Raw genomic sequence first — 259,428 nt, forward strand, 5'->3', positions numbered from 1 at the left:
AGCAAGCCCTCATAACTATTCATAAAAATCAATACTTAAAATCTGCTGAGAGGAAATTTTATGGGTTCCTATCACACACAAAAATAATAACTATGTGACATGATGTTGTAACAAACATGTCACAATAAATACTTACAAAAACATCATGTTGTGTATCTTCAGTGTACACAATTTTTGTTAATTATACCCCATCAAAGCTGAAAACAAGAAATATCAGAAAATGACCATATAGATAATAAAAAAACTTTAAAGTCAAGGGTCAACAAAGTAAATTTGATTACCAGTCAGCTCCATTTAATAAAATTCTAAATTTACACAAAACATTACAATGCAGCAATGGCTGTAATGTGTAATGAATTCAACCACATTCATTGAGCACAGCTTACACAAGAGGTACTACTGGGTCTTAGAGATAACAAAGGAGTGTGACACCAGTCCTGCCTAATGTCACCTAAATGGGTTAGGTTAGTTGCTATAAGAAATGCACAAATAATGTGCTTTGGAACATAAAGAGAAGTAGAATATGGAGTGACAGAGATTGGCAAAGTCTTGTAAAAGAAGAGGCCATGGAGATGGGCCTTAGAAGAATGTTGGGCCTTCTAATATGTAAGAGAAGATCAATCATAATTTTAGAAGAATTTTAGAAGAATTAGAAGAATTTTAATGTTAGAAATGGGAGGTGGGGAAAAATCCAGTCTAAAGCAACAGTGTAAGATAGATCTAAGAAACAGATCTATTAGACTGAAGGAGTATGTAGAGAAGGGGATACAAAGTAGGAAAGTTTAATTGGAGCTAATCTTTTGAACAACTTGACAAGTAAGCTGAGAAATCTGATATTAACTTTGTAACCAATGGAGAGCCACTTAAGATTTTTTAAAGCAGTGTGACCTGACCAGAACTGCTTTTCTGGAAAGATTAACTTGGAATCCATTCATCAGATGAAGCCACATAGAAATCTTATAGATGCCACTGTTTTCTTTGATAGACTCTACCTTAAAGCAAACCTAAGAATCACACTTTTGTGCAATATTCTACCTCCATTTCCATGTATACTTCGTTTGACTCATTTCTAGATGCTGACTTCTGTATTTGACATTTAACACACAGGTTACAATATCCAAAGAAGTTTTCAAAAATGAGCCAGTGCTACCTTGGGGAAGACCAGAGTCATGTTCAATAACCTTCATGCTAAAAACAGCCTAGCCATCACTTTAAGAGCCAGAAGTCTATATTTAGATTCAAGTGCTTTGGTCAAATGATAAGCTTACAGAAGCAAGACTTCTGAAGGAGACAAAATAATTACCATATTGGGTACTGGCCTCTCTGGGGTTATAATTTCCACTTTATAATAATGCAATTGATGATCAAAGATGTTAGAGTTTAACTTGCTTAAAACCTCAAGGCTGGCATAATGCTTGGCAAAATTTGAACCCAGGAGGGGAAAACAGAAGAAAGAAAATAATGAAACATATAATGTTCTCTTAGCTGAATAAAAAATAATGTATGTTTGGGATTAAATGAGCCTACCAAGTACAAAGCAGGAATAGTTTTTATAAGACGATTTTGAACATATTGTAATAAACTATCATAATACCAACAAGAGAAAAACTGGAGACCTTCCAAAGAGAATATTAAAAACTAATAAACAAAACAAACAGAAATCAGATTACAAATTTTTAACCTGCAAAACTGAACACTGGATGACAATAAACTCATATCTTCAAAGTTCAGTGAATAAAATTATTTTGAGCCTAGAATTCTATATCAAGCCAAATAATTAAACGAAAGTGAAGGGCAAGTGACATTCTTTTGAAAAAAAAAGACCCATTCACTAATGAACACCCTACTTCAGACCCTGTGCCAGGCACTAACTATCTCAGGTAGATTACTCTGTCCAAGATAGTTTCTCTGCATAAGAGAGGTGTCCTTGAACTAATATACATTTTTTAAATCCTGTGATTGAAAAGCTGCATTCCCCAAACATGTTTAACTGCAGTGTCTCTATAGTAATTGTCTTTAATAAAGGGAATTATTTTTAACATAGATATTGACATAATGTTATATTGCTTATGTCTGTAAAATCTCATACTGCAGACTAACAACATTATTGCCAATAAAGGAAAAGAGGGAAGGAGGAGTTCAGTTAATCAATGAGTTTAAATCCAATAAGAAGTTCAAGATAAAGGTCTTCACTCATTTTTATTTTTCCCAGAGTCTATTAACCTTACCAATTAGAAACTGACATTTAAGATGACCTTCCTAAGCAATGCTCATCTAGATATAGGGACAAATTGGAAAGAAAAATTGCTGAGACATACAACTTTACTTACAGAAGTAAAAATATTACATGGGGGATAGTAGGAGCCCGTGCAGTCCACATACTAGTGGAGCACAGAAGGACATTTCCAAAGGTGGTGTTTATAATAGCAATTTCTGAAGTAAAACGCCAATTCAGAAGAGAATCCCTGCACTCCTTTAGGCCTTCCAACCCACTCATTCCTGTCCTTCCACATCAGAACCATGAAGATCATCAAAATACTTAAGCCAAATGGAAAAGTCAGCCTCTGATCTATTGTTAACAGGTAAATCTGTGTTCCCACTTTCGTTAAACTTTTTATAGGTCACAGGATTTAAACCTGTGGCCACCTCTTTAAAACATTATTTTCCCACATGGGAAAATATTTGATTACTTCAGTGGTTCATTTAACTGTTTCATAAAGAAAAGAAAACTAACAGCAATGCCCAGCCAAGGGTGGACAAGAAATGCATAAATGTTGCCAATGTACCTCATCTTAACAGCAGCATCCTTATGTTCTCTCATTAGACTCTCCTGAGCAGATTGACTAGAACTACTGAATTAAACAAGGGCCAAAGAATTTCTTACTCAAATCAACAAACCATATGGTCTGCTATGCTGTTTCTGCCAGTGGTCAAAGCAGAAACTTTGAAAACACAAATTTGGACATCATTATAGAGTTGTATGTAGGTGGAGAGAAAACGTATTCTTAACTGTAGTTGTGGGAGATTATGTATTTTTTTTACCTCAAGTTCAACTATTGATGAGGAGTGACTATGTGATAATGATAGTGATTCAATAAATATACTAGAACAGATGAGTGCAGCAGATGCATAAAATCCTTCAGAAGTGACTGTCACAGAACTTATTTGGGTAGATTTCATCATGTGCTGCTTCATTCCAATTTGTTTAAAATAAACCTATAGTTTTTAAAATTTCAGGCATCTTTATCCATTTGATAGTTTATTAACAAAAGAAAGACCATTACCTTCTGGCATAAGTGGGGAGAAACTGCAAGCTATTTTTAGTTAAATGGTTCTAAAAGTCAATGCAATAAATTTTGAATACTCAACTGGCTGCATGGAAGGTTTATTTTAAGAAAAGATGGCTTTTGTTTAAACTTACAAGAAAACTTTATTAGAATTCCTAATTCAGAAAAACCATTCCAGAAATTTCTTTTGGATAACATTCATTTACAGTAGTAGTTATTACTATAAATCTGGCATATTAGTTGCAAGTCAAAATTGATGAGGTAGAATTATAGTTTTTGTATGTTGACTGTACACACCACAGTACATGGAGGTCTCCTGTGGTCAATGTGTACATTTACAGACATTTTATAAGTGTTAAAAATATAAGATCAGTAATGAACTGCTGTTTATAGAAGTTTTTAGTTATTATATTTTTTGATTATAGGAAAACATTTTACTCTGATGTATTTAGTTAAAATCACAACTATAATATGTTATGCTTTGGAAAAATACTATCCATGTGGTTCTACAGAAAAAGTTTTAGACATCTTAAATTATTATTCTAAAAATGTTCCTGTCCTAATCAGTTTGGACTGCTATTACCTACATCTGGGTAGTTTAGAAACAATGAAAAGTCATTTCTCACCATTCTGTAGACTGAGAGACCAAACTCAGGAGGACAGCATGGTCAGGTTCTGACAAGGGCCTAATATGGGTTCCACACAGCTAATCATTGTGTCCTCAGAAGGCAGAAAGCTTGCTAACTAGCTCTCTGAGTCCCTTTTATGAGGGCACACATCAGTCATAAGGATTCCTTGCTTATGACCTAATTACTTCCCAAAGGCTTTATCTCCTGATACCACCACATTGGGACTTAGAATTTCAACATTAATTTAGGAGACACCAAACATTAAGCTCATAATTTTGCCCCCACACAAGCAACTTTTATACTCTTACTTGAGAAAACCAAGGTATACAGGTTGGTCATTCAAGAAACTCAGGTCTCATTATCTTTGTCATTTATTCCCCAATTAAATGCTCATTCCATAGAATTGGCTTTAAACTGTTTTTTTACTTTTTCTCAAAAGCGAAAATTTCAAGGAATTAAGATCAGTCACCAGTGGGAATGCTTAAAGTATTATTATTAATCTCTAAAAACAAAAATAGTTATTCTAAAACTCTGAGCAGTAACATAATCATTAGAATCATTTCCCAGTGACTACCTTGAATGAGACCATGTTCATTTGGATGTTTCAATTCTGATATGAAACAAGTAAATTAATAAAATGACCTTAAGCCTCACTCAGATGAAGAAAACCCAAAAGTTTGGAGATAAAAATCATTATTTAGATTTTAAACTAGCACAAACTGACACTCAATTATGCTCTATATACAGCACATATCAAGTGCCCTGACATCAAATGAATCCTATAACACAAAACCTGTGTCCTCTACAGAATTATTTCCACTAACCTATGGCTGAAACTAATTCAATGTGCTTTGTAAAAAGTGACTTCACATTTTTTAAAGTTTCACAAACAAGACTTAATCATGTTCTTCACTGAATAAGCAGAAAATATTAACTCTATTATTTTGATTCAAGTGCTCTGAACATACAACTTCACTGGTCCCAATATTTGAACTCATATTTGCAAAGCAAGACTTGCTTTATTTTGAAAACAGTTAAATCACATGTGTATATAATATGCCAATATTTGCTGTAATCCATTATCAATTGTGTTGTTTATAATACAGTAAAATTATTCAATATGATGAATTTCTATGAACCTCAAGAAACTGCTTTCAGTTCTAATATTAAGCTTGTAGGAGATAATAATGCACAGAAATTTTTGTCTGTGTATTTATCTGAGAGTTTTTTCCAAGCCCAGTTAAAAATGCTTAGCCCACACAAACTTCTATGTAGAATATAAAGTCTTTGTAAGAGTAGGGATGGAGAAAAGAACACATGGGAAGATGACATAGCATTTATATCCATTGTCATATTCTCATCAAGATACCTTCCATCCCAGCCTGTTAAGTAAAGGGTTTTGACTGAACATTGAAATTACTCACTCAGTGATAAAAGTCTAAAAGCTTCAAAACAAAAAAAAAAAAAAAATTCACCATTTCACTCACATTCCCATAATGAATAATCATTTAAACTATAAGGAAAATTTGCTTGTTGTCAGTCATCTAGAATTCCCCTCCTCTCCCTAATTTTTTATTACTCTGAAAAAGGCATGTTAAAGAGAACTTTTAGTTTTTAAATTGTTAGGATTTATGTAAATACCTATAACTCTTTTAAACCTGAAAATTTTCTTGACCAAAGAAGAAATACATTAAAAGTAGAGAAGTCTGATTAAGGTTCATTACTGCATTAATTTAGAAAGTATGTGAAAGACAGGGGAAAATGTTGGTATTAAATTATTAAAACACTGAATATGGCTTTTCTTTTCTGGAGAGGGGCACAGTCTTATGCCATCTTCTTCTCACTGCTGATTCCTTGGCTGGGTTTTGGGAAGGGCCTGTGCATCTTTCCAGCCAGCAGGAGGCTGCGAAGGGACTTTGGATAGCAGGACTCAGGTCCTCCAGTGCCCGAGCCAGGTGAGTCTCCCAGGACCCTGCCCACTGCTGGTTTCCAGGTGGAAAAGGAACGGGGTCAGGGGCGGCCACTCTCCAAATCCTCTACCCTCCCCGTGCGCTGCCACTCCCTGTGCAGCGTGCCGGTCAGGAGCTGGAAGGCAGGGCCAAGTGAGAGGATGGGGTGGAAGGGGCGGAAGGGGCGGAAGGGGCGGAAGGGGCGGAAGGGGCGGAAGGGGCGGGGTGAGCAGGAGTCCAGGGCGGGGCCGGGGGAGGGGCGGTGTCTCTGGGCGGGCAGGAGCCGGGCTGCAGCACCCACCCACCAGCAGATACGTGGAGGGAGACCTTAGGATCTGCCAGGCTCTGGCCGGTGGCAGGGGGCCCTGTGAAAGGGGAGCAAGGAAGCCTCTGGAGCCAGACCCAGGGAGGTGGGGAGGCTAGCGCGGGCTCGAGGTGGACCCAGGCTGAGCCACTTCTCCTGGCTGGAGAGCCCCACTTTCCATGAGTGCCTGGTATAAGGTAAACACTGTGTGACTGTGGGTTTGGCTGCAGCTGAGGCTTGATGAAGTCAGTTGCATCTTGTTATGGAGGCTGGTCTTCTGCGTACCCATGGACATTTAAATTTCTTTTTCTTTTAATTAGCTATACATGACCATAGAGTGCATTTATGCACTTTGATATATCCCGTGGACATTTTGTCAACTCAACTCCACGAGACTGGCATTTAATTGGGGGTAGATCACATTCAGCCAAAAAAGGTCCTGGATTGCTGTTTATAATTCCCTGTGGAAATCGTCTAGGAGGTTTAGTGGTTTTTAGTGTGGCTCCATGTCTTCCGTGGACACATTCTTTTCTGGCTCTTGTACACCCATAGTATTGTGAAATTAACCTCCATTTGCAATTTATTTATTATTTAGATGACTGAAAGCCTTGCTAAGAGAATTATATTGTAATTAACAGAGAGACCCGACCAATCACAGCAGGGAGGTTTGTCCTGGCCAAATGAGACAAACACCATTTGCAGCCTGCAAACTTGTAACAAGATGAGCTCTTCCGGCACTTTGCATCTCTTTTGTGTCTGGAAGTGCTGACTAGTTCTATGCCCCTTCTACTCTTGTGTTCTTTTTTAAAAAAGACTTGTTGAATAAACTTTTTTTTTTAACTCGTGCAAGATGTATCATTTACCAGTGAAATTAGTATCTAATCTAAAAATTTATTAATTTAGATATAAGTGTATCTTTGATGTTTGAAATGAATTTGCATGCTTAAGAAATCTATTAATATTAGAAATAAAGCAAGAAGGGAAAAGTAGATCTGAAATAGGTAAGCTACAGAAATTTATGTTGAAACCAGTCTTTAGTTTTAAAGACTCTATTACTGACTTTGCTAAGTTTTATAACAGATGTCATGCTGGTCGCATTCACGTTGCATGATTTATTATTTTACTTATGTTTGTGCTTGGGTTGGACCCAGGGCTGTATGCATGCTAGGTAAAGTAACAATGAGCTATACTTCAGCTCCTAATATTAATTTTTAAAAGATTCTGTTCATTTCTGCTAACATTGTTTTATACATCAGTGGTAGTTTCCAGTATCTTGTCCACAGTCCTTAGCCAGATGATAATATCACTGGGATCTGAGCCATTGTTGCTGTTGTAAACAAATTGAAAAACAAAAATGAGAATTCATTCTAATTCAAAGCCTACAGGGCTGTAGGGTGGAGCCAAAGTCTTAATTAACAACCTTGTGACTCCCTGTAGGGAGGGGGTCAATTCCTGGGACAGGAAACCCTGGAGGCAGGGAAGGTTCTTGGTAAGATGGAGGGTTCTCTGGAGGGCTGCAGAGTACCTCCAACATGCCTTGGTCTGCTGCCTGGGTTCAGTAGGGCCTCGGTACCTCATCTGCCCCCATTCCCAGCTGCCTCCACCACTTCCCGTGGCCCTTGTCTATGCCCACGTGCTTTTGTTCTGCCTGGACGCCAGACACTCCAGAGGAAGGTGCTCTCACTTCTTGGGGCTCACCAGGGCAGAAGGGGAACAGCCTCTCTGGGGTGAGAGAGCAGACCACATTCTGGCATCTCTTTCAAGGGTTTCATTTCCACCTGGTTCCCTGCCTTCTGCCAGAGCCCAGTTCCACATGGGCTCAGCCTCTTCCCCACAGACCAGTGGGCCCCATTCATGCCATCTGGATGAGTGAGTATCTGGGCTCCACTTTGTGCTTTGAGAGTTGACTCTTTAGTTCTTTGAAGGCCTTCAAAGTCCTTCTGAAGGATCAGGGGTGGAAAAAATGTCTTGTGAGCTCTAAGACTGGCTAGTGCCAGGGAGGCTGGATAAATGCTAGCTGGGAATATTTAAGCTCCAGCCTCACACAGATGCCTCTTACTGACACATTGTGTTAAAGGGTTTACCAGTAGAATTGCTTGCACTTCCCATCTCTAGAAGATTGGCAAGACCAAGCAGACATTTGTACTAGAGCAACGGAGTCTTCTCTGAACCACCTATCTGGCAGCTCTAAGGCCAAGGAGAGGATAGTTTGCCCCAAGAAGAGTCCTTACAGTGTCAGGTGACAATTGTGGTTCTTTGTGTTTCTTCTTTGCAGAAACAAATCCTTCCTCAGCCTTTCACGGTTTTGGACATCTGTAAGCACTGGGAACAGTAAGTCTGGTTGGGCTGAAGGGTTTTACTAGGGATACCTCAGAGCAATCTTCATGGAATAAACTAGATTACTAGTCTGGTGTGAAGCAGCTCACTGGAGACTCTTGTTTCCTCCAGGAAGCCATGTCACATCACATGTGTGGGTGTCTGCAGTGGGGGGACATTAAGGGGTTCAATCATTGAAGAATAAAAATGTCTCACAAGCTTGTTAAAGACCAACTGAGAACCGTAAAAGCACTTTACAAAAGCAGTGAGAATGCTGAATACAGAATTCCATCTACACTGCGTTCTCATCACTGATTTGACTCTCATCTTCCAGGAATGTCATGCCATCCAGTTGGTATAGGCACTTCTTCTTGTCCTACAGAACCACAGAGCTCAGCCAGAAGCTGAAGTCAGAGAAGGCTCCAGCCCTGAAAGCCAAGACAAGCTAAGAGTTTTACATCACCATTGGTTCAGAGAGCTTGGAGGAGGAGGAGGAGGAGGAGACGACTGTCAAAGCCAGTAAGAGCCCTGCATGTGGGTTGTTGCTAGGGGACTTAGGCCACCCAGTTTGGCCCCCATCCTTGGTGCTAGTGGGGATCCAGCTGGTTCTAAGAAGTGCTTGTGTGAACCAGCACCTGTCAGAGACAGTTCACTGCTGCTGTTCCTTAATGTTACTGATCACTCACGGTTATGTTCAAGACCAAATAAGAACTATAAAATACTTTAATAAAGGTTTGAAAATGCAGAATACAAAATTATATTCTGCACCATTGGGAAGGCCAGTGGGATAGTGGATTTTTGGGGTGGGAAACCCTCGTAGGTTCTCCCCTAGTGGGAGTCCTGGGAAGACCAAACCTTTTAATGGGAGAGATTTAAAAGCCATAACAGATCTGATGAGCCTTTTAGCTGTGGCAAATAACTAGGGATGCAGGGGTAAACCCCCCAATCCAGGTGGGTCCATGTAGCATATCAGCTGCCCTTCAGAAGTACCCAGAAACTGCATTTTTTTACAAATCTTGATGGGGTGGAAAGAAGACCACATTTCAGAAGTGCTGTGGAAACACTATAGAAGGCTTCTCTCAGACCTGCCTTCTGTGTGGACCTGGGGGATTTCTCAGGAGTACTGATCTCCACCCTCATTATGTGCACACTGGTTTGGAGGGCTGTGCGAGGCACTGATTCCTGAGCATCAGCACAGTGATTCTGTACATGCCACTGTTTTCCCTTCTTCTGATCGCAAGTCTCCCTGAGCTTTCACAGCAGCAGCCATGACTCTCCAGAGCAATGGCCATGTCTCCTGGGCATGGTGTTAGCATTTTTTTTTGCTTACATAAAAGACAGTTTCCTAATTTTTTCATCTTCTTGAATTCTTTAATACAATTTTTTATTTCAAAAGAAAGGCAGGATTCATTATAAATTATACATTATACGATTCAGAAGTATATGAAGCAGCAGGATCAGAAGTTCGAGGCTGGCTTACTAACATAGGGGGATCATGTTTCAAAATTTTAAAAAAGGCTGTTGTTCAGTTGTAGAGCACTTCTGTGGCAACCCTCACAACAAAGGAGGAGGAGTTTAATTGAATTTAGAATGTTGGAAAATTGCTTTGAAAAAGAAAAAGAAAAAAATCACCCATACTCTCTCCATCTATAATTAAGTAAATTATTCTTTGAAATGTGTTTGAGATCACACTGAATATAACTTATTAATTTAAAAATGCAAAACAAGTACACTTTGAACTAGAAAAAGCATATACAAGGAAACTGGAAGATTTATTTTTCTCCTCTTCTGCTTCCTTTTGTTCATTGCATGTGTCTATTGGTGGGTGCCCTGTAAAACTTCCTGTCTTCTGTATAGGCTCAAATGAGTGTTCACTATTGAAAGCATGAGTACAAACTTATGCATTAAACAGAAATGGTCAAATTTCTTAATGACTGCCTAAGCAAATTTTTACTTTACTTTGTCATGCTGGGGATTGAACCCAGAGGTGGTGAGCCACTGATCACATCCCCAGCCAATCTTTATATTTTCTTTTGAGAAAGGGTCTCACTCAATCTGCATAAACATGGAAGGCCTGAGTCTGAGCGCTCTGGGCTGGTTTCCTCCAAAGGCCATACCTCTGAGCTGGGTGGATGGTCTTGCAGCCTCTTTCACACTTGGCATTTTCAGTTTCTCCTCCAAGGTCATGTGAACCAGGAGCTTCTCCGAGCCAATTCCAACGCCTCAGAGTTCACTATAAAGGCACACAGACTCTTTGCTTCCCATATTCTGGAGAACAAAGATGACCCAGATGTCAGACTGGAATCTCAGCATGAAGGAGCCATTGTTCCCCTTAAAACAGGTAAGTCAGGGACGGTAAGCCATGGAAGGAAAAGGCAGTGAGCCTCTTTTGTCCTCCTGTAGAAATAATGCCACCAATATGGTCCAGTCTACTACCATGATCTCTCCAAATGAGGGGTTTTGGTCTCCAGTGAGACAGAGCAACACTCGTCAAAGTAAAGGTAGGGCCTCTCCTGACGTGTCATCTCCCATGCTCTCGCAGCCCAGGAGCCATGTGTATCCAGGAGCGGAAGCTGGTTGTAGCTAGAGGAGAACCTCTGCCTAAAGGAAGCAGCACCCTGACTCGTGAAGTACACATTTCTCTCTCCATCCAGCCCTTCTCACTTTTCTTCCCAACACACACAATCCTGCTGTGGATTATAGGCACTAAAGGTGACTCAGACAAAGGCTGAGCTGGCAATGGACCAGCCCAAAGCAACTCTGACACACTGTAAAGCATTGACCATCCCCTGGCCACCCTGGGCTTCTAAGTATGTCTCAAGCAAGCCCTGCAGAGGCCCTCCAGGACCTGGCAAGGTATGGCACACAGAAAATGATCACATGGCCTTTGGAGAGAAGATTCAAGGGACTGTGGGCACAGTCAGGCTCACTGCCCTCAGCCAGGTGTGACGTGGATGCTTACCTGTATCACTCCTCATGTGAGTACCTCCAGAGCCAGTCCACTGAGCTTTTTTTGAAGAGCCCAGCAGATAAGACTTGATTCATGTTCATCCCAGAATGGTGTAGATCTCTAGGTCAGAGGCTGTGGTCTGAGGCAGTGTGGAGACCCAGGCTTTGATCTTCAGATACAGCTTCACCGGCTGGGACAGCAGCAGATTGTTTGCTGACTTTGCTCCCCAGTGTTCTTTGTGTTAGATGTGGGTGTGACAAAGAGACAGTTGAGAAGTGGTGTAGAAGGATTTCTTTGCCTGTGTAGTCACCACACAATTATAAACTGCTAAGCAGAGGTGTGGAAAACAAAGGCGGCACCAGAAGTCACTCTGCCAGGCAGTAAATCTGCTTAGTCAGTCACCACTTGTGTATCCAATGCCCCCCACCCCAAGGAGCCTAGAGCCCAGGACTGGAAAGGGCAATGGGCTTCTGTGTCGATGGATTGGGAGTCGAGTGTCTACAAGCCCTTCACTTTTATTTTAAATATGCAATTTGTTATGGAGGGACCTTGTTATTCATCCATTTACTCATTTTACAAGCAGGGAAACTGAGTTTTTGAGAGGAGCTAGGTCCTGGATGGAATTACGTACGTTGGTCGTAAAGTCAGACTCACAGACTAGACCTTCTGACCCTGCTCTGGTCAGCCTGCTAAAAGATTCCTTCTCCCTTTCATCTCATAGGTAGAGAGGGCCTCACTTAAACATTCTGGCTTCATAGCCTGTTCCCCACCCTTATTTGAGTGGAGGATTTGAGTAAGAAGGCAAAAGAGCTCTAAGTTGAATGTAAGGTCCGTGTGTGAGGAAGGCATGAACTTTGGAGCATGTTTGGGGCAGAGTGACCCTGGACCTTGCCCTCCTGTCTACAGCATGGTAAAAGGATGAGCATTTTCCCTTGCATCCTCTCAGCTCTCACCATATGATATTTGTCCCAGCTCCCCATGGTCTGAGACCCCAAGTCCTCTCTCAGTAGATGCCACCAAGGAAAGCAGCAAGAAAGGCTTGAAACGGAAGTTGTCAGAAGACCAGTCAACCCCCAAGACCAAGAAGAAGCAGCCAGAGATCAGGGAAGGCTTAGAGGGAGCTATTTTATCAGAAAAGCCCTCCATGCCTTCCAAAGGGACATCAAGGGGAGACAAAGCAAGTGGCATCCAAAAGGAAAACAAGGGGAAGGAATCTTGTGACCCCCCAAGGGGCCCAAAACAAGCCAGAGGGGAGCTGGGGATGGTGAAGGTCAAGGTTGGAGATCCAAATGTCCCAAGAAGCAAAAGCAAGAAGAAGAAATCTGATAAAGGTAAGTAAGCCCATGTCCTTGGGCCCATGCTGAGTGTGTCCGGGACCCTCAGCCAACTGTTGGTTTTCCACCCACACAGAGGAAGATCCCTGGGAAGAGATTTGTTCAGGGTCTTGGGGGCAGCTAGTGGCAAAGCCAGGAAAGAATCCGAAGTACCTGGTTCAGGGGGGAATGTCGGCTCCCCAAAGCCCAGCAATCTCTCTTCATATCTGGTAGTCACATTTCCAGCTCCAGGCTTCTGGTAGGCCCAGGCTCAGGCTGCATCCTGACCATTGCAGAGAATGGCATCCTCTACCCTGTGCCCCATGTCAAATTTTGGAAGAGCCTGTTTCTACGTCCAGCTGTGGGTGCTTATTGGACCAGCACGCCTGAGTCCTTTTCATCTCTCTAGACTTCATTTTCTCATGTATTGATACCTCTGCTGGAGTCTGCACTCAGTGGGTCCTTGTAGGTCTTCACGCCAGCACAAGCACCTAGAGAACCGAGGCCCAGAGTAGCAGTCTTCTCATGGTCACAGGTTTTCACTGGTTCCAATTGGCCACCCTTAGCCCACTGTGGGCCTTGGAGTTTAACCAGTTTGACACAGATTCATTGTGAATCTTTTCTTCCTTCCTCTGGATTATTTGTGGGTGTCTTCCATCGAATGGCATCTGTTAGCCTGGGAGGGTTCATCTTTCTGGGTGCCGACGACCAGACCTGCTGCCGGCTGTCAGACATGGGCAGAGAGAGTTCCTGAGCGGATGCCACTCGTGCACTTCCATGAAGAAAGGGGGCCCCCCGTGAGAGCCCTGCCTTCTGGGAAGCAGCAGAACCTGTGCCGAAGCCCAAAGCTGCTGTGACTGTGACCCTGGTACCCAGGGTCAGACTGGCTGGAGTTGTCACCAGGGTGCCACAAAGAAGAAAGTGTGTCATGGTGGGACTCTGAACAGCCCCCCAGAACCCCTTAATAAATGTGCCTGGCAGTGCCACAGCCCGCCTGGCAAAACTTGCACTTGATCTGTATATGATCTGTCATTTCCTACCACCCCATGGTAGATGCTGTAGAGAGACTGTCACAATTTGAAAAGAATGACAAGGGGAAGGGGGAAGTGGGGCGAGGGCACAAAAGCTGTGCTTGTGGGCATTTCTCCCTGGGGTCAGTTCCTGTGGGGTAAGGTTAGAGCTCTGTTTAAGAAGGTGCAGACAGGCTTTCTTCCTGTTAACCAGGTGCTATGTTCAATGACCCTCAGGTGGCACCTACCAACACATGATCCAGTGCCCCATGGGGTGTGAGAGGAAGTGGGCATCTGCAGTTCCAGTGGCTAAATAGGGGCGTGTAGTCCCTCGGGAAGGCTGACCCCTACTCTACTGCTCTGCTTCCAGGCTCAGACGCGGCCGGGACCAGAGCTGGAAACAGCAGTGCTTCCTCTTCCTTAGTGGAGCCATCCCTGGAAGGAGAGAAGATGAGATGGAAAAGTCACTGCACTTTGGATTTTATGGCTTTACTAATGAAGTGCACGTGTAGAAAAATTCAGAGAGAAATCATAGGACTCTAACAGGGTCATGTCTACCCTGGAGCCATAGTACATGATCCTGCCTTGCCTAAATTTCCCCCTATTGGGGAAAATATCAAAAGCAGAATGACTGCATTGATAAGGTGATCTCTGGAAAAGAAGGAACGAGCCCAGCCATATGCTCAACACTTATAAATCAACCTTTCTTAAAGACACTTCAATGCCATTTGTTAGACACTCCAATATTTTACATGATTTTCAATATACATTGTACCAAAATTTCTATAAATAAATAACTCTGTACATAAAAGTAATACTTCCTGTTTCACATTGCCTCTCAGAAGAAGCAGATTCACGTATTTTGTGAAAGTAACATTAATAAGTTAACTGTTGAGGACAAAACTCTAAATGTGCTTACCTTCTGGAAAAATTTTAACCTCTGATAGAACATCTTACACAGGTAGCCATTTGGCTAATATCTCCCCTTCAGCCCTTTGGCTAAAGAAATGTACTTTGAGATTTTTTAAGGACCTTATTTGTTTCAATGTAATTTTCAGTGAATTGGCACTCATAAGATGGTTAGCTATAGGGCTCAAAAGTGAAATCTCTCCCAGGTCTAGGGCTAAATCTTATGTAGTCTACGCCCAGTTCTGTCGGTGTGTGGGAAGGGTGTGGCCAGGCCCGCTCTGGCTCCTCAGTAGAAATAGCCCTGAAGGGTGAGAACTTGATCTTTTTTATCCCCCAGTGTAATATTATACTGGCAGAATTAAAACATCACTATTGAAAAATGCACAGCTACCAACACCAGCCGCCTTTGCCTTAATAAAAAGCCTCAGCTGACAATCCAGCAACATGGACAAGACCACATTTGCTTTTAACAAAAAATGAGGTTCAGAGCAGGAAGAAAGCCTAACTGTTCTTACCCCTGGTGTGTGGTGGATCAGCAACATTCACTCCACTGTCCCCAGGACCCACTGCCAGGGTGATGTGGAGAGTCTCCTCAGTCACCCTGGCTGGGCTCCTGGCCATGCAGTGCACTTGGCTGTGTGCTGACTCTGGATGTGGGCTGAGGGTGGAGGGCCTGCTCCTTGGAGAAACTCTCCATGTCAGCACCCAAGAGAGCTGCTGGGCTCTGAAGGAGAGAGCGAGCCAGATCAGAACCATTGCCAGCTCATCTCCATCCCGCACACAGAACAGGCAGCTCACTCACATCCAAGTGAGGTCCTGCTCCCCCACCAAAACCTTCACAGAAAAGTCTGGGGTAATGCCACACTGTTAGTGGAGACGGGTCTTCCATGCTCACATGCCCAAGATCAAGCTAATCTCATACTTAGAGAATGTAGTCGCACTACTTTGATCACAGCCAAAAAATGAAGAAGAAAGCAAAAGCAAACCCCAACAGTTGAATTAGGTACCACTCAGGGTTAAGAGTTTTCTGAACAACTAGAAGTTTAACCTCAAAACAGCCCTGGTGAACAGATACTAAACCTCCCTATGTTGCTTATTATTCTGGAAAATTTTTGCTCAGATTACTGTATCATAAATAGTATCTAAGAGACACTTCTAGAATTGAAAGGGCACCAGGCTAGACCTTCCTGTTTATATACTAAATTCAGAGAGAGTACTAGATGGAAATGGAGGCATCTCCCCTCTTCATTTAGTGAGTAGTCAACCCAGGTTTTGATTTTAAAAAGGCACTCTGATGAAAGCATCACCTACCCATCTCAGGTGGATCAGGTGCCCGGTAGCTTTCTCTGTCCATGTTCCAGGGCTCTTTACTGTACCTAACACAGAGCTTGGGCTGCCTGCGCGTGATGCTGTGAACATCAACCTCTGGGAAGAGGCCTCAATCTCTGAGACACACAATCTCAACAGACTCCCAGGTTTAGAAACTGCTTAGGATGTCTCAATGAGCCTTAGGAACAGAATGGGCAGAGCTGCTGCTGCAATCTTTCTATCAATGGTGGGTGGAGCTGGCAATGGGCCTGTTTCCTAGTAACATTTTCCCAGCAAGCAGTCCTTCAGCATCCACAACCATGTTAGAGGAGCAGCTCTCACGGGCTCGGGCTTCAGCCCAGCAGGTGCTCATGATCTTCCACCCACTGAAATAGCGCCCCTGTGGAGTGCTCTCCCTCTGACACAGAATACAGAGCATGTCTGGGCACTGCCCATGACTCTCATCCCTTGGTATCCATGGGGGGGCTGGTGCCAGAGCCCCACGCAGATACCAAAATCCAGGGATGCTCAAGTCCCTTGTCTACAATGACACCCCATTTGCACATGACCTACCTATGTCATCCCATGTGAGTCACCTCTAGATTAATCATCATGACTAGTAAAATGTAACATATGTTGGACTCTATTTTTAGGGAATAATGATGAGGAAAAGAAGGCTGCATGTTCATGAAGCTTCTCTGCCCTGAATATTTCTAGTGTGTAGGTACTGGAACCCACAGACACCAACAGCCAACTGTGCAAGCAGGGCTGGGATTCGGGGCCTGGCTTGTTCCTTGCAGCTGTTCTTACAGCAGTCCTACCTGATCCCGACGGGGACACTAACTACTGGTCCCAGGGAGTGACTTTCCTGAGACACAGGGTGTTCAAACCTCTGCAGGATTTGACAGACCAGGACTGAGCCAAAGAGCAGAGGCCTTGGCAGGGCAGCCACCTCTGTCACCTAATGCTGCCCATCTAATGCCAGGTGCCTGTCTTGGGGGGAGCTAGAGGCCATCTCTACCTATGGGGGACAATCACCTAGAGCTCCACCTCACTGTATCAGAGGCCTTACCATCCCTCTCAATGGCCACCATCAGTCCTGATCAGTTAGTCCCCTGAGAAGAGAGGTAGGTTGGAATACCTGGTGGCACAAAGGTTTCATCTGAAAGGAGATAAGACAATGAGATATCAGGGTTGCAGTGACAACAGATGCAGATGCATATTTAATGTGAGGCCTCAAACAGGATCCCCTGGAAACAGCCATCGAAGCTGCTCAGAGACCAGGTGGAGCTGGTACAGGAAAAAGGCCCTCCCAGACCTGAGACTTATCCGAGCCCAGGTCGAAAGCAGGGAAACCAATGTGAAGACCACAAAATATGGAGAAGAGTGACAGGAAGGGGACAGAACTAACAAACCAGAGCACTGTGAGTTTCAGGGACAATCCACCATGTGGCAAGCAGCACAGGATGCCTCCACTTATGAGGAGGATATCAGCAGGCAGTTTGTTAATATTTTTTTAAGAGAGAGAGAGAGAGAGAGAGAGAGAGAGAGAGAGAGAGAGAGAGAGAATTTTTTTAATATTTATTTTTTAGTTTTCGGTGGACACAACATCTTTGTATGTGGTGCTGAGGATTGAACCCGGGTCGCACGCATGCCAGGCGAGCGCACTACTGCTTGAGCCACATCCCCAGCCCTGTTAATATTTTTTAGTGTCAACTGTCATGGCTTCTTCTGACCTGAAAATAAATGCCACAATGCTCACCTGTGTTGGTGACACTGTGCTGCTCGCTCTTCTTCCTGATTTGGTAGATGATGCACACCCACACCAGAGATGTCAGAAGGATGCTGCACACCAGGGCGATGGTGAAGACGCTCATGGTGCTCTCGTCCTTCCTGCAGCCAGGTGTGGGCAAGATGCTCAGCTGGCTGTGAGTGCGCTCTGTGCCCAGGATGTTAGATATCTCTCAGGCGTACGGGCCTGCATCCTCCACCACCATGTTCTAGACCACCAGCAGCCGGTTGCCGGGGTGAAGTGGCATCTGTGGGTGAGGCTCAGTGGGCGGTTACCCTTGAGCCAGGTGATGTGGGTGAGGGGCTGCTGGCCACTTTTCACTGGAGGGCTACCATCTCCTCAACAGACACCACGCAGTCTTCCAAGGGTACCACCAAGGGCAGGGTCTCTGCAAGAGGTCAAGTGAGCTCACACTCACTCTGGGGCCTCAGTGCTGTGGTCTGCTTGGTTCTCTGGACATGGCACAATCCCACCAGCGAGCTTCTGTCAGAGCAGCAAATGTTCAGATGGCTGATCTCAGGTCAAAAGATGCTCCTGTTCCCAAACTGGCCTGTGTCCCTGTTCTTGACTAAGACCACACCCCTCCTGCATGCTGTCTGTTTCCAGTTGCTCAAGGCTCTGGCATTGCACTGGCCTTTAGTATTTTTGAAGAGATAGGGCTAGATGTGGTGGCACACGCCAGTAATCCCTACAGGTTGGTAGGCCAAGGCCAGGAGGGTCAGGTGTTCAAAGCCAGCCTCAGCAAAACCGAGGCACTAAGCAATTCAGTGAGACTTGGTTTCTAAATAAAATACAAAATATGGCTGGGGGTGTGGTTCAGTGGCTGAGTGCCTCTTGGTTCTATCCCCAGTACCAAAAATATTTTTCTTTAAAAAGAGGAAAAATCCTAAAATCAGCCCCAAATTTCAAACAGTAGAAACACCTTCCAATAACTCCTAGGCTCCAAAGATCAACTCCACAGCGTTTGCCCTAGGTGCTGTTTAAGACCCCTACACACACACACACACACACACACACACACACACACACACGGAATACATCAGGGGTGGAACCTAAGACAGTCAGGGTGACATTCGACGACACAGAGCCTGCTGAGTTCTGGGCAGTGCAGCTGTAAATGCCCATTTCCACATCAGTGATGAAAACACAAGTTGTCTTCTGGCATGACATACATGCGATGTTCCCGAGCCACAGGGAAGTCTCAGCCTCTGTCCTTCTGCCAGGCAATCTGGGGTTTGGGATGGCCAGTGGCAGCACACTCAAGGGAAACCAAGGTGCCTCTCTGGATGGTGATGTCTTGGGGCCTTTTGGTAAATGATGGCAGCACTGGAAAACAGACACAAAGGGGATTAGGGAATAGCTAGCTGCAAATACAGGGAATGTCTCTGGGGAAGAGACCCCCAGTGTGTGAGGGCCACAGCTTGCTCTCTCCCTGCCCTGTGCCTTCACCAGCCCAGGACTCTGCTACAGCCAAAAAAGAGCCATGAGCATCCCAGAGAAACAGCCAGCCTCTCCCCACTGTGGCATGGCACTTCCTCTCTGCTCCAGCTAGCGATAGAGTCTCAGGCTGTGGCTGACATTCTGCCTCCTGAACCTCATAGGGTAAGGGGTCATGCAGGTGGAGTTGTGGCCTAAGGCTTTTCTGCATTCACAAGCCACCAGGAGAGAGGCCAGCAACAGAATACCTGCTCACAAAGCTGGAGTCACAGGGAGAAGGTCCATGCCTCCCTGGGGCAGCTTAAGGGCCACACAGTCTGCGGGCTCACTGGCTAAGCCTCAGCCAGCACTGGATGCCAGAGTCAGGGTCCAGCTGCACAGGAGGTGACACCACCATTCCTGACCAAGCTGCTCTGGTCAGCCAGGCGCGTGGAACATGCCTCTTATCCCAGTGGCTCAAGAGGCTGAAGCAGGAGGATCCGGTTCAAAGCCAGCCCCAACAACTCAGCAAGGCCCTAAGCAACTCAGTGAGACCCTGTCTCTAAAGTATAGAAAAGGGTGGGGATGTGGCTCTGTGGGTAAGCACTTTGGGACCTCTTTTACCTGGCAGAGAGCCACTTAGTGGTCTGAGTCTTGAGGTGGCAGTGGGGCCTCTCGGAATACACCAAGGCCACCCTGCGAGAGAGAGGTCAAGTCTGCTCTGTGTCTGTGGGGCTGACTGAGCACAGCACACCACCATGTCTGATGACCCATGAGTCAACTTTGTCACTGGCACTTTAATGATCGGAAAATCTCCCTAGGTTCCATGGTGAGGGCACGTGCCCACTCATACTCCTCCTGTCCCCCTCCACAAACAGCAGCCCTGAAGAGAGCCGCTCCGACACGCTGGTTCCTGAGTACAGGACCTCGTGCCACCCTCCAAGACTCCTGTCCTGCTCTCTGCTGCCTTGAGAGGTGGGGACCTGCCCCTGCCCAGGATGGCCTGTGCTTCCACAGCTCTGCCACCCCCCCAAGGGCACAGCTTCCCCAGGATCCGGGTATGTGCAGAACCTGGAAACCGGACCACATGGTTCCCGGAGCACAACAGACAGAAGTGCCAGGCTCAGCTCTGCCGCTCACCTCATGTCCCCAAAGTCACCCGAAGCAAAGGAAGAAGGGTGCTTAAATCTGCAGAACTTTCTCCCGGCCAAACCCAGGGAACAGTGTGATCTAATTCCACTCTGTCCTCTGTCCTCTCCGAGGTGGACAGCAGTCGGAATGAGGTGCCTGGGAGAGACCAACAGGGGCACTTCCATACCGTCCACCGTGAGCAGGGCCTTGTGAGAGTAGGCGGGGCCAAGGTGGTAGGTGATAAGACACTGGTAGTGGCCCTGATGCCACCACGTGACAGGCGGGAGGTGCAGGATGCTGGTGTACTCTATCACTTCCCCATCCTGCATGCACACGCATACGTGGGAGAAGTGCTCCGTGTCTGCGTTGACCAGAGCTCATTGTCTTTCTTCCAGGCAGACATCTGGGGGGGTTGCTGCTGCTGACTGCTGAGCTCGTGAACTGGAGGTCCTTGCCCACTGTGGGTGATGATCTGTGGCTTTGGGAAGTCATTTTGGGAGAAAAGGGCCACCGTGAGGAGACAGGAGCCAGCTGCTCTCATGCTGGCACAAAACTGGGCCAGACGCTGTGAGAGCCAGGGACACCAGACCCCGCTCGGGTGAGGCCGTGAGCACACCCCTGACTAGACATGGGCCCCAAGTGCTCAGTCATCTAGCCTCCAGAAGTCTCCGGGAGGCCCGTCCCACGGCACTGCTGGCTCTCACACTCAGCACAGGCACACAAGGTGACACTTGCTGTGGCTGCACAAAGGACTCTGGCAGGATGCCTTCCGGAATGTCAGGACTAGCAGAAATCTGAACTCCCTTAAAATGATGAGAGAACTGACAAAATGGAAAGAATCAACTGTGCTGATTTCTGGGGAACCAGACACAAGGATCCATTGGGCGTGGACTCAGGAAAATGGAGTCCTCTTAAAAAGAGAGAGGAGCTCTCTGGTGTTGTGAGTTACCCCAAGTCCCACCTGCCCCCACCCCTCTCTGTGACAGCCTTGAGACTCAGCGGTTAGCAACCATGGAGGCGGCAGGTGGAGATCCCCCCAAAGCCTATTAGAGCAGTGTCACTGTGTGACCTGTCGGGCCACGACCTGGAAAGCCCCACTCTTGAAGAAGGCCACCACAGGAAGCCCTGTCCCCAGGCTTCTGATGAAGATAGTGACCACTGTGTAACAGAGCCACTGTCCAAGGTGACTGTACCAGTCGGGGCAGACAGGACAGTGGTCAAGAAACTGAAGGAGAGTCAGGCGCATGAGATGCCAGCAGCAGGCCCTGTGAGTCCCCCAGAATCCTGGGAATCAGAAAGGCCACATCCACATACAGGGCAATAAGCGCACCCTGGAAAGACCCAGGAAAGACCCGGGGGGTGTCCTCACTTCTTGCCTGGGCTGGGCTGGCAGACATGCATAGGAGGAAGTGAGGGTGCTGCTCAGCGTGCACACACACGGCCTGGGTGAAGGACTCAGGATTGCTGATGGGGATGATTTAAGGACTTCTGTGTCCAATTATCGGCTACTCACTAGCAAACCAAGCAGGAACTCAAGGAGTGTACAGAGCAGGCTCCACAACAGTCGCCTAAGAGAGGCCCTAAAGGAACGGTGACGGGACAGCAAGCGCTGGGGGAGGACGGGGAGATCTGACTCTGGACTTGCCACATCATTTCATCTTTTTTTTTTGAGTTAGGTATTGAACCCAGTGGTGCTAAACCACTGAGCCACATCTCCAGCCCTATTTTGTACTTTATTTGTAGACAGAGTCTCACTGGGTGGCTTAGGGACTCACAAACTTGCTGAGGCTGACTTTGAACTCAAGATCCTCCTGCATCAGCCTCCTGAGACACTGGGATGGGGCCTGTGCTACTGGTCCCAGAATCAGTGGTGTGTGGCAGGAGGCGAGGTCATCACTCTGCCTGGTCCATGGCTGAGCGGAGCTCCTCTAACCCCAGTTACATGGCACCCCACCTCTGAGCATCCATCAGGGCCTCTGCTCGCTCAAACCCACCCCAGCTTATTCAAGAATCCCTTCTCCATGTAGACTTTTCACTTTAGGCAAACGCATGTGAGAATGTGTCCCTGAAGTAATTAAAGGGGTTATCACCCACTTTTTAGAAAAGAATGCATTTGACATTACATAGAACAGCAGTTAGCCCACCACAGCCTGCAGGCTGCTGCTCTTGTGCCAGGACACATTCCATGGCACACAGCCTCACCTGTTCCTTTATGTATTATTCATGGCTGCTTTCTGCTTTAACAAGCTTGCCAAGGATTTGCTTGTGGCACAGAGTCCAGAATATTCACGTCATCACCCTTTAAGAAAAAGATTGTCACTGAGTGTGTTGGTGCACACATGTGACACCAGCAGCTTTGGAGGTTGAGTCAAGAGGATCTCAAGTTTGAGGCCAGAACTTGTTTTGTTTGTTTGGGGCAGGGGATTGCCCTAGTGATACCCTGTCTCAAAAAGGGCTTGTGATGTGGCTCAATGGTTAAGCACCCCTGAGTTCCATCCTCAATACCGCCCCATCAAAAAAACCCAAAGATATTGCCTACCTTTTGATCCCAAGCAAGCACCACTTCTTTTGCGGGGGCAGAGAGTAACTGGGGATTGAAATTGAACCCAGGGGCACATAGTTATTGAGTCCCATTCCCAGCCCTTTTGACATTTTTATTTAGAGACAGAGTCTTGCTGAGTTGTTTAGAGCCTCAATAAGTTGTTGAGTCTGGCTTTGAACTTGTGATCCTCCTTCCTCAACCTCTTGAGCTGCTGGGATGACAGGCGTGCACCACCAAGCCAATTTCCCCATGTATTTTTTTTAAAGAGCGATTTAACTTACATTCACCCATCAATGATCATAGCTATTAGAAAAAGTGAGCATTAAGCAATTGCAAGGGTCTGTTACTGTGGAAGTTCTTCCTCAAGCTCACAAAGGCCCCAGGAAGCCCAGGTACTTACAGCTTCTTAAGATTCCCCATCTTGATAAAGGTGTCCAGCTGCACAGGGCTGATGGCACGCTCTTCCAGGTCCCTGAAACACAACACAAGGACTTGTGCAAGAAGCCCCGGGTGCTGGGCTGGGGTTGTGGCTCAGTGGTAGAGCCCTCACCTAGCATGTGCAAGTCCCTGGGTTTGATCCTCAGCACCACATAAAAATAAAACAAAGATATTGTGTCTATGTACAACTAAAAAACCCATAATAATAAAATATTAAAAAAAGAAACCTCAAGTGCCCTTACAGCCAGCCACGTGTCTCAGCCCGGAGACTCAGAGGTTTCCAGGACAGCCATGGCTTGAGGTGACCCACAGGTAATGACTTCTCAGGAGGTGGCTCTCACACATGTTGACACAGCATGTGCAGTGACACAGGGACCCAGCCAGGATGAGGGGCAGCACAGAGGCTGGTGCAGCCTGCTCAGCAAGTCAAGGCCCTCCTAGCAGAACATGGGTTCAAACTGGTTCAAAGACAAACCAAAAGCACACACACTCAAGGCAGCTACCCCAGAAGCACTGTAAGGTCTCAAGGCTGGCTGGCCCCTTCCTCCCAGGGCTGGGGAGGCAACCACAACCATGGAGAAGTTCCCAGTGGGGTGGTGTGTGTGTCACTCTGCTGGCTGGCCTGGGGGGTGGTGAGGAGGCCAGGGCCTGGGAAGGAGGGGTGCAGTGGCGACACAGGCAGCGGCAGGGAGGAAGGTAGTGTCTCACACCAGTTGCATTAGTTGGGAGCACACCAACTGGCCATATGTCCTGTGACTGCTCTGGCAGGGGCAAGATCAGGGCCAGAGTTGAAGCAGCTGTCACTTCTAAGTAACCTGTTTCTTAGTTTACAAAGATGCCATTAAATCACCGGCAGACTTGGCTGCGGCCACCTTTGGCAGGCCTGCGGGACAGGCAAGGTCTGGCAAGATACTCACAGGTGCTCCAGGCCTTCCAGCCCCATGACGCTCTCTTTGCCATGGACTTGGTCTTGTTCCCAGTGAGAGTCCTGCAGTTACCAAACCTCCAGGAAGAGAGAGGGTGGGGGAAAGTGGGGAGAAAGAACACAGGATCAGCGCCATGCTCCCTGGTCAGTGTCTGGTGAGAGGCAGGGGAAGCTGACCTGTGCTGAGATCCCAGGGAACATACACAGCCCTACCCCTTCCAAGAAGCACTTTTCTCTATTACAATTCAGTAGCAAGGACAGGCTGAAGGTGCACGCACTTTAGGGCCTACAAAGACCCCCTGCAGATTCCATTTCACTCCAATCAGAATGGCACTCATCAAGAATACAAGCAATAATAAATGTTGGTGCGGATATGGGGAAAAGGCACACGCAGGCATTGCTGGTGGGACAACCATTTGTGCAACTACCCTGGAAAGCAGTCTGGAGATTCCTCAGAAAACTTGGAAGGGAGCCACCATTTGACCCAGTTATCCCATTCCATGGTTTATACCCAAAGGACTAAAAATAAGCATACCACAGTGACATAGCCACATCAGCGCTTATAGCAGCTCAATTCACAATAGCTAAGCTATAGAGTCAACCTAGGTGCCCTTCAATAGATGAATGGATAAAGAAAATATGGTACATATACAATGGTATTAATATTATTCAGCCTTAAAGAATGAAATTATGGCATTTGTAGGTAAAAGGATGGAACCAGTGACTATCATGTTAAGTGAAATGAGCCAATCCCCCAAAACAAAGGCCGAATATTCACTCTGATCTGTGAATGCTAGCCCAAAACAAGGGTGGTTGGGGGAATAAAATAAATCCATTGGATTAGACAAAGGGAAATGAAAGGAAGGGCGGGAGATGGGAACAGGAAAGGCAGTGGATTGAATGGGACATAACTTTCCTATATTCATATGTGAATACACGACCAGTGAAACTCCATAGCAGGTACAACCACAGGAACGGGAAGTTAGACTCCATGTACGTGTAATTGTCAAAATACACTCTACTGTCCTGTATAACTAAAAAGAACAAATACAAGCCATTGGAAAAACAAGCCTCTTGCAGCAACAAGCGGAAGCCACTTGTCCAGCCTGGCCCTCTGTCTCCGAGGGCCTCCTGAAGGGGTGGGGGTGAGGCAGGAAATATCATTACAGGGGACAGGCTGGGCACTGTCTCAGTGAGAAGGAGCAGAGGGGGTAACGAAAGCTGTGGATCTGAAAACTGCTGCCCACTTCTGAGACCTATGTTCCAGGGATAATGGTTCCCAAAAGAGGTAAGAAGGGGTCAGGAAAACGGGTGCCTTTCAGGGTGGCTCCCCAGCTCTTTGCACCTGAGATGCACCCTGGCAGCCAGCGTGTGGCTGTGGTGAGCTGGGTCCTTGCCCTCAGCCTGCAGGAGATGCTTTGTGCTGTGGTTTTTGAGCAAAACCCCAGATTTTATATGATGTCAACCCATCAGACACAGGTCCCACCAAGAACCAGGTAAGAAATCTGCCATACAAAGGCCAGTTCTACCTCCCACTAGAGAAGGCAGTGAGCAGCAAGTCCCCTGGCAGGGGTGCCAAGAAAGGGGAGGTGAGCCCGCAATCAAAGATGGCAGGGCCAGGCCATGGCCAACTGTCTGAGCTTCAACTAACTGCAACAAGGCAGAAGCAGCAGGTGACCTCAGGAGCTTGGCCAGGGAGACTGCCACCCCGCTCTGCATACACCGCCAGCCCACAGGACTCCCTGTCCCCCATCTCATCAGAAATAAACTCCTCCCCTGGGGGCCTCCATTCCAAGGCCCCCACAGTCACTCCACGTTCAGCCTCAGACAAAGCCAGCTCTGTTTCCCATCTCCTTTGGAGGGCAAAGAGCAAACAGGGCAGAGACTGCTGTGAATGCCCTTCTCTCTGAGGTGGTATGCATGGACCTGACAGCAATCTCACCCCAAAAAGCATTTGTACAGCCTCACAATCAAAATTTCTTTTTTTAAAACAAATAAACCAAACACAGAAATCCTGGTGGCTTAGCTTCGGCTCTGTCACCACAGAACCAGCAGCAAATAAGAGCTCGGGGGGCACCTAACCCCAAGCCAGGCTGAGGGCACTGCCAACTTCTCCATTTGCTCAGATCCCCTCAGGCTGAGGAATGTGCACTCCAGGTCCTAGTAAAAAGGAATGGAGCTAATTAGCTAAATCTGCAAACTAGATCGGGAAAAAGCCAGGCTTTATTTCAACTAAATATCAGTCACATTGTCCCCTTTTACAGCGAGGCCAGGCTATTATTTCTAATGGTGACAATAGCAATGAAATGGATTCTTGATTTTGCAGGGCCCATTGTGCTGTGGGTGGATTAAAACAGGCCTTTATCTTCTCCCTGCTGGCGTGTGGGGGATGGGTGGTGCTCCAGCTAGACCTGGCAGTGGTTCTAACAAACAGCTGCTGGGTGGCAAAGGGAGCTGAGTCTCTCTGCTGGGTGGATGTTCTGTCCCACAGCCAGGGAAGGAAGGATGGCTAGCCTCTCATGAGTCTCCTGCCTAGTCAGTCGTGGGCTCCCAGAGGCTGAATCAGTGCTTGCCCAAGCCACAGTGGCAAGGCACAGGGGGACAGTGCAGTGGTGCTCATGTCCCTGGGACAATAATGACAGGCACAACCTCCTTTCCCTTGAATCCATTTTGAAGGCCCTGCCCACCAGCTACAGGACTTCCTACCTAGTGGGAACCCAGAGGCTCTGCATCTTCCCAGACTCCCCTTTACATGGACCTCTGCTCCCAGCCTCCCAAAGAATGCCCCAGACACGGGCGTTGCCACAGGCAGACCCCTGCATGGCCTGTCCTCCCCATGCCACTACAGTCCAGTGACCTGCCTCTCCTGGGTCCAGACGTTCTCCCCTCTCTCCTCACATGCTCTGCAGGTCCCCAGCAGGTGACTCCAGAGCCATTTTGGAACAGGATCTCTGGAGAGTATGACAATCCCAGGCAAACTCGGGAGAAAGAAACACTCCAGCGGCACCAGGAAGCTCCAGTTTGAAGAACAATCTGAGCTCAAAACTCGGAACAAGGATGGGAAAGGCAACGTCCTCCCAGTTGTCACAGAGGGCTCTGCTGCTCCTATGGCTCTTCATAGGGAAATATCTTCATTAGGCCTGGCCTGTGGTGAGGTAGCAAGGACTCCAGGAGAAATAATGCTTTCGGGAACATCAGGTGTTTCTCTAAGTACTGCTACTTAATTATGGGTCACTGTGGTTAATCCAGAAATGCTTCTTCAAGCTGGTTGGCTGTCAACAGTAGTTACATGTTCTTAATAAAGGAATACTTTTCCTTTAATTTTGGAAGAATTTCAGGGATGCATTTAAAATGTACAAGTTAAGGTGAAAGGTTAGTATGCCTTTGTAGACACATTCCTTCATTTGAGATTAGAAGACATATAAATGAGATATAATTACCAAAATGTATCAGTTAATATCATAAAGGAACAATTTCATTTTTTAGTTAAAATAGGTAAAACTTTTGAGTTCCTCTTGAATACTCAAATCTCAGTTATGTACTTTATATGCATAGCATCTTACCAACACACAGATCAGTTAGGTCCTAATTTTATTTCCACTTCACAGAAAAGGAAACTGAGGTTCAGAGATGGTAAATGTATTATCCAGTTTTGTAACTTGTAGAACTGAAGCAAGGTTTCCAATTAAGGCATTTTTAATTCCAAAGCCTGTGTTGTCTGTGCATTCCCTTTATAAGGAAAACAGGTGCCAAGAAAGTAACAGATACTCACAGGACAAATTTGCATTGCTAAAGCAGAGGAGCTTTTGAAAACATGGGTCACATTCCAAGTTCACTGTCTTGCTTTCCCCCTTCATACTGCATCTATTAATTTGGAAATAGGTGAGATAACTAGGTAAGAAGCTAGGAAATTTCCAACTCTGGAACTGTATTTTTTTTTTTTTTTTTGCAGAAGGACAACTACTCTTAGATTTTTAGCTTCTTATTTGCTCACATTGTTGCTTTGTCTCTCCATTTCAGGCAGGTAAAGGGGTTTCTTTAGGTATTTTCATCACCATCGATATGTGTGACTAATCACGAATAGCTGAACCACTTCTAAAAAGAGCCAGTTATAGGAGAGCAGGTAGGCAGGGCCCTGAGCATTCTGTGATCTGGAAAGAATAGGATCTGTCACTTCTGAAAACAAAGCAAAACACAACAGCAGTGTCCTCAACTGTAGGTCCTGGTGTTTTGAGTAAGTGATTTTCTTGTTAATAAAAGATTTATTTGGTGTAGCTTAGAGAATTTTCCCTGTATTGTTACTCATATCTTGGGAAGCAGAGATACAATATACAGAAAGAAACACAAGGTTATCCAGTTGGAATGCCATCTAAGGTAGCCTTTCATCATCTGAGTTTATGCTCCAGATCCATCTTACTTTGGCTTTCAGCTAAGGACTACAGCATCCAACAAGAAAGGGATGCTTTTGGCATGAAGACGGAAGGAGCAAAAGATACAATCTGGCAAAACTGACTGCACTAGGACATGAATGCAGGGAGGTAATTGTAGGGTCACAGGATGACAGTTTTAATGAGGATGTGAATGATAACCACCTACTGAGGGAGAACCTAGGTCCTCAACTACCCTCATTATTTTCTAAGACCTTTTTGCTGAATCCTTGTATGGAAGGTATTGAATAACCCCAGTTTTCTTGTGGAGACAGCAGAGGGTCAGCATTCCTCCCAGACTCTTAACGTAGGGCTCTTCCCTGTCTTGCCTCCTTTCTCCTCTTCATGATAAGAATATACTGAATGCAGAATAAATTGAGTTAGTTTCTCAGTAAAATAATTAAAAGATAAACACTAGAAAAATAGATAAGCAGTTAACTTTTTTATCTTAATGGTGTCAAATGGCATATATTTTGGAATACAGCTTTTTCAAAACTAATTAGCCACATCTGCTAAGAGAATGAACCAGATATATTTGGTGTTGGTAAGTTACATACACTGCCTTTTGTGTGTGTGTGTTCAGAGGCCATGATAAATATTGTACATTCTAAAAGCACAGAGACTTTCATCGGTGACTTGAATTTTATTGACATTAAAATTCAGTTTAGGAGCTGGGGATGTATAGTTTAGTGTTAGAGTGCTTGCCTAGCATGCAAGAGGCCCTGTGTTAACTCCCAGGATCAAAACCCAACCAACTAAGCAAACGAAAACCAAAAAATGGCAAGGGCTGAGGAAACACTGTTGGATCTGTTATAGAAAAGAATTCACAACCTTTCAGAGACAAGTTCAGTAGCATAGTGTGGAAGAAAGTCACTTTATGGTGCATTACACAGTAATTGGATTGTGAAAAATGGACAGCAAGTGAGATTTTTTTTTTAAACTATAGTTTACAAGTGAAAGATCCTATGGTAGGTGGGAAGAGAGAGAGAGAAAGAAAATCACCACCATATGCTTAATAAGCTTTTACCTTAAAAGAAAGTTTCCAAATTGCTTCATTTTTGTAGGACTCAAAGAAGTGCTATAGCATGAAGCCTAGAGGTATTACCCTGGGAGGGCTTACCATATAAAAGTGATATGAAGCACTATGCCCAGAGAGATAAGAAAATGGAGTTATCAATTCAGGGTCTTTCACAGCAATGTCAGCCCAAAAATGATAAGTAAAACATGTTAAGCACAATAACAAACATTTTGAGTACCCACTAAAGTGTTGGGAACTGATCTAAGCACTGTAGATGGTTGTCTTTCATATGTATATTAACCACATATTATCATGTTTCATATGAGGAAAGTTGAGCTTAGATAGGCTTGGAAAGTTCTAACTGCCTCATGGCTAATGAGTGGTTTAAGCTTGATCTTTGATCACAAGCTAGAATTCCATGACCAGTAACTGTCAAGAAAGATGACATTGAGCCTCAAGTGGGAGTTCAACAGTGGCTTTTTTATATAAGGTAATATCTGTACCTTACTTTAAAATGCTTTGGTGCATGAACAGATGTTTGTATGAATGTTTGCCTGTGTGAATTTGAGCTACCCTGTCTGTTTTCTTAACACTTTTGTCATCAATACCAAGTCTAAAGGAAGAAAGGCCGGGGTTAGCATGTAATCCAAAAAGCCACATTTCAGAAATGGCACTTTGGCCTTCCACAATTTTTAATTCCAATTTCTGCTAGATTTTAAAACATCAGCATAATGAAAGTTAAGGATAAAGGCTATTCATTAGTGAAATCATCAGCTTGTTACTTAGATAATGAATGATGGAAATGGACATTCATTAGAGAGATTAGTGACAATTAATATTTGTGAATTGGTTACAATATTCTAGAAGCACTCCCTGTTCTGGCATGAGTCTAGTGTGTCAGTGCTCACCCGTAGAATGAAGTTGGAAGCGTGGTATTGAACAATTCTCTTTCCAGTTATCTCTTTGGAGAGTTTGGCAGACTAAATGATGGACATAAGGCTAACTGCATCCTGTCTCCAGGATGTTCTCATGTTTGTTTCAGAAATAGCCTTTAACTCAAAGTATGGTGAAGAGATTTCCTTGTAGATTGATTCTCCATGATCTGTTCTCCATTAGGAATTTCCAAGTCCTACTAAGAAAGAAGACTCATCAGGGTGCCTCTCTGGCTCATGATTGTCCTGAGGGTTATTTATTTTTAACCTTTCCTCCTATTGTTTGATGAATCCTGGGAGAGAGTGCTAATAGCTTTACTACTGAAGTCATTAATAGTAAACTTAAAGCACTTCATTAAGGTTTATTGTCCTGAGTCTACTCTAAACCTCCTCTGCTCTAACCTAGGGCACATGTAGCTTTAAGAGAATGGTTTCTACTTTGATGGCACCCAAAAGGATGTGGCAGGCTGCTATAAATTGAGCATTGACCATGTGGTGGACACCGTTTGGTGTGTTTTCTCTGTCATTCAGTCTAGTGGTATCCCATGGGGATGTTTTTCACTCTTTGGGGGCATTGTGGACATTTGCAAAGGTGTTTTTGTTGTCACAATGATTTGGAAGTTTCAATACCAAGACTTCCTGCAAGGTAAGGGACACAATCCTTGTGAAGAATTGGCTATATATGCGTATCTAAAGCCCTGTGGCAGTTCCTAAGGGTAAAATTCTGTTTTTCATAAGTTGTTAAGCCTATAATCTTACTTTTCATGTAAACAGAAATTAATTGTTGAATGATTTTGAGATAGTAGTATTTCCAAGAGTGCATCTATTATGCAGATTGAGGGAAGAGTATATTCATTTTATTTGGGACCTTATCAACAACTTTTCTGTGTCCCTGCCTGTACCTCATGATTTGTGATGGCTATAGCTGCTGCATTAATGGTAACTTATGTGTGTCTGGATCCACCAATTTATTGAATCTTCTAGAATAATCATGCCTTTTTATTGCCCATGAATACACTTATTAATTTATTATCAACTGACTTTCTTTTAATCATTTTTTTTTTCTTTTCAGAACCGGGGATTGAACCCAAGGCCTTACACGTTATTAGGCAAGTACTCTATATTGAGCTACACCTCCAGCTCAAAGTAAAGGTGTGTTTTATTTTTTTATGGTGTTGAGGGTTGAACGCTGAAGTGCTTTACCACTGAGCTATATCCCTAGCCTTTTTTATTTTCTACTTTGACCCATGTTCTTTTTAAGTCATCCAGGATGGCTTCAGACATGCAATCCTCCTGTGTCAGACTCCTGAGTTGCTGGAATTACAGGCATTGTGCCCTTCTTTGATTTCTTCCTTATAACACAGTTGAGATATTACATTGATTTTTTTAAAGTATTTTGGTAGACAGCATTATATATCAATTTCATTTCAGGATATTTAAGAGGAAGCACATATGTTTTACAACTCATCTATTTCTTGGGGCCTCAACTCAGGTAGTATGTTCATGAATAACCACAGGATACTTTAATAGTGATATTCCAGGTGAAGCTACTGTATTTGATGCTTATTTCAGATAAGCTCAGGGAATTAACCAGGGGAGACATCAGACTGCCCTAGCTCAGCTCAGATACACAAGTACTTACTACATAGGTCCACTTTGTTCCATAGAATAACACGTACTTCCTCTGTCTGTGGAGTAGCTTACTTTGTCTGTAGTCATCAATGATCTCCATAAGAACAAATCTTGGACTCAAACCCCTTACCCTGGCCCACCAGGCCCTGCTTCATCTTACTGGTTTCTCCAGTTCAGCAAGTGCAGATTTCCCCATTGCTCACAGCTCTCCAGCCTCAAAGGCTTCTTTTGATCACCTCAAAGCCTCTGAATATGAAAATACTTCCACCAGAACAATAAAAGGCTGAGTCTATCATTTTAATAAAACAATTTGTTCTCCATTTAATTATCAACTTCTTAGAAAGGAATCTCTTCCCGAGGTTATCTAATGACCACACCTCATCATCGGTGCTTTCTATTTATCTTCCTCACAGCTCTTGTTATAAGTAATCATGTCACTCAGTTTTCTAAAGGTTTGGTATGTGCTCCCAGCTCTAGAATGTAATGATGGGGGCCACATCTACCTTGTTTGCTGCTGGTCATTGGTGCTTACAACACTAAGCGGCACAGTGGGCTCTGATAATTTTAGTGGGCTGAATTGAATGTATTATGATGAGTACGACAAGGTCAATAAATAGAAGCTACTGCTTCCAGGAAATTTAAATTGCTCATCAGTAACTGCTTTCTTTGAATTGATATTTAAAGATTTATTTTCTTTATACCTTAAGAAGACATAGAAGGGAAAAGGAGACAAGAACAACAGCACCAGAGTTTGCATAGAAGAGACCACGAACTAAATTGTGCTGCTTATACTGACATCTTGCTTGGTTAAGGTTTGATTTCATTTTCATGGCATAAGTGTAGCATGAACTGTTCTCAAGGAACAAATTATTTTGAGAGGGCAAGTGGTATAGTAACAATTCCTTAATTATTTTATCCTGTCTTACTGCTAGTGCTCCTGGTGCTTTATAATCTTGCTTGCAAACAACCTCACTTCTCATATTTTCTTAAAAAAAGATTCCCTCTCAAAATTAGTAACTTAGATCAAATCCTTTATCCTGAATGTGACAAGTATAAACCTGACATAAATATATAGCCAAGATCAGAAAGATATTTGTATAGTTTCATATAATAATTATATAAAATGCATACAATAAAACACAAAAGTTGAAGAACTACCACTAACTGATATCAAGACTTATTATAAAGCTATAGTAATCAATACCATGTGGATTTTGTCATCAATAAATCAATAAAACAAAATAGTCATAAATAGACCCAATATATGCACAACTTATTTTCTACAAAGGTGTGATAGCAATTCATAAAGAATAGTGTTTTGTGTTCTTATGAAATGGTGCTGGGACAATTGGATAGCCATGTACGGGAAAAAATAAGGGGATTTGACTTGTATCTAAACACTATATAAAATTTATTAAATCCTAAAAGCATAAAATTTCTGGAACAAAACAGGTGAAATTTTTCTGGCCTTGATTTAGGCAGTTTTTTATAGATACACTAGAAGTATGATCTATAAAACTACAAATTAGAATTCATAGAAAATAAAGACTCTGCCCTTCAGACAGCATTGTTAACAGAATAAACTTCAGTATGGGAGAGAGTATTTTGAAACCTTATTCTGATAAAGGACTTGTTTAATGTGAGGACAAGCGCATGGAGTACTGCATATGTGGCATATGTTAAGGTGCCTGAGTGGCAAACCACTCCCCTTGTGCTAGGCGTGTGAGTGACAAACCACTTACCCCCTAGGCACAGCACAGGACCATGTGGCCACATGTTTGTGGTCCCAGTGTTTGCTCCACAGTCTGCTCCTTGATTGGTTGCCTCAAGGACAGTTGGCCAGAAATTGTATTGGTGGCTGTCTGTAATCTGCTTAGCTACTACCTGGGTACATATACATGGTAACTATGCAGTAAAATGAGACCTGCTTCCTGCTTGGTCTCCAGAGGACTTGATTCACGACTCTACAACCACACTTTCCTGTACCTTGTTCCATGTACATCCTCACTGGATGAGAGAGAGCCCATGCCATTTAAGACTGTTCAAAACTCAATGATAAGAAAAAATACTAGGAAAAATATTTGAGAAGATACTTCCTCAAAGAAGATACATGGTTGGAAAATAAGAACACAAAAAGATACTCAACACAAATGATTCATTAGTTAGAAATGCAAATTAAATCTACAATGAGATATGACCTATTTGAATGAATACAATGGAAACAACTGTAATGAGTGTCATTGAGACTATGAAGGGACTAAAATTCTTTTTTTTAGAGAGAGAGAGAGAGAGAGAGAGAGAGAGAGAGAGAGAGAGAGAAAGAGAGAGAAGTTTTTAATGTTTGTTTATTTTTTTTTAGTTTTCAGCGGACATAACATCTTTGTTTGTATGTGGTGCTGAGGATCGAACCCGGGCTGCATGCAAGCCAGGTGAGCGCGCTACTGCGTAAGCCACATCCCCAGCTCAGGAACAAAATTTCTTATTTACTGCTAGTGGTAAAGTAAAATGGTGCAACTACTTTGAAAAACAGATAAGAAAACCTTAAGAAAATTAAAATATATACACCTCATGTTATCTTTAGATTCCATTCCTAGAAATTTAACTAAGAGATATTAAAACACACATTTATACAGATGTTGCACCAACTTTATTTATAATAGCCCCAAACTGGAAGAAACTCAAATGTTCATCAAGAAGTTAATTAATCAACAAATTAAACTGTATGTCTACAATGGTTACTACTACAGAGCAATAAAAAAGAACAGGCTTTGTAACACCATGATCCATAGAAAAAACAGAAAATAATCATGTAGAGTTGAAGAAGCCAGGAAAGAGAAGACCTATGGTATGGTTCTATTTTTATTATAATTTTAGGAAATAAAAAGTAATTTATAACACAAGAAGCAGATTAATGGTTCCTGGAGATTGATGTGGGGACAGCACAAAAGTCATCTTGCAGGGATGAACTACCAATGTGAGGAGGGAACATTTGGGAATGAAGGATATAGTCACTAATTTCAGTGCGATAGATTCAGAGATATACACATATGGTACAATTCAAATATATTCAGTTTATTGTACTGTAATTACATCTCAATAAGGCTGTTAAGTAAAATAATAAAATAAGTTAATTTGAAATAAAATGCACAAGGTGAAAGAGAATCTAATAGCAGTGTTTTAAAACATCAGTATGCAGGGGGAGGTTTATCATATGATAAACTAATTGTTGAGAAGACTTGAGTGTATTTCTATGGAAGTTTAAATATATTGGAGATTGAGCAAGTTGTTATGTTCATGTACAAATATATTAAAATAAATCCCACAATTATGAATAATTTGTAATGAACAACAACATCAAAAAGACTTATTGACTAATGAAACCAACTGAGAGGCCACAAACTAACATTCATGGTCAATTGATTTTAAATTTTAAAAGGCACCAAGGTAATTCAATGAGAAATGATTATTTTTCTCAACAAATGACACTGGAGAAACTGAATACCCACATGAATAAAGATAAATGTAAGCCCTTATTGCATACTATACACAAAAATTAATTCAAAATTGTTCTTAGACCTAAATGTAAAAACTATAATCACAAAATTTCTGGAAGATAAAAGAAAAAAATTTAAAATTTTGGTTAGATGGAACTCTTACATGTAGCACCCAAAGAATAATGCATAAATTTTAAATTAACAAATTGAACTGCATAAAAATTTAAAATGTTTCCCCTGATTTCAAGACTTTCTGGCTACAGAAATCAAGTCAATGCTGTTTGTTCAAGACAAATAAACAATGGATAGATCTGATCAGTCCATTTTCAATGATAATAAATATTTAAATATGAAAAAAACTAAATGTAATGGTAAAAATGGCACATGCCCAGTTGTGGTGGCCCTGGCTAGAGAATCTGAAGAGTTAACTTAACATAGTCAGAAGAATTAAGTTGGTTGTGAAAATCAAATTGTTTGACAGGCAATGCCTCGGCAGTATTTACTGCTCATAGTGAGTGCTCATAAAATTATTTGTTAAACAAGTCTTCTTTCAAGAAGCTGAATGACAAGATGAACATGCTTTGTATTTAAAAGGAGGCCTGTACCTCTTCATACTGAAAGAAATGGAATGTGGAATGAGGGAAAGATTCATTGAGGCCCATGTCTGAGATCCCAGGCCATAATTAAAATCCATTTATTGTTAAATAAAATGAATTAATAAAGTTAATATCTGGTTAGATATTTAAATAAAATAAAAACCCCTCCTAAGTAATCTTGTTCCATTATTTTTTAACTCTGACTATAATTCAGATTCATCTTTATGAGTGAAATAAGGGTCCAATGGCCAGTGAGAAAGCCAAAGGGAAGATTTGTTTTGGAGGAGTTATATAATTTTAGCTGCTCTATGATTCACACATCATAAACATTAGCATCTGGAGGACACATTAAGTCATTTGCATGTGCTGTTTGGAATGGCAGATCTAAAAGGGTAACAGAGAGCTTGCTTTAGCATAGTCTGTGACTTTGAATAAGCTACTATACAGTATTGGGAAACTTAACTTCCATAGGTGAAAAAATAGGATGAGTTAGCATTATACCTCATTTACAAATTGAAGGAAGGAATCAACTATATTTCTTAAAGTGCTTGGGCTTCCCTGCCACCCTCCTGGATATTTTTGGCTCATATGCATAATTTATAGAACAAGGCTGTCTAAAACTGAAAACTTTGATTGATGTTAAAAGTAAAGTAGAATAAGAATAAAGTAAATCTTTTTTAGGCAATTTAAAAATATTGAGTTTAATTATGTTTTATTAATAATTTAAATGTGGGTTTAAAAAAAAACCTAATGCCTTTGACCAGAAGCCTAAGTGTCCCATGACATAAGTGGGTTTTGTGTGATAGATGAATACTCAGAATTAAAAACAAACATGCACTAGAATGCAGCACACTTTTCCGTGACTTCCATTTTTCTTTCTTAAATTGCTGAGATAGAATCTTAGTGTAATTTTTAAAAATCACAATTATAGGATTGAGTTTTTATTGTGTAAATTCAAAACAGGAATAAATGTAATCCTTCCCAGCAGGCATTTTGACTTGCCTTTTGCTAAATTACAGCCAGAAAATAAACTCTTAGAAAAAATTTCAGGAAAAGTGACAGAAGATTATATACCAACTGTTAAAAATAATCTCTACACTGAAGGTAAATTATGATGCAAAGTAAGAACTTTGTATGTTTTCTTCACATTTTCCATGATGGGAATGGAAGTTACTGCATGAGCACTGATTACAGGATTGCAGGAAGCTTGTTGGCAACAAAGAGTTACATTTGCAAAATTAGACTAAATTTAGTCAGTTCCATTACCTGAAAAGAGTTTTTGTCCTAGTATCTTAAAAATAAGAACTTTTTCTGTGCCGCAGTCTGGCTGGGCACAAAATAACCAAGCCACCACAAAATCTTGTAGACTCCAACAGCAACTCTTTATTCCCGAACTCTCACGGACACTCTACACTCCCTCCACCGGGCTCTGCATACCAATTCTCTCAGAATCCCATAAGAACTCAATGGGAACTCAAGGAGCGGGCGCCTGAGGCAGCAGGATATGCCCTAATCCCAGCAGGATCAGCCCTAAACCTGGAGCCGCCCTATTCCAGCAGGATCCACCCTAAACCTGGAGCCACCCTATTCCAGCAGGATCCACCCTAAACCCAGAGCCACCCTAATCCCTGAGCAGGGTCACCTTTCAATCCAAAAATGCCATGAGTCATTCCTACTTGGCTATGGCTCTCAGCATTTCTGGAATAAATCAAAGATGTTTCCTTATGCAGGAAAAAAGTTATGCCTTGGAAAATATTGCAATATATATTCACATATACGTTCAGAATATATATATATATATATATATATATATATATATATATATATATGAAATTAAAATAACTATAGAACAATGTTGTATGGGTATCCAGTAGAATCCAGTGCACCTCTTTCTATTCCATAGCTGAGACTGTGGGTACAGCTACACCTGACTGCCCATCAGCATACTTCAACTTTCTTTCTTCTAGAACAATACTATACTGGGTCTCCAGCATATCTTCCCACGGACCTCTTACATTTCTCTTCAGTATAAATATTTTGCTTCACTCAAATGACTGCTCCTCTCTCCTGCAGACAGCCTCTTCTGTTGCCGCAAATTTCTCTCTCCCCAGATTCCCTTTTCTCTTCCTTTAGTTCAAAATCAAACCTCTACTGAAAAGCTGGCCCAGTGATATTTTTGTTTGTACTGAACTCTTTATAAAGTACATTATTGTATCATAAATGTGGAATGAATATGCTTTAGTTAGTATACCATAGTGTGCAATCCACAAGGCATCAAGATACAATATTGTATATATATAGTAGAATTCAAACCATGTATATATTGGGGCATAAAAAAGAAACTTGAGGAAAGGATTATGACTTATTTAATTTTTTTAAGTATATGAGTGTGTGCATATTTGTGTATACATATGTATATACATGTATATATGTAAGTATTCATATTTAGCTATATAGATAGATTTCATTTTCTACAATGAACACATATATTCAGAGGAAAAAAGAGACCCACTGAACAAAGTCTAAATACGAAGTCATGCTATTTTATAAAGCAAGAGTAAGCACTATGCTTTAAAAAAAACTTAATGTAATACAAAAATGAAAAGTATTTTTATGCACTTTTAAGAGAGTATGTTGATATTTTCATTAATATTGTTTCATGTTGGTGAAAGTAGGAAAGATAATGTGTATACACATTATTTTAGTTACTTAAAAGAGACAATTTTGTGACTAGTTGTGTAAAAGGTAGGTTATTTAGTTTCACATTGACTTTTTACAGAAACTTTAGGTGTAGGGAAGCCTGAAATCCTATTCTCGACCATCTCCTCCCTCTGTGGAAGGTGAGGCATCAAGGTTCTTGGTCAGAGCATATTAATGAATCTTTGGGTATTCAAGGGCAGCTCTGAAGAAGAGGAGGTTCAAACTTATTTCATAAGGAATTGAAAAAATGGAGTTTTTTCCGAAACAGAGGCAATCGGAAATGAAGGTTTATTGTTTTAGTGGACAAACATTTTTGAGTTCCTAAAATAGGTATGACCCTGTCCTAGGTACTAGATAGGAATTCACTGATACACCAAAACAGATAAAAATTATCTGCCTTAGTGGAATTGATATTCTAGTAGGCAGAAGGACGAAGCCTATGAGATTTTGAGGGGATGCTAGAAGACTTTTAACAAATTTGCTCTTCAATGTTGTTATATTTGGTGCCATTATGAAAATTCATGTGGCCCCCAAATTTCCAGCAAAGGTACAATGTTTATAAATTCTGTAAGTGATTTGCTGTTATATTTAGGGTTGAGACAGACTAGGGGACAAGGGTGAGCAAGGGGGTTGGCAGCTCAGACAAACACCTTTGCTTACTCTGTCTGCTCAATAGCATGAGTACCTCCACCCTGCCCCACATTCTCCTGACACAGTGATTTGCTGGGTCCTCCAGGAAATAAAGCTGTATGGACTACGTATCACCAAGCCGGGGAAAGACAGTCCCATTTTCCTTTTATGTTCTAATTTGTTGGAGAGTTGCCCAAACCATCTTTTCAGAGTTCACCAAAAGCAGCTGTTTCAGTTTTGATTTATGGCCTCTACCCTTGCATCTCTTCTACTTAAAACTTTTTGATGCCTTTCCATTGACTTAGGAGACAAGTCTAAATCCTTAAAATGAGATATTAGAACTACATAATTCAGTGCCCACCAACTCTCACTTTGGCCTTATTGGAATCAAGTCCATTAAATGGATCCTCTGGGGCTTTACAGAATTCAATCTATCCATCCCTCATCCTTAATGCCTGCTTGTTTAAATGTCAGTCTGTCTTGTTCCCGGGGAAGCTTCCTCTATTGTCCCTAGTTAGGCCTCTGTCTTGGCCCATTGGGTCAGTGTTAACAAAATTGACTTGGTAATTTATAGCAGCAAAAGTTTATTGCAACACAAGATCAAATGGCTGACAGACTCGGGGTCTGTTTGGCCTTACTCTCTGCTTCCAAGACCTTAGTTTGTTGCTGTATCTTGAGATAGGAGGAGTATCCAGGGATCTCCTTTGAGCCTCCTTCATAGGTCTCTGCTCCCACTCTTGAGGGTTGAGTTCCAATGGTTTAATCACTACCCAGGGTCTTGGATCTTAATATGATCATGCTGGCTATGTGGTTCCAGCATATGAATTTTGGGAAAACATCAACATTCAGACTGCAGCAGGATCCTGTTGAATGTTCTCACTGCATACCTTATTTTTTCATTTGTAGACTGCAGTGCTCTACCTAGTTTCTGTGTCAGATTTTATATTTTTTAGTTCATCTTTCTTTCTTTTGCATGTCATTTATTCACCCAAACTACAATATATCCTAGAAGTCCCACAAACATATTTTTTTCAATTATTGCAAAAGTTACAACAAAAGGAGAAATCAATAGAGAGTAACTTATATGAGACTTGTTCTCCCACTGAAAGCAACCAGAAAGTTGGAATATATATATTGGTACCAGGGATTGAACTCAGGAGCACTTGATCACTGAGCCACATCCCCAGTCTCAGCCCCATTTTGTATTTTATTTAGAGACAGGGTCTCACTGAGTTACTTAGCACCTCACTTTTGGCTTTGAACTTGTGATCCTCCTGTCTCAGCCTCCCGAGCCACTAGGATTAAGGCATGTGCCATCATGCCCAGTCAAAAAAGATTTTTAAAGAGCTATTTTTCAGATAGAAAGCCACAAGGAACATGCAACTGTCACCCCTAAGAGCAGGAGAACGAATAGGTGAGCATTCTACCTGGAGGCACCCTCTAGACCTCAGTTTGAAAAGGGGAACACAAATGGGGCACAGCAGTCTCACTGAGGAGAGAGAGACCAGAGTTCCAGGAGATTAAGCAGCCAAAAATATGTAGAGAAAACTACCAGAAAGATGGGAGCCACAAAGAAAAAGAGTTCCAGAAATCTGCATGGAGGCGGTCTTCAGTTTGGGGCTACATTCTAAGCAGTACCTGTGAGGGACAAGAACAACTATAAGCTAACCAATCCCACAGTTGGCACTGAGCTGGGAGAAGTCTGGATTCCAGCTAGCCAGAGAGAGTTGACATACAAAAACAGTACGGTCAACAAGGTCATGAAGAAGTATTTGATCCTGGCATCATGGCACATATCTGTAATCCCAGCAATCAATCCCAGGTTGAGGCAGGAAGATCCCAAGTTTGAGGCTGGCAACTTATCAAGGGCCTAAGGAAGTTAGTGAGACCCTATCTCAAAAGAAAAAAAAAGTTCACTCAATATCATTAATTATCAGGAAATAAACTCACAAAGACATACCCACTAGAATGGCCCAAGTGCTAGTGAAGATGAAGTCAAGTGGAAGTCTCCTAAATTGCTGGTGGAAGTATAAAATGATTGTGGTCATTTTTTAGCATGGCTTGACAGTATCACATAAGATAAAAACATACATTAAACGTAGGAGGCAATTGCACTCCTAGACATGAGTCCACTTATAGTGGCATATATATGAAACAGTACTGTAGGAAAAATGAATCTATAGTTTAAAAAAAAGTTATCAATGGTTGCCTGGAACAGGTGGTGAAGGCACTCACTGGGAAGGATCCCAAGGAAACCCCTTTTCTAGTGAAAAAAAAACTGTTCTATATCTTGATTATGGTAGTTTTTACATGGGTATCTACATTTGTTAAAACTCAGAGTGTGCTTGCTTTGGCAGCACATATACTAAAATTGGAACAATACAGAAAAAATTAGCATAGTCCCCAAGCAAGGATGACACCCACATTTGTGAAGCATTCCATAGTTTTGTGGAACCAACCCTTCAGCAGATGAATGGATAAAGAAACTGTGGTACATATATGAAATGGAATATTACTTATAGCATTAAAAGAGAAAAAAATTATGGCATCTGCGGGTGAATGGGAATATCAGGTTAAGGGAAGTAAGCCAATCCCCAAAACCAAAAGCTGTATGTTCTCTCTGAAAGTGGATGCTGACCCATAATGGGGGTGAGGTGGGTGGTAAGGGGCATGGAAAGAATGGAGGAACTTTGGGCAAAGGGGAGGTAGGACAGGTGAGGGGGCAGAGGGATAGGAAAGATGGTGGAATGAGATGAACCTCATTACCCGAGGTACATATAGGACTACACGTGTTGTGTACAACTAGGAAAAGTTTTGTTCCATTTATATACAATGAATTGAAATGCATTCTGCTATCATGTATAACCAATTAGAACAAATTTAAAAAACTCACTGATATTGGCTATCAAGGAATTACTGTTAAGTTGTGTGATGGCCCGTGGGTTCATTATACTATTCTCTATGCTTTTCTTTAAAGCTTTTCTAATTAAATTTATTTTTTAACTAGTACATAGAAACAAACATTATAATTATTGAATTAGGTAACATGACATTTTGATGCATGTATACACTATGTAACGTTTAAATCAGTTAAATATATCTACCTCCTCAAACATCATTTCTTTAGGGTAAAACTTTCACAATCTTTTCTTCTAGTATTCTAAAATATACAGTATGTTATGGTTACCTATAGTCCCCTACTATTCTCTCTGCTCTTATTTGAAAGTTTCCATGATAAAAATACTAAAAATAATTTTTAAATTAAGATATAACTTCAAATATTTAAAGGATTTCTATGTAGAAAAGAATTCAATTTTATAGAGGAAATCATGTGGAGGAAAATTTGGAGTCAATACAAGGATGAACTAGACAACAGAAGAACATATAGCCTTGTAAGAGAGTGACTCATGCTAGGAAATACTGGTGTACAGGCCTCATAACTATTCGTCAGGGCCACAGTAAAGAAAATAACAGCAATGAGTGAGAAACTAGACTAACAGCCTTCCAAGGTTTCTTCTAACACTAAGATTCTGCTAAGATTCCATTGATCAATGAATCTGATTGGGGCACATCTCCCAAACACATCAGAGCCTATTACTCTCCAGTCCTATCAGATATCATACTACTTGTTTAAGATTTTATATTGACTTGTTCATAATTTTTGCATATATTTGTTAAGTCCTTTTCTTAAGGCTTTCAAAAATCACAATCATGCCTTACACCTGTTAGACTCTTTTAGTCCTCGCACAATGTCCTGTACATACTGGGCCATCAAAATGCCTTTTTGAAATCTCCTTTCAAATCAGTCTCCTAACATTGTGCCTCTTCTTTGCCACTCACGTCTATGTCTTACCTATCACTGTACAATCACTGACCATACCTGCACCACATTCATGTCCCCTGACCTAGACCTAGAGGAGGGCTCTGTGCATACCTAAAAATATGAATAAAGAAATCCTTCCCATATCGTGAGGCTGTTAACTTTCCAAGTGATGCTGATTCATTCTGCTAATCAAATTATGACTGTGGAAGACTGCTTTAATCACTGGAAATATCATTATTCTAACTGCCTGGCTCGTATATACCCCTTACCCAGGTGGCTGCCACCATCATGAACAAACATGGAGCCAACTGAAAAATGATTTGTTTCTCCCCACCACATCTTTTCCACCCTGGTGGTCTTTCCTCCCCAGGTATTCATTGTCTTTATACCACCTTCTGACTGTCTACATGAGAATTAGGGCATGTGTAGGGGTAAAACCCTTCAAAATGCCAGACACCTCACCAGACATTTTACCTTGTAAAATCATTTAATTCTTATGATTGGAGTAAGCATTATCTACATTTTACAGATGAGGAAAACTTTTTTCAAAAGTTTAGTTATTTGCCCAAACGTCTAAATGATAACCTTGGGATTTGAAACCAGATCTACCTGGCTTCAAAATCTATACATTTTACAAGGAAAACAACAACATCATCTTTCTTACACAAGCCTTGAAATAATACAACCTACAGGAAGCAACTTCAGTTGAGGAGGATTACTGTCACAATGTCCCTAGGACCATCTTATCCTCCAACCTCTAAAAGCTTTCTCATTCCTATAATTAAACTCTAAAAGTCCAATATCAACAAATACCAATAGGGGGGAGGTAAGTCCTAAAATGCTTAGATAAGCTTCTAGACAGATTAAATGTCTTGTTTGGATCATGATTTTCTTTAGAAAGATCAGCCTTAAGTGACTCTTTCTAAGAAACAGATCTAACCTAATTCCTTTCATTCTTAAAACTTCCTAAGGATCCCCACTATTAATGGTCTAATGCTACTTTGGCTCATGACTTCCTTTAAGATTTGCTGGCCTCTCCAACAGGCCCATCCCCCTCCAACTTCACACTTTACAACACCAACTATTCACATTCTCCTGCCCTCCCCAAATATCCTTTCTTCATGTTTCCATTTCTCTGAACACATTTCTTCTGACTGCCAGCTTCCCCCACCACCCCAGCCTGTCTAATCAACAACAAACCACATGTCAGACTCCTGTTTGCCCTTTGCCTGTGCTTCAAACACATCTCAACCACTTTCTGACCTTACTGATCACCCTTCCAACCATAATAAATGCACTTATGTACAATAATGTTCTACCATCGAATAAATACCTCTCTTTCTGCCATTATCTTACTGTGTTTCAAGTGAATGCTGTTATCTCCCTGCCAGAATGAAGGGTTCTGAGGGGAAGAACCAAGTTTTTACAGGTGTGCAAATGTCTAGCCTTGGTAGACAGCAAATCTTCATGTGCTAAACCAAGTAGCCATTAAAGCCACACCCCTATGGCTTTTGTTTCAGGAGCTATCTACTCAAAGGGTCAAGAGTCATTTTCATAAAGACATTTTAAGTTTTTCACTTCATGACCAGAAGCCACTTAAAAACTAATAAATAATCAACATTCTAATTGAAGAAACTATGTCAAACTTACCATCTTAGACAAATAAAGCAAGAATGAATATAACAAGAAAAGTATGTTGTCCAAAAGGGTGGCATCTGCTGGCTCTTCGACCTTTATCTCTAGTTGGTTTTCTGTATCAGCAGCATCAACAGGAGTACCTTCTGTTATAAGTAGCTCTAAAATTGAAAGGGGAAATGGCTATTTTATTTTATGCTATAGAATAAGAATTGTCTCTCTTCAGTTTCAATATTCATCGAGTGTTTCACTAAATATATGAGTCACAGTGCCTAGCGCAGGTGAGGCACTGGTAGAACACTTGCTTAGTGTAGGTGAGGCACTGGGTTCGATCCTCAGCATCACATAAAAAGAGATTAAATACTAAAAAAAAAAAAAAAACGTTATGCTAGTCACTCCACACCCACATGATCTAGTACAGGTATTTTATGATTAAGAAATTATGTTTAATAAAGCCCTTTTATAATTTTAACATAAAATGTGTACTGTTAACAGGTCTACTTTTGTGCATTAGTTTCTCATTTATATCTTTCTCTTTTGCTTTTTATAAAATTTCTTATTGAACATGCTAACCAATCCCAACTGTCCTAAAGGAAAAAAAGAATAAGCAATATCCTTTCATGCTGTAGCCCAAAAGAATGAATAAAGTAACATATGGGGCTCCTGAGTCAGCCTTCTTTCTCCTTTAGGCACATGGAAACTGAACAGAACTTTACAATAATACACAAAAACATTTGGAAGAACAACTCCTTTTCTCCAGCCCAAGCCGCAGGCAGGTATTTACCTTCAGCTTTAGCCCAGATTTCCTCTAGAGGAGGCGCTGTTATCAATGGAGCAGTCTCCTCCACTGTGGAGTGCTTGTACCTCACAAAATAGATCAAGTCTTGGATATCATCAAGCACTGCAGCCTCTTCAAATATGTTACTTTCCTTTATTCCTGTGTCTGTATTATCATTCACACGATTATCAAGCATTTGCTCTGCTACGCTCAAAATGTGTGACTCAGAGGCACGGAAGACCTTATCTAGAACTTTTTCTAGATAATAGGGCATTAGGTTATAGGGTAGGCTCTCCTGCTGTGCTAAGTTCAGCTTTAAAGACATTTCTTGCAACATGGCTTCCAGTTCTTGGACATCAATGTACTTCAGGAAGCGTTGCAAGGACTTTTGTTCTATAAAGAAGCTGCGGATTATGGGCAAGTCTTCCTCCTGATCGCTAAGCTCTGGCTTTAGGGCTATATGTGGACTCTGTGGGAATATATCATCTTCAAGGTCTGCAGAAGCAGGACCCTGGCTTTTTGCGTCTGTGATATGCCCTATGTCCTCAAGGTCCTCTTTTGAGGTTTCTTTTCCAGTAGCCTTTTCTGTAGACTCTAAAGTGTTCAGATGTTCCTTAGGGTTGTCTTTTTCAAGATCGTCAGAATCTTTATCCTGAAATACTTCACTTATCCCTGAAGTCTGAGTGTTTTCCTCGTCACTTCTGTCAAAGAGTCCCTGGGCTTCCTCATCTGCCAGAGGACTTTCCTCCTTTCCCATTTCCATATCACCTCGTTCCTTGTCCATCATGTCTACCCTTTTGGCTGTGGTTTCAGTTTTCTTTAAAATCTTCCAAATTATACTCATTTCTTGTTTGTTTTCTTTGGTTTCTAGATAAGGATTGATTTCTTTTTTCAAAAGTTTATAAGCATCAGTCTTCTGTTTGTTTGAGACCTGAGAAATGTCTACCCTTTTGGCTGTGGTTTCAGTTTTCTTTAAAATCTTCCAAATTATACTCATTTCTTGTTTGTTTTCTTTGGTTTCTAGATAAGGATTGATTTCTTTTTTCAAAAGTTTATAAGCATCAGTCTTCTCCTGTTCATTTGAGACCTGAGAAATGTTACTGGTTTTGTTTTTTTCACTTTCTGGCACTTTCAATTTATCTGGTAGTATTTCTTCAAAAAGTTCAAATGATCTTTGTTCACCCTGAGCATTATCTGTTTGACTATCTGCATGAGGATGGTACTTCTGAGCCAAAAATTGTTCCTCAAGATCCACAGTGTTTTCTGAGAATGCACTTTCAATTTGTTGTGAGTTTGCTACTACTGGTTTAGGTTCAGGTTCAACATCCTGGGAGACTTCAGGAAATTGTCCCACTTTTTCTATAGCTTTCTCAGAATCTTCATTTGCAGAATCATACAATTCCAAAAATCCTAGAAGTTCTTCTATGTTATAATTATCAAAATCATCTCCTCCAACATCAAAACAAACAAAATCTGTCTCCTGTAAGGAAAAGAAAACCATTAATGTGTCAATAACAAAGTATCACAAAAGCAAACTCATCCACGCTCCCAAATTCAGGATTGGTTCTAAAGAATCTTTGAGGTCAACCAGATTACCCTCCTCCAACCCCCACTGCCTAACTCCATCTATGGCTGAGTAAATCTGTCTTTTTCTAGACTACAGTGTTAGAAAGTCTATTCTTTCTTTCTTTCTTTTTTTAACATGGGTCATATTCTTTAAAAAGCATAATGAGTAAAAATGGTGACAATTTGGTTTCCAACTGCCTGACTCTTGGGTCTCTCTCAATTTGCTCTGAACATAAGTAGGGAAAGGCAAGGTATCACTTATAGGATCCTCCAGCTCTTAATATCTACACCTATGTTTCAGAAATTTAATTCTTAATCATTTGCTCAGGAGAAGCTGGAAGATCCTGCAGCCTTGAGAAAAATGAATCAGTTTTAAAGTATCTTACTGAGATACAAGTACATTGGATGGAATAAAGAATGATATTAAGGAGGCTCCTCACATTATTATTACCACAAGAACAAACTGAAAACAAGATTCAACAAGGTATACACCTTTCTCTTCATCAGGGTTTCACAGTCACTAAGATCTCTCTCAGGATTATGTGTATATTATCTAGTTTTCCTTCTTGCTACTAGTAAGTAAATTGATATAAAAGGAGCCATAGTATGAATGGACATGTTTTTAGAAAATTTCCATTCCTAATTAAATCTTCATAATATTCTGCGGGGGTTCCGGGGGTGGGGAGGCAGTTCAATGTAGTACGGATGAGTGATTTCCTCTCCTCATCACATGCATTTCTAAGCCATGAGGGATGCATGTAATGGGAAATACAATGAGAAGGCAGAGTTCAAAACAAATGAGTTCTCTGTAATCAGTGAACTGCTGTCACAGCTTAAATCCCAAGAACTCTCTTTACCAACAATGAAGTCCAACAAGCAACAGAAGTGATTTTATGGCCCCTGAGATTATAAAGAATTTTTAGGAACAGCAACAACAAACAGGATGACTTTATCCATTCAGTTCATCTAATCTAAGAACTGTCCTAGCCTAGCAGTTTGCATATTCTACAGCCACTACAAAGAGCTGCCCAAAGATGTTTCAGTGTTGGTGGGCATCAATTACTATACAATTTAAAACTCTAGAAAATAATCAGCTGAAGTGAGAATTCTAGAACACGAAATCCTTTCAGTCACAAAATCAATTTAAGTCAGAGCACCATACAGGAATGTTGTATAAAGGAAGCAGTTGGGGCCTTAAAAGATCTGAGACTGAACATCACCTGAAACGCTCAGGTCCCCTTTTCCAAATCTATAACATGACTATGATCCCATATATGACTAAGAATAAGAAAACCTTTGTAAGTACATATTTCTAGCCTAGTATAAAAGTTAGAGTTTATTAATTTAACCTAAATATACTTAAAATGTCTAATAACTATCCAATGAGTTTTGCCTGTAAAATGAAATTATTTGCCTCTTAGAATATCTGTTTCAATATATTAGACAACTCTCAGATTATAATATAATCACCCTTGAATGCCTTTCAAACTTTTTTTTTTACAGGTAGTCTGATTTCAAATGAAAATCTGACACACAAATGTTAGATTGCCCCCCAAACACATTATAAAACATTCAGAAGCAGTTAACTGAATATAACTGATGGATTTATAAGCCAGTTTACAATTGAGAACAAAAAAGAAATCCATAACTTACATCTGTTGGAATTTGTAGCTCTTCTTTAGTATATTCACGAACTACCTTGATGAAATCTTTTGGAAAGTATCCAAACATACGGCCAACCTATAGTGCAAAAGAGACAAATATCAAATAAATTCTGTACAAGGAATATAAATAAGAGATTTCTCAGAAGTGGCAGGAAATATACACATAATAGATAAGTATATGGTATAACCAAGAAAGAAAGTTGCTATAACAATTACACTGAGATTATTATTCCAAATAAAAATTAAGTACAGAACTATTAAAGCAACATTTCCAACCACTGAAGTTTTCTTTTTTACATTTAGCTTAATTCTCAACACAGAGCATATAAAGTTAAGACTTCTGAAGTAAATAAAAGATCTGCATAGAAGATTATTGGATACTATATGGTTAAAACTATGTAAATCAAAGCTGGTTATAAATGCAATTCCAAATAACCTCTAGCAAGAATTTACCTGTACATTTTGTAGCATTGCTCATAAACCAATATTTATGTCTTTCTTAACCAATACACAACAGTCATAAAAATTAATAAGTAAAAACAATACAAAAATCTCTAAAATGTATTACCACGATAGCAGATGTATTGATAGTATATGCTTTCCTAGCTTTGTCCAAATCTACTTTTACAAGTACTTGGGGAGTGCTGAGGGCCATTGTCAAGTAGGAATGAAGCTTCAAAATTTCCTTGCCAGTGTACCCCATGTTAAATGGATTTCGCTGTTGACATTTCATGTAAGGTGACCTTGCTCAAGGACCAAGGCAGATCCGGGTTTAGAGCTGATCAGGTTTGAGGAAGTATCCCACTCCTTAGGGTGTTCCCGGTTTAAGACAAAAGGAGTTTTAGGGAAGTTGGAGGTTGAAGATTATTGCTGCTGGGAGTAGGGCGTGCCTGCAGCCTGAGTTCCCGCTGAGTTCTCCTCGAGAAAAAGTTTTTAGGAGGTGAATTGTTCGGGAGATTGGATTACCCCTGAACCTGTGTGGAGGCGGTGTGAGTCGGGAATAAAGAATTGCTGTTTGAATCTACAAGGCTGTGAGTGCCTCCTGATTCTGTGCCCAGCCAAGACTGCGGCATTATGGTGGCCCGTACGTGGGATGTCTGAAGCTTGGGGGTAAGTGAATTTGCTCGCTCCTGAAGGAGAGCAAAAAAATGGGTGACCATTTCAAAAAACAATGTGTTCTTGTTTTGATTTATTTTGTTTTCATTTCAAGTGGCCTGTTCCTAGAACTTTCTCAGGCAAACTAAGGAAAATGGTTGACTCAAGATTTGAAGTTGTTCACCTCCGAGGAAGAAAAATTGTTAGAGGAAGGAGGTACCCCAGTAAGACAAGAAAAACTATGGCATATGTTGCTACAATACAAAAATGTAGCCCATGGCTTTATAAAGATGAGTTATTAAGTATATCAATGGGACCATTATGGTATCCTGTAGAAGGATTTTTCTTCAACAAGAAAGAGATGACTAGTTCTGTTCACTATACTTGTCTTGGTTTTTACAGACAGCTGATTCATTTACAAAGCTAAAATGTTAAAATATCAACCACTAAATATGAAATCAAGTACTCTTTACTTATTAAGTTCCATAAGGTAATATATTTAAACATTATGTGTGTTTTCATAAATTGGCAAATGGAAAAATGTTTAATATTGCTTTGGTCTGTGTCTTTGCTGAAACAAGGTTACTAAGTGTTAAGATTCTATCATGTGTAATTTATATACAGAGAATATAAGAAGTTTCAGCTGGGTTTCAATTACAGTATAACAGTACCTTAAAAAACATGAAAGTATTTCATCTTATTAAAGTGGAGTAATTTTATAAGGGTTGTTTTAGAATGTGAATTTATAAAAAGGGTTAATGGTTAAAAAAGAGATATAAAAAGATTCAAGATGTGGAAATATATTTTAATATAAAAGGTTAAAGGAAAAAGAAATGTTTCTAGTTGAGATAATCTCTGTGTGGTAAAGTGAAAAGTTGTAAAATGCCCTTTAAAAAGATTTTGAGGAAACTAGATTTAATTTAAAAGCTTGAGAAAGGTAGAAAGAAAAAAAAAGGTATTTGTACATGGCAGATTGAGACAAAGCTTCTTAATGGAGTAAAAAAGAGCCTTTGGTTGAAGGGCAGCCATGTAAACTAATATTAAGCGATTTAAACAAAATCTAAGCCTCGTTTAAAAGAGTGAAGCTGTAGGTGGTGAAAAAGTACATTTAAAAGTACAGTATAGATGATAAATGAAATGCTTTAAAAGGTTAAATTGAGGGTTGTTGAGATACCTTCATGGCAGGAAAAAAGATTGCTTTACTCATCAAACTATTAAAATGTACTTATTAAACTAAAAAGAGGGAGATGAGATAATCTTTGTTTGGTAAAGTAAAAAGTTGTAAAATGTCTAAGTACATTGCAAATAGCTTTAAAAGGTTAAATTGAAGGTGGTTAAGATGCCTTCATGATGGAGGAAAAAAAATATAACCCATGAAGAAGATAATAAGATAAAAGATTTAGATAAAGAAGATTAAAAATTTGAAGTGGAAAACTTCAAAAATAGAAGTACAAAAAGGTAAAAAAAAGAGAGAAGATGTAGAAAGATAAAGATATAGGAAGATAAAAAGATGTAGAAAGACAAGAATTTTATACCCACAAAATAGGAAATGAAAGAAAACTAGGAGAGAAGAAAGCAACTAAGGGTAAATATAAAAACCTTAGAAGAAAACTAGAAGATAGAAATAAGATGGAAAATGGTTAAAAATGTCAAGTAAAGGTATTTCAGATAGAAAATACAAAGGGCTAAGACAACTATGGTTTCAAACCACATCTAAAAATTAAAAGGACTAAAGTAATTCTAAAAACTAAGGCAAAATGCTTTTGAAAGACTTAAATTTAAAAGGATCTTAAAGGGGTATATATCCCCCAAAGATAAACTTAAAATAACCCTTTTTTACTCTAAACTTTTTAAATTTGAATTCATCAGGACTTAATGCTGCGGAAAGACATATGTATCCAAAAAATGTACATAAGCCTAAGGTACTTTGGAAAGATATTCTAACAGGACATTGGAAAGCTCCTGACCCAGTGTTTGTCTGGAGTCGGGGTTCTGTTTTTGTGTTTCCACAGGGAGAACAGCAGCCGATTTAGATTCCAGAGACACTAACTAAAACAATTTCTACAGACCAAAAAGAAGATAATTTGACTCAAATCCATAACAGCTGATATCCAGAGCTCCAGCTTGGCTATTCTTACATCTGCGACAGTGATTAACCACGGTGCCTTTTTTCAATATTTATTTTATTATTGCATTTTTCCCACATCATAAAGTTCTATTTTATTTTTTGAGCTCATACAAACCTAGGTTAATGTTTTTCTGATCAGCTTTGTTTTTTGACTGTGTTTTATTTTTTGACTGTGGAGTTTTTAAACATTGCAATGGAGATTTTACCTAGGTAAAGCTACAAGGCTGTTATTATTGTCTTATGTGTTGTATGTTATGAGTGCACTGTTTTGTGTTGCATGTCAGTATGTGTGTATGTCCATATTTTTATATGAGGAGCGCTCATGAAAAAATGGATCCGAATTTTCTTTTTTTTTTTATTCACGTGATTTAAGTGGTTTAATCTAAATTAGGTAAACAGCTGTTAATGATTGTTTTCAAAGGTGGTTAACAGATCTGTTTGCTTACTATTGTTTTTAAAGGTGATTAACACATCTGTTTGTTTACTTTCACTTTTCCTTTTCATTATATTTAATAATTCTGTTCAGGATAATGTCTCTTTAACATCATTGCCAGAATTCCCATCTCCATCCCAGTGCCAGTGAAGACTAAGAAAACCAAACTACAGCTTCTATGATAGCTATCACAGTAAACTGTATAAACTGATGCATCAATGAATATAACTCAACAAGTAATGCTCAATCAAGGACTTGATTTACTTTGGGAGGAAATGAACATATTGATAGACTCCTCCGATTTGAACTGCTTGCAGAACTTGCTTGGACTATATATGAGTTGCATGCATTGTGAACTATCGTCTGGTGCAGCGAATTGTGGTACTGCTGGCATATCCTTGCTGATGGTGTCACTAGTGATGCAATTTCCTTGCCAGCACATCCCATGTTAATTGTGGTAATGCTGGCATCTTTGCTGATGGTGTCATCAGTGACACAATTTTTCCAAAGGAGCCGTCAATTGGCTTGGTGTCGTGGCATTTCTGTATCCTCCTCCCTTCTACTAGTGATGGTCTAAAATTTGGGGGCCAACAGAGGTGAGGCAAGAACCTCACCCCCCCACTGGCACCAAGGTTAAATTTGGGGGCCAACAGAGGTGAGGCAAGAACCTCACCCACCCACACTGGTGCTTAGGCCTATCCACAAGCATGGCTGAATGCTGGACTGGTAGTCAGTGACGGGTTGATCTGGTTGCAGTGGATTCAACCCAAGACAGGAAACTGACATCTAAAGGTCAGTTCTCCCATGACGGGTAAGAACCATATGTTGAATTGGACAACCTACCAGGCACGGTCCTTTAGCCACATTGCTTGTTGTTTAATTAATCAGAAGGGGGGAGAAAATTAATGCTGCAGTCTTGGCTGGGCACAGAATCAGGAGGCACTCACAGCCTTGTAGATTCAAACAGCAATTCTTTATTCCCGACTCACACCATTTAACATGGGGTACGCTGGCAAGGAAATTTTGAAGCTTCATTCCTACTTGACAATGGCCCTCAGCAGGGGAGAAAATAAAATTACAACATAATGCATATGAAACCACATATCAAGCTTCAGTTTCACCCAAAATAAATCCTCTGCAGAAAAGAACCCCATTTATTTTCAGCACCAACAGTTAAATTATATGAAGTTACATAAAGTGTACAAAAGGTATATAAAGTTCCTCTTGAGAAAGACACTCCTATTACTAACTACTGACTAAAAGGAACAGAAGATTCTTGCCAATAATTAAAGGAAACTGATAGGCAAATCAAATGCACAAAAAAGAAAATTAAAAAAGGCATCTTATCACTACCTCTAAAATATCCCCATTCATGAATGTTCTTGTTATATCTAGAAACCATCTGAGAGCCAGTATTAGTGGTAGAATACTGCCATGAAGATTAGATAAGACGGAGCAATTAAAAGTTTCATCACTGCAGATAAAGTCTGAGACTCTAGAAAACCAACAACATTGCAGAATGAAAACTGAAAACTCAAAAGGAGAATCATTTTGAAAACTAAAGAATTTTTAATTTCTTAAGTATAACACTTATGACATGAGAGGCGAGTCTGAGGGGAAATACACTTTTCCCTTCTGATGAAAATTCTATTAAGGTTAAATTTGGAAAAGGGAAAGAAACCAGAGATGTATGGAGAAAGGGAACACATTTATCTCTTCTTAATCTGTGTCAAATGAGACCATAGATTATATAAAGCTCCATAATTACACACTGGGTAGTATCCCATTTCTTGTGATACGAAAAAAAATGATGCAGAATCATGGAGGCTCATGACTGGAAATAATTTTTATATATAATTTTGCTTCCATACATCATCCCTGCCAAGGTGCTGTTGATTTGATTTGTGGGTGGGGAGCCAAGAACTGCCACAAGAGAACAAATTCTGCATAAGCTACTATCAGAACAAATGTACTTAAGTGCCACTGCCCTGAAAGGAAATATTCAAAAGGAAGATGGATTAGACAGGGGTCCTTTCCTAACTGAGTTTTTCATTTTATAGGGAGCTAAGATAAAACACAACCTGACTGAAGGCAAAGAAGACAAATGAATGCCAGAGGAGCAATGCAAACAACAAACACTCATCAGTCGGCAAAGATCCTTTCTGGTCAGGTGCTGAAAGCAGGGCTCCTCAGGAAGACAGGATGAGTGCTGCCACCCAGAATGGCAAGAGTCCTAGGGATGAACAGAGTTAACAGGCTACAATGTGAGAGGAGAAAATGCAAATCAAGCCCATTTATCCAAAAGCTCAAAGAAGGAAGGAAAGACGACTACTACATGAAAAATGCCACTTAGGTACATGGAAAAACAGTTCCAAGTTTAAAGGTTACCAATCCTATTTGGTATACTTGAAAGAAACAATAGATGGTTCTTTATATGGAGTACTGCAACTGGGACTCTGTCTAAATATAAAGTTTGTACCTAGAGGCACCATGTTTCAAGATCATTCCCTAAGAGTCAGAAATGGCAACAAAATGAAACTAGCTTTCCATAGGGATTACTCTTATTTTCTGTCTTATTTTCTGCTGTGTGGTGTTTTATTTAGGGTGAGAACTTTCAAGGATGCAACCCGGAATGTCTCTAAACTGGAACATTCCTACAGTCATCAAAGACCCTTGCTACTATTTTACGTAAACAATCCACATATCACATTTTTTTAAATGAAAAGGACAATACTCATAAGCCACTAGGAGGACACTCCTAGTGAATCTCCCCATTTAAAATATCAAAGCATGATATAAACAATGTCATGTCTTTCATCAGAAGATCCATACAACTGGCTGGAAGTAGAACCCCTGGGGGAACCTTCAGGCATAGAATATAGGAAAATCAGGAAATGGATGACCCAGAAGTTGCAAAAAAGAAAAAAAGGGGGGAAAAAAAGCACACAATGGACATAATATTCTGCTTTTTTAGAGTAAAAACAGCACAAATGATTAGGTAAAATACACAAAAAATCAACTTTAAATATGCATGCCTGAGTTACTATCTCAGACTTAATTTACAGGATTAACTCTAATGTCCATGAATCCTTCCCTTTTGAAGCAGCAAAGCTAAGAATTGTCAGGTTTTCATCATGATGACCTTTATGATGTGTAGAGCCTTCTGGAACTTGATGTGAGGGGTAGCAACCACAACCAGTTCAGTTCTGTTTCAGAAAGTCTCCTGACTTTCTATGCTGTGCCAGGCCTAAGGTGTGTTTGGAGCACAGGGCCTGGCAAAGAGGTCAGGTTAACTCTACAAAGACCCCAAGAAATCAGTCATTTAAATCTACACTCTACACTGCTACCCATCAAAAGTAAGAATATAACACCTGTCAAACTTTTACTTACACTTCCGGCCCAAAGTTCTGGTGATACCTCTGCAAGTTTATAGTAGACATATACAGGGTCACCTTTTTTAAAATTCACAAAACGACAATCTGGTCCTGTGAAATCTTCAACAGCTTCACCTCGATACATTAACACTGTATATGAACATTGAAAAAGAAAAAACAAACATTAGGATTTGATTTTTCACAGTCCATATTGACTCATCAGGAAATATGAATCCCACTATGAACAAAAATCAGTACTCTCTGGAATCACTTTTAATTCACCTGCTCAAAGTATCTAAAATCCTTAGAGATTTTATTGCTATAAAATACAATATTCCCTGCAATTAGACGAGGGAAAAGGAAGCTTCTCTATTTTTCTCTGTGCTGAGAAATAAAAAGCAAAATGGCTACCACCAACCATAGCTGGTTTCAGTGAAACTCTTGGTTCTTGCAGGCCTCCTCAATTTTTTTCTGTTTCATAATCATAGAAAGCTTCATTTTGCAAATATGTAAATCCAAGTGTAGACATGGACAGGCTTAAGTATGGCTTCATGCAGAGGTAATAGGGAAGAGGTTAGAATATCCAGGAACCCCCAAGGGGTTAATTAACTTGAACTAACTGCTAAAAGACATTACCTTTAAGTGGCTGCAAGTGCTACCATGCAGCCGTAAACACTGTCAATTTCATTTGCAGCAGAGTTGCTGTCTCTGGGTTTAGGATCTGGGTAAATAACCAGGAAATATATTTTCTCTGAGCAAATATTGTTGACTATATCCAACATTAAGATTGTTTCAAAACATCCTCATTCGTATTTTTTTTAATAAACAAAATCAAAAGTGGGTATCCTATCTGACAAGGAACAAGTTTAACCACGAGAAAAGGTCAGGCAATACCTTCATGCTTAAAATGCAGGACTAGGATCACAATTGATCTAGAAACTGGTAGAAGCAACATTTTTCTTTTGGTTGACCAAATAGACAGTTTCTGATTTAAGATGAAATGGACAATAGATGTATGTAAAAAGCACAAAGAAATGGAAATAACACTTTTTCTAAAAGCCAATTAGCAGTAAAATACACGAGAATGTTTGTTTTATAAAAATATATGTCTGAGGAACAAACACAGATTTGGAGAGGGTAACTTGTTTTTTTGAAGCTAAAATAGGACTATTTTCAGAACTGTCAGCATCCTAATTCATATGTAATTAAGAGGCCAAGTTGAAGGTGAGAGACACTTTAAGGTGGGGAATTCTCATCACAAGTGGAAATGGCAATGTTTCTCTTGTTCCCCCTTAGGTCATAGAGGATTTATAAATCAGTAATATATTAGGTGACAACATAATGCATACTATGGAGCACCTATTTAGTTCTTTTTTTTTTTGGAGCACTTATTTGGAAGGCACACAAGGACACCTTACATACACACCTCACTACTTCCTACAACACAACACAGACCCACCTGTTGTTTTTGGTCACATCTGTTTGGACACAGGCCATTTCTCAAGTTATGTTACCCCACTGAACCTAACCAACACCATGTCTTAGTACTGACGAAGCATCAGTGATGAGATTGTCCAGGTATCCCACGTAGGATAGCGCTGAATAGCAAAGAATAGCAAAAATGAAAGAAAATATCATGGCAGCTGCTTTTCTTCTCTGAGTGTTTTATTCCAAACTTAGGGTTACCTCTAGGAACTTCTTAACATATATTGGAGACATCTTTTTTCTTTATTGGAGTGGAACAAACAATTCAAATTACAAAATTTGGTTTTGGTAACACCAATTTAGACATAAAGAGCTCAATGGTAAACTTCTTGGCCTTTTTAGCATGAATATTTTAAAATATGTACTGCTTACAATTTATGGACAACACGGTCATCAAGTTGCAAGGTTACTAGAAACCAAGCGGGAGTCCATAAGAAGTATTCTGGGCCAGTAAATATATAGAGGAAAGAGGTTCCAACAACACTAGTGACTTAGTCTAAAACTGAATTGGCTTATAAAAATCTTGGAGTATTTATTATTGTTATTGCAACAAACCTCTTCATCTGAATCTGAATGGCTACATCCTCCCCACTGCCCACCTCCAATCCAGGACTGGGAAGCAATTCTGTCCGCTTCCTGTGCACAGAAGAGACTGCAGTTCCCAGGTGGCTGGTGCAGATCCTTGGCCTCTTTCAAAAGCAAAAGATTATTGGCCCACCTGCTACCCTACCTCAAATATGAAGGGAGGCTTCTATGCACAGAAATGACAGGATTGAAGCAGAGTTGGGGCCGAGACCTCGGAACACATTGCGTGCCTGGACTCGGTGCTCTTCCCAAGCCTAAACTCTAGTCCCTGTTAAAAGGCAAAACCAGCCCAATCCCCAGTGCAGCAAAAGGACAAAGGGGCCAGTGAGCCTTTCCCAAGGAGCCCCACCATCAACCTGCCACGGGAATTAGGGCCACCGAGCCCTGGAGAGCATCTGCCCTGATACTGCAGGGGCCCAGGTCCCTGTAGAGGGAGCAGAAAAGCGCTCTGCTACAGCGTGGGCACAACCCCATCACCCACTGAGATCCTAGGCGAATCCTGGAAGGGAATAAACTAAGAGCTGTCCCTGGGGAATCGTGTTTCCCAACCCCCGCCTCAGTCAGTAGAGAAAAATAAAATGCTGGCAACAAGTGGGAGTTGAAGCCCCCCACAACCCGAGCAGGCTGGCTGGGGCGCCAGCAGAGCCAGAGGGGACACACGCAGGGTCCCGAGGCTCTGTCATTCCTGCTCCCCACCCGTCATCCTGCGACCCCCCTCACCCAGCCCTCGGGGCTGGGGACCGGGAGATCGGAGCCCCATGCGGCCCCAAAGAGCCACAGTGGAGACCCTGGTCTGCCCGCCCGCCTGCGCATTCACTGCTGCATTCGTTGTCTGCACAGAGTTTGTGTTTCGACCAGCGCTGGCCGGTGCTCGGGTCCGGTTGGCCCGGCACTCGCCAGTTCGGCCGCAGCACGAACAGCCAGAAGAGCACCATGAACAGCCAGAAGACCAGCACCTGCACCACAGCCATGTTGTGGTCACCTGGGTGAGCCGGTGAAGTAGGCTGCGGCGGGCGTCTGTGGGCGCATAGGAGGTAGGGCTCAGGGGGCGTGTGGGTAGCCAAGCGCAGAGGGGTGGCACCAGGGAAGGCTTAAGCCTTTCCCGGGTGACACTTCAGCAGGGATATCTGGGGGTCGGTCCACAGACTCGACTGGATAACGCACGGAGCTGCTCCGTCCTTCTCTAGTCCAGACCTTCTCAACTGAAGACCTTCTCCTCTAGTCGCTGCCTTGGCAACTAGGACTCTCCTTCTCGTCCAATCACCTGCCTTTGCTTCTGTGCCCTCACAAGCGACCCTCCACATGATTCTAGTAGTCACCCACCCATCCCCCCCCCCACCAACTGGTCCTTTCTGGCTTTCCTCAACGTCTCATTTCTGGTTCATCCTGAACTAGCCCACTCCACCATCACTCCCATCCCCCATTCCTGGTCTGGTACCTCCTTTTCTGAACTACCAAATCCCACCCCTGACTTGTCACAGCTAGTCTATGGTTCCAGGCTCCCTCCCCTTCAAACTCCTAGAGGTTCCTTGAAGCCCCACCCCAAGATCCCTCTGATTAGGAAAGGGGAAGGTGAATGGTACTGTGAGTGAGGGTTATTCTGAAGGTTTTATACATATCAATTCATTTAATCTTCATAACAATAGTACCTTACAGTAGTAGTAGGTCCTATTCCAATCCTTATTTTAGAGTAAATTGAGGCAGTCACACATCCAGTGAGTAATGGAGCTAAGTATCAAGCCCAAGGAGTAGACTCCTTTTCATCACAACCTATCAACTAACAAGCAATTGTACTTTCTGAGAAGAGGAGCAAAATCTGATTTAAACCATAATATAGCTGAATTACTGATATGTACAGTTAAGGGGGGAAAGGCACAAGCTAGCCAGCCCAAGGAAGAGTGTCTGCAATGCTCCCATCCTGGGTGGAGCCATTCTCGTTTGTCTGTGACCAAGGGCTTGTTACTATAGTCTCTGCTAAGGTTATTCATCAACCTCCAACAATGAACCCATCAGTTGTTTCTCCAAATTAACTGAATCTTTAAAACTTAGAGAAAAGAATGTAGTCCACCATGTTCATAATGTTAAATAAAGAAAACGATGGGAAAAAAAGGTGTGCACAAACATTTGTCTACAGGGGCCATGAGAGGTCCCCGTTGGTCCAGTGTACTTCTGCGCTTTCTGGAGAACCAGTGGATCATACAGAGAAACTGTCTATCTGAGTCATTCTTCATTTCTTTTCTACCATGTATTTATTATGTTATAAAATGTATCTAGTAGGCATCTCTAACAACATGTTGAAAACTGAACTCATTTTTCTCTCAAAATCTGCTTTCAGTCTTCCCTATCTCAGAAATAAGAATGACAATTTAATTCCCATTATCCAGATGCTCAAAGCCCAAAACTTACAAACCACCTTTGATCTCTTTTCTCTCACATTCCAACTCCAGTCCATTAGACAATATTATGTCTTTATTTTTATAATTTTATTGAGATATAGTTGACCTACAATAAATTGCACATTTAAGGTGTAGGATTTGATAAGTTTTGACATGAATATACCCATGAGACTATCGCCAAAGTCAAAAAAGTATTTCATCCTTCTTTGTAATCCCTCCCCTCTCCTTTTCTGGGCTGTCTCCAAACATCTCCTGTCATCATAGATTGTTTTGCATTTTCTAGAATTTGATATAAATTATAAAGCATTTTATTTATTTATTTTTCTGACTTCCTTCTTTCCAAATAAGCATTTGAAACATGCCTAGAATCTGACCACTCCTCTGCATCTGCTAAGCCAATATAAAGGCCAAACCCACATCATAAGTCACCTGAATGATTCCCATAGCCTTCTTCTGTCCTTGCTTCTGCCCTCATTTTCCCCAATATCTATTGTCCTGATGGCAACTAGAGTGATATTCTTAAATATAAATTTGATTGTGTCTCTCTGCTCAAAATCTTCCAATAGCTTCCCATTTCCAAATGAAAGGCAATGACTTTAGCCAGGCCTGGTCGTACTCATCTGTAATCCCAGCAGCTCAGGAGGCTGTCAGGAGGATCCTGAGTTCAAAGCCAGCCTCAGAAATGTAGTGAGTCCCTAAGCAACTCAGTGAGACCCTATCTCTAAATAAAATATTTTAAAAAGGACTGTGGGTGTTGCTCAGTGTTTAAGTGCCCCTGGGGGTTCAATCTCTGGTATCAGGAAAAAAAAAGGAAAAAAAGCCATGAATTTATTATGGATTGGCCTGCCTTATTATGGACTGTTCTTATTCAATGTGACTCCCCTCATCCTTTTCTCCCCATTTCCTAACATTCTTCTCTTGTCTGTTAGTTCCATTTAAATACACCAATCCCACCCCTGCTTCAGAGCATTTACACTTGCAACTTTGCCTCAACCTTAACTTCCCAAATCATCTAACTAGCTAACTACCCCCTTACTTTATCATGTCTCTGTAACAGTGGAATTTCATGTGATAAAGGCTTTTCCTGGCCATCCTACACAAAATAGAGCCTCTTTCCATGACTATCAAGCCCATTACCCTGCCTTTCTTTCTCTTCAGACTTGCCTTACCACTTTAGACTTCTCTTACCACTTGCCTTACGTTGACTGCTCTGACCCAACCTCAAACACAATTTCCAACAAGAGCAGGAAATTAGTTGTTTTGTTCACTACTGTTACATCAGTGACTAGGGAAATGCCTAGAATGTATGAGAGAGTTAACAAATGATTTGTTGGATAAACTCATGGTTCCAATATTATTATAAATATACTACACTATTATGAAAACTATACTCAGTGGGGGACACTGAACAAACATATATGGGAAAGTAAGTTCTCTGTGATTCGTATGAAATCTCAGTCTTACCCAAATCCACATGAAATTTGAAATGGTTTGGAATACATAAGAAGATCAGTGAATGACATCAAACCCAAATGATGAAATAGGGAATCTGAACATGATCTTTCTCTTATTTCTCACTGATCCCTTAGAACCACCAATAGAAATATAATATTAACTCTACATGTAAATTAAATTTTCTAGAAGTCATATTTTTAAAAATAAGACAGATGAGCTTCATTTAATAACACATTTTACATAGTTCAATATATTCAAAATGTCATCCTTTTAATTTGTAATCAAAATAAAAATATAACTGTTATTTTACATTCTTCATAATAAGTCTTTGATATCTGACTTATGGCACATCTCAGTTCAAACTGGGCACATTTAAAGACAGTCGCAGCATAAGAAAGTAGGGATTGTAAATTAACACTAGGCCATATCATATACTTGCACTTATTTTAAAGAAAAGCCAAGTTTAATAGTATGTTTTAGGTTTTAAAATATTTTTGGCCAACCTCTCTTGGTACTTACGCAGAAGTGAGAAAAGATGATTGAAGGTATCTCAACATCCCTCTTTTTTTTTCACTCAGAGGTTAAGATTTCTGTTGCAATAGCTAGGGATTGCATTGTCATTTTTGATGAATCTCAAGTCTATAATCAAAAAGTGTAAGTCATCATTAGGTTTCTACACTTGTCATTCTTTTATTATTTTTCATTGTTATCTTAAATATACTTACTTCTTGACAAACATAAAGAAATAAAGAATTATATTTAAATGGATAATAAAAAAATTTGACTGCATAAAATCCCTTTTCGTTTTAGGTAGACCTACTGGTACAAACAAGTCACCTGGGTGGTCTATTTTTCTTTGGTAACAGGGATTGAACTCAAGGGCTCTAGACCACTGAGTCACATCTCCAGCCCTATTTTGTATTTTATTTAGAGATAAGGTCTCACTGAATTGTTTAGGGCCTTACTTTTGCTGAAGCTGGCTTTGAACTCATGATCCTCCTGCCTCAGCCTCCAGAGCCACTGGGATTACAGGCATGCAGCACTGCACCCGGCACCTGCTCTGTTCTCTTACTTAACTGCAACTGTGTTTTCCTTGGTAGATTACTTCTTTGCACCAGGGTTTCTTGATAGAACTCTATTGGTACTTTGGTTTGGACTATTCCTACTAGCTGAAGGTTATATACTATCTATGGGCCTGGCCAAAAAATGTTAGTAGTTTCCTCAGTGATGGTGAAACAACAACAAAATGCCCCCAGGCATTTCTAAACTTCTCTTGATAAGACTAGTATTACTCTCCCAGTTTGAGAGTCACTGCTTGAGAGTCACTTGCAGAGTTAGTTAAACTCTGATCATTTAACAAAGCACCTTTAGTTGTAAGTATCCTATATTTTGTAGTTTGCAAGTATTCTGTATTTTGTAATTTCTCTTATCAGCTAAAAAGAAAGGATTATAAAATCAACATTTAAGGCCTGGCTTCATGATGCACACTGTAATCCCAGTGGCTCTGGAGGCTGAGGCAGGAGGATATTGAGTTCAAAGTCACCCTCAGCAATTTAGCAAGGCCTTAAGTAATTTATGGATTTCCTATGTCAAAATTAAAAAAAATGTAAAAAAAGGGCTGGTGATGTGGATCAATGGTTAAGCACCTAGATTCAATCCCCTGTGCCCATCCCCCACAAATCAACATTTTAAAAACCAGAATCACTAAAACATCAAAGAAACTCAAAGGTCCTTGTAAACACAACTGACTTTGCTTCAAAGGTTTTTTGCTTTTTGTTTTCCACTTCAAGTTAACACTACCTTTAAAAAAAATCACATTTTTTAATTTATTTTTTCTGACCTCTAAGAGGGATCTTACATTTTTCTACTTCCCTTTCCAAGACTATTCCCTCTTTTGCACTGTGTAATCTTGAATTTAAATCTGAATTAGTTGCATTGATTTTCCCTTGTGTTAATAGTCAAATTATGATACAATTTGAATTATTGAAATGCATAGAGGGGTTTCTTTTCTTATTTTTAATGAAAACTCATATCTTTAAAATTAGCACCTAGGGGACTATAGGTGGAGACTTAATATGTAGAGTCATCAGCATGATAATTGTAATTAAATAAACACAAATCAGTTCATGATAGCTGATTTCATTTACTATTATAATCAGCTTTCTCCTCTATAACACAGCACAATTAGTCCTAAATTGACATTCACTAATTGTATATTAGAGTTTCAAGGAAAACAATGAAGAGTTAGTGACTATCATAATGATTGAGATGTGTTTTGATATCAGTAATTATTATTATTTTTAAGACGGGGGTCTTGCTATTTTGCGTAACCTGATCTCCAACTCCTGGACTCAAGCAATCCTCCTGGCTTGGCCTTCTGAGTAGTTAGGACTACAAGTCACCAAACCAGCCCAGTAATTATTGTTTAGTAGATCTCTTTTTGGACACTAAAATCACTACTAATATGATTGTATATGTTTGAAATTGGTTTTATGAGCAACATACAGATTTGATGCAATTCCCATCAAAATGCCCACGAATTGGTGTGAATATACTTTGTATACAAAGAGAAATATGAAAAATTGTGCTCTATATATGTAATATAAATTGTAATGCATTCTGTTGTCATATATAAATTTAAAATAATAATAATAATAATAAATGTCATTTTTGCAGACCTAGAAAAAAACAGTCCTGAAATCCATTTGGAAGAATAAAATATTCAGAATAGCCAAAACAATTCTAAGTCAATAAGCAAGCTGGAGGCATCATCACAATACCTGACTTCAAATTGTACTACAAAGCTATTGAAATAACCACTGCATGGCTCTGTCATAAAACCAGATACATAGACCAATGGGAAAGAAGAGAAGACACAGAAAAAGATCCAACACAGTTAACAGTCATCTGATTCTTGACAAAGATGCCAAAAATATATTGGGAGAAAAGACAGGCTTTAAACAAATGGTGCCAGGAAAATTGGTTATCTATATGTAGACAAATAAGACTAGACCCTGTACAAACTTGAAAGAGATCAAAAGCCCGGGAATTAGACCAGAAACTATGCAAATCCTTGGAAGAAAATATAGGTTTGAGACTCCAGCATATAGATACAGGCAATGACTTTCTTATTAGAACTCCTAAAGCTCAGAAAATAATGACAAAAGTTAATAAACAGAATGGCATCAAATTAAAAAGCTTCTGCACAGCAAAGGAAACAATTAGTAACATGAAGAAAGAACCTACGGAATGGGAGAAAATATATTTGCTAACTATTCTTTTTTTTTAAAAAAAGAGAGAGACAATTTTTTAATATTTATTTTTTAGTTTTCGGTGGACACAACATCTTTGTATGTGGTGCTGAGGGTTGAACCTGCACTGCATACATGCCAGGCGAGCGTGCTACCGCTTGAGCCACATCCCCAGCCCTGCTAACTACTCTTTGACACAGGATTAATATCCAGACTATATAAGAAACTTTAAAAAACTTAATACCAAAACCTCAAATAACCTAGCTTAATTGGGCAAATGACTTAAACAGATTCTTCTCAAAAGAAGAAATAAAAATGGACAACAAATCTATGAAAATGTTCAACATCATTAGCAATTAGGGAAATGCAAATCAAAACTACAGTGAGCTTTCATCTCACTCTAGTCAGAATAGCAGCCACCAAGAATATGAACGATATGGGGCTGGGGTTGTGGCTCAACAGCAGATTGCTGGGGCTGGGGATGTGGCTCAGGTGGTAGCGAACCTGTCTGGCATGCGCGTAGCCCAGGTTCGATCCTCAGCACCACATACAAACAAAGATGTTGTGTCTGCCGAAAACTAAGAAATAAAAAAAATGTTAAAATTCTCTCTCTCTCTCTCCCCCCGCCCTTAAAAAAAAACAAAACAAAACAAAACAAAAAACAGCAGATTGTTTGTCTAGCACGTGCGAGGCCCTGGGTTCGATCCTCAGCACCACATTAAAAATAAATAAATAAAAATAAAGGTATTGTGTCCAACTACTTAAAAAAAAAGAATATGAACAATAATAAATGCTAGAGAGAATGTGGAGAAGAAGGGACACTTTTTTCTCTGTTGATAGGATTGTAAATGAATATAACCACTATTGAAATCAGTATGGAGGTTCCTCAAAAGACTAGGCAGGAAACCACCATATAACCCAGCTATACAACTACTCAATGTTTATCCTAAAGAATTAAAGTCATAATACTAGAGTAGTACATGCATACCCATGTTTATAGCAGCACAATTCACAGCTGCCAAACTATGGAACCAAACTAGGTGCTTATCAAGGATGAATAAATAAAGAAAATGTGGCATATACACACAATGGAGCTTTATTCAGCCATAAAGATGAATTATGTCATTTGCTGGAAAACGGATGAAACTTGAGAACATTCTGTTACACAAAATAAGCTAAACTCATAAGATCAAGGGAGCATATGTTTTCTCTCGAATGTGGAAGCAAGAGAGGAAAAAGGAAAAGAAAGTGAAAATCAAAAGGAGATCAGTAGAGTGTAGGAAAGGGACCAGGAGATGGAGGAGTGAAGGGAAAATACTGGGGAATGATATAGGCCAAACTGGAGTGTTATATTGTGCATGTGGAAATATGTAACGACAAATACTGCCATGATTTACAACTATAATGTATCAACAAAAAAATGGAAAAAATAAAAGAAAGCAAACAAAAGAACAGAATTGCTTTCATGTATGCATGTATGTATGTATGTATACAGCCTAGCCAAACATCTATTGTGAGCATAAACATTAATACTCTGGAAAAGTGATGAGCCTGACACTGTTTTTTTTTTTAATTGTTATCTTTATTCCTTTTTTCCCTCCCTCCCTCCCTTCCTTCCTTCCTTCCTTCCTTCTTTCATTCTTTCCCCTCTCTCTCCCTCTCTCCCTCCCTCTCTCTCCTGTCTCTTCTCCCCCTCCCCCCCTCTCTCTTATTTTCCAGGCTGGCCTAAACTCCTAGGCTCAAGTAATCTTCCTGCCTCAGCTTTCTGAGTAGTTGTGACTGTTGGAGCACACCACGATGTCCAACAATAACACTTGCTTTTGTAAACAAAGTTTTATTAGAACACAGAAACTTATATTATTTACCCACAGTCTAGGCTGTTTTGTGCTACACTGGCACTTGAGTGGCAATGAAGACTTGCCTACAAAGTCTAATATATTTATTATCAGTCTCTTTTCAGGAAAAGTTTGTTGATCCCTGATTAGATTATAGATTAAAGTCAGCAGAATAAATATATAAACATTTCTTTTCTTACGACTAAAATTGGCTGTATGAAATGAGATAAATGATCTATTAATTGCCAAGATAAAAGTCTCTTCCCTATAGAAAGTGTGTATTCAGGACTAGAAATCTTGGCACTGTGTCATGTCAAATGTAGGAAAAAACCTGGCAGTTCATTTTGATGAGACTTAAGAAATTTCTTTTCCAGGGCATTTTGAGGTTTATCTAAACTTTGTAGATAATACAGGGAAGAACATTTTAATCTGCAAATAGATTATGTTCATTATTAGTTTGTAATCATTTCACAACTATCATATAATATTAAAGCATCATAAGAGACTGCCTATCATAATAGAAACTTTTATGCCTCTAGCCATTAACATGTATTTTTCTAGTTATTGTAGACTCATACTTTTAAGTTAGTGCTATTGGTAAAATATATGATTATTTAAGTCTGATTGCCTTACTAATTTTGACCAGTTTATTTTTCAGATATCCATTTTGGGGTTTACTCTTTCAATTAATTTTTTCGTTCCATGGACAATGAAATTGTTGTTGAGTATATAAGATGTTGTAGTTTCTATGTAAGTTGACCTAAGTGTCTCTACCACTATTGATGGGCAAAGATAAAAGTAAGTTAGTATTTTTACTTGAAACTGTAATAGATCTAATGTACTTGATTTGTTTTCCTGACACAAAAGAGTATAAAACTAGAAAAACTAAACATTTTCAGGTATTAATTTCAGACATGACTGTAGGCCTGGTGCACAAAACACAATTAGGGAGATGAAGCTCAAGTAAGATGGTGGTCATACTGAGTTAAGGAGAAAATTATCAAAGTGCAAGATTATCATAGTGGTTGGAATTTTGTGGACAAGAATGTCTGAGCTATTTATGGTGGGTGCAATGTAATTATGTGTATGTTAGAGAGAGAATACTAAAAGCCTGGAGGAAATTCATTTTTGATATGAATGTACCAGATGAGACTCTGTAAGGCTTAGCAGAGTTTGACTGCTATAAAGGAGACTGAAGATGATGCTAAATGGCAATGTTGGAAGAAATGGTTTCCAGCAGAGTCAAGTTGCAGCAGCTTCACTAATATATCAGGTACTTAATTAAGAGTACCTGATATATTATTATAATAATAATAATAATAATACCAAATCTAATATGATCAAAACAATTCACCAGTAATTAGCCTGCATGACACATAAAACAGAATATCCTTTATAGGAAGACAATATAATCCAGACTTCCTATGATGTATCATCTATAAATGACCAGAATATAATTAAACTTTTTTTTTTTTGGTACCAGGGATTGAACCCAGGGGTGCTTAACCATTGAGCCACAACCTCAGCCCTTTTTTTGCATTTTATTTAGATACAGGGTCTCATTGAGTTGCTAAGTGCATCCCTTAATTGCTGAGGCTAGCGTTGAACTCTTTTTTTTTTTTAACAATTTCAATTTTTAATAATGGAAACATTTTGCTATTCCAGAAAAAATTTCAGGGGAGAAAAATCTTCCCTATAAAAATAAACTCATCAAAATTATAAATATTATAACTTTTTTACTTCTGCAATTTAAAATGCTCCCCTGCAATACCACCCCTGCATATAACACCTTTCCTGTACCATCACATTTTGAAGAGAAAACAGTATTACAGCAAAGCTCAGTTTTAATTTAACGTAACATTTGTAAAATGACTTTTTAAAATCTTTGGCCTTCAGAGCCTTTATTCTTATTTTACAACATTAAAAATGCTGCTGTAGTAACCAGTGTTTGGGAGAGAACATCACTCTTCTAGAACCATGAACAGACAGAATTTTAATACAGTAACTTCCAAATTGTAACTTGTAGTACACATGACAGGGAGGTTTGGATAAACACAGAGGAGAACATGCCTATTTCAGACAATCTATTTCAAGTAAAAAAAAAAAAGAATTCACAGTTACCCAACAGCTACTACTTCAGGTTCTAACAGTGTCATGAATCTGAGAAACAAATGCTTCACAAACTATAAGTTTACTGGGATGAGTAATTAAAAGACCAGGTGGTTGATAACAGTATATTCAAACCCAATCCACAGTCTGAATAGGAAAACCAGTATTAAAATCATGAAGGCATTCTCTGAACAACAAAGGCCAAGTGTTGGGTGACAACATCACTAAAACCTCATTGACGCACTAAAAAGAAGTTACATGCAAAATTAAACAATGTGTGCCATGCATAATTTATTAGCTTTGAACTCTTGATCCTCCTGCCTTAGCCTCCTGAGTCGATGGGATTATAGGCATATAGAATATCATTAAATTTTGCCAGAATGCAAAGAAGATAGAAAAATGAGAACCACAAGAGAAAATGTCACATATAAAAAAAGTTCCGTGAGCTGACCCAGATGTTAGGATTAGCAGAAAAAAAATTTTAAAAGTTTTTATAACTAATTTCAAGGAATTAAAGAAAAGCTTAATCATAATGAATAAGTAGATATGGGTGTCAACATATAAATGAAAAATTTCTTTTAAAAGAAATAAAAAGTATAGTATTTGAAATGAAAAATTCATGAAACAAATCTATCATCAGATTATATAGTGCAAAAACATCAAAAAGTTAACTTGGAGATAGACCAATAAAAATTATCTGGTCTAAAAATCAGAAAGAAAAAAATAGAGACTTGGTTACTATCATTACAAAGTGACCTAATATACATATAATTAGATTTCTAGAAGAATAGAGGCATAAATTGTACAGAAAAATATTTAAGACAATGATGGCTAAAATTATCTCAAATTAACAAAAAAGATGTTAACAGATTTAGGAAACTCAGTGAATACTAAAGTTAGTTACAAAGCAAATCACATCTAGATGCATCAGAGTCAACTGTAAATAATCAATTAGGAGGAAAAAGGTCTTGAAGGCAATTAGAAAAAAGTGGTGTGTTACGCATAGGTAAAAATGACTAAAATGATAGCTGACTTCTTATCAGAAATGAGAGATTAAAGTTAACGGAAAGGTTTAAGGTGCTAGAAGACAAAAACTGCTAATCTAGGATAAGTACTCTTCAAAACTGAAAGCAGAATAGACATTTTCAAATAAACAAAAAGTAAGAAAATTCAATACCAATAGATCTCTACTATTAACAATGCTAAAAGAACCTCTTCAGGATAAAAGGAGATGATCCATCAGGTAGAAACAGATGCACTGTGTGTTTTAGTTCACTGTGTAATAAATTTAATGGTTTAAAATAAAAATTCTTTGTTATTTCTCCTTATTCTATGATTTGACTTTACATAACCTGATGGGTCCTTTGCTCTAGGTATTTATTAGTGCTTATGTGGTTTCCTTTAGCAGGGATTGTTTAACCAAAGGTAGAACTGACAAAATAGCTTTGTTTACATGTCTGCTAGCTCAACTGGTTGGGTCAGGCTTATCTCCTCAAATGCTTTTAGTCATTCAGTCATTCTAAAATTTTTTATTTGTTGATTAGATTTCTAGAGGATAAAAGTAGAAGGTATACACCTTCCCAAGGTGTTAGGTCTAGGATTGGCATGGCATCACTTTCACCAAAAATATATTTTGTTCATTAAAACAAGACAAAAGACCAGCCCAGACTCAGCGGGTGGGAAAATAGATATTACTTCATAATGAGAGAAGCAACATGATACAGGAATGTGGAGAATTTGGGGTAGATATTTTTAAAGACAATGCACCATAAACAGAAATGAAAAGTACTAGAAATACTAAAATGCAGGTAAATATAAAAGGCAATATGTATACATATTTATTCTTTTAATTTCTTGGAAACATGACTAAGGTAAAAAACATAGGGTATACAGCTGTAATATGTATGACGACAAAGCACAAAGGACTTGGGGAGATGTGAGAAAGTATCACAATTTAAATTATGAAAACTGTGATAAATTAAAGAATGCATTTCATAATTCCTGGAAACATTGCTAAAACAATAATGTAAAGCAATAAAGCTAAACGCTAATGGATAAATTAAATAAAAATTAATTTTTATTTAATGTAATTTTATTTAATTACATTAAATAAAAATATGAATAGAACGAAAACAAGAAATAGATAAAAATACATCATGAATAGTAAGCCAAGAAGAATGCAGAGGCTATACTAACATCAGATGAATTTAATTCAAGATAAAGAGTTTTATAAGAGATAAGAAAGACATTTCATAATACCATAATGTGTTTTTAAGAACACAGAAACATGACACCATACAACCAAACATTTATATGCCCCAAATATATGAAAGCTGACAATACTGAAGAGACAAATCTATACTTTGAATTTTTAACACCCTTTTAACAACTGATAGTAACACTATAAAAAAAATCACTAGTGATACACAAGAGTCTGAACAAAACTATCAACCACCTTAATCTTATTGACATTGACTGACAATGCCCAACAACTCCAGAATATATATTCTTTTCTAGTCCTCATGGAAACTTGCAAGATAGGTTATATTCTTGGCAAAAAATTTTAAATATTGAATTTCAGTTTGTTTGCTGATCACAGTAGAAATAAATAAGGTATTCTTTAATAAAACTGGTCATTAAATAAAAGCCCTACAAATCATCAATAAACAGTGTTTTAGTTATCTATTGTTATATTTTTAAAAATTCCAAAATTTAGTGGCTTTAAAAAATAACCATTTGCCGGGAGTGGTGGTGCACACCTGTAATTCCAGTGGCTCAGGAGGCTGAGGTAGGAGGATCGAGAGTTCAAAGACAGCCTCAGTAATGGCGAGGCACTAAGCAACTCAGTGACACCCTGTCTCTAAATAAAATACAAAATAGGGCTAGGGATGTGGCTCAGTGGTCGAGAGCTTCTGAGTTCAATCCCCACTACCAAACAAACAACCATTTTATTTCTCATAATTTTGTAAGTCAAGACTTTAACCAAGGTTCTGCTCCAGTGTCACCTAGGCTCACCCATACAGCACACGCCTGATTTAGACTACAAGGTCTGAGATGGCTTTGTATGTCCGGAACTAAGGTGCTGATTGTTGGCTTTATATAGTCTCCCTTTCCATGAGGTCTTTCATATGTCAGGGGCTTTCTTCAAATGGACTCTCCCTCCAGTAAGATAGCCTGAGATTCTTTACAGTGTGGCACAGGGTACCACAGAGAAGAAAAAATGAGTTTGTGCCTTTAAAGGATACAGTCAGTCCTTCCTCAAGTCTCAATCTTGGGTAGGATCTTGGTCCATGCATTTTGGGGGAATTTATAGTTGGATGACATTTTAATCTACATTACTATGTGAAATGTCTTTGTTTTTATGATTTCATTTTTGCTACATTGTTCCTTTTCCATACAATTAACTACAATATAGGATAATCTATTAACGATAATGTCTCTTCAATTGGTTGTGTGAAGCTTGCTCTATAATAATTTATATAGAAAGAACTTATGGGAATAATATTCTCTAAATGACAATTTCCTGATTTAAAAACATATAATTTGTAGCCAGTACAATAGTGCATGCCTATAATCCTAGCTACTCAGGAGGTTGACAAGTAGGAGAATGGTAAGTTTGAGGAGAGCCTGGGCAACTTGGTGAGACTCTGTCTCAAGAAAAATAAAAACAAAACAAACATTAATGACTGCAGATGTAGCTAAGTGGTAGAGCACTCCTCAGTTCAATCCTCAGTGCTGGGGGTTAAAAAAGGTCATTCATCACCATACTAAGACACTCCTTAGAGAAAAGTAATTGCAAGAACATTGTTCTCCTTCCTTGGGATATGTTTTTTTTTTCCTAGATTGGAATCTAGAAAGCCTTTTGTGTGCTTTATGCTCTCATTATGGTTATGTGGCTTTTTAAATCTTGTTCGTGCCATTGGATGTAATATCAGATTTTGGGGTTTTTTTGGTGGTGCTGGGGATTGAACCCAGAGCCTTGTGCATGTGAGGCAAGTACTCTTCCAACTAAGCTATATCCCCAGCCCCAGTGGATTTTTTATTTTTGGAGGGGAATCTCTTCTCAACACATTTTGTGCCAGATTGTACTTGAGAAAGGGAAGTGATATGTACAGCATGGAACAATATTAGTTTCTGATTTTCCCACTTTTTAAAATCTTTTTTAAAAAATTATTTATTTTTAATTCTAATTTGTTATATATGACAGCAGAACACATTATAATTCATATTACACATATGGTACACAATTTTTCATATCTCTGGTTGTATACATAGTCACATCAGTTGTGTCTTTTTTTAAGAGAGAGAGAGAGAGAGAGAGAGAGAGAGAGAGAGAGAGAGAGAGAGAGAGGGAGGGAGGGAGGGGAGAGAGAGATTTTTAAATATTTATTTTTTAGTTCTCGGCAGACAAAACATCTTTTTTTGTATGTGTTGCTGAGCATCGAACCCGGGCTGTATGCATGCCAGGCAAGCGCGCTACTGCTTGAGCCACATCCCCAGCCCCTAGTTGTGTCTTTATATGTGTACTTAGGGTAATGATGGTAATCTCATTCCACTGTTTTTTCTATCTACTATTTAGATGTATTTGAGAACTTTAAGAAAAATCAGAAATACTCTTTCCTATTTTCATGAAAGCATGAATTTTTAGCCATATAAAATCTGTCCTGATGGGTTTTGGTTATATTTTTATACCTCATGAAAAGAGAAGAAATGTTCGCCAGGACAAGCCTCTAAACTGGAAGCTAATAGCCATGTTATCTTGTGTGCTCTCTTCTTCCACATCATCACTTAGGTTTGAGTGAGGCTAAAAACTAATGACACAAAGAACAGAAGGAAATTTTCTTGTGATTACTGTATATTGTTTAAAGATAGCAAAGAATCAACTATTTGTATCATTTTGAAAAATCCACATATAAATTTTTACTAGACTTTAAAATTTCTTCTTTGATACTCTGGTTCTACTCAAATGGTCCACTCTCAGAGGGGAAATTCAGAGAATCCTGGGAGAGTCATTATTTGTGAAGTCATAGTTATGAACAAAATCCTTTCTTGCAAAGACTTTCAAGCTGCCTCCCTTTAGCTTTCACTCATTAGTGCTGGTTGATACCTGATGCTATTAAAAAAAAATCTGATCCTTATCTCACACATCCCTCTCACAAATATTGTAGAAGTACATTGTGATCCCACTAATCTTTGTCCATGGCCATCTTTCCCAGAATTCCCCAACTGTCTCTCATTTCACAGGGTTTAATCAACCTCCTTCCATCCTATTTCATATAAAGCAATCAACATTCCTTATAAAAGCTGACAGCACTTGGGTCCACAGAACAATCCTTGTTGAGAAGAAAAAAAAAGAAATTCATGACCAAATAGTAGAGAAGGCAGCTGAGTCACTTAAAAGCTAAAATTGTAATAAAAGAGAAAAGAATGATCAAGGAACCAATTAAAAGACTATTCATGTATTTTTCTCCTAAGAACCATCAGCCATGCTTCTGTTTGCACAGGTCGTTGGAAAGCAAAGCAAAATCCAAAGGACCACCAGGAAAAGTAACATCTTACTCCCCTAGTCCAGCTGCTGACCCCTCTCCACAATCTCTATTTGCAATGGAAATCTTACACCTTCTGGATGAGACAGAATGATGTAAACTGCTGGCCAAACAAATGGGAAGGCAGCAGCCTATTGTTAGTTCCTGGTTCACTTCCATTAACCAGTACCGGCTCAAGGGGCGGGCAACTCCATTTCCACCTTCAAAGGAGGAGTTGGGCGGGGCTAGGTTTTGCGCATGCTCCCAAGGCAGGTTTCTGGGCATGCTCACCTTACCATATAACTGTGCTTTTAAAAAAACTTGGCATTAAAGATAAAGCAACCTTACTTTATACTTAATTGTGAATGGGCTGCTCTAACTACTCCTCTTTCATATTCATTTGATATTTTTAACCATGCTTTATGTCCTCACTCTGTTTCAAAGAGGCAGCTGGAGCCCACAGGTCTAGACCCTCATCTGGGTCCTGCCAGAGGAACCATCTACCACAAAGAGAATCAAGACAGTCATCGAAGACAACATTCCAAATTTTTATCCAAGTAGAGAATCCAACAGTTAAACTGTCTGCAAAAATATAATTTTTTTTGTAGGTAGACTGAAAACACTGCAATTTTATTTTGTTCTGAAAACACTGCAATTTTATTTTGTTCTAGTAAATAAAGTCAATCTAGATGAGTACAGAAAAGGGTGGAAACTTGGTACTAAGGTAATCAAATACAACTTAAAAATATGACCACACACATCTATTTTTTCTCTCACCCGAAACAGCTAAAGGACAATACACAGATTTCTAAAAAGATATGTGAGGCAATGGTAGATGAAACAGTGCACGAATTCTTTGGAAGATAAAAAGTGGATAAGAAGAGGACAACAAATTCAAAAGAGCTGTGGAACCAAAACACTGGTATCTAGCTGGGGCTGACTGCAGGAACTGAAACCCTTTCAGTTCTCCAAAAACTCAGATGCACAAGCACAGGCACCACAGTATGGAGGAACTGAGAGGATCTGCACACCAAACACCAAGAGTACCACGTGCCCTCAGCTCCCTGTCTTTCCAATTTAAACCACCAATTTCACTGTAATGGTATAGGACTCGTCTTAGGATACAATGAGTTTTCCAGTGAAATCTTCAAATATGACTCCCCCAGTGCAAAAGCTGGCTTGCCAACCAGTGCTGTTGGCATGAGGCCCAAAGGCCACCCACCTGTTCACAACAGAGCTGCCTGTCAGCTTTGGGGAATTTCACCAGCACGATGATCAGAGGACACCAGATGTTTCAGATAAACTGCTAACAAGAACGAGAGACTCCAAAACAAAACTTTTAAAAAGAGGAGGAAGAAGGAAAAGCAAATAGAGGAAAAAGAGATAATACAGTGGGCAGGGTAACACTTTCTGAAAAGATATAATAAATATCCTCCCTGAGATATATTTTAAAAAGCTATAATAAATGTCCTCGGGGAGGATATTATATCCTTGAAATGGGAATAGGATACGATTAAAACAACAAGCTGAGAACAAGAAAGAGTTCTTGAAGAATATAAATGTGATACTATCATAACAAATTTTAAAGATAAAACACAAGAAAAGTCCAAGAACTGTGTTCTGTAAAATAATGCCAATTGCCTAGATTTTGAATTCTCCATATATTCCATAAAAACCACACCAGTCAACAAGGATAATCAAACCACCCCTAATCTAAGCCTACCACAAAATTAGGAGTCGGGAACTACTATAAACTTCCACTTGAAGGTAAACAGAGAATGAACATCCCAAACCAGCTGAGCTCTGAAGCCCTCACTGGTCTGGGGAGGCAGACAGAGACTGCACAGGAGCAGGACAGTGGGGCTCCAGCAGTGCCAGACAGATGAAGTTCATCCTCCAGAATGAGGTCACCCCAGGATGACTGAGATTGGTAGTTCAGAGCAGTGGCTGCTTAGGAATTCAAAGGAAGGGCTGGAAGGAGACGCAGTCAGACATCTAGGGACGCTCTGCTCTCGGGTGAGAAAGGGGTAATGCAGACAGCCTTCGACAGTCTATGGCAGGGAGAAAGAGAGAAGCAATGGGAGGAAATTCAGAAGGACAAAACCAAAAGCCTCACCCAGCCCTTTCCCTACCAGTAAAGGAAGCACCCTACTGAAGCCACTGTGCTTCTCTGTATTGATGAGAGAAAGAATTCTTTTTCGTGGCGGGGTGGGGTGGGGTGGGGAGGGAGGTACTGGAAATTGAACTCAGGGGCATGAACCACTGAGCCACATTCCCAGCCCTATTTTGTATTTAATAGAGACAGGTTCTCACTGAGTGCCTCGCTTTTGCTGAGGCTGGCTTTGAACTCATGATCCTCAGCTTCTGGAGTCACCGGGATTACAGGTGTGCACCACTGTGCCAGGCTAGAAGGAACTCTTGAATTAAGAAGCTCAGTAAGGGTGAAAGATATATATAATGAAAATTACAGAACCTTAAAGAAAGAAATCAAAAAAAGACCTTAGAAGATAGAAAGATCTACCTTGCTCTTGGATAGGCAGAATTAATATTATCAAAATGACCATACTTCCAAAAGCGCTATACAGATTTAATGCAATTCCAATCAAAATCCCAATGACATTCCTCATAGAAATAGAAAAACAATCATGAAATTCATCTGGAAAAATAAGAGACCCAGAATAGCTAAAGCAATCCTTAGCAAGAAGAGTGAAGCAGGGGGCATCACTATATCAAACCTTAAACTATACTACAGAGCAACAGTAACAAAAACAGCATGGTATTGGCACCAAAACAGACTTGTAGACCAATGGTACAGAACAGAGGATACAGAGACTAACCCACAAAACTACAATTATCTTATATTAGACAAAGGTACCAAAAACATGCACTAGAGAAAAGATAGCATCTTCAACAAATTGTGCTGGGAGAACTGGAAATCCATATGCAACAAAATGAAATTAAACCCCTATCTCTCACCATGCACAAAACTCAACTCAAAATGGATCAAGGACCTGGGAATAAAACCAGAGACTCTGTGTTTAATAGAAGAAAAAGTGGACCCTAATCTCCATCATGTGGGATTAGGCTCCAACTTCCTTAATAAGACTCTTTTGGTGCCAGAATTAAAATCAAGAATCAATAAATGGGATGGACTCAAACTAAAAAGTTTCTTTCTTCTCAGCAAAAGAAACAAATCTGTGAGGTGAATAGAAAGCCTACATCTTGGGAGCAAATCTTTACCCCTCACACATCATATATAGCACTAATCTCTAGGGTATATAAAGAACCTCAAAAGCTAAACACCAAAAAAAAAATCAAATAACCCAATCAATAAATGGGCCAAGGACCTGAACAGACACTTCTCAGAAGATAATATACAATCAGTCAACAAATACATGAAAAAATGTTCATCATTACTAGCTATTAGAGAAATGCAAATCAAAACCACTCTAAGATTTCATCTCACTCGTCAGAATGGCAGCTATTATGGATACAAACCACAATAAGTGTTGGCTAGAATGTGGGAGAAAAAGGCACACTCATACACTGCTGATAGGACTGCAAATTGGTGCAGCCAATACGAAAAGCAGTACGGAGATTACTTGGAAAATTGAGAATGGAACCACCATCTGACCCAGCTATCCATCTCCTCAATCTATATCCAAAGGACTTAAAAACAGTATACTACAGGACACAGATGCATCAATGTTTACAGCAGCACAATTCACAATAGCTAAACTGTGGGACCAACCTAGATGCCCTTCAATAGATGAATGGATTAAAAACTGTGGGGTGTGTGTGTGTGTGTGTGTGTGTGTATGTGTGTATACACACACATACACACACACACACACACACACATACAATGGAATATTACTCAGCAATAGAAGAAAATAAAATCATGGCATTTGCAGGTAAATGGATGGAGTTAGAAAAGATAATACTAAGTTAGCCAATCCCAAAAAACCAAATGCTGAATGTTTTCTTTGATATAAGGAGGCTGATTCATAGTGGGATAGAGAATGGGAGATGAGAGAAACAACAAGCTCTAGATAGGGCAGAGGGGTTGGAGGGGAAGGGAGGAGGCATGAGGTTATTAATGACGGTGGAATGTGATAATTATTATCCAAAGTACAGGTATGAATACAAGAACTGGGTGTGAATATACTGTGTATACAATCAGAGATATGAAAAATTGTGCTCTATATGTATAAGAATTATAATGCTTTCTGCTGTCATATATGAATAAAAATTTTTAAAAAAGGTCAGTAAAACCCTCTCACACCAGCCCATATTGACTCCCTCTTACTGATACAGGAGAACAGTCATTTTAAAAATAATCATGAGGAAAAAAAAACCCTTTCAAGTCTGAAATTCAAATATTTCAGAACAGAAAATGGACAAAAAGATAAATATTGGGGCTAGGGTTGTAGTTCAGTGGCAGAGTGCTTACTCAGCATGTGTGAGGCACTGGGCTCGATCCTTAGCCACCACATTAAAAAAATAAAATAAGGGCATGCTGTCTATCTACAACTAAATATATATATATATATATATATATATATATATATATATATATATATATATAGAGAGAGAGAGAGAGAGAGAGAGAGAGAGAGAGAGAGAAGGGGGAGACACCAAATTTGAGAAAAAAAAAAGGAAGACAAAATGATCTCCTACACCTCATGGGTATTTTTTTTTAATATGTATATTTTTAGTTGAAGTTGGACACAATGCCTTTATTTTTACTTTTGTTTTTATGTGGTGCTGAGGATTGAACCCAGGCCCTTGCACGTGCGAGGTGACTGCTCTACCGCTGAGCCACCACCCCAGCCCCCCACCTCATGGGTCTTAAACGACCTAAAGCACATGACATAGTAGTACTGTTGATGAACACAATAAATGTCCATAAATATCAGTTGCAATTTAAAAAACATTCTACTATTGAGAAGAGGAATCACTGTGCAAAGCACCATCATAAAGATAGGAGGTTTACCAAATAAACTCCAGAGAAGATGTCTGCGTCAAGGGAGAAAAGGTTCAAATTTAATCCTTGAGACTGACAGGACCATAAACATTAATATCATCACTTGGATTCAAAGTCCAGCTTCAAGGGAACAAGGATTATTCTGGCAGTTCTTGGACCAGGAAGCCTTAAGAATGTCATCAGATGACTACAGGGCTGGGTAGGAAAGAAAGGTCCCAGAGCAGGACACAGGACTTCCTGTGGGGACGCATCTCACTCACACCCTACCTTGAGGTGATGGAGTCACTGGCTCACCTAACCCCAACTCACTTCCTTCCTCCTGCTCTCTGATCCCTCCTCCAGCTGCAGGCAGGTCATCAGAGGCCCACTGGCTATTCTCTGTCTCTCCCAGGATGGACTCCAGGTCTCCCTCCTCCAGGGTGCTCCCCTCAGAGGAAAGCAGTTTATCCAAGCCAAATTTCAGTATGTCACTCAACTTGAATGAAGAAAACGAGAGATCCAGTTAGTTCTCATGAAAACACAGATGAGGATGTGTGACTTGCTAAGTGTCTAAATGATACCAGGTAATTCTTTCCCTGTGGACTTTCTTCTCTTCCATCACAAATGACACCTGCCAGGCTGTTTTGAAGTTGGATGAGGAATAAGCAGAGAGGTGATAAATGATGATCAGAGATGTTGACTTTGACAATTATTTACAATACCAAAAAAAAATTTGGGCCTCCAATTTTTTTGAGGAGTGGGGGCAGATAAAATGATTCCAGCATCTTCTATAGCACTTCTCACCAGCATTTTTTACAGGCACTTCCAGCAGTCCTGAGAGAACTCAGAGAACCTGTTGGCTACCTTCTTACCTCTCCCACTGCCAAACTCTTATAAAGAGAAGGTGCCACTGAATACCTCATCTCACCATGAGCTGCCACCTGTCCTTGCCAAGCCGCTTTGCTACTACAGTGGTTTATGGGACCCACTTTGGCAAAACCATAACCACCCTGATCACCAGACCCAAAAGCCCTTTCTCAATTTCAATCTCCCTGGATAGTCCTGCAGCACTCCCCATCCTGCCCTCTTGCTCCCCCTAGGGGATATACTCAGCCTACTTCCTACGGCTACAAGAACCAGAATCTTAGATAGTGTTACCTGGCTTTCATTTGCTACTTGCAACTCTCCACCTCCCTAAGTACTATCTCTTAGGAATTCTGAACCAATTGGGATCCACATCATGGGACTTCATTTTCATTTTGCCCTTTTAGATTTGGTTAGTTATCTCTAGATTGCCTATTCTGTAACTTGGAAACTTTAGCTTGAAAATACCCGAGATGAAAACTATGACAAAAACTAAGCAAAACCATACCTGTTATATTTATATTTAACTTTGGTATATATATATATATAAAACCAAGCCAAATGGCTTTGGCATTTAGTACCCAAAACAGAAGAAAGCCAAGTATTTATGATGAGGCTCAGTCCATACTGGGACCCTTCCCTCTTCCACTCCTTGGACTATGTCTCCTGGCTTCCCTCGCTACTGCTCACTCACAACATGTCTTTAAGGAACTACCCATTTTTTAAATGAAAACCACTTTATTATAGTAACTAAGAGCATGTAGTTGGAAGTTAAAGAGTGCTCGGATTAGAGTCATGAATCTGATGTTTGGAAAATTTCTTAAGATGGAGGTAAAGACAACGTCTATCTCATTTTTTTGTTATTCTTCTTCTGAAACAACTGGAAAAAGTGCATGTCACACAATGCTTAGCACACAGTACGCATTCAATAAGTGTTCACCGAATCTGTATCTGTTCTCTGTTTCTGTTGTGTTCTCCTTCTAAGACAAGGAACCTGCTTTCCTTTATCAGGACTTCACTGCTCTATACTGCTTAGATTTATCAAACCAGAACCACGTCTTTTACTATTAGATTCTTTTAATAACTTAAAAAAATGTCCTGCTGTATTTTGAGACAAGGCAGTGAGTTATTACCCTTGTTCCTGGCAACCATAAATAACTCACAGTCTGGTGGGGAGGAAAGAATCAAGACAGAACCAGAGTGTGATTTCTTGCCATGGCTTGGGCAGGAAGTCCCACCGAGGTCCTCTCCACCAGCCCATAGTTTGTTCTGGCCCCAGGATCTGGTCCCATGGCAGAGTTTGTGCCTGTGCATTTCACAATGATGTGCTAGCAGCCAATATCACAGGGAAACCCCTGACTGAATGCCTGGAGCTCCCTCCACTGGGGAAGCATCTCCTCTAACTCCTGACACCTGTGCCTTCACAACAGCCCATGATGAGCTCCTCTCCCAACGTCCTGTAAAGAAGTATATTTAGACACCTACAGTGTACACGCACCTCTCTCTCAAGCTTTCACCTTCCATTTGAAATTGCCTCTTCAATAGTGTGAAAATAAAATGCACAGCCTGCCTGGCCACCATGACAGATGAGCATGCAGAAGACTCAAAACACAAAAGGCCAAAGACTCCAGTTACTCTCTAAGATAAACTAAAGTCAAGCAAACAAACAAAACCTAGGGTTCTTCTTTCGGGTTCTAGTACCCCCCAAATCTGTGACCCTTTCCTGCAGGTCAGTGACTCCCTAACAAAAACAGCACCTTCCCTGTCTGCAATGCTGATGTGTAAGGATACAGATGTGAGAAAACTGCCATTTTTAGACTCATGCTTGGGCTAGTTGTAAATTTGATGATTCTGCTTGTAATATTGTGTAATTTTTTCCCTTTCATATACCTCTTGAATTTTTTTTTGATAAGCTGATCCTTTTAAAGCCTGGTTTTTCTTGCAAACTTTTCTAATTCCTTTCTTTTCTGAGTCTCCCTCTAACAATAATGTATATTGATTTTTACTACAAACTCTGTTGACTAAAGTCTACATTATCTTCATCTTTCTAATTTCTATCCCTATCTTCCTACTTTCTACTCTCATCTTTCAGGCTTAAAGGCTTAAAGCCATCTTGGAACTTGCTCTCTCTCACTGCCTGTCTCAAAAGAATAGCCAACTCCTGTCATTTCTCTGCAGTTTCCTACAGCAGACTTTCCCACAGCTACTACCTTTTCTCAGACATTTATTACTCTCTTCATGCTTGAATCATACTAGATACTAGGGGTTGATCTCTCTGCATCTAATCCCTCAGAAGGACTTGGGGTATATTATAATATAGGTTCAATTTTATCTCAAAGGCTGCTGCTAAGGAATAACTCTAAACCTCCTACCAAAAGAGAGCTCTCTAGGATATTCTAAGACAGCATTTGACTCCCATCTAATTTTTCCTTCTTCAACAAATAACTCTAGTGCTTTCATCCCTATATCCTATGGCATAATTTTGAATTCCTAATCTTGTTCACTCATCTCTGAGTATGGAATGAGTACTGTAAGTCACTACTCAAAGGGTCTGGGATTAAGGAGGAAGTATGGAACTAATCATCACTGATTAAAAAAAGGAAGAAAAAAAAGAACTTAAACAAATTCTCTCTGAGGTAACTCGTGGCACACTCATCTTTAGAAGCCATAAAGAGATTAGATCCATGATGTTCAGTTACATGCTCAAAGTCATACATCCAATAAGGGATAAGATGTGAATTTCAATCCAAGTTAGATGGTTCAAAGCTCATTCTCTTTATTCTATTTTCTCTGCCTTTAAATGCCACCCTCATTTTTAGCTTGTATGGCACCTTGCATGTAGTTAGGTACTGAGAGGGTAAGAATTAGGCCAATGAAAAAATGTGTAATTTGCAACAATGGGTGGTTAATGCTGGTCCTTTTTATTTGCATTCTCATCCACAGATAGTACTGGTTATAAATCATGAGACTCTAAAAAGAACACATTTTACCTGGAGGTCAGGATCAGCCAAAAGTTTCTGGGCTCCCAGAGTAAAATGGTCTCTTTCTATGATCGTGTTGGTGAGCTGCAGTTTGGAGGCTGCTTTCCTATAAACTATTTTTTCCACAGTGTCTCGGCCAATCGGCTGGATCACTTTCACAGCCCTGTACGGGAGTCAAATGAGAGCAGTGTTAGAAGTCTGCAAAGCTGGGGAAAAAAGCATGCCAGGAAAATACACCCAAAAGGAAGCAAAACCAAATGCCACATTCAGGGAACAATGAAAAGGACACTGCTCATTGGGACCTGAGCATTTGTTAGAGAAATCTGGCCTCAAATTCTTCCTGAACTTTTCCCCAAAAGAGGAAGAGGAAGGAAGACCAAGTGACCACTATTGGGCCTTCATCTGTAGCCAGGATAACCCCTGGCAGGCATGTTACCTCAAGTCAAAGGGTAGCTGAACACAACTTTGTTTCCTCTTTGTGGTACTGGGAACCCAACCCAGGAGAGCTTTACCATGAAGTTATAATCCCAGCCTTAAAAAAAAAAGTTTTGAGACAGGGTTTAGGTAAGTTGCAAGGTTGGCTTTAAACTTGATCTTCCTGCTTGAGTCTCCCATGCTGATAATGATTACAGGCATGTGCACCCACTGGCTTTAACTTCATTTTTAAACTGAATTAGGATCTAACGTGAGAAACATGAACTAAATAAATTCTAAGTTTCTTCTAATCATTTTGGAATTTAACTGTTCTTTTCAACAAAGTGAGTCTGAACTGATCATGGGACCACTGATCCCCCAACATGATTCTACAAGCCAGCAGCACAACGGGGTTCAAACCCAGTGGACTCTAACTCCAACGTGGCATTGTTGTCAGGACTACACGGTCCACCTTTCTCCCCAATCCACAGCTGCAAGCCAACAGAGCAGAAAGGTGCCAATGTCTAACTCACTCACTTGTTCTGGCCAATTCGGTGAGCTCTGGCAGCTGCCCGCAAGTCATTTTGAGGATTAAAATCACTGTCAGAAAAAATAACAGTATCTGCTGCTTTTAAGTTCATGCCAACTCCACCTGAAAACCATACAAAAAAAGGAGCATGATCAGCAACACACAAATAAGGAACTAGAAAACACACAAGGCAGGACTGGGTCCTACTGAAAATCTGAAATCAGTCCAACTGACTGGTTTCATCCTTCAAACTGAAATTTCTGCCCCAAACTTCAGGTTTTGACCACCCTACAGTGGTCAAAAGTGCTACCTCACCTTTCATTGCATGAACTGGGAAAATTTAATTATCAAATATAACAGAATGAGAGGTAAGCAGAAGAAAAGGATGCTTAAGTTAATTGCATGAAGACATTTAATATTTGTTTGAAAACCTTGATTGGATTTTGCTTCAAACAGTCTGTGAATAAGGACACAAGTTCTTTCAGAAAACAGCTCCAAAAATAAGAGGTCTGGGGGCTGCAGTTGTAGCTCAGTGATAACACACAAGTGATAGAACACGTGAGGCACTGGGTTCCTTCCTCATCACCACATAAAAATAAATAAAATAAAGGTATCATCTGTTATGGTTTAGATGTGGTGTCCTCCAAAAGCTCACATGTGAGACAATGCAAGAAGGTTTGGAGGAGAAATGACTGGGATATGGCTTTAACCTAATCAGTGAATGAATCGCTAATGGGATTAACTGAGTGGTAACTGGGGCAGGTGGGTGTGGCTGGAGGAAGGGGTTCAGCAGGAACATGGCTAAGGGGTATATATTTTGTATCTGGACAGTGGAGTCTCTCTCTCTTTGCTTTCTGATCATCATGTGAGCTGCTACCCTCAGTCACACACTCCTGCCAGGATGCTGCCTCCCCTGGAGCTCCAAGGAATGGAGTCGGCCTTCTATGGACTAAGACCTCTGAAACCATGAGCCCTCCAATAAACATTCCTCCTCCACAGTTGGTTCTGGTCACAGAGGTGAAAAAGCTGACTAAAACAGTGCCCATCTACAACTAAAAATGTATCTTAAAACAAAGAGAGGTCTGCAGTGGGCAGTAAGAAACACACATGACCACACTTGCAGCTTCAACAAGGTAGGAAGACCTGACGCTAGCTATGATTAGAGCAGATAATACCTGCCTCTGAGTGGAGAAAACCTGAGAGTGTCTTCCTGTACTGGTTTCCACACTGATCAAAGAAGATGTCGTAAAATCAGTTCAAGACAAGAACACTCAATGCAACAACTCTCTGGTCTTTCTCCAATGGTGCAGGAAAAGGCCAAAAGAGCACTTTGGGTTCAGGAATTTAGAGTACTAAGAAGCAAACCACAGGCTTCTCTTTGATAAATGTGGAAACTGTACAGAACACACTCTAGCCAGGGTCACTGGAGCTCATTGCTAAAACAGGCCTGAAAGGGCTTGTTCCAAGAACTGAATGAAGGGTTCCTTTCTACAGGACTACTAACTCCTGGCTGGATGTAAGACAAGCCAGGCAGGAACATTCTCATTGAAGTCTTCCTATAAAATCAAAGTTGGAATAAAGAAATACTAATGACTGAATACGGAGAAAGGCTACGTTATACCCAATAATAAGAGCTACACTTCTATTTTACTACTGCCAAGCACTGCTCATGGCACTTTACATGTGTTGACTCTTCTAACCCTCACAACAACCCTGTGTCCTTGCTAGCACTATTCTCATTTTGCAGATGCTGAAATGGAAACAGCTAGATTAAGGGATTTATTTGAAGTTGCACCAGTAGAAGGTAAAACAGTCAGGATTCCATCCCATATTCCAGAATCTGAGGTCATTACTCCTGGGACAGAGACAGGGTCTCACAGTGTTGCCCAGGCTGGCCTTGAACTCCTGGGCTCAAGCCATCCTCCTGCCTCAGCCTCCTGAGTAGCTGGAACTGTAGGCATGCACTACTGTGCCAGGCTCCAGAACCTTTTTGTCCACAGTATGCTAATTATCAAGGCAGTCATCTCATTTGAAAATGTGTTTGTGTTCCATAAGAATTATCTTTCTTGGGCTGGGGATGTGGCTCAAGCGGTAGCATGCTTGCCTGGCATGCATGCGACCCGGGTTCGATACTCAGCACCACATACAAACAAAGATGTTGTGCTCGCCGAAAACTAAAAAAAATAAATAATTCTCTCTCTCTCTCTCTCTCTCTCTCTAAAAAAAATAATAATAATAAAGTTGCTTTGTCATCACTAAAAAAGTTTAAAAAAAATTATCTTTCTCTTGAGTTAATAGTGGCTAGTGCAGCCCTTCTTCACCAAAGATGATATTTTAAGCTGCATTTAGTTGTTTGGGACATATTCCTAAGCTATCGCTGCCATCTGCCGGCAATATGTGGTAACAACCTCGTGGAAAGCTGGAAGGAAACATTAAATGAAAACGTGGCACAGGTATAGCTACAACACGATGGCACGTATGACAGTTAGTGCGTGGAAAAGGCTAATGTCCAGGACTGCTTCAGCTTCTAGATAATCTACTCTGACGCCTCCAAGGAGATTAACTAATTTTAGATGTATCAAACATTATTTGCTCTCTAAATATGAAAAAAAAAATTAAAACGCGGGGCTGGGGATGTGGCTCAAGCGGTAGTGTGCTCGCCTGGCATGCGTGTGGCCCGGGTTCGATCCTCAGCACCACATACAAACAACGATGTTGTATCTGCCGATAACTAAAAAATAAATATTAAAAAATTCTCTCTCTCCCTCTAAAAAAAAAAATCTTAAACACATAAATGGAATTCCTCTCCCAACACTGACCATGCCTTTGACCACATCCTTTGAGCTTCCCCAAAGAATAATCATGAGACAATGGGACTGAATGTGGTATGTGACCTGGGAAGAGACTGGACCAAAGGAATCTGATTGTATCTTATTATTGGCTTTAAAACACACACTAGAGAAATGATCTCCTGATACTCAAGGGTCATATCTAACACTTCTTTTATAGACCCATATAGTACAAAGCACTTACTAAGTGCTTTCTACATAAGGATGACCTTTCGTTCCATAAAGACATTAATTTCTTTATCATCAAGGACACAATTCCTGTTTGTGTTCCTATATCTATTCTATCAGGATTACCATCAAAAAAGTAAGATCATGAAACTCAGACTATGAATTCAAAATTAATTTAGGGCTTTTTGATTCAGAATGTAAGAAAAATTCCATTTCCCCAAACCGATTTCAAATTATTTAATACTATGTGAAAGCAACTGGGAAAACCACAAGTGTCATTTATTTATGATTAAGTCATATGGACAATACCATGATAATTATAAATAGCTGTCAGTTTCACTTTAGTCACATTTTAAACAACAAATCTTTATTAAACTGTATAACACTCTTTCAGAGGTACTCCTGGAGGAAGGGAAACTAGAAGATAGATTATCTTATTTTCCAAATTCATGGCTAGGAAGGAGAATGAATGAATGTGAATAAAACTTTCCCCAAAATTAAAAACAAAACAAAACAGGACGTTCCCGGTCAGTGGTCTAAATGGATTAGAATTACTTTCCAACAGGCCCAGGTTTCAGCCTCCCTTCTCATGATCACAGCTTCACAGGTTGAACAGAAAAGAGCTCCACAGGTGAAGTCCAGTACTAGGCTACGTAAGTGTTTTGATTCTCTCCTTTTTCAATACTCCTTGGTAAGAACCTCTCCTTTAAGAGAATTAGGGGAAAACGTACCAGTGGTGGGATGACTGTCTGCTTCCTCAACACCCATAGGCTTACCTGCCCTGGTGCTCAGGAGAAAAACAAAGATGGGCTGCTGTCCAAAGTTCTTGATGGCCAGGTGTCTCTCTTCGCCTCTCACAGAACCGTCCACACGCTCATAGCTGTAGCCTTTACGTAGAGAAGACAACAACCACACACAGGTCCTTACTCTTTGCAAGGACTCTTAGGAAATAAAATAATCGAGTCATTCCTAAGCCAATGCCTATTTGTCCTTTCCAAACCCAAGCCTGCCCTACTTTCAATAAAGCCCAAAGGAAAGATCTCAATTGTTTTATAACTTGATCTTGTTTCTTATTTTATGTGGTACTGAGGATTCAAACCATTGTCTCTCACATGCCAGGTAAGGGATCTACCACTGAGCCACAACCCCAGTCTGAAAGATCTAAATTTAGGGGAACAATTCATCACTTCAGTCAAGAGCTTTGTAATGTTGTGAACAACCAAAAAAAAAAAATTCATCACTTAATCCCTCTCGCCTTGCATAAAAGTCAACTCAAAATGAATGAAGGACCTAGAAATTAAACCAGAGACTCTGTGTCTAATAGAAGAAAAAGAAGGCCTAATCTTCATCGTGTGGTATTAAGGCCCATCTTCCTTAATAAGATTCCTATAGCACAATAATTAAAATCAGGAATCAATAAATTGGATGGAATCAAACTAAAAATTTTCTTCTTAGCAAAAGAAACAATCTGTGAGGTGAACAGAGAACCTACATACTGAGAGCAAATTTTTACCCCCTCACACATCAGATAGAGCACTAATCTCGGGGGTATATAAAGAACTCAAAAAGCATAAAAAAAAAAAACCCAATCAACAAATGGACCAAGGACCTGAAAAGACACTTCTAGAAGAGGATATAGAGTCAATCAACAAATATTTGAAAAATTATCATCTCTAGCAATTAGAGAAATGCAAATCAAAACTACTCTTAGATATCATCTCACTCATGTCCGAATGGTAGCTATTATGAAGACAAACAACAACAGTGTTGGTGAGGATGTAGGGGAAAAGGGCACACTCATACATTACTGGTGGGACTAAAAATTGGTGCAGCCTATTGGAAAGCAGTATGGAGATTCCTTGGAAATCTGGGAATGGAGCCAGCATTTGACCCAGCTATCCCTCTTCTCGGTGTATACTCAAAGGACTTAAAAACAGCATCCTACAATGACACAGCCACAACAATGTTTATAGCAGCACAATTCACAATAGCTGAACTATGGAGCCAATCTAGATGCTCTTCAGTGGATAAATGGATAAAAGAAATGTGTCATGTATACACAATGGAATTTTACTGTTCAATAAAAGAGAATAAAATCATGGCATTTTCAGGTAAATGGATGGCGTTGGAGAACATAATGCTAAGTGAAGTTAGAAAATCCCAAAACAACAAATGCTGAATGTTCTCTCTGATATAAGAAGGCTAACTGATAGAGGGGTAGGGATGGGAAACATGGGAGGAATAGATGAAATCTATATAGGGCAGAGGGGTGGGAGGAAAAAGAAGGGTCAGGGGACTAGCAAGGATGTTGGAATGTGATAGACATCATTATCCAAAGTAAATATATGAAGACACGAATTGGTGTCAACATACTTTATATACAACCAGAGATATGAAAATATGTGCTGTATATGTGTCATAAGAATTGTAATGTATTCTGCTGTCATTTATTTTTTTAAATCAATTTTAAAAAGACTGGCAAAAAAGAAAAAGAAAATGCAAAAAATAAAAAAGAAAGAAAAAAAAGAAATGAGAGAGTATATGCTAAAAAACAAAACCAAAACTAACAAACCCCAGAATGCTTCCAGTAATCATACTGTGGAAGTATTGCAATTTTGACTGATATGTATTATGGGACAAAAGAAATGAGCATTTATGAGACATGAAAATTAAATTATTCCCTCTATGCTTCCAAACCAGAGTTATCAATATGGAAGAAACAGTATTCAAAAAAATAAAGATGATAAATAGAAGCTCTACTCTCAATTAAGTATCAATATACACATGGAAGTATAAAGTTCATAAGCATGTATGTATATACACACATAAAATATACACACATATAAAGACACGATAAACATGTAAAATATATACATATATACATACTTATAAAGATATAATAAGTAAATACTTATATATACACACATATTAAAGTATATCCTCAAATCCTCCCATCCCCCTCCTGTCTCTCCCAGGTCCAGTGGAACTGAGGGGTCCCTGAGTGCTGACAGAAGGATGCAGTAGTCCCTGTGAGCCAGCATGCCTGGTGCAGTCAGCCAATGACTGCACCTCCTAGCAAACCTGGTGAGTGGTGCTGGTAGGTGGGTGAGAGGCCATAGGTCAGATTGGCACTGCCCCCTGTAGACCCATGCTCCACTTCCAGTGGCTGAGAAAGTGAGTGTTGCATTTGTTAAAAATAATGTGTCTCTGGGCATTGATCCCTAGATCCTCCCTCACACCATGGCAGGTGAACTGGTGCTTGTCTTGTATCTTCCTCTGATGTAGCTGGGACAGGAAGCTCCTTGCTTGCCTGCACAGGGTGAGTCAGAGTGCTGTCCGTCCACCCGTCTGTGACATGGGCAGATTTCTGGAGAGTGACCAGGATGCAATATTTCTATTTGTGTATTTATATAATCTAATATAGAAGAGTATTTTAAAGCCACAATTAAATATCAAACTTTTTTCACTAAAATATATTTCTTCTTATACACATCAAATTTTGTCTCTTGTTATTATCCCATAGATTTCTTGTGTGCTAGATAAGCATTATGAACTTTCGTAGATTATTTTCACTTATATATCTTTTGCTAGTATACACAAACAATCCATGGTAAGGTTTTATTTACATTGAAGCTAATTATATCTGATCAATATATTAGTTTTCTTTGGGGATGCACTCAAGTAATTTTAAATGATACAGAAAATTAAACTCACACTGCCCTTAACATAACACTTTCTCTTCTGGTATTTAGTAAAAATGGATCACAAAACTAAGCAACTTGAAGGTTGAAGCAGGAACTGCTTTATTGAGGGGAAACTCGAGGGAACTGAGCAGGAACTCAAGGTATCGGGTACTCAAGGTAGCAGGCACCACTTTATTGCGGAACAGCAGAGGTATATATACCTAACTGATTACACACAGCTTGACTCAATTAGCATTATCTAGATACAGCAGTCAGCCAATAAGGAATCCTTATCATCTTAATGGCTCCGTGGCATTGACTCACAAACCACTCCTCCTGGCAAACTGCCAGATGCCATCTTTACTTGATTTGTGGTCCCCAACATTTTAGAAGTTGTGAGAAAGCAATTCAGATGTTCCTGATGATGTCTAAGAGGCCTGGGTGCCTAGAATCAATCTAAAATCTAAAACTAATTCAAGGATATTGAATAGGAACACTGTGTCCCCTACCATTTTTGTATTTGTCTTTGCTTGTTGATCTGCAATCACTCTTAAGACATTAATTATTTATTATACTGTTCCATTTAAAGAGTCAGAGAATGAAGACATAAATCTCCAAAGACCAAAGTGATGTTCCTGAACAGGAAGTTTCTCTATGTGTCCTGTATCCATGACTACTTTTTAATTTTTCATTACATTTCAACTATAATTGGAAAAACTCTCATATTACTTTCAGGTCTATATTCATGTAAGTTTTGACTTATCTCTTTAATGTCCCAACTTCAAGAGATAAGTCAAAACTAATAAAAATAATTTATTATTTACCAAAGACATATTTAGCCTAAACTTCTATGATAAATATGTCTTTGTTAAATAATAAATTAAAACACCTCATGATGTATAAAGCCATAAATAACTTTCCACATCATTTATTATTTACTACCAGCAAGACATCTGTTAAGAGTTTACACACATTATCTAATTTAACCCCTATGGTTCCTAATAGGCTCCATTTAAAGATGCTCAAAGATCACTGACTTTTCCAAGTTTTGAAATATTAATGGAGAAAATGGGCATTTTAACCCAGTTTTTCTCAGGCTGAAAATCAAGTATATTATTGTTTAAAATATTAAATACAAAATCATAACTGTGTGAAAAATTTAATGGCCAATTTTTAATTTTACATTGAACTGGCTTTATGTAGAAAAGGCTAATGTAAGAAAAGGTAATGAGAGATTTGACTGCAAAATTATTTTAAATGATTTCACAAAAAAAGAATCCATAAATTGCAGATAAAATTAGTATTATATCTATCAAATAGTAAAAATTTACATGAAAAAGTGATATTATCAATTGAAAAAAAATAATGCTTGTACAATTAGGAAGAGACAGGGCACATACCTTACTAAATAAGAAATACAGAAGCAGCATTAACTTATAAAAATGCTGAAATACATAATAACTAATATGTAAAAATTTTTAAGGTGAAAAATCATTTTAGAATTTGGAGATGGGCAATATTTTTTTAAAAAAAATCTAAAAATATTTGTAAAAGAAAAAATTGCTTTGAAGGAAAGAAAAGAGAATTCCAGGTTTTAGATATGTTGAAAGGGAGAGAGAAAAAAAGGAAAAAGGAAGAGTAACCAAAATGAAAATCACTCAAATCAGTCAATGTAATGAAAAACCAAAAAAAAAAAAAACAAATAAAAAACACCAATGCGCAACAGAATGATCAAATTTACTGGATTTATAGTCCACTACTTATGGTGAAAAAAGATAAATTTATTACCACCATATATTACAAAGGTAATATATTACCTTAGATTAGAAAAATGAAGAATAGTGTTACTGTATTAGATAATTAACAACTTATGCAAATGCCTGGAATTTTATTGAGTTTGAAGCTGAGAATTAAACCAAGTGTCACAAAGATTTATAGATTATCTCTTAGTGATAACATTTTTTAAATTTTTTTGCCTACTAAGAGTTGTTTCAGAGTAATGTCTTTATTGTTTCCACAATTAAATAGCTGAAAACAACTGTGTTGTAAAAGATGGAGGACAATGGGAAAAGTTTAAGCCGCATTTGGACTAATCAAAGAGCAAATTAATGTATTTTCCGATTTTAAAAAATATGAACACCTTTTAGCTCATGAATATTCTTCCAAAATATAACAAGTATTATATATATATATATACACATATATACATATATATATATATATATATATATATATATATAAACTATATATGAAGATTACTGTGACATTGTTTATAGCATCTGAAAATTGGGTGTAGATTCTACAAGTCTATATAAAGGAATGGATTTAATTTTAGCATATCCATTATGTGAAAAAAAATTATTAACTTAAAATTATTATGCCAATTTATTTACTCTAATAATAGGTAAAAAAGGTAATAAAGTTGAAATAAACATGTTTGATTCTGGTTTTGAAAAATGCTAATTCAGTAGTAATGATTCATAAGATTATATAGAAAATATTAGCCATAATCAAGAGGATAATTCTTTTTTATTTTACACTGAACTTTATGAACATAAAAAATTGACATCCTATTCCTAAAGTATTGTTAGATGTTTGACAATAGGTAGAAATAACACAAAATTAGAGAATGAGTACTAATGCTAAAATTTAAGCTACAACTTTATTCCCACCTATGTGAATAATGAAACACATTATTTTTAAGTGTTCCTCATTCTTTGGTCATTTGAAAATGTAAGGCTGTATATGAATATACTTTGAACATGAAATAATATTTATAAAATTACTTTTTTTCAGAATAAAGTTTTAGAACCCCTAAATTTTCTTATGCTTCATAAAAGCACTATTGTTGTTCTTACCAGGCCAATAATAATAACACTAATAATAAAAAAAATTTTCAAGGCTGAGATTTCCCTTTCATGCTCAGAAGATAAACAGACAATTGGCACCAAATTATAGATTTGGGACAAACAAAACCTTGAATCTGTCAGTACAAGTAGAGAAAGTGAAGCTCAAGTGCTGCAAAAGGATTTGATACTACAACAGTTTGTTTCTTTGTTTGTTTTGGTACCAGTGATTGAACTCAGAGGCCCTGGACTACTGAGCCACATCCCAGCTCTATTTTGCATTTTTTAGATATTTTTTTAGTTGTTGATGGACCTTTATTTATTATTTATTTATATGTGGTTCTGAGAATAAAACACAGTGCCTCACACATGCTAGGCAAACACTATATTATGAGCCACAACCCCAGCCCTCATATTTTGTATTCTTATTTAGAGATGGTCTCACTGAGTTGCCTAGCGCCTTGCTGTTGCTGAGGCTGGGTTTGAACTCATGAGCCTCTAAGCCACTGGGATTACAGTTGTGCACCACCATGCCTGGTTGATAGCACAACAATTTATTAAAGCAGAAGCATCTTCTGTGAATTTATTGGACAGCTTCTGCTAACACCCTTTCAAGTGCAATCATGGGTTTCTTTCATTCTAACTGATGACTGATTCCTTTCTCTTCTTCTGTCCAGATAACTTTAAGCTCCTTATCTTTATTGACTCTAACTTAGAAAACAAATGTGTTGTATTCTAATATCAAATATGAAACACATTTTTGTAATAGAACATTGTTGTCTTTGATTTTCCATATTATATCCCTAAAATCATAGACACTTCGAAAAGACATTACATTGTGTTTTATGAACATTCCAAATAATAAGTAGCTAAGATAAATATTTTCTGAACTCTGAATGTTAAAATCTGGTACTTCTTTATATTCTCATATTCTAAAATAGCTACTATTACTTCTTTGTATTTTCATATTCTAAAATAGCTAATATGATGGGCACAGGTGTTCAAACTGGAGAGATTGAATAGGGGTTGAAAATTGTTCGCCTTGGTTTCTTCTACTTTAATTATCATTTTTAGTTGAGTTCCCCTTAATTTTATGTTGGAATACTATAATAATATCCTGACTCTCCTGTGTGTGTGTTTGTGTGTGTGTGTTTTTCAATTTACTCTTTAAGCTCATATGTCTGATATCAGCACCTCCTTATATAAGCACCGTAACTGTTCCCAGTAAAAAGCAAAAGCAGACACACTTAAAATTTTGCATCTACAATTTACCCCTTTCCCTCAAATGTTACTTTCAATACATCATCATTTTGTTGTTAACAAGTTAAATATTCTCCAATTCTCCTTCTTCTATCCTCTTTGTTATTACCACAAATCAGTGTTCTGGGGTGGGAGACTCCCCTGAGAACATCTGAAAATGCCTAAAGATATTGAGATGTTGTTATACTGGAGGTGAGGGAAATATTACTGACATCTAGTGAGTAGAGGCCTTGGTTACTGATAAACTACTACATTTTTACAGCAAAACCTCCAACAGCACAGAATTCTGCAATGCAGAACCATCATAATGCTGAGGTCCAGAAACTGCCTGAGATCAAGACATCATTAACTGGTAAGTAGATACCTGAAACAACAGAATGAATGAATGATCTCTCTCTGTTGCTCTGGCTCCCATCCAAGACAAATTTCCACACTATAGCAGAGCCAGTCTGTCCAAAATGTAAAAAGAGCCTGTATTTTATACTTGAAACTTCAATTACTTAGTACAAGGGATGGAAGGCATTATAAAATTCTTCATAAATTATTTCCTCATTAACTCTTTAGTTTCTTCTCACCTCCCTTTTTCTTTCTATACCAAACTTCAGCGCTACTGCAGAGTTTTCTATTATTTAAACGTTCATCTTCTATCTCTGTTGTCTGATTTCTGACATTTTGATATGCTGAAGCTTCTGCATGATTGCTATGACACTCAATTGATAGGACTTGTTCCCTTTGGGCATAGGTCCCCCTCTGAGGAAAAAATAGAATATAATCAGTAAAATGCAAATAACCACTGCATCACTGTAAATTCTGAGAGAGCTTATTAGACTATTTTGGAAAATTAATTTAGTACATTTTATAATTGAGTTGGATTCCAAAAAACAAACACCCACCTCAGTTTGTTATTTTTGCCATTTTAACACACAATAAAATACTTCTGAGACAAAGTTTTTCTCCTGATTTGTTTTGGCACTGGAACCTGGAGTCATCCCCCAGGACAGAGTGGTTAAGGAAGATGGACTTCCCTTCATTTTCAGATGCCCCAGTTGTGTGAGCATTAAATATTATTCAATCTACTTAATAGCCAGGAAGTCACAAAATAATTGAGAAAAAACAGCAGGTTTTGAGACAGTGAGGAATTTTTCCTGCTTATACTTTAAGAAAGGCAAATCAATATGAACAAAATTTCTAGTGATGTTAATTGGCTTAGGTAAGGTAGGGGATAGCCATTTGAACAAGTCACTGACATATCAAATGTTACCTTTTGGAATTTGAAGCAATTTTATAACAAAGGAAACTGATTTTGCCAATCTGAGAGATAGTGGAGACTTTTTCTCTTTGAATAAAATCATCCTACTGACTTACACAGATAGATCTCAAATTTTTGTATCATGCTGCTTGATTTTGCAAATCAAAAATTGATTTGTCCAATTTCCCTTAGATTTTTTTAAGTTCTCCTGTGTAATATTTTGGAGTAGTTTCTTGGCCTGATGGGCCCAATTTACCCTTTGTGACACAGTGAAAAAAAGGATACTGGTAATAGACATCAATAAGTTCCATTCCAATTTTTAAAGAATTAGCATTTACATATTTAGCTTTCAAAAAATAAAAATCAAACAAATGTTATTCCTCATAAAAGACTTGTGACACAAAATATTTAATTTTTATATTTTGCTGTTTCCTTCACTTATCCACAATAACACACTCTTTTTTAGAGTGGAAGAGATAAAAGCTTTTGTATTGATGACATATTAAAGAGAGAAAGTGAAATGAGCTTAAGTTTGATTTAAAAAATGTGTTTTTCAGAATATGTGTAAGTTCAATTTTTATAAGCATTAAAACCAAGCATTTCTAAGTGATCAAACTTAACTCTTCTTTTAAATTTATTCCATAGGTAATAGCAGGCAATTAAAAACTACTCCCCACCTCCACAGAAGCATTATTTTACACTTGAGAAACTCAAGTACCTTTGTTTCATTATCTATTAGAGGATAGAGAAATAGTAGGTCTGACAAAAATAGATGTATACATAATATATATGTGTAATAGATGGGCGTATTTAAGTATGTAAATTGTATCTCTGCCTATCTTAAAAAATGCTAATTAAAAAAGTGAATGCCATTCTAATTTTATTCTGTTTAAGAGGTAATTTATTCAAGAATATTCAGAAATCATCTATCTAATGGAAGGTTAGATTTTATTAGCATAATCCAAAAGTAGCATTTATTACTGGGGAAAGTAAGTGGTGTGGGGCTTTCATTTGGGCTTTAAAGTTTATGTCCACCTGCACTGTAGAATTATTGTAAGAAGTTCCTTGTCACAAAATATAGAATTAATATTATAGCTCTGAATATTGGATATAATACACAGTAACTAGAAACTTTAGATATATTTTATATTTAGATTATTCTTTCATTCTTCCTTTTATATACTAGATGTTGATGATATAAAAAATGATACAATATAATACCAATCCTGAAAGAATTTGCATCATAATGGAGAAGATATCTATTTGTAAAAACTGAGACCAAGCACACTTAATGTTATGATTAAAGCTTTTGAAAAAGTATATGAAAATTAGATTAATGAGCTCTCACTTCTATTAGGATGGGAAAGTAATGATGGTGCAGCAGAAATTCTTTGGGGCATGAAAAAAAGAGAATTCAATGTGGAACTTAAAGAGCGAGAGGCAATGGAGGATATTTTGGCAAATGTTAAGCATAAATAGAGACAGAGAAGCAATAAAGATCAGAAGAGGTAGGAATTGTGTGAAGCGAAGGAATTATGTGAACAAGTATTAGTGGGGCTGAGTTTGTTCCTACAGGGAATTTGGAAGACTATTTGTGATCATGCTTGGAAGAGCTGGGGGACATATGAATAAATATTGAGTTTATTACATAAATAATAGAATATTTTCTTACTTTTGTGGGTATGGCATGGTTAAATGTTTATTTTAGAAACTAATGCTTGTGAGAGGGGAGAATGGCACACTTGAGAGAGGCTCATGACAGGAAGAGCAACTAGGGGCAGGTCACTGTTCTCTAGGCTAGAGATAAGAGAAAGGAGGGTTGTAAGCACTGGCAATAATGACAAAATGAGAACTCATTCAGAAAGCAGAATAAACAAAACATAATAGTAAGGATTTGATTTTTATTTGGTTTGTTGTAGCTAAAATCACAAAATTTAGAGATTTAAAATTGCCTATAGTTATGTCTCAATTATGGTAAAAACTGTTTTAAAATAATTGAATACTTGGTGTGTCACAGCAACTCATGTGGTGGGAACAGCAGCAGTGGCCAGGCAGCACAGTTTCAGAAGGTTCCTGAGAGCCACTACCTGCAGCACCTGCATGAGCCTTGTGCTCTCAGCCAGGAAACTCCAAAGGAAGGTCAGCTCTGAAGAATGTGAGGCTAAGAAGAAGCCCAAGAGGAGGTCTTCCAGGCTGTCTTCTCTGACTGCTGCTGCCAAGGCAGATGCCAAAACCAGAAAGGTTTTCTTTCATAGTCAGCAAATGGAAATAGTGATGTGAATGAATAACTGTGATATGAGGTAATAAATGCAGTTTTGAAAATGTTTCCAAAATAGAACTGATGGGAAGCAGCAAGTCATCAAGGAGACTGTATAAAGTGTATGTTCACAAAAGGGAGATTGTTATAAGGATCCCAAAGAGGAGTTGGATATTTCCAGATGGAGCAGAGTGAGACTGAGAGGTCTGTGAAAAGAAAATAGGATTTCAGGAGGTGCATCATCATCTGCCTAACTACAAATATATTAGACAGTTAAGGGAACTGAAAGACTTTAATTTGATTGAAATGTACAATATAATTCTATAACAAAGGGAAAATAGGCAAAAGAGAAATTAGAGAGTACATTGCTTGGTCCTTTAATAAGTAAAGACAAGAATAACATAGGGACATTTACATTTTAGAATAATCTCATTGGCTTTATTGCTGACGATGGGATAACAGATGTAAGACCTATGAATGAGGGGCTCAGAGTAGAGTTTACTATATTTTAGCAGAGAGATGATACAAATTTTACTGTCATTATCAGTTACCAGACGATGTTATTTAGAGTCAACAAAATATGATTACATAGAGAAGTAAATTGAGAAGTAAAGTTGATATATGTTTGATTTGATATATTTTGACCTGGAATTTATATATTTTAAAAAACCTTTTATAATTTACACTAAGTGTTTGCTGTGCCTCTATAGATGAAATATTTGAAGGATTTACTGAGTCTGACAATTTTAGTGTTTTAGCCTCCTTATTCATTAATATAAAATGTTACATTTTAAGTAAGGGAAGTATTTTTTGTTTGAATTACTGCTGTCTAAAAAAGATATTTAAATGATTATATCAAACAAGAATTTATTATGTCTGTTTTTATTATTTAATTTTCCTTTTAATGTGTTATGGAAAACAAAAGTTTAATAATGGAAAATTACATTTATTTTACATAATTTTGGAATAATTTTTAGCTAAGTTATCTAAGGCAAAAAATAAAAAGTAAAGTTTTAGAAAGCCTGATATGTGGTAGGAGGTGGGAGAACTAGAGGTGTGCAGAATTTGTGGTTAGACACTGATCCTTCCCATCTCTTCCAGATGCTTCCCTTATTCTTACCATTTCTCCAAATTTGATATTGATAATCTCTTCTCACATTTTTCCGAAGAGGCAATTACATTACTTTCTATGATTGCAGAAAGTTATGATTACATTATATTAGATTTTGACACTAAATCATACACTGGTGAGAAGGCCATACTCTTCATTTGGTTTTTATTTTCATCACTACGACAATACAAACGTGACTCCCATTCTGTAGTCACAAGTTACTTCAATATTCTTAGTAAAACATAACAGAAACATATATAAGTTTTATTTCTAAGATCTCCTGAAGGGAGACAATTCTTTGTTGTATACTAGAGCTTTTTTCCCCAAGTTTTGAAAAGCAAAATGTCTCCAGGTATTGTCAACTATCTCCTAGGCTATGAATATGGGGGAAGAGGCAAAAACTTCCGTGATCCAGATGCAAAAGAAACATTAAATGTTTAAAGATATTTCATCTTTTAAATTTTAATGAAATGCCCAAACAGAATTCTTTTTTTTTAATTTAACTTTTAGTTGTAGTTGGACACATACCTTTAGTTATTTATTTTTATGTGGTGTTTAGGATTGAACGCAGGATTAGGATTGAACTATCTAAGCAAACACTGTATCACTGAGCCACAAGCCCAGCCCCTCTTAAATATAATTACTGTCTAAAGAAATATGGAAAGAAAAAAATCATCACTTTATATGCCTGTAGATATAATAGATCTACAAGTGGTTTTGTTATATCATATTTGTAGAAAAGAGGAGAATGAAAGATAAAGTTTTCCCATTCAGTTTTCTCAATCTGAATGCTCTTGTACTCTAAGCAAGACTTGTTGATTTTCCTCATAATTAAACATAATCTACCTTCTGTTACAGCAACACATTCAAGGAGAGAATAAGGTACCAATCATTTACTTGCAGAAAGAAAATTAACAATTTGCTTCATGTTGCTATGAAGTAACCATTTAGGTTTTTAAAAAGTACACAAGGTTTTCACCCACTTTCTCCTTACATTATCGTCACTGAACATAATAGACAGCTAATAAAAATGTGACCTTATATGGGGGAGATATTATTTTCAATCAATCACTCCTTTGGATAAATGTTTTGAGTCATTCAATGGTAACTGAGTCCTTCTGCTCCACTGGCATATATGGGAGACACAATTAGAATTACTGTAATTATCAACTACTTCCTATAAGCAAATAGAAATGATAGCTAAATAATCTTTAAGTGAATAATATTAAATATCACAATTATGAAAAAAGTAAAGAATATGAGTTATTTAATTTTTTTTTCGAATTCCAACTCACTGTTTTGCCTGGAATTACACTACATTATGTTGAAGTAATTGGTAAACTATACTATTATGAGTGTAAATTTTACAAATATTGAAATTACTGCATTCTGAATAAAATCACAAACTCTTAAAATGGGATAATTAAAGAGGGGAAAATAGTAACTAATACAACTATCTAAAAAAATTTATTATACTTTACTGGGCAGTCATAGTCATAGTAATCTTATAAATATTTTTTAAAACATTTTTTTGTAGTTGTAGATGGACAGAATGCATATATTTTATGTTTTTTTTTTATATGGTGCTCAGGATCAAACCCAGTGCCTCACACATGTTAGGCAAGCATTCTGCCAGTAGCGTCAGCCCCAATCCCCAGGCATTCTTTTTAAGTATCATTAAGTTTACATGTATTTTTTTGGAAGGGATTGAGTATTTGTTCATCTATGATCAACACTTTTAGGCTAATTTTCTGTTTTAACTCAAGTTTTAAAAAAACCTGCTTTTATTCACATTAAAAACAAACTGCTTGATATGTACTCAATAATTAGATGATGAATTAAGATGTAATTATTCCAATAAGTAGGATGTGGATGCACTGGAGCAAACACCAGCAAGAGTGAGGACATGCTGCTAAACTGTCTCACCTACTTTTATCATGCTGTATCCACTTTAGGGATCCAATTTATGTGGTAAACAAAACTTTCAACAAATTCATTTCATCCTCACAACAATTATACAATGGGGAGATCAACTTAATCTTCATTTTACAACTTGGAAAACTGAAGAACAAAAATATCCCATAACTTATATAAAGTGGCATGCCAATAGTGGCACAGCATGGATCTGAACAGTCTTGCTTCAGTAGCAGGATTTTTCCAACCTCAATAGACACACAATTCAGTTAGCAATCTTATTAAATTCACATTCGAACTCAGTACTTCTGGTTAGGGGAAAACAACATTCTGATTTTTAACAATCACACCTGTGATACAGATGTTGCTAGTCTGAAGATCACCCTTTAATTAGCAAAGTTCTAATCTACACTGGACAATAGAGATATGGCAACCATCAGAAACAAAGTTTATCCTCAGAAAATTATTCTTATGTGCAAATTGCCAACTTCTTATTTAGAACTTATGCTACTTCTTTTTCTTTCTTTTAAAAACAAAAGTTAAGGGCTGGGGATGTGGCTCAAGTGGTAGTGCGCTCACCTGGCATGCGAGCGGCCTAGGTTCGATCCTCAGCACCACATACAAAGGTGTTGTGTCCGCCGATAACTAAAAAATAAATATTAAAAAATTCTCTCTCTCTTTCTCTCTCTCTCTCTCTCTCTCTCTGTCTCTTTAAAAAAAAAGGAAGTTAACAAAATTTGCAAGTATTATAATATTTACAAGTATTATAGTAGCTAATTTCAGGTTTTGATAGTCAACATATGATTAATATAAACTTGAAACTGTAATATCTACCCCCCATAAGGCCTTCCCTTCATCCAAAAACGATTTACAATTACTCTTAAATATCTTCTTTAACATAGATTCAGTCCAAACCCATTAATATTTAGGAGTACATGTTTGTACCCTCTATACAGGAAAAGAAATTCAAGGTTAACTTAGAAATCCAGCACCTTTCCAAACTTTTGCTGTTTACACAAGTGCTGACTCTAAGTGGAAAAGGAAGCACATCTTTGATAAATAGAACGTAAATGTCAACACATTACTAAACAACTCTCGTCCATAACTTTCTGTAAAACAAAGGGATGTTCATAATAATTTCCCTTCATGCTCACTGGTGAATTGATTTTTATACCGTAATCTAAAATATAGAATGTAAAAAGTATAAAAGTAAACCAAAAAACATATATTATTTCCCTGTGTTTAAAATGCATTGGCCCACAGGCCTTCAATACTTAAAACCTAAAATACCATCAAATCATTAGAAATTAAATCTTTATCAACCTTTTTTACTAAAAGAAAAAGAAGTATTCCTATTGACATATAATCAAACACTTTTAAAGTCATGCATTTAATTTGACAATGATATCTTCCAAAGGCCATCCTGGATGTGTATATTAGACCTAATTATGTAACTAAAGAATAACTTATTAATTAAAACAAAAAATGGGATTTAAGACAAATCTCCCTAGTACAAGTAATTCTGGTTTTCCTATATCTCATTCAACATTTTCCTGAATGTACCCAGATACACTTAACATTTCTTCCCTGAGGGATAATTAACTGCCACATACTTTGACAAGTTTACACACACACACACACACACACACACACACACACACACACCCCTTACCAAAAGCCATAATTAAATAATTGCACCTGGAAGTAGCAAGCATAAGGTTTCAAAGTTCTCATGCAATATTAACACACAAATTCTAAATATACTTATGATTGTGGAATCCCATTTTTAATTACAACATAAATTAACAAATCTAAATAATACAATTACCATAAAGCTAAAATTCTCATTTATGCAGCTATGAGTTAAAAGAAATATAATACCACAATCTATTGCATTTTCTGGCATGAAAGCAAAAACACAATACAAATGTAGGCTTTTCTATCAAAATTACAAGAACTAACCTTCTACCCAGAAAAATCCAAAGACACACAAAAGCATCTGCATTATTTTACATATGAGGTGTATGGAAAAAAGTCTCTCCCCAAAGTAGTAAGAAACAACTTCTAATTTCCTAAGAAACTTGTATTTTACATTTGTTTTTTTTTTCCTGAATCACTTACACAGCCACAAAGAAACTCAGATATTAAAGAACTAGAGAAGTTAAAAGATGTCCTTTTCAATAGCCAACAGTCACCAAAGACTGTGACAAAAGAAAATAGATATAAGTATTCCATGTTACTGTGCACAAGCAAGCCCAAAGTTTTACTGCTTCACTAGTTAAATCACTAATATTAAGCATTATTTCATGAACCTAAATGAAATCTGGTATATAAAGAGAAAAAAATATGTGATAAGTGAAACTTACTTTCTATTTCACAGAATTATTATTATTATTTTAGATTATTTTACTTCATCTAAAATAATCCTGTGACCTTGTGGAAACAGTCCTGGGTTAAACACTTAAAGTACATTCCTTTACCAAATGTACCAGTACATTACTGCTCTGAAAGTATTCAATATGTCTACTATGTTCTCTAGATGTAAATTCATACACTGGTTTAAGCCATTTTCAGAAAATCAACAGAAATTATGAGAATATATTCTGAAAGTTAAGTGATTCTTCCACAGAGCAAATTTAACTTGACCTCCTAAATGGTACAGATTTGACACACCATTTAGAAGGCTAAAAGAAATACTGATTTACTTCTTCTCTAAAGCAATACTGTTCAACAAAATTATAATACAAGTTACACACATAATTTTGGATTTTCTAATAACTATGCTAAAATGATAAAAATACAATTTTTAAAACACTTACTAAACATGCCAAATATTATTTCAAGATGTAATAAATATCTTTAAAATATTTATTCTTTTACAAATATTTTAAAGATATTTATTACAAAATTAAGTTTTCAAAATCCAGTATGCATTTCACACTTACAGCATATCACATTTTCAACTAACCACAACAACCTGGTCCATAGTCAGAATGTGGCTAGTGGCTACACTATTGAGCAGTATACTTTTTAAGTAATATTTTGAGATCTGACATACCACTCTGTTTATAATTAGTTCACATTCCTGTCTCCTTTTTAAACTGAAATGACTGTGACTACAAATATAAGCAAAACTGTTAATTCACTGGATAAATCAGGATCAGATCCCCCTTATCTGGGAATCTGGTTAACACACATAATAAGTAGCAAATGGATTTTTCTTTATTATGTCTCAAGTAGACTTCAGAGATGGTGCTGATCAACATGAGAAAACACAATTTGTAGCAAAAACACAGGTTAAACACCAAAATATTTTTATATCAAATCATAACACTGCCTTAATTCTAGCATCCCTTCCCGTCTCATTCTTGAGCACATACTTCTATGCAATTTATTTATAATATTGCTCTCTAAATTTGATAAATTTTGTCAACCATACAGTCATCATTCAAAAATGAACAGAACACTATATAAGACACAAATGAAAAAAAGTCAACCAGCTACTTTTAATACAATTTGTCAACCAATCTTAAATTCTGAGTTTCACTGAATTTGATTCTTCTCACAATTCCAATTAATTTACTGCTAAGAATTTTCCCAAGTCATTAGGATATTTGTTTAAAATGTAAATAATTCCAACAATGTGTTTTCTAGAAAATAACAACTACAACCATAGCTTAGCACATAAAATTTGTCCTTTAGGCAAGTTACTGAATAAATCAAACAAAAACAACTATACTCCTGTTTAATGCTTTTACATTTTGTAACACCATATTCAACAATTTATAAATTTGGAAAATCAGTTCAGATTGCACACAAGCACTAACTTTAAAACTTAAAATCTTACAGGTTTCTACAAAATACTTGTGAATAAATGTATTCCACAGAAAAACAACAGAAAAATCAACACCAGTCAAACAATTCTCAGCAAGAAGCACAAGATCAGTATATTCATAAGTACAGAATATATGATACATGCTCAAGAGTATTTTCCCCTAATTTAATTTAATTCACCTAGGCAATTTTTGTTTAAAGCACTTGCAAAGCTTTAAGGAAGCAAACATAGCTAGCTAGCCTCTTCTGCTGCAAATACATACAAGGATAATACATTCATCTCCTGATATCGTTCCACAATTTAGAAATCAAAATAACAAAATTTGTTTCTTACCTGCAGTTAGGAGAGGGTTAAGGGTTATTTCAGCTAGTTCCTTCTGAATTCTATTAGTGAAATGGGAACAGACAAAAAGGATTTCAGACAGTCTACAGAATAACCAGAAAATCAGAATGCCCTCTACCATCATGCAGGTAACTGCGAGGCTGGTTTTGCCTTCAGTAATCCTAACATGGCTGCTTCCTCTTTGTTCTCAGAGGCATAACCCAAACTCCTTAACAGAAAATTGCAGCTTTTTTCTCACTTGTTACTGTAAATAGGTAAGTCATTTACACCTGATTTGAGAAAGTCCTCCACTACTACTCAACAAAAGGATATAAAATCTATTTTAAAACTCTTTTTACCAAAGAAATTCTCTTTTCAAGCTTATATGCAAATGAGACAAAACGGAAGGAGGAAAAGCACTAGAATATTTTTGAAAAAGACTTCAATCCACTTTTACTGTGGTAAAAATTAGAAAGCTATTGCAAGAGCACATTAATAGTTTTGTCAATATTTTATCTGTTTAAAAAAAGTTTAAAATTTACAAATACCTTTACCAATGAAAAACTTCCAAGGACTATTTTAGCAATCTTACTTAACCATTTATTTTCTCTGATCTTAGGTACAGCACGTAAATTTAAATTTCATACTCTTGGAGGAAAGAGGGCCTTAAGGTAAGGGGAAAAAGAGCATTTCTCTGATTTTCTTGAAATTTAAAATGTTTTGAAAAGTTGTTTAATGTTCTCTCCACAAGATTACAACACACTGAGAAGAATTTTAAATTATTTCAAAGACTGCTGCTATTCAATATAATATTCTCAAGTTCATTAGTGTTTGATTAATGGTGCAATGACTGTGAAAATGTATAGAAAAATAAGAACATGAATCACCATAAAATGCAATAATTGATCAGTTTTTATATTTCCTTTTTCTTTTAGTTGTGATCAATGAAAAACCACAAAACATCAACATTAGGTAATGCATAGGTACACTTTATGTTTGATACAAGAGTTCTACTCAATACAACCACTATCACTGATGGAGTCCCATTGATGGATTTTTTTTTAACCATCATAAAAAATAAAAGTCAGCAGGAAACAAATAATCTTTCACTTATAACCAACAAAATGTTTTTTTCCTGCTATTGATTTTCACTACTATGTCAAGAACATCCAGGAGTTTTAAAGATGTGCAAAGTTTTAACAGCAAAGTGACACTTGAGATTGTTAATGGCTACTTTTCCATTTTATTTGTTCTCACAAGAACAAAGAGGGATAACTATAACTACAAAAAAATTATACCTATTATGCAGGATTTAAAGACTTGTTTGTAAAACTAAGCAAATTTAAAATCTGCTTTCAAAAAAAGCCAAGGCCTGACATTCAACATTTTTTAGCAAATATAAACTTTTTTGATCATTTCCTTTCATGAAAAGTGACATATTTCCTTTTATGAAGTTGCCACCACAGATGCCTGGACTGACACCCACGTGGACACGAGCTAATTTCACTCAAGAGTATAACTCACAAAAGGAAACATCCCCAATGTACCATCTAACTCAGTTTCACAAATTTTCCTTGCCAACTCCTTAAACTCTCAGGATTAGAATTCAGTCTCTAGGACTCTTGCTGAAATTACCAAAGTACAGAATAAGTTTGCTTAGAAGCATAATTTTAGTGAGAACGTTTTCATGCTCCCTAAAGGATGACAATTCATTCAGGTACAAATAAAATTGTTCATGAAGTATTTCTGGAGTATTGTTCTTGATGTAAAAATAAAAGCATCCAATTGCTTGAAAGACAACCTGACAATGTTACCTTTTAGCACTAGTGGATAACTTAGCAGTGGTTTTGCTAGAGAGTTTGGTGCTCTTCTTCCACTGGGTGGCAGAAGGTTCTTTCTTCATGATCTTCAGGCTCTGGAGCAGCAGGGTCTTGCTGGTCGGAATCTGAACTGCCACTGCTGGTGCTGGGGCTGTCATCATCGGACATTTGCTTATCACTGGCCATTTGATGAATTATCACTTGGAAAACTTTTTTAAAGAGGAAAGAGAAGAGGGAAGAAATGTTAATCTAAGAAATCAATCAACAGCTTTTCCTTATCTTAATATCATTCTCAGACTGTATCTCTATAAAAAGGCTTCAAAAGTGTTCACATTTATTGTATGAAAATGTTACTGGGGATAGGATGAATCTTACAACGCCAGCTCTCACGGATTGTCCGAAATCACCCACTCACATTTTTTTTCCCATTCCTTGGATAATCTATGAATTGTCTACTTTCTCAGAAGGCATGACAAAGATTTGCCGGGGAACTTAAGGCAAGGAGTATTAACAACATAACTGTAAATAACAGACTGTTATGAAAAATGTTAAAAAGTCACTACACGTCTAAATATTCACAGACTGACATGGGTCAGAGCTACCAAATTCCCTTTCCCAGAGGAAAACATTCCCTGTTAACCACTCATATGCTTATTTAAGGTGAACATTCCTCTTTTAAACACAACACTGGGAAATTTAAAACTCAACTAACAATCTTCCCTAGCCTTTTCCACAGCCAGCAGTGAAGATTCATCCAGCCGCCACCATGGGAAAAGCAGAATCCAACTGCACTTTCTGCAAAGCTCCCCACGTCACCAAGGTTCCTTGCTCAATATTTACATCATGGGGAACATTTTATCCAAAATTAATGAAAAGAAGGGTAAAAGCCCAAGGAAAAACAACAAAGCCCCAAGAACTGCAACAAATGTGAGCGCCCTCCTAGGCGAGCCGCAGCTGCTGCTGCCAGTGTCCATGCAGCCCCGCGGCCCTTTGTGGGAAAGGCCGCCCACAGACAGCTCCCCGCCCCAGCCGCCAAGTAATAGGAGCAGCCAAAAGGCCCCGCAGCTCAGGGACACCGGCGTGGACGCCCGGCGTGAACCTAGCTGTCGCCCCCCTAACTGCCCACGCCCCAGGACCCCAGCCCCACCGTCCTACCTTGCCTCCTGAGGGAAGCTGCCGCCACCCCTACTGCCACCGACATGGAACCCAGGCCCCCCGCCTTACCTCGCAGCGGGAATGAAGCTGCCGCCGCCACCGCCCCAGCCAAAGCCCACGGGGACACCATCCCCGCTGCCCTACTTCCTGGCGGGAACGAAGCTGCCGCCACCGCCGCCCTAACTGCCCACGCCCAAGGACCCCAGCCTCGATGCCCTACCTTGCCGCCTGAAGGAAGCTGCCGCCGCCCCTACTGCCCCCCACGTGGACCCCAGCCCCACCGCCTTACCTGCAGTGGGAATGAAGCTGCCTCTGCCACCGCCTCGGCTGAAGCCCACGCGGACACCATCCCTACTGCCCTACTTCCCGGCGGGAATGAAGCTGCCGCCGCCGCTACCACAACCCTAGTGCCCCCAAAGCCGACCGAGGCGGCGGCGGCAGGACCGAGAACGAGGCAGCGGCGGCGGCAGGAACGATGCGGCGGCAGCAAGGCGAGGCCGCTGAAGTCGCCCCTCGCCCCCCTGGCTGCCACCCCCACGCTGACCCCCACGCCAACCCCCACCCTCCCTCTTCCTTACCCCGCGGCAAGAAAGAAGCAGCTGCCACAGCGAGGCAGCGGCAGGACCGCGACCGAGGCGGCGGCGACAGGACCGAGGCGGCGGCGGCAGGACCGAGGCGGCGGCAGGACCGAGACGGCGGCGGCAGGAACGCGAGGCCGCTGAAGTCGCCCCCCGCTCCCCTGGCTGCCACCCCCACGCCGACCCCCACGCTGACCCCCACGCCGACCCCGACCCTCCCTCTTCCTTACCTCGCAGCAAGGAAGCAGCCGCCACAGCGAGGCGGCGGCAGGACCCAGAACGAGGCGGCGGCGGCAGGACCGAGGCAGCGGCGACTCGAGGCAGCTGAAGTCGCCCCCCCCCCCGCTCCCCTGGCTGCCAGCCCCACGCTGACCCCCACGCCGACCCCGACCCTCCCTCTTCCTTATCTCGCGTCAAGGAAGCAGCCGCCACAGCGAGGCGGCGGCAGGACCCAGAACGAGGCGGCGGTGGCAGGACCGAGGCAGTGGCGGCAGGAACGCGAGGCCGCTGAAGTCGCCCCCCCGCCCCCCTGGCTGCCACCCCCACGCTGACCCCCACGCCGACCCCCACGCTGACCCCCACACCGACCCCGACCCTCCCTCTTCCTTACCTCGCGGCAAGGAAGCAGCCGCCACAGCGAGGCGGCGGCAGGACCCAGAACGAGGCGGCGGTGGCAGGAACGAGAACAGAGGTGGCGGCAGGAACAATGCAGCGGCAGCAAGGCGAGGCCGCTGAAGTCGCCCCCCGCCCCCCTGGCTGCCACACCCACGCTGACCCCCACGCCGACGCTGACCCCCACGCCGACCCCACCCTCCCTCTTCCTTACCTCGCAGCAAGAAGGAAGCAGCCGCCACAGCGAGGCAGCGGCGGCAGGAACGCGAGGCAGCTGAAGTCGCCCCCCCGCCCCCCTGGCTGCCACCCCCACGCTGACCCCCACGACGACCCCCACGCTGACCCCCACGACGACCCCGACCCTCCCTCTTCTTTACCTCGCGGCAAGGAAGCAGCCGCCACAGCGAGGCAGTGGCGGCAGGAACGCGAGGCAGCTGAAGTCGCCCCCCGCCCCCCTGGCTGCCACCCCCACGCTGACCCCCATGCCGACCCCCACGCTGACCCCCACGACGACCCCGACCCTCCCTCTTCCTTACCTCGCGGCAAGGAAGCAGCCGCCACAGCGAGGCGGCGGCAGGACCCAGAACGAGGCGGCGGTGGCAGGAACGAGAACGAGGTGGCGGCAGGAACGCGAGGCCGCTGAAGTCGCCCCCCGCCCCCCTGGCTGCCAGCCCCACGCTGACCCCCACGCAGACCCCCACCCTCCCTCTTCCTTACCTCGCAGCAAGAAGGAAGCAGCCGCCAGAGCGAGGCGGCGGCAGGACAGAGACCGAGGCGGCGGCGGCAGGAACGCGAGGCCGCTGAAGTCGCCCCCCGCCCCCCTGGCTGCCACCCCCACGCTGACCCCCACCCCCACGCTGGCCCCCACGCCGACCCAACCCTCCCTCTTCCTTACCTCGTAGCAAGAAGGAAGCAGCCGCCACAGCGAGGCGGCCGGCGCCAGGACCGAGAACTTACCTCGCTGTGGGAAGGAAGATTCTTCTGCCGCAGTCCTGGCTGACCACCAAGCAGACTCCAGGCTCCTCCCCGCCCCTTACCTCAGGGCGGGAACGAAACTGCCGCCGCCTGGCGCCGCGGGGCCCCCCTGCCTCTGGCTGCCCTCCATGCGGACCCCAGCCTTGCTACCTTACCAATCCGCTTCAAGCAGGCTGCCTCCGCTGCCCAGGCTGCCCCTCACGCGGACCTCAGCCTTCCTCCTTACCTTGCCACATGAACTATGCTGCCGCTGCCACAGTCGCCTTCGCCGTCGCTGCTCCAGCTGCCCTCTACGCGTACCCCAGCCCTGCTTCCTTACCTCACCGGGTGAGTAGTTTTGCTTGTTTGTGTATGAGTACCCCACAATAGACTTTTGTTATTGAAGAAGGCTACAGGAAATCTTTGCCTGTTCTTATATTTAGGAATACAGTGCCAAGGAAAGTGTGAGTTTCTGCATGGGTGCACTCATAGCTATGTGAATTGAGTGCTTAACCCACCACATTCATTCACTGACTGCAGAACCATGTCCTGTGCACATGACAGAAAGTATGTGCAATATGTATCTCAGCAAAGCTAAAACCATCACCCATCACAGACTACCCCAACTTCTGAGAAAGTGTGAGAATCAGTGATCTTTATATTCTAAGGGTCTCCCTATCATATGTAACATAGAAATATATATGTGATATAATTAATTCTAACATATGCTTTTTATCATCTCTAAAATCAAAATGTACCATCCAATAAATGATGTTTTCAATCACTCTTAGACAGGCAGCAATTGTGATGCAATTACATTGCTTGGGACTGCATGAACTTGTCCATTGCTCTTTATATTGTGATGTACAATAAAAATCCAAGAACAAATAAGTTTAAGAAAATTATTTCAATAAACAAAAAATAAAAATTCTAAGTAACAGAAAATATTATTACAGTTTAATTGGTAATGATTTTTCATTTATAATAGCAAATAAAATGTTGCATCTTTGAATTAACTCTTTAACTTGATATTATAATTTATACCATTGTTTAACTGACAACAATTTTTCTTCAAGGCAAAATAATGATTATATTATAATCAAACTTTCAATTTCATGTCATGGCAAAAGCACATACTAATTTTTAAGACTAGTCATTTATCAATTTGTTGACTATGTTAAAGAACTCAGAATTATTGATATAATTAAATGCATTTATCTATTAACTAGGCAGTAGACATTACAAAATGTTTATACTAGATCTGGAAAGATGATTATAGCTAATAGTTCTTAAGCACTTACCATATATCAAGCACTATTCTCAGTTCTGTACGTGTCCTAGGACTTAATCCTTTTGCAGCACTATAGGGTTAATATTATGACTATCCCCATTCATTTTATATATTAAGAAACCAAGGCATTAGAGGCCAAAAAATTGTCCAAAAGATACATAATAAGTGTGGAGACAGGATGTACGTTAAGATTGTCTGACTGCAGAAACTCTGATCCACTTAGACACTATAGTCACAAATGTTTGTCCTTGCCCTTAAGCAACTAAGTCTAACAGAAGAAAAAATATACCAATTAAGTTTAAGGGTAATGTCATAATGGAGTTAGATATAAAGATCAAGAGATGTGCAGGAGAAGGATCATGTAAGTTCGTTTGTCACGACATATTTGTGTATCGTTATCTAATAAATGTCTGAGTACTTTAACTTAAAAGTCCAAATTATCAGCAATTTACATTTTGTAAAAAAAACAACACTGTCCTTGTAACTATTCCTGCTGATCCTGCAAGATCAAGTACCAGAGAGGCCTCCCAGGCATTTGTCAGTGGTTGCTTAGTTGAGCCAAATTGAGAGCTCTGCTCCATTAGTGAAGCAGCAGCTTTGTAATTTTCTAAATCATTAATGAAAACACTAACTCACAGTTCTCCTAGCTAAAATTTTTGTTGGAATTGATTTTATTAGCATACAGTTCTTTAAAACTTTATCTAAAAATATTAGATTCAATTGCCAAAACTCTAAATTTCATTCAAGGAACTACATTCATTATGTTTAAGTAAACATAAATTCATGCCAGGACATCATAGAAAGAAGATAACACATACATTTTTGATAACTTTGGCCATAGATTTTTTTTATTTATTTCAGACAGACCCTGATTCCAAATTATATGGGAAGTTTACACTTTGAACATTGTCATTGTTTTGTTTGTGATTTGTGGGATTAAAGAAAAAAAAAACACCTGGTATAGTTTTTTTTTTTTTTTTGCGGGGGGGGGGTATAGTTTGACTTTTTAAAAAATGTTGGATTTTTTTTTCTGATATATAAGTAAATAAAAAGATGAATTACCTTAGAACTTGATAACTCTTTTCCAGGGGAATATGAGTTTTCTAAGATTCATTTTATGATCTGTATATGAATATTTTGAGCATCCTTCTGAGATTATTTAGTTGTAAGATTTAAGAAAATTTAACTTTTTAACCCAGGTTATCCCAGATTATAGCCAGTGTAAGATTTAATTTAGATATTTTATTTTCAGAATGTGTTACAGCAAAAAATAATAGCAACAACAACAACAACAAAACAAACAAACTCAAAATTATATGGTAATTTGCTAATTTATTTTTTATTGCAAATAAATTGCAAATAAAACTGTATAATTTCTCAAAAATTATTTTTGAACAATGCATTTATTTATTTTTCCAACAATTCAAGTAAAATATATGCCAAATATACATACACACACATATATATACAGATATACATACATACACACATATATATACAGATCTAAGTCTTTTCCTTGAATATATGTATATATTTGGGAAGTAAAGCATATTTTTGTTTAAACATAAAGCATGTCTCAATTCCAGATTTTTCTTTTATTAGTATGTGGTTCTTAAGATATTGATGTTGCCATTAAAACATTATAACATTTCTATGACCTAATTTGTATGCCTTCTATTAATATTTTATAGTCACATCTAAGTAGAATTATTTTGCTTTTGTTTACCTTTGCATTAGCATATAGTACTCATTTGCTTAATCTTTAAAACCATTAAACATTTACCTTTAATTAATGTTTTAAGCTTATTTAATTTAGTTCATTAATCAGTAATCACTTAGCTTTTAGCCAAATGACTTTTCCATAATCATGGCACTTTTTCTCAATGTACTATACCCACAAGCCGTTCATCTCAAAATGTGGATATTTATTAAATAATAAAAGCACCTCTTCTATGATGTTAGTTTGAACATTGCTACTCAGGCTCCCTTTGTACTGTTTTTGGAGCAAAGTGTTCCACCATATCCCATTGATTAAAATAGCATTTTCTTTTCCTCACCATTAACAAATGTTCATCCCTTCCCAACCTCTTTCTTGTGCATTTGGAAGATTTATTAGCTGGAGACAGGAAAAGCCCTTGTAGCAGTATACCCAGGAAATTATTGTTGTTATTATCATTCAGTTATTGTGATCCCCTTTGAGAATGTCACTGGCCAAAGTAATTTGAATCGAAGTGTAGAGTATGTTATTCCACTCTAGATTCTGCAAACTGCACATTAAATAATAGGTACAATAAGTTTCTCCTTTAACAGGGGCTCCTAATTTGTGTGAAGTTCATAGAGATTGAGAGTCTACTTGTTCACTTTTCTATTGTCATGGTTCAATTTAGTTAGAACAGCAATGTTCATTGGTATATTTATTCTGAAGCTAAATTTTATGTTATAATTATATGTTTTTAATATAAAATCACATGTTCAATTGTATTTTTCTTGAGATATTATCAATCTAGAAATAATATAGACATGTAATATGTATATTCTGATCTAATGATGCATTAATGAATATTAAGAGCATTTTCCATAAAGATACACATTTATATCAGAGAGTGATTAGTTTCTTTATAAAAGAGTTTTATATCATGCTTTTTAAAAGTATATTCTTCTAAAATTTCTCAATTTTCACAAAACTGTCAACTGTACTTCTAGTTTGGCCATAAATCAGTACTAACTTACATTTTGTGGGGATTACTGGGGATTGAACTCAGGGACACTCAACTACTGAGCCACATCCCAGCCCTATTTTGTATTTTTATTTAGAGAAAGGGTCTCACTGAGTTGCTAAGTGCCTTGCTTTTGCAGAGGCTGGCTTTGAACTTGCAATCCTCTTTCCTCAGCCTCCAGAGCCTCTGGATTATAGGTGTGCACCACCATGCTGGGTTACCATCTTCCATCTTGATAGGGGACATGTAATACTTGTTTTGCCAGAATATTGGCAAAGGAAGATAACAACTAAACTAACTCATGACAAACACAAAGAATGACTGAAAAACAAATGATTATGTTAATAGTAATAATACTAATGTCCAAAGTAATGATAATAATAATGATGATGATTGAGAAATACATTATTTTTATGCTATTTAATTGGATTGCTATAAATATTTTTCCTGGATCCTGGTAGAAAAAGTGAACATGTATCTTTTTTTTCATGCTGCATTTACAGAATTGTTTTTGATATGTTATCCTGGCTCCTGTTGTTAGGAAGAGAACTTAGTTTATTTCAATTCACAGACAACTTCAATTGTTTTATATGGTTAAACTTTTTAAGTATTCTTGCATTTGTGAAAATTCTAATTTTGTTTAAATAAATATAAATTTAAGTTAATAAGGAAAAATTATTAGACAGTTTAATATTTGAAAGAATATATGTGTTTAGAGTGATTTAGAGATACAATTTTACTATTTTCATAACTTATACTTGTATAATCTTAAATATTTGGAGATAAAAAATTATGACACTTTTTAAAAATTGAAACAATTTCAAATACCTGATATAAATTGACTAATTAATGCTACCTAACTAGTCATAAAAAATATTAAGCTGTATGTGGAATATGAAGACCTAGAAATATGTCAAAAACAATAGCTATAATTGTGTAATATTAGAGTATTTGTGAGCACAAATTATAAAGTATGATGTAAATAAAATCACTGGATAAACATAAAAAGTTTTGTGGTAGGTTGCATATGGCCACTGAAAGCAACTGAAAGAAAAGTAAAGGCAAAGATCTAGTTAGGTGCTTATTTTCAATTGTCCTAACTGCTAAAAAAAAAAGGAAGAAATCGACACCATCAAATTCCCAAAATAATTTAGTTAATAAGCATTTTAAGGCTCCATATACTCAAGAAGGTTAAGTGATTGACTTTCATTGTTATGATTTTAACAACCACAACAAATAATAATTACCAAAGAGAATTTGCTAAATATTTTAAAGTTGAAGCTATTTTGTAGTATAAGATAAAGCTAAGACCAGTACTAAAATAATCAAATTGACTAAATTCTGTTTATTTTCAGAATATTATGTTGCTTCTTATGAGAGCCTTAACAAGTGTATTCTCTCTCTTTTTTTTCATTTAATTTGCTATATCCATCTTTTTATATATTTATTGTCTTCCAATTTCTAATAGTTTTTTTTTGTTGTTGTTGTTGTTAGATTCCTAAGTTAGTTACCTTCAGATATCCCAAGACACAAAAGACATATCAAGTAGGAAACCTACTTCCCACCTGCTTTTTCATTTAACCTCATTAAAAAAAAAAATCCCTCACTGGAGATCAGATTAAACAAAATAAGCCAAACTCAAAAAGGTAAGAATCATATGTTTTTCCTCATATGTGGAATCTAGGAAAGAAAAAAAAAAGATGTAACAGGTACACTATTGAGGAAACAGGAGGAGATCAGGGAGAGGGGAGGAAAGGGTGAGGGAAGGTAACTGTAACGAGATTACCTGATGATTCGAGTGCAAATTGAAGTTGAACAAGCACTCTCCAAATCCCAGTTGGGTCGGCAAGAAGCAAATGGTCCCAGAATATTTCTACTCATTAAACGTAATAACCCCATTAGTGAGTATTCAGTGTGAACAAGCATTTCATGTTAATTGTGTCTTCTTATTGCTAGAGTCGGTCAGGATAACTATCTTTAATCCTCTTTTTCAGTTGAGAGGACTGAGCCTCAGAGAGATTAAGTAGTGTTGTAATGACAAAGCCAATAAATGGAGGTTCCTGAATTTGGACACAGGTTCATCTTCTGACAAAGCTGTATAATTTCCCAATGTTATTACTGATTTTTGAAGAATTGTTTTTGACAAAGTATGTGTTATGGTTTAGATATGAGGTGTCCCCCAAAACTCGGGCATGAGACAATATAAGAAGGTTTAGAGGTGAAATTATTGGGTTATGAGAGATTTAACCTAATCAGTGCATTAATCCTCTGGTACGGATTAATTGGGGGGTAACTAGGGCATGTAGGGTAAGACTGAAGTAGGTGGGTTATTTGGGATGTGCCTGTCGAGTACATATTTGTCCTTGGTGAAAGAAGTCTCTCTCTGCTTCCTGGTGCCATGTTGTCAGGTGCTTTCTTCTGCCACACCTTCCAACCATGATGTTTTGCCTTACCTTGGATTCAGAGCAATGGAGTTGGCCACCTGTGGCCTGAGACCTCTAAAACCGTGGGCCCCAAATAAACTTACCCTCCTCTAAAATTATTCTTTTCAGGTCTTTTGGTCACAGCGGCAAAAATCTGACTAAGCCAGTGTGTTCTGAGGTCATAGAAACAACAGAATTTTGCTCATTTCACTCTTTCCTGGACTGAACTTCTCTGACTATACATTTCAGGTACAGGATTTAATCAAAAATCTTCCATCTACCTAGTGAATTAAAGGACTGTAATAAATAATGCAGAAGTCAGTAGATAGTCTTAAATGTTATATAAATAATTATAATTGTGATTATTATTAATAATATATAATCATTAATAGTATAATATCAACTTATTATATCAACCATATTATATTAATATAATAAAGTATATTAATAATATCATGATTATTAATAATAATATTATTGTGTACTAATCACAATTATTATTATTATTTTACTTAGATTAGGTTTTTAGGAACACTGATGAATATCCATTGGGTTTTAATCCTTCCAATTCCCTGAAGCTAAATATGGCCTTTGGAAAAGCCCTGTGACTTCTAGACCCACCAGTAGATGGCGGTGTTTCTTTGGACACCACAGCAGTTGCAGTTTTTTTCCTATCCATCTTCATCACAATAGAATGATTCTGCTCCTTGAAAAAAAAAAAAAGAAAAAAGAAACTTTGCTTTAGATTAATCACATGAAATCATTTGACAGGTATTTTAAGAGACTTACTTACAGGTATCTGAAGAAACTTGCTTTCCTGACAAGGGAGGTTATTAGTAGCTTCTAGTGAGGGATAAAAATTCTGAGAGGGATTAAATAAAAGAAACACTTTCTGAATCATTAGATGCTAGACAGGTTAAAATACCAGAAAAGTACACTGTAGCACTCAATTTGGCACTAGGTAATGACTTAATGGTTCTCTCGATTTCTAATATTCTATGTGGAACATTTAAAACCTGTGGAGGCTTGATTAGCAAACAGTTTTACTTCACTTTGCAAAAAGAGGATGCAATCGGTTTTGGGTTGGAAAATTCAGAAGTGCTTTAGGATTATTCACAATGCCTGTTTTATAATTTGGTAATTTTGTAGATTGATGCTAAGAGTCATTATGTTCAAGAAGTTTGAAAATTTAGTAGTTTTAGTGTTTCTGAGAACCTAATGTATTTTTAAGCTAGATTTTTTTTTAGTTTAGTTTAGTATTTTATATTGGTTGAGAGCACATATTTTGGAACTGGATTTACAGCTTTACAATTTACTAGCTGGGCCACCTTTTCAATATTCCTTAACTTCTATCAATCTCAGCTTTCTCAGTTGTAAAATAGGGTTTTGGTTTTTTTGTTTTGTTTTGTTTTGTTTTGGTGGTAGTGGTGGTAAAATGGGGATTTTAATGCTTGGTTTATAGGATGACTGTGAGGTATCCATCGTATAACTGGGAAAACATCTTTTCTCTCTCTCCACATTTCCCACCCAAGGGCTGGTTTTAGACCTGTAGAGAGAAGTTGGCCTTCCTAGATTTGATTTATTTATTCAGCCATCATCTATAATGTACATACTGTATACCAGGCAGTATTTGATGAATGTGAAGATACATCAATGAACAGACCAAGAAGGCTCCTGAGCTCATGTGACTTCCATTCTAAAAGGGGTCCCAGAAAGTCATCAATTAAGCAAACAAGTAAGTATATAATGATGGAGAGTAATGCATGTGTTGGAGGGAAAAAAAGTGTTTAGGAGAAAAATAAGGTAGATGAACGGGGAAAAAATGAAAAAGATCAAGGGAAGTTACTTTGAGGAAGTGACATTAAAAGAAAATGATAATTTCAGAGCTTTAGCGAGGAGGCCTTTGATAATTAGAGAAGGCCCTGAGAAGATGAATGGATATATAGGATTTCTGTTCTGAAATGCAGACAGAGCCAAAGCACAGTCTGAAAAATGAGAGGATGAAAAAGGAACAATGTCCTATCTAACAACGTCGTATTTTTCCCCTCAATGGCAGATTGGAGGAATATTAACAGATCATGCTTCATTTAAGTAAATATTCTTCTTTAATAAGAACCATTGTTTCTAGTGACAAGCAGGTAACTGTGGATGTTCTTTCTAGAGAGGGCACTGTAGAACACAGCCAACTGACTGTCACCTCAGTATGTCCCTCTGCATCTGCTCAGAACCACTGTTACCTCTGGGCTGTTTGCACCAGTGATGGATCATGGTGGGTCCATTTGCCTCAGGAACGATTCCTCTAATGAACAACTTTAGCTCAAACCACCTCCCCGACTGCATTGTTCTGGTCAATGATTTTCTTAGAGAACCACTATAAGAAGAGCCTCTAATCCATTCTTCCCCCTACCCTTCACAGATGGCAAACTTGCACTGGGTTCTAAAGGCTCTCCCTAGCTATAGTTTCCCTAGGCCCGTTTTTTTTTTATTTTTTTTTTTTTTTGAGAGAGAGAGAGAATTTTAATATTTATTTTTTAGTTTTCGGTGGACACAACATCTTTGTATGTGGTGCTGAGATCGAACCCGGGCCACACGCATGCCAGGCGAATGCGCTACCGCATGAGCCACATCCCCGGCCCCACCCTAGGCCCTTTTATCTGCCCTAAATATTGCATCTAATAAGCATCTTAACCATCTAATGCTGTCTTGGCTTCTACTTCTTAGAAGATCTGAACAGACACAGTTGGGACCAGGAGTGGTCAGAGAAAGCAGATGGTAAGATGAGTTCCATAGGCCAAGGCTGACAGTAGGCAAGGCAGACACAGAGCTGGGCTTGGTTATAAGTGTGAAGATGAGGCCATGTGGCATCCCTTAGCTATCAGATGCCAGGGAGCCACCATGATGGTAAAGACTGGCAAGGATGAAAGGGCCTTCTAGGGGGCTTGACTCTCAGGACATTGTGGAGATGAGTCATAGAACCTGGCTTCTTTCAGGGCAAAATACAGAATTAATCAACAACGGGCCTTCTTAACTTCAACAACCAGAGGAAAGAAAGAATGGAGGAGCCGGAGGCAGGTGGCAGTCACCCAGTAAAAAAGTTTTGATCCCTTGCTTAGTTTTCTTAAGTCAACTTTCAGATCTAGACACATTGACTGAAGAGATATGGGGTAGCTTAAGAGAAAGAACCCTGCAAATGCTGCAATAGTAACTTCTGTAACATGTCCCAAGTCCTTCAAAGGGACAGGGTCCTGCAGCCATTTATTGGAGTAACTGCACACTGGGGAATGAGAGAATGCCTAGACCTTTTGAGGACTTTCAGACACATGGTCACAACTGACAATAGTATCAGAGATCCAAAGGAGCACCAAACTCTTGTGTTAAATTGGAGGATTATAGGGGTCAGGAAGCAGTCTAGAAAATGTCTAGTTCACAGTGGGCCCACTGGTACTTTTTCTAGTCCCTGAGTGTATTGTTGAAGCAACATACTTGAAAGTTTAGGTGTCTCCACATTGAGACAGACATTGGCCTATGAGGTAAGAGTTACCATAGTAGGAAAGACCAAACAGAAGTCTATGAATCTTTCTCCCTTCACCCTTCATCTAGGGTAATAAATCACAATATCACATCCCAGGGAAATAGCAAAAATAAACGCCATCATTAAAAAACCCAAAAGAATGTGGGGATGGGGTGGGGGGTTCTATCGTATCTATTTAATCCATTAGTCTCTGAGCCTTGCAGAAGCTGGCTAGATCCAGCAACATGAATGGAGATTACTGCACATTCAGCCAAGTAATAGCCCCAATTTCAGCTGCTGTGCCGGACATGGCAGTGTTGTTAGAGCAGACTAAAAATTCCTCAGGTAAAGGATGTGCTCCATTAATTTAGCAAATGTTGTTTGTATTTTTATTTTACTCTATTTGTCTCAGAGCAATCTGTATTCCCATAAAATAGACCGAAACATTAGTTTACAATTTTGCTTCAGCTTCTTTTCACTCTCCATTGTCAGTTGTGATGTAATCCAAAGATATCTAGACATCCCACTGAGCATCCCATTGATCCACCCAATCAATGCCACTATGCTGATTGAGCAGGACCGGGAAGTAAAGTTTAGTGTCCCCTGGTAACAAACATGCTCCAGAGGGTCAGATAAAGGTCCTGGGAAGAGTCAGGGACCTGCCCCTTCAATAAAGTATTAGAGACTCAGTAGTCAGGGGTATACCTGAATATTCTCTCTAGAGTGAAAAAGAATAATGTAGCTGCATTTCTTTTCTTCAGAGAACAGCACACCACTGGCTAGATCCCTTTGGGCTATGGGAGCAACATATTCCACACATAAGTCTCCCTCCCCAGTTCACATCTGTGGTCATCTGGGCAGAGGTGCCAACCAACTGAAAGAGAAATAACTTGAGCTTGGTTTACAGGTAGGTTGGCTCAATTTGTGGGTCTAAGTTGAAAATTTAGAAATGGTTGCTGCCAACCATTGCTGCCACATTCACAAATGATCTTAAAAGATGGTGGAGATGGTTGGGGAGATGTCCCAGTGATAGGATACATGAATAAACTTGGCATGAAAGGAGAAGTTGCCCAAAAGAAACTACATAGAAATATCAGGGCTGAGAGCAACAATGTCTGGCTAGTCAAAGACCTAGAAATAAATGCACTGGGCTATTGGACAAAAAGAGGGCTGGGGAGGAGGCATGTGGTTCTGAAAGCCAAACATAGGCCTGAGCATGTCGAATTCTTGAATAGAACAGACTGGAACTGCATGGATGACATATTCTGCTTCCACTTTGCTCTGTCGGTTTGAAGAAGAAGAAAAAAGAAAACCAAACTCAAACAGTAACTCATAGGCTTGATAGGTGACAACACACAACAGGCAGAATGATTTGCTAATGCTCCTGGCAATTGGAACAAAAACTGCCTGCTTCTGTCAGATCCCACAGGGAGAAACATTTTGAAATGAAATTTGCCTTGGGCAGATTGTATTGTTTCATAGGCAGTTCATCCTATCTACCACATGGGGAAAGCTTCAACCTATCCGTTTCTTTTCTCTCATAGTAAACCAACTTATGATCAATGAATCACGGAGGGAGAGAGAATTTATTTGGAGGTAGTGGGGAGAATGTTCAATTATCTGACTATACTCCCAACCCTGCATGTGTTCCATGACATAACTGCAGCTTATAGTACCTGTATTTAATTGGAATTGTGTTGTGCACAGGTTAAAGAGTCAATGAACAGGAAAAGAAAGACTTTAAAAATTGTCAAACATAAGGCTAGCTTCCTAAAATGAACTTTAGACTATATATATATATATATATATATATATATATATATATATATATACTCATATATATTCATAGTGAACAATTAGATACAAAATTTGTGTATTTAATAATCTTTAGAGAGTGAGAAAGGGACATTAAAACTACCTAGTCATCATTTCTTTTCTCCAAGGAGGGACTTGCTTCAAGTTTAAGATGAAAGTGGCCAGAAAGAGAACATTGGGCCCATAGTACAGAAAGCCAGTGGAATAAAACTAGTATATAATGATCCCATTTCCTTGTTAAAAACCCATAGTAAAATTATTTTTCAATTAATACTTATTAGAACAATCCTTATCATAAATAAAATTTTCATGCATGTGCTGATTTTGGCATACTCCATTAAATTCTCTTTGTGTCTATTCTATATCAATCTACATCACTATATTTTGCTACAAGATACCACTGTGTATCAGGACATTTTCCTACCTCGATGTTCTACTTCTTGTCTTATCAAGGAGTGTCTCATCTTCTCTTGGCCCTTTGCTTTTTCTTCATACATAACTTGTCTGTAAATAGTTTTGAGTTTTCGAAATAATCAATCTTGTCATTTACAATTTATGGCCTGTTAATCTCCCCTCTTTATTTTCTAGTCTTTTAATTCTTTACTTTTTCCTGTAGTATAACATTTAGTAGGAGTGGGGATAGCAAGTTTCTTTGTTCCAGTTGTTTCTGTGTATACACTTGGTTTCTTATAGTTACCTGTCATCAAGTTTAAAAAGGTCTTTGCATTTTTATATTTAACTAGATGTTGAATTTTGTAGATTTTTTAATGTATCTATCAAGTTGATCATAGGGTCTTCTCTTCAATCTATTAAAATGTTAAATTCTGTTCATCGCTTTGAATATTTAAAAATGTTGCATTTCTGAGCTATGCCAAATTTATCTATGATTTTGATGTATTTATAATACATACAGACATTTTAAAAACATATTGCTAGCTTTGAGTAGCGGCAAGGAAAATACATCAGTAACATCCTGTGCTTCAGGGGGCATAATTAACTGACAGCACCCCCTGCTGCTTCTCTGGATTTGCTACAACATTTGGGTCAAGATACATTTCCTCTGGACTGTACATGGTGAAAATGGTAGTGACCCATTCCTTCTGGGCCTTGAGATTCCCCTGATGTGAGACTGACTTGAGGATTCCTCATTGACTTGGTTGAGACCTTTTCTGCACTGCAGTCTGAGGCTACTGCAGTTGCTCCCTCTTTCCCTGTATCCTTTCTTGGTGTCAGGCCTGCGTCACAGCCTGAAGGCTTGCCTATCTACTGATGTTCCTTCCAATTTATCCTTCTAAATAGATCACTTCTGCATATGGTCCCAACTTTTGTTTTTTCAAAGAACCTGGGTCAACACAATTTGGTTGGCTGATATGTCTTGAGGATATGTGTATCTGTCTCCATGAATAAAGTTGACGTCCCGTGTTTATCAGCTTTGGTGTCTTTGTCTAGTTTTGTAATTGTGTCCCTTCCAACGTTCACGATGAAATATGAAGTATTGGGAGGGATGGTGTGACAGTTAGGAGGTGACTGAGTCATGAGAGCTCTATTCTCATGAAAGAGATTAAATGCCCTTATGAAAGGGCTTGCCAGAAATTCATCCCTTTCCACCCCTTCTATCCTTTCCATCATTTGAGGACACTGCATTCATCTCCTCCAGAGGATGCTATGAAAATGAAGCACCTTGGAAGCAGAGACCAGGCCCTCACCAGACACCAAACCTGTTGCATCCTTGATCTTGGACTCTCAGTCTCCAAGAACAGTAAGAAATAAATGTATGTTCTTGGTAAATTATCCATTCTCAGGTATTTTCTTGTAGTATCACCAATGACTAAGTCAACTATCTTCATATAATGAATTAGAAGATGTTCCCTCATTTTTATGATCTGAAAGTGTTTATGATTTGAATTTTGCAAATTAAATGTTTGGCAGAATTCAAGTGTTATACCATCTGTTGTTTGTTTATTTATTTTTTCAAGAAAGACTGTCAGGTTTCCTATATCTCTCTGCAAGCCCCTGGATCTCAGACTTCCTGATCTCTAGAACAATAAGAAACTAAACTACTGTTGTTTAAACCACCCTATGTGCTCTATTTTGTTATGGAAGCATGAGCAGAACAATTCAGACCCTTCATTTAGTCGAGGTCGGGCAGGTTGGAGAGACAGCATTCTCTTGGACATACTGTTTGCTTTTCTTGCTTACTTTAAGAAGCCCATGAAGGCTTAGTCTGTCTGAGCTGCTGTAACAAAATGCCTATATTTGGTGTATTAGGAATAACAGAAACCTAAATTCTTATGATTCAGGAGGCTGCAAAGTCTATGACCATGCCACCAACAAATTCCACCTCTAGTGAGGGCCCGAGTCCTAGTCTATACATGGTGCTTTCATGCCGTGTCCTGCTAGTGGAAGGACCAGATAAGCTTTGCCAGGCCTCTTTGATAAGGCACCAATTTCACTGATGAGAGCTCTGCCCTCTTGACCTCGTACCTCAAAGGCCCCACCTCTGAATACCATCCATTGGGACTTTGGTTCCACCATATGCATTTTGGGAGAACACAAGCATTCAGACCATAGCTGTAATAGAAGATGGTGTCCCTCCCCTTCTTCCTCTCCTCTTTACTCCCTTAATCTCACAGTCTTAGAAAAGAGATTTTGTTTTCTGAGTGGCTTTGTTAAAAGTCTGGTTGTGGAAAGGGAGATTACTATTGTATATTTCAGGGTAAAATAAGACATTTGTTTCATACACCAGCAGTCTCTTCCATTTGTCATGGTTGTGAGAAAACTGAGTTGGATTTAACAGTACCCTGGGTAACTTTCTACAGAAGTATCCTTTATGTCTTAATTTCCTTCTCTCCACCCTCTACATTTTTCTGTTATCTCCTTTAATCTTGGAATAATGTTATATATAAAAGAACCCAGCACTAATCTCTGCTTCACCCTAGGTGGTGAGAACATGGTTTCTTTTATGAGTTTTTCAAAGTGGAAGATAAGGAAAATGCTAACAGCATAATTAAAGACAAAAATAAAAGAAGACTTAATGAGATTTTAATTCCTATGACATGGGCTCCTGTGAGGCCTTTTCATTAAGGTCTAATTTCTGACGGTCACAGATAAGAGAGGCCAGCTCATGTTTTCCACTTCTGGGATGTGATTTTTGAAAGAGCTATAAGGGATTTTGAAGGATGGGACCCCAGTAGTCTTGAAGGGTATGGGCCAAACTCCTTGTCATGAATTCTCTCTTCCCTTAAAACAAAACAAAACAAATTGTGACTGACTTCTTAATTCCTTTTAAATACTAAAGGGTCATTTGTGTGAAGAAAACCAACATGAATCTGAGGCTTCCTGGGATGACATTCATATAAACCGAACAAAGTGAGAAAGGAAATAGGGTCAGGATGCTGAGGGGGGAACATGGTGAGCATGGCTAAAAGACTGAGAACAAAACCAAAAATCAAATAGAAAAGGTTTCTTGATCCATTTTGTCCCATTATCTTAGATGTAGAACACTTATAAAAATTCACATATAGTATCTGATATATAATTATATAATATAAAATGAGAATTTAATTATTAAATCTGATATTAATATAATAATTATATTAATTATATAATTAATCATATATATAGGCTCTTGGTTATGACTTCCAACTTATTTTAATGCACCTGTGTCAACTGCATTAAAATATTTGCAGAATTCAGAACTTGGGACTTAATGGGTTAAGGGCTTAGATATCTGCTAGTTTACACTGGTGAAGCAGATCATACCATGGCAGTTGTTGGAATAGGGGTCAGTCAACCACACTCAAGAAATCCCAATATGAACAGAATAGCCTTCTTACTAGATTATTCTAAGGATAGGATGACAGGGGTAACCTATTGTCTGAAATGGTACATTTGTGAGTCTGAAAGGGGCAGTTCTAATAATTGTGCTGACACACAGGTGTGAACTATGACTACTCCAGGCAAGTCAGGGTTCAAAGTCACCCTAGCTAGGAGTCACTTCAGTGGCCAATCATTTCTTTACTTCTGCTGTGCCTGTTGTCACAAAATGATAAAAATCACAGCTAACATAGCTGCCTATAAGCAAGACTTCCCGTGAACTATTACTATTCCCCTCAGCAACTTCAGAGAGGGATACAGAAAGCACAGAAAAAAATTACAACATATGTCTACTGTATTATTTCTGAAGGATATGGGATAATAATAATAAAGATACAGGAAATGGTGGTTTAGAGAAGTCCAGGAATGTACCCAAAGGAGTTTCACTCCAAAATACACACTGTCAACCATTATAACAACTCTCTTGCCTCTGGGCAATACCTTCCTTCTTCTATTTCTCTAAATTTTATGAACTTTCCTAAGGTCTGCCCCATGGCAGGTCTATAGGAAGCTTTTTATGACTACACTACTTATTCTTACTGCTCCAGGTTTTAAAACCTCATTACACTTACAGTTAGCACTGTCTGGCCATGTGATGTACATGTAATAATCTCATCTCCCCAGTTGAAAAGGCAGGGATTTTTATTTTGTGTCTGATACCATTTTCCAAACACAAAGGTCATTAAAATATCTATTCTATTAACTCTGCAGGTGCCAACTTTAATGACAGATCAGCTGGTTGAAAGGGCAGGCCTGAGGGAAGAATTCTATTTTAAAAGTTTAAATCTATAGATGTAAATACAAGTTTACATGTTATTTATGCTCATACAACCGCATACACCAAAGCACACCACTTTTCATAACTTGAAACTTGGTGAACTTGCCCCATTTCTCTACATCCTGCAAGTGGAAGTTGCATTTCCTGCAACTTTGGTCATTGCTTAATGATTCAAATCCCATAGTGGAATTTGTACTAATCTTGTGCTGCACATACAGAAAAAGAAGTTTGCATTTTTTAACTTTATGAAGTCTCTGGACTTGAAATTACACGTGAACATGGATCCAGCTGAACTCATGTTATAAAGAGGTCTATCAATTTTGCACACGTCATTTTATTACACAGGTTCCCAACTACTTACATCTGGGTATTATTCTAATAATCTCATCAGAAATTGAAAACATTGTAAGTTGAAAATGCATTTAATAAACTTAACCTACAAACAAGCTCAGCAACACAGTATAGTGCAGTGTCTCTTGTTTTGTGTGGTAGACTGGGAGCTGTGGCTCACTGCATATAAGAGTACTATACCATATATCACTAGCCTAGAAAAAGACCAGAAGTACAATTTCTACTGAATGCACAGGGATTTTTGTTCATTAGGAAGTAAAAAAATTCTTCATTGAACCATCCTGAGTGGCGGGCCATCTATATTGTATCTAATTGTAAATTTTTTCTTTGGTGTACAGGATTGAACCTGTATCTTACCACTGAACACTGCCAGCCTAAATTTAAAAGATAATAGTAACAACTGAAAAGAAGTGAGCATAAAGAAATAGAATTTACTAACTTAATACCTAAATATTATTTTAGTGGCAAATTAACAAATAGGATCAAAGAGATAATTGTTCTAATGTTATACAGTAAATAACACCGTAGAAAAGTTTTTCTAAAGATTTATTGAAGCAGAAACAAGTTGCTCAGATACTTGCTGGAAAAAAAGAAGTTTTAATGGTATTCAAAAATACTTTTTAAAAATTATTCTAGCACAAGACTTCTTTGTAAACTAGATTATGTTGTAAACTTTTTTTCTAAATCTTTTAGGAGTGTCGGTTGTTAAGATCTAAAGCTCGTTCCTATTCCAAATCTATCTTGCACTCCTAAAAAACTGCAGAAAGCCACTTGAAAGCTGTTTCTTTAAGATATGCATTTTTTTTATTCTTGCTGGTAATATACTGCTGCACTGAGTATGTACAGCTTTTATTCAAGGTCATCATGATGCTGAGAAGTTTCGTTGATAACCTGTTAAATATAAATAAAACTCAAATCAAATATAATACTACATGCAAAAGTTTAAATTATTCCATAAATCACAGCAAAGAAAAATCTTATTAAACATATATAATTTATTGTGCCATTTGGAAGGTCGCACTGATTCTACATGGTAAGAATTGCAGCATAGAGGGACTGATACATGTACAAAATGCCTGTCATCTATAGGCAAAGTAACTATCCATGGAATTTATGGCATACCAAAAGAAAACTTTTCAAAAACCTTTGTTTTTGAAGGATGCCATAAAAACTCTATGCAGTAAAACTTAAAAGCAATAAAGGCATATTAAAATGAATAGCAAGTACATTTTAAATTTATGTGTAAGGGAAGATTTCATGATTACACTAAAGTGCAACCATGTATTTCCTAGTACAGAGCGGTAACAAGAAACCAATTCATCTGTAGGCACATTCTTATAATAAATGAAGAGGTTTAGAAGTATTTAGGCAACAGTCATTAAGACAGGGCCATATGTCCAAGATAAAAACAATCCTGATATTGAGGTAATGTGGTGAAGTAGTATAGGAAGTAACTTAAGGAAGTCTTACTTCCATTTCAAATTAAGTACCACAACAGTTTGCTAATTCTGGAATGAAGGAAGAGAATTACTATACAATCTCATCCTGGAGCCAAATAATTACTAGGCCATGTGTATTGCTGGAACAAGCAGTTTATTCTTGTAGCAGGCATGAAAGGAAGAAAAGGCAACTTCTCAAATTAGCTAGCTATTTCTGATATATAGGTTTATTGACTTGAAAGGGGATTGATACCCTTCTGAAATTACTCCATTTTATTTATTTTCTTTTAATTTGTTATTGTTTGTTTTAATTATTTTTTTCCATTTTTCAATTTTAAAGATACCAACCTGTCCATCTCTAGTTTCAACCGACTTAATCAGAAGTGTCCTTTTTGAGTGGGTGTCAACCAGAGGGAGTGAATCCAGATTAGTTTCTAAATAAATAATACAAAAAATAAAACTTTTAAAAAATGTAACCCATTTTACTCAAAGAATTGATTATTTTGCAATTGTTTGAAAAAAAAGTGCTATTCCCAAATAATTCTACGATATATTGTCTGTTTGAAAAACAAGTTATCTAATACCTCCTTGCCCTCATGAATGAAACGTTACAGTGTACTCCATTAGGAAGGAGCAAAATTAAGTTTACATTTAACTTGAAGTGTAACATTCAAGAGAGTACTTGGATTTGAAAATTATGCATGTTTTCTGACATTTTGGCATTTTTCAGGTATCAGAAAAAATGAGGGCTTTACCATAAACAGATAAGATATGGATTTCTTCTTTTATTCTTGCTGGGAATATACTGCTGCACTGAGTATGTACAGCTTTTATTCAAGGTCATAACCTGTTGAAAGTTTTCAAAAAAGGAAATAAAATGCTTACCCCTCAGGTTCAGGGAGAAAAAGTTGGGAAGAGGCAGAGAAATCCTATAAAAAAGACAAAGGAAAAACAGTAAAATTGTTATCCTCTAATAGCAAGGAATAAATTTATATACTCCTCATTTTCATCCAATAAAAATTACTCTTGCAATTCACATTAGAGATGTGTCTCATAACTATTTACCTGTGGTTGGTCCCATTAGTACATTTAAATTTTATTTCAAGCATTTCCTCACAGAGACATAAACTAGAGACATTACAGAGGGGAAATAGTGTGGATTTTGACAAACTATTGGTTCTAATTCCAGTTCTGCTATTATTAGCTCTGTCTGTGGCAGGTTGCTTCCTCTGAACCTGAAGTTCCTCATCTATAAGGAGTGGAAAGGAGTTACCTTGAAGAAATGTTCAAAAGATAAAAAGAGGGGCAGAGTGCCTTGGAACTCTAGCTACTAATTCGCACATAAGAGTCTGTGTTCTCTACCTGCTCTCCTCGCCTTCCAGCATCTTCCTGTAGGTGGCAATCTCAATGTCAAGAGCCATCTTAACATTGAGCAGGTCTTGGTATTCACAAAGGTGATGAGCCATTTCTTCTTTCATGTTCTGAATCTCATCCTGCAGGTGGCCAATAGTGTCTTGGTAGTTAGCAGCTTCCACGGCGAAGTTCTCTTCCATTTCACGAATCTGGCGTTCCAGGGACTCATTTTGCAGGAGGTGAGAAGGGCTTCTGATGTTACTTCCTGGAAACACCTAGCTATTCCCAGAACCAATTATAGATGGTATACAATGGTCCATTAGTGGAAAAGGGTGCCCACTCTAATTTTGGATGGAGAATGTGAGCAGCAAGTTCCTCTTACTGCAAGCAACCACAGATTAAGCTAATACCTCCAAGAATTCCATCTAGTGCTTTGTGCGTCTATCTGGAGCACTCATTTTCTTTGGACAAATATATAAATTTTTTTCACTTGAAATTTTGTTCAGGTGTCACTATTAGCTTGGTCAACAAAATGGATCCAAGCTCATAATTTCCTCCTTTTACTATGGGGTGGTACTCACAGTTCCTTTAAGTGCATCCACTTCGCAGGTGAGAGACTGCACCTGTCTCCGGTACTCATTTGACTCCTGGTGCATCCACTTCGCAGGTGAGAGACTGCACCTGTCTCCGGTACTCATTTGACTCCTGCTTTGCCTGGCGCAGAGCATCATTATTCCGGTTAGCAGCCTCAGAGAGGTCAGCAAACTGTTGGGAAGAAATCAGAAATGGATATTGTCCACATTCGAGTCTTTTCACTCTTAGGGAAAGAAATCATAATTCTGACCCAGTGTTTTCTGAACTATGTCTAGTTTATGTTTTGAAGTTACAGAAAGAGCATTAGAATGCTGACTTTAGTTTTCAAACAGTATTCATTCTATTGAACTCATTTAAATATAGTGGTGTTGGGGATTTCTCTGAAGTACTGTAAAAGATTAGTGAAAACAGGGTCTACTATTCTAAAAGAGGCACAGTGCATGGTGGGGAGGCTGTAGCAAAAGATTTAAGTTAAAGCCAGCTTTTGAGCCAAGCTAAAAAATAGTTAGAAATCACAGACAGGTGTAGTGTTTTCAGAATTGCTTTTCTTTTGTTCTACCACACAGACTCACTGCATACCTTGGACTTGTACCATTCTTCTGCCTCCTGAAGGTTCTTGGCCGCCACACTCTCATACTGCTGACCTACATCACGCAGGGCAGCCGTGAGGTCAGGCTTGGAGACATCCACATCAATCTGGACATGCTGTTCCTGAATCTGAGCCTGCAGCTCCTGGATTTCATGAGGGAAAGGACAGACAGAAGGTCAGTCAGGTGGACAGGGAGCAGCTTTCCCCTCATTCATTCACTGACAGCTATGCCACTGACCTCATCATGTAGTTTCTTCAAAAACGCGATCTCTTCTTGCAAGGATTCCACTTTACGTTCAAAGTCAAGACGTGCCAGAGATGCATTGTCCACATCCTATTTTGAAGAGAGAAAAGACAAGATATAGAGGGTGCAAATGTCTACGGTTTATCTCATTTATTCATTTTAAGTTAATCACATGAACCTAGTCTCTTTACTATAGAAAAGACATTGACAAATTTTATGACCCTTGAATAAGTTTATAAATCACTTTGTGCTACACTATGCTATGTTCTCTTTTCCTATTTATAAATTTGAACTGGGACTCAATTGTTTGTACTCAAAGGAACTAACAGACAGCCTAAAAATAAATAAATGTATACTAACATGGTAATGAGTGCTCAATTATTCTTGAATCTACATTTTTATCAGTAGTGTTTTATTATTTTTTAAATCTAGAAAATCAATGCTGCAGAGTTTTTACGATTTAATTCCATGGAATAACATGATGATCAGGGTGAGCAAACTTCATTTCACAATTTCATGTAACATGAGTACATGTAAAACAGAAATTTGTGCTTCAAAAGTTTAAGCATATATCTAAGTTCATTTTTTCTCTCTCTCTCCCTTTCTCTCTGTGAAAATGTTCTGATATTTATCCTTGGGATCCAGAGCAACTATTTCATTTTCTGGCATCCAGGTTACAAGACTAGATTTATATCAAGTAGCTATTCAATCCTCCAATTCAGGATATGCACAGGCAAAGGTGCAGCCAGGCAAATAAGAAAAAGAACTATATTTGTTTTGTCTTTTCTAGTGAATTCTTCTCCTGAAACTTCCCTGACTCATCCTATATGGGTGTGTCTATCTTCTTCACTTGTTACTGTGTCAATTCAGTTACTTAACCAGTTTCACAATGACTGGCCAAAATGTTTGCACAGAACAAAACTACAGAGAGACTTCTTGCTGATCTTGTTCTTCTTTGTTTTCACTATTTATGAAGTCTACATTCCAAACCAGAATGTGTGATCTTGCAAATAAGATTTTATTTCCCCTCCAGGGAATGTTTAATATCCCTTATCTTGTAATAACTTGGATTACAGTTTATTAATAATTTGCATTATAGTTTATAGCCTTATAGTATTAAAACGTTGAGACACTTATCATCTTCATGGAAAAATGTTTAAAAATGGAATAGAAAAAATTCATTTGGGCTTCCTGTTAAGCCCTAAAAGAGATATAAAAGATACTTTATTAACCTCTTTTTAGATCTTCAAAGTGACATTCTATTTCATGGAAGCGAATGAAGCATTTATTAAATCCCAAAACAGGGAATCTTTCATATTGTATTGTTTTATATTAACTCATAACTCTGCAGAAAATATTATAGGAACAATGGTCATAAATGCTCAAGGACTAAAATAAGGCACATATAGCTGTGTTTCAATTGGTTTGGCAAATGTGTTTCAGATTAAAAATTTTATCCTAGACTATTTATCTGAAAGAGTTTTGCAGCAAATCCCATTAAGTGTTCCCAAGAGCAAAACTATGCTGGGAATCTCCCTGGTTTAGGATACCAATTTTAACTCCATCTAATTTTGGAGCAAAAATAAAAAGCTTTTCATATAATTCCATTATTCATCCTTGGGTTTATTTTTGTTAATGGAGAGAATAAAAAGAATATAAGGACGCAATAAAGAAAGGCTTCTCAAAATGTGAGAAGTGACTGTAGCTTTAAGAACTTTACACATCACATAATTTACCAGTCTGGGGCAGATATTAGATAACGGATGTTAGCAAATACTTGTGCCCAATTAAAACTATGCTTGCATCATTACATATTCAATAAGAATGTAGCCTGTTGCATAGCTGCTCTGGGAACACAAAGACTCCTATTATTTCTGTCCAGAGCCATCACATTTGCTAGAATGTGTGTATCTACATTCCATAGTGAAGCCCATAGAAACCATTAATACCCTTCAGCCACAGAGATAGATGGCTTCTTTTCACCCTTATTATATCGCAAAATAGTTGTGCATAGTGATACCTCCATCTAACTTTAATGCCACAATAGGACTTGGAAAGAAGAAAAGAAACTTATTGGCTTAATTCCAGTTAAACTAAATTTCTTATCCTCCAATACTTTTTACATTTTAAACTATAGGGCTTTAAACTATGTGTGTGTGTCGTGATATTGTAAAAGTGAGCCAACTTAGCTTAAGTAAACGACAAACTAAATCAAACTGTATGTGTTTGAAACCAGAATGCCAATGTGTTACAAAAATGAGACAAGAGCTGCTGCGCCATCTCCACCCTCACCAGAGACTAAAGCTTTTAGAACTCCCACCTTCTGCAGTTTTAGCCGGACCTGGGGGTACTGCGCTGAGACAAAACGCTCGATGCAACAACTTGCAAGACAAACCCCTCTCCCACTAGCCCTGAAAAGCTTCTTCCATCCCTTTGTCTTGCTTCCTTCAGAACTATCCTCTCCCCCCTCCTTCCTTCTGGCAACTGGCAACCCCCCAGGAGAACCAGGAAACTTTCTGAAAGTTTGGGGAAATCTCTCTCATCTGTCCGATGGCCTTCAACAACAGATAACATGGTAGTTTGAAGAAATCTGTAACAAGAACCGGAGCGTTCTTGGGCAATAAGTAGGGGGAGAAGGGAAATGCTAACTGCGAGGTCTAGGTTCAGGGCGGGGCTGCGCCACTGCAACCACAGCCTCACTCCCCCACGTTCTCCCGAGAGCCGCAGCCCCGGCCTCTTCCCCAAGGGCGTGGCAGCCACTCGCCGGGGTGCTGTTCCCCTCTCCCTCCATTTCCGTGCCCCCAGTGGGGCGCCGTGAGCACCGTCTTACTTCTCTCGGAGGCGCATGATGTCCTCAGCCAGATTGTCGCGCTCCACTTCCATGCGGGCCTTGTCATTGGTGAGTTGGTCCACTTGCCGTCGCAGCTCCCGCATCTCCTCCTCATAGAGGTCCCAGAGACGCGACTTGCCCTGGCCCTTGAGCTGTTCGAGCTCGGCCAGCAGGATCTTGTTCTGCTGCTCCAGGAAACGCACCTTGTCTATATAGTCGGCGAAGCGGTCATTTAGCTCCTGCAGCTCTACTTTCTCGTTGGTGCGGGTATTCTTGAACTTGGTGTTGATGGCATCGGCCAGTGAGAAGTCCACCGAGTCCTGCAGCAGGCACGCTGCTCCACAGGCGCACGGCCAAGGAGCGCGAAACATAGGCACCGCCTGGGGACGAGGCATAGAGGCTTCGGCTGGTGCTGGGGTGCAGCGCGCTACCCAGGCTATAGGTGCGGGTGGAGGTGGTCACGTAGCTCTGACTGGAGCTCGGCCGGCTCGCTGTGCCTGGGCCGCCGAAAATCCTGCTTTAGGAGGATGAGGACACAGTCCTGGAGGACATGGTCAAGGAGGGAAGCGGTGATCTGGGCGGCTGCAGAGGTGCGGACTGTCTCCGGGAGGAGAGGTTAGCGAGAGCGCGGTGGGTGTGGGCGGTGGGAGCGCTGCTGCGTCTCTAGCATGGGGACCCGGAGCAAGAGTGGCAGAGGACGGGACCCCGCCAAGGGCGCTGTTTTTATAACCCTGCCATCCTAGCCGCGGAGCGCACCAGCCAATGGGGACCCGGCGAGAAACCGGGAGGGTGGGCGGAAGGTTGGGGCGGGGGCTCCCTCGAGCTTTCTTCCTTGGCTGGCCGCCCTTTTCTGGGCACAGTCCCATTACTTCTTGGGCTAGCCTGGGACTCTCAGGGGCTTTCCGGATGATGTCCGGAACTCTGCTCTCCCACTGGGTGCTGAAAAGCGCGGGGTGGCTTGGCGGGTGTGCGGAGCGCCCGAAAGTGGACCCAAGGGGTCCCAGGTTTCCAGCCAAGGGGGCGTGGAAGGAGACGAGTTGGTACGAGGGGCGCGGCCGCTGGGCTGCGGTCTGATGGGAGTGGGTGGTTGTGGAGACCCCGCAGGCAAAGGAGCAGGAAGAGGGGGAGGAAAGGATCGGACCGATCGGAAGGCGTGGAGAAAGAAACAAAGAGAAGCGGAGATTGGAGTGCGAGGTGGAGACGCACGCAGCCCAGGACGCGGAGCTCAAGTCCCGCGCAGCTTCTCGCTCCACCCGCTTCGAAAGGGGACTACTCCACCCATGCTACTTTTCATTGTCTAGTCTTGGGGAATCCTGGGAATCCCGTTCAGGGACCTGAAAGGCCAGCTCAAGATGGCCAGAGCTTCGAGGCTACGACCAAGGAAAGCCCAGGGGAGGGGGTGAGGTCGCTGAGTCACTGGCCGTGACTCACGGCTCCCTGCTGCACCGCGGAGATTTTGAAGGCTCCTAGCGGTTCAGGGTAAACCGTTAGAGGAGATTGACTCAAGTCTCTCCTGGGCCCGCGCGCGATGTTTGTTCTAAGTTTCACCAACTTAGATCTGGGCCGCCGCTTTGATGTGTGCGGTCCAGCTGTAGGGAGACTAGAGCGCCCCTAAGTTCTTAAGAACTCGCCAAACCTGACTTTGTTGCAGTGCGCGGAATTCTGGTTAGTAAGAAACTTTTGCAAAACCTGGAGAGCGGCCAAACTCAAGTCTCTTGAGATCACAAATGCACTCCAGGAGTCTTTTCATGCAAAGTTCCCTCCCCCGTTCCTCTGATCTCCTCTGTCTCTCTGTCTCTATCTCTCAGTGTCTCTCACAATGTCTGTCTCCCTCCCTTCCCCCTCCCCCTTCCTCCTCCCCGCCATGAAACCACACCCGACTTTGAGCACGGTCTGCAAGTTCTGGGCGAAAGAGGAAACAGCATCCGTAGTTTCAAAATCAAATTCAAAGATCACTGGTTTTCTGCTAGTGGAAATCATTAAAGGTGTAATCTGAACAATTGCACAATTACTTAGGTATTGTTTAAGAACTCCCAATTTGATGAGTTTGAATGAAAATCAGTTGTATAACTCAAAGGATGGAATGTTTGGAGGAAATAAATTTGTGTTAAGTTTCAGCGATGTACAGTGTAGGATTCTGGTGCAATGTCGCAGTCCTGTCTTCCACAGGAATCCATGCAATTGGTCTTGGAGTGATAGAGTTAAAACTGTCCACGGAGCAAAAAGTTTGGGGTCCAGGACACAGGAGTGTCCGGATTTGGCCTTCACCTTTCTAGGGATGTCATTCAACTTAAAGGCTATTGTTTCAGTATTAGTAACAAGCCAGACTAAGTGGTTAGCAGCTCTGGCCCCAGGGGATCTGAACCCAGGACTGGGGTAATGACTTGCTTGTGATTAAGCAGTAGTTGAAAAATGACAGTTTTTTTTAAGCGTTTAGATTTATGGGCTACTGTAAAACCATTGTAAAAGTAATTCTGTGATAAATAAAGAAGTCTTTCTCTATGCTTATGGGAGGGGGGCAGGGAGACACAAAATATTGGAGATTACCTGACATTAAAAAAAATAGTTTAGAGCCAAAAGAAGGATTTATTCTTGTTTCCTTTGTACAGACCTCTTTTAGGCAATATTTTGTTTACCTCATTTCAGTTAGTCTTGGTAAATAGTGCTGCCAGGGTTGAGCTGCAGGACCCTTTGGGGCCCAGCTCTCCTGCTGTGGCTTTCTTTATTCTCTCATTCACTGGGGAGGCCTCTGGTCCTTCCCAAAGAGCATTCCTGGGGCTAGCCTGTGCTTCACATTACCGTCTTGCTTACTGAGAGCCTTTTATTCAAGCCACTGCTCAGCAAATGTCACCATTGTGAGTTTGCCTGGAGCCCTTAGGTTGAGAAAAGCGATTTCCCCATGGAGGAAAGGGAGGGTGGACCTTCCTCCTGCATGAAATGTTGATCCCAGGGCAATACAGTGGCACTGTCAAGGGACACTTGTTGACTGACTCACTATGGAAAATGAGGGCAAGGGCAAAGATTCTGGTGTGGCATGGCAGTGTGCCCTGTCAGCACCCACACAAAATTCCTCAGAAAATTACTTCTCCCAGGATGAGTTCTGGCCCTTCTCATTATCTGAGGGGCATCTCTTCTTTCTAACTTGTTGCCATACTGTAATCTTAGGGGTGTGGGATCTGCTTGATGCCTATAAAACATACAGAAGTCTGTGTGTGTGTGTGTGTGTGTGTGTGTGTGTGTGTGTACATTTGTACATGTGTAGTATCCATTGTGTGTTTCCTGTTGGAAATTGCTGGAGTTTGGGGAAGACTGTAGAGTATAGAAAAGTGAAAGCTACAAAAGCACTTCGCCATGCATGAAAAATACATAAGACTTTGAAAATAATTTAGCTCATTCTGAGAAATAACATATAGTCCCAGCTCAGTGCTTCACCCAATGGATAATAGTGATGGGAGTGGGGGAAAATCATTTGTCTAAATGAACACTGTCAAATGTGAAAACACATCTTGCTGGCTATGCTACCTATGTGCTTAGTTTCCTTTTGGAAGTAAACAGTTCACAAACAGAGATATCTCGGCTTTCATATTTATTTTCTGATTGCTGTGAAACCTATCTCAGAAGTATTTTTAAAAGCCAGATTTGGCATGATGCAAGTTGTATATAAATAAGGACATGGTCGTATGATCTGTAGGCCAGTGTAAACACTACCATGTCTAAAGTACTAACAGTGATTTTGGAATTTGCAAGCTGTAGTGATGTCAGTTGAATTGGGTGACTTGAACTGACAAACCAGCCAACCCTGTGGACAGGAGCTTAGTGGCCTCTGGAGGCTTTGGAAACTGGCTAGCAGGAGGCCACATGAAGAGGACAACCACTAGTAGGTCTTTCTGAATTAAATGTTTAGAAATGAGAAGGTGGACTGAATGAGAGTGTGGAAATATCATACAATACTCTGTAAATATACATGTATAATTTTATGTATTAGAAATCATATTGAAAAATGAGAGGTTGAAAACTGGCAAATATAAGAGTAATGGCAATAAAGGTAATAAATAATATGAATGCTTTAATTTTGTGCCTACTGGATGATGGGCATTGTGCATACATTTAACTTAATGCCCTCACAGTATATCCTTCAAGATAGACTTGATATGCCTGTGGTTGTGTAGTTAATAGCACAGGTAAGCAGTGAATTTGAACTGAAGTCTTTCTGGCTCCAATTGTACTTGTTATTTCTCTTTGCCTCGATGATGAAACTTTGCTTACTATCAACCAATTCAATTCATAAATAGCATTTAGGTACCTACTGTGTTCCAGCAACTAAGAAAAAAAGATAGGATAATTAACATCTTGCTGTGAAGGAATAGATTCCTAGAGGAAATTGGCAAATATACAGAATATCATGTTTTATGTTATTGAAATTATGTAAAAGTGATAATAGATAAGAGTGAAGCATCATTTTTACTTGCACTCTAAACCCATACTTTTCATTTAAAAGCTTGACATTTTCATCCAGATTCTGTTCCGCCTCTTCCCAACCAAAACTGAATTTGACTCATTTCACACACTAAAACCTCCCAACCTTGCAGCTTCTCCTTCCAGCTTCTCTATTGGGGCCACAGAGCAAAGTAACAAGATTGGAAACTTTGATTATTGTCACTTCCTTATCCTTGGATCACTTAGACCCAGCATTACCTGTTACTCACATCCAACTTATTTCATACCTCATTCTGGAATTGCTGCAATTGGCTTCCTCTTATTCCAGCTTTTCCCTTCTAATACAATTCATCTGTCTTCAAGCTATAACCTCTTTTTCTTAAAGACTTCATTCTTAAGATTCCCTGATGATCCAAAGAGAGTTGTTCATCCTTTCACTAGGATGTAAGCTCCGTGAGACAGGGATTTCTCTCTATTATTCACCATTCTATTTTCAGTGGCTAGAGAAGAGTTGGACACACTCTTAATTAATTCATGAGTAGTTCATAAAAAGGAAAGGAGAGTGGGGCTAATATTTACTGGTGCTTATGTTTAAGCATTGTGCTAGTCATTTTAGATACGATTGCATTTAATCTTTTATGAAGTATTATGATCCATAACTTTTATTAATTTATTCAGAATGGATTATTGATTACTTATCCAGTGTCAGGCATTCTTTCAGATACTTGGGAAGATAAACAATACAGGCATGGTTCAGGCCCTCTTGAACATAAATTTGAGTCTGCATGATGTGTACACAGTACAGGGAGACAGTACTCAAGTAAAGGTACAAACTTAAAAATGCAAGTTGTAATAAAGACCATGAAAGAAACAGAAATTTCCATGTGAAGAGGTTGAAGTTCTTAACAAACATGTAGCCTTTGAAAAACCATGCCAAGTGTGCCCATGCATCCTCATTCTCCACCCTTCCCCAGAAGGCAAAAACTTCAACGAAGACTTGAGCTCTGTTCCATGAATATGACACATTCACCCTACCTTCGTATCTTTCCTCATATTTCATTCAGCAGATAGGACCTGCTTGTTTGAAGTTTTGTTTCTGCAATTTCAGTTACCCAGGGCCAACAGTGGTCCAAAAATATAACACAGTGCAATAAGATTTTGAGATGGAAGAGTTCATATTCAAGTAACTTTTGCTACAGTGTATACTTATGACTACTCCATTTTATTATAGTCATTGTTGTTAATGTCTTACTGGGCCTAACTTGTACATTAAACTTTATTATATGCGTGTATAGGCACCTGAAATCCAGTGTATACCTTTGGTGACTAATGGAACGTATCCCCCACAGATCGAAGGAGACTACTGTATTTATTTTCTGTACTGCTTGCAATGCTTCTTAGTATATTCAAGTAAATCAGACACTTTTCATGACTCTAGGAAAGGATTAAGAATCACATAAAGAGCTAGAGAACTAAAGTGGAGATACAAATGAAGTGCTCAGGGGTTTAAAAGAAGAAATTATTATATCCATTTGAGGGCGATCAGATATGTACCGAGAAAAGATGACGGATGGGTATGATTTTTATAGGTTATCATGGCCCTGAGAAGGTGTCCTAAACTGCTCAAACAAATCAGCAAAAATTGCATAAAAGGAGAGTGCTGGGAACATTTAGCGAATAGGAAGAATCCTAAGGTTGCTGGATTGTGGAGCATTTTGTAGGGGAAGCCCAATTCCTACTTTGAATTGTAAGATCATGATTGGTTTTCTAAGAAACTGACAAACTATCTTCCAATGTGACTGTAACATTGTTCAGTGCCACCAGAAATTAGTGACAGCTCCTTTGGCTCCATATTTTTTGCTCAAATGCTGTTTAGGAGTTTTGGAGTTTTGTCATTATTAGTTATGTCTGAATAAATTCTTTTAAAGTCTTGAGCTTCTGAGTTTTTATATCTGCTCTGTGATAAGAGCTGGAGAAAATTACTGAGCTGATTCTCTTCAGCTGCATGAGTTCAGGCTCAAAATATACTTCTTATATTGCCTGGAAGTTCACATATTTGTTAATCTTGCTTTCAAACTCTCCAAGACCTTTGTTTCTTTCCCAGTATAACTATTTTTTTTTTTTTGCTCCTGAATTTCTTCACCAACTCATCATAGTTTACCTCTCTCAAATCTCCAAAAATCCCCAAAGGAAGGTGTGCAGTTCACCCTACCAAAGTGTCAGGCTTCACACCTTTGAATCCGAAAATTTTAAGACTTTCATAATTTAAAAAAAAATTCACTTTATTTTTCTGCTATTGTTTCTAATTTCTAAATCATTTATCTCGATATATGTGTTGTCTAAAGCCCAATAGCATGAAATGTATGTTTTCAAAATAATAAATACATAAATATAAAAAAATTCAAACACAGTAAAACTCTCCAGCTATCACCCTATGGCTGTGTTTCTGAATTTCAAATAATTAATATTCTCCTTATCTAGCTTTTGTTTCTCACTCAGGTTTTCTCAACTCTTCTGAGTTTTTAAAATTACTTTGTACTGGGGCTGGGTGTGTGGCTTAAGCGGTAATGCGCTTGCCTAGCATGTGCGGTGTGCTAGGTTCGATCCTCAGCACCACATAAAATAAAAATAAAGATGTTGTGTCCACCAAAACCTGAAAAATAAATATTTTTAAAAATTCTCTCTCTCCCTCCCTCTCTCTCCCCCTCCCTCCCTCCCTCTCTCTCTCTCTCTCTCTCTCTCTCTCTCTCTCTCTCTCTCTCTCTTTCTCTCTCTCTCTCTGTCTCTCTCTTTCTTTATCTTAAAAAATTACTAAAAAAAAATTTGTACTTGATTCCATATGAGTCATGTTATTCTCTGGGCTTAGCTGAGAATCCTATCCTGGTTCTAGTTATGTGTTTCTGGATATTTCTTCTCAATTTTGTGTGTTCCTTAATAATGATTTGCAATTATTACCATTTCCAGGCCTCAAACAAGGACTGCATCACATTTGTCTACATATTTTCTGTTTATTTCACTTCATCAGTTTTCATAATTTTTATATTATCCGCATGTTGATGGTTTTCATTTAATAGATATCTCAGACTGAATCTCACTTCTCTTTATGCCAAATGGTTCACTTTGATTTGCTATTTCCTGAATACATTAAATTTAATATATCCAGAATTATACTTCTTGTTTTTAATAACTAAACTTCTACTTCATCATTTTTTTTTCCATTTCAGCAAATGTCATCACCATCCACACAGTTGCTCAAGTAGAAATATTTGGCTGAAGAGCTCTGTGCCAGGTGTTTTGCATATCTCATTATTTTTTACAGAAAACAACCTCACAAATTAGATATCATCAGTCTCATTTGAAAAACTAGGAGCTTGTAGCTAATAAGACCTTAGAACTTTTCCAAAGTCACTTAAACTTGACTCCAAGGTACATATCTTTCTCCATGTTATTTCCCATAAATATGTATAACTTCAAAGTAACAGGTTTTAAAAGAGTCACATTGCCAAAGTTGTTTCTCTTCAAGTGAGGCATCTGTGTGTTTGGGCATTTATTCCAGTGATGATTCCATTGTTTTAAATACTTTAAGCATCCTATTACATTTGACCATACTTAGTACTGTTTTTTTTTCTTTTTATGGATATAAATGCTAGAAAATATATTCATTAAGAATTTCTCTGCTATAAGGAAAAGCTAAAAGTAACGCTAAATGAAACAAATGTGAGTAAGCAAATGTAATTATAAAAACAAAAATGAGATGCAGATTAAACCATTAAAATGTTTGCTTATCAGTATGTATTTTGCATTCAGTTGTGATTTCCTTCAATGTCATGAGTCCAAGAGGCTTGTGAGTATTCTGTTGTAGCTCCTTTGCTTAAGTAATTTACTAATCACCTTTTAGAACTGTTGAATCTGATAGTTTATGAGCTATAAAAATTATTCATAACCTTTTATTCATATATTTCACACTTGATTAGAAATTTATATATTCTAAGTTATAAGGAAAACTCCTATAAATAGTCATGTATTTTAATCTATCTATTGATGTAATGAACTGTGTATTCAACAGGGCAAAATACACTCAACTGAGGATAGGAATCTACTTGGTCTTAATTCATAATTTAGGTCCCATGAGGTACTAGCTATTTACCATTCTATGTACCATGAGGTTGAAGGAGGATTTCAGTCTTCCTGTGGGGTTTTTATCACTTTTCCTTCTACCTATAGACTTGAATTTTAAGAAAAAGAAATTTATATGTTCTTAGGAAGCTGTACGTTCTGCTTCTGGAAATGCTGTCTGATCTATGTGGGAAAAAAAAGAGGAAATGCAAATCTTTGTTTTAAATGCAATGTGCCTTTGAGGAGTCATGAGCTACCCCTAACAGTGGCGGCAGTGCTAACATAGGAACTCTCTTTATTGAAGGCTTGCTCTGTTCTGGCCCTTCTGCACTGCCGAGAACTCACCTCTCCATTCTCTATGCCCAACACTTTCCCATAATTCCTTCTTCCCCTTTCCATGCCAAAGTGAGACTCAAAAAGGGCCAAGCTAATTTCCCACAACTCTATAGCTAAAAAACGGGTTGCAAACAGACCAAATCTGGCTTTCTGCAAATTCAAGAAGAAAGAAAGTAAAATATTCTTAATTTGGTTAAATCTGTAATCCCCCAGTTTCTTCATTCATTTATATAAAACTTGTTTTGCCCTCCTCAATAATTCATATCAACACCTTCTATAGCTAGTATTGTGTGGAATGTTTTTTCAGAAGTGAAAAGTACTTTCACCTTGCTCATTTTGAATATAAATCAACTTTAGTTGTGCTGAACCAGGTTCCCTGTCCAGGGTCTTAGAGGAAGTTAAAGCAAGAAAAGCACTGCCCCAGCCCAAAGCACAGAAGGGTGTGCAAGATTCATTTTTCACCTTCTTAGTTTTCTGATCATCCATTGAATTATTTTTCACTATATCACAACTCTTTCTTAAAGAAATGCTGGTACAAAAGAACATTAATTTAAAGAGTTTTAACACAATAAAAAGGAAATTTCCATTTGTTATTCTATGATACCACATAGTGTTACCTTTGCAGGTCTTTTTGATGAGTCTTACTGTCTCATTACTTAGTTAGTTGTTGTTGTTATTTTGTGATGTTGCTCAAGGTACCCTCAAACTTCTGGGTTCCAGAAATCTTGCTGCCTCAGCCTTGCAGTAGTTAGGATTATAGGTACCTATGATCACACCTAATATCCTTTATATGTGTAGTTTTGATGTTAAGAGATGGACACTATTTTCCTTTTTTTTTCATAGAACAGAAGAATCAGGCTAACTATATATCATTTGTCCAAAGAAATAATTTGTAAGTGAAATTTGTCTTCATTTTAAAGCAGATTTGTCTAAGGTCATACTCAGGAATCTGAAAAATAAAGAGGTAGAAAATGGATTTGAGAGTAGACTTGGAAAAAAAATATAATTCCCTAAATAAATGATTTATTATTTTTAAGATAAAAACATCAAAACAAATTAATAGCAATTAACCTCTTAGCAGATACAGAGAAGTGAAAGAACTGTTAACTGAGAGGACAATGTCCATTCTATGTTCTATTCATGAGGCTTTGCATCCTTAGAATGGAGTCCAGTAAATTTAAGTAGGTGAATAATAACATTTTAAAGTGTATGAAAATGCTTATTTAAAGTTTCCTTCAGCCAAGTATAAAGAACTCAGCAGCAGTAAGTGGATCTATCTTAATTATATTTCACCAATTCTAAGCCTAGTGTACTGGATTTAATTGTTATGAAAAGAATTCTTTCCTTTTGTCTAGAATTTTCTTGTGCATGGTGATGTTTCTTTTGTTAATTAATAAATACGTATTTCAGTAATACTTGAGTAACACAAGAACAATACAGAAATTCTTAAATAATACTAAAATAATTTTAAGATTTCTATCTTTATATTTTGTGTGTATTGGATACTAATTGTGTTCCCTCATGCTAAAGAATACTTATTCTAGTACCCTTTAAAATGAGGCTGGCAACTATGTAGAGCACTGTTGTTATAGATGTCAAAACCATCATAATAGGTGAGAAATAGGCCCAATTATAATTAGAACAAGAGCAAGTTAAGACTTATAGACAAGGAGCAGACTGAGTAAGTTGGTGGAAAAAATTTCTAAAAGAAAAGGTAAAGTGTCAAAGGATTCTTGATAAATCCACCTAGCAAGGTTATTGTGGAAGGAAAACAAAGAAAACAAAGGTGAGAGATGAGGAGTCTGGTCAATCCTTGAGGATGATCAGATATGAAGGATTGGAGCATTCTTCCTAAACTCTGAGGGACTTTTCCGCAATCTGGATTTTTAGAGTTCAGAAAGAATGGGACCAAGGTAAGACATCAAGAAAAATGCTCAGGAGAGCCTAACTAAAATTTGGTCAAGGAAAGTGTTTTTGTCACTTGAATTTTGATATTTCACAATACTATCATTGAAGAGAAATACCTTTCTAGGGGTAATGAAATTTATAGTTTTCATGCTCTTCTTAGACTTGAGGATGGATAGACCAAGATCTGATTACCGTCTTCCACTTATAAGCTAGTTATTGTTCCTTTTTTTGATTTGATTTCAAACCAAAGAAAGATTCAGTTTTTCTAGAAAACTTAAAGTGACTCACAGAATTCCACATTACAAATTGCACAGTGAAGGAACATGGCAAGCTAGTTCAACTAGTTTCCATTAAAGAGTCAATCAGTGAACTTAGATTTCCTAAAAAAGAAATGCAATTTATATCTTACAAATTATTTTTATATAGCATTTACTATAAATTCACTGTTTGGCAACCCAAAGAAACTTAATTCACAATAATGTTATATATTATGCAGAGGTAATTAGATAACCAAAAATATGGAGGCTAAATATTTGTAGAAAATAATAACATATTTTATATGACTTAGTTGATACCAAAGTAACCTATTAAAATGATAATTAAATTTGGCTAGAATTCAAAACAAATATAACTGATTTGTGTGGGCCAATGTAGATATAACCAGAAGTTAAAGGGATAGAAGAAGTGATAGGGAATATAGGCAATGTATTATGTTCAGTAAATATTTGATTGAAACAAGGAAGGCATAGGTAATAAACTAAATTGTTTGATTGTTAGAAAGTTATCCAATTTTAAAAGGCATAAATGATAAACAAGAAAATTTGGAGTACAATTATTTTGTGATGCTATTTTATTGTGCTTCTCCAATTTATTTATATTTGAGACCAAAATATTTTTGGAGACATATTTCACTTCCATAAAAATGTGATTGGTGAGCAATTACAACAATGTTCAACTTTATCAATCATTGTAAATGACCAGGAAGAATAGTGTTCTTTGGATCTTCAAGTAATTAATAATTTATATTATATTTAGAATTTGACAAATACAGTATTTTAGATATTATATTGTCTTATTGGTTTTGACATAAATTTTCACTCTTCACACACAGAAACATACACATGCTCTTTTTCCGACATTTTAATCATACTATGTTGTTTGCTTTCATGGAATTGTAATAGTTATGCTGTTAATGCTGTAATTTAATAGTGCATTCATTAATGAATTTCCCTGTTTCAAAAATAGAATGCAATCCATAATCAGATCAGTTGTTTGGAAAATGCTTAAGGGTAGATCTGGGTATCCTTGAAAGGAAAAAAAAATATTTTCATATAATCTAAAAGGCATGCATTCTACAAAAATTTCACATTATGTACCACAATCTATAAGCTTAATTTTTAAAAATCAGTGAATTTTGAACATTTATTTCAATATTTAATGAGGATGAATATTAGAAATAGTAAAAATAATGTGTTATCCTCCAAAGATGAAAGAATTTTCATTAAAATTTGGAAATGTACATTTCTTTGATAGGAGAATAAATGAGCTGTGCAAACATTTTTCTACAAAACCAGCAAGATCCCTGTACATGTTTGATTTTCAATCATAAGGTGTAAAAATTCTAAAATAAAATTGCATTTGTACACTAAGATATATACATATTGAACATGTTTTTTTGCAGATTGGTTCACATTAATCCCTCTGTGGAATGGGTGTTATCACTGTAGGTATAAAGGAAACACAACTGATTCTGAGCTAGTAATTGTTGAAACTATCTTGGGTACATGGTGTTTTATTGAAAAAATATATCATTTTCTCCATTTTTACATTTTTTTAAAAAGCACAAAATGTCTTTGTGTTATTTAATACATTTATATAATGACTTCTTGGTTCTTTAGTAAATCAGATTTAAAGACCATCCTCTCAAATATAGACTGTTTTGATAAACTGTATTTCTAATACTATCACATATTTCTGACTCCACTGCCACCAATAGTCTATTCTTCTATGATTAGTACAGCTGCCATAATTCCACAGAGTTATCCTCTGTTAAAACCAATGGAATCAATTCAGTGGTCTGAGGAGAGAATATTTCTCTTTTGGGCACATGAGGACTTACAGCTCCTACTTACAGCTCCTACTTACCTCATTCAACAGACCGCAGTCTATGAACCTAGATTTGGTTCCCATGAGATCCAGATTTCTTTGACTCAGCACTCCAAACATAGTACTCATGGAATCCTCAGGATCTATTTTTTTCCTCACTTATTATATTTTATTCCTAATATGAAACTAAAATGTTGTTCTTAGATATTTCTGCTTAGAGTAATACATAAAATCACATATCATTGCTTCTTCATAGTAATTTAAGTGTCTTTCTTCTTAGAAATTTTTACAACTTGTAATATAATTGTACAATGATTTGCCTGGCTAAATTTGACTCTTTTGTTCAATACTGTATTGCTTTAGACCTACTTGTTTCTTGAACTTAGTTTTGAGACTTGATAACAATGAATATATCTTTAAACACAATGTTAGTGAAAGTTCTTTATTCAATGTCTATCTTGTGCCAAAAAGATGTTTTATCAGCAAATGAATTTATATTTTACTATAAAATAATCATAATCATTTTCTATTTATCTATTTTGTTTATAGTTAGAAATTATTTATATCTTTAGATTAGATATTGATCTTATTTATTTATCAACTCATTTGAAATATGTGTCTCATAGAGAATAAACAATTAGTGTGTAATTCATAAATTTCATTGTGGATGAAGAAGATAGTTGAACTAAACTCATGAAGTCAGATTTGGTGGATTACTGGAATGTACGAGTGGCTAAGAAATAATAAGAAATCGTATGAATCATATGGGAAATTTTTATAAAATAATTTTGTTGTATTTATTGATATGAAGGAAAGGCTTTTGTGACAAGTTAGAATTTGTGAAGAACCATGACTTAAGTGTAGATGTGGAACATGTAACTCTCTAGGGAAGAGTGCAGACCAAAGGAAATTCCAATCTGAGATTGGACTGTGACAGAAAGAATTAGGGAGATAATGTCGCTAATAGAGTAATGAGTAATTTTCTATGAAAAAATATAGTTGTTTTAAAAATTAAATATAGAAATCACCTTAAAACTACGTTACAGACTCATATTCTCATTTTCCAAATTTGATTTTTCACTACTCGTAAAAACAAGCTGCAACACTGGTGGTGGGACTGCAAATTAGTGCAGCCAATATGGAAATCAGTGTGAAGATTTCTTGGAAAATTGGGAATGGAACCACCATTTGACCCAGCTATCTGTCTCCTCAGTCTATACCCTAAGGACTTAAAAACAGCATACTACAGGGACGCAGCCACATCAATATTTATAGCAACACAATTCACAATAGCTCAACTGTGGAACCAACCGTGGTGCCCTTCAATAGAAGGATGAATAAACAAATGTGGCATATATACACAATGGATTATTACTCAGCAATAAAAGAGAATAAAATCATGGCATTTGCAGGTAAATGGATGGAGTTAGAGAAGATAATGCTAAGTGAAGTTAACCAATCCCAAAAACCAAATGCTGAATGTTTTCTTTGATATAAGGAGGCTGATTCATAGTGGGGTAGGGAGTGGGAGCATGGGAGGAATAGACAACTCTAGATAGGGCAGAGGGGTTAGAGGGGAAGGGAGGGGGCATGGGGTTATTAATGATGATAAAATGTGATGATCATTATTTTCCAAAGTACAGGTATGAAGACACGAATTGGTATGAATAAAGTGTGTATACACCCAGATATATGAAAAACTGTGCTCTATATATGTAATAAGAATTGTAATGCATTCTGTTATCATATGTAAATAAAAATAAAATAAAAAAAATTAAAAGAAACAAACTGCAATTGTGATAGAAGCTCTTTATTCAGCAGTTAGTGAGACACCATTAACAGACTTAATGAATTTTCCTGTGTGATGATGTGAATGCCTTATTCATTTGTAAAATTTTTGTTAAACATCTAATTTGACACAGTAACATTTGTCCTATGACTAATTTTAATGAGTGTTATTATACTTTTTTTACCTTTCATTTATATGCACTTAATTGTGATTGATCTGACAAAAATATTTTAAGCTCTCTACGTTACACATTTTCCTTCTTTAATGTGTGGTGCAAACATTTGGAATCAAAGACAAATAAACTTGAGTTTCTCTCTCTTTGTTTCTATTTTTTTAAGTTATTTACCAATATCAGACAACAGAATAAAAACTAAATTGGAATATTTATTTGAGGAAATGATATGATTTGCACAGTTGACACATTTGATTTAGGAAACAGCAAATTTTAAAATGAAATACTGTTTATTTGTTGTTTATTCTTTTTTTTTGAGAGAGAGAGAGTTTTTCAATGTTTATTTTTTTAGTTTTTGGTGTACACACATCTTTATGTTTATTTGTATGTGGTGCTAAGGATCGAACTCAGTGTCCCACGCATGCCAGGTGAGCACACTACTGCTTGAGCCACATCCCCAACCCAGATATTTATTCTTTAGTACCAAAATAATTACCTACACAGATTATAAATCACTTTGGAAAATGATTTGAGAGTTTCTTGTGAACTTGAATATATACTTACCATCCTAGGCAATGATATAACTCCAAAATATTTGCCAAAATTCCCTCTCAAATTTGTATATAGATACCTATTATACTATATCAATTGTGATCCCTTCAACTGGTACATAACTAATCAGATTTTGCTTCAGCTATGCAATGGAATTCTATTCAATAATACAGATGAATGAACTCCTTAGGCACACAAGACAAAGATGACTCTCAAAAGAATTATTCTAGAAAAAAAATTGTAGCCAGACAGAAAATGACACTTAATGTATGATTCTATTTCTATTAATTTCTTACAAAAAAAATATAGATGGGCTGGGGATGTCGCTCAAGCGGTAATGCGCTAGCCTGGCATGCGCGGGGCCCTGGGTTCGATCCTCAGCACAACATAAAAATTAAAAATAGATGTTGTGTCCACTAAAAACTAAAAAATAACTATTAAAAAGTTCTCTCTCTCTCTGTCTCTCTCTAAAAATAAATTAGAGACAAAAAATATGGTGCAAACAGTATAAAAATGTTAACAAATATGTCAATGTAGAAAATAACATAGTAAATTGCTATTAAAGCAGTTCATTGTTTTTGTTGTTGTTGTTGTTTTGTTTTTTTACTTAGACACAAGTCGTATTACATTTCTCAAGCTTGCTCACATTTGTTCTGTTCCTGTTTTTTAATTGTACCTAATGAACTGAGTGTTTTGAAGATATGTGTGCTTTCCAGGCTTGGTGTATCTTCATGCTCATTCTTCTGCCATCTCAGTGGAGATAATAGGGTGACTCTGGAAGTTAAAGGTGTTGTAGTCACATATTGGAAAAAACTTTGTGTTTATATATGTAGGACACAAAAACCCTTTCTTGTGACACAGCTTATTTGATAAATGATTTTTTAAAAAAATTCATTGTAACCCTGAGTGGCTCACTCATTGCCTTACAATTAAAATCATTTTTAATTTAGGTACTGTAATTTGCAGGTGTGAAACATTGTTTAGGAAATATTTCTTTATATTACTAGGAACAATATATCACTAGATAATCCTTTTACTTTTGCTAAGGAAATATTTTTTAGAACTTTATTTTATTTATTATATGGTACTAATGATTGAAACCAGTGCCTCACACATGCTAGGCAAATGATCTACCACTAAGCTCCAATCCCAGCCCTAGACAATCCTTTAAACTGCTGAACTCAGAAGATATTTTCAATCTGAGTATTTTCTCTACACCAACATTAATTATCTCAATCAACAATTTCTCCAATGCATAAATTATATGAAATTGCCCTTATCTATCTCTTATTGACTAATTATTATGACAATGTCACATGACCCTCTTGTATGATGTCTATTGTGCCTAAACTGTGTTTGTCTATGCTGTTTTAATTACATAAAATATATCCGCCAAACTATTTGTTGTTGTTTTTTGTTTGTTTGTTTCAAGAAACTTAGCTATCAGTGATAACTATAACTGCTCAGATTAAATGTTATAAAATTCCTTCTTTTTGATAGTGAATCTTTATTATACAAACTTATCTTTTAATTCCAATTTTGACATGCATTAAGCCTTATTTTTCCTCATGTTTTACAAAGATGTACTGCTGGTACATCTCAGTAAATGATAGAAGAACTAAATTATTTTTCACAAAGAAACATAAGTCTATATTTTTCTTTTCCTTTTCTTTTTTATTTTTATTTTTTTGAGATAAAATTTTGCTATGTTGTCCAATTTGGTCTTGAACTGATTTTCTACCAATTACATTTCACCTAAGTCATAGCTTTCTTCTTATTGAAATATATCACTTAAAATTATTAAAAATAAAGAAAAACATCAAGATTGGTATTTTCTACAGAGAAAAACTTAAAAATGATATATAAAGATGAAATATACAAATATTATTTCCAGGAAAGCTTTGTCCCAATTGAATTACTTATATTCCGGAACTATGAATGATAAGCATTCTTTCAGAAAGAGAAAAAATTTCAAGAGAAAATTTTAGACTGTCTGCATAGTTATGATAAGCTAATTACAATCCTTTATCTGTGCTTATTTGATCCAAAAATCAACAAATAATACATATTAAAATTGTGAATAGATTGTTAGCCAAAATCATAGCAAATATTTCATTGATTCGAAATTATTGGCCTATTGGTTGATCAATCATAAAGAAACCAACAAACAGATTGAGCCATAGAGTGTTTGATTTTGGGGTATCAAGATTTATAATTACTCTTTAGATAACAGTATGATCTCATAGAATACTTTTAGATAATTTCAGGCTTGCTTACAGGAAGTTCAGGAGAGGTTCAGGGATGCCCTTGCTGATTCGGCTCTTCCTTTCATTTCTAGTTCTCAGAACTGCAGAAGGTGCTGGGAATGCTATTTCCTAAGATAAGCTGGAAGGATCCATAAAAGCCAGGGTCTTTCCTATCCCTCTAAGACAGTATCCTGCTGTGCTTTAACCCAGTGAACCAAGTTTAGCCTAGTGTGTAATACAGTGCAGTGCCTAGTGTTTCCTCAGGTTCAGTGACATGTGACATGTGCAGACTAGACTCCATCCTCCCCAGGCAGCTCTCCTCAATCTTGGTAGAATGGCTTCTCCTGAGTCCTAGGCTTCTGCATGTCGTCACTACCTATCTGTAAGCACTGTAGTTCTTTATCTTAATGTGTAATACAACTGTTCTGCCGTAGTGGAATCATGCAGATCATACAATAAATGGCACATGTAGCCTCTTCCCAGCAAGAATGAACATCAAAATAAAGTGATGTCAGCATGGAAGTCACGAATAGTGTGATACATTAAAATGTATGTTTGGAATACTACAATAATTTAGGCAGCCATTAAATCATGCAGAGGTTGTTTCTGTCCATTAATTGTCTAGCACACTCCTTTCAGATGTTACAGATACTTGAGACAATTGTCAAATAAGATAATTTCTCTAGGACAAGGTAAAAATATTCAAGGTATTAAATCAGTGAATTTAGAAAGGTTAGGCCAGCAGTAATCATTCCAGAAAGGAAGTAGAGCCATATTTCCATGTGAGCATTGGAGTAGGTGTCCTTTTCAGCTTCCAAATTTTCTTTGGCAATTCTGTATTTGGTACTCTTCCTGATGCACCTGGTGTCCTGTAGGTGTGATTCAGCAGTTGGTGACACCTGACTAAAATGACGAGTATGATGAAGGAGTATCAGCAACAGGTGCTGGTAAGCAAATGCAGGTTTAATTTACAAATTTGGAAGACAATCTAAATTTCCTATTTCATGCTGCCATTTTCAAACTTTTTTTTTCTTTTTGTGATATTTTTATCAACAACCCAATAGAGATTTATATTATCTCGCTTGGCTTTTGCTGGAAATATTTTCATTGAAGTTTTAAATTTTAGTAATTTTAATGTTAATAATTTTAGTTTACAGAAGAGGTTACTTACAACTCAGTGGATTCTGATGATTTTCCCAAAGTCATAGAATTCATAGCAGTAAAATCAGTATTTAACAAGAAAGTAATGTTGAGGTAGGAGAGGTGGTGTGCTGTTCTAAGAATACGGAAAGTTTTTTCCTCTGGTTACAGTGGTTGCTTTCATCCACGCGTTAGGAGCAAGAACAAAGACAAGTTATTTTGTGGGTTCTAGACACACTGGCAATTGAGTATAGAAAGCAATGACACAGGGAAGATAACAGAGCCAAGAAGGATGTAGTATATGTTTTATATATTATTACCACAAAATAATCCTGAGGGACTGCTCTAGAACATTACATAGAACATTTGCCTTTAATGAATTTTAACCATGAGAAATGGAAGTCACACATTAAGTAATGCCATAGCCATTAAGCAAACCTGAAGGGTGGTCTTCCAAAGAGATGCCATGTTTCCATAATATCTAGGTCCCCATGTAGGCACAGCATGGGTCCTAGCAAGTTAGGGATAGCCTACAATTAAATATGTAATACTGACTATTGTAACATGTGACTAGAAATCCTAAAATACAGTCTCAGTCATCTTTAACTACTTACATAGACAAGGCACTTTATACAGCAAACATTTTCTCACAGTTATCTGGAGGCTGAGAAGGTCAAGATCAAGGTGCTGGTAGATTTGATTCCAAGTCAAGACTCTGCTTGCCTGGAAGATAGCTACATTTCCCCTTTATTCATACATGGTAGAGAGAGCTCTGTATTCTCTTCCTACTCTTGAAAAGACACTAATCTTATCGGGGGAACTCCATTTTTATGACATCCCAAAAGTTTCAGCATGGGATCTGGGAGGGACTCAAACATTTATCCTTAAATACAGATCCATATAATTATATATTTAATACTGACAGATCTGCCCACAATACATAATGCACATAGACACTCTATGGCCTTGATACTGCTTGTATCCACAAACAAAGATAAATGTCATGACAGCTGGAAATGTTTAGAAGTTTCCTCAGGGTCATGTAAACCAGAAGTGGTGAACTTCAGCTTATAGATGTGTATTGCAAGTTTGAGTTTTAATCTCTTTTATAACAATTCTTCAAAGAGGTGAAGTTTCTCTGCATTTTATAATATTTTGTTAGTATTGAAGGTTATTACATGGATTAAAAAATAATAATGTAATAATGTAAAGTGATGAGATAATATGTTTCTCAGAGAATTTCTCTTTTTGGTGCTCAAGTTCAAAGTGTTTCCATTAATTTTGAGAAAGTCCACTTTAATGTAATTCAGTAAATTATATAACCATAATGCATTACAGGATTTACAAGTATTAATACTGGAGGGTGCAGGTTATTGAGGTCACTCAGGACACTTAGTCAACCAAACTATATACCTGCCCTGATATCATTTTTTGATAGCACATACAAAATGAATACAGAAGAGCAGAGCTGTCATATGAATCTATGTATATACAGAGAGATTCACTAGCAACCCTAGAGATGTGGGCATAACAGATAAGAGTAATAGTTTTAAAATATAAAATAAAACTTTATTATAATTTCAGCATAGTAATTTTAAGCTGTATAATCTTAAGCAAATCTTATTCTTTTGCATTTAGTTTTTTAAATTGCATTTTGTAAATTCTTTTCAACAAACATTTGTTGAGGATCTACTGTGACCCTGTCATCTTGCTTTATTTTATAGTTACAAAGATGAGCAAGACAGAGATGTGAAGGAACAGCATGTGAAGGAACACAGATAATGTTAGATAATAAGCAGATTAATAAGGAGCATAGGAAAATACAGGCCATGATGAAAATAAAAATAAGTCATGCTATCAGGAGGGATCTAAGACCCTGTGTTAGGAGTTTAGGGAAGGGATCACTCAGTGAAAGGGATTCGAGGTGAATGAGAGACTAAGCCAGTCATGATAAACATGTAAGGGTGAAGCAAAGTGATAAGATACACAGAAGGGTTGAGCACCATGGGCTCAAGGGGAAAAGGAAGACCAGTGTGGCTGAATCATTTGAAGCAAAGAGTTACCAAAAGAGTAGATGGGGTTGTAAAACCAGTAAGGAAGCTGACTTTGCATTGTCAAGAGATAGACAATTCAAAATAAAATGCTTCAAGGGCTGGGGATGTGGCTCAAGCAGTAGCGCGCTTGTCTGACATGCGTGCAGCCAGGTTCGATCCTCAGCACCTAAGTACAAAGAAAGATGTTGTGTCCGTCGAAAACTAAAAAAAATAAATATTAAAATTCTCTCTCTCTCTCTCTCTCTCTCTCTCTCTCTCTCTCTCTCTCTCTCTCAAAATAAAAAAAATAAAATGCTTCAATTTTATGCTGGGTAAAATAAAAAGTTCATGATGGTTTTGAAGAAGGTGAGAGTACCGTATAATCTTCTGCTTATCTCTTACATATTTATTTCTATTCATCATCCATCTGTTTAAATCAGGGCTCACTTTTGAAAGAATGGGAGAAATGGAAATGGGATGAATAGGTAGATTTGGAAATGATTTGAGGCAAAATGAATAGGAATGAATTATATTTCCTTAACATTGCAAGGAAAATGAAAAAAAAAAGACAGGGAGAAAGAAGAAAAATGGAGGGAAGGGATAGAGAAATGAAGGGAACAAAGGAGGGAAGGAAAGAAGGAAGAACAAAAAGAAAAAAATGTGTTTTGTGATTATCAATGAGAAGGCAAATTGGTTCCAAGTTATAAAATCTCTAAATAAATTCAGTTTATTCTGGATAATGTTTATACACAAAGAATTAAAAATGCATAGAAGAAACATGGAATTGGATCACTCGATCCTTCTCAATTTCTTGATTTCTTTTTCTTTTTTCTTTCTTGCTAAGTCTTCAGGATGCTTGGGTTCCATCAAATTATTGTTTTCTACCAAGCAAAAATTAAGTGTGTCTATCAAAAGGAAACTAAAGTTTGTTCAGCCAAATCATATGCTCATTTATATGTGTAGGTGAGAAATTTTCATATTTAAAAGGCAGATTAGATGTCTTTCCTGTCAAAACCAATCCTTACAATAGCATGGAGAATGATCAGTTTTGCATGGAAGACTCAGGGAAGTCTTGCTTAAAAATTGAATCTGAGCTGGGATTTGAAGGAAGGAATAACTCAGTTTAACTCAATATGTATTATGGACGTATTAAATACAAGGCACTCTGTTGAGGTGCTGTGAAGCATAGAGAAGGGAATAAAATATAGTTTCTTCAGTACAGGGATTTACAATCTAATGAAGGAGACTGACACATACACATAAGCCCTGTGGAAGTCCTCTTATCATCGTTATGTTAACCCTTGAGTCACACTGAAATGTCTGGCATTCTTAAAAGGTTTAGCAACAGCAGCATATGCTGCAATGATGGGACAAGTTAGCTAGATAAAGAGTAATATACAGATTATGGGTTTAGCTATAAATTGGCAAAGTATCCATTGAGTAAGTAGTTATTGACTATCTGTCTGATGAGAAAATGTGTGATGCTATGGAAGCAGAGGTAAAACTTCAGCTCATTATAAATCAGTTAAACCCATACTCTGTTGCACCCAGAGTATAATAAACCACAGATGATTTCATAAAAGATTTTGAGTTACTTAGTGTTCACATGCCTAGTCTATTTATTTCTTACACTGACCCTTGTAGTTGGTGGTAATTGTCAATTCTAAGTGCAGATGAAGAAGCCAATGTATCAAGAATTTTAGTAACTTGCTCTGTGATGTAAATGGAGACTGGGATTTAAAACCAGACTCCAGAATCCATACCTACAAGAGAAAAGAGAAACAAGTCCAACACAGAGAAAATACAAAAGGGTCAGGGCTGGAAAGTTTCAGCTAAGCATAGGAATAGGTGTGATGGAAATAACTGAGTGAGAAAGTTGGCAGAGAAAGAGGATGAGCCAAGTGCAGTGGCACATGCCTGTAATGCCAACAGATTGGGAGGCTGAGAAAGGAGGATTGAAAGCTCAAAGCCAGCCTCAGCAACAACAGCCAGGTGCTAAGCAACTCAGTGAGACCCTGGATCTAAAAAAAAATACAAAAGGGGGCTGGGGATGTGGCTTTGTGGCTGAGTGACCCTGAGTTCAATCTCCAGTACCCCCACCCCCCCTCAAAAAAAAAGAAAGAAAGGAAAGAAGGATGAGATTTGAGTATGGGGTTTCAATTTAAGAATTATGAATTGGAATGATTGAGTGCTCAACTGGTTTAATATTTGGCTCTGAATGTTGGATATTGCACAGGTGCCATTTAACTGAGGATTAGTCTTATATCCTTGAAATACCATGTTTAGTTGTTTATCTACAATAATGTTTGGGTAATGAGGTTTTTTTTAAAAAAAACTGTAAACAACCATCCCAAATCTTACTTAATGTGTCTTTTGCTTCCAGCACATTGTAGTTAATAGCGTGTGTGCAACTTCAGTTCCATTGTTATATCTTTGCCTCATCTGCAGCTGCTTCTGGGAAACTCTGTACCAAATCTCTTTTTAAATTCATCTCATTTTCTGTTGCCAGTACATTATTTCAAACTGATGATATTTATATCTTAAATCACTGTTGTGGTTTAGAATATGAGATGTTCCCCAAAAGCTCATGCGTGAAAGTTTAGAGGTGAATTATTGGGTTATGACAGCCTTAACCTAATCAGTACCTTAATCCCCTGATGGGATTAATTGGGTTGTATCTCTAGTCACATAGGAAGTGGACAGAGGAGGTGGGTCACTGGGGAAGTGCCTTTGAGGTTTATGTTTCTTCCCTGGAGAATGCAGCTCTCTGGGTTTCCTTGTTGTCATGTCCTGAGCTGTGTCCTTCTCCACACCCTTCCTCCTAGATGTTGTGCTTCATCTTGGTCACAGAGCAATGCACAGCTGGATGTGTATGGACTAAAACTTCTGAAACCAGGAACACTAAATAAAATCTTTCTCCTCTAAAATTGTTCTGGTCAGGTCTTTTGGTAACAACAATGATAAATCTAACTAAAATGATTACCATACTAAATTCTTAAGTGATCTTAATCTAGATTTCACCACTTTTATTTATCTCAAAATATTAAATTAAATTTGTTTCTAAGTAATTCTCATGTTAGAACTTTAGTCGTCCTTTAGCCCCCAAATCAAGTTAGATTCCTAAATTACTATTAACCCTATCTCTATGACCCTGTCCTGGCCATCTTTCCGGCCTTGCCACTTTCCACTAAACTCTAGTCCTTTTTTTTTTTCCTCAAATTAACTTTCTCACTTTTAGGATTTGGCAGATGTTTCTCCACTTGAAGCATTTAGAGCAATTCTTTACCAAAATCTTTCCTTCTGCCTCAGAGAATGTACTGTAATTGCTTTCAAAGTTTGACTTCAAATATTGTCATTTTTTGAAAAAAAAATTCTTTTTTTTTTTAAAGAGAGAGAGTGAGAGAGGAGGGAGAGAGAGAGAGAGAGAGAGAGAGAGAGAGAGAGAGAGAATTTTTAATATTTATTTTTTAGTTCTCGGCAGACACAACATCTTTGTTGGTATGTGGTGCTGAGGATCGAACCCGGGCCGCACGCATGCCAGGCGAGCGCGCTACCGCTTGAGCCACATCTCCAGCCCAAAAAAAAAAAAAATTCTTTTACCAGCTACAATTAATTGGTATTTCCTTAATATAAAACTACAAATTTTGCTATTGAATAAGTTTTCTTTAAAAAATTTTTTTTAGTTGTAGATGGACATGACACCTTTATTTTTATGTATTTATCTTTTTATGTAGTACTGAGTATCGAACTCAGGGTATCTCATGTGTTGGGCAAGCACTCTATCAATGAGCCACAACACCAACCCACTGAATGAATTTTCAACATAAGATATACTTCCTTCCTTGCTACTGAACTCCCACTAGAGAATGTAACTGTTATATACTCATTCATGCACATCACATGCTAGGATCTTTAAATTAATGTAAGCACATGCTATGTTGACCTTCTCTGGTGTTCGAAGACTGACAATATGCAGTTACTTGTATTTATGAAGTTTTGTTATAATACCAATTAGATGAGAAATTTTTGCTTTGTCCAAGTGTGTTTTGTTTGTTTGTTTGTTTCAGAGGTGAAGGTAAATAATCATTTTTGTTTTCTTTTTTTTTCCCTCTTTGTTTTTTTGGGTATTGAGGATTGAACTCAAGGGTTTTCAACGACTGAGCCACCTCTCCAGACTTATTTTGTATTTTCTTTAGAGACAGTGTTTTACTGAATTGCTTAGTGCCTCCCTATTGATGAGGCTGGATTTGAACTCTTAATCCTCTTGCCTCAGCCTTCTTAGATGCTGGGATTACAGGTGTGCACTTTTCTTTTCTTTTCTTTTTTTTTTTTTTTCGGTGATACTGGGGATTGAACCCAGGGTTTGTGCATGTGAGGCGAGCACTCTACCAACTGAACAATATCCCAGCCCCACTTTTTTTTTTCTTTTATAAAGTAACATGTTGTCAGCTTGTTCTTCTTTTGTCTATATAAAGGCTTTAGCCAGCATAAGGTAACACATTTTCATACACAGAAAGACATCTTTCATTTTTGAGGCCTGGAGAAGGCTCTAATTCATTTGAGAATCTCAACATTCTAGAGAATTAGAAATGTGTACTACTGGTATGTGTAAGTCTTGATAGCCATGGAAGATGGTATACAGGTCTTCAGACTTCATTCTTCACTTAATGGAGACTTTGTAGTTTAGGCTATTTTCTATTGCTCTATCAGGCATGTTGTATCACTGTTGTGAATCCCAAAGTTCACATGAAAAATAAATGTGCAATTGTTTCTAAGAAAATTGTTTAAGTAAGATAAGGAGCCTTGAGCTAAGATTTGAAGGGGTGAAAATGGGTTCACATAACATGGGTCAAGAGAAGTCACTGAAGGCAGAGAAAGTTTATTTTATTCAAATGCATAAGGGCCAGAGAGTAGACTACATGCAGGGAACTGCATATTAAATGTTTTATTGCTAATAAGGTTAACCTTTACTTTTAAAAAGACTTTAGTGCTCAAGTAAGTGTTGATTTTTTGTTTTTCTATATAATTTACATTTTTATGTGTGGCTGCAGACAATTTTATTTCCCTGCTTCCTTTTATTAGTAATATTTGCCTTATGGATAGAACTTCTCACCAACTCACTCTTAAAGAAATATATAGTACTTTAGAATAAAGACGACCTTTCTTTTCATTATATTCTTACATTACATATTGCATGCTCATTACAGGGATACAGAGGTGTGCACTTCCTAGTGAATATTGCTATTCTATTTCTGTCATAATTACCATCTCTATTCTCAGTCCAGGCTCTTTTACGCCCATTAGCATATTATTAATTTCCTGAAGACCTCCAAAAGAATATACAGTTCTAGGAATTACAGCCCTATTAATTATCTGAGAAATACTATGCAGATTAATACAAGCTTCTGCCATTGAGATGAATCCCCTGATTAACACTCTACTTTATTCTAATCCCTTCCATTCATTACTCAAAATTCATGGATATTCCTGAAATGTGTGAAAATTTCTGGGCTCATTTTAAAAACCATTCTGAAATGCTTTAAGACTGTTAATGTCTTTGTTTATTTTTCCCATGTCTATCAGTTTAATCTGATTGTGATGTTGTCCTCCTTTTTAAAGTTTGGTTATAGCCAGTGACTAATTTCCTGGGACTTTACTTTTTCTTTTTATGGTATTGATGAGGGAGTTATTGATCAACTCTTTCTTCCAGATTTGTGATTCTAGAGGTCAGAATATGTTTGTAAGCATATTCTTAAGAATGTCAGTGATTCTGTATCACTGAAATAAAAGACATTGTTCCATTTGGCTAGGTGGCCTATCTTTCATCAAAAGATACAGTAAAATTTACACAGTGTTAGTCCAAATATATTTTTGCAAAATTCAGCTGTAATCAGTGCCAAAATTGACTGCATACTTTGTGAGAGCACGGTACATCTATCTTGTTTTTTTTTTAATTGAATAATTAGTACCTTTCTGTGTCCATAAATACCATTCCCTAAGTATTTGATAAATGGAGGGAAAAAATGTATTCCTCTTCTTATGAAAACTTCCCTATTTCTTGGTCATAAATAAATGAATCAATTGGTTTTTGTAGCAATATCAGGTTTACAGAAAAAAGTGAGTGGAAACTAAAGAGTTCTTATAAATGATGTGCTCACCCCGAATAAAAATATGTGCGGGGCTGGGGATGTGGCTCAAGCGGTAGCGTGCTCGCCTGGCATGAGTGCGGCCCGGGTTCGATCCTCAGCACCACATGCCAACAAAGATGTTGTGCCCGCCGAAAACTAAAAAATAAAGATTAAAAAATTCTCTCTCTCTCTCTCTCTCCCCCTCTCCCTCTCTCTCTCTTTCTCTGTCTCTCACTCTCTCTTTAAAAAAAAATATGTGCGTACTCACACACAGAGTACACCATGTCATTCCTGATATTAATCCCCTTGCTTTTGTGGCATTTTTGTTGCAATTGATAAGTAAGTATACTGATACACTGTCATAAATAAAGTCCATAGTCCAAGAATTCCCTCTTTACATCATACTTTCTACAGTTTTGACAGATTGAAAATAACATATATCCACCATTATAGTATCATACAGAATAGAAATATGCTCTAAAAAAAAGAAAGGAAAAAGAAAAGGAAAGAAAAACTTTTCCTCATTTGTTTGTTTTTCTCTCTCCTTCTGCATCTTCATGAAATCCTGGCAACTGTGGGTCCTTTTACTATATAGTTTTGCCTTGTGCAATTGTCATGTAGTTGGCATTATATTGTACATGTTTCTTTATTTATTTTTTTCTTTTTTTTCCCACAATGGCTTCTTTAAATTAGCAATGTATACGTAAGTTTCCTCCATGTCTTTCCTTGCCTTGATAGATATAAGTATGACAATATTTTCCTAAGATATTTTAAGAATATTTCAAAATTTCAGATGATTTTCTAGCTCTCTGGCTGTGAAACTTACTGCCTCCTTTGCCTCGTCCTGCTATCTTTCTACCTATCTTGTATGGTTGATAAGTGTGAGGAAACCATCTCCAGAAATTCATTTTATCCACTATTTATTTCATATTTTTACTAATTAACTTTTTTCCTCCAAGAATCTAAATTTGTCCAATGCAGGATGTATAACTACCTCAAAATTTTTGTCACAGGCTAGATACTGAAAAAACTATCTAAATATTTGTTCAACTTATTTGAATATTCATGTCTAAAGTATATACAGTATTTCATTTAAATTACTTATTAGCTTAATTATTTTGTTCAATGATCCAATTTAGATGGATTGTGGTTCCATTCCTAATGTTTCTAGTTGTATTATCTTTAGCGTTTCAATCAAACTCATTCTCTAGACTCTATTAGTAATTTGCTTAAGTTTCAAATTAAATAGAGTAAAATCCTTCACCAATGGTCTCTCCACAGACAAAAGAAGCTGAGCAAATCTTCTGCTATCAAAATATTTTCATAAGATATGAGAAAACCAGGAGAGAGTCCATGATGCTTAGGTTAGTTTTATGAAACACAAGACATTGAAGAATGCATGAAAGTAAAAGTTGCCATGTCATGATTTCTCCCAATTCCAAACAGTCAAGGGTGGAGAGAGACACCTCCTACTTGTGGATGGAAAAAGAAATTAAGTTCACACCTTAAACTTGAAACCCAGATCCATGCTTGCTATGGAGAAACCCAGCATTAGAAAGAACAATGCTACTCCTACCACAGGGCCAGGTCTTGCAGACTGACTGACTGAAACTTTGTTCCCCAGGAAACAAAGAGATGACCTTCACACCCTTCCCAAATCTTTGGGAGTAGAGGAGGAGCAAGACCTCACTTGCTCAGGAGCAGAACTCAAAAGTTTGCATAAGTCTTTGTCTCAGAGTTATTTACCAGGTCTGCCATAATGAGAAGAAGAGCCAGATGTCAATGAAAAGTCCCACACATAGGAAAAAACACATCTCTAGACCTGTCCTGATATCAGAAGGGAATCTGCATCCTGTGGGAGAGATTCAAGTTTTGGTCTACGTCATTACCAGTTGCATCATGGGACTTGATAAACTACTGAGACTAAGCATGATTCTGCAGTTATGAAATTTAGGTACATTTAAATTTATCATCAGCCTAGGTGGCTAAATAACTGCCTTCATCAGGGCTGGGGCTGTAGCTCAGTGGTAGAGGGCTTGCCTAGAATGTGTGGGGCACTGGGTACGGTCTTCAGCACCACATAAAAATAAATATATTTAAAACAAAACAAAACAAAAGCTTCTTACAAAAAAAGAACTGCCTTCATCAAATAGTACCCTAATCTTATCACATAAATCAAGATCTCACTCAGTGAGAGTAGGACACCAGACTAAGTTCAGAAGTTTGCACTAGACCTTAGTTCCAGATGGGTTAAATCAAAAGCTGGGCAAATCCTAAAGGATCTCATAGCAAAGGCTGCTTATAGATAAGTCCTCTGCAATAACCACAGTGCCCATGAGGACATTCAGTTTCAGTGTATTGGAACTGAATACATTGGAACTGAATGTCCCACTGTCTGGTTGCAGTGGCCTAGGGCAAAATGTCCAACATTAATGGTAGTCATCTGAACAACAATGCAGGCTTTGGTCCCACCTAACTGTTTTGCTGGCTCTGTCAAGCTATGAGCATAGGGTGTGGCACAATTTTGAGGTGTTGTTGATAAATAATTGTGGTATAGGAGCCTAGTTATTGTCCTTCCATGGTGATTCATCCTTCATTACCCTGGCCATATTGCATAACAATAAACACCAATAAATTTTGGGAAAACATGACTTCACTTAAGATTTAAAATAGATTCCAGAAACTGAACAGATAGTAGTCACTATGGGATAAATCTCAAATACGGAATTTAAGATAACTGTTACAAGGAAAGTCAATGAGTATAAAGAAAACACAGAGAAATTAGCAAGTACTCTACCAGAAACTTAATAAAGAGATTGAATCAATTCTTAAAAAATCAAACCAAAAAGAAAACCTTAAGATGAAGAATACACTCAGTCATATTAAAAACACTACTGAAGGCATCTATAGCAAGATAGATCAAACAGAATAAAGAGTCACTGAGTTCAAAGATAAGATATTGAAAAATATTCCCCAGGAGGGAAAAAAAGAAGAAGAAATCTCACAGGAACATAAGACTGTAGTAAATGAGTAGATTTGGGGGTTTCTGAGGTTCAAAATGACAAGAGAAGGTCAAAGAAATACAAAGGATATTCACATATATAATAACATAAAACATCCAAAACCTAGATAAATATCCTAGTATCTAGGCATAGGAAGAAGAAATGTCACCAGTCAAATTTAAGTCAATCAGGTTTAACCCAGGACATTTATAATTAAACTCTAAAAAGCCAAATATAAAAAGAAGATGCTCAAGGCTCGAACACTGAAAACCCAACCATACCAAACAAAATACAATGAAACAATTCATAATGGTTTTCTAGTTCTCTTGGATTGCATACTTTGAATAAAAACTAGTATTCGTAGCACTAATATGAAGACTAAAAAAGCAATTAAACATTATTAATTGTGAGGTATGTGAGAATGTCTGTGATTCCAGCAACTTGAGAGACTGAGGAAGGAGGATTTCAAGTATAAAGCCAGCCTCAGCAATTTACTGTGGTCCTAAGCAATTAAGTGAGATCTTGTCTCAAAATAAAATATAAAAAGGGCTGGGGATGTGGCATTGTGGTTAAGTACCCCTGGGCTCAATGCAGGAAACAAAAAACAAAATAAACAAATAAAAGTTATTAACTACCTTAATATGTTATGAGATAGGCAATTATTAATGTACGCTTTCCTTTAAAAGATTACCTAAAATAATTGGAAGTTTCAGTGTTTGACAGATTGGACCTGTTGCTTTGGATTTGGGGTGGTGCAGTACAAAATGGCAAAATCTCCTGGAGGAGAAAAAGTGTTTACATCATGGCAGAGGGAAAATACACACACACACACACACACACACACACACACACACACACCACATTAAAGGCTGTACTCCTCCCTCTGAGACAACTACACTCCTTTTTATTTTTTAAAATTTTCAATAGTTCCAGGGTAGTAGCTAAGACTTTCACTTTTACCACAAGGGCCTTTGGGGAATATTTAAGATCTAAACTATAGAAATCATGTATAAAAATATAAAATGAGATATAAAAATTAAAAATGTGTGAAGAAATAGATTCAATGTATAGTTTTCTTTTTAATGATTTCTCTCTCTCTCCTACTATTACTATTTTATGATAAAGTTAATTTGCTGTCATTTCAGAATAGCTTATTAAAATAAAAATTTATTTTAGTAAACCTTATGGTATCAACAAAGGAAAGACATAGTAGAAAAAAACATAATAGTAAAGGAATCAAAGTATTTTCTAAAGTTAATCTCTTAACCAAAAAAGTTGTCTAAAATAATGTTAGAAATAAAAACTAAAGGAATTTTAAAGGAATCTAAAAAGCAAGAAAAATTTGAGGTAAAATAGTAAATATTGATAATTCTTTGAATGTAGCTATATTATATTTTCCAATAAAATACAGAATTTTAGAATTAATTAATGAAAAAAAGACTTTACTATATGTTGCCTACACTTTACCTATAAGGACATTAATAGCCTGAAAGTGGTATTCCAAATAAGATGATTCACTCAAATGGGATCCAAAGGAAAGCAGGTGTACTTATGACTATATTAAAAAGAGTAGACCTTAAATAAAAGACAGTAAAAAAAATACAAAGAAGTTTGTTATATATTATGAAAATTAAATTCATAAAAAATAGAAATATGTATTTCCTCAACATCAAATCACACTAGTATATAAATCAAATATTAATATTCTTAAAGGGAGATATAGATGTCAATACATTTAATAGCAAAGGATTATTACAGAATTTATCTATATGTAAAAAAATCTTACTGCCTCCTGTACAATTTGTGTTTTTATACATCAGTTAAAATAAATTTATTTTAAATAAAATATAATCAATAGTCTTCTTATATAACTTTGTGTCACTTTTTAAAATGTTTATTTTTGAAATAATTATATATTTACCTGTAGTTGTATGGAATCTTTCTCCACTGGTTCTATCTTACATAAGGATAAAGCAGCATCAATACCAGAAAATTAAAACTAAGTTTTAAAGCTATGTATAACTTATGTTAATTTTTTCTATAGATAAGTTTACAGCATCACATGAACAATTAAGATACAGAACTATCCTATCATCATAAAGATTTCTCTATGCTATTTCCTCATAGTTAAAAGTATCTTCACTTACTCTCACCAAGGAAATAACTAAATCTGTTTTCTATCTTTATCACTTTGTCACTTAGAAAGTCTACAGAAATTTATATGACAATCTTTTGAGATTGACCTATTTTTTTGTTATGAGTTGTTTTTACTCAGTTTTACCTACCTTTCTTAATGCAACAACTTTAAAATTTTAATTAGGAGTTACTTAAGAATATACTTCGCTGAAAAAATTATAGAAAGTAGACAGATCCAAGAAAATTTGAGATGGTCGGTTAATCTAACAAGAAAAGTATATATAAAACCTAAGACAAAAAAATTGGGATTTAAGGTAAAAGGGGAAGAATTCAATTTGCTAGTACAAACTAAAAATAGATATTGTTGAATTTAATGAATAACAATTTTTAAAATGTAGTTCTGGACAACCACATATAGGAGATGATAGATCATACAAATAGATCAGTGAGTTCTAAAAATACAGACATTTTATAATAGACAAAATTAAGCAATGCTACAATGCTAGAATCACTACATTTTGTCAGACTTTTTCTTACTCTAACTTTTAAGCACAAATGAGGGTTGAGAAAGTAAAAACAAGCTTGGCAACATAATAAAATTTGGCATTTATGATTTGTTTTCTGACAACTTTATTTCAAAGTAGGATGGTGCCAGGAATAATTATCAGTCAGGACTGCTGCCCTGTCAGACATTCAGCAAGAATCTGTCACTTCACATTTCTCTAGTTTACTTCATGCCCTAAAGCAGGCCATTAAGCTTGACTTTGTTATTTTTAAGGCAATCTTGTTAGGTTTGATATTCTAATGGGAGTAAGCACTGTCATTCAGATACTGTGAAACACAAAGTCATTGTGGGAAAATTAGTGTATGTCACTAAGATTGTCATCAATGTTTCACCCAAAATATGACTTCCTTGGTTTTGGTCTCTCTTAAGTCTCACTGTGTACAATATTTTTAAAATAACCATAACTAAAACTTTCACAAATTAATATTATGGTAATTTTAGTCAGTGCTATTTTCAGATACAAGTATTTTTATCCTTATTAACAGAAAAAAAGAGTTTGCTTTTGAATACTTAAGCAAGAAAACCAATTTCTTTTCAAAGTTGCCTGTAATTAAAATTTCTATGTTCCAGTGTTGTTGAGATACCAGAATGAATGTAATGCAAATGTAAAAATAAGATACTTTGCAGAATAGAGACCTTGTTGGGACTCTCCACATTGCAAAAGCAAGGACTCTGTTTTACAATGATCTTTGTTGGATTTTGAAATATTTAAATAACCAAGAAATCATAAAATTGATAAGGAATTGATTTTAAGAGTAATGAAGTGAATATCAGAATTCTCAATTCACTGTAAGAAATAGAATGTCATCAATTTTGTGACACCCCAAATTATAATTTTCTTTTCAACAAAGCCCAAGCTGTTGTGGTGTATATAGAATTAATTGTTCTCTTACAGTTTGAAAATGAATATTTCAGTCTATATTTGTGTTCATGAGCTATGAGTGTATAGATTTATCTGTTAAAATTTTAAAATACATTTAATGTAGACTTAAATTGTAATATTATAATGAATCCTTATAGTCTCATTAAATTAATCCTGTATTTAATGTCCACGTGTTGTTGATGGATAAGATTACCCTAAAGAAAACAGATATGTCTATTAACTTATATACAGCCATTAACATTTTTTTCTCTGTGCTTCCACATAACTTTGGACTTCTATAATGCAAGGTATTCTCTCTGGTAACTATTTAAGCTCTAATCAATTCCCCAAATTACATCTTTGAACTATAAAATCACGGTCTATGTAATCATTATTTGTACATTGTACATTCTGAGAAATGTCTTATTAAACAACTTTGTCCTTGTGAGAACATTGCAAAGTATACCTAGTATACTGATTTTTACTTATAATACTGATATTATGAGATGGTTATAATATCACCAGGAAAGATGCTTACCGTACCACCATGGTACGTGTGATTTTATGGTGACTAAAACCCCGTTATGTGGTGGTGTATGACTGTATTATATGTGCATTGTGTTTTTTCATTTGATATATATTCCTGTAAGAAAACAATCAAGTATAAGATCCTAAATATTTTGGCCACATCTTTCAGATAAGAAAACAGTGAGTTTCTATAACTTGCTGGAGGTCAATTACACTGAAATTCAAAAATAAGTACATAGTTCTAGTCACCATACCAGAGACTCCAAAACTTTCTTAGTTCACAAAACTCTTAATATGTTGCTGCTTGTTTTTAAAATTATTTCTAAGCATTTCAAATTTCAAAGTACTTTACAGGTATTTTTGTCTTAAAGTATAACTAATAGTCCATTGAAATACAAACACATGTAGGTGGAAAAAAATGCAAAGTATTTTCATAGCAGTCTTTCATAACAATTATTATGTATATATGGGGTATATGCCTCTGTTGAGCACTGTACAACTTAGTATCCTATTGGATACCAATATACAGTTCTACATTGATTTATTTTGCAGTTCCAGAAATAAAGCCCACTAAATTTAATTTGTCTAAAGATTGTTTTTAAACAGTAATCAGAGCAATATACCGAACTCACAAAGCATGGCAGGGTATTTTACACTTTGAGAGAAACAAAGAAATTCTCAAAATTTATCAACCATTGTGCAAAACACAAGTGGAAGAAGTTTAAAGTATTAATATTTGATTATGTTTAATTCTTTGGATGATGTCATTCTAGTGTTTCAAATATCTGCAATTCAGTGAAATACAACTCATTTGTTTCAGTTACCTTTTATAATTATGTCCAAATGGGTTCTACTCTCATGTACAACTAAAAAAGAGCAAATAAATAAATAATTACATAACCTAAAAAACGTATAATTCCCTAATAGTGTTCTTAACTACTCTTATTTAACATATTAGAAGTTATATATTGCCTACATGTGAACAACTAATGATTGAAAATAAGATAGAATCGCCTATTTAAGATAAAACTACTATAAAATGTTTGTGGTTTTTTGTGACATAATACTTGATAATTCTGAAGTGTGTCCAATATCTAATATACAACATATTGTAATATAAAATGCTAAATTATATATTTTGCTCTAGAAAGTGTTTTTGGATAGTAGCAGAATGGTTATAACTGGACTATATTACATATAGACCAAATTTTATTTTAAACGGAATATATAATCTTTAAAAATAATCATATCTCTTTTGGTTAAAACTGAAAAACATGATTGATGGATATCTCACAAATCATTTTCTTCATGTCAAGATCATTGTAATGTTTTGAGCAACTAATAAAAAAATTAAAAAACAATTATTTTCTTCAATTTACTCTTCTTTGAAGATTTATCAGTTTTCAAGTATCTGAGAAAACATTTTCACACACAACTCCTCCTCACCCCACCCCACTCCTCAAAAAAGTAAAGGAAAGCAAAAGAAACACCAACACTGAATTTTAGTATACTCAAAAATTAAGATGCCCATACTAAAAAAAAATAGAAAAACCCATAATAAAACATTATAAACAACACATTAACAGATATTTTGTAATACATTTGAAAATAAAATCTAATAATACCAATTAAGTAAAATATTGCTGAGGAAAAAACAAGCATAGAGAAAAAGAAAATTTGAAGTTTTCATCCTAAATGAGCTTAAGTATACTTCAGAATATAAATGAGCCTGAAAAAGTTACCTACTTTAAATGAAAAATAACAACAACAAAAAAACATAAGATAAAGAAAGAATTTGATTAAGCGCAGAAAATAACAAGAACAACCAAAAAACGCACTTCCTTAAAAATTGAGAATGCAACTCAGATACCCAAGAAAGAATAGACTAAAAAATTTTGATGAGAAATATAGAAAAACAAATAAAAGAACAAGTAAATTAAAATGGTGCAAGTCAAATGGTTCAGATAATAAGGATGGCCAGTGAAAGACAAAGAAGAACTTAACATTTTTGCTACTGGAATATTTTGAAGATGAAAAATAAAACATAAAACTTAATATTTACATTATATTCCAATAATTTATAGAAAACAGATACAGAATATCTATACATCATAACAAGAAAACTAAAATAGCAATCAACTTTATCATATATCTCATTAAAACTAGTGTTTTAAAATATAAAGGAACAATTTTTATACTTCAAATATAGCGATCAAGCAAAAAATACTTTATAAATCCACAAGTAAGGTATAAGCAAATATAGCAGCAATTTTAAAATAATAAATTATGTAAACCAAATATTTATTTAGCCCAAATAGTCTTCAAGTTTTCAAAGTAATATCAACGCTACTTTTTCTATATACAAATATAGAGAATTGTCATTCATGAAGATGATTGAGGAATCTGCTGTTAGTTTTTACAAGGCCTACAATTATTTCTAAATTAAAAATAAGAAAATAGTATCAGAAAAAAAATCAGAAGACATAATTCTGTGAGCCAATAAATATGTTTTTGTATATAATCGTGCACTTAGTATTAATCACTTTAGGTAAGGGTTTTATCATTACTATAATTCTTCAGGTCACATGGATGAATCCCATACAGACACATTCTAATTATTTTACTTGAAATTTTTGTAATAAATTCAAATCCAGAATAAATTCAAATCCAAATAAAATTTTATTTCAAATGTTTGCTATTGTGAGTTAACATTTTTGTGTTCATTGATTTGGCCTACTCAGAAGGATAACTGAAATTTGATAACAAATGGGAGGAAGAAAAGGAATAATGAGATGGAATATTAAGCTGACATTAATCATTGAATTATAACTTTGGAGATATGTACTTGCTTAAAACATAAATATTCATCTATAACTTTATTTTAATAACAATTATTAGAAAATATTTTAAGAAATTTATTTTAATATGTGTACAGGTTTTTTCCCCCTTATCCATGGATACAGACCACATGACCTCAACGTTTTATAAAGGAAATTACACCAAAGACATTTCCTTTGTATTCTTAAATATATGCTAAACCCATAGAATTACCAAAAAATAACCATTTTCAAACCAAAGTGTGTTGTAATAATATCTCACCAGTTTTTTAATCAACTTAGAAGTTAAGTTTCTGGGTTACAGTCCTTTCCTCCTAGTAGGCTTTATCCCAATAAACCCCAGAGGAAAACAAGTAAAACTTGTTAGCATGTGTGGTTAATATTTGGGTAACAACATAAACATGTAGCAAATGGGATTTTGTTTTATATTTTGGTTGCGGGGATTGAACTCAGGGCAGTTGACCACGGAGCCACATCTCCAGCCTTATTTTGTATTTTATTTAGAAACAGGGTCTCACTGAGTTGCTTAGTATCTCACTTTTGCTGAAGCTGACTTTGAACTCTTAATTTTCCTGCCTCAGCCTCCCAAGCTGCTGGGATTACCGGCATGTGCCATCCCACCAGGCTAGAAAACAGGATCTTTATCTCCAAAATCATAGTTTATAAAAATTGTACCTCAGAACAATATTAAAGTGAGATTTTTTAAAATCCTCTTCAACAGCAGAATTCTATTCTTGATATCCAAATGATAACCTCAATATTAATCAGTCTTTAATATATAAATACACCAGCTAGAAATCTAGTTTTTTTTAAAGACCCTTTTTTTTTCTATTTTTTTGTTCCTTTCAGTTATACATAACAGTAGGATGTATTTTGACATATTATACATGCAGGAAGTATAACTTCTCCTTCTTCTTATGGTACATGATGTGGAGTTACAATGGTTATGTATTCATATGTGGACATAGGAAAGTTATGACTGATTCATTCTACTGTCTTTCCTACTCTTACCATCCTCCCTTACCTTTATTTCCCTTTGTCTAATCTAATAAATTTCTCCCCCTCAACTCCCTGACTCCCATCACCTTATTGAGTGTTAATACAAACACATGTCAGAGAGAACATCCAGCCTTTGGTTTTTTGGGGACTCACTTATTTTAATTAGCATGATACTCTTCAGCTCCATCCATTTACTAGCAATTGCCATAATTTCATTCTTTTTTTTGTCTAAGTAATAAGTCTGTTGTTTATATATACCACATTTCCTTTATTCTTCTGTTGAAGGGCACGGAGGTTGATTCCATAGGTTAGCTGTTGTGAATTGAGCTGCTATAAACATTGATGTGGCCATATCACTATAGTACACTGAGAAATCTAGTTCTTTACAAATGCTTTAAAATCTTTGCTAACACTAAAGTGTGATAAAATGATTCAATGTTGAGCAACAGGTTTAAATCCTGTCCTTTCATAAATGCATTCAGTAATAGTGCTTAACAAATTAAATGTTTTAAGTGAAAAAATGAAGTAATGAAGTCCAAGTGAAAATCACAAAAAATTAACAGATTTCAAAAAGAAGCTATTTTTTTAAAAAATATTATATAATAAATCTAAGTTAATTCTTTTGTTACTGAAATAGTTGATACTGTATATGAATGTATTTATCATAGAATATTATATAATTTGAACTTTTTATGACAAAAGCTTATGTAAAAATGCAGAGAGAATAATACTTTAGGTTCATGCAGGGGAGAATACTACATTAGGTTTATGAAGGAATGGCAGACACAAAATCAACCCTTAGTGGAAACTTGTGAATACATAGCTGTATTCACCACATAGCAATATGCTCCTGCAAATGGAACAGTAACAGATTTAACACTAAATTTCAGCTATTCTTATGTAGGGCTTATGATGAGGAAAGTAGACATTTCAATATTTTGATGATATGTTCTCTCCCCCAGCTGTACTACAGTCTGAGTACAGTGTTAAATCTTTTTGCAAAATAGCTCCCTCTTCTTTTGCAATCCATGTTCACAAAGCCCTATTGTGATTTATGCTGAGTACACCTGAATGAGAAAAGCTAACCCATATATTTACTTCTCTATTACTGAGCATCCATCAGCCAAGCACCATACTTAATGTATGATCTTGGGATATTTACAACACAATGATATTTGCCTTTAATGTACCAGGCTCAGTCTCATAAACAGGTGTATATTTCAATGTAACCATTACAGAATTAAAAATTGAATTAACAAGGTGAAAGAGTAAGCCTCTTAGGACAAAACAAACTCTTTTGTCAAATCGTTTTATTCTCATATTCTAGAAATTACTTTTCCAGATTTTGAGAAAATACAAAGCGTGTTTCATATGTAGACTCAGACATCTTTTTTCAAAAACAATAAAGTGAGAAAAAAATTGAAAATATTGATATTTTTCCTATTAGATATTTTTCACTATTTTAGTCATAATTACAGACTATGAATGGTACTTTTAAACATTTTTATTGATGCTTTATAATTATACATTATAATGGGAATCAGTAAGCCATGTTTGCATATGAACATAATTTGATAAATCTTATTCCCCAGAATATTCCCTGCCCATCCTCCTTCTTTCTCTGATTCACTCTATTGAGCTCCCTTCTATGATGATGACAGGGGAGAAAATGACTCCAATTAGTGCATTATAATAACAAGCATGATGCATTGTGGTGTATTCATATGTGGACATAGCACAATTTGATAGATTTGGTTCCTAGTAGTTCACCATGCACTCCTTTCCTCCTAGATTCCATTCCTTTATTGTTCTAATTTCCTTCTATAAAATACATATGAAATTTTATACCAAGTAGGGAGATGTATTATTTCTTATCATTTATATTTTCACTAGTTTGTATGTATATTCTGAGGAAAGAAAATATTCATTTTAGGGCTGGGGATGTGGCTTAAGCAGTAACGAATTGCCTGGCATGCGCGGGGTGCTGGGTTCTATCCTAAGCACCACATAAAACAAAAATAAAGATGTTGTGTCCACCGAAAACTGAAAAATAAATATTTAAAAATCAATCTCTCTCTCTCTCTCTCTCTCTCTTTCTCTCTCTCTCTCTATCTCTCCTTCTCTGTCTCTCCTCTCTCTTTTTTTAAAAAAGAAAATATTCATTTTATCAGATTTCAATGTAATTGTGAGAATTTCACTAAATATCCATACAGAATTTTGATTTTGATTCTTCAAAAGCAGCTTTTTTTTTTTTGAATGAGGATTGAACCCAGGGATGCTTAACCACTGAGCCATATTCCCTGCCTTTTGTACTTTTGAGACCAGTCTCCCTAAATTGATTACATCTCACTAAATTGCTGGGACTGGGTTTGAATTTTCCATTCTCCTGCCTCAGCCTCTTGAGCCAACTGGATTAAAGCATGGTCCACCATGCCTCCTCAAAACACTTTTTCTGATGCTGCTAAATCACCTCGACTAAAAATTATTTCAAAAATTTGACTAGTTGTAAAACATTTGTTTGGGCATGTTATTTGTGCTGTAGAATATTTATAGCTGTTTCCAGACTTTTGAATTTGAAAATAACAGACATGGACTTTCAGTTTTAATTCTGTCAGTTATCAGTATTAAAGGACCTACCAACTTTCACTGTGATTTTATTAATAAAAGGAAGTTTTATAAAAAAAAAACTATTGGGAAAAAGATTACAAGTGACAGACTTTTAAATCAAGTCACTTTATATTTATGAAACCTAATCTAACATCTTTTTTTCCCATTTTACATCCGTCGTGAATTTTTTTTCCACAAGTCAAAGTGATCTATTGAAGGGACATGCTAAACTCATTTAGACCAAAATAAAATGTGTTTGTTCCCCAATTTGCATTTATACAATGAAGTATGTTTTAGTTCTATGGGGTGCAACATGAAAGTATTCTCAATAATGAGTAAGTATGTAGGCATTATGATAACCTATCATGTCACACTTGAGTCTAGTGAGTTTTTTTTTTAAATCCAACATTTAGACCCATGTCCTCAGCATCAGCATGAAAGTATAAAATATCTTGTGAATCATTTTGTATTGTTCAGCTTCCCCTAGAATGTAAGCAATATAGGAACACTGTTTTTAGTTTGCTTCTGCTTCCTTAAGGTGAAAAGCATACTTATATATAGTAGTTTCCATTAATAATGGAGTAATTTTTTAAAAAGAAAATAAGTACTTAGAATTAGCTACCTTTTGCATTACATGTCACATGTTTATTAATTTTGGTTTTTTGATACTTATATATATGATTGAAAATAAAAGAGCACATTTCTGGCATGTCTACACATCACAGTTGGTACAATTTTGGTATGTCTTTATGTACCAAGCATATTTGAGTACCCATGTGTACTGAATAAACATCATAGCCCAAAATTACGTTAATGCAAAAGCTTTAAACACTAGAAACATTCCCAAGAAGCTATACCTGGAGATTTTATAACTTTATGTTACACAGGAACTTTCATAACAATCCATGCTTCTACCTACCTGGGGTACACTTTATATAAAATTGAATGCTGTATAAAATAAAATCAACTTGTATCAGAGGTTTAAAGAGAAATGATGGTATATAGCTGTAAGAGGCAAAGGAAAACAGAAATCTTTAATATCTATATTGTTGTAAGAATTTTATGGTTTATTTGAAGGAAATAGAGCCTCCTTCCAATGAAGTTAATAAAGACTATAGTTCAAGTGAATTATCAGCAACTAGAATTGAGATAAGTGTGATATTTTTGAAACATGACTGAGACAGAAGTATCAGACCAATGTGGAATATACAGAGTGAGACTTTGTTTATGTAGGAAACTATTAATGTTATAAAATGGATAAAAAGAAATTTGGTTTCTGGAAGAATTGAAACGTCACCATTTTATTTGGGAGGAAAAGAAAATTAACGCAGAACCCAACTACTGAATAAATAGTATTAAATCATTTACAAAATTATTGTAGAGCAATGAATAAAGACTGCAAATATTTTTTTGAATAAATCATATTAAACTTAGCATAATATTTTAAGATATAAGACATGCTAGGACTGCATGCACAGAATAGTTTCTGCCTGGTTGTTGCTTATTGCAATCAGGGTGTTAGGCCCCTCCTGAGCAATGTGGTCAACAAATCCATTACTGTGGTGGTTCCCACTAACATTTGCTGTGGGTTTCTAATTAATAAACAGTCCAATTAAAATTTACCTAGACACTGATTAAAATCTCTTACATATTTTATTTTTTTCAAAGTCCTTGAAATCAGCTTCAAACCTACTACAAAAGTTGCCCAAGATTACTAAAATGGAGATGGTTGCATTTGTCTTGCCAGAATAATTGTTTCTGATCTGATTATTTAAATGACTGACAGAAAAATCAAACTCATTTTTGTTTAGGAAAATTTCAAAAAAGGATTCATCAAGAAAGGTGATTTTATTTCAATTATCTAAGCAATTCAGCTCTGAGTTTATTATAAATTTACTTTATTAAGGTTTGATTTAACTCTGTAAACCTAAATGACAGGATACAATTTTCTAGATTAACCAGTATTCTCTCTAAATCACAGTATTACAAAAAAGACAATAATAATAAACATAATATGAAATATGCCCTAAATAATTTCAGAAGAGCTTAACATGCACACATATTCAAAATATTTTATAAATATACAAAATTAATTAAGGCATTCAATTCAAATACTGGGAAAGGGAAAAGACAAGGAAAATTGCACACATCACACACACACATACATAGTTGTGTGTGTATTTAAATATTAATTTCCAATTATCAGAAACTGAAGAATTAATAAGAGAATGAGTCTTTCAATTTCTGTTAGAAAGTAGAAATCTGAAAGGTTCAATCCTTCCATTCTAAGAAAGAATAAGAGTAACATATTTTACAAAATCTTATCTATACATATTATGTAGTATGTATTATTTTTGTCCGTTAATTTTACCATCATAATGCTGAGGACTTTATTCTAAATAAATAAACTTCAAAACTTGATGTGTAGATTGTAGGAGAGAGCATCAAAACTGAATGTTTCCTTAATAACCATGTGTGCCCTACTGTGAAGAGCTGGATTCTGAGAACTCAGCTGCAAGCTCTTCCATATCTATCTTTTTCCTTAAGACTTCCAGCAAATGCAGGAGCTCACAGCACCTCAGGTTGAAGGAAGAGCAGGAGAGCTTAGGGAAGCCCCACCGGCAAGGAGTGGCGATTTACTTCTGCATGCCAGTAGATTTTTTTCCCTTCTCTTTTACTATTCTCCCGCCCTCATAACCCTAACCCTAACATACGTGAAACCAAGTACTTGGTGTGAATTAGGATTTTGAGTCTGGTACATCTGAATAATATATTAAAGTTGTATTGTATATCCTTATATACATGCACACATATATTTATATATACATCACACACACATACACACATATGATTTGTATCAGCTATGTATGGGCATACCTGTCTCAAATAATGATATACTCAGTGCTTACAATAATTATTTAAAATTATGAGAAAATGACACCCATCAAACCAGGAGTAGAGAAACACAGATTCTGAACACTTCATAAAAGAATATGCATGTATCCCCTATACAAATACAAATACCTTAAACAATCATAAATTTAAATAAAAATTCAAAGAGTGACACAATTTCTTCCGTGTTTACTTAAAAAAATCATTTTATAAACTTGCAGTATTTCCCATCTTAGTCATGACACCATTGCATCTATTTATAATTTTCTTTTCATTTAAATGAAAACATTATCCATGAATAGTTGTTTGTTTGTTTGTTTAATGTCATGTAACACTTTTTAACTAGGTCCTATTGTAATTGAATAAAATTCGAATACATCATCTGAGGGGAGAAGGGGAACTCAGCTCAGCCCTGGCAGGTTCTAGACTAATCATATATATATATATATATATATATATATATATATATATATATATATATATATATATCATGCATCAAAAGAGGCCTAAGTAGAGACTGATTTAGGAAACCAAGAGGAAAGGAAACAATGGAGCAAGATCCATACTCAGGGAGCTCCAGAGTAAGTCCTGCTCAGGTGCATCTAAAGTTGTTCCATTAAAGGAAACCTGGGAATGGTAAACTATCAAAGCATACACAAGGAGTGAAGTCAGCCTGATGAGCTGGATCCCTTTGACTGTGGAGCATGAAACAGGCCAAGGTAGTCTGGTTCTTCTCAAACTTAAGGTGGACATTATCAATTGAGTATATAGCATGTGGACTGTATACATATAATGTGTCTCTATCTGTATTTCTTTCTGGTCTTCTTTCAATTAATCTAAAAATACATTCTGTAAAAGAACAAAGTAGAGAGGCTCTCTCTAAATAGCTATATTTATAGTACTCTAATATTCACTGGGCCTTTTAAGAATTTGGGTCTGGAGGAATACAGGCCTGGGGGTGAAGCTGAGGGTATAAAGAGTTTTAAGACCTAAAGTTACAGTCCCTTCTTTCCTTGTTTGTCTCCCTTTTACTTATTCTTATTTTTTTTTCTGCTGCCAATTTTCAATATGCCAATATATCTAAAATAAAGTTTAAAATTTTAATATATTTATAGAAATGCAGAACTAGCACGATAATAACCAATATCCTATGTTATTTTTTATAACAATTTTCATTATTACTTTAGTGAAGGGTCAGGGAACATTCCTACCTTCATCATTTTTTTCACCATATTGTTTTTAATTGAAGAAAAATTAAAGGAACCATATCAGTTTCTGAGGACCTTAACAACCAGGAAACTATGATGAAATTTTAGACAAACTTATATGTCACTAAGAAATTATTTTTTTCTTTAAGAAAATTTTGAATCAAATAATTTTGCATAAACTGAAGTCTTTTTTTTGCATTCAGAGTGCTTTGAGAGTTCTTTGTGAATATATTCCACAAATATTGACATTTAAAAGCATTATTACAATAATCAATGATCAGAAGTATTTAAAATAAGCTTTCAGAAAGCATTTCATAAATGGGTGCAAGAAACATTTAAAATTTAATTTTGAATTGTTTTTGATCATTGGGCCTTTTGATATGTGTACCAGGTATCTATGACTTCAATTTCATGTCCTCCAATTCACAAATCCTTAGGTGAGAAGAAAAGACTGTCATTTTCCTTTTTAGTTTTGGACAGAAGTCAAACATTTCAAACAACTGTGCTGATGACATTCTGTTAAAAAAAAGAAGAAAAAGAAGAGGAGGAGGAATAGGAGAAAAATAAACAGAAAAAAAAATATCCATTTTGCAGATTAAGCCTGGCATTCACTTGTCATTAACCAGAACTCTGCCTGATTAGGTGCTTGAAACTTTTCTAAAAGAAAATGAAGGGAATGCTTAGTACAGAGGAGCAACTAGTGATCTGCTGTCTTCTCTTCCTAACTCTTGACAGGAGTTGTCTACTATTTGGAAGAGTCTGGAAATCTCTGGCTCTACTATAGCAGCAAACTGTTGTTAATGTATGACACAGGTTTTTTTTTTGTTTTTTTTTTTTTTTTTTTTTTTTGAGGAGCCTCATTTGATAATATACTCTTCATTTATTTTTAAAAATATTTATATTATTTTCTTTATTACCGCAGGGCTAGTAGCTTAGTTTGAAGTGCCAGCACCTGGCATTCAGGTAGAGGAACCTATACTGAAGACAACTTTAAGCAGTTACTTTAAGACATATAATTTATTTCTATTCTGTATGTACTATAGTCCTGTGCATATTAGTTTAACACACAGTGGAATATATGTCTCTCTTTGTGGACGTGTGACCTAAAAATTCGAATTTCTGATGAAAGAAAGACATGTATATATGTCAGAAAAAACAACAGCTCTCAACTCCTGATTAAGGCCTGTGATTTGTTTATTTTTGTTTTTCTGGCTTAGTGTGCTGTTACTTTGAAACTGGAAGAAGTTTTATCTTCTGGGGGCTTTTTTCACTTGTCTAGTCTGTCATGTCAGAGAACACTTCCCTGTGACAGTGCCCTTTTAAAAAGTGTACTTCAGCAAATCCAACGGCTTCAAGAACACTTACACCAAGATGGACTTTTCTCTTTCAGAAATGGGATCAAGTATCAACTCACTTTGGTATTGGGTGGACTATTTTAATGTGGTTCCAAAAAATGCAAGATGAATGAATATCTGTAATCTAAAATCCAAACCAAGAAGGAAATAAAAGGAAAAGTGAAGACAGATGTCACTACAGCTCCTTTCTGTTTCCTTATCATTGGTTGCTTTACCGTGCATAAAGTTGTTTTCAATGAAATACTTGTTGTATAAATATTGTGGATTATTTTGTAAAATAAAAAAAAAATCTTGCAAACAATTCTCTTGAAGACTGAAAATATCTTCAAATCAGTGGTTTACATTAACCATCTTGTTTGTTCTTAAATATTTTGAAGTGTGAGAAAAATGACAGCATTAATAAAGTAAAAGATTGACCAAACAAAAAGCAGTGAAGCATAATTATCAGTATGATGCTTGTAGGCTAAAATATGTAACTCAATAACTAAGTACCCATCTTTAAGTTTTTCCTATTTACAGACTATTAGAGGCTTTATTTTGCTACATTGGATATTAAGTTTTAGAGAAACAGATTAATCATAATACTTGGTTCATTGAATAGTTGTATCAAAAAATGAATCAATGTTTTGTATTTTATTTAGTCCAATAATAATCAATACAAAATATTTTATACTTGTGTTGACCAAAAAAATGGCCAGAATTACTATTCTATATTTATTCTAGAGCTGTTACTAATTATTTGTCCTAATGAATAGTTTATGGGAATAGGTTTGAATTTTTTCTAAAACAGAGCTGTGGGAGATATATGTGTATGGACTTCTCAATATAGGCTCAAGAATAACTTTTCTTTGTAAAAGATTAGCAATTGTCTCCCATACCAGAAGAGGCCATCAGCAATCATGTAAATAAAATGTTTAATTTTGTGGCAGAACGACACTCTACTTTTGTATGCTGGTGCTTACTCTTTGCATATGTAAAAAATGGTTCTGTAGACAAAAATTCACAGGTTCAAAAATATGTATGTCTCCTCAGGAATGGTAACTGCCATAGTTTGATTGATTTTTGCAAATAAGAGAACAATACTGAACCTCCATTCCCCATTGGACTAAGACAGTCATGTTCTTTAAAGTTTATGTTTTAATTCTTATAAAGAAAAATGCATTGGTTTACTACATCTAGCAGCTAAAACCTTGCTAATATACCTATGGTCTCTTTTTGGTTTTCAAAAATAACTAATTAAGAGCCTTATACCTAGTAAAGATTAATTTATATTAATCTCTCTCTGTTAAAATGTCTTTAGTGTTTTCCTAATCTTTTAAAACTCTGACCAATATATATGTTATCTGTATTCCCCTTCTTTAATTTTTATCAATATATTTAAGGGCTTGAAGTTTGAATTCAATCATTGAATCTGAATACATTTGTCATTTTAGTGGAGTATTTATGCAATTTATAATTGAATTTATTATGTTTTAGCTTACCATCAATTTTATGAGTAAATTTTAGATAAAACATTATAAAAAGATAGATGGTGGATGAAAATATTAGATGGTAATATGATAAATTTTAGTTGTCAATTTGATGTGAAAGGGACACTAATAATGCTAGTGAAGCATTATTTCTGAGAGTGTTTGTGAGATTGGCTTTCTGGTAGATAGGCAGAATGGCAAAATTTTGTTCTTGATATAATTGGTACCACCCAATCATCTAGGGCTAAAGAGTAGAAAAATATGGAGAAAATGAGAATTCTTTTTTCTTTCTGGCCATTATTTTTATTCTATTTTTAGACATCAATACAGTAGATTATCTGGCCTTTGTACACTGAAACTTACACTAACACCTCCCTGCCTTCTCATGTTTATTAAAAGTTACACAATTGGCTTTTCCACTTATGAGATTTGAGGTTTTGGACAAAGCCATGCTAACTGCTTTCCAATTTATCTTTCAGACAGCATATCAAAAATTTCAGCATCTGAAATTAGTAAGCCATTCCTCCAGAAATCCCCTCTCATCTCTTTCAATCCTTCTTTCCTCTCCTTTTTCTTTCTTTCTTTTCTCCTTATCAATCATATCTACTGGTGCTGTTTCTTTAAAGAACTGATTAGATAAACTGTATGTGAGTAAATAATCCTCAGATTTGAAAAAAAACTCAATATACTCAAACTCTAATTTTCCCATAAATTTGGGGAGAATAATACTTAAACTTAATTGTTTGATTTAAGAGATAATGTATATATATATACATATATATACATATATATATAATATTCTGTTCAGCCTATACTATAATTTTTAACAATATTACTTTTAAATTCAATTTTTCTATTATTTTTCCCTTCTCCTTTTCTCAGATTATGTATAAAATTATAAAAACAGGCAAAAAATTGATGAACATTTTTCAGGATTTATTTCTTTATATGTTTCATATCTTTACATATGAATGTGTATTTGTCCACTGAAACAAAGTCTTGATTAAAGAATTGTTTTCATCCACTCTTCCATCCCTTTCATTAACTCAACTTTAGTTTAAAATGTTTGCAAATTTTTATTGTATGTAATTTTCCATCATTCATTTTAAATTCTCTTACATTCTTGTTCATTAATTGCTTTTTTAATTTCAGAAAAATTTTAAATTTTTGTTTTATTGGTTCTTTTCAGTTACATAATGCATGAGGATTTATTTGGATGTAATTATTTTAAAAAATGGAAAATGATTTTCTCTAATTCTGTCCTAACTACTTTCCACTTCCATCCCCTCCTCCCTCTCCCAGTTTACTTGTGTCTACTCTACTGAACTAAATGTACTTTTTTTAGTATTACTAACAGGAAAATGTCGTTCATTTCAACATGTTGTGCAATACCATAGTATTCAATACCATACTATCTTCTAAGTAGTATAAAAGAGTCAAGAAATTTTTGTGTGTATGTGTTGTGCTGGGAATTGTACCTAGGGCCTTGTGCATGCAAGGCAAGCACTGTATGAATTGTTCTATATCCCCAGCCAAGATTCAAGTAATTTTATTTTAAAAATTAGGTTTATCTCCCAAATAAACATTTGAAATGGTATATATCTTCATATTTATCTCTCCTATGTCTTTAACCAAATAATACATTTACTTAAAGTTTCCATTTACCATGCTATGAAAAATTCCCAGTAAAATAAAATACTTATACATTTATAAATGGTGTATCTCTTGATATTAATGGTTTTTAACCATTTAAAACATTCTGTAGTCTTGATGTTACAAATTATAGAAAAGTATAATTTTATAGATAAAACATTGAATCATTCCCTGTAAAATCCCAGAATAATTCATTTATTCATGAAGTAATTTTATTGTTGAGGATCCAGCAATAAAATAATAAATATCCCAATCCATAAGTGACCATTCATGGATAAATTTAAAAGAGTATCAGATGGTGTTAAGTACTATAAAACTATGACAGGGTATGAGATAGAAAGAGAAAAGTAATAATTGGTGTTGATAGATAATATTCTATATATTATATTATGTATGTATTATGTATGATTTTTCAGGAAGTTCTCATTATTATTCAATATGAATAACAACTTAATCAGTATGGAGGAGTAAAATATTTAGTATCTGAGGAAAGAGATTTCTGACATTTAAGGAGTACTTGTAAACCCTCAGGTGAAAGCACTATTGATATATTTGATGAACAGAAAAATGTACAGGGGAGTTGAAGCTGTGTGGAATGTTATGCTAAAATGACTTTCAATGATCTCTAACTATTGATGTTGATAACCTGTGTAATGACTTCAAAATTTTTGAAGGTTGAGATTTATACCTTGCATCTAATATTATAATGTGTTAAAAATAAGGGGATATAATTTTCAAGGTTGTATTTTGAGAAACTGATACTATTGTGTTTTGGAACACTAAGCAGAAGACCCAAATAAGTTGTCATAAGTAAATTAGATGAAAAGTTTTAGTACATATTATAAAAAACTATTAATACATATGGAACAAGTATTGACTTGCAGGTTTTGATATGTTTATCAAATTTTACTATTAATCTGCATTCATTATATCATCTGAAGAGAAAATTTCCATGAGATAACTGATTTTTTGTTTTGTTTTATTTTTCCTGATGAGACAGTGTCTAATATGATTATGGTCTTGCTAAGTTATAGAGTCTGGCCTTCAATTTGAGATCTTCCTGCCTCAAATTTTGAGTCCCTGAGATTATAGGCATATGCCACCATGACCAGCTGAGATGACATAGTTCTAACTACATTATGTCTGAAAATTATCAAGTATAGAATATGAACTTAAAGTAAAAACATTATAGAGGAGACTTCATTATGCTTCAGTACATGCTGGGAACAATAACAAGGAGGTTAACAATGGACACAGGAATACTGTTTAGATTCTAGTGAATTTTGGAGAAGGAGTCTTAAAATTTTTACTTAAAAAGGAGTCAAGAATAACTGAAAATACAAGTATTTATCAATTAGAGGAACAGAATAGTCATTCAATGAGACAGGAGGGACAGTGAGAAGAGCAGAACTTGATGGGAATTAAAGTTAAATTTGTTCAAGATAAATTAAAGACTGTTATATAAAATTCAAGATGGGAGTTATATACATTATCTTATTGAAAGAAGAAGATTGGATTAGGTTTAGGTAATTGAATCAATAATATTAATTTACAATTATTTCATTTAACACATAAAATTCAAAAATAGAATACAAACAAAAGAGGAAAAAGAAGCGATCATTTCTGTCAAATATGTGGCAGAATGAAGAATACAGATGATCAGTTTTGGAGACATGGAAGTCAGCTCTGATTGAAGACAAAGATAACATTTTGTGAATAATAAAATCACCAAGAATTTAATAAAAAATGTTGAAACCATATGATTTGAGTGTCTGTCTCACAGACTTTAAAATTTATATCTAGAACATTCTATAATTTTTGTAATGTATTTTAATATAGATATATGTTACACTCAGCAAGATACAAGTTTTTCACCTGAAATAGAAAAATTTGTGCATAAACACTATTAAATTTTTGGCAATAGTTGTACTTTGGCAACACATTAATTCACTATTTTTCCTATGACATAATATCCATATAGTTTTAAATTTTAATAAATGCTGATAGCTTTCTGTAATGAATACTATTTTATGTTTATTTAAGTTTTGGAAGGTAGACATGCTCAATCTTTACATGGACTTATTGACCCATTAAGTTCCAGGTTTTCAATTCTACAAGCATAATAAATATTCAAATATTATTTCAAAGTTACTGTAGTGATATATTTATTATGTAAGTGTCTATAAGTGTTCAACATCTGTAACAATGAAACAAAATGTGTCAAAAACTCTCTATAAAGACAATCCTTTAAGGTAACTTTACTCCATTGTGCTTAATTCTTGAGTAGTGAATGTATTTTAAGTCAGACATTTAAAATAGTACATTGATTGGTTCTTAGGAATGTTTATTTAAGAAATATGTCTCAGATAATATAATTCTGCTGCAATAATAACCCTGGTTTGTGGAGTAATTATAGTACAATTATTGATTTTGGCACATTGATAAAAATGAAATTGAGCAAATACTGGCTGTCATGAGTATTGTTTTATTGTAGTCACCTCCCCCTCACCTTGTTATTGAGTTGTAATCTAAACTGTTGGAATTTATGAACTATAGATTAATAGAATGTCTAATAACCTTTGTCTGGGCATAGCATGCATGACTATAATTAGTTTGTCATAGTTAATTTACAGAGCTTTGTATAATATTGAAAATTCTCTTGTTACCATAACAGCTATACTATCTTGAAATTAAACATGTCATGCAAGACATCCTTTCTCTAATATAGTGTAAAATTTAGTTTAGACATTTTATTGCATGACAACTGTGAACACTATAAAGTTTAGATTTATATGTTAGACATAATTGCCCATTAAAATGAGTCGAAAACATATTGTTCATTTTAAGTAATAAAACTCTCTGAATCCAAGGTGTAAACTATTCCATTTCACTTCTTGGATTTATGAACTCATACAATCTACCCTATTTTTCAAGGTTAATAGTCTTTTGACTTGGCTTTCTGAGATTTTTGTTTGTCCAGTACTTCAATATATACTATTGATTTATTCAATTAGACTAAATTATATTAGTTTTATCACCAACTTATATACATCAAATGCACTTTAAAGTGTTTATGGGCCTTTAATTAATTAATTAATTAATGTATGCATATATGGTGCTAAGGATGAAACCCAGGGCCTCAAACATGACAGGTAAATGCTCTACTACTGATCCACAACCCCAGCCTCTCAGAATATTTCTTTGAGGTCAATTTTATTCTTTTTTAAATCCCCTTATGAACAGTTGAGTAAATTGAATCAGAGGACAATTTATCCAATATGTAAAATCTAATACTTGCAAAATAATTCTTTTGCAGAGTTTTGCCTGGCTTCAGAGCCTGTTTCCTTAATGACTAATCTATAGTTTGGGCTTCATTTTTAATTAAATTAATTACATTCACAATAGGATGGTCTTGTCATTTATAGTTGAAGAGACAAATATTCATAAAAGATTACAGGAGTAGTTTCACAATATTCCCTTACACAAAATTGAACATTTAAGAAATATATCAAAGATAAAGTATGTAAAATACTGTATAAGCCTTAAAGATTATTTTGCAATTCAGCCCAAAAGAGACACCATTCACTGATAGTTCTAAATGCAATATCTTTATATTGGTAGAAAATAGAATTTATCTATCACTGTAGCTATTAGTTTCTATCCAACCAAAATCTAAATTACACTAAATCATATCATTTGTTGTGTTAGTCAACTTTCTTGTGTTTGTGACCAAAATACTTGGCCATTACAACTTAGAGGAGGAAGAGTTTTTTGAGGAGTCCTGGTTTCATGGGTTCAGTACACTGTCAACAAGTTACATCACTCCAGGCCCAAAGTAAGGTGGATCATCATAGCTCAAAAAACTATGATGTACTGATTACCTTAAAGCTCTGTAAACCTAATAATTTTACTTCTAAATATTCCTGTATTAACATAAGAGTTTTGGCAGGGACACCTCTTTAAAAACCATCCCTAGTGTACAGAAACTAAAAAGGTGAAAAATATTTTGGAAAGCTCAGAGAGAAGAAAATGAAAATACATTATTGTACTTTTAACTCAGAACTAAATTTTACATAGTTAATAAACTGCAATGGATAAATAATAGTTAGTTATTATAAATCTAAAATAATTTTTAAAGAAATGAAGTGAATTTCTTAGATACAAATTAACTTCATTTATTGACTACTTGTTAAGTTGTTTTGTTTTAAAATTTATTTTGAAAATGTAATCAATCTTAATTATAAATGTATTTAGCATAATTTGTTTTTAATATTTAATTAAAATATTTTTGAAATCAAAACTACTACTTAAACATGTCACATTTTTAATAATTACTTATTAGATAAGGGAACAGAATAATACTGCCTATAAAATTTTATGTCATATTCATAATTTCATACTGTAGTGTATATGTGCAATCTTTCATTCCATCTGTATTCATTTTTCAGAATTTATTTTGAAACAAATTATAATAATTATACTTTATCTCTGAAATACAATATTTTATTTTTCATTTTTAAAAAATTAATTCAAATTTGTTATATATGGCAAAATAAGACATTACAATTCATATTACACAAATAGAGCACAATATTTCATATCTTTGGTTGTATACAAAGTAGAGTTACACAATTCCTGTTTTTATATATGTCCTTAGGGTAATGATGTTCATCTCATTCCACCCTCTTTCCCACCTCCATGCTACCTCCCTTCCCCTTTCATTCCTTTGCCCTATCTAGTGTTTGTATAATCCTCCCATGCATCCCTGCAACCCCATCATGAATCAACAACATTATGTCAGAAAAAAAAAACATTCAGCATTTGGTGTTTTTGGGATTGGCTAACTTCACTTAGCATTATATTCTCCAACTCCATCCTTTTACCTGCAAATCCCATGATTTTATTCTCTTCTATTGCTGAATTTTATTGCTGAATTCCATTGTGTATATACACCAACCTTTCTTTCTCCATTCATTTATCGTAGGGCATCTAGTGTTGGTTCCACAGTTTAGCTATTGTGAATTGTGCTGCTACACACATTGATGTGGCTGTGTACATGTAGTATGCTGTTTTTAAGTCCTTTGTTTAGAGACCAAGGTGTGGGATAACTGATTCAAATGTTGGTTTCATTCCCAGTTTTTCAAGGAATCTTCATACTGCTTTCCATATTAGCAGCACCATTTTGCAGTCCCATCAAGAATGTATGAGTGTGCCTTTTCCTCCATATCCCCTACAACATTTATTATTGTTTGTTTTCCTAATAGCTGCCTATCCAGGAGTCTGAGAGATCTTTCCATCTTCTGAGGTATTCTTTAATTTCTTTCTTTAGTGTTGTGTAGTTTTAATTGTAGAGGCCTTTCTCCTCTTTTGTTAGATTGATTCCCAGGTATTTTATTTCATTTTATTTGATACTATTGTAAATGGGGTAGTTTTCTTCATTTTCCTTTTAGAGGATTGGTCACTGATATACAGAAATGCCTTTGATTTATGGGTGTTGCTTTTATATCTTCCTGCTTTGCTGAATTCATTTACTAGTTCTCGAAGTTTTCTAGTGGAATTTTTGGATCTTCTAGGTATAGAATCATATCATCAGCAAATAGTGCTAATGTGAGTACTTCATTTCCTATCTGTATGCTTTTAATTTCTTTTGTCTGTCTAATTGCTCTGGGCAGCGTTTCAAGAAGTATATTAAATAGAAGTGGTGAAAGAGAGCATACCTGTCTTGTTCCAGCTTTTAGAGGGAATGCTTTAAATTTTTCTCCATTTAGAATGAAGTTAGCCTAGGAGTTAGCAAAGACAGCCTTTATGACATTGATATATGTTCCTGTTATCCCTTATTTTTTTCTAGTGTTTTGAACAAAAAGTGGTGCTGTATTTTGTCAAATACTTTTTATGCATGTATTAATATGATCATATGATTCTTATCTTTATGTCTATCACAATAACTCTTAAAATCGGTCATTTTATGCTATCACATATTTCTTGAATGTTCTGCTCATGGTTTCATGTGGTGATGGTCATAAATTTTGTCTTCATGGTCTGGGGTCCTGTCTTGCAAGTGGTCTAATCTATTGGTGATAATTTCATTTGAACTTTTAATTTGGGTTATTGTTTCTTTCCTTTCAAGGATTTTTTTGATTTCTTTTTTAGAATCTCTCTCTCCTTACTAAAGTAATCTTTTGCTTCCTTTATTAGCTTATGTAGCTCTTTATTGAAATGATCTTCTGCTGCCTGTATTTGCTCTCTTGTATCATCCTTTAATACACAGAACATTTTAATTTTGTACATCCTGAACTTCTTCTATGTCATTTCTTCTTCTCTGATAGATTTTAATAAAGTTGTATCTTGATTTGTTTGGGGCTCTTTTTCCCCTTGTCTTTTCATGTTGTTCATGTGTCTTCCCTTTTAGCACTGAGGCTGTGAGGCATTACTCTTTTACTTTATAGGCTTATAGGGCCTCTGCAAAGTTCCAATAACTGTCCTGGAGTTCTGATGTTCCAAACTGGTAGTTGCCCCAACTAAAGATGGTGATGGAAGTGACCCAAGAAGGAGGCAGGTGCCTCAGCAATGCAGTGTTGAATCAGATGGGAGGAGTTTGGTGATGGTGTTGTGCCTTATATTCAGAAATGAGCTCTGTGGCAGTGTTGTGGCTGTGGGCTGTCATCAGAGCCTGTATCATGTCCCAGGTGCAGGCATGCTATCATGTATAGGAGACTATGGCAGTTGCTACCGATTCCCAAGATTGAAGCGACTAGGGGAGTCCCACGTTGGTAGATGAGGGACCACAAGGGAGACAAGGAGCATGGGTAGCCCCTGAGTGTTCTGTGTGGGAGCAGCATCTGGGAATTCTGCCCTGGTGCTGAGGCCAATGGTCCCACTGAGGCACCTGCAAAACCTGTGTGGATGAAGAGTCCGGAGTCAGGAGTCCTGCTCTAATGCTGAGGCACAGAGTCCTTCACGGGCACAGCAGCCATGATTCCTGTGCAGGAGCATCTGTGGCGGTGTCCTCTAGCCCTCTCAGAGAGGCAGTATTCCCACTAGTTGTGACCCAGGTCACTAAGTGACACAGAATGCTGTTTCCCTGTGGCCCACCATCTCTGATCCCTCCCACATTGCTATTTTAAAGTGAGGTCTTAAACTTACTGTATATTTTCACTTATAGACAAAACATGATAAATAGAATCATTGTAGATTACTGATAGATTTACATTACAAATTAAAATATTAAAAACACTAAGAAAATTATAATAATCTTCCAACTTAACATTTTTTTCAGTTTTACATGGCCAAATTAAATATTGGGGAACTGGATTTAACTAGATTCAAAACAGAAAAGTCAGACATACTTTACCTATGTAGAAGAGAGATTTGAAAAAGATTCAATAAAATTGTTTTATAGAAAGTTAACAAATAATAATGTCAATCCTGAATATGAGCCAAGGAAAGAACATTTTCTCATTTCTTCACATGTATTATTTACTGTAAGAAATGAAGACCATTTTGGTAATTGATAGATGTATACAATTAAAATAATTATGGTTAGCCATCATATGGCCCGTTGGTTGATTATCTGAGAGTGTAAACTTGAAGTATTTTTTATTAATATCTCTATTTTTCTGTGAATTATTAATATCCTTTTATAGTTATTTAATATTTAATTTTTTAAATAATAATTCTAAAAGAGAGTTGTTTTTAAAAATTAGCCTATAAAATATGAAAGAAGCCTTTTTATTTCAGTGCTATTTGTTCTGTAATGTCTTTATTTGTTCTTAGTTTTCTGGTAGAAAAGCCTACACAAGAAATGTGTGCCATTGTCTGGAAATGCTCAAGTTCCTAAGTCACATGAGGATGGGAATATTTGAGGTTGAAAACAATCCGTGTGTGTGTATGTGTGTGTGTGTGTGTGTGTGTGTGTGTGTGTGTGTGTGTGTTCAGTTTCATTACCCTTTTCTATGAATGAGACTTAATCCAGGTAAAGGGGTTGAGGCTGGTTTAGGCATGCCACATTTTACAAAAGGACTGGTGAAAGTAATGGTGAATGAAAGCAAAATATCCTAAATCAAATGTTAAGTAAAAATTGGACTGCATGACACTTGTTTATGGAATTGTTTAACAAGGAAAGAAAGGAGTTTACATGTGACAGGTTCTTGACAATTGCATGTGAAACACATTATGCCTATCTCTTTCCAGAGACAGAGCTAACAGATGTGAAAATAGAGTTATTTTAGGAGAAACTTAAGGTGTCAAATGAATTGATTCATTGACTAAAATTATATTATAAAAAAAGACATGTTCGAAACCTCAAGTCCCCCCTGCTCCACCAGCCCAGAATTGAAAAAAATTCTCTCAACAATTTTAGTATATAGGAAAATGTAGCTCTACTGTTGCTCTTACTTTGGGTAAAATGAGACCACTATAATTACTTATTTGATTCCAAAATACTGCTTTTTAAATAAAAAAGAAAATATTAGTACGGTATGTCTAGGTATGATTTATATGATATAATATAAATGATATCATATATGTGTGTATATATACATTTATGTGTATGTGGATGTAAATATAGCTATTAATCATAAAATAGTATATGTCTTCACCATTCAGTAAAAACCTAAAATTTAAAATGAGATATACAACATAGGTAGACCTTTGAAATTAGTAGTTGTATGTCTGGTGAATATTTTTATCCATATTATTAACTACAGCCACACTCATACAGTAGTATTCTGTAGATTCATACAGTAGTATTCTGTAGAAGCTATGCTAGTTCTCACAATTATAGGCCTGAAATATTAGAAAGCTTAAAGATATAATTGGATTTCATTTGTCTCAAAAAAATAATTACTGCTTCTTTGGAACTATAGCTTATTGAAGTTATGCCTTAAGCAATATGGTAAACAATCTATAAATAAGTGGAAATATAATTACAAATATAATTATAATCTACAAAAATAAGTTTTTCTTCATATCAATTCATATTTCATCTTTCTCGAAGGAATACTTACATATTTTTTTTCTCTATCTCATCTCAGTTGGATTAAATATTTTTATTGTTCTGCTGAGGTAACTAAATTGCATGAAACTGCATTCATTAAAACTTATTGAATAACTTTATATATTGTTGATTCACTGTTTCAAATGTGTAATACAAAACACAAAAAATTGATGATTTATTGTTAAAATAATAGTAACCATGGCTTTCCATTTATAATGAGTTATATTAGACACAGATTTTAGATACTATAGAAGGAATGCCTTTCTTTCTTTCCTTCCTTCCTTCCTTCCTTCCTTCCTTCCTTCCTTCCTTCCTTCCTTCCTTCCTCCTTCCTTCCTTCCTTCCTTCCTTCCTTCCTTCCTTCCTCCCTCCCTCCCTCCCTCCCTCCCTCCCTCCCTCCCTCCCTCCCTCCTTTCTTTCTTTCTTTCTTTCTTTCTTTCTTTCTTTCTTTCTTTCTTTCTTTCTTTTTTGTGTGTGTAGGTGGCAGGGAAGAGGGTGTACCAGGAATTGAAATCAGGGGCACTCAACCACTGAGCCCCAAAATCTCAGTGAGTTGCTTAGCACCTCACTTTTGCTGAGGCTGGCATTGATGTAATTCCCCTGCCTCAACATCCCAAGCTGCTGGGATTACAGTTGTGTACCACACGCCCGCGAGGAGAAGAAATGCTTTCAAAGTAAAGATTATTACTATTAAGAGCATTGTAACAAACATAAAAATGAGTCATTTTATTATTTACAGTGTTTGCTTTTGACTCACTAACAAATACATATCATGAAGTCTATTTGTTCAACATTTATAACTTGTACATATCACATGGTTTTGGTGTGCTATTTTAATACATGCACACACAGTACACTAATCCAGTCATTTTGCCTTTAGCCACCTCATCCCAGCAACTTCCCACCCTCTACTAATTACTTCTCTATGTGTGGATTGAATTTTTAAAAAATCTACATATTATAGAAAACATATAGTACTTGTTTTTGTCTAGCTTATTTCACTTAAAACTATCTAATGATGTTAGATCATTCCAACATAGTACTCTATATAGGGAAAAAAATTAGTTGAATAATGAGAGAGAAGGTAAAAAGATAAATTATTGACACATGAATAAATAGGCTAGATAATAAAGAAAGTTGAGAAAAACTATAGCCTCATAATTAATTAAGTGATAGCCAATAACTGATACTTTAGAGTTGAGTAGCAGGTCTTTTTAAAATATTTTTTTAAAATGGACAAAATATTTTTATTTATTTATTTATTCATTTTCTATGAGTTTTTAAAATTGATTTTTAAAAACATAAATGACAGCAGAATGCATTACAATTCTTATTACACATATACAGCACAATTTTTCATATCTCTTATTGTATATAAAGTATGTTGACACCAATTTGTGTCTTCATACATGTACTTTGGATAATGATGTCTATCACATTCCACCATCCTTGCTAATCTTATGCCCTCTTCCTTCCCCTCCAACCCCTCTGCCCTACTAGAATTCATATGTTTCTCCCATGCTCCCCCTCCCTATCCCACTATGAGTCAGCCTCCTTTTATCAGAGAAAACTTTAATTATTTTTTAATGTGGTGCCGAGTATTAAACCTAGTGCCTCACATGTGCTAAGCAAGTGCTCTACCACTGAGCTGTAACGTCTGCCCCAATAGCAGCATATCTTAAAAATTTTGTATAAGCATTTTTGCTGGGGAAAACAAAAAACTTATTGTAGTTTTAATGTGTTCTGAAGAAAACTATATTGTGGGTACTTTCTAAAAAATTAATTCTCACATGCAGACCTGCAGTTAATTTGGATTTCAGTTTATCTTGTTAGACTGAAGAGTGAAATCCAAATTCATTCTGCATATCACATTTTGATGTGTGGGCTGGAGAAGGTAGTGTCCATGGCTATCAGTGGTATGTTAATTTCAATGTGGATCCACTCAGTACAGGAACACCAAACAAACATGTTTATATCCCTATCTGTATACTAGCAATAAATTGTCCAAAATCATATCACACTGACAAATCTGGCATCAATGAAACAATGACACTTTAATCTGAGTAGAAGCCACTGGAAAATTTATACTGAAAGAAATAGGTGTGCTATTACAAAAAAAAAAACCCCAAAAACTAATAATCCAGTAATATCCTAATGTAACACACTAATCCTGTATATATTTAAAAGTATAGCTTAAAACCAAGCAATTCCATGTATCTTAGTACACACTTTATAGTTTCAAAATTTAGAAGCTGTATAGTTCTATTTCTTTTAAAGAAAATACCTTTCTACATGTATGAATACTATAAATAAATCTAATACATTTTACTTCTAGAATCTTATCAAATTACCCAATCCAGAAATCTACCTATTAAGTCTTATATAATATTTTATTAATTTGCTTTAATATTGTACAGAGATATCTAAAAATTCATAGTTACATTACTTAGAAAAGGAATGACTGAAGTATAAATCAAACTCATAGAGAAATAATAGTAAAGTTATTTTATACAGAATAGCAAAAATGCAAAATTAAATACCACATCAACTGGTGTTTCCATTTTGTATCTATGATAGGCCTTGTGGAAGTGCAATTGTAAAATTTACCACAGCTAGAGGATTAGTACCTGGTTTATTTAAATATATAGAATGAATTAAATGTATGAATGATATTAATATAAATTAAGCACAATAATTCAAAGCTTATATCATTGTTGATAATTTATTACCCATCTTGAAAACATACTTTTCTAGTTTCAGCACGGTTAGGTAAAGCCATTGATGGCTTAAAATAAAAAAAATGCCCACAATTTACTAAAACAATTTATAAATACCACAGCAGAATTGAATATATTTGGTATTTATTATATACAAAATATAAATATGTAAAGCATTATTTGTGGTATTATTTGCATTTACAATGTTTTTCTGGACATAAAGGAATATTTAAAATTACTATTTATTCTAGTAGTTTATTAACTGAACTATTTCATATGATATTTTATTAGAAAAAGAGAATTGGTCATTTCTATGCACATTAGCTATAATAGCCTTTATTTGAGTTTCAGTATAAATAAAGATTCCAATAAAGTATATGAATTTAAATCAATATAAGTTGAAAGAATGATTTTTATCTGAATTAATCTCATGCAGCAATTTTAAGTTGTTAAAGAAATCTTAGGCATGGACATGTGGGTGTTGTCATGGATGAATGTCCTGCTCTGTAGACCATAAGAACAAATTAAAAGCTACACTTTAAAATTTTATTTATAAATTTGATTTTTCAGGATGGCAGCTGGTAACACCCAGAGGAATCAGACACTATTATTGTCATTTTATGCAAAATAAATAAGTAAATAAAACATAAATAAATAAATAATGTGTGGCACTCTCAGTAACCTTCATCCCCAATGGTCAGAGTGTAATGAAATTCACAAGAAAATGAAGTGTATAAATAACCTGTGCTTTCTAAGATTTGGGATATAGTCTTTCGAGAAGATTTTACAAACATGTAAGGTAATTTGTTTCACAATTCACAAGTAGGCTGACACATATTCTGCTTGACTATTCCACAAATGACTCAAACTATGGCATTCAAAATTGAATCCATCATGCTTGACACATGTCTATAGTTGTTAGGATTCAAAATCAATCATTACATGTGTATGATTTTAAACCTCAAGTAATACAATTAGGTATCACATAAAACATAAAACAGGTTAGGCAACTTTGCTTCTGTTTCTCATTCATGACAAAAATAAACATATTGATAACATCAAATCATGCTATTTGCATATATAAAAGCATTGAAGAGAAGGATTTTATATATATATGGAAATGTGTAGAGATTTTAACAGCCAAATGTGGCTGGTACATAAATGTCATTATATAATCGTTATTAAGTTAGCTTGTCTGTTAACTGTTAAGGATTTATAATATACTATGCCCTAGTCTAAGTTTCAAAAGGTTTTAATCCATTTGTTCTTCTTCAAAAATCCCATTGAGTTAGTTAAAATAATCATCTCTAATTTAAAGATTAAAAATGAAGATCCCAAGCTCACACGTTTAAAATTAGCACCAAAATTTATACTCAGTATTCTGTCTCTTTTTAATCTTAAAAAGTGTCATTGCCTTACTTTCATTCTTCATTATGGCTGAGTAAAACTCCATTGTGAATACATACCACAGTTTCTTAATCCATTTCTTTATTGAGTGGCACCTAGACTAATTCCATAAATTGACTATTGGGAATTTTGCTTCTGTAAACATTGATTTAGCTGTACCCACTACAGTATGTTTATTTTAATTGATGGTAAATGGATGGAAATGGAGAATGTTATTCTTAGTGAACAAAGCACACTCAGAAAATTAAGGGTGGAATATTTTCTCTCATACATAGAAGCAAAGTAAAAAAGAGTGGTAGTCAGATATAATGAAGATAAAGGGAAGATCAGTGGACTAGAAAAAAAAGATTCAGATGGTGGGAAGAGAGACTGAAAAAGGATGGGAATGTGAAATGAACCTAACAAAATATGCTATGTGTACATATAAACATACCACAGCACTTTGTATATGTTGTTGTGTATTATTTTGAAGTAATTCAGAACAATATGCTTTAGGTTAACTGTTTAAACGTGTAAGATTTTCCTTATAGGTAAGAGATTGCTATGTTGGTAAATAAACGGCCACAAACACATGTATTGTTGGAAGGATCTCATTAGTCAGACATAGTGTCTATTTTTCCAAATTTGGAGCTCTATTATTTAGAATTCAGACTTGTTTAACATTTTGAAAGAATAATATACTATTATTATTTGATGCAACAAAGAAGTTGTGTTTGTTCTTACTTTTAATTCAGTATGTTGTATTCCATCATTATCATTATTCTTTCTGATGCTCAAATTGTCCCAAATTTGGCCAATGCAAACTTCTCCAGCTGGTGCTGAAATTCTTCTGTCATGTTCCCATCTGGTATTTTCAGAATAAATTTGAAGCTATGCATAGAAAAATTATATTTTCCAACACATTTAGTATAGCAAAGAATTTAAAATATCTAAAATAATCTTCATACAAAGCAAGGTTTAAACACAAATGCCCCAGTTACACTGTCTTCTTTATATAACTATAATATTTTGAAGAGAGCATACTTATTACAGAAATTACAATAACACACCTTCAGGGTTAAGATTGCTGTTATACTTTATTTTTAATCTGAAATAAGTGATTATTATTTGCAGAATAATACTATATTTAAGACACAATTTTTTTGGAAATGGTTCATTTATTTTATAAAATTTATATCATCTGTTTCAACTTTTCCTCTATAGAAAACACACTTTTGTAGTGTATCTCATCCAATAACTAAAATTAATAAAAAATATTTAAAAATAAATTACCAAAATAGAATATTCTGTAAGAATAATTTCCATTAGTATTTGAAAGATTATTGTTATTAATACTACATACCATGGCCATCTTATTTAAAATACAGATTTCCACTTTGTTTCCGAAGCAAAATTGAAAAGATTCAACGGAGTTCCAGATATACGAAGTCATTTTTACCAATAAAGCATATTTGTCATCATAAGTGAAATATTCATAATGTTTCTCCTATGTTTTTAGTTTAAAATCTGTGCCTTGTCTGGGAGGCTATTCCACTGACCACACATGTACTCATAGCTGCATCTGCCTTCATCTGTTAAATGTACTGGGGAGTCTAATAGGACCTCATGCAGGAGTGTTGTGTTGTAAAAAAGATGAGATGTCACAGGAAAAAGCTTTATATCATCCAATTTGCTTTTCTATGACTGCACACTTACACATTTCCCTGTACAACTTGCTGCAATATATGCAGTTCATGCAAAGGATCTGTTTAATTTTCAGGGGTGTTTTATAGTTTGTTGCACTGTGACCTGTTGTATTTTGTCTCACTGTGTTCTTTTCTGTTTTAGTATATTCTTTCAAAAGTAAGTTTCCTGTTCAATCTGTAAACTTAGAATGTTGTTTTGCTAATGCATAATAAAATCAGTTTGATTAACACTAATATGAAATAGTTTCACACACTTAATATTCTACTTTATATCCTCACTGAGGAAATATGCTATTTTGAAAAAGGTCTGTAGGCATGTTGCCTTTATATAATAGTCACTGAAAAAAATTTAAAAAAAACAAAGAATATCAGGGAATTATGTATTAATTTAATGTCATTATGTTTGAAATAGTTCAAACAAGTTGACAGTGGAGGAGAATTTTTTAAAAAATCAAAATCTTCTTATACACTCATTTACTATTCCATTTCATTATGAGACCTCTGTGTGATGCCAGTGTATTAAACAAAACTATCCACTGGTATCTAACATATTGATGACTCTCTATTCTTCCTGTGGTAGAGGGCCCAACTATTATTATGTTCAGGTTTCCTCTCAATATATTCTGGATTTAGAAGCCATAAAGCTATTTAACATATTATTGCCCTTCTGTCTTCAGGCTTCTGTATACATGTTTTCTTTTTCAATTGATTAATTTGTATTTAAATATAATAATTGCACATCTCTATAGGTACTTTATAGGAATACATATATACAATCTGTAAATATTAAATTATAATAAGTATTTTTATGGCTTCAGACATAATGGTTTTATGTGATAAGAATTTCATACAATTCTAGTAATTTTCAAACTATACGTACTCTGTAGTCATTGTTATATGAGCAGGTGTTTTAGATCTCACACAATGCATTTTGGTGCTTCATTATACTTTGATAGTAACCCTAATGCCCATTGGTTTGATTTTAAGTGTAAATCTTATATATGTATGGTTTGAAAGAAAGGATTAGTAAAAAATACAGGTATTTGCAAATACATTTTGTGATCTTTTTCCTTAGTTTACTTAATATCTGTGTTGTACATTTTTGTCCCTCATGTCTGGCTACCTATTTTAAAATCAATAAATATAACATTTGTAAAAAAATTTACTCCACATTAGATAATAGCTACTTATTTTTATGTGGAGTCTTTATGAAACCAGAGAATAGAGGTTCAAAAAATAATATTCAAGGGTATGCTCTGAGACTTTTGCAGGTGTTAAGGGGATTGACCAAGTGAACAGTTTGAAATGGCCATGGATATACCCTGAAAAGAAAAATTGTCCTGTGCATGATTGCTGAGGGCCATTACCAAGTAGGAATGATGCATCAAAATTTCCAAGCGTACCCCATGCTGCTTAGAGGACATTTGATGGGATATTGCATGCATGCTTTAATAAGGTGACCTTGCTCAAGGACCAAGGCATATCTGGGTTTAGAGCAGATCAGGTTTGAGGAAGTAACTGGCTCCTTGAGTTTAAGGCGTTGCCAGTTTAAGATAACGGGTTTTAGGGAAGTTAGAGGTTGAAGATTATTGCTGGGATTAGGGTGTTCCTGCTTGTTCCCGTTGAGTTCTCATGAGATTAAAATGGGATTTGGAGATAGCCTGTGGAGTAGATGAATTGTGCGGGAGAGGGCAGATTGCGATTGCCCCTGGACCTGTGTGGAGGCGGTGTGAGAGCGGGAATAAAGAATTGCTGTTTGAACCTACAAAGGTTGTGGTGGCTCGTGATTCTGGTGCCAAGCTGAGACCTTGGCAAATGATAAGAAATTTTAAACAAGTTTTTTTTTCTATTTGAAATTCATGTCTTCTTGAGATTAAAGGATATGAATTGCAAATATTTATTAGCAAGAATTTTTTAGCTGTTTGTTATCAATTTTTCAGAGAAAAGGGCAAGTTCTTACTTGATCTTCAGTGGAAGAATTAAGAGTTCTGCTCTACTTTTCCCCAACTCCATACACATTGGAGAGGTGGTTGTATGATGTGCTGGTTATGTATGCTATACCAGTCAGCAAAATAGTAATTGTCTTTAACTACTCCAGGGAAAGAAATTTAAATATTTAATTTCTTTTAAAAATTTAAGAATTTTATAATATTTATATTGCACATTCTATTGGTAGCTCAAATAATGTGCATTGTTATTTCCTATGGTTTCTGGAAATATTTGTAAAACGTTTTTGGTGAGTGGGCTTGTAAAATTATAATTTCATAATAAAATAAAATTTCAAAATAAAATTATAATTTCATAAGACACAATTTGTATTTTATTATCTCCTCCAAACATGAAATTTATGGAAGCACATTAATTGGCAGTATATGTTTGAATACATATGGACTTAATAAAAATTTGAAAAGTTAAAAAAATAGTTTATAGACAAAAGATAAATGTAATTAACTGTATATATTGGTAAATACAGAATAACGGTAAAAGACATGACTCAAAGATATATTTGAAAATTGCTAATAAGGCAAATAATTTGAACAATTAATATTATTTTCCTAAAATAAGCTTTTAGTTTTATATGGGTAAAAATTGAGACAGCCTTAGGAGTCATACACTTAACAATTTCATAATGAAGAAATAAATAAAAGTTTATTAAGAATTATGCATTGAAATAAGACAAAATTTAGCAAGGAAATTAGGACTAGCCTGGGCAAGAAGCAAGCTTGGAACTCAAAAAATAGATATTAAACACTTTCCATAGTAGGAAACACACATTATTTTAGCAAAAAATTGTCCATTAAGCATGAAAATATCTCTAAAGAAAAATAATAGTATTCTCAGATCACAATTCAATTAAATTTATGATTATCATGTATCTTGAGGAGGGAGAGAGGAATACATTCATTGTCAATTCAATGTATGGAAGGAAAAAGCCAAAATATAGTTTGGTTTTTTAATTGGATATTTTTAATTTTCAGCTATGTCCTGGAACCTAGAACTGATCTGTTCTGGGAAGTGGAACTTAAAGTACAGCTGATGAAAGTTGAGTACATTTGTGCCTGTGTTAAACCCTCTCTCCCTTTCTGTTGCTAATTTTGGCAATCAAAATAAGAAGAAAGAAAAACAAGTAAATTGTTCATATGTTACAGGATTCTGAGTGGGAAGGATAAAAGAAAAAGAGAGTTTTATAGAAATGTTTTTGATGTGAAAAACTCTAATGGTTGGATATTTTAATAGGTGGTTATGGTAACCCTCATAGAAAATTTGATATGTAGCAAAATCATAATGAGGATGAAAAGAGCTGAATAGAGGTTATGAACATTATTTAATACTACTGAATTTTAAATGTCCTTAATGGTATTTAATTGTATACTTACAAATAGTTAATATGATAAATCTTACATTCATTGTATTTCCCTCAATAAAAAATGAGCTCTTAAGTCACAAAAATGAATTGATCTACAATGCACAGTGCTAAATTCAAGAAGCTACTGTGGAAAAGCATAGTCCATGATCCCAATTACATGACATCCTGGGAAAGCAAAATACAAAGCTGGTGAAAATAAATTGGTTTCAATGGGTTTGGGAAGAGGAAGAAAATGACTTAATAGATGAGAGGAAATTTATTTTTTAGTACTGTAAAATTATTTGATATATTTAAATTATGAAAACACAATATGGTGCATTTTCCAGAACATCTACAGCACAAAAAATTAAACTTTAAGTATACAATTGTTTTAACCCATTTAGGAATTAGAGAAATTCCCAGGAGAGAATGCTTACTATAACCAAAAACACTAAAAACACACAAAACTTCATGAATGAAGTCAGTGGATAGAAAAGCTACTGGATTGAATACAATTGCACAAAAACTATACACAAGTTCCAAAGAAATAGGGTTAAAAATGTTTGATACTATTATGCATGTGTATTGGAGTTGAACAAAGTAATGAATGTTGGGTGGTGAGAGATATATTTATCACGATTTGAGTGGGAATTCACACATGAGAAAGAGAAGGCTGGAATGATTTATATAGTAATGTATTAGACTTGGAGAAATTAGTATGAAATCATGGCTAATAATGCAGATACAGATAATTACATGTAGAGATGTTTATTAATATATGTACATATGGGAGTTAGCATGCACACATATATTTATCTTATCTATTAGTTGAGAGGGCTTGAAACAAAAGCAGCTCTGTATCAATGAGTACACTTAGTAGCTATGTCTTTATTTGAAGTATCATTCGCCAATAGACTGAACCAGGACTTCTTAGAGAAATAATGTCTTCTATAGTAGAATAGTGAATACAAGTATGAGTCTGGAAAATCTCAGACTTATTTTAGTTTCAGAAAGGAAAAAAAATTGCTCAAAAACAATCAAATTATGTGTAACAGTGTATCAAATCAGCACAAGAGGCCTCTGAAAGATCTCTCAAAGCCTAAAATTATTACAGTTTTATAAACAAATTAGTGCTGGTTTATAGCTCAAAATATAAAACAAATATCCATAAGTCCCAAATTATATAAATATGTGATTGAATGTACAAGTCATGATTTCTCATACTTAAGAATTCCAAACAAACACCTTTGCAAGTTCCCTGTCTGTCACGACCCCTTGCCCGCAAGGAAGACGCAACTCGGGAATCTTCTTTCAGCAGTTTATTCAGGCCTTTATTTATGTGTCTCTGGAAGCTTCTCCTACTACTACTACTACTACTACTACTACTACTACTACTACTACTGCTACTTTTACTTCTACTTCTACTTCTCCTCCTCTACCTCTACTTCTACTACTTCACCCGAGCGCCCAGCCTTGATAAAGCACATCAAGCCCCAATGCAAAACTGCCACATGGACCTTTCTCATAGGGTGTTTTACAGCTACGTGCCAACTCTCCCAAAACAAGGAGTTGTTTATCACAGGCCACGGCGCTTATCAGCGCCATCTTGTAATGGCGGCCACAGTTCACAGAAACAGCTCACCACACCTGTCCTTCTAAAGGTGCAATGTAACTCCTCACTCCATAAATGTGGTCTGTAGATACTGCTCCTATGAGGACGTTATAGAATGGGGGACAGAAGAATGTGATAATGGGAAAAGCATGCCATGCTCTGTCTTATACAGATGAACAAGTTCAGTGTCAAGAGTTGTAACTCATGTTGCTGGTGTGTACCTTGGTAAATTCACTTCTGTTGTATTTCTGTCAGGAACACATAAAAAACCCTTAATCATGTTTAAATAATAATTTATTTTGAAAAGCAGGAATGTTCTGTAAAACACTTGGCCTGTGTTCCTTAAAATTATGAAGATCAATGAATCCTAGGTAAATGTGAGAAACTGTCACTGCAAAGAGCACCCTAATGAAATATGGTGACCAATGACAGTAGTGTCCTGGAGGAGATTTTGGAACAGAAAAGAGATATTAAGCAGGTGAGGGGAATCAAGGGATTTGAATAAGATCTGTACTTGAATGAAAAGCAACCTGTCAATGTTGATATAATAATTATATCAGTTGTGTTTATTAATTATAAGATTAATAATAGGAGAAACTGGGTAGCAGATTCTCTGCAAATCTCTGTATTAACTTCATAATGTTTCTACAAATGAAAATTATTTAAAAATGTTCATTATATAAAATTTTAAAATGTGAATGAATATACATTGAACAAGTAAAAGCCAATAAGATTTTTGAACAGTCATCAAAAATTAAACATATGGAAATTCAAATGCATTATTTTTAACAGGATAAATAATTATACAAGACTTAATAATGAAAAAGAAGAACAGAAATTGTAAAGAGATACTTAAAACATAAAATATTAGTTGCTATATTTAAAATAATATTTAATTACATTTTGATACCTCAAGTTGGTCTATTTGCATTATATTATTTGTCAGAATAAGAATTTTATAACTTTTACTATATTTTTTCCTGTCTTATGATAGAAATAGAGAATATTTTGAGCATGGTCTTCCATGATCTTGGTAAATCTTCCATCTTCATTCATTGTTTGCTATTTAACATATATGTATTCTTTGATATTAAACATATTTAACATAATTCACTTTAACATGTAGATCAATTTTATTGTTCTGTTTTCATATTTCAGTATTTGACAAAATATAGAATTATATACATAATACAAATACATGTTTTTACTTAATTTTCTCTGTTTTATCAGTTGTTAAGTGGCTAGACTATTATGGCTTTCTTGATTATTGTATGACATTTTTATTATAGTATAAATATATTTTAATTATCTTTGATCACTTATAAATCTTCATTAATTTTTTTAGGAACCTAAAACATTAGAACACATTTTGACATAACTTTTCCTGGCCCTCTTCTGTCCTCATTCTCCTTGTCTACTCTACTTATCTTTCTCCTATTTTAATGAAATATTTTCTTCTTTATTTTCCATTCTCTCTCTTTCTCCACCTTTCCCATTTTGGATTAGCATCCACTTATTAGAGAAAACATTTGACCTTTAACTTTCTGGTCCTGGCTTATTGCACATATCATGATAATCTACCATCACATTTATTTACCAGCAAATGGCATTATTTCATTCTTCTTTATGGCCATGTAATACTCCATTGTGTATATATACCACATTTTCTTTATCCATTTATCTGTTGAAGGGAATGTATATTGACTCCATAGCTTGGTTATCCTGAATTGTGCTTCCATAAAAATAGTTGTGGCTACATCACTGAAACATGCTGCTTTCAAATATTTTGGATATATACTGAGGAGTGGGATAGCTAGGTCATGTGGTGGGTTTATTCTTAGATTTTTGAGGACACCCCATGCCACTTTTCAGAGTGGTTGCACTACTTTGCAGTCTCACAAACAATGTAAGAGTGTACCTTTTTCATCACATTATTGCCAACATTTAATATTATTTATATTCTTGATAATTACCAATGTGACTGGAGTGAGGTAAAATCACAATATAGTTTTTATTTTAATGTAGTTTCACTAGACATGTGAAACATTTTTTCATACATTTGTTGACCATTTAAATTTCTTCTTTTGAGAACTAAATGGTTTAGTTTTTCCGATTTATTGATGGGATTCTAAGTTGTTTTTTTTTAAGTGTTGGAGAAAGGATAGCCTTTTAAACAAATAATGATGGGAAAAATGGAAATCCATATACAGAAGAATAAAATCTGACACCTGTCTCTCACCCTGCACAAAAGTCAGCTCAAAGTGAATCAAATATCTAGGAATTAGAGGAGAAACTCTGCAATTGCTAGAAGAAAAGTTAGGTCCAGTATTTGAGCACATCAGCAAAGGAACTGACTTACTTAAAAAGACTCTGACAGAAAATAAAATAAAATAAATCAAGACATGGGGTGGAATTAACTTTAAAAACTTCTTCACAGCAAAAGTAACAAAAGCATGAAGAGAAAGCCTGAAAAATGGGAGAAAATCTTTGCCACCTGCACCTCAGATAGGGCATTAATATATAGAATACACAAAAAACTCAAAAAACTTAACACCAAAAACAAACAAACAAATAAAACAACTTAAGCTATGGAGGCTAGAAATAGTCACATAACTTAATATATAAATAAATATTAACTGATGTAATTTCAGAATATTTTATTTAGCCACTGAACAATTGAAACATATTACATGAAATTATTTGAAAGGTTTGAAACACATACAAATAATATTTGAAATGAAAAATCTAAACAACAATAACTGGATCACAATTATATTGAATAATTAAATATGAATTTTCATCAAAATACTCTCTGTTCAGATATTTAACAATGAAGGAAACTTTTAAGTGGTGACCTTAATTAATGATAACAACAAAGGTAATGGATAAACTGAAAGGGAAACCCATTGGTAGGCTCTTAGAAGAGTTCCATAATGCTAGTATTGCTTTGATTTCCTTTTTTCTTTTTCTTTTTCTTTTTTTTTCTTTTTTTTTGGCATCTTACTTACATGAATATACTACACTTTGAAATTCAGAAATGTATGAGACTTTATTTTTTATTTTTATTTATGTATTTATCCATTAATAAATGTTCAGTATTTGCTAAAATATAGAATTATATACATAATACAATAAAGGCACATATATAGCTATATTTATATCTGGGCTCATTGTATGTATCTTTCTAACATGTAGTAAATTGTACAAAATTATATTTCTGGACAGAGGTAAATTTTACACCATATACTGTAACACTGTCTATAATTTATGTTCCTATATTTTGGAGAAAATGAAAGAAAACATTTGTATATTCCATAGCATTTTTTTTATTTTTGTGTATTTTTATGTCTTAAAATCTTGTCACATTATTAGCATTGACAAAGTTATTTTATCCAAAACAGAAAAAAATATTTGTTTTATTTCCATTCTTATTCAATTCATATATTCTTTAGAATTACATGTTATTTAAAATAATAAGAAATGCAGAGGACTCAGAAAGTGACTCAGTGATAAAGCACTTTGCCATGTATGAGGTTCTGGGTTCAATTCCCACAAAACAGGGGCTGGGGATGTGGCTCAAGCGTAGCGCGCTCGCCTGGCATGCGTGCAGCCCGGGTTCGATCCTCAGCACCACATACCAACAAAGATGTTGTGTCCGCCGAGAACTAAAAAATAAATATTAAAAATTCTCTCTCTCTCTCACTCTCTCTCCTCTCTCACTCTCTCTTTAAAAAAAATTCCCACAAAACAAACAGACAAAAAAACAAAAAGGGAATACCTATTTAAAAAGAGTAAGAAAGATGAAAGGAAGGAAAGAAGTTAAGAGTTGATTAACAGAATAAAGAGATTTAATGTACAGACAAGAAATACAAGAGAGGATAGGCAAATATTAGTTACAACAAAATTCCATGCATTAATTTAAATTAGAGAACATAGAAAACATTGTGGAGGCATTGTGAACAGCTAAAATTTTCTTATGTATGAGTTTATGAGCTAAAAACCTACTCTGTGATCAATGTTATAGGAGTTTATGTGTGAAACAGCCTACACGTGACAACTTATTCCATAATGCATATTCTATAAGATCAATTTTATGGTCATTTCATAAAAATACTGGGTGTTCTCTCTTTTATTACATAAATATTTGAAATTTGGAAAATGAGAATTCTGATACTAAATATAGGGAAATGAGTATAGTATAGCATAAGCTAAGTCATTAAAACTAATATTTAACCAAAACCACTGAATATTGAGATCAGTGATTTTTATTCTGATGTGCATTTATTTATCTTAATTTTGGTTTTAAAATGACTTTCTTATAAAAGATTTTGATATTACCATGATTAAACCTGAATAAATTTTTTATACTCATGTCTTAGAGGAGAGGATTGAGAGAGATCACACCAAACATTAGTTTTCAAATGTGAAAGTGTAAGTAATAATCAAGTAGCAAATATGATTCCATTTTATGTCTAAAATATTTCCACCTTTTTGAAATTATTTTATTTTCCAACTGCATAAAAATTAATAAAGTTCATCTGTAGTATTTGTTTTTCACAACAAAGTGACACTTAAGGCACACATTATTAATTTGAATCACAATTAACATATCCTTTTACTCAATGTAATGCATGGAATCAAAAGAAAAATGAAGGCAAATTAAATGTTAGAATATTAGCGTCTACTCTAAAAAACAGAATTGAAATTATCATTATAAACATGAGCTGAAACAATAATCTATTAAGAATAAAATAAAGATTCTAAAACACCAGGTATTTTACATATTTTTTTATTTAATTAGTTAATTTTTTGGTTGTATTCAAAATATATTCACACCTATTTGTGTCTTCATTCATGTATTTTGGATAATGATGTCCATCACTTTTCACCATCATTTCTAACCCCATGCCCTCTCTCTTCCCCTCTTACCCCTCTGTCCTATCTATAGTTTGTCTATTCTTCTCATGCTCCCGCTCCATACCCCACTACGAATCAACCTCCTTATATCAGAGAAAACATTCAGCTTTTTTTTTGAATTGGCTAACTTCACTTAGCATTATCTTCTCTATCTCCATCTATTACCCGCAAACATCATGATTTTATTTTTTTTAATAATGAATAATATTCTGTTGTGTATATATACCACATTTCATTTATCCATTCACCTATTAAAGGGCATCTAGATTGGTTCCACAGTCTATTGTGAATTGTGATGTTATAAACATTGATGTGGCTCTGTCCCTGTAGTATGCTGTTTTTAAGTCCATTTATTTTACTGTATTTTACATAAGTACTTTATTATTATTTATGAAGAAATGAAAAGTATACACTTAAAAATCAAAACACAGAGTATCAGTTTTAGGTGAATAAATGGGAAATATTTGTTTTAGCCAGAGATACTTGAATAATTTGAACATGTATGCTTTCTTTATGTAAGAATTTCATTTAAGCCAGGCACAGTGGTACATGCCTATAATCCCATTGGCTCAGTAGGCTGAGGCAGAGTTTAAAGTCAGCCTCGGCAAAAGTAAGGCATTAAGCAACTCAGTGAGACCCTGTCTCTAAAATATATAAAATATATATAAAATACATAAAATGTGTAGACATATTTAAGTGAACAACATACATAATCTTAATACTTCAGAGATAATGAAATAGAACAAAATTACTTTATCATTTCTTTAGATATAGTATTTTGTGGCCACATAATCAAGGTGTCCAATGTTAACAAAATCAAAGCAAACATAAATGCAATGATATTTTAAAGAGAATGATCTTTATTTATCAACAAATATATAAGATATCAATATTGCAGTTATACAAAAAGGATATTTGTTTAAATGAAGATAAATAAAAATAGATATGCATTGATCATAACAATTCACAATAGGTAAGAAATTAATGACCTGTATATTTTTATATCCTTCTCACCAATAAGTTCCACTACATCTTAGTAATATCAGTGAACACCTTTGAAAAAGTTTCATCATGGAATTACTTCTAAAAAGGCAAAATATGAAACAAAGGAGAGTTATTTTTTTCTCTATTGGAGCATGCTTTAGTTCTTTCCAAAGTCAAAATGATCAATTTGTAAAATATTTCAAATATAAAATATAGAATATATATAAAAAAGAGATTATTATATACTAATTTCCAAAAGGGCAATAAAGAGTTTAATAGTCACAGACAATTTAACATTTGCCTTCTTTATTTCCAAAGAAACACTTTGTCTGTTCATGAAAAGCAAAGACCATATGTGTCTGTAATTAATTACAAATTATCTATTCAACTGGTAATACCTGGCACAGCTGGTTTTTTCCCAAAAAAACTGTGTACGCATTGAAATTATCATTAATTTCTATAGCCATATGTACATTCACGTTTTTGTAATGCATATGTCTAATTACACTTTGAGACTGTATTTCTTGTTGATCATTATAAGCATTAATATTTAGTCAATGTAATTTTAAATCTTGCAGCTAAGTGCTAAAGTAGATTTTGTTTACTCTAATAGTAGCAAGATTTTATCCCTATTGCACTTTCCATTTTTCCAGGCTTTATAGTCTTGGTAGGAACATTAATCAACAAATATAATGACTGAAGAGCCAATATTGAGATTCAATATTTGTCCTAATGTTTCATTATTTTTCTTACCTTGAAAACTATAACACTGCTGCTAATATAGCTCTGTGAAGAATGAAAGTGGATGTAAAAATCCTCTAATTATTAACAGAGCAGAGAAAATGTTTTTTCAAAGCAGTTGTGGATGGTGAATAAATACAGTGGTAGAGAAACCAATTCAATAAAGTTGGGTATGATCCTGGATAGAAAAGGGGTTTATGCAGACATAGAGTCATAGAAACATCTAAAAGCAAAAGGGTGACTTTATAGTACTACCAACAAGGAAACATAATAAAATTTTCTATAGTCAAGAGCATGTGAGATTTCAAAATAGAAGGTAAATATATCCTAACCTACCCCCAAATATACACATTTCATGATACAGCAAATACAATTTTTATCATTGAAAAATTATAAACAAATAAATCTAACACAAATTATTTCCTTTAATTAATTTCTAATCTTTCTCTTCAATGTGATACATTTTCTAATATTAGAAAAATTCTAAACTATAATGTTTTATTAAAAACTAAAATATATATTTTCAAGTTACACATCTAAATGTAGAAGGAACTCACTAGAGCTCCCTAAGAAATATTAAATAAAATATATATGTATGATTGGAATGCATAAAATAAACATATAAACATCAAACACATACATATATATGAATAAAATGATGAATCACTACAATGAGAACCAAAAATATCATGACTCAAATATGAATCTATGCTACAGGGTTATATTATAGAACATCTTGACCAGGAAATATTATTCAAAAATATATATTTTTAAAAATCTCAAATCTTGAAACTCCTTTGAATATTACCAGATTTAATTGAATGTTTTTATCTACGTGCTTTGAGTATAAAATATATAAATAATTTTTATATATTTTGTTTTATTGATTTTTTTCTAGAGTATTTTAGTATGAGATGAGAATATTTAGCTCATACTGCAGAATTAGAATAAATCAACTTTATAATGAAAAGTGGCATTGTACAAATCATATTGTATAGTCATTCCTTAATATCTAAGGAGGATTTGTTCCATGATCTAATGGATATCAAATACATGCATGCTTGATTGATTCCCTTATGTGAAATGGCAGAGTCTATGCACATAATTTATATACAACTTCTTATGTGCTTTAAATAATCACTAGGATTACCTGTAATACATAATACAATGTCATTTCAATATAAATATCTATTCTTCTAAGATATTTCTAAGGAAAAATAACAACTAAAATGTCTATTTTTTCAATATAGATGTAATTTTTTTAATATTTTCAATCTGTGGATGTTTCAATCTATGCACTCTTAAGCTATAGATATAGAAAGGTGTTTGCAATAAAAATTAATTTCTAAACATCAATAAAAATTATTTTATCATTTTACATGACTTTAAGACAATAATTCAGTTAAGCTAAATGAAATTCAAAATGAATTATAATCACTTCAAACATAATGATTTTATCTCTTCAAGTAACTTTTCTGATCAAAGAGAACATATTAGAAAACAAAGCTATTCAGATGATCAGAAATACAGTTTTATTTAGTAGCCTTTCATAAATAAAAATCAGCACCTCTAAAGCAGAGCATGTTTTAAAATCTAATATTTACATATTTTTATTAGTAAAATGTATTATTATAGACAAATATTATAGACAAAGACAGTGATTGTTATGGATTGGATATGAAATGTCCCCAAATGCTCATGTTAGAAAATACAAGAATGTTCATAGGTAAAAAACTAATATTATGATATCTGTAAGCTAAAAAGTGGATTAATCCATTTGATGGACTAATAATGTGAAAAAAAATACTGTGAGGGGTGGTAACTGTGGGCAAATGGGGTATGACTGAAGGATGTGAATCAATTGGAGTGTGTCTTTTTGCTATATTTTGTCTCTGGCCTGTTTCTTTCTCTCTCCCACCCCAAACACAACATTGTCTCCAGGCTGCCATGAGCTGAACAGTTTTCCTAAATCACATCATTCTACCATGATGCTCTGGCTCACCTGGGCCTAGAGCACTGGATTCATCTGACTTTGGACTGAGACCTCTGAAAATATGAATTAAAATAATATTTTTTTCCTATAATTTGTTGTTGTTAGTTATTTTAGTCACATTAACAAAAAACTGATTAAAGGGGCTTGGGTTGTGGCTCAGAGGTAGAGGGCTCACCTAGCAAGTGTGAGGAACTGGGTTTGATTCTCAGCACAACATAAATATAAAATGAAGATATTGTGTCCACTTACAACTAAAAAATAAATGTTAAAAAATAATTAAAACAGATTTTTTTTCTTAACTGAATTATAGTCTTCAGGTATATTAAATAATATTGATTTTGTTGTCATTTATTGTTAGTTGGATTATTAGAAAATAAGAAATATCAATGTTAAAGAAATGTCTTAAACCCAAAACTTTCATCCTTGATTTCTTTTAAAATTGTATCCTATATTAAAACCATAAAATCTCTCTAAAATCTCATGGTCAATACAAAAACTGTTGTGTAATTACTACAATATACATTTTTAAAAATATTTATTTATTTATTTATTTATTTATTTATTTTTGTACTGGGTATTGAACTCAGGGGCACTCCAGCTTCATTTTGTATTTTATTTAGAGATAGGGTATCACTGAGTTGCTTAGTGTCTCACTTTTGGTGAGACTGGCTTTGAAATTCGCCCTGCGCCACTGGGTTTACAGGTGAGCACCTTCACACCCAGCACAATATAAGCTTTTTATGTTTGTGGTATGTATGAAAGAACAGACATCACACAGTTATGCCTTAGATATTAGTCTAAGATGAGTAACAAAAGAGAAAGTATAGAGATAGAGGTAAAATAGAAACTGTCAACTTCAAAGGCACTGAAGAAACAAAAGACTGATTTAAAAAAACAATAGAATGGTAAAAATCACAAGGCATAGAGTGAAAAATATGTTTTAATATGTAAAAAATTAAGAATAATTAGATACAGCCAACTCTGCAAGAAAAATTCAAATTGTGGACATGGAAACCAGAATATAGTAGGGTTACATGAAATGATGATAAATAAAAATAAATCAGTAACATACCAAAAATTTTCTAATGTAATCGAGCAAATATAAAAGAAAGAAACATACCAAGAAACTTATTAATATCATGACTTGAGGGATCTAAACTTGGATTTGCTTTAAAAGTCATACCATGTTAAGAGAAAGATCAAAGTTACAATAATCAGTGTATATAAAGGCTGGGGTAGCAGATCAGTGGTAGAGCACTCACTTCGCACTTGTGAGGCCCTGGGTTAGATCCTCAGCACCACATAAAAATAAATTAATAAGTTAAAGGTATTTTGTCCATCTACACCTAAATACATATATTAAACTTAGAAGGAAAAAATTGGACTTGTTAGAAAATACAGGCTGAGAGAGAAAGACTAGTTTAAAGACAGAGGAAGTGAAGTAATTAAAAATGATCACTTTAACATGGAGATATGAGTGAAAAATATACAGATGATCACTGCACGTAATTGTGAAAAACTTTGCCTGTTAAAAAAAAAAGACAAATATGTCACTTTCACTGACTTGTCTTCAACATTTCACCCAGTATTTTAGCAAGTGTAATTGGCCAACGACAACAACAACAACAAAAAAGAATCAATAGTATTTACTTTTTGAAATAAGAAAGAAGACTGCTCTTCCTCACAGAAATCCTTAAAAATCTATTTAGAAGAAACACTGAAAGCTAACAAGCTACTATTCCTATTAAGAAGCTTCTAAAATACAGCAAGAAATAATATACAAGAATTTGTGTGTCTCTGTATTAGCAATCAGAAGTTAGAAATTTAAGCAATACCAAAACATAGGAAATATTTTGGGACAAATTTCACATGACATATTATAATGAAAGCTTTGAAAATGAGAGGTTAGTAGCAGTAATTCTAAGTTCAATCCTACTGCTTGGTGACAAATGACAGGGAAGTTTCTTCAATTCCATTTTTCCACATGAGGTTATTCTCTCCCTGGAGGATTTCATCTGATAATTATGGGACTGGAAAGTACATGTATACAGCATATCTTGTATTACATACTAATATATGGAAGTAAAACAACAGTCTTTTCAAATGATAAAAATATTTTCACAACAAATCTCACACCAGACTCCCCCCCCCCCCGGGTGAATTTGCAAAACTCAGTGGAATTGTAGGACTCTCACTTCCTTCTCCACTGCACAATTTAGCTTGGCCTCTAAGTTTTCTGTGTCCAATAGAGACATAAAATTTGCATTAACTCCCTGCTCTGAGTTTCAGCAGTATATTGTGATTGGTTTGTTTGGACTTACCTCTGATCTGAGTTTAAGTCTCATCCCTAATCATATTTTATCTTTTAACTTAAAGTAGCTAAGGTGGAGTACAGAAAGGAAAGAAGTGTTCTAGAAACTGTGGACTCCTACCAAGAGCAAACAGTAAAGACCTCAAGTTTACATTCAATTGCCATTAGATACCAACATGGAGTCAATAAATGAGATTCTAAAGCTTTGGTCCAAGTACTTTTTGCAGCTATGATCCATTTAAAAACCAGACCCTTCTTGGTTTAGCTCATAGGAAGCTTGTATTTGTGTGTGTGTGTGTGTGTGTGTGTGTGTGTGTGTGAACTAGGAGCGTGAGTACATGAGTGGAATGGACGGTCATTGCCTCTCTGTTTGAGCTGGTGACATACATGTCCTTTTCACTTGCTCTGCCTATGATCCCCACTCAGCACATGAGATGGGAGTGGCCTTCCAAGATGTCAGTCAATCTGCTGACTGCAAGACATCAAGAAGCTAGACTCAACCCCCTGACACCTGACCCCTTGCTTCTTTTGGGGTGAAACTTTCTGGAGTGTCTTTCCTTCAATAAAAGGGCTTCTGAATGTGCTCCTTCCTCTTTTGTCTGCCTCCCTTGCCTTCCATGTGGGAGCTGTGGCTGAGGAGCCATCACTGAATCCAAAGAAAAAGGTACTTTCTGTGTCTGTGTCTTTATTTAGTCAGCCCAAATTCACCTGAAGTAACTGACTGATTTAGTTGCATGTCACGACACAGGGAGTTCTATGTTTTACAGGGTAAGGAAACCAGAGACTTGCACATGCTAAGCAAGTGCTCTACCACTGAGCTACATCTGCATTATTTTTCTTAATTTTATTTTAAGGCAGGGTATCCCTAAATTGTTCAAGATGGCCTCAAACTTGTGATCCATTTTCTTCTGTCTCCTGAGATGATAGGTGGGATTTTAAGCATGCACCCTTGTGTCTGGATCCAACATGCACTTCTAACATTATCCATTCCACACTACCCCATCAGAAAGAAATGAAACAACAATCAATGCACTATTTAATAATACTTTCCAATATGCAGCCTCTACCTATTTATTTACAGTGTGTTTGTTGGAAAATTTTATCTCTACTTTTTTACTCAAGATTTAGGAAAGAGTAGCTTGGCTTTTCCATTTAAGAATTAGGCAAGACAAGAGATGGTTTAGACCATCTTCTATTAGCCCTTGAGGCTCTTATATGTTCTCTTTCAAAAAACCATTTGTCAGTTAGCTACCCATGTCCTTCAAAATCTATCAAATCTCTACTGAAAACCTCAGAAGGTAGACTGTCACAATTTTATGGATGCTGGCAGAAGACAGAAAATCACCATGTCAGAGATAAAGGACATGATTACCAACAACAGAGTAAGAAAAATGAGATTTGTGTTCACAAAAGTGTCTGTTAAGACAGGATTATGCATGAAGTGGCTTTATGTTGCAGATAATGAACCTCATACTTAGGGAACTTGAATATTTCATAGTCAGTCTGCCTAACCTTTGACTTGGGCAAGAAGATCTACCTAAAATTTGCCCAGAAGGGTGACATTCTCTTTATTATACTGGAAAAGAAAAGAAACATTTCTTCTATTCCAGAGGAATACAATTTTTATAATCCAAGCTCTTCCTTACACAAACATTTATAAAAACAGAATCTTTAACAGAATCTATTTTCAATCCATGTGAATGTTATCATATTTACCTCTTTAATTATAAGATATTATTTTTATTTTATTTTCTACAGTTTGTTTCATTATTTTTCTTTCATAATAAATTTTATGTGGTACACCTGATTTAACATCATTTTAAATTTATAGCCTCTCATACATACACACACACATATATAGAAATACATTCATTACATACACAAGCAATTGTATAATTATATGATTAACTCATGCTTTTTCTCAGATACAAACATGCCCTCCATCATTTGCATTTTACAACATTACTATTGTGGAGCTATTTTTTCTTCAATTCATGCTATAGGTGTTCTAAATATCTTTGAGCTTTCCAAAATTAATTACAAAATAATTAGAAAAAATACATGTTCTCCAAATAGCCTAAATTTAAACTTTTTGTCTAAGATACACACTATTGTTTTAACAATATAACTACATAAAAATAATTGTTATGTGCCAGGTTATAAATCTTGGATAAATATTGACTTATTTACTCATTCATAGAGTTTAGTTATAGAAAAAAATATTCCATTCCAACAACTATTGATTAGTTAATGTTCTTATTGGGGAATTGATGCCCCAAATTATTTTATCCTCACAAGTTTTCAAGCGAAATAACATCTTCACAATATTTAAAGAGAATTAACATCACCAGCTACAATGGATACATGTGTTGTAATGTTTGAAAATTTAATTACAAGAAACTCAAGGAATGAGGTCTTAAAAATCTGAGAAAACTATGTGATTAATTGGATGAATGATCAAATTGTATGATGGCTAAATATAAACTTTAGCCTAAAGTATCTGTAATAGTTATTTTATGTTATTTTTTTCTAGGTTTTTAAAATATCATGATTAAAGTAATATACCACAAAAGAAAATGAGAAGAGTTAAATGATTTTACAACATCTTCTCAAGGAACTCAACACACAATTATAAATGAAAATGTAATGAAAATAAAAAGAGACACAAAGGAAAGATACAGAGGCAGGAAAAAAGAGTGGCTGCCCTTTCAAGCAGCTATGTTTATTTATATCAATAGGTTACATTAGGTCATTAGTGCTATAACTACAGTATTGCTTATAGTATCTGTAAGATTGCTTATTCTGCACTTATATTCTACAGTTACAATATGCAATGTTAGAAGTTTTGTGCAGCTTTCAGGAAGGTTCATTGTCTGAAATTACTATTAGATGGGGAGATACAGGGGCACTGGAGCTTAAAGAAACATTGTATTTATCTAGCAAGCAAGTTCCTTTACTCCCAGGAGCACCATGCCTGTAATCAAGGCTGAAGTTGATCAGACTCTAGCACAGAGCCTTTTAATGAAGGACATCACAATAGCAACTAGAAACTGAACCTGTTTGAGTCATCTTACTAGCTTCAAGGAGAAACTGCCAAGCATTCCAAGTATGGGAAACAGAGTGCCAGTTACCCCTAGAGTTTGCTCACCAGATGAATGCTACCCTGTACATTTCCAGGATCGAAAAACCTACAAGTCCCCTTTTTTGTTATGTATGGACTTTTGGATGAATAATACCTGTTTCTCTTTAATATTGGAGGAGTCAAAAAATAGAGTAGGAGTTGACAACAGCAAGCACAACATAACAATCCCGATATTAGTAGACATACACTATAAAAATTGTTTAATCCAAGTAAAATTGGGTAACCACGAAGTGAGCCAATCCAATAAATCTGAACTTCCATAATCTTGTGAATCTTTTTAATGATTTCTTTAAGGTAAACTAACTCCTTTGAAATAGAATTACTATTATCACTTAAATTAAAGCAACACATGTTATTAAGCTTCTGACAGATTTTATGATGTAATAATAATCAATTGCAGCACAATTGTCAAGAATGGCTTGATGTTATTTTTTTGTTCTTCATTAAGCATACTAATTGCCATAGAAGTTTTATTAATATTTTTTTACCATAACACAGGCCAGTTTCGTAGTTGTTCTGTATGCCCTGACAGCTAATCCAAGGATACCCACTAAGAAATATGCCAAAGCTTCAAATTCTACCTTAGAGAGAAGGTTTACTGAATCATCACAGTTTTCCTTGAGGGAAATAGACCCTTTATGTATATGTTGTGCAGGAAGGTGGTCTATTAAACACTGTGAGGAATAGAGTTAGTCTGCTAAGATAACAATGAGTACCATGAGACATATTATCAGGTATATAATTAAAAGTATATGTTCCACAAGAAAAGAACCATCCTGGTGATTAGAGAATATAACCATTTCCATATACAATGAGCTCCACCTTAGTACAATTAAACAAGGATCACCCTAAAGAAACTCATCTATTTACACAGCCTTAAATTTCAGCACAAGTACTTATAGCAACAGTGGGGGTAAGTAATATCATAGCATTAGAAGGGTTAACATACTGAGTATTTTCTCAATTATAAGAATCTTCATAGGATATAGGTTTTTGGATGCCTCCTTTAAAGAACATAGTCATTTGTAATTTTGAGTGCAGGACAGCACACAGGAAAAAGACAGGAGCACAATATATTTCCCATATCAGTATCCTGGGGGATACAAATCTCAGACGAGTTAACAATTTCAACCAAGTGAACCCAGATATTATAATGGGTTCTAGAAGTTAAGGAGTCTGACTCTACTGAATTTTCCATGGCTGGGGTACAATAGCAGAACATCATTATCATAAAGATCAAAATATTTACAGAGTTTTGTCTAAGTTTAGCAAATAAATAACCAAATTTTCCAGAGTGTATATTAACCTCTCTTGAGGCAACAGCTGTTGATCGGAAGCTGTTAATGATTTATCTCCCCAAGTCATTGAGGTTGAGTATCTCAGAACCCTGTTGTAGTATTCCTTCTCTTTTGAGGAGAGTGATTCTCTTATTGTTTGGTGGAGTCCTCTTCATCCAGGGTCAAATGAAACTTGAGGGTCAGGTTGTGAAGTCCCTGATGCCAACTCATAATTGATAGGTCTCATACCCTGAGCTGGAATCCAAGTGGGACCTGCTGGTATAAGCACAACAGCATATCCTTTTCTCCATGAGATCAAAGATACAGGGTCCCACCATCCTGGGTGTGGTGAAATCCTCTATTTTACATAAATTTTGTCAATGGTTGTTTGAGAATAAAATGACTATCCAAAGCAGATGACTAATTGTGAGTATTATTTTCATGGTGCACATTGAGTGCATCTATTGTAAATGAAGCAATATTCAAAGTATCTTTAATATGAGAGAGGTTAGGTGAAAATACATAGAAATTACCATAAATTATAGAAAGTAGAACATCAAGTATTATATAAGGCTCTTTGTGTTCAAATTAAGAAGTGACAATTGTCACACCAGAATCTTTTCCATTATTTGTTGTATTTTTTTCAAATATTTCTCAGATTTTCACTTTGAAGCTTTTTTCAAAACTATTTTCATTAAAAATGTCAAACTTGGAAAAATATGTAAAAGTTAAAGCCACATAATATTTTTATGCAATTTGCCTTTCTCTTATTTTAAAAAAAAGTGCTAAGAGTGTTTTAAGCATTGCATGAAATTGAATTCTAGTGTAAAAATGAGTACTTTTATTTCAACTAACAGCTGTTCAAATATATACTTCAAATTCATCTACAAATAGATTCCAAATACAGTAATGTGTTAAAAAGACATTATAAATCTTCAATGCATTTTAATCCAAAAGTCAGTATATTAAATATTGCTTTTCATAAAGAAAAATATGACAAACTGAACCAAACACTTAACTATACATTATGTCCAATAAATGGGTTTCCACATGATGAAAATTTTAAATGTGGTGAGCAAACATACTGTTAAATCTAAAAGATTTTGGTGCTTGAGGAACACTTGTGCTATGAAGCAATTATTTTCATCTCTCTTTCTTTCAAGAGTTCAGATCTCTATTCTGTAAAATTCTATAGGGTGTAGGCTGAAGCCTTTAATCTTGCCCTCATTACACAAATCTATTTACCGTGCCCCTGCTTGGCTACATGTTCACAAAGGCTTTGGTTGCTGTCCTTGTGCACATTATTTTATTCCTTTCAGTATTCTATTGCTAAGTACTGTGATTCAATGATAATATGATGATGCTGTACCAACATTATGGTTGAATGTTCTAAGGGTTATTTATTTTAAATTTCTATTGAGAAATTTCTATTTTTATTGAGCTAAAATTATATATACATATATAATGAAACACACAGATCTTAATATCATTTAGAATGAGAAGAAATTTTAAATATTTATAAAATATAATTTACCAAAATTTTAAGATTGTGCCCTTTGTTAGAAATAGTGTTTACCATAAAGTTGGGAAACATATTTATATGTTTCTTTCTGAAATATTAAATTGTGACTTTTTAGATGTAAGATCTATGCAGTATTAATTTTGTACAATGTTCGTTCTGTGAGATGAATTAATCTATTTTTCATATATTTTCTCATTTCATTTGAGAATTTTTCTTTCTCATCAAATTGCCTCAGTACCACTTGTTAAAATATGAAGTTATGTCATTATATGTCCAAACCAATGTGCTCATTTTTATGTATTATTTCTTTTGCTTCACATATATTTTGTCAATATTTATGGCAATATCACAGTATTTACATTATTTTAATCTTTAAAAATGTTTGAAATTAATAAGTGAAAGTCTGTTAGTATAGGTTTTTTCTAACTTTAATTTTGACAATTGTAAGGTTTCTGCATCTCCATATAATTACAGAATAAACTTGACATTATCAAATTTTATAAAAATGTGTTTATATTCGATTTGGATTTATACTAAAACTCTATACCAATTTTGATGTAAAAGATAAATCAAGAATAGAGGTAAGCCACTGAAATTTTAAGTTGTTGTTATTTCACCATACTTTGAACTGAAAAATAAACAAATTTTAAGACAGCTTCCATCAAATATGATTGCTTTGTAGATCCAGTCATCCTTATCTTCATAAATTTTAGAAATTGTATATTGTATCTTTAGTTAAAATGTTTCAAAATTTAATTTCACATAAATTACTTATTTCTGTATTGACATATAAGTGTCCTGGAAGCAAGGTGTGTTTGGATTTGTGTCAGTCTTTAGATTGAGACCTAATGAAAATATACAGATATTTGTTCAAATAAAAAAATAGTGAATATCTTAAACTCATTTTAACTTTGGTTAGATTGAATATATTAGAGAAAACCCTTTAAGGGATCAATAAAATGAAATATTATGATTTCATTTTAACAGGAAATGGACAGAGTATACACTTAGAAGCATCTACGTGAGATGGAGGAAGGAATGGAGAGAGGGTAGGAGGGAGAGATAGGGATAGAAATAGAGGAAAGTAAAGCTAAAGAGAGAAGGAGAGAGAGAGAGAGAGAGAGAGAGAGAGAGAGAGAGAGAGAGAGAGAGAGAATTTGACACAAGCAAATGTTAGTTTGCTCATTCACAAAATATTTTGTTACCACTATGTAGTACTAAATAAAACCATGAAAGTTAACTGTGTATTCTCAATAAGTGTGCTCACAATCAGATAGGAAAATATGTGATTCATATGTATACATATGTATGTATAATTATATAACATATGTAAGTATATACATATATAACAATACTACAAATCAAAAGAGCAAGTGTCCTATGGACAATTCCAAATATAATAAAAATCAAAATAAGAAGAAGTGTTAAAAGTTTTGCATTTTCCCACTTTATAAGAAGGGTCCACTGAATACCTAAGCTTTTTCTTAAAAATAGATTCACTTAAAGATATGGGTAGAAGATTTATTAAAATTTGGTTTAGAAATAATATAAAAATGTACAAAACTGGAGATATAAAAACAAGAATGATATTACATTTCATGATAAGCAAAAAATGTTTTAACTCAAGAAAATTGTAAATCAAAGAAATATATAAAATCTATAATTTTTATTTGTTATAATTTCAGGTAATAGTGGCTAGCTGGTTTATAAATGTAAACTTTGCTTTTAATAGTATGAGAAAATGCATAGAAATAGTCAAGTTAGAAATGCAATCATTTTAATTTTAAAAATTTTGCTTAAGAACAGACTTTAAAAATAAACATGATACCACATTCTTCAATGTGAAACTATCTTCTTTTATCATACAACATACATATTCTGAATACCATTTTCTTCTGCAAGAAAAGTTAATATTTGTCTTTCTTGAGTTCCCTCTCATGATAACTTTTCCATACAGTGTAATTTTCTCTTCTTCAGTTTTTGTCTAAGACTTGTCATCTTTTTTAAAACTTCTAAAGACCACTTGCCCTGTTATGGAAGGTTCATTCTATAGCAAGTCTCCTGTTATTTCTGAGAAAGAACATGTTTTATTGCACTATAACTTTTTTTGTAGTTTTTGAAATAATTACAATTACTTTAGTAATGATAACAGTATGTTTATTTTGAGGGTATACACATTATAGATTTAAATCTTTTTATTCAGAATAAAAATCCAACTACATTTTTTACCTTTCCACAAAATAAAACACTAAATTTCTAGAGAAAATATTTCTCTTTTAAATTGCCTCTGTGATTTCCACGCATGAAATATATGATGAAATTTGATGATATATTAACCATCAGGTAAGTATAAATTTGAAAGCTGTATTCCTAGTCACATTTTGCCTGAATTATAATGGCTGAACTGCAGTCTACCCTCCATGTGAACATTTCAAGATCATTTTGAAGTAAAATAGGGAAAATATAAGTGATACATAAAAATATTCTACACAACTCTGATGGTTAAAGAGATTTCCTAAGTGATAGTTATCACTAGAAATAAGAAACAACTACTTTGGAAGAGTATATTCTACCAACGTAAAGAAAATAATACATTAGAACTGAAATGGATTAATATATTTGATAAGAATAAAAGACTTTGTTACTGTCAATAAGAGAATACAGGGTAAAATTAACAATAGTCATATGGAAGTATGCTATGATTTAAAAAAATAAAAAAGGTCAATTTGTATATTGTGGTAACAACTGTAGACTCATCAGCAGACATATTTTAATGCAAAGGTGTCTGCACTAATTGTTTGTCATAGACATCTCTAAAGTTGGATCATCTTTGAGAAACAACAGAGATAAATATAAACAGAACGTCTCCCCCTCAGTGAATCAGTTAAGAGGAGTGCTGCTGTGCTTCTGCCTCATTCAACATGAAGGTTACAGCGGACTTGTCAGCTTATACCTAGTAATGAGAAAAATGGCTTTCTTCCTGGCTTTCTTCCTTTTTTCTTGTAGAGATGTCTATGACAAACAATTAGTGCAGACACCTTTGCATTAAAATATGTCTGCTGATGAGTCTACAGTTGTTACCACAATATACAAATTGACCTTTTTTATTTTTTTAAATCATAGCATACTTCCATATGACTATTGTTAATTTTACCCTGTATTCTCTTATTGACATGTTAGCTCTTGATGGGCATGTGGTCGACCTTGAAGTAATGAGAGCATGCTAAGGAATGAAAGTATGAGTTAACTAGATTACTAGTTCTAAATATGGTATGGCAAAGGTTGGAAGTGGGTTGAAGAAATAGAGTTTGAATATGCCAGGTAGTGAGAGTTTGATTGGCATATTTTACAAACCCAAGAAATTTTGAGAGACCTGCAAACAAATCTGTCAGAATGCTGAAATGGAGATGGTCAATTAGGAATTTGAATTTTTCAATGCAGAGAAGTAGAACTCATTTAAAGGCTTTTATGTAGAATATAAGATGATAATTTTTTAAAAAAGAATTCACATATGTATTTAACACTGAAGACTACACTAATCTGGATAATATTGGATGAAGAAAGATCAATTAGTAGACTGAACTAACAAATCCAGGAAGCAAAGATGTGAGATGACTCAAAAATGACAATAAAATTTATGCCTTGGATAGCAAGTCAATATGGAAAACTATTCACAGGAAAAGGCAATAACAAAGAAAAAGACAATTTTCAAAATCAGGGTTGTTCAGAAAAAAATGCAACAGATGGCTTCCACATGTTCACTGATGTTAGTGTTACTGTAAAGTATCTAAAGGAGGTAACAGCAATGATCATATAGGTCATAAGCTTCGAGTTAGAACTCAAAGACAAAATTACATTTTAATCTGAATAGAGATTAGAGAACGTAGATAGATATTAGAAGGATTTATTAAAGTAAGAAGGTTTGATGTTTCAAAAGTGAAGTGAAAATTTATACACGTGAATAAAGATTAGTTTCTGAGGATAAAAATTAGAACAAAATTTAGAGAATTAAAATAATTAATTGAAGAAAAAAGGAGGAAAAATACCTTGCTCCATAGAAACCAAACGCAGAAGAGAGAATGACAATGCATACAAAGCTATAGTTTGGGAGACAAATAATCATGGGAGTTTCTATATGAGAGCACTTAGATTTTTTTATAAAGTAGCAATTGAAGTCATCCATACTTTGAGGAAAGAGGAAAGAAATTAAATTGGGAGGGGGGAAGTAGTAGGTAAAAAAAAAAAAAACGGTGGAGAAGAAAGAGAATGGTATTAGCAATCCAAATCGAAGATCCTTTAATAGCCATAAATTAATATTGACCTTTACCTGCTTTTATGGTTACATTGGAATGATTTCTCTAGCAGTTCTTAACTTGCATTCAGAAGAAGAAAAACAGAGAGGTGTTCACCAGAAATGTGTAATGTTAAAGAACACTAGTAGTATAGAGATTAAAGTAATGTAACAAGAATGAAAGAGGTAGGAAGCTTGAAAAATGAAGGAGGTAGAAAGGGAAAAAAATAAATTCAAGGAAATGAAGTTCAGAATAAAGCAGAAACAGAAAATTTAGAGATACCTAGAAAACAGATAATGAATTTCCTAGAATCCTTAATACTTTTATTTTTTAATTCTATTACACTACCCATAGCAAGATTTTCCTGCTTGGGCTTACATTTACTAACACCTGGCTCCTTCAATTTAAGTCTGCATTTGTTAACACTTCATTGGTATTTCTAGGGAATTTACTCAAATATATATTTTTAAAAATATAAAGATATTTCCTTCTTTAAATGCCCTTTTTTTTCTTTTTTTCACCAAAGTGAAAAAAGTGTGGTTTTGAATGTTCACCCCATACTTTCTTTGATTCACTTGTGATTTTATTGGGATGTGTGACTAGATTGTGAGGCCTCCTCCCTGATGAGTGGGTTACTATCATTATGGGAGTATAATTATTGTGAGAATGTACTTGTTCAAAAAGTGGAAAGGCTTTCTCTTGTTCTCACTCTAGCTCCCTTACCATTACCCTTTCATCCTGTGGGTAGCATAGCAAAGGACCCCTCCCAGATGATGGTGCAAAGCTCCTGTACTTCCCAGGATCCAGAAACAGGGGCCAAATAAAGCTGTGCTTTTTATAAATCACTCATTATCCAATGTTGTTTCCACAGCAAAAAAAAGAAAAAAAAAGGAAGAAAAAAAAAAAGAAATAATGTGTCTTTGTTTTCTTCTTTTCCAGTACAGTTACTCTTTTATTTCCTTAAATATTTTTATTCTGTGATCTGAATTCATTGTAATATTAAATATTATCTTTTCTATTTTTATAGTTTCCATTGTATTTTTTATTACAATGCATTTCTCAATAGGAGTCATCCCTGAAAGTTACTAGACAAATGTTACCCGACATAAGCATGCTTTCCAGATATTATCATAGTTAAACACTTCAATGTTTTCTTGAACACTATTAAAATATTTCACTTGGTTTGTCTAAGAGACCTGTAAACATGCTTTTCAAAATGACATGAAATATCAATGAATGGATCAGTTTTACTTGTGGAAGGACCAGTATGCACTGATCAAACTTTGTAATAATTGAATTTGTTTTTGTGATTGCATCCTTATTGCCTAAAGTGTCTGAAGACTTCCAGCCTCCTCAGGTTGTATGTGTGGTGGGGTAACTGCTCTTATAAGATGAATGCCCATATATGTATTTTCTTATCCTGTCTAACCCTGCTAAATATTTAAGTACCTCATGTGAAGACAAATGCTTTATTTTGGGGGGAGAAAATCTTAAGTATCAAAAAAAAATGAGGGCTGGGGATGTGGCTCAAGAGGTAGCGCGCTTGCCTGGCATGCTTGCAGCCTGGGTTCGATCCTCAACACCACATACAAACAAAGATGTTCTGTCTGCTAAAAACTAAAAAAATAAACATTAAAAAATTCTCTCTCTCTCTCTCTCTCTCTCTCTCTCTCTCTCTCTATCTCTTTCTCTCTCTCTCTCTCTCTCTCAGAAAAAATTGAAATTTATTAGAAAAAATTAGTATTTTAAAATACTTTAAAAATCATCAATGTTCAATAGTGTATGTTTGAACATTTTATTTTGCATCAACTATGAAACACATGCTTCAGTTTTAAATTATATATATAATTTAAATTATATAATTTAATAAAAGATATTTAAAAAGTCTGGAGGGACAACAAACAATAAAAGGTTCACAAAATATTCAGTACTAACACTTACCAAATTTATATATATAAAACTTTAGAAGGTTGAGCCTTATTGTGGAAGAAAATGTCTGGCTTTGGGGTCCAAAATATAATCCTGGTGATGAAATAAGTGATTTCAATGTTCAATGGTTATTTTATTGGTACAAAAAAAGAGAAATACATAGATAACACGGTGAAATGGGGAAAAGGGAAAGTTTCTATTGTTAAAATAAAGTGAAGAACAATTTTATGTCAACTCCATGAGGATTCCAACTCTCCATTTATCTGTCTACATCTATTCAAGAAGATTTGATCTATGCAGGCCACAGTTTTCACAACTGACATGCACAGGCCATTGTGACATGGAGACAAGGACTCCTTCTGGATGAAACATCTAATAAGGTGTCTGGCAAGGTCAGTTCTTGGTAAGGACAGACAAAATACTAGTATAAAGTAAGTGCTTCCCAGCCTGAGTGTGCAGGAGGTCAGCTTGGCAGAGCTCACAGTTGGCACCTGAAGGAGAGTAACCATGTCTAAACAGAAAAGGAATCCAGTGATGGGGGGACTGATATGTAAGACCATCTTCCAACCATCGCTGAAGTCACCAGAGCAAAGCCCAGGTTGTCAAACTCATCAAACATATATCATGTTGGTCCCCTGAAGGAATGAGAAAGAAATAATCAATAGTTATGGCAAATGGGTTGATTTTGGATAGGAGACCATCCAAAAGTAAGACTGTCTTTAGTTAGGTATTAGATTATAGCAGTGATCATATCCGCTATATAGAAGCTTAGTGCCCCTAATCCCCAGAGTGTGGATAATTCGTGTGTGCGCATGCTGACAGTTTGTCTCACTAGTCACTTTTCAAAAGTTAAGAGGGCATCTACATACATGTATTCTTCTATCCATCAACCCAGCTATGTTTTCATTTACCTATCTACATATCATCCATCCATCCATCCATCTATCCATCCATCCATCTATCCCACCAACCATTTTTTTCCATCATTCTTCCATCCATCTTACATTCATCCACTAATCCATCGGTATACCCTCTCATTCATGTACCCTTCTATCCATGCATACACTCATCCAACCAATTCACCCAGCCCAATGTTTATTAAGCACCTACCTATGCCAAGGTAGATATTAGGCATGAACAGTCCTGACCCTGTACAATCCCCCTTGTAATCAAATAGGCAGATGTCAAAAAACAATTACAATAATCAAGCACACATAGAATCTGTCAACAAGGAAATAAGTACCTACAAAGAGTGGGTCTGACAATCTACCCTCAGGATAACAATAACTATTTTGTGTGTGTACCAAGGATTGAAACCAGGAGTGTTTAACCACTGAGTCACATCCCCAACACCTTTTTAATTTTTTTAATTTTAGACAGGATCTCATTAAGTTGCTGAGGCTGCTTTGAACTTGTGATCCTCCTGCCTCAGCCTCCTGAGTTGCTGGGATTACAGGCGTGTGCCACCATGCCCAGCAGCAATAAGTTTTGAATTCCCAATAAAACCAACGTTTCTGAGCCACGTTCTTACCTAGGTGGTCTGGGGCATGTGATGGCTGTTCAGTTCTCCGACAATGAGAGGTGTGGATGATATACTTCTCATTATTGAAGGCTTGCTCCAAATCCTAATTGTTGACTGATTGCCCTATCCTTCACTCTTAGGTTGTTTCCTTGAAGCCACCTCAAGTTGTGAAGCTTGAATTTTCTCATGCAGGTTAATAATCTTTTTTCATTTCATTTTGGCACATTCAAGAGAATCATTTTTTTTAGCCCTCATGCATCAAAACTGCCTGTCATAGGCAGAGGGAATGGCAGAAGTGGAGGAGGGCTGTGGCTGCAGGATGCACTCGACTGCAGCAGGCCCAAGGGTCAGAAGGCAGGCCGAGCGCTGTTGGCACCTCTAGCCACCGTGTGCAGGTTCAGAGATCTGCAGGGCTGTGGTCCCTCGGCAAGCTGCCCATGAGCTGCACAGGGAGTCGCTATGAGGAGGGGGAAGGGGGTCCAGGGAGCACTGAGTCCAGCCTTCCTGTTGTTCCTCAAGGCAAGGAAGGCCCTGCGTACCAAAGAGAACAGAGGACCAGAGTGTCCCTTGCAGAGGAGCCCCTGGCCTAGTGCCATGGGGAGGGTGGCCTGGGAGCAGTGGTATCAGGGTCAGCACTGTGAGGAGTGCAGTCAGTGGCCAACAAAGCTCCAGACCGGACAGCAGATGTCCTGGGTTGCTCTGGAGGCAAGGTAGCTGGGCCTTGATAGCCCTGCAGTGGCCAGCCGTTGCTGAGGATGTCCCATGAAGGGCAGTGAGGTGGGAAAGAGCTCTCTGCAACCAGGGCACTGCCCAGGAGGGACTCAGGCTGCAGCAACAGGTGGCTGGGTGGAGGGGTGAGCGGCTCCCAGACACGGCCTCTCTTCACCTGTTAAGGACAGGTGAGTGCAGTTCAGGAGCATCCTGACCTCAGCTCCACCTGGCTGCCCCTCCACCCCGCCCCACGAAGGTGTGCCTTCTGGGAGAGCTCTTCCCACTCCCCTGGGTTTTTTCCAGGCTGGTCTCTGTCCCCCTGACCCAGTCACCTCTCTTCCAAGCTGAAGGATGGCTCTTGGGTACTCACCACAGTGGAGAACCCTAGTCCTCAGCAGACAAAGCCAGCCATGTCCTCAGCAGACACCCTCCCTCGTGCTCCTGTGGCTCCCCAGTCCTTCCCACACTATCCCGGTCCCTTGGAAAGTGTCCTGGCCAGGCTCCCCAGACTTGTGCCCTGTGGGTCTGTTCTCTGTCTCTTGGTGGTGCTGCTGGTGACATTTCCCCTTGGTCCATGAGATTATTTAATTCAAACCTGACATTCCCTTCTGCTGGGAGCTCTGTGTGTAAAGGCAGTCCAGACCCAGAGCTTGGTAAATACTGCTGGGGTGGGTAGATGGAGGGTGGGTGAACTCTTAACTAAATCCACGGAGAGGCAGAACACAGACTCAGGAGCTGACGCACAGCTTTCAGGACCAGGGTTCACTTTGGTGTTGAAGGCGTGGAGCTTGAGAAGTCTCCTGACAACCCTGACCACACGCTTGAGTAGGTGGCCGAGAGGTCTGGAGAGGGCACGAGTGGGCAGAGTGGAGAGCTGGGATGGGACCCAGAGTGCCACCAGGCAGGGAAGCAGGTCTCACAAAGGAGCCTGACAGTGCTGGGCTGAGTTGTGTCTCCCCCAGAGCATATGTTTAAGCAGCAGCCCCAGCACCCCAGAATGTGAAAAGAGAACATTTATAGAGGCTATGAAGCTGAAATATTCTGGGGGGAAGATGTGTCCCCCTGGCCAGAACCACCAGATTTTCCTCTCAGCCTCTGGCCTTCCCTGGCCTCCCGGTCTGCTCTGGGTCCTGCTCGCTGGCTTCCTCTGGGAAGGCCACTCAGGACCCGGTGGCCTGGAGCCCCTTCATCCGGGGGTTGTTGGACCCCAGCAGCACCGCGGGAAGTCCTGATTCCCGGGCCATGGTCAGCCTCCCGGGAGCTCCCAGGGATGCTCCTGCTCCTCAAGGAGTCCTGCCCTGGCCTGGTGGGCCCTGCAGAGCCTGATGCTACCCGGCAGAAGTCCTCTTTCCCCTCTTTGAAAATGTCGCTGAGCAGACATGCTCTCTGCTCACAGGAAATTTCTCAACTCAGTGCTTTCCTGCTGACTTGGTGAAACCCCTGGAGATGTGGAGGGCAGGCCCTGGGCAGGCTGGTGGGCCGGGCTCCGCAGCTGGCGACCTCCCGGGCTGCGACCTGCTGACCACCCGAGTCTCATAAAGAGGGTGCGGGCGTGGGTGCCAGGGAGCTAGCCACCATTGGAGACCCAGCTGCCATTCCCATGGAGATTCTGCACTGAGCCCTTGCCCTCCACACTTACCTTCTCCCATGCACCGTAACCTCCATTAAGCAGAAACAAAAGATTAATACGGCAGAAGCCATTTAATGAGCTCGTGCTGGCAGAGGATGGCTCTTTCCTGCAGTGGATTCCTGGAACAGCAAAGCAGAGGCCTCCCGCCTCTTCCAGGAGAGCACCAGGCCTTCCCGGGCCTGATCCGCCCTGCAGCAGATGCACAACTGGCCTCTGGCCCGGGGAGACCCTTTCCTTTTCCTCTGTGTAAGGTCAGAGCAGATGACGATGAAGGAGACCTCCCTCCAACAGGGCCGGGGCAGGTGGGGAGCCAGCGCCTGTAGGTCTCCGGCAGGAGATCAGGCCCCAGGGACCCAGGGATCTCGTCCTCTGGACGTGGCACGAGGAGATGGAGTGAGCTTCTCATGCTGCCCACTGGGACACAGAGTGACGTCTGACCTCTGAGCCACAGGGAGGGGTCCAGGGATGCTGCAGAGTCCCTTCCCAGAGGCAGGTTGAGGGGAACCGGGGAGATCTGCACCTGCTTCCTGTGTCTCTCCAACCCTTTCTCCTTTCATGTCCTCGACACTCAGCAGCATGGGGTGGCCTCTCTGGAGGTCCTCTGAGTGCTCAGCGTTCCTTCTGCTTCCCGAGCACGTGCCCACCCAGCAGTGGATCTCTGGATGCCTTGCTCTTCTGGAAGATGTAGCCCAGCCTCAGGCGATGGAGCTGGCATAGAAATCTGTGGCTCTGGGGCACAGGCCCCGGCGATGCAGCACTGAGAACCTCCTTTCTGGACAACTCAGAGGCTCTGCGGGGCCCTTCTCAGCGGAGCACAACACAATGAGCAGGGCTCCTCTCAGGGGCACTGCAGAGACTGAGCTGGAGGCCAGTTAGGACCTGGAGCACACAGCGCTGCCTCTCAGCAGATTTACCCAGAGTCTCCCTCGCTAGAAGCACAGGGTCCCACCTCACCCCTGGCCTGTGTGGGCCATAGGAAGTGGGATTTCTTCGACTTCCCTGTATTTAGGATGTGAGGCCCTTGGGGCATTGCCAGGTTATTAGGTCAGGTCTCTGCCCTGTCTCAGCCTTGGCCCTTGATTCCACTGGGCCTGGCAAAGCCATGGCCTCTCTCATGGCCCTACCACTTTTCTCTGCAGGAGCCCTGGATGTGGGCAGCGCCAGGGCTGCCTGAACACCTAGTCACTTGTGGGCTGCTTCCCAGGGCACCAACACCAGCATCTCTCCAGCTACAGCCCTGGGTGGTGGCTGGTCAGACAGTGGGGGGCAGCATCCAAACAAGCCAAGTGTGGCCAGGAGGAGGGCAAGGGTGAGCGCAGGCCCTGATCCCGAGAGGCAGGCTCCTCCCCGAGACCCTTGCTTGCTGGTTGGGCTACCAGGTGAGTCCAGGGGTCTCAGCAGGGCTCAGAGGAGAAGAGGAAAGAGGCCTTGCCCCCCCTCCCCCCAGGTGGCCGTGGTCCAGTGCTTCCAATGCAAACTCAACTCCCTATGAGCACTTTAAGTCACACAAGAGCTTCACATTTTATTTCATGGAACATGGTTGTTTGTTGAGTTAAGAGTGTTGGGCTGAGAGTAGGGTGGCCCTGACAGGGGTGGGGGCTCTTGTCCCCACAGCTACATGCAGACACTTTGGTAAGATGCTGGTCATCTGAGCAGTGGGCCTGTAGCTGCTCAGCTCTGACAATTGGGAAGTCCCCATGGAAGGACTCCACACAGGCGATGCAGGGGATATGAAAGTAGGGTAGCACACACTCGCAGACTCCCAGGAAGTTGGACAAAGACAATTAAAGCAAAATTTTGGTATTTTCCTTGAAATTTGAATTAAAACCAGATATGGTTTCCCAAAGAATGCAGAAAGTAAGAAAGAGAGGAAAGAAGAATAAAAAGACCCCGTTCTGGCAGCAAGTGCCGGTCACCAGGTGTGGGGCCCTCTCAAGGTGGACACTCTTTTGTTTAGGTTAGTGCATTTGCCTTTCAACCTGACCTCACCAATGCCAGGTAGTTCAGGTCTGGCCAGGTTTGGTTGAAGAACCCCAGGGCTCTCCTCTGGGACCCTCAGGCCGTGCTCTCTCTGGCGGCAGTACGGGGAGATACTGGGCCCAGGGGGTCTCTTCAGGTCCCTTCAGTTTTAGTCCTTTCTTGGTCCACACTGACTGTGCACCAGAACTGGAGGAGGAGGGTGCTGAACTCGCAGGTGCAGGCCAAGAGGAGACCCCAGGCCTGGTAAGGGGCTGGTGGGCCCTGCAAGGCCAGAGTCCCCTCTGGTCTCCGAAGTCTGCCCCAGCCCTGCCCTGGGAGCCCTGCCCTGGGATCCCTGCCCTTCACCCTGAGGTCAGTGTGCTGCCTGACCTTTCTGCTGAAACCGAGATGCTGAGGACCGAGGAGGTCTGCGTGCCCCCCGAGCTCCCAGCTGTGTGCTGCTAAAGGGGCAGAGCGGGCCGGTGGCTTTCCAGACCAGAGGCCGAGATGGCATCGGATTCCAGGGAGACCTCATTAGTCTTTCCAGGATTTAGTCCACTGCAGATGAGGTTCCTTGGTCCCAATTCCAGACCCGTAGTCTAGTCTCTGATTGGATTTTCAATCTTTTGAGAGATCTGATCATTTTCCCACACATTAAAGTTAATCAATGGACACAGATTAAAGCTGAAGCTGACCTGGAATAAACTGTTTTCTTTCTGAGAGGAACCCACCTAGAGTGGTGGTCTGCACCTGCCAAGTCTGAGGCCTGCCTCCAGCTCCTCCAGGAAGGTGAGATGTGCCCCCCGCCACCGCTGGGCACCTGTGAAGTGGGCAATGCTTCCTTCTCCCTGGGTTGTGTCAAGGCCACTATGTGTGTGCCCTGAGGCCTCATGTGCAGGGTGGAGAGGGAACCCTGACCCTCTGAGTGGGGGTTTGGGTTCAGCCTCCAGGCCAAGGAAAGGCTGTGGAAATGACCCCCAGCGGCAGACTCAGGAGAAGGCTCTCAGCGGTTCTCAGTGAGTGGGAGGTGAGGGCCACAGTCCAGAGTGTGACCAGGGATGATGGCCACAGTCCAGAGTGTGCCACAACATGGAGTGGAAGGGAGTGAATGGCCCCTTTCCCCTAGCAAGGCAGGGCAGCTTCCCGTCCAAGGGGCCGCTCTGAGAGCCGCTGGACAGAGTGTGAAATCTTGTCATAGAGACTGCACAACCTGCCTCCTGACTGAGCCTCAAGAGGGCTGAAGAGCAACAGGGCCAGGGCCACCAGGCAGGGTGCACCTCACTGGCCTCCTGTGTCACTGACCTCCTGTGTCACTGGGCCTTCTGTGCTGTGCCCGGCAAGGACCAGGAGTGGAACAGGCCAACTCACACAAGAGGGTCTTGAGAAGCCTGGGATTTGAGTTTGGAAACGTAGCAGTGTGACAAGGGCTGTGTTCCTAGGCAAGCCCTTGTCACTTGGTCACTCTGGGCAAAGAAAGATCTCTGTGCCTACATTTCTTCCACTGTATCATTAAAATTTTAAGTCAATCTCACAAGCGGTTTTTGAAAACTAGAGACAATACCTGTGCAGGAGCTTGACGCCGAGAAGCATTGGATTACTAAGGAATACCTTTTATCATCAAAACCTGAAAACCCACATCTCTGATCCAGCCTGAAGACCTGCCCCCCAGAATAGCATCCTGGGAGCCAGATGCAGCCCCACACACCCTAGGGGAAAAGTAGACCTCTCCTCTCTGCCTTCTGGGGAAATGATGAGAGGCTCAGGTCAGAGTGCAGCACCAAGGGTCCTGGGCCCCATTACCCCTCCTGGCCCCAAAGGCCAGGGCTCAGGGCGGTCGTGTACCATGCCCCAGCTCCTGCCACTCAGAATATTCCCACCACTCAGGATATTCCCACCACTCAGCCCACAGCCCCATTCTTCTCTCCACCCCAGCACAGCCAGGCCCTGCTGCTGACCAGGCCAGCCAGGAACCTGACCTCAGGACCTAGTGGGGACATCTCTGCCAGTGTACTCACTGGTGCTTGCAAACGTGCCACACTCTTGAGGACGTGGATGTGTGTTCATGTGTACATTCACGTGTGTGTGCTTCTGTGTTCACGCACAGAGACATGCACACACATAACCTTGTCTCATTATCATCTCGCATTATTCACCCACTTGCCTGACCTCTGCATCTGTCATTAAAATTCTGTTACTCCACACCTCACATAAGTATCATCTCCTCTGCAAGTGCCTTAGAATGACCCTCTCTGACCCCTCCTCTGGTGCCTGCTGGACCACAGAGAGGGCAACTGCACAATACCTGTCCTTATCTGCCTACTGACTGCAAAGTGCTTCAAGGACAGGGCCCAGGTCTGATCCACTTTTGCCTCCACAGCGATTGCTGCATTATCTGGGCCACAGTAAACTTTCATATAATGGATAAAATAATGAACAAATGAAGTTAATAAAATTCCTATATAAATAATTCATGGGAAGACAAACATTGCTGTAAACCATTAACTCGTGTGTATGAATGTAATTAACCCCAAGAGGTCACTGCTAAGCGTGACTATGGGACCAGTCTCCCAGACTGGGCCACAGACAGTCTCTGGCTGCACACACCACAGGAAACCTGCGACATCTACCTGCAGCCATTCGACCACTTCCCTGAGACACCATTGACCTGTGGTGGAAAATGAACCTGCGAATCTAGGTGGTGGATTTTCCTGTGTGTATATGCAGCCACCTCCTGACAGGGTGCAGAACCCATCCACTTCCTGAAACAATGTCCCTGTGTGTCCTTCAAAGTCAGCCACCCAGAGCAACATCCCCAGGCCACATGGGCTGTCCCTCAGGGAGGTGAAATGTCAATTGTGGTCTGAATGCCTCTCTAGGGGTTGCGAAGGTACAGGGGATGTCCCTGCCCAACTTCACTTAGTGACAAAGCCAGAGACTCCTCCCCCAGAGCCAGCTCTTGGTTGAAATGGTTTGGGGAGGGAAGGACACTAGGTGGGTCCTGCAGTTCCCAGAATTTCTATTCTCTGGTGCCTTATGGTGGAGCTGGCTCAGGGCATTTGCTGAGTGATGAAATATCAGTAAATGCAGTCCCTCTGGGCTCCTGTCTGTGCCTGTCTCCTGTCCAGGACCGTCACACCCACCTCAGTCACAATTGTTGCTTTTGTGTTATTTCCTCACATCTGAAACCCAAAGAAAAAGTACACAAATGAAGTCATTTGGTTTCACAGATTCAGTAAGTACCAGGAGTCCTTCTAAAACTTGAAGAAATTCTTGGAAATTTGTGTTGTTGAACATTAGTCCCCAGGAAACTTCTAGGCTTGGCAAGAATTCAGAAGTGATGGGAACATTTGTTGACATTAACCAGTTAACAGTGACTCATCAGTGTCATGGTAGGAAGGTCCAGTGTCAAAGTCAACGTCGTAGCCCCTCATGAGCCTAATGCCCAGTCACGTATCTGGATCACCAAGTTGTAGGGCATGTACATCCTGCAGGATTGCACCCAACAGGAAGACAAGATGTGCACTAGGTGGTGATGCGATGGCTCTGCACATGCAGGGTCAATCGTTCTGAGCCACAGCACTGCATTGTTGGACAGGAATTGGGTGCATACGAAGAAACCTCACCACCCGAGCACAGACAGGGCTCTGCTATGCTCAGGGAAGGCTGTTCCTGGTCAGCCTTTTCTTTCTGAACTCCCTTCTCTTAAGAAAGATCTCCAGTCTTGATCTGCACCTGCTCAGACTTGGCATGTACTGAACCCTGTGATCGGCTCTCTGCACCACCTTCTCAGTTTGAGCTCCCGTGGAAGGCTGGACCCCGTGTCCAAGGGGTGTCATAGGCCACTTTCTCCAGGAGCATCTCTGCACAGGGAGGGGACCTGCCCCCGCTCAGCAGATGCATGGGTCAGGCTATCCAGCACTCTTCACTGCCCCATGGTCACTTTCACTGTGCTGGAACCACAATAAGCACCCGCCACATCGGCCTATGAGGAAAACTGTGGTGGGTCCAGTCTGTTATCAGGTGGCCACTGGCCTCGAGGCCCGGGCGGCATGACACACCAAGGCTGCAGCAGGTGGCAGAGAGCCACACCCTCCTGGCGAGGAAGCGAGAGAGTGAGAAGGGTCTGGGGTCTGTGTCCCTTCAGAGGCAGGCCCCAGGACCAAAGGCTGGCACCTCCCAATGGCATGCTGTAGGGACAGGATCCAAAGCCTAGCATGGAGAAGTCAATGGTGGGTGAGGGTGTGATGTCACAGGGCAAAATGCAAAGGCTTTTGAAATGCAATGTTTTTGTCGTTGTTGTATTTTTTACTTATTTATGAAGTAAAAACAAGCATTTTGACCACACAAGGGAAGAACAAATTCGAATGTCAACCCAGAAGTCATGTGTGGTCACACCTGGTGGAGTGCGTTGTGGGTCCTTCACTTGGGCACCAGCCACCAGTAGAGTGGGCAGTGCTTCGGCCCACAGTCGCCGTGCCCTGAATTATAGGCAACATATAAAACACTCAGCTGTGACCGAGACCCTCAACCCCACAGGTCTTCCAGGGTCTCTGGACCTAGCACAGCGCATGGTGGTGGGGTGGGCATGAGTGGGTACCTGGGTGTGTGTTCACAATTTGGGGAGTAAAAATAGACAGGACTCACCAAATTTTAAGACAATGTACCCAAAGTGACAGAAGCTCTAATCATGGAGGCCTTCAGGGCGATTTGGTCTCTGATGGGGAAATGCGTGCGGTTTTCTCAGGGATGGCTTGGACAAACCAGCTGACTATGAATCAGGCCAGAAGAAACCCTGGAGAAGCAGGACAGTGGCCCCAGTGGCTGGGGCATTTCTGGGGTGGAGAGGGACGTCCTCCCCACTCCCTGACTCACTGGGGCTGATCCTGATACTGTCCCTGCCCATAGGATTCCTGGGTTGACATTTCTGCTCCCTGCACCTCCACGCTCTTCCCTCTAAGACTGCCCACCGCAGCTCTGTGAGGACTCAGTGTCACATGTCCCTTCCCAAGGTGCCAGTCACCAGGCTGTGCTATGCACCCTGGCCGTCCCTCCAGGACTACTAACCATGCTCCCTGTCCTGAGTGAACCCCCACTCTGAGACTGCCCTCCAGGATCTGCCCTAAGCTTTTTCTTGCAACCCTCAAAGGCCACGCTTGTTGGTCCCTCTTGATGTCTAACCAGATGAAATGAACCCCAGAGAGCAGCCCCACAAGCCTGCTGCAGAAAGAAGGGCCATCACTCACTGCTCTCATCCAATATAGGGTCTTTTTCCCACTTCTATTTTGAAGTCGAGACTTTTCTCCTATTCCTTATATGTCCAGTTATTTTTAAGGACATAGAAATGACATTTTACATTTTTCTACACTATAATTAATTGTTTGACAGTCCTACAGAGGCATCTTCTGGAAAATGCCAAAAAACAAATAAACAAACAAACAACCAATAAGATGAAACAGAAGAAAACAATAACAGGAACTCACCAAGCAGGTGCGGTAGCCTGGGGGGCCTTATGTGCCGGGCAGAGTCAACTTCTTTCTAGGATTTCTGTTTATGTTTGTCCAAATTATGGTTCCCTTTGGCAAAACAGGAGAGAGATGAATGCTCTTTAGTCTTTTGAAGGAATTATGGCTCTTTTTGCCTCCTTGTGCACGTGTGTACATATGTGTGCTTGTGCAAGCACATGTGTGCATGAGTATGCATGCCTGTATGTATGTACACACATGCCTGTGTGCACGTGTGTGCATGTCTCTCTGTGTGCATGTGCATGGGTGTGCACCTCTATGTGCACCTGTGCATGTATATGTGCATATGTGTGTGAATGTCTCTGTGTGCACATGCATGTACATGTGTGCATGCACATGCGTGTGCATGTGTGCATGTCTCTGTGTACATGTGCGTGTAACTGTGTGCATGTGCATGTGTGTGCATTTCTATGTGCACCTGTGCATGTGTAAGTGCATGTGTGTGTGAATGTGTCTCTGTGTGTACATGTATGTGTGCGCGTACACATGTGTACGCATCTTTCTGTGTGCACCTGTGAATGCGTGTGTGCATGTGTGTGTCTGTGTACACCTGTGCGTGTGCATGTGTGTGCATGTCTCTGTGCACCTGAGCATGTGTATGTGTGCATGTGTGCCCATCTCTCTGTGTGCACGTGTGTGCATGTGTGCACCTGCAGGGCTGGGGTGGGCCCGGGCTGCGTGTGCCAGGAAAGTGCTCTTCATTGAGCTGCTCCGGTCCTATTTCTTAGTTAACAGCAAGTTTAATGTCTGCCCTTTCCTCACCGTCCTCCTGTAGTGCCCCCAGCATCCCTTACCCTCCTCTCCTTTCCTTTTCTATCAACTTATCATGGAGAAAGCCGCCAGGCTCCAGGAGAACAGTATGGGGCAAGCGGCCCTCCAAGTTGTCTGCCGAGCTGCCAGCCCAGGATTGGGCCCTGCTCCACTGCTCGGAGTCTCAGCACCAAGCACTCTGTGTTGAAGTGCTGGGCCTCGTGGAGATCTCGATACATATGTTACCAGGACCACCTGAAGCTGCCAGCCGAGCGGCACACTCCATCTCCCGAGAGAAGCCGAGTCCACGTGCACTTGGACATGGTGGTCCCTGGTCCACTTTCATCTCCAGCTCACTGTGCCTCTGGCCCCAAGCAATTCCAGGCTCCAGATGCAAGACCCTAAGGTCAATATCTGAGAAAAGTGCTCCCTGTCCCAGGCCTTAGTCCTAGGTTTTCTTCATATCGCCTTATCAGGAAAAAAACCCAAAGATGTTTTAATTAAAAGTAACGATAATCAGAAAAAAAGAATGGCTATAAAGTTTATGATTTTATTTCCTCTTTGAGAAAGGAGAGCCATAATATTCTCATGCAGATCAATCTCTTGAATACGCATTTTTCATGACGATGGGAAGGAATTCAGATGCAAAGTGGACCACTTGCCGTCTCAGGCACAGGAGCCCCTTCATCTCCCCTGCGGCATCTCACTGCATTGCCAATCAAACAGCTCACAGAAGTTGCCAATGGAAATGCCCAAGTCCCCTCTTCAGCTTTACTCTGTGTCCTCTTCCACTCCAGGCACACCTGCAGATTTTAGTGCATGTGTGTCTGTGTGCTCTCTGTATTTCCCGAATGAAGAAGAGTTTATAAAAGAAACACAGGTAGAGGGATAAGAGTGAACTCTTTCCATCTCACACTTTTCAGCACTCTTTGCCTAGAATCCGGCTGATGTATTTATTGTCTTTAAACTAAATTACTCTGCAGATGACATGATTATGAGTTTAGAAAGTTCAGAAGTATCTGCAAGCTACTAGAATTAAAAGTCAAGTTAGCAAGGTTACTCTCTGCACAAATCAATCAAATTCCCATATAATAAAAAATGCATAGTGGGAAAAATTTATAACTACACATATAAAACATACAAAAATAAATCAAACGCAAGTGTGCAAGACCTGACACTGAAAACAACCACATCCCTGAAGGCTACCAGCACCAGTGTGTCCCCAGGTGGGATCTGTGTGGGGCCGGTCTGCTCCCCATGTGCACAGCACAGGGCGAGGGTCTGGGGCCATGTGCGGTCCACAGGGAAAGCCGATTATCCCTATCAATTCACAGGTAAGTGCAGGTACATTGCAGATCTCAATGTGAAAAATAAAGCCAAAGTTTTTAGAAGAAACAATAGACCATCTTTATGATTGGAGTAAGCAGAGATTTCTTAAAAAGGAGAAAAAAATTGAAGAATTTGGACACAATAAGGTTAAGTACTTGTGATTATCAAAAGACACTATTGAAAGAGCCAAAGGATAAAACCCAGAGCAAGGGAAAAAATACTTGCCACATGCCCATCCAACAAAAGATTCACACCCGAAAATGTAACACATCTGACCAAATTAAAAAAAAGTAACAACATCATTGGGAAAAAACACAGGCCAAGATGGCCAATGAAGACAGTGAAAGGCACCAGATTTTACCATCAGCAACATGCACATCAGATTTCAGAGGGAAACTGAATTCCCCATCTGGAAAGATAACATGCAACAGAGATTCACCGTCAGCTATGGGGGTTGTGGAATGGCGACGCCCATCATCTTGTAAATGGTAACACTCTGGAAAACAGGGAATTGGTGGACTGAATATTGAACAGCAATGTCTCAGCAGCTGGGAGCTGCAGACCATGCAGGGACTTGTGGTTGAGCCGGTGTTACACGTGAAGCTCTAAGGCAGCAAGGACCACTGAGCTGTGACTTCTTGCAGCAATGTGACAGATCTTAGGATGAAGAGCAAGGCCCAGCGACTGCCTCCTACAAGACTCTACTGTGAGAATTCCAAGAGGAAAAACCAAGGTGGCGTCATGGTCAGAGCAGTGGCTGCCGCTGGAGCAGGCAGCAGTGGTGGGCTCAAGGGGCTAGAAGAGAATTCCGGGAAAGGCAGGCATGTTCTGCTCATGAAAGTCCACTGTACGTGTGCTGGACACCTGTGACTTCATTCTATAGCTCAAGGATGCCCTTCTTCAATAAGAAGTCTTCCAAACTATGTCTCTTCATATAAAACCACACACCTTGATCACGTAATGATTCTTCCAAACCTTTATTTTGTAAATGTGATTTTTATGGCTTACTGGAGTTCAGAATTCTTGACCTGCTTGATAATCTTGCTCACATTCGTCAGTCAGCTCTGCCGTATTAATTCTGACTCCCAGAGAGTCTTCAATATAAAATTTACACATTCATAAAACTTTTTTTTTACACTCTACCTTCAAGGTCTCAATAAATTTTGGCATTTTTGTGTTGAGAAGTGTTTTCATGTGAAGTCATCTATCAACAGTGTCTTTCAGCATGAAATGCCCACTGTGGACTTCTCCTGGGTCCTCTCAGGCTCATGGTGCAGGTCCACTACAGAGGAAGGGCAGCAACACACTTTGGAAAAGAGGAGCCTGTGGGGCCAAGCAATCCTGCACTCTAGATCCCATGCACCTCCTCCCACTTCCCCGGGAGCTGTGAGCCCGCTGGGTGGCCTGGCACAAGGGCAGGCTTCCCTTCCCTGCGCCTGCCGCTGGCCCCTCCAGGGCCCCATCCAGGGAAGGGGAATGGCCTGCAGGAGGTGGACGGGTGGCCCAGGCTGTCCTCTGTCTTTGGAGCCTGCCAGGGGTGGGCGCCCTGCTTCCAGCCAGACCTGTTTTCTTCCTGGCCACAGGTCCACAGGGCAGTGAGGGCAGGCTGGGTCATATCAGCTTCCTCCAAAACCTTTCCTCCTCAATCTCTCTCTCTCCCTTAAAAACAAACAAACAAACAAAAAAAAAACAAAAAAAAAACAAAAAAACAAAATAGTGATTCTAAGGGTTTCGGGAATATGCAAATTCCTCTCTCCGACATATCAAGAGATCCATGGTCTTGGTTCACAGTGGCCGTAGTATCTATGGATATCTTACTCTGATCATGTGTCAAGAAAAGGAGGGCAACCACAGAGGTGGTCTCTGCTGCCTGCCCACCACAGAACCTGGTCGGGAGCCAGTACCAAACTGTCCTTCAGAGCCTTCGGCTTCTGCTTGTCCGCCTCTTTACCCTGCGACCTGCGCCCTCTGCACAGCGCTACCAGCCCAGCCCACACACCTGCGCAGGAGCAAACACTCCGGCTCAGGCCCACGGGTGGTTTTTCGAGTGCTCCTACCACGTGGCACTTACACTTGGCACGGTGCAGCCTGGCTTGCTGCTGGGTTCTTGTCCCCTCCCTGGGCAGGTAGGCAGCTGCCCCCGAGAAGCCATGCAGCCTTGCGGGAGCCCTCGGGCTGGGAATGCATGCTGTTCCAAGGCTGCTGTGATTATGTGAACTTGAAGCAGTGCTTGGGTCTGAGAATTGTCCTTGAGTGTGTTCTACAATAAATTATTTAAGTGAGATGTGAAAGAAATAATTGGTTAATAACCACAATTGGGATTAAAGAGTAATTTTGATTTTCAAAAGATGCTTAAAAGGATAAATATTCAGTTGTCTCATTTTGCTATTAAAAAGAAATAAGCCTTCTTAAATGACTTCACATAATGGAAAAAATAGGTGGGTTAAATGCTACCCTCCTTGTGGAGGTGACAAGCCATTGTCAAAGCTCCTGCTGGTGGCAGGCACCTGGGAGCAGGCCACTGGCCTGTGCGTTGCCTTGAGGACATGGGCTGTGATCACTTGTGTTCTACTTGCTCAGTGAATGTGCACTGCGCAGGACAAAGACGAAATCCTGCTGAATAAAGGACACCTTTCTGGCCCCGGAAGGGGGCTTAAATTTTAGATGCTTAAGTGACCCAGCTCAGGCCTTGCTTAGTAAGAGTGTAGGGCACAGGAGCATAGTGAGGGGGTTGGCAAGAGCTTTGCCCTCCAAATCGGCCAAGTAGCAGGATCCCTGGGATGGGGCCTGCAGAGGGAAGTGGACTTGGGCTTTAGAGAGGAAAGGGAAGGGCCACAAGGAAGGAGATCTAGAGGAGAAGGAGGGACCCACACCACATGCTGTCGCTCCCACTTGTGCCAAGTCTGGCTCAGTCCTGGCAAATCCTGTGCAGACCACGGGTAGATTTTTAAAAACTACTTAATCTGTGTGGATGCTAACTGGGTAGGAATGGTGCTGTCCTTCCTAGCAGTATTTATAGGACACTGTATGACTAAGAAGCAATCAGATTTCCAGGTAGCTGACTGAATTCAGGTCCTCCTCAGTTGTAGAACCACAGGGCCACCTTTGTTTCCCACAGTGATTTAGCCAGGACTTGAATGTAGTAAGTGCTCAGTAAGTACTTATAGATGTAGTAAGTACTCAGTGAGTCTTTGTAGATGTCATAAGTGCTTGGTAAGTACTTACAAATAGAATAAGTGCTCAGTAAATATTTACAGAAGGCCTGGGCACAGAGTTCAGCATTCTCCCTTTTTGAGCACAAAAGGGAATAAAGATGTATTTCAAGTTCTGAGGTTCGGGGTGTTTGGTTTTAGGAATGTGTGGTCAAGACTTCAGGGCTTAATTCTACAGACAACCAGGTACTGTGTCAGGATAACTGAGCTACACCTGGAAAGGGTTTGATCCAGGCATACATTTCAAAATTATATCCACGAATTCAGGACACTTGCCAGGTCTAATTCTGGAAATTCTAGAAATGCTAGATTCTTTCCGTGCAGTGATAAAGAAGTACCATTTCATGACCCACAGCTAATGTTTGGTTTCTTACTCCATTTATAACCAAGTCACTTCCCAAATGTGATTTCTTCAAAGAAATTTCTAATCTGAAAGGAAGTCCAAATTGGCACAGACGCAGCAACCTTCTTGGCACAAGTGATATGTAGAAAGCAGCACCCTAACCCTCCAGCAGCCATCCTGTGGCAAACGCTGCTCGTGTGTGCCTGGTAGGAAGGGATGGCCTCACGGTCAGGCAGAGCCCAGGGATACCCACTGCCTCCTCTTAACCTCCCACAGCCTTTGCCTCCCAGGTGCCTCTGCCTCCAACTAGTGCAAATATCCACCCATTGGAGAAGACACACTCACCTGGTGGCCCTGAGGCCCTGCCTGCTTTCCCACCTGGCTCCCGGGCCCCACCCAGGCTCGGGCCCTTCCGTCCTCTGGGAGCCTCTAGCACCCTCCAGCACCCTCTCTCCCTGGGGGGCAATCCTGGACTTCCGTTCCAGGAGATCTGGGTGAATGTCACATGTAGTCAGTCCACGGAGCTGAGAGAAGGCGTGCTCCCAGGAAGCTCTGCAGAGAGAAGACTTGAGCCAGAGGTCATCGGACCAGTGTTTCCTAGTTCAACTGCTACTCACAAGTTTTCCTGAGCTTCTCTCTGAAACACGAATCAAGCTGCTGAAGGTGAAGGAGAGCTGCTCACGGTCCACACTGCCTTGGCCTGGAGCCCTGAGCCGCTCCTCCTGGCCTGCGGCCCCGCTGTCCACGTAGGTGGGACAAGGGTGCTCACCCCGGCTCCGCGGTCTGCCACTTTGCGAAGCCACGTCCCTCTCCTGCGCGAGGGCCCTCTCGGCTGCACCCTGGCTCCCTCACCGGCCTCCCAGCTCTGTCCTTCATGGGGCCTGCTTCTCCGGGCCTGCTTCCTAGGTAAGGGTGCAACGCACGCCCTAGGAGCTACAGTTCTTCATTTCCTTAAATAAAATGTGTTGAGGAATAAGAAAAGCAGATGCCTAGGAACACAGTTCCTAACGATCCGTTGAACTCGGGGCCCCCGTTGGCAGATTCCAACACAGATGAAAATCCCCGGGAACCTGTTGAGTTTACCTGAAGATGTGAGGACAGAGGTCAGTGTGACCAGGCCGAGGAGTCTGCACTAACCATCCCATGAGGTGAGTGGACCATCTCTTCACATTATCAGAGAGAAAGTCAGAAAAGGTGGAAACAAAGGGATAAAAAGGCCGTCCCAAAAGCTGGCTGCTCGTCCCTCACAGTGTGTCTAAAGCTCTTCTGACACTTTCAGAAACTCATACTAGTGCCCCATGGAGAAAAATGTCATTAGTATTCTTAAATGTACTGAGATGCCCTGTGGAACCCATTTTCACTGCATAGTATTAGTCAATTTATATAAGATGTTTGTGAAAGAATAATCTGAAGGCACCTGAAAGAAAATATTTGTTATTCTTTTAAAAAATCTTGAAAATTTAAATAGTAGGGGTAGTGCATTTGCTTAGGGTGGCAAGACAGAGGACATGGGGAGAGAAACTGGGCAGGACTGGCCGCTGGAGAGGGACTAAGTGAGAGCTCTCCATACCTCCTCTGCTGAAGGCGGCATGCGTTGGTGTGCAAGACCCTGGAGAGCCTGGGCGCCCTGCAGGCTCCCTGGTCTGGAGACAGCTGGCCCGAGGGCAGAGGACGAGCGGTTTCAGAAGCCACAGCATGGCCTCTGACTAAACCCCTGGCTGACAACCTGAATACTCAGGAGCCCAGCAGGCCATGGATTACCACATTCCACTCTGGTGCAGGCACATTAGTGCTCTAGCAAGACAGGGCAGACAGCCCTCAGAAGAACACAAAATCCAAAGTTGCCATATGTGTCATCTACAGTGTCCCATTGCAACCAAGAATGATTAACCCTGGGCGCAGAGAGGAAAGGCCACCCAAAACCAGGTCCTTCCTGTAGTCCTTGACTTGGAGCTAGTGGTCAGTAACTGAAGAGCAGCTCTCACACATACGTTTAAATAATCAAAGATGATCCATAACTCAATAAAAATACATGATTAGTGAGTGATAGAATAAACCAATGAAGACATGAAAACTGTATAAAACTACATAACTATATTAAAAAGCCACAAATTCCAGAGCTGAAAAGCACATTGTGGAATAAAAATCAGCTGAATAGGTGTGTCAGCACATGGACATGGACGAAGGAGTCCACTTAAAAAGGACAGATCCATAAAAATCCAATGTTAGGAGCAAGGAAAAGATGGAGTAAAGCTGAAGAGACCCTCAGGTCTTGGGAACAGCATGAGGCTTTCCAACACACCTACAAGTGGGGAATCATAGAACAATCAGAGCACCAGTGCCTAGAATTTTCCATCGATTTGCAAATCTATAATGCTCTAAGTAAGTGCCCTAGAAAAAGAAATGCGTCTGGACGCCTTACGCTCCTGCCACGCAAACCTCAGAGAGCACACCTTGAAAGCCGTCAGGACAATTCGTGCTCTAAAAGGAACAATGTGACTTATGGGTGATTTCATCCAGAAGAGTGGGAAGCATGGAGGCTAGGATAAAATATTCAAAGTACTGAAAGAAAAATCATATAGCCCACAAATCTGTCTCTTACACACAAAGACAGAAAGGGATCTTGGATAAACAAATGCTGATGGAATTCTTGCAGCAGACCTGCAGTATAAAAACATCCAGAGAGGTCTTCAGAGTGAAGGCTTCAAGATGAACCCTCAGATCCACAAAAGAAGTGACGAACACTGGGACTGGTAAATACGCAGTAGAAATCAGAATTTATTGATTTGACCTTATTTTGAAATACAGTAGTGGCTTAATACATGTTGTGTATTTCTTTGGTTCTCTTGACTTTATTAAACACACATGACCACTTAAAACAAAGTTTATAAAGTACATTTTAAGGTTTATGATGTATATTGATATGATATATATGGCAATAAGGAGTGGACAAATTGATATGATATATTTGTCACTAAGGAGTGGACAAATGAGAACGCACTGACATGAAGTTCTCACTTGGTTGTAGATGAATGTCAGTATTAACTGGAGGTGAAACATCACCTACAGCAACAAAGAAAATCAGCTAAATAGTCAACAGAGAAATTAGAAAGACACAGTAAGACATTTGACACGAAAGAAACAGCAACTGAATAGGAGACAACCACCCTGTGGCCACAGTAGGACTACCAGCCCCCTGTGACACTTGGACTGCTGTCACTTGGACTGGGAAAAATCAGCCATTTTCAGACTGGTTAAAAGAGGAAATCACATTAGATTTGCTCGACATCAATATGGACCTGGTGGACATTTTAAAAATGGTAATAAAGAAATTATATGAAAAAATTTATGTTTGCAACTTTGATACTTTAGATGAAGTCAACAAATTCTTCAAAAACTAGGAATTATAAAATAGACTGGAGGAGGCGGAGAAATCTCAGCCACCTATGTCTACTATGGACATTTAAATAAGAGTTAAAACTAGACCCACGCGTGCCCGTGTAAGCACCTCCAGGCCCAGATGCTTCCACTAGTGAAGGCTCTCTAAGAAGCGAGAGAAGGAAAGCACTCCCACATCTAGGACTTCAGTTTTTTCTCAGTCCCCCCAAAGGGGAAAAAATCCCAAGAAATGTAAATACTGGTATTCTCAAAAAACATGGCTGTGAAAATTCTTATCAAAGTATGTGCAAACCAAGGAGACCGCATATAAAAAGGGTGCCAGACACACAGGAAGTGGACGCATCCAGGAAGGCAAGGTTCAGTGACCACCCGAGGGTAGACTGACGGGAAGCTTCACTACTGTAATCAGATTCAGATCCTCTCAAGAGATGCAGAGAAACACTGGACCACAGGAAGCCCATATTCGAGGTGGCGCTCTTCATGTACAGGAGTAAGAGACCCTTCACCTTGATGCAAGGAGTCTGTGAACACAGCTAAGTCTGTATTTAGTGGAAAAAACACCTGCAGGTTTCTGCTTATAGTCAGGAGGAAGGCAAAATGTCTCCTTTCATTGTTTTATCTAAAGTTTCACTGGAAGTCATCGTACAAATATGACAAGAAAAATCTAAAGTAATTTGGGCCTGAAAATGAAATATTTTATTTTTTCATAGGTGATATGAATGTTTACACAGAAATCCTGAGGAAATTACAAAATAAGCTATAATTACTACGTGCATTTTACAAGGTTTCAGGACATTATGGAAACACACAAAACCCATTTTACTTTTTTATGCTAATCTTAAAACCATTCAAAACACCCATTTACAATGATATTAAAAATAAGGTACTAAGAAATAAATTTAACAAACTATGTAAAGCACATGTGCCCTGGATGCTAATAAACAAAGAAATTTCACAGTGTCAAAATACGTGGAGAAAGATCCTGAATCCACCAACTGGAAGACTTATTATCATGAAGATGGAACTCTTCTCCAGGCTGACCTATAAACTTAATCAATATCCTTGAAAATACATGTAGAATTTTGTTGAAATTCATGAGCTCATCCTAAAATGTATATGAAAATTCAAGACACCAAGGATAGTCAGTTTTTTAAATGACCAAAGCCTGAGGAGTTTGTCTGATTTAAGCCTTCTCTAAATACTGCATGTTCGAGACAGCAGGTATTACAGAAGGACAGACACACATTCTGTCAGCAGAACAGAATTAAGGGTCCAGAAACAAATCAGCTTATGAGCTCAGCTGAATTTTGAAAAATGTGCCTTGGTTATTTTTAGAGAAAAGAATTGCTTTTTAATTAAATGGTGCTAAAATATGTGGGTATCTGTGTGGATAAAAAGAACTTTGACCCTTTCCTCACACTACACATGGGTATTATTCAAACGAGTCAGAGGTCTAAACTTTATAACTACGAATATTAGGGGGAAAATAGGAGAAAATCAACTTTTGTGGTCTTGGATTAGGCAAAGTTTCTTAAATAAGTCATGAAAAATACGAATCATAGAGGAGAGAAGGCGGCTGAGTTGGCTTTTCTTCAAAGGACACCATTAAGAAACAAAAGCGCTAGCCACAGACGAGGGAAGTGCCTCAGACTCTGGACACAAATGACCCCTCTGTCAAGAGGCAGAGAGCAACTGTAGGAGGAACTGGGTGGAGCACTGTGTCAGAAAGAAGATGAGGGTGGACCTCCACACCTTGGCCTCTGAGGCACATGTTGGAGGCCATAGAGGAACAGGGTCCCAAATGGGAGCAGGTGTATGGGCAGGTGGGCGGGTGGGGGTGGAAGGGACAGCTCAGCTATGTCTTCTAGGCTTGGAATACACGTGCCACGGGGCCCCAGACCTCGCTCCTGGGCCTTATCCACTAGCAAGGAGACATATCCCCACCAAGATCTGGATGCAGACATTCACAAAGGTCATGAGTAGGAAACAAGCAAAGTGCCAGCAGAGACTAGTGAATGTTGGCACTCCACCCCCCAAGGAAATGCCACCTCTCACCTGAATGTCACCGACTGCCCACCCTGACAAGTACCTGGGTAGATTGTAAAGTCAGCGAACTTGGGGCAAAATCTCTGTAGATAGAGTTCCACTGTCCAGGGTTCTAAGGAAGTCAGTGTGACTACAGGATGCCCCTCGGCCTCTGTGTGGAGCCAGGGTAGAGATGGAGGCTGATCACTGATGTACAGCAGGGAACTCTGGGAGGAGGTGGGGCTGAGCACCAAGGGACAGCAGGGAACTCTGGGAGGAGGTGGGGGCTGACCACTGAGGGACAGTGAGGAACTCTGGGTGGAGGTGGGGGCTGACTGCCTGTGGCAAGACCCCTTCTCTATTCACTGTCAGGAGCAGGTGGGGAGCCTATGAGTCTCCTTGGGAGGTGAAGTCCCACCTGCTGTGGCACCCAGAGCAGGAGGGAGGTCCGTGCTGCACTCTGAAGCCACCCTGACACCCTCAGAGCCCTGGCTCGGAGCAGTATGAAGGCCACCTGCCCAGTCGAGGCTGGGATCTGTCTCCTAGGCCCTAACAGAACACTAAAGGTGACAATGATGAGGAGGGCCCCACAGGGCCTCAGTGATCACCGTGCCCCTCCTGGGTCTGTGCTAAGCTCAGAGCTGGGAGGAAGAGCTGCCCATGGGTTGGAATGGCCAGAGGACATCCTTGTGAAGGTGGAAAGTGAGTGAAACTTCAAGGACAGGCAGAGTCCACTCCAGAGGCCAGGCACTTCCAGTGTGGCTTGAGCTGCTGCTCAGAGTTGGGGTGGGCACCGGGCGAACTGATCAGACTTGAGGATGGGGTGTCCTGGCAAGCAGGTGGAAAGGCGAGAACCTGAAGCCAGATTGCATAGTGTGGAGGGTGGGCACTGGCATCCCTGAGGGTGTTCTGGAGTAGAGGGACAGCAGGGCTTTAGGTAGACACCTCAGGAGACCTATGGGTCTCAAGGCTGAAGGCACAAGTGGACCAAGGACAGAGGCATTGGCCTTTCCCATTAGCCCAAGTGGGGCTGAGGGACAAGGGTAGACTTGGGTGCAGGCCAGTGGGTTGGCCAGACAGATGGCCAGGAGCGAGGGCAGAAGAAGGGAGGACAATTCCCTCCGCAGCATGTCGAATTGAGTAGGAAACTGGAGAGGACAAAAATTGGGCACTACAGGACTTAGCCGCAGATGACTGGGAGGATCCAAGAGCCACACAAATGGCGGTGGGACACACAAGGACAGGTCGTCGTGGGAGGTAGGACCTCAGTGTGGACACCGTGCAGCTCACCATCATTCCTGAGGATCAAGACATGGGTCACACTGACCTCAAGAATGGCAGAGGTCTGTCCCTCCACTCTCTTGACACCTGCAAGGCTGCTGAGCACGTTGGGGGGCCTGGCCCATCCCCATGATCCTCTGTTCCCAGTGTGGACGCTGCTCTGCAGTTTCAGCTTTGTTGCTGCGGCCATCGAAGAGGCACCCTGTCCCATGGACCCTGCGCGGCTCCTGCTGTGTGGCAGCTGTGAAGACCCTCCTGGTGCTCCCACCCTCCCACCCACTGCTGAGCCCAGTGGACATGGCAACCCCTGGGCACCCTCGGCCTCCCTGGAATGCAGAGGCCAGGTCAGCACTCCCCTGCAGCCTCAGACGATGGGCACACGGTGCCAGGCACAGGGGTGCCGTGAGTGAGATGTCGTGCCAGCTCATGGTCACCGGGAGGCCACCTGGGCAGCCAGCCACTAGGAAACATGTGGTGAGGGCACTACGCTCAGTGTAGCTCCATAAATTGCATGAAGGTGGCCTGGTGGGCAGGTGAAGCTTCATGCAGAAGGGGCCTCTGGAGCAGCCTTGAGGAGTGGACGAACCCAGTGTGGGAGCAAGACCTTAGCTGCTGGGTCTGCCTTTGTCAGCCATGTGTGTCCTCTAAGGGGCCACATCATCTGTCAGCACAAAAGTCTGTGTCACCGGTCAGTGTTTGTGGTGGTTTCTGAGTCCTGGACAGTGTCTCATGGCTCCCACAGCATGGGGGGGGGGGCACCCTATTGCTTGCAGTGTTGGTGGGGTGTGCGAGCATGTGGCCGTGCCCTGCCTGTGAGGCTCTCCTAGGACCCAGGAGCTGGAGGCAGGTCTGGGTGTGGGAGGCGGCCAAATCCCAGCTTCCTGGGGCAGCTCCTCCTTCCCTCCTGGGCACTGGGGACTGCTGCTGCACTTGTGGACGAACCTGACTGCAGCTGTGCTTTGTGGACTCATGGTTTCTAAACAGCCTGGAGCCTGCTCTTGTCCCTGCTTTCTGACTTGCCGCTTCCCCAGTTGGTCTGTAGCTGGAGCTGCCGAGCCAGCTGCTGGTCCCTGTCAATGCTGGCTCTCAGAATAGGAGGGCCGCTGCCTTCCCAGCTTGACTTGGGCGCCCCGTGCAGGAGAGAGTAGCAACCACGGGGCTGGGGCTGCTGACCTCTGGTTGCTCTCCTGGCCCGCGTGGCCTTCAGGACGTGAGGAAGACAGACCTGCTGCAGCAGTGGCTAACTCCCCTGGACACCTGGCAGGTCCTACTCAGTTTAAGGCAGCTGCAGACATTCCCTGTCTAACAACTTTCCTTATTGCCTGACAATCTATCTGAACTATCGGCTCATTTCCGACCTGCCAGTTCTCTCAAAAGTTATGGGAATGGCCTTCAAGCTGCAGCCTCAGCACCTCGCCGTGGGCTGGCTGTGCACAGAGAGCCTGTCACCAGAGGGCAGAGGCCCAGGGAGCCTCTGCAGCACTCGCAGGGCTGGCCTGGGGGAGCCACACTGCTGTCATGGCTGGCCTGGGAGTGCTGCGGCCCCCAAGGGCAAGGCAGAGAGCACTGGCCGTGGCCAGCATCGGTGCCCTTGGCACAGATGGGGAAGCACAGGGAGAACTGGCCTCCAGGTGGTCTCTGTGCTGGGCAGTGCTCTGTGCTCACTTCCACAGTGTCCTAAGGACTTTGTCCCCCCGGGGAGGCAGGGCATTGAGGACAATGTCCTGCCTCCCCTGGGGGAAGGAACTCACTTAGGAACGCTGTGCTCAGGGTTCCCTGGCAGCTCAGTCATGCCAGGGACATGGTGAGAGCTCCCTACGCTCCTGCCAGCCCTAATGCCAGGCAGGAGGTGGGGGGAGCAGAGGAGCTGACCCAGCCAGGGAAGGAGCTGGCACTCCTTCTGCCCCTCCCCGTGGGCAGAGCCCACAGTCACTGAGGTCTCTGCTCCATGTGGGAAAGGAACCTACGGCACTTCCGCCCTCCCACACCTGTCTGTCTCCTGAGCTGAGGAGGCAACGTGAGGGCAGCGTGTTGGAACTGCACAAGGAATACAGGAAATGGCTGCTGTGGTCATCGGTGATGCTCTAAGAGGCCTGGTCTCCACCCTGGAGACCCTACTTGTAGGAGAGGCAAGCACAGAGAGGCATTTTCATACCACGGCGTTCTCTCTGTGTGGAACAGTCGTGATGAAGTTCTCTTCCTAGAGGCACTAGCACAGGAGGCTCTCCGAGCAGCCCGAGGCCAGCGCTGTCCTGACCCACAGGCAAGTTGTGCCATCGGGCCTGCAGCTTGTGACAGGGCAGCTCTTGCCCCCAGACTCCCAGGTCCAGCCGAAGCTTGAAGCCCTGTTGTGTTGACCTCCTTGAGAGCCTACAGCACAGCTGGCTAGTCTGGATCCCATCCGAGCCGCTGCCCATGGCTGGGGGAGCTGGGAGGCAGCAGCTGCCCTCCCGCTGGGGGCTCTCTGCTGCAAGGGGTGGGGGGAAGACCCGCTCTTGCTCACCCTTATGTCCCTGGGGCCTGGCGGCAAGTCTAGACTTCTACTCCTGCTCAGGGACTATTTGTGTATTAAATAGAAAAATGATGAGTGAGCAAGTGCAGCCAAAGAGAAGTCCAGAACCAAGCTTCTCACAGAAGTTAGAGCTGAGCCGTTCCTAAGGAGCTGGAGGATGCTTTGCAGCTACCAAATGGGGAGAGGAGAATGTTCAGAGGGAGCCACGGGACCAACAGTCAGATGTGAGGTGGACGAGGTCCATGTTGGATCTGTGGGTGAAGTGGGCTCGTCTTCCTTAGCCTTTACCAACAAGTGCCACCATGGAAAGGCAGGTGCATGCATGTCTGTGCATGTGTGCACGTGTGTGTGTGTGTGCATGTGTACAGGGAAGGAGAGGAAAGAGCAGACTGAAGAGCAGATGTCTTGCTCCCAAGGTGCTGGACACTTTTGCAATACTGTCCTTCTGTGAGGAGCTAGGGGACACGCGTCTCACTCTGTCACCTTACTCTGCCCCCTTCCCTGAGCCCTTCAGTGAGAAGGCAGGAGATGTGGTGCCTCACTATCTGTCCTATAAACCGTACATGTACATGCTTCCCCAGACCGTGTCACCCGACCTTGGACCTAAGTGCACCACCTGTGCACAGGGCTCACTGCTGCCCGTGAATCCATGAGCGTCCTCATCGGGCCATTTCTCCTTTCTGACAAAGCACTTGCCTGTTGAATTAGGGCCCTGTGCTTGGGGCAGTGTCTTTCTCCCCGAGCCCATTCAGTGAGTCCCACAGGACCAACGTGGACACAGGAGCTCCCTGTGCAGGTCAGGAAGCATCTCGCCTCCCCTGCCATCCAGGACAACCTGTCCTGGGGCCTGGCACACCCAAAAGTTGAGGACATCCTGAGTGGCACCTCTTCTGGTACACTTGATCTGCTGAGCATCAGGTGTGGCAGCCCCCTAAAGTGCCAGCCGTGTAGCCTGGTGATCCCAGCGCTGGCAGCAGTAGCAGTACGAGATGAAAGATGGGTGAACGGAAGGTGTGTGGCTGTCACAGCATCTTAAACCCCAGATTGTAAGTTAGAGCATGGAGTCAGGAGGAGCTGGACCTGCAAACTTCTGATAGCACTTTGAGTGTGAGGAGCGCTTGGAAGGAGAGGAGCCCTGAGCCCCAGGCACCTGCGAGGAACATGCGTCACTCCCGGCAAGGTCACACACTTGGCCTGGCCGAGGGTGCTTTGCTTGAGCCCATGGGGGCTGGAAGAGACCCTGGCACAGGGGCTGGGGCCACAGCCAGGTTCTCAAGCACACGAGCTGGTGATGGAGTTAGGGAGGAGGGTCATATCAGGCAGGAGCCTGTGTCACCCTCCCTGCAAGAGGGACAGTGAGAAAGGAGAATAAGAACAGTGCCAGTACCCAGGGCTCACCCGGGTCCTCACCCCAGGAGGGAGGAGAGGTGAGGGTCAGTTCCCATAGCAGTGGGGTTCGGATTGCAGTTGGCCTTTGGGGAAGGAGGGAGCTCGTGTGCAGGAAGGGCATGGAGCGCCATGTGGTGGGACTCGAACTCAGCTGGGGACGGGTGTAAGGGGCAGTGGGAGAGGGCAGGGCAGGTGTCCAGAGGAGTCATCCCAAAGGCTCCTTCCCTTTTCTGTGGAGAGGGGCAGTGTGGTTGGCCGGCCAACCCACTGCCCAGCCGGGCTCAGCCACTGAGACTTCTTTCCAGGTGGAGGAAGGGGCCCCTCATGGCCCAGCCCTGCAGGCTGTGAAGGACAGCGGGTTTCACCTGAAGCTGCAGCTTGTCCACTTCCCACAGCCTTAGGGGCAGAAAGGGCCATGTGCACAGAGTGCGAAGCATGCCAGAAGTCAGCCAGGGGAAGCTGAGCCAGCGGACAGCAACATCCTTGGACTGGCCTGTGAGCCCAGCGTCGACCAGGCTGGGTCCTCTGTGGATCCTGAGGCAGGCTATCAAAGTGCTGAAAAGCGGCGGTACTTTGAAGTGCTGGCTCTGATGTCAACATTCTGATGTTTAATGTAAATTCATAGGGTTTTTGGCCTCACAATTGTACTGTTTAGTTTTAGACAATAAGCTTGATTTTTTAGGTTTAAAGAAAAGTCAAGTGGACAACGTGGCTGCTGGGTATCCCCACTCATGCCTGCCACGGTTTCTACCCCCTGAATGTGCTGAATCGGGTGGGACAGTGTTCTACTGGAGAGTAGCTTACTGGAGGGCTCTGTGCGGGGGGGAGCCCTGTGGGTTGGCAAATGCTGTGCGTCCGCCATTGGGACTCGAAACACAGTGACTCCCTGGCCGCAAACCTCCAGTCACGGATGGAGCTGCTGAACGCCTTCACGTGCGAGTTTCCGTGCAGATATGCTTTTCACTAGGCAAACACCAGGGACAGGAGTTCTGAACCACTCGTAAGTGTGACTGAGGTCGACACGATGCCAGGCTTCTCCGAGGTGGCTGCCCCTTCTGCATCCCCTCAGCATGAGTTACGTGCTGTTGGTCAGATGCTGCTTCCAGCCTCCCACTGTGAGAGTCCTCAGCCTCCGTTCTGGAGGCTGCAGCAGTTGCTCATTGCTCTTCTGATTTGCATTCTCTGTTGGAATACGCTGATTAGCATCTATTTTTATGCCCATTTGCCATTTGTTCAAGTGAGGTGTCCGTTCAGTCTTTTTGGCCACTTTTTAACTAGTTGTTATGTTTCTTATTGCTAACTTTTGAATATTCTTTGTATATTTTGGATACTGATAGTATAAGTGCCTTGCAAACATTTTTCCCTAGTGTTAGCTTACCTTTTCCTGTTCTTAAGATTATTTTTACAGAACAGTTTTAACCTTAGTGAATTGCACCTTCTTTTTTTTTCTTTCATGGATCATGTGGTTGGTGTCATAATTGCATTTTTAAATATATCTCAAGTAATTTGGCTTAAAAGGAGTTATTATCTTAATTTAGGTTTATTTTGACAAGATTAGAAATAGATGAATGTGTACATAACTTTTAAAAATGGCAAAGTCAATTCTAGTTATGTGTATATCTTTTTGTTGTTTTGGTGGATTCATACTATTTTTTTTTTTTTGCCTCTGATGCTGCTGATGTTGATGAGACTGATGATGATAGTGAGGATGATGGTGGTGTTGATGGTGATGATAGTGGTGGGTGATGTCACTGATGATGTTTTGATGTTGATGATGATGTTGATGGTGATGGTGGTGATGATGGTGTTGGTGGTGTTGGTGGTGGTGAAGTTGATGGTGATGGTGATAATGGTGGTGGTGAGTAATCTTATTGATAAGGATGATGTTGTGATGGTGATTGTGATAGTGTTGATGGTTTTGATGATGGTGATGATGGTGGTAGTGTTGATGATGGTGATGATGATGGTGGTGGTGTTGATGGTGATGATAATGGTGATGGTGGTGTTGATGATGGTGACATTGATGGTGATGGTGGCAATGGGTGATGTTAAGGATGAGGATGATGTTTTGATGATGGTGGTGTTAATGATGACATTGTTGATAATGATGATAATGATATTTCTTGATGTGATGATGATGCTGTTCATGATGATGATGATGATGATATTGCTGCTGCGGTGTTGGGCTGTGAGAACCAAACATGTCTTTTGGCAGAAATACATCACACTCTTCTTGCTTTTGCCAACCAATGCTTCAAGTCCTGTGAACTAGATGGAAATGATTTGAATACAAAATTATTGATTTGCATCAGTCTCTGCATTAGCTCAGTCAATTGGTTGGAGACCTGGCATTCTACCACTAAAGCCAACAGGAGAAGTCATGTCCTGAGTTTTCATTTTAAATCTGGTTTCTATTGTTTTGCTGTGTCATATCCTAGAATCACGCCTTACTGGGTATTATTATGTTTTTCTTGTTTATGATGCTGCCTGTTTCCAGGCCGTGATGTTCCCTAGCCTCTGCCAGGCTGAGCTGCTTCTCACACAGAGAGCTGTGGAGCTCACCTGTGCATCCTGAGATTTGCTGAGGTTCTGCTTGGTACTATCTCCTCAAAGACTGATTCCCGAGCCATCCTGTGAGTGGCCTTCCACCGGGGACCCGTTTCTCTGAGGGTTTCCTCAGGCTGCTCTTCCTATTCAGAATCGCACTGCCTTTCTGTATACTTGCTTGGGGTCTGCCTCTCCACTGTGTCACTTCCTGGAGGACAGGGGTGGCCCAGCCTGGCGCGGCTGCCCTGTGAGCAAGTACTTTGACAGGTTTCTTCATAATACAAGCATGCCGCTGGCAAAGGTCGCCTCTGGATTTTGTTTTGGGAAGATTATAATACTAAGTTTCCACTTGGCGATGTTGGTCCTGAGTGTAGGTCAAGCACTTGCTTCTGTGTGCTGTACAGGAAAAGAAAGCAGAGCTCAGAAGGTCTTCTTTGGGGTATGAAGCAATTTCTTAACACCATGCTCTTCTTCTTAGTTAATATGAAATTCAAAAGGAGAGGAAAAGACATAGACCATGAAAAGTCCTCATGACTGTCGTTCAACACACGTGATGTGCCGAGGGCAGAGACCAAGACAGCTTGAAAACCACTGAAGGGGACTAGCTGTGCAGCAACTGTGAACGGGGGTCCTGCTAGAGGGTGTATGTCACTGGGGTGTGCTTTTGGGTTTAAATTTGATCTCCCTGCTTCCTGGTCGCCACGCCTTTCTGCCATGATGTTTTGCCTCTCCTTGGGCCCAGAGCTGTGGAGCTGCCATCTGTGAACTGAACCTCTGAAACTGAGAGCCAACATATCCTTCTTCTCTGCATTGTTCTTGAAAGGCAAAAGCTGACTAAAACAGAGGTGGTGGCTTGGATATGGCCGGATGTTCCCTTTAGCCTAATCAGGATCAAATAGCAGAGGAGAAAGAATTGAAAAGCCTGCCATTTAGCCAGAAAAGTGAAAGGCAAATAACAGTCCATAAATTTTAGAAAAATGGTAGAGTAATAAGGCAGGTGTATTTTTTATAATCTCACTGACATAACAAATACCACAGACGGGAGGGCTGAAACAATGCAAATTTATTTCTCATACTTCTGGATGGTGAAAGTCCAAGGTGCTGTCCATTTGATTCTGGTAGAGGCTCTCTTTCTGCCTTAGGAATGGCTGCCTTCTTGCCAAGTCCTCACATGATAGGTGTTGGCAGGGGAGATTTGATGACCCTTTCTCTTTTGTAAGGAGATTCTATACCATCGGGGCTCTAATGCTGTTTATAATAGGAAAGACACATTTGGATAGGACTTCAACATAATAAACTTGGCATAGGGAACAATATAGCCCTTAGCAGTAGGTGAGGTATTTTCTCCTACCGGCTGCAACACATATTAAATATCAGAATGTTGAAATATCAGTCCAAGATCATAAGCTATAGTTAAAAACAGAACAAAACAAAACAGAGAACCTATAGGCAGACTCTCACTATAGAAATTTCACCTTTAACAAAAGTGATGTTAAATTTAATAATATAGATGATATCATCATTAAATGGTGCCAAGGTATTAGGTTATTTATATAGAGAAATATTACAAAAAGATACTAGCATTTATCAGCATAAAATTTCAATTATAGATGAAGCAAAACTATGTAAAGGATTATATCTGGATAACATTCTAAAATTCTTACAAAGAAATAACAAGAAAACAAATATCCTAAAGGAAAAAAATGGGCATGACAGTCTATTTTGGTTATTTCTGGTAGTAACTTTCTATAAAGTCATTACAAACATTGAATTAGCAGAAATGGAGCCACCATTCATAGTGGGTGTACAGAGTTAGTTTTTTACAAGTCTCTGTCACAACATTTTCCTCCACCTGTCAATACATATATTATATGATATATAATATTTTATATTATATATATATATATATATATAATTGATTTGTTAGCATTGAAGTCACAGCCAACAGCATTATAGTTCATGTCTGAACAAAGATTGTAGAACACACATATTTCTTCAAAGATACATCCCAGCCTTCTCAGGCTTTGGAAGGCTAGACAGCAGTTTTGCTCCATGACTGGGAGCTACTTTAGCCTGGGAAATCACCAACAAAAAAGCATAAAAATATATAAAAAATATGACACTAAATAGTCCACAAAAGTAAAACTCATTTATAATCTGAGAACTAAAACAAGAAGTGTTGCTCTGTAACCTGAGCTTGGAAAGTCTGTTGTTTTGACTCAAATTTTCACCACTCTGTGCATATCAATGAATAACTAGAAAAACACCCTAATTGTTGATTTTGAGTTTCTAAATAAACCATAGTGAGTAAGTGACTTTGCAAACAGAGAATCTACAAATCATGAGAACATGTGTTGTGTGAACAGACAATTCAGTGCCTATTAAACCA

The 259,428-nt window shown here is 38.0% G+C and overlaps 2 protein-coding genes, 1 long non-coding RNA gene, 1 other non-coding gene and 1 pseudogene across 10 annotated transcripts; 3 read left to right on the forward strand and 2 right to left on the reverse strand.

The window, feature by feature from the left end:
* Positions 1–6,152: 6,152 nt before the first annotated feature.
* On the forward strand, positions 6,153–14,784 carry LOC144374947 (uncharacterized). The gene is made up of 5 exons (XR_013434174.1): positions 6,153–6,366; positions 8,445–8,500; positions 8,868–9,004; positions 10,655–10,826; positions 14,129–14,784. It is a non-coding gene; the product is annotated as an uncharacterized LOC144374947 (long non-coding RNA).
* Positions 9,835–110,486, reverse strand: LOC144374946 (transport and Golgi organization protein 1 homolog). Of its 6 annotated transcripts, XM_078037668.1 has the most exons (15): positions 110,412–110,486; positions 107,847–108,061; positions 106,045–106,094; positions 88,333–88,443; positions 84,548–84,662; positions 83,606–83,759; positions 49,104–49,190; positions 45,891–47,364; positions 45,122–45,267; positions 24,212–24,282; positions 23,257–23,328; positions 17,738–19,093; positions 17,048–17,137; positions 15,183–15,391; positions 9,835–14,193 (listed from the first exon to the last, which is right to left on the reverse strand). In XM_078037668.1, exons 2-12 carry the CDS (start codon positions 108,011–108,013, stop codon positions 19,027–19,029), a joined length of 2,514 nt encoding a protein of 837 aa, XP_077893794.1. In that variant the 5' UTR covers positions 108,014–108,061; positions 110,412–110,486; the 3' UTR covers positions 9,835–14,193; positions 15,183–15,391; positions 17,048–17,137; positions 17,738–19,026. The 6 variants fall into 6 exon arrangements, with proteins under 6 accessions (XP_077893794.1, XP_077893798.1, XP_077893799.1 ...); XM_078037672.1 differs by lacking the exons at positions 106,045–106,094; positions 110,412–110,486 and having other exon boundaries at positions 107,847–107,983; XM_078037673.1 differs by lacking the exons at positions 84,548–84,662; positions 88,333–88,443; positions 106,045–106,094; positions 107,847–108,061; positions 110,412–110,486 and adding an exon at positions 56,161–56,294 and having other exon boundaries at positions 83,606–83,744.
* On the forward strand, positions 41,990–42,096 carry LOC144374961 (U6 spliceosomal RNA). The gene has a single exon (XR_013434186.1). It is a non-coding gene; the product is annotated as a U6 spliceosomal RNA (small nuclear RNA).
* An 83-nt stretch (positions 110,487–110,569) lies between the features above and the next one.
* Positions 110,570–132,499, forward strand: LOC120887270 (uncharacterized). The gene is made up of 6 exons (XM_078037675.1): positions 110,570–111,499; positions 117,712–117,831; positions 119,115–119,317; positions 121,855–122,000; positions 130,557–130,944; positions 131,866–132,499. The coding sequence occupies exon 1, from the start codon at positions 110,680–110,682 to the stop codon at positions 111,097–111,099; it is 420 nt and encodes a 139-aa protein (XP_077893801.1). The 5' UTR covers positions 110,570–110,679; the 3' UTR covers positions 111,100–111,499; positions 117,712–117,831; positions 119,115–119,317; positions 121,855–122,000; positions 130,557–130,944; positions 131,866–132,499.
* LOC144374943 (vimentin-like) lies at positions 128,463–135,736 on the reverse strand (annotated as a pseudogene). The gene is made up of 9 exons (XR_013434172.1): positions 134,963–135,736; positions 134,453–134,513; positions 132,127–132,222; positions 131,879–132,031; positions 131,366–131,470; positions 130,715–130,980; positions 130,238–130,281; positions 129,701–129,786; positions 128,463–128,804 (listed from the first exon to the last, which is right to left on the reverse strand). The product of XR_013434172.1 is annotated as a vimentin-like (transcript).
* Between the last annotated feature and the right edge of the window lie 123,692 nt (positions 135,737–259,428).

Source organism: Ictidomys tridecemlineatus, unplaced genomic scaffold (genome assembly GCF_052094955.1).
Source record: "Ictidomys tridecemlineatus isolate mIctTri1 unplaced genomic scaffold, mIctTri1.hap1 Scaffold_97, whole genome shotgun sequence".
NCBI classification, from domain to species: Eukaryota; Metazoa; Chordata; class Mammalia; order Rodentia; family Sciuridae; genus Ictidomys; species Ictidomys tridecemlineatus.

Bases quoted from the DNA above. Each gene is read 5' to 3' on its own strand.
- LOC144374946 (XM_078037668.1), bottom strand. From the start codon at position 108,013: ATGATGACAGCCCCAGCACCAGCAGTGGCAGTTCAGATTCCGACCAGC. The intron at 47,365-49,103 runs GTAAGTTATGGA...TTTTCCTTACAG, and splicing joins AGCTACAAATTCCAACAGAT to GAGACAGATTTTGTTTGTTT. The intron at 23,329-24,211 runs GTGAGTATCTTG...GTTGTGTTTCAG, and splicing joins CTGGAAGGCCTGGAGCACCT to GGACCTGGAAGAGCGTGCCA.
- LOC120887270 (XM_078037675.1), top strand. From the start codon at position 110,680: ATGCCGACCCCCACGCTGACCCCCACGACGACCCCGACCCTCCCTCTT.